Consider the following 288,358-nt stretch of genomic DNA (forward strand, 5'->3'; position numbering starts at 1 on the left):
CAACTGCGCCGCGTGCTGACAGCAGACGTCAAAAGGCAGCCATTGTTCTGTGCCGCGACTGGCAACACCAAATTAATTAGCTCCGACCTTCCGCCTGTAATGACTCATTGTTCGTATTCTCCTCGCTGCCTGTCGGTACCATTCAGCGGTTCTCACGCTCCAGCCCTTTTTACAGTTTTGCTGTGAAATGGTAGGGGTTATGGGGCGTAGGAGATAATACGTACAATGATGTCACAAACAGCAGTTACAAAGCGTGGTACCGCAATTCCTGGATTTGGCGTGTTGCTGAATAGCGCTTCGGTTTCGGAGCTGCAGTAGTTCAATACGAGCTAAAAGTTTACATTGAAAGTTGCCCGTGTACTTGGAGGTGCTTTATTTATTTCGTAAAATGTCATTAAGAGACTCTGTGCTTTGCTTGGGCGCTGCCTTGTAATATGACTATATACGCTGCAGATAATTTAGAAAAACCTAGATGCACATCATACAGCTGCAAAGCAGACTTACCGGTACTAAAGCAAGCAATTTCTTATACTGTTTCGAGTTAAAACAAGAGACACAATGGGCGCTACAAAAATCACAAAAATGTAAGAAGAATCGCATGTACGACGGATTGATGTATTAAGACACAAATGCGAATTATGTGACTTGCAAAACCTGGAGCTGACCTAAGCTTAGCCGAAATTGACGCCATGTGCTGCATCAGCCAGAAGAAATAAACAGCGACAAGCAAAAATGTAGCCTTTTCGAAAAGACTTCATTAGCGTGGCAGGCGACTGATGGCCTCAGATGTTAAGTCCGACAATGCTTAGAGCCATTTTTAGTTTGTCATTAATAGTGCGACTGGAATAGGGCAGTCCTTAAACCCAGGATGCAAAGATGGATGTCGATCATTCCCAAGTTAGCTTACTACGATGCCAGGTTGTTTGATGTAACGCATTTCGGAAAATACGAAAACTGCGAAGACCAAAGATCACTTTGGAGACGCTCTATTGCATCAAAGAACTTAGTGCGCAAGTGCACCGGTGAGCTAATAGTCGCAGAGATATCAAGATTGCAAACGTGGAAATTTTTCGAGTTTAAAGTCTGTGGGCGGAGATCAGAGAAGGTAAGTTACATTATTGTTTCAACAAGAGCTTACCACCGCTAAACGTGATAACAAGATGACCTGAGCCTTGCTCACTAGCTTCTTTGATGCGAGAGTGCTTTGTTGTCGTTAAGTGATACATGGCTGTTGCTTCGCGCCATAAGCCATAGTGGAACGCTTTGTACACTGGCACTCACCTCCACCCCACATACGGTAGTGTTTACATCCGCTAGTATGCAGTATGCTGTGACAAGAGTATCGGGCAGAGAGCTCATGAATGTTCTTCATTTCAGTATGGTATATAGTACAATCGCTACAGCGGCGAAGAGAAATGACATATCATACAAGACAGAGAAACTAATTCGCTGCAGTCGATGTTGAAATGCCGACGCAGACTTTCTGATTTCAGTATTACATGGTTTCTCTAAAAAGCAGATGTTCTGTGAATAAGGCAATCATAGTTCAAAACCTCTGCAGTTGACCTTTCTATAGCAATGGGTCATTCAACTCCAAAGGCTACGCAAGAATTATGAGACCCTCTGGGTGATGTATGAAGGTACTGATGCAATTTCGTGCTTCATCTATTTCGCTGGTGTATTTCACTTTTAGGACGAAATGAAATAAACAAAATGAGATTATCCTGTGGCACTGATTGACGCCATAGCCTCGACAACCGAGTTGCAAGTATTTTCAGTTGACGCCATAATGGGAGACATGCGTGTCGATGACAATGAGATAACGATAGCCAACACCCTGTCCCCGAGCGGAGAAAATTCTCCTAGACGGCTGGAATCAAACCCATACGCCCTGACATCTCAGATAAGGGGGTGGACGTATAGAATGGTGGCTAGTGATCCGTAAAATGTAAGCCATCACGGCCGGAAATGTCACAATTAATAAAATATTTCGGACTGTAATGCCTCGGCTGGATGGATCTTCCATCAAAACTCACCGTTTCGCGCCAGTGTCCATCTGCGGAGGACATTTTCAAGGGAGATCGTAGCTTCTTTAAATATCCGACACACATCCTGGCTCGCTCTTCACTGCATCAAAATTCACTTAACGTGTGCTCCCGTTGAATATCGTGGCGTCAGATGCTTTTAATACCTGGCCCTTGTCGGCTGCGTTACACGTTGCGTATGAATTTTGAAGAGTAACGTGGATCATGCTAAAACTTCGTCGTCTAGGTCAGGACCAAACGGAAGTCACACCGTGGATTTCTCTCAACTGATGCTGGAAGCTACGATCATTGAAGTCGACTGGTTTCAGTTATGTAACAATAATTTATGCATATGATATTTATTTTATGCATGGGAACCTTAGTATGGATGTTACATGTAAATTATTTTGAAATTTCATGAAGTTTTAAAATTGCACGGCCTATGGGAGAAGAGTTCGTCGATAAAAGAAGATTTATACTCTGAAGTAATAACGGAAAAATTCAGTGAAACAACAGGATAGAATAGCGTATATGTGGTTTATAAAAGCAAAGTCATCATCGTTTTAGCTTTTTTAAATTATTTTTTCCAATTAGCGAGACTCTGACACAAATATAACCCAAATTCAATCTCTCCTCTCTCTCTCTCTCTATCTCTCCCTCTCTTTCACACACACACACACACACACACACACACACACACACACACACACACACACGCGCGCGCGCGCTGTATGCTTGAGACTTAAAAAGATCATTTCAAACACTACGTAAATACTCACTGAAATTGAATATATATTGGCATATCTCCGTATCGTATGTCGTTATTAATTTTTTCAGTAGTGGGTAACTATCGTTCACATATCATTAGGCCCTGTCATAAGCAAATTGTTTCTTTCATTCACAGAGGACAGCCGATGATGTATGGTAGGTCGCCTCATCTCGCAGGGGTTATTCAGTCCACCATAACAGATAAAGTGATGTGTAAGCTTTCTGTGGCTGAAGGGTAGAGAAACTTCTGTGCTAGACGGTAGTGCCACGCCTCATACTGCCGTGTAAAGCACATTTTAGTGTTCATAACGCTATTCTTAGAGCTAAACTCAAATTATACCACTTGCTCTACAATTGGACGTACCAATTTATTTGTGGTGTTATTGATTGCGCAGCTTTTTACCAGCAGCATGTCAGAGCCTGAATCCGTCTGAATTACGAGTGAAGACATCACCCAAAGAAGGTTTTATATCACAATTTCATAACTTTTCAGGAACTAAAAATAATTGTTGATCCCTTTGGTACTATTTATTTATACATTTTATTATATATGATCAAATGATACAACATGTGTTATAGAACTGCAAAGTGGATTTGGCATATTTTACAATACTGAGAAAGTTATCTTAACATTCAGGTAGCTTTCTGTACAAGAACGCTGCTTATCCTGTACAAGTACATTGTGAAATAACGTTGTACATGAAAAAAATATTAATTTTGTGTTATAACGTCAAAAATAAGGGAAATCAGTAGCAGGACATATTGATACTATGCCATATATTTATTTAATTAACCACCAAACTAAAAAAGACAAGATACAACAACAAAGGAAAAGTTAAACAGAAAATTACCGTCCCAAGGCAGGAAACTATGCTCCGAAATAACAAAATAATGCTCTACTGTTCTAAAATATCCTATTAAAACAACGTAGTTGGGCAATAGTATCAATGTCCACTTTTATATTGCTGTTATTATTATTTTTCCCCAAACCAGCAGCAAGACCAAGCAAATTAATCTAGTGGACAATTTTTAAGTTGTAATGATATCCAACGTTCGTATACGTACCACATAAAATGCAGTATTTTTCGGGCATGTCTTTACCACCTGTACAAATAAAACATTTCCTACTGTTCAAAAAAATGGTTCAAATGGCTCTAAGCACTATGGGATTTAACATCTATGGTCATTAGTCCCGTAGAACTTAGAACTACTTGAACCTAACTAACCTGAGGACATCACACAACACCTAGTCATCACGAGGCAGAGAAAATCTCTGACCCCGCCGGGAATCGAACCCGGAAACCCGGGCGTGGGAGGCGAGAACACTACCGCACGACCACGAGCTGCGGACTTTTCCCACTGTTCCTCCTACACTTCTTCAAATCTGATTGATCTCATTTCCTTTCTATGCTTTTCTTCAACGATGCAATATCCTTCGGAGTGAAACGTACATCAGCTAGGCCAGCTACTTTTGCTGATATACAACGATCTGTCACTACAGTCAACTTAACAACAGCAAATAGCTCAGATTGTAAACCGAAAAACAGACCTATTGACATGGTAACATGTCTCATGTGATGAGCCACTTTAGTCCAGCGAAAACTCTGATTTGCCAAAAATGGTATGTACAGCCTTCTTCGGTTGTGTGCTCTTTGTTTTCAGCGTCCTGAATTCTGCTGTTGACACGGAGGCTTAAACTGCGAATCTGAGACTTTCTACAGTCTTCATCAGTTATGGATGATACACACTTTCAGTTATCAGTAATCACTCTTTAAGAAAACACTGTGCATTATTCCACTCTCTGACAAATTCCTTCAGCAGCATTTTACTCATGTAAGAAACTGAAAGCTTTTGATTGGAGTGTGGCATTACATGTCTATGAGACCTGGACCTTAGAGACTGAGGAAAGGTAAAGGCGGAATTCTTCTGAGTAGTGATGTTACTGCCGCATTCCGAAAATCTAAAGGACTCATCAGAGATCACACACGACGAGGTTATCAAAACAGTAGCAGAAACGAAATGTTTTTCGAAAACTAACGAAGAAGAGTTCAAATTATCGGTCATCTAAATTAGCTATGAGTAAGTCTTAAGGAATCAGAGAGGGAAATGTCAATGAAAAAAGAACTAGAGAAAGACTGTGACTGAAATACGAGGGCTGTCCAGAAAGTAAGTTACGATTGATCGCGAAATGGAAACAACAATGAAAATCCGATATAGCTTTGAAAAGATGTGTTGGGCAGTGTCTCTAGTATGACTGTAGGTAGAATTATGTAGCTCTTTTCGTTCCTGAGCTCTTAGTGAGCGCGTAAAGATGTTATAGAAAATAGTGTCTCCCACCAAGTACGAGGGCCTGGTGAGAATTTTCCTCTAAAAGCTATGCAACCAACATTACATAACTATCGTGCGGTTTCTTCTTGACAATTCTCAGCCTCATTCTGCAGGGGCAATGAAGATGTTCCTGCATCGTTTCAATTGGAAATGTTTGGTTACCCACAATACAGCCCGTAATTGTCTCCCACTGAGTTTCATCTCTGCTCAAACGAACCGCTGGCTATGAAGACAACATTTTGGCACAGACAACGAGCTTTAGGCCAGCGTAGAGAATTGGCGGAAAGCACTGGCGGCTGCCTTCTATGATGAGGGTATTGGAAAGTTGGTACAATGCTACGACGAATGTCTGAGTCAGAACGGCGACTACGTAGAGAAGTAGCTGAAAGGTGTAGCTAACTGTTACAAATGAAACATTTCTTATTTTCACTGTGATTTTCATTCCGCGATAAATCGTAACTTGCTTTCTGGATAGCCCTCGTACGTAGATCAAATTATAAATAATGTCGGCTGTAGATCCGTCATAGAAGTGAAGAAGACGGCAGAAAGAAGTGAAGACTGGGGAGCAGCTACGAACAAGATTGCTGTGAACCAGATTGCTGACAACTAGAGTTGTAAAACTACTGCAGGCTACTGTAGACTGTCGGTAGTTTTCCTAGTAGCTTTGATCAGGCAAGATGGTAACTGGGTTACATAGACGTTAGGCATGTTGCATATCTATTTTGTGTCACTTTATTTCGATAGCTTTGTTTGCATACGCAATCAGTTTGTTACTAAATTTCCCTAGAAACTGCAAGTGCTGAACCGTCAAAGATCTGCGTGAGGATATATAATGGACCACGTAACCTACGGAACATTTTTGTTCTACTTAGTTGTCATCTGGTCTGTTACTGAAAAGTAAACACTCTTTGTAGGAATATTGAAAACATCAGCGGTTACTTCAGTTTTTATTCGAAAACTATTGATTTTTAAGGTGAAAAAGAGAGATGACGTAGTAAAATGAAAAAGAAATTATATTAAAAAGAAACAGATTTATCATATAGCGTTAGAAAACCAATTTCCTCAGCAGAAGGTGAAGTTTAGAAAAGAAAAAAAAACGCAAAACAAAAACGTATCAAATGTCGCTTCAATGTTTCGTCCAACTTATGTAAAACATGTTTCTATCATTTATATACAACTTTCGCACTTATCACTAATAACAGGAAACTCTTGCCTTTGAACATGATGATGAACGTTGTGTTGAATACAAAATAACAATAACAATGAAATAGATTTTTTATGGGGCGCCTAAACTGTACTCGCACCAAAAGTAATTTCTTTGGTGGCATTAAAGTGCGGAAGTTACGCTATCAACGAATTTTTGTTACTTATAAAATCCAGTTTATGTTGTGTAAGAATATAAAGTACACAGTTGACTAACACTAAACGATGTATGGTTCTAATTACGTCTAAATCAAACAAACAAAAACTAAAATGAAGTCATCGGTTCCCAGTTTCTCTCTCACACATTCATTTATATTTCTTTCTACACCGATACTACTTTTACTACCGGCAATCCTACCCTTTCCTACGTCATTTATGTATTGTATCAAAACTATCGAAACGTAGTTTTCACAGAGCGCAACTCTACTTGGAACCAGTCCTCGGACTGAGCACTAATGGGTGAAGCAGTAAGTAGGATTCTACGTTAAGGTCTATTTTTCTCGTATGTGCAGATCCATTACTGTATTTCAGTAATCCGTAGTAATGTTGTGATGGAGCAATCAACGAACATAGTAATGACGTTTTAAAAATATACCCCTGGCTTGTTCAAGGAAATCATTCCTCCGTTACTTCGAATATTTTCCAAAACAAAGCCTCGTCCTACGGTGGTACTCGTTTCAGGAAATAATAGGAGGCAACGTATAGTCTGCTTACGTTAATCACTAACGCAACACTGTAATGAAACGTCAAATCACGTTTCCAAAACCTTCATCAGGCAAACCATTATGGTCTGACAATGTAAACATTGCCGGGAGATATATCGTAATCAGACTTTAAATCACTTTGTTCCAAGTTAATTATCAGTCACAGTCTCTCACTGCTCATCAAGACGAAATCATATAGTCTTATGTGCCAATCATTATAATCTTCAGTTCACGAAAGAAATGCCATACCGCTGTAGCCCGTTTTTATTATTTTTTGAGGATTTGTATTGATCGACGTCTTGCTTTCACGTATACGTTTACTGAAGGAAGATTCTTCAACTGTCAACAAGGAACAGCGCTCTTTAAAGAGTACTATCTGTACACTCTTATTTTAATATGTTCCTCGGACATCTTGACACTGTAGCTTACAGCGACATACATATTCTGAGATTATTTAATAACTAGCTAACCATGTTCGTCCTGAAATTTAATTTACATCTCTTCCTTAGTTGATCATATACGATGCGAGTGATGACTGCTGTAAAAAAAAAAAAAGAAAAAAAATCAATTCTGTAATGAAATGTATTCGCAGTTACGAATACGAACACTCATCGTCTCTATAAGAGAATGACGACAATGAGCGAGACTGGAACACGGATTTCCCGCTTTACACGGAGGAAGGAAGAAAGATTGCGTTTAACGTCCCGCCGACATCGAGGTCATTAGAGACGGAGCACTAGCTCTGATTGTGTCAAGGATGGGGAAGGAAATCGGCCAAGCCCTTTGAAAGGAACCACCCCAGCATCTCGCCTATCACAAGCGGTCGCCTTAAGCGCTGTGACCATCCTTGCACAGTGCACGTCCAGAGCAAAATGTGCATATGTCGTCATTTCTGCTTCGCAACCTACACTCGTACACGCATTATGTAGTTCCCGTACAAATTTTGGAAATTTGTTGTAAGGTCTTACGGGAGCAAACCGCTGAGGTCATCGGTCCCTAAGCTTACACACTACTTAAACTAACGTACGCTAAGGACGACACACACAACCACGCCGAGGGAGGACTCGAACCTCCGCCGGGAGGGAGCCGCGCGCGCCGTGACAAGACGCCTGGACCACGCGGCTACCCCGCGTTGCAGTTCACTGCTGCACAACGCCAATTAAAAAAGAGCGACATTTGTTGCATTTTCCGGCGTACTGCGAGACTTATGACTCGTAGACGTCCATTCGTTTTTACGTCTTTCACTCTTGAATGTAGCAGAATGACTCCCAAATGGCTGCGATTTCGCGATAGCAAGACGGACCTTTTGCCCCGTTCAACCTCTGGAACTGGGACACATGCCTCTCTTTTGATGTCGACAATGCTTCACGATAGTCCCTGCAATGCTTATATAACGTCGGAGATTTCATAGACGTTACTGTAGGATGGCTTCATGATGAAGCTGTAAACGTATAAGAACGGTTTCATACAGCAGAAGTTACGTTATTAATTGTAAGTACCCCATTCAAACGGCATTCACCAGAGAGTAACGACGCAGAGAACGTGCCCACGATACGTTCTCTGTCCTGACTCACCGCGATGGACTACTAAAGCAAACTAGGTCGGGCGGAGAACATAAGTTCGGGACTGTATAAACTTCACAAGTTCGTCGGAGCTGTCATCGTAAACCGCGGCGAATATGTCCTCAGTATGTTATCGTGAATCCAGAGGAGCTCTTAAAGGATGCAGCGGCGACGTCCGGCAGTGACGTAACGGAGAACTGCAGGACCCAGTTTATCGTATGTCAGCGGCCACTTGTCCACGACTAATGTGCCTCTCCGCGGCAGCCGACGTAAAGTATCCCTTATGGCCGCGAGACTGGCGTACTCGCATCAGTCCGATGACAAATGTCATATTTCAGAGCCCTGCTTCTCAGTTACGTCACCCAGCTCCACAGATACCATCGAACAGCATTCCGAAAGCACCTCGCTCTCATTTTTTATTCTCCTCATTCCCCTCACCTAAGAGTTTCTATCAGTTTTCCTTCGAGCTGCTCTCTCTCTCTCTCTCTCTCTCTCTCTCTCTCTCTCTCTCTCTCTCACTGTCACTCTGTCTCTCTCTGTCTCTCTCTCTCTGTGCTTGCATCTCACCTTGCGTTTGAAAGCAAACCAGGCATTATCTAATATGATACGTTTATCACAGCTTAAAGCCGTACGTCACAACATACAATGTGTGTCTCTGGACCTAAGACTTCTAGATTGATACGGCACTGCTCCGTACCCAATTAATGAACTATAACAATCAAATATGAATCAGTTTCATTTAGCATACTCGATCGTAAAATTGGTACTTTCGATACACAGCATAATTAGCTTGTAAATGATTGTTTAATTTTCGACTTAGCGCCCTGTGACATAATTAATTTCTTTAAACGAATACAATTCGGTTTTTGATACTGGACAGATCTCTGACACAATGCTCGTAATTTGGTACAGTATTGCATAATTGGTACTCGGCTCCATATACAACATCGTTAATGCGTGTTTGTGCACTACGAGGCAACCAGTTTCAATCTTGTTGAATGCAGAATAATACATGCCTGCATTTTTTTTTATTTTGTCAGATTTCTCAAAAGCAGGTGTTTCAGACTCAATTTGTAATGCTGATTCCGAAAATGACTTTCATTTTGTTCTATAGATACAGGATTTTTCACAAAATAATATCTCCTACTTAAAGATTTAACTAATTCAAGCGCAAATATTAAAATAAAATTGCAGTGAAGATCTATATTTTTATTTTATTTTTTATTTTTTTGTATATATACTAAAATCACTGCTGACATTTCTCTTAGCAGTATTGTGAGTACACTGTTTCTTTTAATTTTAGAACTTTTTGTTTACTTATTTATTTGCTGAACCTTCACCTTAAGTTCCATATACAACTGCCGAAAATGAACTAGCAAAGTTTCATCACATCTTATCCATCTCCTTAATGTCCTGATGGTAGTGCTCTCCTAGTTCTTCATTATAATGTCCTAGATTGAAAGGGACATAGTTATTATCTGAGCGTAGGAAGTGGACTTTTAACTTATATTAGAACCCAAGTTCTTGAAATTTTCCTACATACCGTAGTTTTAGCAATATTGTTGTCATTTTGGTTATTCTTTATTCCATAGAAAAATAACAGACTTGAAGGCAGTCCATATATCCGTTTCTAACAGTCAATGTATTCTAAAATTCGTGATTCTTCATCAGTTTCTGAATTTGAGGACCAACAAAAATTCTAGCTTTCACCTTTTCTTGGCATGAAGGAATAGTTTTAAATACGAATAAGTAAGTTTTAAATGCGAGTAAGAATGTTAAGTCATCTGATATATTGCAGACGCCTTATACATCGTTAATATTAGAAGCGTTATCATGCTGAATCGGCTAAGTAACAAAATTTACACGGTGTACATAAAATCCAGGAACTCTTTCAATTACTTATTCCACAAGGACTAAACATTGTACGAATGTCATACATATTGCATTTTGAAGAGAAGCTATGAATGTTTCTTTACAAATATTCTATATGCGAACCATGAGTGACCTGGTAGGTGTCAATACGGTAATCGAATTTTTTCCTTACCTGTCCCATCGTCGACTGTGGCAGTCGCTTCCCGTATTCCCTCCCGGAGCCCTGCTACATCACGTGGAAGAGGCGGTACATAAACCAGCTTTTTAATGTGTCCACACAGAAAAAAGTCACATGGAGTGAGATCTGGTGATCGGGGAGGCCATTTCATGAAACAGCGGTCTCCTTCTGTACCACAGCCGATCCATCGACGCGGCAGCTCCATGTTCAGGTACCCATGAACTTCACGATGAAAATGGGGTGGAGCCCCATCCTGCTGAAAGATGAACGGAGCGTCCCATTGTATTTGAGGCATCGGCCATTGCTTCAACATGTCCAAGTAGGAAGATCCAGTGACAGTGCTCTCGGCGAAGAAGAATTGCCTCTACAGTTTTCGACGTTACAATGCACGAAAAACATTTACCTTTGGGAATCACGCTCAAATTCAGTGCATTCGTGTGGATGCTATGTACCCCAGATTCGAAAATTAGGCCTGTTCATTTTCCCATTAATGTGGAAAGTAGCTTCGTCTCTAAATGTTCAACAATGCCATCCCCATCCTCATTCAATTGTTGCAACTGTGAACAAAACTCAAAACCCTTCTCTTCGTCGTCGTCATTGAGCTTCTGAACAAGGTCCAATTTGAATGGTCCCAGAGGCAGCATTTGTCGCAGGACATTCTACACTGTCAATGGAGCCATTTCGAGTTCACAAGATACACGACGCACCGATTTCTTTGGACTTATGAATGTCTCTCGTACGCGCTCCACATTCCCTTCACTCACTCTGGGACGTCCGCTTCTCTTTGCCGGACACATGGAACCTGTTTAACGAATTTTGATGTGCCAGCGGTAAATGGCCTTTCTTTTAGGTAGTTTCTTATCGTACTTGGTTCTGAACATCCGTTTTTGTCGAGTTCCTACACACCGAAAGGTCGCTCCGCACCTGAACTCGCCATGTTCGAGACTATCGCTGACTATCGGCCAATTACCAAACTACGCTGTGGCGGTACACATGGAAAATTATCTTCCAGGGTTTCTCTTAAAAATGACATATGTATAATATCAGTACAATGTTTGATTGTTGTGCAATAAATAGTTGAAATTGTTTCCCGGCATTATGTACACCCTGTACTCTATAATTGATTCGGAACAGACTTTATTTAAAGGACAAGATCTTAAATATGTACTAACTGCATATTAATGCATATTCACTGTCTTTAGGTAAGTAAGATTTTACTTGATGTGATCCAAAAACGGCCGTCGAACGCACTTTTCAAAATAAATTTGCTCTGAGAGGCTGAACGGGCTAAGTCAACTAGACAAGTATTGTAATATTTCTACCTCTAGTAATCATTTTACTATTAAGTCTTGGCACAATTCTGTGCAAAACTGTTTGTGCGATTCAGATAGGAATCCCAGCATACAGTCAGTTCCACAACAACGTGTACCCCACAATTTTAAATGAAGCGTCCTCAGCGACATATTTGGTAGTGCTCTCAAATCTGTAATCAATGCGCTTTTGTACAGTGATAGATAAAGAGTGTGAGAGTGGAGTGTTTTGTTCTTGTCTGTTGCAATTTAAAATGAGTGCAAAATATATGAAGCGTTACGTGGCATTGTTCCTTGTAATTCATCCAAAGGGACAAAAGCTTGCTCGTGGAGCTGCTGCCTTATTTCTTAGAACGTCAAAGACATTCGTTGCGAAGTGGGTCAATCGATATTTAGAGGTTGGAAACGAGGACGATTTACCAGACAGAGGGCTAAGGTGCGAAGCTATAACCGAAAATGGCGACGATTGGATTAACTATTCGATAATTGTGCAGTTAGTAATTACAGGTATTTTCATGTAAACATACATATATAACAGTGTCTTTTATTTCATACAGATAACGGCGTACGCTTCATCTGAATTATCCCACGCATGGTTGTTTTAATGCTTGAGGGAGAACTTATATTAATCTTAGTTGTGTTAATTCCATAAAATGACTGACAGCCACGTGAACAACTTTAAAAGGTTGCTTATAGCAAGCTATTGCTATAGTGTCCATTACATCGTCGGAAACGAAGTTCCTGTTTCACTTTGTTCACGTTTTCTTTTAAGGTTACCAGTTTTTCTTTTATTCCCCTTTGCTGAATTGTTCATATTATTTTCGCTTATCATCATACCGCTAATGAAGACGTACAAGTGAACGGCAACAAAGGCAGAAGTAAGCGTAAGCGAATCATCTCTCTGTCCAGTGTAGCCAGGTCGTGCAACACATTCTACACTCACCCCATTTAGCACGAACAAGTGATAAGAGTTATCCCCCATGCGATATACTGGCCTTCATACAACCTACATCAGCTACAATTGAAGATAACCCTTTTAGTATGCAAAGGCCCTGTTCACATACTACCCAACGAACAAAATAAACATTCGTTGGAGACAGTACTTCATCGGTCTCTTTTCTTCACTGGAGACAATCATTTTGCTCCAGTAACGTCAGTTAATGTGGTCGTTTTGGAATCCTCATTTCGCCACCTTTTTTTCAAAACTCATATTATTTCCCATACCTCTCTTTCGACAGATGTCTTTTTTCATCTGAATTATCCCACGCATGACTTCCGGAAAGCGTTTGACTCGGTGCCCCACTGCAGACTCCTAACTAAGGTACGAGCATATGGGATTGGTTCCCAAGTATGTGAGTGGCTCGAAGACGTCTTAAGTAACAGAACCCAGTATGTTGTCCTCGATGGTGAGTGTTCACTGGAGTTGAGGGTTTCATCTTGAGTGCCCCAGGGAAGTGTGGTAGGTCCGCTGTTGTTTTCTATCTACATAAATGATCTTTTGGATTGGGTGGATAGCAATGTGCGGCTGTTTGCTGATGATGCTGTTGTGTACGGGATGGTGTCGTTGTTGAGTGACTCTATGAGGATAGAAGATGACTTGGACAGGGTTTGTGATTGGTGTAAAGAATGGCAGCTAACTCTAAATATAGATAAATGTAAATTAATGCAGATGAATATGAGAGAGAATCATGCAATGTTTGAATACTCCATTAGTAGTGTAGCGCTTGACACAGTCACGTCAATTAAATATTTGGGCGTAACATTGCAGAGTGATATGAAGTGGGACAAGCATGTAATGGCAGTTGTGGGGAAGACGGATAGTCGTCTTCGGTTCATTGGTAAAATTTTGGGAAGATGTGGTTCATCTGTAAAGGGGACCGCTTATAAAACACTAATACAATCTATTCTTGAGTACTGCTCGAGAGTTTGGGATCCCTATCAGGTCCGATTGAGGGAGGACATAGAAGCAATTCAGAGGCGGGCTGCTAGATTTGTTACTGGTAGGTTTGATCATCACACAAGTGTGACGGAAATGCTTCAGGAACTCGGGTAAGTCTCTAGAGGAATATATAAATAATGACTTGTGAACACTATCAAGGTAAATACATTGTTTGTTCTCAACCAAAATCTTTCATTTGCTAACTATACCTTCCTGTAGTTAGTGCCTTCAGTAGTTCGAAATTTTTATTTAGCTGGCAGTATTGGCGCTCGCTGTATTGCAGTAGTTCAAGTAACGAAGATTTTTGTGACGTAACTGATTCATGAAAGGTATAGATTATTGTTAGTCAGGGACATTCTTTTGTGGGGATTGTTGAAAGTCACATTGCGTTGCGCTAATAACATTGTCTGTCAGTTTAGTGATGATCAGAATAAGTCGTAGTACGTTCAGTTTTGCTCAGCTGTTTGAAAATCAAATAACGTAAGAGGTTTACCAGCACAGTCATTCATAATTATCCAATGGGGACGTTTCACTCTGTTCTTTTATTGTTGCATCAAGTCTTTACGGTGTTTAGCGACCACACCGACCAATTTTCACAAATCATTCAGTAATTTCTCTATATTTTAAAAATTAGTTTTAAACTTTGAACTAGACACATTAGTCAGGCACATTACCATGGTACACAATGCATGCTAGCCGACTCGATAACTGATGTTCTACATCTAATCCTGCAATGCATGTTATCAGTTGCAGGTTGCATGAGAATCCAGAATTGACTACAAATTACTTCAGTTCATCAAATGTAATGGGTCACTGTGGGAAGAAAAAAAATGTAACAGTCTTGTGGTATCAACGTGCATCTACTTTGTAACACTAGTTGTTCCACGGCATGACACACAAAATCGTCCGCAACGAATGTAACGCCTTGTTTTGTAGCATTAGCTTTCATTAGTGGGGTGACAAAGAGAATTTTCGTAACGGACTTTCAACAAATAGGTGTGCTGTGGAGTATTGTACTGAATATATAGGGTGTAACGTCGATGTTTTAGGAAGCGATAGCGCAATGACATATCGATTTTACGCCTCGTGTGGACCTTGTGAGATGCTTTCTTCAAGAAACCGCTGCCTTCCATATACTCATTTTCGCAGATGACACCGATGAGACCCGGAAATGCGAGGACCACATGTGTCGCTATTAAATCTCACGAGTATAGGTTTTCACTGAACATTGGTAGAAATGACTGGTATTCCTGCCAGTAAGTGTAAATCTGTTTTCATTTACAGCGCACCGCACATTAGAGGGGCACAAACCAAGCAGTACTGCAACCTCTAAATAACGATTCCAGTACGACGTTTCTCCATGATACTTTTACACTTCCCCGCCGAGAACGAAAAGTTCGTATCATTCCGGAAGCAGACTGAGTTCTTCAAATGTCTTGAAAACCAACTTTTGCTTCCACGCAGCTTCAGTGAACTTACAGAGGCTATAGAAGAAATAAGAGCTAGCGGGAGCCGTTTGAGACCGGAGAGTCGGTTATTTTCCAGTATTTCCAGTCTAGATCGTTGGGGAGCGGGATTATGAAACAAAAGACGATCGAATGTAATACCTGTGATAGAAGATTAATGAAAAACAAGCTTTCTGTAGATGCATCATTTTTCCACGACCGGTTTCAGTCTCAGATCATTCCTAAGATGTTACTATGCATTCAGTACTATGGATGCTTCTGCTCACCTCGAGTTAGAGTAAATAATACATTATCCTTACTACCTCATGTAGCGTTGAGACTGTGGTTAGGGTATACACACCATGTTCGAAATGAATACTGAGAATTATCCTTGCAACCATACGCCGCGTTAAAGCCTTGGACTCAGCGCGTACATGTCATTCTAGTTTAAGCTTTTTTTCGAATAGAAGACTGCGACTTATTTATACCATCACAATCGACATTGGATGGCAATTATAACAAGAGCACAATGTTCGAGTTCTATGTACATTATCATACACATGCTTTTTTTGTGGTATGTTACAATACAGCATCACCGGTCTATTGCGGTCTAACTGTGTTGGTGAGGCAGTAAATTTATCCACAGGGCAGTGACTGCGTCACTGCAATTCACTTTAGAGGTGTGGCGGTGGGACTTGTAGTCCCGTACCACCCTCTGACGGTGACAGTACTACATCAGTCAGGCAGAGAAATTTAGCCTAACGTGGGCGGGTATGGTTGGAAAGTATTGGACATAGAATGGGGGCTAGTCCCGCCAAAGGATGCGTCCGTGGTGGGCGTGCCAGACCTATCGTTAGCCATGGTCGGAATCCGATTCCTCTAGGATGGTTAGGGGAACCGGATGTCGATGCCAGCGGCGTGGAAGTGTGGTCCCAACGTGGCGTAACCCATGGACAGTGTCCCGCAAGGCATTCACTTTCACATAGAGCCGCCGCGCGTTGTTGCGTATGGTCGCCTTTAGGGGGACGATATCCGCTTCCTCGTGGAAAGTGACAATTCTCGTGAGTGGCGGGGCGTGCAGGCACCACCTGAGCACCTTGTTCTGCAGGCGCTGCAATGTCCGCATCCTGGTGACACTAATCGTGGCCCATGCAGCAGAGCCATACGTTAGGGCAGGCAGGATAACTGTTCGGTAAATGCGGAGCTTGGTATGCAGGTTAAGTTCCCTACTGCGAAGGAGCGGGTACAAAGCCCTGGTTAGCTTTTGCCACTGTCTTGTCTCCGCAAGACAGTGGTAGAGCAACTTGTGGTCCATCTGGACCCCGAGATAGGTGGTTGTCGGGGACCAGGGCACCTGCACACCTGCAATCGAGATATTGCGGCGGAGGACTGGGCGCCGTTTCGTGAAGTAAACTGCCGTAGTTTTGGCGGCATTGATAGCTATTTTGTTTGTCCGGCACCAGGTGATAGTGGCGTCCACCTGTCGCTGGAGGCGGGCGACGACGGCGTCAGTAATGCGGCCAGTGGTGTATAGCGCTGTGTCGTCAGCGTATTGTGCAAGGTGGCACTCGGGGATGACCGGCATATCATTGACATAGATATTAAATAGGATGGGAGATAGCACCGATCCTTGCGGAGTGCCTGCCGACAACTGGCGAATGGCAGAACGCATTCCCCGTTGAGCCACTAGGAAAGTCCTACCACGGAGGAAGTCATCCAAGATCTTGACATACATATCCGGTATAGGGGTCTGTGTCAGCATCTTGTGTACGAGGTTGTCTTGCCAGATCTTATCGTAGGCGTTTTGCAAGTCCAGAAAAATGGCAGCTGTCGACTTGACAGTGTTGAAGCCTTTGATGATGTGTTCAGTGATCCGTAGGACCTGAAGTTCAGCAGAGAGGTGCGAAGTGAATCCAAACTGTTCAGGACGAATCGTCCCAGCTGCCGCAAGAGGTTGGGAAAGTTGGTGAAGGATCACAGATTCGAGGACCTTCGCCATAGTGTTTAGGAGGCTGATGGACCTGTTGTTGGTGGGGACTGTAGGGTCTTTGAACCTCTTGGGGATCGCAATCAGCTTGGCTTGTTTCCACTGAGGGGGGAAAAGGCCAGATGTGAGACAACAGTTTATAATCTTGGTGAACAAGATGAGTGGTGTGCGGGGAAGGAGGCAAAGACGTTCATTTAAATTTCCGTCCAATCCAGGGGCCGACCGGCCACGTTTCCGTCGAAGGATGCGCTGAATTTCTGCCATGGAGGTAAGAAGGGGAGCAGACTGGGGTGGGCGGTTGCGGAAAGCAGCAACAGCTGTCAGGACTCCTTGTTCTTCCTGTAGTTCGTTCGGAGAAAGGTCCTGGACCAGAGGGCGGTTTTGGGCCTCGAACGCATCTGCCAGTGTTTCCACAATTTGCAGGGTATCATATGACAAGCCCGCTGCTGTGCGAATAGGATGGGCAGTCGCTGGCTTAGAACGCTGCAGGGTGCGAATGACAGCCCAGTCAGATTTTTGGTGCAGTAGGAAAGTGGACATCCTGTGCTCCCATTGTTCAGACCTCCATTCGGCGAGCCGGTGGCTGAATTCGCGTTGGAGGAGTCTCATTTGGCGTTTGTCCTGAGGGTCACGAAACTGCTTCCACCTCCGACAGTAGCGGTTCTTCTGCACCTTCAGCTCTTGTAACAGAGGTGGCAAGTCGTCCAGGGGTGTTAAATTTCGAGGTGCAGTGGAGGTGGAGAGTTTCACTACTTTCTGTGTTTTGCTGGTAAGGTAATCCACACCATGGACTATATTGGCCGGTGTTGTCAAATCGAGGTTGTGTCGAGTGGTGTTATTAAGTACCCTGGCAAACTTGTCCCAATTGGTGAGGGTGACAGTGAAACGAACATCAAATGAAAGGGCAGCATTGGTGAGGTGCAAGAGTACTGGCTCATGGTCAGAGGCCAGTTCGTGGAGAACTTCCAGTGAAAACTGAGTAGTGATGTTTTTGAAATATGGCCACATCCAGAACGGCTGGCTGGCAGTTAGAACGGACTGGGATATGGGTAGGTACGTGGGGACCATAGACTGATAGTGCTGAAGTATCCTCCAGGTCAAGGAGGAGCCGGCCTTTGGGGTTAGACACGCGAGAATGCCAAGCTGGGTGCTTGGCATTGAGATCTCCCCCAATGATGAGCCTGTCGAAGGATGACAATGTGCGGTCTGCTTGCAGCAGTGGCTTGTTTGGGCTCAAATACGCTGCTGCAAAGGTAATGGCACCAATGTGTGTGGAGATGGTGACCACTGAGGTCTCTATGTGTTCCATTGGCTGTAGTGTCTCTTGGGTATGGACAAGAGCTTTGTTGAGGAATACAGCTGTGCCTCCACTACGGCGGTCGAGGCGGTCAGAGCGGTAACACACCATGTTGCGAAGGCGGAAATCGTCTGCCGGTTTGAGGTGTGTTTCTATGACCCGTAAAACATCCACACGATAGTCATGGAGGAAGGTGTTCAATTCCGTCTTCATACGTTTTGTGCCATTGGCATTAAAAATGCAAGTGGCAAGATCCTGAGGGGGCTGGTGGTGGTGTGGAGGTCGATTCGCCATTACAACAATATTTGACTAAGCCCTTCCACTAGGGTGATGATCTTGGAGAGCCCGTCCTCCGACTGACGGATTTTTTGTGGAGTGTCACGAATAACAGCCCGGATGTGGGGTTTCGTGAAAAAGGAGATGACCTGGAGGATTTCGCGCATGTCCGACCGAAAGGACGCATCAGTCTCCACCACTGGGGGAGGGTCCCGGGTGGTCTGCTTGCCCCTACGGCGTGCAGGTGCAGGTGTAGTAGTAGGCAGAGTGGGGATAGGGGCACAGGGCTGAGAGAGAGCCACAGATGGACAGGAGGGAGCTGCAGCGGGCTCCTGTAGTTGGTGAGCAGTGAGAGCTGTCACGGAAGACAGACAATGAGGAGGAGACCGGGCTGCAGCAGCAACGGATGTCGTGGGAGTCTGTGCAGGAAGGGGCACAGGAGCCACCGAACGATCTGGTGCCTGAGTGGCTGGTACCAGAGTGGCTGCAGAGGAGAGTGCACCAGGCTGATCTCACAAAACAGGATAGTTGGTCATGTCCCGTAGCAGTGGGGGAGGTCGATTTGTTCTTGGTTTCTCTTTGGGCTGATGAGAAGACTTCAGTGCCTTCTGGTGAACAGGGCACCCCCTACAGGATGCCATGTGGTGGGGATCGTGCATCGTTTCCTAAACATCTGGCACAGGTAGGTTTCTCCAAAGCAGGGCGTGTGCAGTTCTCCACTAAATGTGGGCCAGCACACTTAACACACCGCAACGGCAGGGAGCAGTAATTCCCAGTATGTCGTAAACGTTGGCATTTGCGACAGATGGCTGGCCCGTTGCGGCCCTCGTACGATTCAATCCGGACTTTCATGTACAGAATATACCGGATTTGGTAAATCCGCTCTATGTCCTCCCTCCGGGAAAGGGAGGCCAGGGGATCAATGCCCTGGTCTCAGGATCCCTCTTGATATACTGGCGGACCAAACGACCTTCGAAATCAAGTTGAAGCAGTTCCTCCTTGACCTCCTCTGCCGTAACCTCTGGTGGCAAGTCCTCGATGACGATTTTGGTTCGGCGATTACCCGACGTCTGGTGGGTAAAGTAAGGCATCGCCTTTGATTTTACGAAATCGAGAATGGTAAGATAGTCGTCCCTACTGTCAAGCAGGTATTTCACATGACCTTTTTGGTAAACAGCCCTCAATTGGCCGACAATGAGCCGCTGGATCTCAGTGTTCAGTTTCGTGTAATTAGTGACATTATATACCACAATGGGGGGTATCCTCTCTTTCTTCAGAGGGCTTGACGGGATCTCTTGAGAAGGAGGGTCGGGAGCATGAGTCATATCCTCATCCACAGGACCATCCGGTGCGGCGTCCCCTGGCAGGGGGGTATCGGAACACGATCCGCTGCCACCACAGCCCGCGTGGGCGGAGTGGCGTCTGAAGCGACGGCCAGAGGACTTTCCGACTGGGTCAGGGTGTCCAGAAGATTCGCCACGGTGGTGGGACGGCGTAGAAAGAGGTGCAGGTACAGCCGGGTGGTGGTCAGACATAGCCGATGTGTTCGCCGCCTCACTACGAGAAAGATCAATTACTAGGTGGTCAGGTGAAATGTCGGACGACGACGACGACGCGGATGAACGGACCCTGACACGCGACGGTGGACAGTCTTCATGATGATCGGTTTCAGTGCCGGTGGTGACCACCGGCGATTTGTGGCGGTTGGCGCGCTTTAAGCGATCCTTCGCCCGTTGCGAGGTGGGCAGAGCATTATGCGCGGCGGGAGGCCGGGACGAGCGGCGTTTCCGACGCGGTTCCCCCCGAAGGGCGGCGGTGCAAGGGTCGGAGGGTCGCGAAGGCTACTCCGCGAGTTTCTTCATAGTGGACGCGGGTCCGCCTGACATGGCCAGGGGCCCGGCACGAGAGGACTGCGCACATTGATTTCTGAGATTATTTCATGCAGTGTTGCTTGAATGCTAGCGCTGACAACTTTAGGCAAAACGCCGCTGCTCTCGGTCATTAAATGGAAGACGTTCGCTGCTGCGTTATCCGTGGTGAAAGGTACTGCCTCAAATATGGTATTCTCGGCATACTCTTGACACTGTGGATTTCGGAATATGGAATTCCCTACCGATATCCGAAATGAAATGTCCCATGGATCCAAAAACACCTACTATTCCCCTTTGAAAGCCAGTTAATTCCCATCGCGCTCTGCCATGCATGCACTTACATAACGCTATCCCTTGACTCTCGCCTTTTCGAAGTATACCATTGCAAATGCTTAATACATTTCACCTTGATTCATGGCGTCCTGCGCTGCGGTAGACATTCGTTCGTCCGCATCACATTGGCAGTGTTCTTTGCTGCATCTATATTAATCTACATAATATCAACAATTACATTCGTCGTTTAAATTTATGGGTTACCGTACAAACATTCAGCTGCGAGTTATATGTGCCTTTACAGGTAGTGGGCAATCCGACGTATTTGGTAACAGCACTATTCGCATCATAATCTCGTCATGAAATTTGGTTTTCATGACTTACTGGTCACTTCACACTGCTCTTCCATAACAATATGTCGTACGAAACATAACGCCATTTTTCTCGTTTTCGTGTATTTTCGTAAGTTATCTCATTTCGTAGGTACAATTTTGTACAGGGATGAACCTAGGTTAATGTTATCAAATTGACAGCAATCGTTACTAGAGGATAGATGTTGCTTTATTCATATCGTTGAGTTTAATGCGCAATACATTATCAATAATTAGACACATATTTAACCACTGTTTGAGGCTATTTACGACATGACTCAATACACTAAAATTTCTAGAAATTTTCCTACATAGTTTTAACAGTATTGTTGTAATTTTGGTGATTATTTGTTACATACAATAATAACAGACTTGAAGGCAGTCCACATATCCGTTTCTAACAGTCACAGTATTCTCCAATTCGTGATACTCCATCAGTTTGTGAATTTGAGGACCAACAAAAATCCCACCTTTCACTTTTTCTTGGCATGAAAGAATAGTTTTAAATATGAATAAGAAAGTTTTAAATGCGAGTAAGAAGGTTAACAACAGACATCTATCTTCAGTCATCTGGTATATTGCAGGCTCGTTACACATCGTTAATATCAGAAGCGTTTCCATGCTGAATGGGCTAAGTAACTAAATGTACAGGGTGTACATCAAGTCCGGGAAGGCTTTCAATTATTTATTGCACAAGAACTAAACATTGTGCAGATATCATACATATCGCAATTTGAAGAGAAGTTCTGATAGTTTCTTTACGAATATTTGATATGTGAACCATGAGTCTCCCCCAGTAGAAGTCAATAGGGTAATCAAATTTTTGTCATACCCATCCCAAAATGGCATCGTCGACTTTGACAGTCGCTTCCCGTATTCTCTCCTGGAGCTTTGTTACATCACATGGTAAAAGCGATACATACACCAGATCTTTAATGTGTCCCCACAGAAAAAAATCACACAGAATGAGATCTGGTGATTGGGGAGGCCATTTCATGAAGCAGCTGTCCTCTTCTGTAGCACGGCCGATCGATCAATGCAGCAGCTCCATGTTCAGGTACCCATGAACTTCACAATGAAAATGGGGAGGAGCCCCATCCTGCTGAAATATGAACGGAGTGTCCGATTTGATTTGAGGTATCAGCCACCGCTTCAACATGTCCAACTAGGACTATCCAGTGACAACGCTCTCGGCGAAGAAGAATGGCCTGTACAGTTTTCAACGTTACAAGGCACAAAAAACATTTACCTTTGAGGAGTCACACTCAAATTCAATGCATTCGTTTGGATACTTTGTACCGCAGATTCGACAATTATGCCTGTTCACTTTCCCATTAGTATGAAAAGTGGCTTCGTCACTAACAATTAAGCGATCAACAATGCCATCTCCATCCTCATTCAATTGTTGCAACTGCAAACAAAACTCAAAGCACTTTTCGTTGTCGTCGTTATTGAGCTTCTGCACTAGCTCCAATTTGAATGGTTTCATAGGAAGCTTCTGCCGCAGGACTTTCCACACTGTCATTGGAGCCATTTAAAGTTCGCGGGATGCACGACGCACTGATTCCTTTGGACTCCGTATGAATGTCTATCGTACGCACTCCACATTCACTTCACTCACACTGGGACTTCCGCTTTACTTTACCGGGCACGAGGAACCTGTTGTAACAAATTTTGTTGTGCAAGTGGTAAATGGCCTTCTTTGTTGGTGGCTTCTTATCGTACTTGGTTCTAAACATTCGTGGAACAGCTGTAGCACACTTGTTTTTGTCGAGCTCCTACACACAGAAAGCTCGCTCCGCACCTGAACTAACCGCATATTAATACTTGCTCACTGACTTTAGGTAAGTAAATTTTTACTTAATATAATCCAAAAATTGCCATCGAACATACTTCTCAAAATAAATTTGCTCTGAGAGGCTGAACGGGCTAAGTCAACTAAACAAGTTTTGTAATATTTCTACCTCTAGTAATCATTTTACTATTAAGTCTTGGCACAATTCTGTGCAAAACTGTTTGTGGGATTCAGATAAGAATCCCAGCATACAGTCAGTTCCACAACAACGTGTAACCCACAATTATAAATGAAGCGTCCTCAGTGACATATTTGGTAGTGCTCTCAAATCTGTAATCAATGCGCTTTTGTACAGTGATAGATAAAGAGTGTGAGAGTGGAGTGTTTTGTTCTTGTCTGTTGCAGTTTAAAATGAGTGCAAAATATATGAAGCGTTACGTGGCATTGTTCCTTGTAATTCATCCAAAGGGACAAACGCTTGCTCGTGGAGCTGCTGCCTTATTTCTTAGAACGTCAAAGACATTCGTTGCGAAGTGGGTCAATCGATATTTAGAGGTTGGAAACGTGGACGATTTACCAGACAGAGGGTTAAGGTGCGAAGCTGTAACCGAAAATGGCGACGATTGGATTAACTATTCGATAAATGTGCAGTTAGTAATAACAGGTATTTTCATGTAAACATACATATATAACAGTGTCTTTTATTTCATACAGGTAACGGCGTACGCTTCATCTGAATTATCCCTTGCATGATTGTTTTAATGCTTGACGGAGAAGTTATATTACTCTTAGTTGTGTTAATTCCATAAAATAACTGACTACCACGTGCGATATTAACGTACTAGTAAGTAGGCTGTTTATGTTTTCTTATTGGCAACGTTACGTAGCGCTCGGTATAAAAATCACTGGCTGTGCTGTGTGCAGTCTGTGTCTAGTTTTCATTGTTGTCTGCCATTGTAGTGTTGGGCAGCGGCAGCTGGATGTTAACAGCGCGTAGCGTTGCGCAGTTGGAGGTGAGCCGCCAGCAGTGGTGGATGTGGGGAGAGAGATGGCGGAGTTTTGTAATTTGTCATGAACTGCTATATATATTATGACTATCAAGGTAAATACATTGTTTGTTCTCTATTAATATCTTTCATTTGCTAACTATCCCTATCAGTAGTTAGTGCCTTCCGTAGTTTGAATCTTTTATTTAGCTGGCAGTAGTGGCGCTCGCTGTACTGCAGTAGTTCGAGTAATGAAGATTTTTATGAGGTAAGTGATTTCTGAAAGGTATAGTTTAATGTTACTCAGGGCCATTCTTTTGCAGGGATTTTTGAAAGTCAGATTGCGTTGCGCTAAAAATATTGTGTGTCAGGTTAAGCACTGTCATGTATAAATTGTTCTAAGGGGACGTTTCATATGTCGACCCTTAGTCTAGGATACCTCACTGGAATCTTCTGATTTTTTTCTTGTAGTTTGTGAAATTAGTGTAGCTATTGTTTATTGCTAGCGCGTAATTGTAGAGAGAATTTCCTTTGTAGTTGTAGTTTTTCATTGTTGTACACAGTTGTGGCATGCATTTAGATTTGCACCAAGTATTTCGCAGCTGCGCTTGCAATTTAACTAGATATTATTTTCAGTGCTATGTTAATGTGTTCTCTTATTTTTGCTCTTCAAATTGCGCTTTTCTGTGTTATCGTGTGAAATATTGTGACAATAATGGCGTGTGAAAAACGTAACACTAGGCTCCAAAGTAAACTGAGAAATAATAGTGAGGACGAGCGTAGCTTGCCAGCACCACTGTGTAATGAATTAACAGACGTTCAAAGTAGTAATTTGGTAACTGTGCATAGGGAAATAGAGCGGGCTGCAAACAATGCCGTAGACAGTGAAACAAGTAGTGAACAGGGAAGCATTATCGATCGATCGCTCAGCAACAGCTCGCCTCAGGAATCCGAAATGACAGGACACAATTTTGCAAATACTGTAGATTCAGGTTTTGCGTCCTCACCGTTTTCTCAAATGAGTCAAGACACATTTTCTGCTTGTCAAAATGTGAATGTTGCCGGTGAAAATGCACTGCCAAAAAGCATAGAGAAACAGATTCCAGACACTAATACATTACTATTGCAATTAATGCAACAAATGGAACAAAATCAGAGACAAATGGGACAAAATCTTCAAAATTTAGACACAATGGAACAAAATCTTCAAAAATTAGACAGAGTGGAACGAAATCTTAAAAAGTTAGACACAATGGAACAAAATCAGAGACAAACACAGCAAAAGCTTCAAAAGTTAGACTCATTGGAACAAACTCTTGAACAAACACGTGAAGATTTAACTACTGAGTTACATAACATTGAATTGAAATGTGAAAATGTCTGTAATGACGTAAAAACACAAATTTGTGAGCATTTTCTACCTATTTTTTCGCGGCATGAAAATGCATTACAGAATCACGAAGCAGCCATAAAAGAACTGCAAACTATTGTTCATGAAAATCATGAGACCTTGCAAGCTAAATTTGACTCAGTTGCATCTACCGATTCGGTTACGCAACTTGCAAAAACTCAGGAAAACTTAAAGGACACAGTAGATTCGATTTCAACACAAATGGACACTCTGAAACTTGGTTCAGAAAAACACATTGAGGAAATGTGTTCACTATCGGAGAAAGTAGCCGAACTTTCGCATCAGTTCACTAACTTATCTACGAAGGTAGATGATAATCTGAACGACACAAAACCGGTAGTCTTTAATGACACAGAAGAGTGCGAACAAATTAGGAAATTCAAACAAAATCAGAATCAAATTAATACGCAACACCAAAGAGAAATCCGGGAAGTACAAGATCAGCTGACTCAGATAATACAAGAATTACGTATTTCAGAGGCCACTCGCGCTCCAATACGGGAAGAGGGACTTAGAAATACGGAACAACCACAAAATAATAACACAGGACACTTCGGAAATTATGAAAGAAATTGGCAATGTGCACCGAATTTTGAGACTGAACCGCCGACACGACGTAACAATGACCGACATGCGACTCGCCGACACGATGATTTTGACTATAAGCTGTTCATTACTACACGTAAATTCAAAACGTTTAAGAATTCTGGCAACGACATTCATCCACAAGCGTGGCTCCATCAATTCTCTCATTGTTTTCCTCCCAACTGGTCATTAGAGCACAGATTAGAATTTATGTGTGGCTACTTAGAGAATGAACCAGCGGTAAGAATGCGGTCGGTCATTCACGATTGCCACAGTGAAGGAGAGTTTTACCATGCCTTCCTCTCAGCATATTGGTCTCAAGCCACACAAGACCGAGTAAAACATAGCATCATAATGATGAAACGTTTCGAACAATCTGAATTTTCCAGTCTTATGAAATATTTTGAAGACATGTTGCACAAGAATCAGTACCTGTCAAACCCATAGAGCCCCTTAGAACTTATCCGCATTTGCTTAATCAAATTGCCTGAACATTTACGACACATTATTTTAGCAGGACGTTGCAAAGACGACATTGAAGCTTTTCAGGGACTCTAACAAGAATTAGAAATTGATACAGACAGTCACGGGATGCAAAAACAGGAAAACAATCACTACAGGTCACATCCGTCACAATTCCGTGACGACAGAAGCAATAACTGGACACGACAAGTCTATTCTTACAACGTAAATCGTGACCAAAACAGACACCACCCGTATGACAACCGTTGGCAGAGTAGCAATAATTACAGGGAAAGATCTCCTCTCCGCGGTAATGACTATCACAGAGACAATCAGAGAAACAGCCAATATGGGAACCAAAATAAATATTATCAGGGGAGACAGAATAACTTTAGTCGCAACGGTCCAGTGCGCAGTTACGATTCAGGGAGAAACTCTCCACCACGTGACCGACAAGAATGAAACTATGGAATCTACCGACATGATGACACACGATATGATCGTAACGACAGACCTGAATTGCATCAGAACTGGCGGGATTCAAACAGAGCAGGGCCCTCGCGACAAGGCGAATTTGTAGACGTTAGGTCTCCAAATCCCAATAACGACGCGCGCCAACAAAGAGACAATAGGCAATGACTCATACCGCTGGCAGCCACAAAACGTACGTATGAAACTGACGACACAGCTGCCGTAGCTAGTAATTACGTAAAAATGGAAGACATTAGGGACATCTTACTCCAGGAACACGACGTAAAACATAACAACATTGCATATCCTGTGATTCACATTACAGTAAATGACGTAAAATTTACGGCAGTACTTGACTCTGGCAGTCCCATTTCAGTAATTAGTGAAACAGCCTTTAGCAAATGTAACAAATCGAACGATTGCCCCACACTTCCGTTACGTAAGATTAAATTACAAGGTGCAATCTTTGGAAAAAGTGTAGATGTACGCCAACAAACCAATTTAGAATTCTTTTGTAAAGCCCCTATTACTACAAATGTTATCTGTATTGTTATGTTCTTTAATGATGTATTTTGTGCCTTTGTTATTGTATTCTTATGTTATAAAATCGTAATTGACACAAGGTCATCAAATTAAGTAACTTGTAAGTTACATTTCACTGCACACGTTTCTGTTGGTCATAATATATGGACAATATGTGAGAAGTAGGGACTGTTAGTGTTTGCACGTGTGTTAATAATTCAGCAAGGGACTGGATAACAGCATTGCTGGTTCTAAGGACAACAAGAAAAAACTTTGTGAGTGCACAAGTGGTGGTTTATGGACTTGCTATATCGTCCGCAAGACTCTTCGATTGTGATTGTGCACCTGCACAGTCGCAACAGATGGTTGCTGGCCATCTCTACAAGGACTACAGTGGGTCTGCATCTTTGATGACCCACCAATACCATTATTTCTACAAGGACTGCAGTGGGTCTGCACTTCTGGTGGCCCACCAATACCATAATCTCTACCAGGACTACAGCGGGTCTGTACCTCTGGTGGCCCACCAATACCATTATTTCTACAAGGACTGCAGTGGGTCTACTCTGTGATGACCTACGTACCAATATTCTTCTAAACTTCGACTGACTCTGCGGTGGGTTTGCTCTGTTGTGGCCCATTACCTGTCTGCATGTCAAGAGTCAGCACTATCTTTTCGTTAGAAGGACATCACTACTTCTTCAAGACTGCATGGAAATCCACTACTTCTGTGTGCATTCTCTTTTACTGTTCAGACTTTGAAAAAAAAAGAAAAACACTATAATGTTACTGTGATGAATCAGGACTGTCTTTATAGACTGTGAGAAAATTTTAGCTTTTGACCAACAATGTATCAATAAGTGTGTGCCTTTGATTTCTTTGTTATTGTAATTGTGAAAAAATTTTAACAAATATGTATTGGCCAGTGCCCAAAAAAAATTGTAAAATTTTTTGTGGGGAGCATGGGGGCTATGTAAGTAGGCTGTTTATGTTTTCTTATTGGCAACGTTACGTAGCGCTCGGTATAAAAATCACTGGCTGTGCTGTGTGCAGTCTGTGTCTAGTTTGCATTGTTGTCTGCCATCGTAGTGTTGGGCAGCGGCAGCTGGGTGTTAACAGCGCGTAGCGTTGCGCAGTTGGAGGTGAGCCGCCAGCAGTGGTGGATGTGGGGAGAGAGATGGCGGAGTTTTGTAATTTGTCATGAACTGCTATATATATTATAACTATCAAGGTAAATACATTGTTTGTTCTCTATTAATATCTTTCATTTGCTAACTATCCCTATCAGTAGTTAGTGCCTTCCGTAGTTTGAATCTTTTATTTAGCTGGCAGTAGTGGCGCTCGCTGTACTGCAGTAGTTCGAGTAATGAAGATTTTTGTGAGGTAAGTGATTTCTGAAAGGTCTAGTTTAATGTTACTCAGGGCCATTCTTTTGCAGGGATTTTTGAAAGTCAGATTGCGTTGCGCTAAACATATTGTGTGTCAGGTTAAGCACAGTCATGTATAAATTGTTCTAAGGGGACGTTTCATACTGATAGTGAGAACAAAACCTGAGGAATGTCTGGTACTCCAGCACCAACCAAGCAGCGCTGCTGCACAACGTAGCTGTCACCAAAGGCCAGAGGTGTGTTGTCGCTGGTGGATTACCGGTTATCCTACGTGACCCCCTTAGTACGTATCGATAAAATCAATGTCGGTAGACTTCTCTGGGTGGCTGTATAGAATGGGCACGAAAATTCCGCTATAAAAATCACTTCGTATGTAACGGGAAACACACCAACGCTTTCCGTTGACAGTCTCGTGTAAGTCGTGATCACCAGCGGTTGCTTGGGCTGAGTCCAGCTGCACATTGCCATAACGAAATCGCAAATACTTGACAAATCACCAGCGAAAATTCCCCTGGTCCCTAAGGAGAGATGGCCTGAATATAAAGTGAGCATAATTAAAGTTCCGGCTACAAAAGGGCTGTAGAAAGAGATCTACTGCTCAGAATGTCGTCAAATTTGAACACTAGACCCAGACAGATGGGGCACACATATGAGGAGGGAGAGTACTGAGCAGGAAGTGATGATTACAACTAACATTGTCATATCCAATAATTAACATGCCAGTCTCAGAAGATACGTGATAAAGGACATGCCAGTCTCGGAAGATACGTGATAAAGGTCAGGAAAAAGGAGATGGGAAGATAAAGGCTTACCAGCAGTCGTTCTCCCCATAAACCATTCCCAACGACAGCTGGCAATAGGAACAGTGACAATGATACACAAGGTACCCTCCAGCACACATCGTCAGGTGGCTTGTGGAGTATAGAAGTAAACGAGGACATTCACTCGCCTTAGACAGAGGATTATCACCCATTATTTAAGAAACATGAGAATTAGACAAGCTGTGAAAATCCAACACTATTCAAACTGATAGCCCCAGGGAATAGCGCTCTCGAACTACGTAACGAGGATTGGGAAACATTAACGCCTTAAAACAGAAATGGTTCTGCAAAGCCAAATAATTCTTCATAACAGCAAACGTAAAGTAATAATTCTCTCCCACTGTAGTCAGTGACATGTGCGGCAACATTGCGGTGCCCATTAATTACTTGCTGGCAGATATCATATATGTGACTCTTCATTTCCAGTGTTTAGGTTTCCTTCCATCACTACATGTCCACGGTGCCTGCACGATAGTCAATTTGAGCTGTAGCTAGTTAAACAAGGATACTCACGACGAAACAAACTGTCACCTGCCATTGGAAAGAAGAAGACACAAAACTGTAACTGTGGCATAAATAGGACCCAGCGCTAGCTATGGACAATCAAGGGTACATTGCTGATATAAACGTGCACCACCCATTAACGACGCGCTCAGGCTGAGTAAAAACATGTCAAAAGTCAACAGCTTTTCTAATCAGCTGTGTTCAAATGATTTTGATACATTGCTTACGGAATTTCAGCGAGGTAACGTCGTTGGTAACCACAGATATTTACGAAGAACAAATGAAACCAGATATCGCTATGCACGATAACGTAAAACTTCGGTGGGCGAGGCTAATTCAATCACAAACCAAAATACGGAGAATGCAGAAAGAAAGCAGGCACGCTAAACAACTAGCACACCACACAACCAAAGGTTAGCAATCTCAGACTTTATAAATTGAGAAGTGCTAACAATGGGTGAGGAAGTGTGTTCACTCTGTCTGTTTATTGACTAGGCAACACAGCTGGGTTCCAGGCAGATCTGAAGCAAAACTCTCCGTCTCCATTTGTGAGGTCACATGACAATTTAATCTCAACTGCTCGCTTAATAACGCTACCCCAGTTACTGGGAATTGAAGCAGAATGTCTGTGTTGTTGATGTCATCGGATGATCAGGACGAAGACAAAGTCCTGCAGTCCCAGACCTTCTCGGCAGTTGCATGCGTGTGCGACGCTTATGATAATTACGCCGATTGCTATCAGTCCTCATGATATGCCCGACATTGGACATGACACTATTGCACGGTATACAATAGACATCTTCCTTTTCCATGAAGCGTGTTGCCGTTTAAAATCTGGTTCCGAAATCTCTATTTGCCATTGTCTGGAGCCTTACATTGTCTACAGATTTCTTACATGTATGGAACCTTCTTTCCATTGCTGTCGGATAAGTCTTGTTTCACACTGTTTCCAACTCTTGGTCTAGTTTACGTCTTGAGAGTGAAACACGACGAATGTTCAGACATGATTTCGACAGTTCCTGTTGGTGGGAAGCGTTAGCATGTAACGGTTGTGTTGTTACAGTGTAAAGTATGGAAACCTACGGAGACGGTCTGTCGATGCGATTTAAAGAATGTGCAGTAATTAAATTCTTGACAGCAGAAGGTGTCACCTCAAAGGAGATTCATCAAAGAATGATAGCAGTTTATGGCGATTGTGTTGATGTGAGTACTGTGCGTCGGTCGGCAAGTAAGTTTAAAGATGCTGAGGTGAGAACATGTGACCTCCGTGACAGACAAGGAGTTGGACGTCCTGCGACAGCGACCACCGATATACGCAACAAAATGTTGACAGATTGATTCAGGCAATCGTCGTATCACTGAGAGAGAAACTGCTAGCACAATCGGCATTATGCTTCTGATAAAGACGCTGAGAGAACTGTGAGACTGTGCCTGCGGAAACAGAGTATCGACTTCTGCCGTGAGGGCTTGGGAAGACCTGTTCATCGTTGACAGAAATGTATCGAATTCGCTGGTGATTATGTGGAAAAGTGAATATTGGTAATTAAAGATCACATTCTGAGGCTATTTCTGAGTTTTATTTATTAAAATATTTCCATCGTAATCCAGTTAACGAAGGTGGAGGCATTACGTTTCATTCAACTCTCGTACAACGAATGGACTGCAAGTTCTGTATGCCAATAACTTGTAGCCATGGAAAGGAATCTGATGTTCTAAGGTGCAGTTCAAATTCAAAGAAGCATGCTGAAGAAGAAACTGGCGTAGACAACATTTACTACAGACATCATTCAACAATGAAATTTACCTCTTACGGTCTCCTGACCAGAATGAAATTAGAAATGTTGTCTAGTCGAGTGTTTTTCTACTTCTTAAAGAGAATAAGCAAAAGAACCAAATTGATGAAACCGGAAAAATCCTTTCAGAGGTTAAGAACTTCAAAACATTCGATGGAATCAGCCAGAGAAGCAATTGGAAAACACAATTGCTAGAAAGAACATAAGAAGAAAACCCACACGATATGAATTGAAGAATAGAAGGAAGATCACTGAAAATAATGCGAAATTACGAAATCAGTGCTAAAGCTCAAGAAAAATTTAATTTTGAATACTGTGCTCTACAGCAGGCTCATAATGAAACCAGCTAATTGATACCCCTCTCTTTCAGTAACGATCCAAAACTAGACTTTTCTCCCCCTAAGTTATAATAACATTGTGAGCTTGTAAACATGCAACTTTTAAGTGACGCTTGATTGCCTTTAAGAGCTCGTTTGTTGTCCAACTTTTGCACCAGATATTGTGGGTATTCAGCAAGCTCACCAATACACTTTCAAAAACGATTCGATCTTTAGTCTGATTTTTTGAAATTTTGTTAAACCATAGTTTGAGTGGCTTGCATAAGTCAGGCACATTGTTCATGGGGCACAACACACTACAGTTAATTCAATAATATTTATGCCCTGCTTCTAACAAGGGAATCGTCCAATCAGACATGTCAAAACACCCTAAAATACTTTGTACGAGAAGGAATACACAGAAAGAAAGACCTTGTCAAACTTTCAGCTACTGCGACGCACTCCTAGTATTTTCTCTAAATGTTGTGGAACGCCAAATTCGTAGCTCACCAAGCAGCTGGAGAAACGAGCACTACCGACCGGATCAGTAGCGGGGTGCGCATGTACAATGTGACAGGCGCATATCCGTGGTCGACGGTGCAACGGTAAACAGATAACAAAACTAGGAGCGATCGTAATTTGCCAAGTAAATTTCAGTTTTCGTTGATAGTTTCTCTGACACTATTATTACAGTTACTGCTCACACATATTTATAACCCATTTAATATCCAAAATAATTAGCAATTACTTTTGCGATAGTGTGTCAACAATGAAGTTAAACTTAATTACTGTTCATTGTGCTCAACACTTAAGGTTAAGTAGTGTCCAAATCAGGTTTCGCTTCGTAATATCTGATCACGTACTCAATAAATGGGAGGAATACTTATACGAAGTAATAAGTATGCGCCAAAATGAATCTCGGAAGTGTGAAAGAAAAAGTACCCGAAAGATTTATTATACATGTTGGCCTCTACGTCGCTATAGCTTCTACCATCATCCAAGATACACCACTAAACTTGAGTGAATAGCTTGATCAACAGCTCTTTAGAGGAATTTTCTTGAGACATACATGTAGAGCTGCTCGTGAAAGGCAATGCACCGTTACGCATGGAGATAAACGAGATCGGGCTCTCCGAATCGCAATTGACATAAACACTGCTGACTTCAAGTTTTCTTCCACCTAGTCAAGCAGATTCAAGAAATTATACACTATAGGAAGTCGCTAAAAAACAACGTTTACTTCAAGTAAAAGCGTAGAGCCATTAATTCGTAGGTGACGTGACGATGATGCTTGATGTTATTCTCGTGTTTGCTATCTCTAACACCAATTAGTCAGATTTCATGAGAGAACTGTGAGCAAACCACACATTCCAATTTCGAGGCGAAAAAAGACAGAAACTGTTGTGCAGTCAATTAATACTATGACACATTCATATACAACGATGACAGTGATAAAGTGTGAGTGGATTATTATTTTCGTAGTTTTATTCCTGTCTTCAGGGACTTCATGGTATGTTAAGACCAAAAATAAAAAAAGGAGCATTTAGTGGCAAAAATCTTACAATAGACCTATAAAAATCTGGAAGAATAAAAAAGAATAATTTTAATCGTTTCATTCAAAACAGTTTCTAGTCAATTACTTCTCTTGGACTCTCGGCCTGGACAGAACTATGCCTCTTTCAGGAGGACGACGGAAAGCTTGTTGATATATTTCAGAGCCCACCTAGCACAACCAAAGTGATTCTTGATAAAGAATGTTGTGGACTGTGGAAAGCATTTTTAAAGATAGCGTCAGACAATACAATTAGCGATACCTCAGTGTCATTTCGGACATTTGTGCATTACTAGTTTAAATCTGTACATTTTACGAATTGCTGTAAGTACGTCCGGTATACAGCACAGTAAGTAGAGCTACGGTGAGAACCATTTGTTATTTCACCACAGCTGTTTCTAAGTAACACTGGCAATTACTTTCCTCGGAGGTACCTGGTTTAAGGAAAATCTTGTTTTTCGTCATTTAGATGATATTTCGTTTTACTGTGATGACTATGTCCAATATACAAGAAACGGTTTCATTGTTGCTGAGGTTTATATTAATCAAAAACCATCAGAATAACCGTGCTACAAGAATTGTTGTAGAACTTTGTGTGTGCAACAAATATTTCATTGTAATAAATTGAAGTCATGATTGATGGAAGTCGTCTGTAATGTAACATTCGATGCCACCTTGAATTATTTCCCTCTGCTAGTCACCTTTGCAAGAATTACAATGTGACAGTTTAGCTCTCGATACGAACTGCCTCTTATTCGAAACATTAATGAGAAGTGACATTTTTTCCTGTTGTTTAGGTGCATCAAATTCGCTTGTGTCACTCCGGATATTTGTACTGCGCGGCGCCACGCTCTCTTGTCACTATCGATTTTGCGCTAGGCCGGAAGGGCTGTACAAACCGCTGTCATTAGTGGTTCTTCTTGCGCTAAGATGGAGTAACTTCAACGATTTTTAAAAAATACTTATAGTGCGTCTTACCAGTGAAACTTTGCCAAAGCATTTCTTTCGTTGTATTCTCCTTGCATAAAAAAATTTAGGGTGGGTTTCGGTATGTCGGACTGGAACATTCCTTTGTAAGCTGTAATGCGTTGGTTGCATGAGGATGCAAAATAGGTTACGAACTGCTTCACTTCATCACCATGGCTTTGGCTTGCCGTGAGGAAAAGGCATATAGAAAGTTAACATTCTCGTAGCCTCAACGTGCATTTACATTCTAACACTACTCACCCCAACAAACGGCCAGAGTTTCGATTCATCGACATACAAAACCGTCCTGAATAAGTGTAAGGCTTGATTTGAAAGCGTGAGCTTTCGAGAGTAGGGCGACCACAGACATACAGGATACATAGAGATGCTGGCACGTTATTCAGCGCTCCTTGCGCTGCCACGACGTGCTAATAGCCACCACGTTTCGGGAAGTCATTTTGAAACTTAGAGAGTTCGTGTATCGCTTTGTAAGCCACACAGCTCCTGACTTTCTTTTCGGAATCGTGTCTGGAGTATAAATGTACCCACATATCTAAAACAAAGAGTGGAGACTGGTGTTGTTATTTATGTGTATTGTGTCCTAGAGCTTTGGTGTTTTGTGTACCGCAATGTATTTGTTTCCTTGTGTAATAAGGCTCGTTTCATCCAATTTCGTATAGGCATACGATATTCGGAGAATCCTGTGACCATCGAAAATCCAAGAAAGGCCCGCATCTGCATACTTTGTAAAATTTCCGAAACGACAGGAGCATAAGGTCGTAAACCTTTCTGTGACTGAGAACTTAGTTCATGGTTGAAAGGTATGGTCGATTGTGTGTTTTTTATATGATTCAGTTTTAGACAGGTGGAAAAGACATTATTCCAATAGCTGTTTTGGTTACTTTCTGGAAACTAAATGAAGTATATTAAATTCTTCATATGTGCGGCCATATCTTCTTGTTGCAACGACAATATAGTCAGTAAATGAAGCATGCTTTGGCATTAGTGAATTACAGGTGATAAGGTCTGTAATTACTGCGAACAAATATTTATACGTTTTACACTATACCATCAAATTAAAATAGGAACCCTTCATACGCAAAGTATAAAGTACAAATTACTCTGTGAATCAATCTTGCTATGATTTTATATTTGGATAGTCATTTTCCTAAGTTTTTGTCTACAACAGGTAAATACAAATTTTAAATTATAATTACTGATAATCGCTAGATAACGTATAATGTGTACAGTATAAATTAATCTGATATTAAATCTCAGAAATCGAATTGCAGAAGCGTTGTTAGTGGCTAAAGAGCAATTTTGTATCCGCCACCCCTCTGCTCCCATTATCACCACTCCCCTGAAATCTTGGTTGTGGTGAGACTGACCTGCAGCAAAGCTTAATACTTACGTTCGCCCCCTATTGAACTGTATTTTGCCATACCTAACGCACTTTTCGTTATAAGAACCATAACTGTGGCGTAAATTTAGAAAACGTATATTAGATAAGTGTTTTGGTGCAGTTATGTACGTACAGGTATATCATAAACAAACTACGAAAAAGGTGAGGGGGCTCTGCTGCGTAACTTTCTGTAGATCGTTTTTCTCTGAAATGATTATTATTCTTCGACAGTTTTCTGTAGGAAAGGCTGTACTAAAACACATGAAGATGGATCACAAAGTAAATTTTGCAGACCATATTTTTTACATCTACATTTACATGATTACGCTTTAATTCACATTTAGGGGCCGTACAGAGGCTTCATCGATCCACTTTCAAGCTATTTCTCTACGGTTTCACTCTCGAAAACCGTGCGGGAAAACCGAACACTCTGTGCGACCTCTGACCTCGCTTATGTTATTAAGATGATCATTCCACCCTAAGTAGGTCGGTACTAACAAAATATTTCCACACTCTGAGGACAGAGTTGTTGATTGTGTAAGGGGTTCATTAGAGGTTCATTACTATTCGCTAGCGCACTTCATGACAAGATCATGCCTCAATGTTAGACGTCTTCGTTTTAATGGTAGCCAACCCAACTTACATAGCATATCCGTGGCGCTCTCTCCCTTATTTCGCGATAGCAAAAAAAAGCTGCCCTTCTTTGAACTTTTCTGATGCCTATCTGAAGCGGATCCCACACCGCACATCAATACTCCAGAAGAGAATGTAGAATCGTAGTGTAGGCAGTCTTTTCAGTAGACCTCAGTGTTCCGCTAACAAATCGTAGTCTTTGGTTTGCTTTACCCACAACGTTATCTAGGTGACAGTTCCATCTTCGGTTATTCGTAACTGTAATCCGTGAGTATTTAGTAGAATTTGCAGCCTTTAGATTTGTGCGATTCACATTGTTATCGAAATTTATCAGATTGCTTTTGGTACTCATGTGGATGACTTCACTCTTTTCATTATTTAGAGTCAATTGCTACAATTTGCCCCATACAGATATCGTGTATTAGTCGTTTTACATTTCGTCTGAACATTTTGTGACTTTATTGGGGGTTAACTGACAGCATCATCTGCAAACAAATGTAAGACTGCTACTCAGATTGTCTCCTAAATCGTTTATGTAGATCAGGAACAGCAAAGGACCTATAAAACTCCCTGGTGGAACGCCAGATGTGACATGTGTTTTACTTGAAAACCATTCTGATAGCAAATCACGAATCCAGTCGCACAACTTAGACGATAGTCCATAAGTACACAATATCATTAGAATTTGCTTGTGACGTACGGTGTCAAAAGCCTTCTGGACGGTGGAAAACGTGGAATCAATTTGACATCCTCCATCAATAGCACTGATTTTTTCCGGAGAATGAAGACATACTTATGTTTCGAAAGAACGATATTTTCTGAGTCCGTGTTGGGTGTTTGTCAATAGATTCATAATGTTGGAACATATGTTCCAGAAGCGCACAACAATTCGGTGTTAGCGAAGTGGGTCATGGAAGTGAAACATGGACGACAAATAGTTTAGACAAGAAGAGAATAGAAGCTTTCGAAATGTGGTGCAACAGAAGAATGCTCAAGATTAGATGGATAGATGGCTTAACTTATGAGGAGGTACCGAACAGAATTTTGGAGAAGAGGAATTTGTGGCGCAGCTTGACTAGAGGAAGCCTGATGCATCAATTTAGCATTGGAGAGTAGCGTGAAGGGTAAAGACCATAGAGGTAGACCAAGAGATGAATACACTAAGCAGATTCAGAAGGATGTAGGTTGCAGTAGGTACTTGGAGATGAAGAAGCTTGCACAGGATAGAGTATCACAGAGAGCTGCATCAAACCAGTCTTTGGACTGAAGACCACAGCAAACACAAAACAACAACAGCCATCAATACTATTTGTTTGAATTTAAACGACATCTCGTCTACGCTTATATATTCATAATGGAAGGAGTGGAGACTGTCAACAGGCAGTGTATATAAAGCAATTAGTACACTATATCCAGACGTAATATTGTTGATAAACGCTGTTGCTATTTCCTTAACAACTGGCACGTACCACATCCCTTTCTTTTGAGTTCCGAAAACACGGGAGGGTTTTGTTCAGCTTGCTTCACTCTGGTGACGGTGTTGCCTCTGAATGGTATTATATCCTATGGGGTGACAGATATGTTTCATAACGGACCTTCAACGAATACGTCTATTGCGGCGTGTTAAGCCAAATAAAGAGGAGTCTCCGTGATTCAGAGCGTGATGGCACAAGGACCAACCGATTATACGCCTCGTATAGACCTTACGTGACGCTTTGTTCATCAAACTGATACTGCCGCTCCCACATATTGATGTCATTCTTAGACGAAGTCTGGAGCCGTGAGCACCACTTGTGTTGTTGCAAAAGTGCACCAGCTGGTAGGTTTTCTTTCAGTGCTCAGGTAGAAATGACCTCTCTTCGTATAATATGTTATTGATTTCAGCGTGCCGTACATAATAAAGACATATACCAAGAGGTGCTGCAGCCTCGAAATAATGTTTTCCGGATGATGATTCTTATCTCAGATCGCTGCATTATCTACCCTTTTCCGTCGTAAGTGAAAGGTATAGCACAACATTACGGAGCACAATGAATTTCTCAAGTATCTTAAAAATCAAATGTTATGACTACGAAATTTCAGTGAAGTTAAAGTAACTCTCCACGAAGCTATTTAGTACTTTTTGTACGGAATGTACTTCTTCCAGTTCTTTTGTCATACTTTTTCTCCAATACATACTAATTCCAACAAGCTGTTGTAGATCGGACCTCTAATCGAGTGCTTAATATTTCCACGTAAAACTGCCATCGGTACTTATCAATTGGATTTATTACTTACTGTACAAACATTCAACTGCGAGTGGCATATAACTTTAAAACCTGTGGGCCATGGAACATATTCGGTAGCAGTGCTATTCGTATCCAAGGCCGTCATCAAAGTTGGGTTTTCGTGATTTTTATTAATCATTTCAGACTATGGGGTCACTGATAATTTAAAGGAACGTCTGATTCATAACATCCACAACGTCTCTTGCCATCTTACAATTAGTTCCAATTCCGTTAACTTCAATGTCGACGGGACTTTAGACTCTGCCTACTCTATCTCACGGGGTGGCTAGTTAACTCTCAAAATGGAAAAATGTTAACGTATTGTACATAAATAAGTAGAAAGATTCACTTCTGTACCATTAAACTATCGTGAATAATTTACTGGATACAACAATAACATTAAAATGTCCCAGGGTACGTAACTACTTGTAGGAAAAACGTGCTGACTTCTTATGGAAGACCCCTAAGGGAAGACCACGACACAAGTGGCTTACAAAGCACTCGTCTGACAGTTTCTAGAGTACCGTTATTGTCCGTTTGTCTTAGACCATTAACAACAAGGATCAATGGAGATCCAAATAATAAAGGTGTGTTCAGTCACTGGCTCATTCTGAAAGCGTGAAAACGTTATGGAGGTACAAATAAAATTTCAGTGGCAAAATGTACAAGACATACGTTAAATTTCACGGACACTAACTGTTAATATTCATACTTCCAAGAAGGATCAGGTCATTTTATGCCTCTCAAATACATCTCTCTAAATGACGAAATCGGAAAAATTTGGGAAATTTGGGACTCATTCATTCACAAATAAAAAAGGAAAATGTGAGAAGGACCCTCCACCACACATCAAAGATGACTTACAGAGTGGAAACTTCCGACATATGAAGTCCATCTCATTCTGCCAACGGACTTGTCAAAGAGGGCGGAGGAGCGGACTGAGGTTCAGGGCAGTCTCCTGTCGTTGGGGTGAGAAAGTGCTCCTAAAGCCTGGAAATTAGCAGTGATCCAAGGCATGAGGATGCACCGGGTAATGGAAACCCCTGTACTGAAGACACATAACTTGTGTCCACAGACATGTGGCCTGTAATTGAAAAAGTTCCTTAATGATCTCTCGAATGGCCAAAGACTCTAGGATAGTCCTCCATTCGGACTCCGGGAATGTCTGCCAAAGGCGAGGTGACCATGAGAAAAATATGGTAGGAAACCTAAAATATGATAAAAGGGAAATGCAAAGGTGAAGTCTAGGCACAGTGGGGGTCAGTGAAGTGAAATGGAGAGACGACCAGAATTTCTGTTCAGATGAGTATAGGATAATATCAAGATCAGCGGAATATAATGCAACGGTGTAGTATTCGTTATGAACAGAGAGGCAGGTCAAGGACTGTCTTACAGTGAATAGTCCAGTGATAGGGTTGTTCTTATCAGAATAGACAGCAAACCAACACTGACAACCATAGTTCAGGTATACATGCCAACGTCGCAATCAGAAGATGAAGAGAAAGAGAATATATGTGAGGATATTGAAAGGGTAAAACAGCACATAAAGGATGATGAAAATCTAATAGTCCCGAATGACTGGGATGCAGTTGTAGGAGAAGGAGCAGAAGAAAACGTTACAGGAGAATATGGACTTGGAAATGCTGGACTGTAACGCGTACCCAGGAGCAGATACAGTCTCAGAACACAATGTAGTAGTGCTGAAGAGCAGGTTGAAGTTCAAGAGATTAGTCAGGAAGAAAGAGTACTCAAGGAAGTGGGATACAGAAGTGCTAATGAATGACGAGACATGTTTTAAGTTCTCTAAGGCTACAGATTCAGCAATAAGAAATAGCTCAGTAGGCGGTACAGATAAAGACGAATGGACATCTAAAAAATGGCAATCACTGAAGTGGAAAAGAAAAGCATAGTTAAAAAGCACGTAACTGCGTAGAAACCATAGGTAACTTTAGTTGATCGATGAAAGAAAGAAGTAGAGAAATGTTCAGGGAAATTCAGGAATAAAGAAATACAAGACGCTGAGGTTCCATTATATAATCTGCCTAAGTAGTTTTCTGTTTCATCCGTCCCCCCTCCCCCCACCCCCAACCTCCCCAATCCTACTTATCGTTTTGCTTCATTTCCGCCGAATTTCAGTTTCTCGTGTCAGTTCAATTTTTGTCGCCGCTAAGGTATTTAATCGTTCCTTCTAACTCTACCTATTTTAATACCTTCATCACCTGTGGAGCTGATAAGCTTGTATGCTTGTACTGCTGTGGTCGATCTTAAATATGTAATTCATTCGCTATTGCGTTTGTAGCAGTTCCCTCATTCCTGTTTTCTTGTCCTGTACTAGAGCTACTCCTGCTTTCGTTCTGTTCAGTTTTGTGATGCTAAGCCTACACTTACCTGAACACTATTTGTTTACCGGGATGGACAAAGATATGGAAACATAGCGAGAAATGCAAGCTTGAACATAAATGCAGATGCAACTCATACCTGGTTGTGGCTCTGTTGTTTCTGACCTTGAACGGTACCTCTGCAATGTACCCCTTACGTTGCAAGTTTTAGTCGTAGATGGGAAAGTGCTTTGTGCAGTAATGGGTGCATTGCGTTGGAGCTACGTGAGTTAGAACGTGAGCAAATAGTTGCTGTCCGTACGGTTCGCGTTTCGGTAACCAAGATAGCCGACCCTGTTGTTGTTTCAAGAGGCACCGTATCGAAAATAGTAAAACAGCAAACAATGAAAGGGGAAAAACATCCTTTGCTGGGTCACATTGCTGGCCAAAGGTGTTTAGACTGATTGTGACAACGGTCAGTAAATAGAATTGGTACAAAAATAAGAGAACGACAGTCGCTGCAGAACTAAATGTCGCACTCACGAAACCTGACGGTAACAAAACAACACAGAGGGAGCTCCATAACCAGAGAACTGCAAGGCGAACTGTAATTCCAAAACAACTCGTCAGTGATACAGATGCCCGTAGCTGGAAAATGTGGTGCCAGGGCGATAAAAGCTGGACTATGGAGGAATGTAATATGGTAATTCGGTACGGTGAGTCTTGTTTCATACTGTTTACAACTTCTGGTTGAGTTTACGGCCGAGAGTGTATTGTGGTGGGGGTTTGCTTACGATTTATGCAACCATGTCGTGCCGCTGCATGTGCCCCAAGGCTACTCTGCAACTTCGCATTAGTGCCAAGGACGTCGTGACTGTTGGGGCTGATTAGATCCATCCCATGGTACAATATTACTTCCGCAATGATGATGCTGTGCTCCAAGACAACTGTATCCCTGTTCCCACAGCCCGCATCACCCACGTCTGGTTTTGTGAGCGATAAGAGGGATTGTCTCATCTTCCTTGGCCATCATAGTCAGCAGATTTCAATATTATTGCGCCTTAGTGGTTTACTTTTGAGAGCGGAGTGCATGATCAATATACACGTCCATCATCGATATCGCAATTTCCCATCATTTTGCTGGGGCGATGATATATAACATTCCGTTGAAACTTTCTGGCAGATTAAAACTGCGTGCCGTACCGAGACTCGAACCTGGGACCTTTGCCCGTCGCGGGCAAGTGCTCTACCAACTGACCTACCCCACCACGACTCACGCCCCGTTGAAAACCTTACATGACTTGTACTTATCTTTTCCGAGACGACTGTAGATTTTTCAGCGTATCACAACATTTGCAATGGGGTAATATAATTTTGTCGCTGTCTTAAAGACCAGTTATTACGAACGCCAGAGTTATGTTCAACGCGTGCAGAATGACCACTGTAAATGTAAGAGTAAATAGCAAGATGAATATCCTAACAGTTATGAACAATAAATATCCTGCAGTTGGGCTGTAGGAGCATACATCTTACAGCTGACTATGTACTTTTTATATGGCTAGGCAGCGACACCATATACAATGACTCGACTGGAATCTGTGTATGCAACAAAATAACATGCGATGAAAAAGAGAATAACTACACGTCATCCATTTAAGGAGTCTCATGAAGCTCCAGGGAGCTGTAGAATACAATGGAGCATATTGAAGAGGTAACTACCATGGGCTACAATAATTACAGACAAAAATGAAATCAGCAATGTTTTTTAGTCGAGTCTTTTTCTGTGTCGTAAATAGAACTGATTGACAGAAGTTGAAAAACCTGTTGAAGAAGTGGGAATCTCACACAGTTTAACGAAACGTGGTCTCTCAAATAAAAGAGTGATGGAAAACACACTCGGTAGACAACATGAGAAGACACGCAAGATATGGAATGAAGGAAAGAGTGAAGATCTCCAAATAAGAACGCGATAATACCAGTGCAGTGTTAAAAATGGTTAAAATGGCTCTGAGCACTATGGGATTTAACATCTGAGGTCATCAGTACTCTAGAACTTAGAACTACTTAAACCTAACTAACCTAAGGACAACACACACATCTATGCCCGAGGCAGGATTCGAACCTGCGACCGTAGCAGTCCTGAGGCTCCGGACTGAAGCGCCTAGAACCACTCGACCACCACTGCCGGCGCAGTGTTAAAAGCTCACGGAAAACCGAAGTTGAAATAACATGCTCCATAGCAGACTGAATCTGCAAACAACATTTTGTGTAAATGAAGATTATTGAACGATATCACTCACAGTTATAAGCCAAAAATAATGTTATCTCCCCCTAATAACAATACAGTCAAGGGTGAACATTGCGTATAAGGCCATTCGCCCATTGTATGACGTGTGGTTGCCTTAAAAAGCTACGACTAATTTGCAGTATTAACTCTCCTCTGTTCTCTGATTGTTGCTTCAATCTTTACGGTGTTTAGCAACCACATCGACAAATTTTCAGAAACGATTCAGTCATTTCTCTCTCATTCAAAAAATTATTTTTAACCAGTGAGCTAGACACATAAGTCTGGCACATTACCGTGGTACACAATGCACTCTAGCCGTTTCGATAACTGATGTTCTACTTCTAATCATGCAATGCTTGTTACCAGTTGCAGGTTGCATGAGAATCCAGAATGGACTACAAACAACTTCACCTCATCACATGGCAGTGGGTCACTGTGGGAAGAAGAAAAATGTAACAGTCTTGCGGTATCAACGTGCATCTACTTTCTAACACTACTCATCGCTCGGCATGACACACAAAATCGACCGCAACGAGTGTAACGCTTTCAAGAATGGGGTGACAGAGGGAAATTTCGCAACGGACTTTCAACAGATACGCGTGCTGTGATATATTATACTAAATGTAGAGGATGTAACGTCGATGTTTTAGAAAGCGATAGCGAAATGACCAATCCATTTTACGCCTCGTGTGAACCTTGTGAGGTGCTTCCATCAAGAAACCGTTGGCTTTCAGATATTGATATTCTCACATGACACCGATGAGACCCGGAAATGCAAGGACCGCATGTGTCGCTATTAAATCTCACGAGTATAGGTTTTCTCTGAACATTGGTAGAAATGACCGGTATTCCTGCCAGGAAGTGTAAATCTGTTTTCAGTTTCAGCGCACCGCACATAGGAGGGGCACAAACCAAGCGGTACTGCAACCTCTGATAATGATTCCCGTCGGCGTTTCTCCACGATACTTTTACACTTCACAGTCTAGAATGACAAGTTTGTAATATTTCGGAAGGAGACTGAATTCTTCAAACATCTTGAAAACCAACTGTTGCTCCCATGCAGCTTCAGTGAACTTACAGCAGCTATAGAAGAAAAAAGAGATAGCGCGAGCCGTTTGAGACCGGACCCATTATAGAGTGTCAGTGATTTTCAACTATTTCCAGTCTAGATTGTTGGGGAGCGGAGTTATGAAACGAAGGGCCATCGAACGCCATACCTGTATTCCAAGGTTTATGAAAAACAAGCTTTCTGTACATGCATCATTTTTTCACAACCGGCTTCAATCTCAGATCATTGCTATGATGTTACTATGCATTCAATGCTACGGATGCTTCTGCTCACCTCTAGTTAGAGTAAATAATACATTATTCTTACTACCTCATGCCGCGTTGAGACTGTGGTTAAGGTACACACACCATGTTCGAATTGAATGCTGCGAATTATTATTGCAACCACACACCAAGTTAAAGTTTTGGACTCAGTGGGTACATTTCATTCCATTTACTGCTTAGTACGAATAGGATACTGCGATCTATTTTTAGTACCACAATCGACATTAGACGACAATTATAACACAAGCACGCTATGTTCTCATACACATACTTCGTTTCTTTCCTTTATATTTATTGTTTACTAAACAAACATTCAACTGCGAGTGGCAAATGAGCGATGAGACATACATGACAGCAGCCCTATTCGGGTCTCCATCTCGTCGTACTATCTGGGTTTTTGTGACTTTCAGTAACTTCAGACCTCTGTGTGACTGCAAATGTAAATAAATGCCTGCTTCTTTTTACATGCCCGGTATATTCCCATCTAAGTTTAGGTTCAGTCGACTTATTATTTGTAGCTAAATTCTGCCCACTCTTTCGATTTTTGAAAAAAGTGAGCTATCGTTGGGTCTTCTGTTTCACTCGGCAACTCATTTTTTAATGCTTGGCGGAGGGTAGCTGTAGTAGCACTAACATTTTCCTTTTTCGTATGCGATGGTGAGTAAGGAGAACGAATTTCAATACATATTGTTCGAATATAAGTTTCTCAAATTTTTCCGTTATTTTCATTTACCATGATGCATATGGGATGTGGTAATACGTGGCCTGGTTGGTCTTGCGACGCCCTTTATCCCAAATTTATTAGTTACTCCATCCGTGAAACGTAACCTTTCTCTTGTAGCGTCTGTCATTGAACTCTTGTTAGTGTCTTCATAACGTTTTGATGCTCACAAAGTGAACCGTACAAAACGGGTCATCTTTATTTGGGTTTCTATCAAATCTCACTGTAAAGTATTAATATTATTTCAATAAACCAGTTTTGATAGCATGTATTTTGCATACATTTCGTTTGATGATCAGTTTCGGTTTTCTTTATGGCTATCATCAGACCACATTTTTACGGATACGCAGTGTTGAACACTGCGGTTTAGAAACCCTACGAGTCTGTTAAAACTTTAATGGGGAGGTTATCAAAAAAATGTATTCTACAGTATAGTATAGAGATGAAACTGAAACACTGGAGAGATTCTACAGAGATTCAATTTCTGTCTTCGTGTATTACGGAACGTCACGTACTCTGCACTTCATATGAACGCTACCCAAACTTTTTGTGGGAGTGATAGTTACATCCTTTTCGATGTCATTGTAGCGTGCTTACCAGAACGACATTGACCAGTTTCTCATGGATAGTGCTGAGACAAATAGATCTTGACGTTTCTGCACTTTATACTCACGCCCGACAGCATCGAACAAACAGTAACACAAATGATCACAAATACGAGGTGCGACCATAAAGTAATGAGACTGGTGTCAGAAAGATGTTGCTTACCGTTTAACTCAAGTTCAGTGTTGTCTCTTTCAAAGTAATTGCCTCTGATTGCACACACTTCTTCCAGCGCTTCTGCCATTGATGGTGACAGTTCTGGAACTCATCTTCTGTAATATCCTCCAAAACCCTCGTCACAGCATTTTGGACATCTTGTGTTGTTTGAAAGTGGTGTCCTTTGACAGCCGTTTTGCCTCTTGGAAACAGAAAAAAGTCGCACGGAGCGATATCTGGTGAATAAGGTGGCTGCGGTTATAAGGAAATTGGTTTTCAGGTTAAAGATTGCTGTACTGACAGAGCAGTATGGGATGGCGCTTTATCGTGATGCAGAATCCAATTATCAGCAGTTCTGGCACGGACACGAAGAACTCTTTCACGAAGTCTTTCTAAAATTTCTTTGTAGTAATTGATTAACTGTTTGTCCAGGAGGCACCCACTCTTTACAAACAATTCCCTTGGAATCAAAGAAGCACACGAACATGCATTTCACTTTTGACTTTGACATGCGAGCTTTTTTTGGTCTGGGTGATCCCTTTGAGCACCATTGCGAACTTTGAAGTTCTGTCTCTGGATCGTACTGAAAAAACAAACTTTCATCACGAAAGATAACACGGCTCAACAATTCTATATTGATTTCCGTTTGCTCTAACAGATCGGCTGTCACATTTTTCCGCGTATCTCGCTGTCCTGGCGTGAGATTTTTAGGGACTATTTTTGAACAAATCATTCTCATATCAAGATTTTCAGTTATTATTAAACGATCCGTTACTCGATTTATGTTCAGTTCTTCTGCAATCATTTTCACGGATAGTCTGCATTCAGATCATATGAGTTCACACACCCTGGCGAAGTTGACATCCGTCCGTGAGGTAGATGTGCCCGTCCACTGCGGTTGCATCTTTAACATTCGTTCAGCCTTCACTAAACATTTTATGTCAACGAAAAGCTTGAGCTCTTAACATAACCTCCTCTCCAAAAGCCTTCTGAAGCTTACCGTAAGTGGTCGTCGCGTTTTCATCTAATTTAACGCAAAAAGAAATGGCATACTATCCCACAATATTATGCGGTTACATTTCCATGACGAGAGACACAAAAACGTGTTAACATATTACAGCAAAACTCACGACTAAGCAGTTGCATCGATGTGTCGCTGAGACTAGAAGCAGCTTATAGACCAGGGTCACAGATATTGAACCTACGCAAGCCTGCAAGGTTGCCACATCTTGCAAAGAAAATCAGTCTCGTTACTTTATTGTTGCACTTCGTACTACGTTGCTACTCTGGCGACGATTTGCTGCAGAAACATGAGTAAGAACACTAGGTTTCATCAGAAAATCACGTAACTATCGATGAGTTTAAGGTAGAATTCCAAAATCTGGTCCTAGAATGGACAAATCAGGCACGAACGACGGCTTGTCATCCTGTGCCTATGGTCTCACTGTATACAGTGTGGGTGATCAAGTGGTCAGTGCACCTCCTGGGTTCCTTCGCTTTGCAATCGCTTGCCCTCTTAGCTGAGCTCATCTGAGTGCCTTGCCACAGACACAGCTTCAGTTCTCGGCCGTGTCAGAGATTTTTTGTGCTTGGGGACTGGACGATGTGTTGTCCTCTTCGTCATCAACACGCAAGTGGCCCATTGTGGCGTCAACTGAAAAGACTTGCAAGTCGGCGGCCGAACTTCTCGTGGTGACCATCAATGGCGTACAATCACTTCATTTGCCTTGTAACCGAAACTCTTTGGTGAAGTAGCTCCTCAGTTGTCGCCACGTGGCCCAGTGCACTCCGTTCCAATCCTCCTATCAAGCAAAAATCCTTTGTAGTACCGGGTATCTAGCCGGGGTTTCCTGCATAGTAGTCAGTTGGACTGACACTCACTTGCGGAGGCGGACAGACTAGCGGTAGACGAATATGCTACGTTTCATTATAGTACCTGGAATGCCCCTCTTATTGTCACTTCTTTCTCTTTTATGGATTACAATACGTAGATAGGAGTAAAACACTGAATCCTTGAAATGCTTCACTTCTTAACTCAGAAGTCAGGATTTTTTGTTTCGCTGTTACTAAATCACTGTTCAGTGTGGCAAAAATCAATGAACCCTTCTTCCAATAACTAAAATATTATACTTCTGTCAATATATATCGTAAATCAAAAAGAAAAAGAAAACGTATGTACTGGTTCGATCTCACACAAACGGCACATCATTAATAAATTCGATGCTGCTATTACTTCCTCTAACCACTGAGACGAATTCGCGGAATGCGTCCTTGTTCTGGTTGGAGCTCCTTTTGCGTAGTGCAGCAGTTTGACGCGGCATCGACTTTTTCTAATTCCTGTGCAGAAATACTGAGCCATGCTGCCTTGATAGCCGTACATAACTGCGGAAGTTTGGCCGCCGTAGGATTTTGTCCACGAACTGACGTCCCGATTATGTACCATAAATGTTGGAGAGGACTGATGTAGGAGAGATATCTGGGTAGCCAAACCAACGGTCTGACTGTCAGAACGCTCTTCAAACCAGTCGTGAACGCTTGTAGCTAGGTGACATGGCGTATTGTCTTCCGAAATATTCCATCTATGTTTGGGAACATGAGATCCATGAATAGCTGCAAGTGGTTTCCAAGTATCCGAACATAACTATTTCCAGTTAATGATCGGTTCAATTGGACCAGAGGGTCCACTCCAGTCACGGCGAACACAGCCCACACCATTACAGGTTCGCCAACAGCTTGCGCAGTGCCGTGTTCATAATTTAGGTACACGACTTCGAGAGGTCTGCGCCACACTCGAACCCTACCATCAGCTCCTACCAATACAAATCTGGACTCATTTGACCAGGACACAGTTTTTCTGTTGTCTAGGGTCCAACCGACTGGTTACGAGTTCAGGAGATTCACTGGCGTCGTCTGCTGCGATAGCCCTTAAACGGCATATTTCACCGCATTGTGCAAACGAATATTTTCATCGCATGTCCTACATTGATTTCCGAGGTTATTTCATGCAGTGTTGCTTGAATGCTAGCGCTGACACCTCGAGGTAAACGCCACTGCTTTCGGTCATTAAATGAAAGGCGTTCGCTGCTGCGTTATCTGTGGTGAGAGGTACTGCCTGAAATATGGTATTCTCGAAACACGTCTGACACTGTGGATTTCGGAATATGGAATTCCCCGCCGATACCCGAAATGAAATGTCCCATGAATCTAGCTACACCTATTATTCCGCGTGGAAAGCCAGTTAATTCCCGTCTCGTGCTACCATCTATGCACTTACATAATGCTATCCCATGACTCTCGCCTTTTCGGAGTATGCCATTGCAAATGCTTCTTACATTTCAGCTTGATTCATGGCGCCACGCGGTACACATTCATACGTCCATCTCATAGAGGCAGTATTTTTTGCTGTATCTGTATTGAATTACATTTTTTTTTATTTTTTTTTTTATGTTACAATACAGCATCACCGGTCTATTGCGGTCTAACTGTGTTGGTGAGGTAGTAAATTTATCCACAGGGCAGTGACTCCGTCACTGGAATTCACTTTGGAGTTGCGCGGTGGGACTTGTAGTCCCGTACCACCCTCTGACGGTGACAGTACTACATGAGTCAGGCAGAAAAATTTTGCCTAACGTGGGCAGGTATGATTGGAAAGTATTGGACGAACAATGGGGGCTAGTCCCGCCAAAGGATGCGACCGTGGTGGGCGTGCCAGACCTATGGTCGGAATCCAATTCCTCTAGGATGGTAGGGGGAACCGGATGTCGATGCCAGCAGCGTGGAAATGTGATTCCAACGTGGCGTAACCCATGGACAGTGTCCCGCAAGGCATCCACTATCTCATAGAGCCGCCGCGCGTTGTTGCATATGGTTGTCTTTAGGGGGACGATATCCGCTTCCACGTGGAGAGTGACAATTCTCGTGAGTGGCGGGGTGTGCAGGCTCCACCTGAGCACCTTGTTCTGCAGGCGCGGAATCCGTTTCCTCTAGGATGGTGGGGGGAACCGGATGTCGATGCTAGTGGCGTGGAAGTGTGGTCTCAACGTGGCGTAACCCATGGACAGTGTCCCGCAAGGCATCCAATTTCTCATTGAGCCACCACGCGTTGTTGCGTACGGTTGACTTTAGGGGGACGATATCCGCTTCCACGTGGAGAGTGTCAATTCTTGTGAGTGACGGGGCGTGCAGTATCCACCTGAGCACCTTGCTCTGTAGGCGCTGCAATGTCCGCATGGACAGTGTCCCGCAACGCATCCAATTTCTCATTGAGCCGCCGCGCGTTGTTGCGTACGGATGACTTTAGGGGGACGATATCCGCTTCCACGTGGAGAGTGTCAATTCTTGTGAGTGACGGGGCGTGCAGTCTCCACCTGAGCACCTTGCTCTGTAGGCGCTGCAATGTCCGCATCCTGGTGACACAAACTCGTCGTTTAATTTTATCCTTGACCATACAAACATTCAGCTGCGAGTTATATGTTCCTATACAGCTAGTGGGCGATCTGATATATTTGGTAACAGCACTATTCGTATCATCATCTCTTGATGCGGTTTTGGTTTTCGTGCCTTACTGGTCACAACACACTACCCTTCCCTAAGAATATGTCGTACGAAACATAAAGGCATTTTTCTCATTTTCGATTATTTTCGGACGTTATCTCATTTCGTAGGTACAGGTTTTGTATGGGGATGAACTCGGTTAAAGTTATCAAATCGACATCAATCGTTATTAGAGGACAGATATTACTTTATTCATGGTGTTCAGTTTAATGAACAATATGCTATCAGTAATTAGCACATATTTTAGAGATTGATGCTATTTGCGACATGGCACAATATATTAAAATTTGTTGAAATTTTCCTACATAGTTTTAACAACATTGTTCTAAATTTGGTGCTTATTTGTACCACACAAAAATAACAGACTTGAAGGCTGTCCATATATCCGTTTCTAGGAGTCATTGTATTCTCCAATTCGTGATCCTCCATCAGTTTGTGAATTTGAAGACCAACAAAAATCCCACCTTTCAGTTTTTGTTGGCATGAAGGAATAGTTTTAAATATGAATAAGAAAGTTTTAAATGCGAGTAAGACGGTTAACAACAGACATCTATCTTCATTCATCTGATATATTGCAGACGCATTATATTTCATTAATATGAGATGCGTTATCATGCTGATTGTGCTAAGTAACAAAATGTGCAGGGTGTACATAAAGTCCGAGAAGACTTTGAATTATTTATTGCACAAGTACTAAGCATTGTGCAGATGTCATACATATTGCAATTTGAAGAGAAGTTCTGAAACTTTCTTTATGAACATTCGATGTGTGAACCATGAGCTTCCCCCGGCAGACGTCAATACGGTAATCGAATTTTTGCCATACCAATCCCAAAATGGCATCGTCAACTTTGACAGTCGCTTCCCGTATTCTCTCACGGAGCTCTGTTACATCACATGGTAAAGGCGGTACATTCACCAGATTTTTAATGTGTCCCCACAGAAAAATATCACACAGAGTGAGATCTGGTGATTGGGGAGGCCATTTCATGAAACACCTGTCCCCTTCTGCAGCACGACCGATCCATCAATGTTTCAGCTCCCTGCTCAGGTCCCCAAGAACTTTATGCTGAAAATGGGGTGGGGCCCCATCCTGCTGAAATATGAACGGAGAGTCCGATTGCATTTGAGGCATCAGCTACTGCTTCAACATGTCTAAGTAGGAATATCCAATGACAACGCTCTCGGCGAAGAAGAATGGCCTGTACAGTTTTCGACGTTACAAGGCACAAAAAACATTTACCTTTGAGGAGTCACACTGAAATTCAATGCGTTAGTTTGGATACTTTGTACCCCAGATTCGACAATTATGCCTGTTCACTTTCCCATTAGTATATAAAGTGGCTTCGTCGCTAAAAATTAAGCGATCAACAATGCCATCCCCATCCTCATTCAATTTTTGCAACTACAACCAAAACTCAAAGCGCTTTTGTTGTTGGCGTTATTGAGCTTCTGCACTAGCTCCAATCTCAATGGTTTCATAGGAAGCTTCTGCCGCAGGACTTTCCACACTGTCATTGGAGCCATTTCGAGTTCACGGGATGCACGACGCACCGATTCCTTTGGACTCCTTATGAATGTCTCTCGTACGCACTCCACATTCACTTCACTCACACTGGGACGTCCGCTTCTCTTTGCCAGGCACAAGGAACCTGTCGTAACGAATTTTGATGTGCCCGCGGTAAACGGCCTTTCTTGTTGCTGGCTTCTTATCGTACTTGGTTCTAAACATCCGTGGAACAGCTGTAGCACACTTGTTTTTGTCGAGCTCCTACACACAGAGACTCGCTCCGCACCTGAACTTGACATGTTTGCGACCAGCGCTGACTATCGGCAATTTACCGAACTACGCTGTGGCGGTACACATGGAAAAAATCTTTCAGGGTTTCTCTTAAAAATGATATATGTTTGATATCTATACAATGTTTGGTTGTTGTGCAAAAAATAATTGAGATTGATTCCAGACATTATGTACACCCTGTACTCTATAAGTGATTCGGATCAAACTTTATTAAAACGACAAGAACTTCAATATATACTAACCGCATATTAATACTTGCTCACTGACTTTAGGTAAGTAAATTTTTACTTGATATAACCAAAAATTGCCGTCGAACATACTTTTCTAAGTAAATTTGCTCTGAGAGGCTAAACAGGCTAAGTGCACTATCAAGTTTTGTAATATTTCTACCTCTAGTACTCATTTTACTGTTAATTCTTGGCTCAATTCTGTGCAAAACTGTTTGTGCGATTCAGATAGGAATCCCATCATACAGTCAGTTCCACAAGAACGCGTACCCCACAATTTTAGATATAGCGTCCTCGGTGACATATCTGCTAGTGGTCTCGAATCTGTAATCAGTGCGCTTTTGTACAGTGATCGATAAACAGTGTGAGAGTTGAATGTTTTGTTTTTCTTTGTTGCAGTTTGGAACGAGTGAAATATATATGAACCATTACGAGGCAGTGTTCCTTGTAAATCATCCGACCGGACCAAAGCTTGCATGTGGAGCTGCTGCTATATTTCTTAGAAAGTCATAGACATTCCTTGCGAAGTGGGTCAATCGATATTCAGAGGTTGGAAACGTGGATGATTTACCCGACAGAGGGCTAAGGTGCTAAGCTATAACCGAAAATGGCGGCGATTGGATTAACTATTCGGTAATTGTGGAGTTAGTAATAACAGGTATTTTCATTTAAACATACATATATAATAGTGTCTTTTATTTCATACAGCTAACGGTGTACGCTTTCTTTTGGAACTGATTGTACTTCATCAGTCTCTTTTCTTCACTGGAGACAATACTTTTGCTCCAGTGACCTCAGTTAATGTGGTCGTTTTGGAATCTTCACTTCGCCACCTTTTTTTCAAAACTCATATTATTTCCCATATCTCTGTTTCGACAAATGTCTTTTTTCATCTGAATTATCCCACGCATGGTTGTTTTAATGCTTGAGGCAGAACTTATATTAATCTCAATTGTGTTAGTTCCATAAAATAACTGACTGCCACAAGAGCAACTTTAAATGGTTGCTTATTGCTAGGTATTGCTATAGTGTCCATTACATCGTCGAAACGATGTTCCTCTTTCGCTTTGTTCACGCTTTCTTTTAAGGTTACCAGTTTTTCTTTTACTACCCTTTGCTGAATTTTTCACATTATTTTCGCTTTTCATTATACCGCTAATGAAGACGTACAAGTGAACGGCAACAAAGGCAGAAGTAAGCGGAAGCGAATCATCTCTCTGTCCAGTGTAGCCAAGTCGTGCAACACATTCTACACCTACCCCATTTCGCACGAACAAGTAATAAGAGTTATCCCCCATGCGACCTACTGGCCTTCATACAACCTACATCAGCTACAATCCAAGATAACCCTTTTAGTATGCAAAGCCCTGTACACATACCACCCAACGAAGAAAAAACATTCGTTGGGCGCGTGCCACATTAGTTTAGTGCGATATTAATGTACTGATAGGGAGAATAAAGGCTGAAGAATGACCGGTACTCCAGCACCAACCAAGCAGCGCTGCTGCACAGCGGTAGCAATAACCAATGGCCATAGGTGTGATGTCGCTGGTGGATTACCAGTTATATTATGTGTCCCCCTTAACACATATCGTTAAAATCAATATCGGTAGACTACTCTGGGTCGCTGTATAGAATGGGCACGTAAAATTCCGCTCTATAAATTACTTTGAATGTAACGGGAAACACACCAAAGCTTTCTGCTGACAGTTGGTGTCTAGTGGAAGTCGTGATCAGCTGCGGTTGCTTGAGTTGACTCCAGCTGCACATTGCCATAACGAAATCGCAAATACCTCAGAAAAAACCAGCGAAAATGCCCCTGGTCTCTAAGGAGAGATGGCCTGCGTATATAAAGTGAGCATAATTAAAGTTCCGGCTTCAAATCGGCTGTAGAAAGAGATCCACTGCTCAGAATGTCGTCAAATTTGAACACTAGACCCAGACAGATGGGGCACACATATTCAGTCCTGAGGAGGGAGTGTACAGAGCAGGAAGTGATGATTACAACTAACATTGTCATATCCAATAATTAACATGCCACAGTCTCTCGGAAGATACGTGATAAAGGTCAGGAAAAAGGAGAAGGGAAGATAAAGGCTTACCAGCAGTCGTTCTCCCCATAAACCATTCCCAACGGGAGCTGGAAAGAGGGTCAGTGACAATGATACACAAGGTACCCTCCAGCACACATCTTCAGGTAGCTTGTGGAGTATAGCTGTAAACGAGGACATTCACTCGCCTTAGTCAGAGGATTATCACCCATTACTTAAGAAACATGAGAATAAGACAAGCTGTGAAAATCCCACACTATTCGAACTGATAGCCCCAGGGAATAGCGCAGCTCTAACTACGGAACGAGGATTGGGAAACATCAACGCCTTAAAGCCGGAGTGGTTCTGCAAAGCCAAATAATTCTTCATAACAGTAAACGTAAAGTAATAATTCTCTCCTACTGTACTCAGTGACTTGTGCGGCAACATTGCGGTGCCCATTAATTATTTGCATACCAGAAACCATGTATGTGACTCTTCATTTCCAGTGTTTTGGTTTTCTTTCCATCATTACATGTCCACACTGACTGCACGATAGACAATTTGAGCTGCAGCTAGATAAACAAGGGTACTCACGACCAAACAAACTGTTGCCTACCATTGCAAAGAAGAAGACACATCTGTAACAGTGGCATAAATAGGACCAAGCGCTAGCTATGGACAATCAAGGGGACATTGCTGATATAAACGTGCACCACCCATCAGCGACGCACGCAGGCTGAGTAAAAAGATGTCAAAAGTCAACAGGTCTTCTAATCTGCTGTGATCAAATGATTTTGATACATAGCTTACGGAATTTCAGCGAGGTAACGTCTTTGGTAACCATAGATATTTACGAAGAACAAATGGAACCAGATATCGCTGTGCACGGCAACGTAAAACTTCTGTGGGCGAGGTTAATTCAATCACAAACCAAAATATGGAGAATGCAGAAAGAAAGCAGGCACCCTAAACAACTAGCACACCACACAAACAAAAGTCAGCAATCTCAGACGTTATAAATTAAGATGTGCTAACAATGGGTGAGGAAGTAGTGCTCACTCTGTCTGTCTGTTTATTGACTAGGCAACACAGCTGGGTTCCAGACAGAACTGAACCACAGCCCTCCGTCTCCATTTGTGAGGTCGCATGATAATTTAATCTCAACTCCTCGCTTAATAACGCTAGCCCAGTAACTGGGAGTTCACGCAGAATGTCTGTGTTGTTGACGTCATCGGATGATCAAGACCAAGACAAAGTTATGCAGACCCAGACCTTCTCATCTATTGTATGCGTGTGCGACGATTATGATAAATACGACGATTGCTATCAGTCCTCATAATATGCCCGATATTGGACATGACACTATTGCACGGAATACAAGAGACACCCGCCTTTTCCATGAAACGTGCTGCCGTTTAAAATCTGGTTCCGAAATCTCTATTTGCCATTGTCTGGAGCCTTACATTGTCTACAGATTTCTTACATATATGGAACCTTCTTTCCATTGCTGTCGGATAAGTCTTGTTTCACACTGTTTCCAACTCCTGGTCTAGTTTACGTCTCAAGAGTGAAACGCGACGAATGTTGAGACATGATGTCGACATCCTTATCGTAGTATTCCGTGGACCCAATGATTACTCTACAAGGTCGCATTACTTTTACCGTTTTGGTTGATCAGGTCCAAACCATGATACGATATTTGTTCCCCAGTGGTTACACTGTGTTCCAAGATGACTGTTCCAAGATGACTGAACTTTCGTTGACCCAGTTCGCATCGTCTATGATGGTTCTGTCAGTTCGAGGACGGATTGTCACATCTCCCTTGCTCAACCACAGTCAGTAGATGACAGTATTATTGTGCATTTGAAGGCCACTTTGGAGATAATCGTGAGCGACCGCTAATCACCTCCATCATCGTTATCTGAACTTACCACTATTTTGTAGGAAGAACGGTATAACATTCCCTTGAGTACCATAGTGGACCTGTATTAATGCATTCCGAGACGATTTGAAGCTACTGGGTATGCCAACGGGTTTCCTCTAGCGTATTTGGCATGGTAATCTGCTGTGATTTGGGTGTTTATATAATTCGGTCAAGCTCTGTATACTGCTTTACGATCCCTCTGGCAGTACTCAAAAGGTCATGATATTGTTATTTGGGGTAGAACTTTATCGTTGACTGTGTAGCTTCGTCCTTGTCAAGCAAAAACACTGTTATACGAGGGTTGAGCGAAATGTAATGCGTCCACCTTCGTACCTCTTCAACAGTTGGTAGCTTTGGTATTCGGCAGGTACTGGCTTGTTCTGTAGCCTCTTCACTACACTTCCAGTTGGTGGGAAGCGTTAGCATTGAACGGTTGTGTTGTTACAGTGTAAAGTATGGAAACCTACGCAGACGGTCAGTCAATGCGATTTAAGGAATGTGCAGTAATTAAATTCTTGACAGCAGAAGGTGTCACCTCAAATGAGATTCATCAAAGAATGAAAGCAGTTTATGGCGATTGTGTTGATGTGAGTACTGTGCGTCGTTGGGCAAGTAAGTTTAAAGATGTTGGGGCGGTAAGATCTGACCTGAGTGACAGACAGAGAGTTAGACGTCTTGCGACAACAACCACCGAGTTTCGCAACAAAATGTTGACAGGTCGTATCACTCAGAGAGAAATTCCTAACACAATCGGCATTAGATGAAGACATTGAGAGAACTGTGAGACTGTGGCTGCGGAAACAGTGTGTCGACTTCTTCCGTGATGGCTTCAGAAAATCTGTTCATCGTTGGCAGAAATGTATCGAATTGGCTGGTGATTATGTGTAAAAGTGAATATTGGTAATTAAAGATCACATTATAAGGCTATTTCTGCGTTTTATTTATTAAAATATTCCCATCCAAACCCAATTAACGAAGGTGATGGCATTACTTTTCATTCAACTCTCGTACAACGAATAGACTGCAAGTTCTGTATGCAGCAGAATGACATCTGATAAAAAAGACAATAGCTTGTAACCATGGAAAGGAATCTGATGAAGTTCTACGGTGCAGTTCAAATACAAAGAAGCACGCTGAAGAAGAAATTGGCATGGGCTAAATGTACTACAGACATCTTCAGCAATGACATTAACCTCTTAGGGTCACGGGATAAGAATGAAATTAGAGCCGGCCAAGTGGCCGAGTGGTTCTAGGCGCTACAGTCTGGAACCGCGTGAGCGCTACGGTCGCAGGTTCGAATCCTGCCTCGGGCATGGATGTGTGTGACGTCCTTAGGTTAGTTAGGTTTAAGTAGTTCTACGTTCTAGGGGACTGATGACCTCAGAAGTTAGGTCCCATAGAGTCATTTCAACCATTTGAATGAAATTAGACATGTTGTCTAGTCGGGTGTTTTTCTACTTTTTAAAGAGAGTAATCAAACGAACCAAATTGATGAAACCGGAAAAAGTTTCCGGTTAGGAACTTCAGAACATTCTTTGGAATCTGCCAGAGAAGGAATGGAAAACACAATTGCTACAAAGAACATAAGAAGAAAACCCACATGAAATGAATTGAAGAATAGAAGGAAGATCACCGAAAAAAAATGCGGAACTACGAAATCAGTGCTATAGCTCAAGAAAAATAAAAGTTGGAATACTGTACACTATAGCAGGCTCATGATGAAAATATAGATTTCTTTAAAGAAGGATAGCTAATTGATACCCCTCTCTTTCAGTAACAATCCAAAACTAGACTTTTCTCCCCCTAAGTTACAATGACATTCTGAGCTTGTAAACATGCAACTATTATGTGACGCTTGATTGCCTTAAAGAGCTTACTTGTTGTCTAACTTTTGCACCAGATATTCAGGGTATTGAGCAAGCTCACCGATAATTTTTCGAAAACGATTCGGTTTTTACTCTGATTTTTTGAAATTATTTTTAACCATAGTTTGAGTGGCTTGCATAAGTCAGGTACATTGTTCATGGAACACAACACACTACAGTTAATTCAATAATATTCATGTCCTGCCTCTAACAAGGGATTCGTCCAATGTGACTTGTCAAAACAGACACTCAAATATTTTGTACGGGGAGGAATGCACAGAAAGAAAGACCTTGTCAAACTTTCAGCTACTACGACGCACTCCTAGAATTTTTTTAAATGTTGTGGAACGCCCAATTCGTAGCACTCCAAGCAGCTGGAGAAACCAACTCTACCTACCGGATCTGTAGTAGATTGCGCATGTGCAATGTGACAGGCGCACATCCGTGGTTGACGGTGCATCGGTAAACAAATAACAAAACTAGGCGAGAAAGTAATTTGTAAAGTGAATTTCAATTTTCGTTGATAGTTTCTCTGAAACTATTATTGCAGTTACTGCTCACACAAATTTGTAACCCATTTAATATCCAAAATAATTACCAATTGCTTTTGCGATAGTGTGTCAACAATGAAGATAAAATGAATTACTGTTCATTGTGCTCAACGCGTAAGGCTATGCAGTGTCCAAATCAGATTTCGCTTCGTAATATCTGATCACGTGCTCAATAAACGGAAGGAATACTTACACGAAGTAATAAGTATGCGCCAAAAGGAAATTTGGATGTGTGAAAGAAAAACTCCCCGAAAAATTTACTATACATGGTGGATTCTTCGTCGCTATAGCTTCTACCATCATCCAAGATACACCACTAAACTTGAGTGAATAGCATAATCAACAGCTCTTTAGAGGAATTTTCTTGAGACATACATGTAGAGCTGCTCGTGAAAGGCAATGCACCGTTACGCATGGAGACAAACGAGATCGGGCTCTCCGAATCCCAAAAGACATAAACACTGCTGACTTCAAGTTTTCTTCCACCTAGTCAAGCAAATTCAAGAAATTATACACAATAGGAAGTCGCTAACAAACAAAGTTTACTTCAAGTAAAGACAGAAACTGTTGTGCAGTCGATTAATACTATGACACATTCATACACAACGATGACAGTGATAAAGTATGAGTGGATTACTATTTTCGTAGCTTTATTCCTGTCTTCCGGGATTTCATAGTATATTAACACCAATAAAAAAGGTGCATTTGGTGGCAAAAATCTTATAATAGGCCTATAAAAATCTGGAAAAATAATGAAGAATAATTTTGTTCGAACAGTCGACGGCCGCCCGCCCTCAGGAGCTCAGTTCGTTAGCGCACCTGACGATGGCGACAAGTCTGATAGCCGAAATATTGTGCCCGTTTGACACTATGAGCCGGCAGTATAACCGTGGACTGTTCGAGCAACAAATACGCCAGGAGAAACTGAAGAGTCGCAAGAATAATTTTAATCATTTCATTCAAAACAGTTTCTAGTCAGTTACTTCTGTTGGACTCTTAGCCTGGACAGAACAATGCCTCTTTCAGGAGGACGACGGAAAGCCTATTGATACAATTCAGAACCCACCAAGAACAACCAAAGTGATTCTTGATAAAGAATGTTGTGGACTGTGGAAAGTATTTTTAAAGAAAGTGTCAGACAATATAATTTGCGACACCTCAGTGTCATTTCGGACATTTGTGCATTACTAGTTTAAATCTGCACATTTTACGAATTGCTGTAAGTACACACGGTATACAGTACAGTAAGTAGAGCTATGGTGAGGACCATTTCTTATTTCACCGCCATTGTTTCTAAGTAACACTAGTAATTACTTTCGTCAGAGGTACCTGGTTTAAGGAAAATGTTTGTTTTCGTCATTCAGATGAGATTACGTTTTACTGTGACGACTATGACGAATGTAGAAGATACGGTTACATTGTTACTCAAGTATATACTATTCAAAAATTATCAGATGAACCGTGCTACAATAATTGTTATAAAACTTTGTATGTGCAAGAAATATTTAATTATAATAAATTAAAGTCACGATTGATGTAAGTCGTCCGTAGTGCAACATTCGATGCAACCTTGAATTATTTTCCACTGCTAGTCACCTTTGCAAGAATCACAATGCGAAAATTTAGCTCTCAATACGAACTGCCTCTTATTTAAGACATTAATGGGAATAGACTTTTTTCTGTGGTTTAGGTGCGTCAAATTTGCTTGTGTCACTACGGGTGTTTGAACTCCGCAGAGCTTCGCTCTCTTGTCACAATCGCTCTTACGCTAGGCGGTAAGGGCTGAACAAACCGCTGTCATTAGTGGTTCCTGGTGCGATAAGGAGTAACTTCAACGATTTTTAAAAATATTTGTAGTGCCTCTTAGCAGTGTAACTTTCCCAGTGCGTTTCTTTCGTTGTATTCTTCTTGCATAAAAAATATTAGTATAAGTTTCGATATGTCGGAGTTGATCTTTACTTTGTAAACTGTAATGCGTTGGTTGCATGAGGATACAGAATGGGTTACGAACTGCTTCGGTCCATCACTATGGCTTACCGCGAGGAAAAGGGATTCAGAAAGGTAACATTGTCGTTTTGCTTTTACATTGTAACACTACTCATCCCAACAAATGAGCAGAGTTAAGTTTCATCGACATATAAAACCGTCCTGAATAAGTGTAAGGCTTGATTTGAAAGCGTTGGCTTTCGAGAGTAGGGCGACCAAAGACATACAGGATACATAGAGATGCTGTGGCACGTTATTCAGCGCTCCTTGCGCTGCCATGATATACTAATAGCCACCACTTTTCGGGAAGTCATTTTGCAGTTGTGTATCGCTTTGTAAGCTACACAGCTGCTGTACCCACATATCTGAAACAAAGAGTGAAGACTGGTGTTGTTATTTATGTGTATTTTGTCCTAGAGCTTTGGTGTTTTGTGTACTGCAATGTATTTGCTTCCTTGTGTAATAAGGCTCGTTTCATCCAATTTCTTCTAGGCATATGATATTCGGTGAATCTCGTGACCGTCGAAAAGCCAACAAAGGCCTACATCATCATACATTGTAAAATTTCCGAAACGACAGGAACGTAAGGTCGTAAGACTTTCTGTGACTGAGAACTTAGTTCATGGTTGAAAGGTTTGGTCGATTGTGTGTTTTTTATATGATTCAGTTTTCGACAGGTGGAAAAGACATTATTCCAATAGCTGTTTTTGTTACTTTCTAGAAACTAAATGAAGTATATTAAATTCTTCATATGTGCGGCCATATCTTCTTGTTGCAACGACAGAACGACAATGTAGTCAATAAATGAAGCATGTTTTGACATTAGTGTGTTACAGGTGATAAGGTTCAAATGGTTCAAATGGCTCTGAGCACTATAGGACTTAACATCGGAGGTCATCAGACCCCTAGAACGTAGAACTACTTAAACCCAAATAACCTAAGGACATCACACACATCCATGCCCGAGGCAGGATTCGAACCTGCGGCCGTAGCAGTCGCGCGGTTCCGGACTGAAGCGCCTAGAACCGATCGGCCACCGCTGCCGGCAGGTGATTAGGTCTGTTATTACTGTGAACAAATATTTATACGTTTTACACTATACCATCAAATTATAATAGGAACCCTTCATACGCAAAGTATAATGTACAAATTACTCTGTGAATCAATCTTGCTATGATTTTACACTTTCATAGTCATTTACCTAAGTTTTTGTCTACAACAGGTAAATACAAATTTTAATTTATAACTACCGATAATCGCTAGATAACGTATAATGCGTAAAGTTCAAATTAATCTGATATTAAATATCAGAAATCGAAATGCAGAAGCGTTGTTAGTATCTAAAGAGCAATTTTGTATCCGCCACCCCTCTGCTCCCATTATCACCACGCCCCTGAAATCTTCGATGTGGTAAGACTGACCTGCAGCAAAGCCTAATGCTTACGTTCGCCCCCTATTGAACAGCATTTTGCCATACCTAACGCACTTTTCGTTGTAAGAACCATAACTGTGGCGTAAATTCAGAAAAAGTATATTAGGTAAGTGTTTTGGTGCAGTTATGTACGTACCAGGCATATCATAAATAAACTACGAAAAAGGTGAGGGGGCTCTGCTGCGTAACATTCTGTAGATCGTTTTTCTCTGAAATGATTGTTATCCTTCGACACTTTTCTGTAGGAAGGGGTGTACTAAAACGCATAAAGATGAATCACAAAGTAAATTTTGCAGACCATATTTTTTACATCTACATTTACATGATCATGCTTTAATTCACATTTAGGGGCCTTACAGAGGGTTCGTCGAACCACTTTCAAGCTATTTCTCTACGGTTTCACTCTCGAAAACCGTGCGGGAAAACAGAAAAATCTGTGCGACCTCTGATCTCACTTACGTCATTAAGATGATTATTCCACCATAAGTACTAACAAAATATTTCCACACTCTGAGGACAGAGTTGTTGATTGTGTAAGGGGTTCATTAGAGGTTCATTACTATTCGCTAGCGCACTTCAAGACAAGATCCTGCCTCAACGTTAGACGTCTTCGTTTTAATGACAGCCACCCCAACTTACGTGGCATATCCTTGGTGCTCTCTCCCTTATTTCGCGATACCAAAAGGCAAACTGCCCTTCTTTGAACATTTCCGATGCCTATCTGATGAGGATCCCACACCGTACATCAATACTCCAGAAGAGAATGTAGAATCGTAGTGTAGGCAGTCTTTTCAGTAGACCTCAGAGTTCCGCTAATAAATCGTAGTCTTTGGTTTTCTTTACCCACATCGTTATCTACGTGACAGTTCCATCTTCGGTTATTCGTAACTGTAATCCGTGAGTCATGGAAGTGACACAAGGACGACAAATAGTTTAGTCAAAAAGAGAATAGAAGCTTTCGAAATGAGGTGCAACAGAAGAATGCTCAAGATTAGATGGATAGACGGCTTAACTAATGATGAGGTACTGAACAGAATTTGGGAGAAGAGGAATTTGTGGCGCAACTTGACTAGAAGAAGGGATCTGTTGGTAGGGCACGTTCTGAGGCATCAATTTAGTATTGGAGGGCAGCGCGAAGGGTAAAGATCATAGAGGGAGACCAAGAGATGAATACACTAAGCAGATTCAGAAGGATGTAGGTTGCAGTAGGTACTTGGAGATGAAGAAACTTGCACAGGATAGAGTATCATAGAGAGCTGCATCAAACCAGTCCTTGGACTGAGGACCAAAGCAAACACAAAACAACAACAGCCATCAATATTATTTGTTTGAATTTAAACCACATCTCGTCTACGCTTATATATTCATAATGGAAGGACTGTATACTGTTAACAGGCAGTTTATATAAAGTATTAGTACACTATATCCAGATGTAATATTGTTAATAAACGCTGTTGCCATTTCCTTAACCACTGCTACGTACCACACCCCTTTCTTTTGAGTTCCGAAAACACGGGAGGGTTTTGCTCAGCTTTCTTCACTCTGGTGGCGGTGTTGCCTCTGAATGGTATAATATCCAATGGGGTGACAGATACGTTTCTTAACGGACCTTCAACTAATACGTGTATTGCGGCGTGTTAAGCCAAATAAAGAGGAGTCTCCGTGATTCAGAGCATGATGGCACAAGGACCAACCGATTATACGCCTCGTATAGACCTTACGTGACGCTTTGTTCATCAAACTGATACTGCCGCTACCACATATTGATGTTATTCTTAGACGAAGTCTGGAACCCGTGAGCACCACTTGTGTTGCTGCAAAAGTGCACCAACTGGTAGGTTTTCTTTCAGTGCTCAGGTAGAAATGACCTTTGTTCGTACAATATGTTTTTGATTACAGCGTGCCGTACATAATAAAGACACATACCAAGCGGTGCTGCAGCCTCGAAATAATGTTTTCCGGATGATGATTCTTATCTCAGATCGCTGCATTATCTACCCTCTTCCGTCGTAAGTGAAAGGTATAGCACAACATTACGGAGCACAATGAATTTCTCAAGTACCTTAAAAATCAGATGTTATGACTACGAAATTTCAGTGAAGTTAAAGTAACTGTCGACGAAGCTATTTAGTACTTTTTGTACGGAATGTACTTCTTCCAGTTCTTATATCATACTTTTTCTTCGATAGATACTAATTACAACAAGCTGTTGTAGATCGGACCTATAATGGAGTGCTTAATATTTCCACGTAAAACTGCCATTGGTACTTATCAATTGGATTTATTACTTACTATGCAAACATTCAACTGCGAGTGGCATATACCTTTAAAACCTGTGGGCCATGGAACGTATTCGGTAGCAGCGCTATTCATATCCCAAGGCCGTCATCAAGACTATGGGGTCACTGATAATTTAAAGGAATGTCTGATTCATAACATCCATAACGTCTCTTGCCATCTTACAATTAGTTCAAATTCCGTTAACTTCAATGTCGACGGGACTTTAGACACTGCCTACTCTATCTCACAGGGTGGCTAGTTAACTCTCAAAATGGAAAAATGTTAACGTATTGTACATAAATAAGTAGAAAGATTCACTTCTGTACCATCAAACTATCGTGAATAATTTACTGGAAACAACTATAACATTAAAATGTACCAGGGTACGTAACTACTTGTAGGAAAAAACGTGCTGAATTCTTTGGAAGAGCCCTAAAGAAAGACCACGAAAGAAGTGGCTCACAAAGCACTCGTCTGACAGTTTCTAGAGTACCACTATTGTCCGTTTGTCTTAGACCATTAACAGGGAGGATCAATAGAGATCCAAATAATAAAGGTGTGTTCAGTCACTGGTTCATTCTGAAAGCGTGTAAACGTTATGGAGGTACATATAAAATTTCAGTGGCAAAATGTACAAGACATGCGTTAAATTTCACGGACAGTAACTTTTAATATTCATACTTCCAAGAAGGATCTGGTCATTTTATGCCTCTCAAATACATCCCTCTAAATGACGAAATCGGAAAAATTTGGGAAATTTGGGACTCATTCATTCACAAATAAAAAAGGAAAATGTCAGAAGGACCCTCCACCACACATCAAAGATGACTTACAGAGTGGAAACTTCCGACATATGAAGTCCATCTCATTCTGCCAACGGACTTGTCAAAGAGGGCGTAGGAGCGGACAGAGGTTCAGGGCAGTCTCCTGTCGTTGGGGTGGGAAACTGCTCCAAAAGGCTGGAAAATTAGCAGTGATTAAATGCATGAGGATCCAGCGGGTAATGGATACCCCTGTACTGAAGACACATAACTTGTGTCCACAGAACATGTGGCCTGTAATTGGAATAGTTTCGTAATGATCTCTCGAATGGCAAAAGATTCTGGGATTGTCCGCCATTCGAACTCCGGGAGGGTCTGCCAAAGGGGAGGTGACCATGAGAATAATGTGGTAGGAAACCTAAAATATGATAAAAGGGAAATACAAAGGTGAAGCCTAGGCATAGTTTGGATCAGTGAACTGAAATGGAGAGACGACAAGGATTTCTGTTCAGATGAGTCTAGGATAATATCAAGAGCAGCGGAATATAATATAAAGGAGTAGAATTCGTTATGAAAAGAGAGGCAGGTCAAAGACTGTCTTACAGTGAATTGTCCAGTGATAGGGTTGTTCTTATCAGAATAGACAGCAAACCAACACCGACAACCATAGTTCAGGTATACATGCCAACGTCGCAAGCTGAAGATGAAGAGAAAGAGAATATATATGAGGATATTGAAAGGGTAATACAGCACATAAAGGATGATGGAAATCTAATAGTCCCGAATGACTTGAATGCAGTTGTAGGAGAAGGAGCAGAAGAAAACGTTGCGGGAGAATATGGACTTGGAAACACTGGATTGTAAGGCGTACCCAGGGGCAGATAATGTCTCAGAACACCATGTAGTAGTGCTGAAGAGCAGGTTGAAGTTCAAAAGATTAGTCAGGGAAATAGAGTATTCAAAGAAGTGGGCTACAGAAGTGCTAATGAATGATGAGACATGTTTTAAGTTCTCTAAGGCTACAGATTCAGCAATAAGAAATAGTTCAGTAGTGGGTACAGATAAAGACGAATGGACATCTAAAAAATGGCCACCACTGAAGTTGAAAAGAAAAGCATAGTTACAAAGAAGGTATCTGCGTAGAAACCACAGGAAAATTTAGTTCTTCGATGAAAGAAGGAAGTACAGAAATGTTCAGGGAAATTCAGGAATAAAGAAATACAAGTCACTGAGGTTCCATTATATAATCTGTCTGAGTAGTTTTCTGTTTTATCCGCCCCCCACCTCATCCCACATCTTACTTACCGGTTTGTTTCATTTCCGCCGAATTTCAGTGTCTTATGTAAGTTCAATTTTCGTCGTCGTTAAGGTATTTAATCCTTATTTCTAGCCCTACTTACTGGCAATGGCTAGGAGAGCGTTTCTGAAGAAGAGATATTTGTTAACATCGAGTATAGATTTCAGTGTCAGGAAGTCTTCTCTAAAAGAACCATGGGCCTTGCCGTTAGTGGGGAGGCTTGTGTGCCTCAGCGATACAGATAGCCGTACCAGATGTGCAACCACAACGGAGGGGTATCTGTTGAGAGGCCAGACAAACGTGTGGTTCCTGAAGAGGTGCAGCAGCCTTTTCAGTAGTTGGAGGGGCATAAAGTCTGGATGATTGACCGATCTGGCCTTGTAAACCTAACCAAAACAGCCTTGCTGTGCTGGTACTGCGAACGGCGGAAAGCAACGGGAAACTACGGCCATAATTTTTCCCAAGGGCATGCAGCTTTAATGTATGGTTAAATGATCATGGCGTCCTCTTGGGTAAAACATTCCGGAGGTTAGTCCCCCATTCGGATCTCCGGGAGGGGACTACTCAAGAGGGCGTCGTTATCGGGAGAAATAAAACTGGTGTTCTACGGATCGGAGCGTGGAATTACAGATCCCTTAATCGGGCAGGTAGGTTAGAAAATTTAAAAAGGGAAATGGGTAGGTTAAAGTTAGATATAGTGGGAATTAGTGAAGCTCGGTGGCAGGAGGAACAAGACTTCTGGTCAGGTGACTACAGGGTTATAAACACAAAATCAAATAGGGGTAATACAGGAGTAGGTTTAATAATGAATAGGAAAATAGGAATGCGGGTAAGCTACTACAAACAGCATAGTGAACGCATTATTGTGGCCAAGATAGATACGAAGCCCACGCCTACCCCAGTAGTACACGTTTATATGCCTACTACCTCTGCCGATGATGAAGAAATCGAAGAAATGTATGATGAAATAAAAGAAATTATTCAGATAGTGAAGGGTGATGAAAATTTAATAGTCATGAGTGACTGGAATTCGTCAGTAGGAAAAGGGAGAGAAGGAAACATAGTAGGTGAATATGGATTGGGGGTACGAAACGAAGGAGGAAACCGCCTGGTGGAATTTTGCACAGAGCACAACCTAATCATAGCTAACACTTGGTTCCAGAATCATAAAAGAGGACTGTACACATGGAAGAAGCCTGGAGATACTGACAGGTTTCAGATAGATTATATAATGGTAACCAGGTTTTAAATTGTAAGGCATTTCCAGCGGCAGATGTGGACTCTGACCACAATCTATTGGTTATGAACTGTAGATTAAAACTGAAGAATCTGCAAAATGGTGGGAATTTAAGGAGATGGGACTTGGATAAACTGACTAAACCAGAGGTTTTACTGAGTTTCAGGTAGAGCGTAAGGGAACAATTGGCAAGAAAGGGGGAAAGAATAATAGTGGAAGAAGAATGGGTAGCTTTGAGGGATGAAGTGGTGAAGGCAGCAGAGGATCAAGTAGGTAAAAAGACGAGGGCTAGTTGAAATCCTTGGGTAACAGAAGAAATATTGAATTTAATTGATGAAAGGAGATAATATAAAAATACAGTAAATGAAGGTGGCAAAAAGGAATACAAACGTCTCAAAAATGAGATCGACAGGAAGTGCAAAATGGCTAAGCAGGGATGGCTAGAAGCCAAATGTAAGGATGTAGAGGCTTATCTCACTAGGGGTAAGATAGATACTGCCTACAAGAAAGTTAAAGAGACCTTTGGAGAAAAGAGAACTACTTGTATGAATATCAAGATCTCAGATGGAAACCCAGTTCTAAGCAAAGAAGGGAAAGCAGAAAGGTGGAAGGAGTATATAGAGGGTCTATACAAGTGCGATGTACTTGAGGACAGTGTTAAGGAAATGGAAGAGGATGTAGATGAAGATGAAATGGGAGATATGATACTGCGTGAAGAGTTTGACAGAGCACTGAAAGACCTGAGTCGCAACAAAGCTCCGGGAGTAGACAACATTCCATTAGAACTACTGACAGACTTGGGAGAGCCAGTCCTAACAAAACTCTACCATCTGGTGTGCAAGACGTATCAGACAGGCGAAATACCCTCAGACTTCAAGAAGAATATAATAATTCCAATCCCAAAGAAATCAGATGTTGACAGATGTGAAAATTACTGAAGTATCAGTTTAATAAGTCATGGCTGCAAAATATTAACATGAATTCCTTACAGAAGAATAGAAAAACTGGTAGAAGCCGACCTCGGGGAAGATCAGTTTGGACTCCTTAAAAATATTGCAACACGTGAGGCAATACTAACCCTACGACTTATCTTAGAAGCCAGATTAAGGAAAGGCAAACCTACTAGCATTTGTAGACTTAGAGAAAGTTTTTGACAATGTTGACTGGAATACTCTCTTTCAAATTTTGAAGGTGGCAGGGGTAAAATGCAGGGAGCAAAAAGCTATTTACAATTAGTACAGAAACCAGATGGCAGTTATAAGAGTCGAGGGACATGAAAGGGAGGCAGTGGTTGGGAAGGGAGTGAGACAGGGTTGTAGTCTCTCCCCGATGTTCTTCAATCTCTATATTGAGCAAGCAGTGAAGGAAACAAACGAAAAATTCGGAGTAGGTATTAAAATCCATGGAGAAGAAATTAAAACTTTGAGGTTTGACGATGACATTGTAATTCTGTCTTGAAAGGAGGATATAAGATGAACATCAACAAAAGCAAAACGAGGATAATGGAATGTGGTCGAATTAAGTCGGGTGATGCTGAGGGAATTAGATTAGGAAGTGAGACACTTAAAGTAGTAAAGGAATTTTGCTATTTCGGGAGCAAAATAACTGATGATGGTCGAAGTAGAGAGGATATAAAATGTAGACTGGCAATGGCAAGGAAAGCATTTCTGAAGAAGAGAAATTTGTTGACATCGAGTTTAGGTTTAAGTGTAAGGAAGTCGTTTCTGAGAGTATTTGTATGGAGTGTAGCCATGTATGGAAGTGAAACATGGACGGCAAATAGTTTGGACAAGAAGAGAATAGAAGCTTTCGAAATGTGGTGCTACAGAAGAATGCTGAAGATTAGATGGGTAGATCACATAACTAATGAGGAAGTATTGAGTAGGATTGGGGAGAAGACAAGTTTGTGGCACAACTTGACTAGAAGGAGGGATCGGTTGGTAGGACATGTTCTGAGGCATCAAGGGATCACCAGTTTAGTATTGGAGGGCAGCGTGGAGGGTAAAAATCGTAGAGGGAGACCAAGAGATGAATACACTAAGCAGATTCAGAAGGATGTAGGTTGCATTAAGTACTGGGAAATGAAGAAGCTTGCACAGGATAGAGTAGCATGGAGACCTGCATCAGACCAGTCTCAGGACTGAAGTACACAACAACAACAAAATTAACAATACAGTCAAGGGTGAACATTGCGTATAAGGCCATCCGCCCTTTGTATGACGTGTGGTTGCCTTAAAATGCTACGATTAATTTGCAGTAATAGCTCTCCTCTGGTCTCTAACAGTTGCTTCAAATCTTTACGGTGCTTAGGAACCACACCGACAAATTTTCAGAAACGATTCAGTCATTTCTGTCTCTTTCAAAAAGTAATTTTAACCAGTGAACTAGCACATAAGTCTGGCGCATTACCGTGGTTCACAATGCACTCTAGCCGTTTCGATAACTGATGTTCTACTTCTAATCATGCAATGCTTGTTACCAGTTGTTGGTTGCATGAGAATCCAGAATGGACTACAAACAACTTCACCTCAATACATGGCAGTGGGTCACTATGGGAGGAAGAAAAATGTAACAGTCTTGCGGTTTCAACGTGCATCTACTTTCTAACACTACTCATCCCACGGCATGACACACAAAGTCGTCCTCAACGAGTGTAACGCTTTATTTGGTAGCATTAGCTTTCAAGAATGGGGTGACAGAACGAAATTCGCAACGGACTTTCAACAGATACGCGTGCTGTATTATATTATACTAACTGTAGAGGATGTAACGTCGATGTTTTAGAAAGCGATAGCGAAATGACCAATCCATTTTACGCCTCGTGTGAACCTTGTGAGGTGCTTCTATCAAGAAACCGTTGGCTTTCAGATACTGATATTCTCACAAGTCACCGATGAGACCCGGAAATGGAAGGACCGCATGTGTCGTTATTAAATCTCACGAATATAGGTTTTCTCTGAACAGTGGTAGAAATGACCCGTGTTCCTGCCAGGAAGTGTAAATCTGTTTTCAGTTGCAGCGCACCGCACATAAGAAGGGCACAAATCAAGCGGTACTGCAACCTCTGAATAATGATTCCAGTACGAAGTTTCTCCACGATACTTTTACACTTCACAGTATAGAATGAAAAGTTTGTAACATTTCGGAAGCAGACTGAATTCTTCAAACATCTTGAAAACCAATTGTTGCTTCCACGCAGCTTCAGTGAACTTACAGCAGCTATAGAAGAAAAAAGAGGTAGCGCGAGCCGTTTGAGACCGGACACATTGTAGAGTGTCAGTGATTTTCAAATATTTCCAGTCTAGATTGTTGGGGAGCGGAGCTTTGAAACGAAGGGCCATCGAACGCCATACCTGTATTACAAGGTTTATGAAAAACAAGCTTTCTGTACATGCATCATTTTTCCACAACCGGCTTCAATCTCAGATCATTGCTATGATGTTACTATGCATTCAATGCTATGGATGCTTCTGCTCACCTCTAGTTAGAGTAAATTATACATTATTCTGAACACCTCATGCCGCGTTGAGACTGTGGTTAGGGTACACACACCATGTTCGAATTGAATGCTGCGAATTATCCTTGCAACCACACACCAAGTTAAAGCTTTGGACACAGTGGGTACATTTCATTCCATTTACTCAAATGGTTCAAATGGCTCTGAGCACTATGGGTCTCAACGTCTTAGGTCATAAGTCCCCTAGAACTTAGAACTACTTAAACCTAACTAATCTAAGGACATCACACACACCCATGCCCGGGGCAGCATTCGAACCTACGACCGTAGCAGTCCCGCGGTTCCGGACTGCAGCGCCAGAACCGCACGGCCACCGCAGCCGGCCATTCCATTTACTACTTGGTACAGAAAACTGTGATCTAGTTGTAGCACTACAATCGACATTAGACGACAATTATAACACGAGCACGCTATGTTCGAGTACTACGTACGTCATCATACACATACTTCGCTTCTGTCCTTTATATTTATTGTTTACTAAACAAACATTAAACTGCGAGTGGCAAATGAGCGATGAGACGTACATGACAGCAGCCCTATTTGGGTCTCCATCTCGTCGTAATATCTGGGTTTTTGCGACTTTCAGTAATTTCAGACCTCTGTGTCACTGCAAATGTAAAGAAATGCCTGTTTCCTTTTACATGCCCGGTATATTCCCATCTAAGTTTAGGTTCAGTCAACTTATTATTTGTAGTTAAATTCTGCCTACTCTTTCGATTTTTGTGAAAAGTGAGGTATCGTTGGGTCTTCAGTTACACTCGGCAACTCATTTTTTAATGCTTGGCGGAGGGTAACTCTAGTAGCACTAACATTTTCCTTTTTCGTATGCGATGGTGAGTAAGGAGAACGAATGTCAATACATATTGTTCGAATTTAAGTTTCTCAGATTTTTCCGTTCTTTTCATTTACTATGATGCATATGGGATGTGGTAATACGCGGCCTGGTTGGTCTTGGGACACCCTTTATCCCCAGTTTATTAGTTACTCCATCCGTGAAACGTAACCTATCTCTTGTAGCGTCTGTCATTGAACTCTTATTAGTGACTTTATAACGTTTTGGTGCTCACAAAGTGAACCGTACAAAAGGGGTCATCTTTATTTGGGTTTCTATCAAATTTCACTGTAAAGTCTTAATATTACTTCAATAAAACAGTTTTGATAGCATGTATTTTGCATGTATTTCGCTTGATGATCAGTTTCGGTTTTTTATGGCTATCATCAGACAACATTTTTACGGATACGCAGTGTTGAACACTGCGGTTTCGAAACCTTACGAGTCTGTTAAAATTTTAATGGGGAGGTTATCAAAAAGAGGTATTCTACAGTATAGTATAGAGATGAAAGTGAAACACTGGAGAGATTCTACACAGATTCAATTTCTGTCTTCGTGTAGTACGGAACGTCACGTACTCTGCACTTCATATGAACGCTACCCAAACTTTTTGTGGGAGTGATAGTTACATCCTTTTCGATGTCATTGTAGCGTGCTTACCAGTACGACATTGACCAGTTTCTCATGGATAGTGCTGAGACAAATAGATCATGACGTTTCCGCACTTTATACTCACGCCCGACAGCATCGAACAAACAGTAACACAAATGATCACAAATACGAGGTGCGACCATAAAGTAATGAGACTGGTGTCAAAAAGATGTTGATTACCGTTTAACTCAAGTTCAGTGTTGTCTCTTTCAAAGTAATTGCCTCTGATTGCACACACTTCTTCCAGCGCTTCTGCCATTGATGGTGACAGTTCTGGAACTCATCTTCTGTAATATCCTCCAAAACCCTCGTCACAGCTTTTTGGACATCTTGTGTTGTTTAAAAATGGTGTCCTTTGACAGCAGTTTTGCCTCTTGGAAATAGAAAAAAGTCGCACGGAGCGATATCTGGTGAATAAGGTGGCTTTGGTTGTAAGGAAATTGGTTTTCAGGTTAAAAATTGCTGTACTGACAGAGCAGTATGGGATGGCGCTTTATCGTGATGCAGAATCCAATTATCAGCAGTTCTGGCACGGACACGAAGAACTCTTTCACGAAGTCTTTCAAAAATTTCTTTGTAGTAATTGATTAACTGTTTGTCCAGGAGGCACCCACTCTTTACAAACAATTCCCTTGGAATCAAAGAAGCACACGAACATGCATTTCACTTTTGACTTCGACATGCGAGCTTTTTTTGGTCTGGGTGATCCCTTTGAGCACCATTGCGAACTTTGAAGTTCTGTCTCTGGATCGTACTGAAAAAACAAACTTTCATCACGAAAGATAACACGGCTCAACAATTCTATATTGATTTCCGTTTGCTCTAACAGATCGGCTGTCACATTTTTCCGCGTATCTCGCTGTCCTGGCGTGAGATTTTTAGGGACTATTTTTGAACAAATGATTCTGATATCAAGATTTTCAGTTATTATTAAACGAACCGTTACTCGATTTATGTTCAGTTCTTCTGCAATCATTTTCACGGATAGTCTTCATTCAGATCATATGAGTTCACACACCCTGGCGAAGTTGACATCCGTCCGTGAGGTAGATGTGCCCGTCCACTGCGGTTGCATCTTTAACATTCGTTCAGCCTTCACTAAACATTTTATGTCAACGAAAAGCTTGAGCTCTTAACATAACCTCGTCTCCAAAAGCCTTCTGAAGCTTACCGTAAGTTGTCGTCGCGTTTTCATCTAATTTAACGCAAACAGAAATGGCATACTATCCCACAATATTATGCGGTTGCATTTCCATGACGAGAGACACAAAAACGTGTTAACTTATTACAGCACAACTCACGACTAAGCAGTTGCATCGATGTGTCGCTAGGACTAGAAGCAGCTTATAGACCAGGGTCACAGATATTGAACCTAGCCTGCAAGGTTGCCACATCTTGCAAAGAAAATCAGTCTCGTTACTTTATTGTTGCACTTCGTACTACGTTGCTACTCTGGCGATGATTTGCTGCAGAAACATGAGTAAGTACACTAGGTTTCATCAGAAAATCACGTAACTATCGATGTGTTTAAGGTAGAATTCCAAAATCTGGTCCTAGAATGGACAAATCAGGCACGAACGACGGCTTGTCATCCTGTGCCTATGGTCTCACTGTATACAGTGTGGGTGATCAAGTGGTCAGTGCACCTCCTGGGTGCCTTCGCTTTGCAATCGCTTGGCCTCTTAGCTGAGCTCATCTGAGTGTCTTGCCACAGACACAGCTTCAGTTCTCGGCCGTGTCAGAGATTTTTTGTGCTTGGGGACTGGACGATGTGTTGTCCTCGTCATCATTGACACGCAAGTGGCCCATTGTGGCGTCGACTGAAAAGACTTGCAAGTCGGCTGCCGAACTTCATGTGGTGACCATCAATGGCGTACAATCACATCATTTGCCTTGTAACCGAAACTCTTCGGTGAAGTAGCTCCTCAGTTGTCGCCACGTGGCCGAGTGCACTCCGTTCCAATCCTCCTATCAAGCAAAAATCCTTTGTAGTACCGGGTATCTAGCCGGGGTTTCCTGCATAGTAGTCAGTTGGACTGACACTCACTTGCGGAGGCGGACAGACTAGCGGTAGACGAATATGCTACGTTTCAATACAGTACCTGTAAAGCCCCTCTTATTGTCACTTCTTTCTTTTTTATGGATTACAATACGTAGATAGGAGTAAAACACTGAATCCTTGAAATGCTTAACTCAGAAGTCAAGATTTTTTGTTTCGCTGTTACTAAATCACTGTTCAGTGTGGCAAAAATCAATGAACCCTTCTTCCAATAACTAAAATATTATACTTCTGTCAATATATATCGTAAATCAAAAAGAAAACGAAAACATATGTACTGGTTCGATCTCACACAAACGGCACATCATTAATAAATTCGATGCTGCTATTACTTCCTCTAACCACTGAGACGAATTCGCGGAATGCGTCCTTGTTCTGGTTGGAGCTCCTTTTGCGTAGTGCAGCAGTTTGACGCGGCATCGACTTTTTCTAATTCCTGTGCAGAAATACTAAGCCATGCTGCCTTGATAGCCGTACATAACTGCGGAAGTTTGGCCGCCGTAGGATTTTGTCCACGAACTGACGTCCCGATTATGTACCATAAATGTTGGAGAGGACTGATGTAGGAGAGATATCTGGGTAGCCAAACCAACGGTCTGACTGTCCAGAACGTTCTTCAAACCAGTCGCGAACGCTTGTAGCTAGGTGAAATATCGTATTGTCTTCCGAAATATTCCATCTATGTTTGGGAACATGAGATCCATGAATAGCTGCAAATGGTTTCCAAGTATCCGAACATAACTATTTCCAGTTAATGATCGGTTCAATTGGACCAGAGGATCCAGTCCAGTCACGGCGAACACAGCCCACACCATTGCAGGTTCGCCAACAGCTTGCGCAGTGCCGTGTTCATTATTTAGGTACATGACTTCGAGAGGTCTGCGCCACACTCGAACCCTACCATCAGCTCCTACCAATAGAAATCTGCACTCATTTGACCAGAACACAGTTTTTCTGTTGTCTAGGGTCCAACCGACTGTTCACGAGTCCAGGATTTCTGAGGTTATTTCATGCAGTATTGCTTGAATGCTAGCGCTGACAACTCTAGGTAAACGGCACTGCTTTCGGTCATTAAATGAAAGGCGTTCGCTGCTGCGTTATCTGTGGTGAGAGGTACTGCCTGAAATATGGTATTCTCGAAACACGTCTGACACTGTGGATTTCGGAATATGGAATTCCCCGCTGATACCCGAAATGAAATGTCCCATGAATCTAGCTACACCTATCATGCCGCGTGGAAAGCCAGTTAATTCCCGTCGCGTGCTGCCATCTATGCACTTACATAACGCTATCCCATGACTCTCGCCTTTTCGGAGTATGCCATTGCAAATGCTTCTTACATTTCAGCTTGATTCATGGCGCCCCGCGGTACACATTCATACGTCCATCTCATAGAGGCAGTATTTTTTGCTGTATCTGTATTGAATTACATTTTTTTTATTTAGTTATTTTTTTATGTTGCAATACAGCATCACCGGTCTATTGCGGTCTAACTGTGTTGGTGAGGTAGTAAATTTATCCACAGGGCAGTGACTGCGTCCCTGGAATTCACTTTGGAGGTGTGCGCGGTGGGACTTGTAGTCCCGTACCACCCTCTGACGGTGACAGTACCACATGAGTCAGGCAGAAAAATTTTGCCTAACGTGGGCAGGTATGATTAGAAAGTATTGGACGAACAATGGGGGCTGTTCCCGCCAAAGGACGCGGCCGTGGTGGGCGCGCCAGACCTATCGTTAGCCATGGTCGGAATCCAATTCCTCTAGGATGGTTGGGGGGAACCGGATGTCGATGTCAGCGGCGTGGAAATGTGATTCCAACGTGGCGTAACCCATGGACAGTGTCCCACAAGGCATCCTCTTTCTCATAGAGCCGCCGCGCGTTGTTGCATATGGTTGTCTTTAGTGGGACGATATCCGCTTCCACGTGGAGAGTGACAATTCTCGTGAGTGGCGGGGTGTGCAGGCTCCACCTGAGCACCTTGTTCTGCAGGCGCGGAATTCGTTTCCTCTAGGATGGTGGGGGGAACCGGATGTCGATGCTAGTGTCGTGGAAGTGTTGTCCCAACGTGGCGTAACCCATGGACAGTGTCCCGCAAGGCATCCAATTTCTCATTGAGCCACCGCGCGTTGTTGCGTACCGTTGGCTTTGGGGGGACGATATCCGCTTCCACGTGGAGAGTGTCAATTCTTGTGAGTGACGGGGCGTGCAGGCTCCACCTGAGCACCTTCCTCTGTAGGCGCTGCAATGTCCGCATCCTGGTGACACAAACTCGTCGTTTAATTTTATCCTTGACCATACAAACATTCAGCTGCGAGTTATATGTTCCTATACAGCTAGTGGGCGATCTGATATATTTGGTAACAGCACTATTCGTATCATCATCTCTTGATGCGGTTTTGGTTTTCGTGCCTTACTGGTCACATCACACTACCCTTCCCTAAGAATATGTCGTACGAAACATAAAGGCATTTTTCTCATTTTCGTTTATTTTCGGACGTTATCTCATTTCGTAGGTACAGGTTTTGTATGGGGATGAACTCGGTTAAAGTTATCAAATCGACATCAATCGTTATTAGAGGACAGATATTACTTTATTCATGGTGTTCAGTTTAATGAACAATATGCTATCAGTAATTAGCACATATTTTAGAGATTGATGCTATTTGCGACATGGCACAATATATTAAAATTTCTTGAAATTTTCCTACATAGTTTTAACAACATTGTAAATTTAGTGCTTATTTGTACCACACAAAAATAACAGACTTGATGGCAGTCCATATATCCGTATTAGAGAACAGATATTACTTTATTCATGGTGTTCAGTTTAATGAACAATATGCTATCAGTAATTAGCAAATATTTTAGAGATTGATGCTATTTGCGACATGGCACAATATATTAAAATTTCTTGAAATTTTCCTACATAGTTTTAACAACATTGTAAATTTAGTGCTTATTTGTACCACACAAAATTAACAGACTTGATGGCAGTCCATATATCCGTTTCTAGGAGTCATTGTATTCTCCAATTCGTGATCCTCCATCAGTTTGTGAATTTGAAGACCAACAAAAATCCCACCTTTCAGTTTTTGTTGGCATGTAGGAATAGTTTTAAATATGAATAAGAAAGTTTTAAATGCGAGTAAGAAGGTTAACAACAGACATCTATCTTTATTCATCTGATATATTGCAGACGCATTATATTTCATTAATATGAGAATCGTTATCACACTGATTGTGCTAAGTAACAAAGTGTGCAGGGTGTACATAAAGTCCGACAAGACTTCGAATTATTTATTGCACAAGTACTAAGCATTGTGCAGATGTCATACATATTGCAATTTGAAGAGAAGTTCTGAAACTTTCATTATGAACATTCGATATGTGAACCATGAGCTTCCCCCGGCAGACGTCAACACGGTAATCGAATTTTTGCCATACCAGTCCCAAAATGGCATCGTCAACTTTGACAGTCGCTTCCCGTATTCTCTCCCGGAGCTCTGTTACATCACATGGTAATGGCGGTACATTCACCAGATTTTTAATGTGTCCCCACAGAAAAATATCACACAGAGTGAGATATGGTGATTGGGGAGGCCATTTCATGAAACACCTGGCCCCTTCTGTAGCACGGCCGATCCATCAATGTTTCAGCTCCCTGCTCAGGTCCCCAAGAACTTTATGCTGAAAATGGGGTGGGGCCCCATCCTGCTTAAATATGAACGGAGAGTCCGATTGCATTTGAGGCATCAGCTACTGCTTCAACATGTCTAAGTAGGAATATCCAATGACAACGCTCTCGGCGAAGAAGAATGGCCTGTACAGTTTTCGACGTTACAAGGCACAAAAAACATTTACCTTTGAGGAGTCACACTGAAATTCAATGCGTTCGTTTGGATACTTTGTACCCCAGATTCGACAATTATGCCTGTTCACTTTCCCATTAGTATATAAAGTGGCTTCGTCGCTAAAAATTAAGCGATCAACAATGCCATCCCCATCCTCATTCAATTTTTGCAACTACAACCAAAACTCAAAGCGCTTTTGTTGTTGGCGTTATTGAGCTTCTGCACTAGCTCCAATCTCAATGGTTTCATAGGAAGCTTCTGCCGCAAGACTTTCCACACTGTCATTGGAGCCATTTCGAGTTCACGGGATGCACGACGCACCGATTCCTTTGGACTCCTTATGAATGTCTCTCGTACGCACTCCACATTCACTTCACTCACACTGGGACGTCCGATTCTCTTTGCCAGGCACAAGGAACCTGTCATAACGAATTTTGATGTGCCCGCGGCAAACGGCCTTTCTTGTTGCTGGCTTCTTATCGTACTTGGTTCTAAACATCCGTGGAACAGCTGTAGCACACTTGTTTTTGTCGAGCTCCTACACACAGAAAGCTCGCTCCGCACCAGAACTCGACATGTTTGCGACCAGCGCTGACTATCGGCAATTTACCGAACTACGCTGTGGCGGTACACATGGGAAAAATCTTTCAGGGTTTCTCTTAAAAATGATATATGTATGATATCTATACAATGTTTGGTTGTTGTGCAAAAAATAATTGGGATTGTTTCCAGACATTATGTACACCCTGTACTCTATAAATGATTCGGATCAAACTTTATTAAATCGACAAGAACTTTAATATGTACTAACCGCATATTAATACTAGCTCACTGACTTTAGGTAAGTAAATATTTACTTGGTATAACCCAAAATTGCCGTCGAACATACTTTTCTAAGTAAATTTGCTCTGAGAGGCTAAACAGGCTAAGTGCACTATCAAGTTTTGTAATATTTCTACCTCTAGTACTCATTTTACTGTTAATTCTTGGCTCAAATCTGTGCAAAACTGTTTGTGCGATTCAGATAGGAATCCCATCATACAGTCAGTTCCACAAGAACGTGTACCCCACAATTTTAGATATAGCGTCCTCGGTGACATGTCTGGTAGTGGTCTCGAATCAGCAATCAGTGCGCTTTTGTACAGTGATCGATAAACAGTGTGAGAGTTGAATGTTTTGTTTTTCTTTGTTGCAGTTTGGAATGAGTGCAAAATATATGAACCATTACGAGGCAGTGTTCCTTGTAAATCATCCGACCGGACCAAAGCTTGCATGTGGAGCTGCTGCTATATTTCTTAGAAAGTCATAGACATTCCTTGCGAAGTGGGTCAATCGATATTCAGAGGTTGGAAACGTGGATGATTTACCCGACAGAGGGCTAAGGTGCTAAGCTATAACCGAAAATGGCGACGATTGGATTAACTATTCGGTAATTGTGGAGTTAGTAATAACAGGTATTTTCATTTAAACATACATATATAATAGTGTCTTTTATTTCATACAGCTAACGGTGTACGCTTTCTTTTGGAACTGACTGTACTTCATCAGTCTCTTTTCTTCACTGGAGACAATACTTTTGCTCCAGTGACCTCAGTTAATGTGGTCGTTTTGGAATCTTCACTTCGCCACCTTTTTTTCAAAACTCATATTATTTCCCATATCTCTGTTTCGACAAATGTCTTTTTTCATCTGAATTATCCCACGCATGGTTGTTTTAATGCTTGAGGCAGAACTTATATTAATCTCAGTTGTGTTAATTCCATAAAATAACTGACTGCCACATGAACAACTTTAAATGGTTGCTTATTGCTAGGTATTGCTATAGTGTCCATTACATCGTCGAAACGATGTTCCTCTTTCGCTTTGTTCACGCTTTCTTTTAAGGTTACCAGTTTTTCTTTTACTACCCTTTGCTGAATTTTTCACATTATTTTCGCTTTTCATTATACCGCTAATGAAGACGTACAAGTGAACGGCAACAAAGGCAGAAGTAAGCGGAAGCGAATCATCTCTCTGTCCAGTGTAGCCAAGTCGTGCAACACATTCTACACCTACCCCATTTCGCACGAACAAGTAATAAGAGTTATCCCCCATGCGACCTACTGGCCTTCATACAACCTACATCAGCTACAATTCAAGATAACCCTTTTAGTATGCAAAGCCCATTACACATACCACCCAACGAAGAAAAAACATTCGTTGGAGGCGTACCACATTAGTTTAGTGCGATATTAATGTACTGATAGGGAGAATAAAGGCCGAAGAATGACCGGTACTCCAGCACCAACCAAGCAGCGCTGCTGCACAGCGGTAGCTATCAGCAATGGCCATAGGTGTGTTGTCGCTGGTGGATTACCAGTTATACTATGTGTTCCCCTTAACACATATCGTTAAAATCAATGTCGGTAGACTACTCTGGGTCGCTGTATAGAACGGGCACGTAAAATTCCGCTCTACAAATTACTTTGTATGTTACGGGAAACACACCAAAGCTTTCTGCTGACAGTTGGTGTCTAGTGGAAATCGTGATCAGCTGCGGTTGCTTAGGCTGACTCCAGCTGCACATTGCCATAACGAAATCGCAAATACCTGACAAAACACCAGCGAAAATGCCCCTGGTCTCTAAGGAGAGATGGCCTGCGTATATAAAGTGAGCATAATTAAAGTTCCGGCTTCAAATCGGCTGTAGAAAGAGATCCACTGCTCAGAATGTCGTCAAATTTGAACACTAGACCCAGACAGATGGGGCACACATATTCAGTCCTGAGGAGGGAGTGTACAGAGCAGGAAGTGATGATTACAGCTAACATTGTCGTATCCAATAATTAACATGCCAGTCTCTCGGAAGATACGTGATAAAGGTCAGGAAAAAGGAGAAGGGAAGATAAAGGCTTACCAGCAGTCGTTCTGCCCATAAACCATTCCCAACGGGAGCTGGAAAGAGGGACAGTGACAATGATACACAAGGTACCCTCCAGCACACATCTTCAGGTCTGTTGAGTATAGCTGTAAACGAGGACATTCACTCGCCTTAGTCAGAGGATTATCACCCATTACTTAAGAAACATGAGAATAAGACAAGCTGTGAAAATCCCACACTGTTCAAACTGATAGCCCCGGGGAATAGCGCTGCTCAAACTACGTAACGAGGATTGGGAAACATCAACGCCTTAAAGCCGGAATGTGTCAGCAAAGCCAAATAATTCTTCATAACAGTAAACGTAAAGTAATAATTCTCTCCCGCTGTACTCAGTGACATGTGCGGCAACATTGCGGTTCCCATTAATTACTTGCTGCCAGAAACCATGTATGTGACTCTTCATTTCCAGTGTTTTGGTTTTCTTTCCATCATTACATGTCCACACTGCCTGCACGATAGACAATTTGAGCTGCAGCTAGATAAACAAGGGTACTCACGACCAAACAAACTGATGCCTACCATTGCAAAGAAAAAGACACACATCTGAAACAGTGGCATAAATAGGACCAAGCGCCAGCTATGGACAATCAAGGGAACATTGCTGATATAAACGTGCACCACCCATCAGCGACGCGCGCAGGCTGAGTAAAAAGATGTCAAAAGTCAACAGGTCTTCTAATCTGCTGTGTTCAAATGATTTTGATACATAGCTTACGGAATTTCAGCGAGGTAACGTCGTCGGTAACCACAGATATTTACGAAGAACAAATGAAACCAGATATCGCTGTGCACGGCAACGTAAAACTTCTGTGGCCGAAGTTAATTCAATCACAAACCAAAATATGGAGAATGCAGAAAGAAAGCAGGCACCCTAAACAACTAGCACACCACACAAACAAAAGTCAGCAATCTCAGACGTTATAAATTAAGATGTGCTAACAATGGGTGAGGAAGTAGTGCTCACTCTGTCTGTCTGTTTATTGACTAGGCAACACAGCTGGGTTCCAGACAGAACTGAACCACAGCCCTCCGTCTCCATTTGTGAGGTCACATGACAATTTAATCTCAACTGCTCGCTTAATAACGCTACCCCAGTAACTGGAGTTGAAGCAGAATGTCTGTGTTGTTGATGTCATCGGATGATCAGGACCAAGACAAAGTCCTGCAGTCCCAGACCTTCTCGGCTGCTGCATGCGTGTGCGACGCTTATGATAATTACGCCGATTGCTATCAGTCCTCATGATATGCCCGACATTGGACATGACACTATTGCACGGTATACATTAGACATCTTCCTTTTCCATGAATCGTGTTGCCATTTAAAATCTGGTTCCGAAATCTCTATTTGCCATTGTCTGGAGCCTTGCATTGTCTACAGATTTCTTACATGTATGGAACCTTCTTTCCATTGCTGTCGGATAAGTCTTGTTTCACACTGTTTCCAACTCCTCGTCTGGTTTACGTCTCAAGAGTGAAACGCGACGAATGTTGAGACATGATTTCGACATCCTTATCGTAGTATTCCGTGGACCCAATGATTACTCTACTAGGTCGCATTACTTTTACCGTTTTGGTTGATCAGGTCCAAACCATGACACGATATTTGTTCCCCAGTGGTTACACTGTGTTCCAAGATGACTGAACCTTCGTTGACACAGTTCGCATCGTCTATGATGGTTCTGTCAGCGCGAGGACGGATTGTCACATCTCCCTTGGTCAACCACAGTCAGTAGATGACAGTATTATTGTGCATTTGAAGGCCACTTTGGAGAGAATCGTGAGCGACCGCTATTCACCTCCATCATCGTTATCTGAACTTACCACTATTTCGTAGGAAGAACGGTATAACATTCCCTTGAGTACCATAGTGGACCTGTATTAATGCATTCCGAGACGATTTGAAGCTACTGGGTATGCCAACGGGTTTCCTCCAGCGTATTTGGCATGGTAATCTTCTGTAATTTGGGTGTTTGTATATTTCGGTCAAGCTCTGTATACTGCTTTACGATCCCTCTAGCAGGACTCAAAAGGTCATGATATTGTTATTTGGGGTAGAACTTTACCGTTGACTGTGTAGCTTCGTCCTTGCCAAGCAAAAACACAGTTATACGAGCGTAGAGCGAAAAGTAATGCGTCCACCTTCGTACCTCTTCAACAGTTGGTAGCTTTGGTATTCGGCAGGTACTGGCATGTTCTGTAGCCTCTTCACTACAGTTCCAGTGGGTGGGAAGCGTTAGCATTGAACGGATGTGTTGTTACAGCGTAAAGTATGGAAACCTACGCAGACGGTCAGTCAATGCGATTTAAGGAATGTGCAGTAATTAAATTCTTGACAGCAGAAGGCGTCACCTCAATGAGATTCATCAAAGAATGAAAGCAGTTTATGGCGATTGTGTTGATGTGGGTACTGTGCGTCGTTGGGCAAGTAAGTTTAAAGATGTTGAGGCGGTAAGATCTGACCTGAGTGACAGACAGAGAGTTAGACGTCTTGCGACAACAACCACCGAGTTTCGCAACAAAATGTTGACAGGTCGTATCACTCAGAGAGAAATTCCTAGCACAATCGGCATTAGATGAAGACATTGAGAGAACTGTGAGACTGTGGCTGCGGAAACAGTGTGTCGACTTCTTCCGTGATGGTTTCAGAAAATCTGTTCATCGTTGGCAGAAATGTATCGAATTGGCTGGTGATTATGTGTAAAAGTGAATATTGGTAATTAAAGATCACATTATAAGGCTATTTCTGCGTTTTATTTATTAAAATATTCCCATCCAAACCCAATTAACGAAGGTGATGGCATTACTTTTCATTCAACTCTCGTACAACGAATAGACTGCAAGTTCTGTATGCAGCAGAATGACATCTGATAAAAAAGACAATAGCTTGTAAACATGGAAAGGAATCTGATGAAGTTCTACGGTGTAGTTCAAATACAAAGAAGCACGCTGAAGAAGAAATTGGCATGGGCTAAATGTACTACAGACATCATTCAGCAATGACATTAACCTCTTAGGGTCACGGGACAAGAATGAAATTAGAGCCGGCCGCAGTGGCCGAGTGATTCTAGGCGCTACAGTCTGGAACCGCGTGAGCGCTACGGTCGCAGGTTCGTATCCTGCCTCGGGCATTGATCTGTGTGATGTCCTTAGGTTAGTTAGGTTTAATTAGTTCTAAGTTCTAGGGGACTGATGACCTCAGAAGTTAGGTCCCATGGAGTCATTTCAACCATTTGAATGAAATTAGACATGTTGTCTAATCGGATGATTTTCTACTTCTTAAAGAGAGTAATCAAACGAACCAAATTGATGAAACCGGAAAAATCCTTTCAGAGGTTAGGAACTTCAGAACATTCTTTGGAATCTGCCAGAGAAGGAATGGAAAACACAATTGCTAGAAAGAACATAAGAAGAAGACCCACACGATATGAATTGAAGAATAGAAGGAAGATCACTGAAAAAAATGCGAAATTACGAAGTCAGTGCTAAAGCTCAAGAAATATAAAATTTTGAATACTGTCCTCTACAGCAGGCTCATAATGAAACCATAGATTTCTTTAAATGTGGATAGCTAATTGATACCCCTCTCTTTCAGTAACGATCCAAAACTAGACTTTTCTCCCCCTAAGTTACAATGACATTGTGAGCTTGTAAACATGCAACTTTTATGTGACGCTTGATTGCCTTAAAGAGCTTATTTGTTGCTTAACTTTTGCTCCAGATATTCAGGGTATTGAGCAAGCTCACCGATAATTTTTCGAAAACGATTCGGTTTTTACTCTGATTTTTTGAAATCATTTTTAACCATAGTTTGTGCGGCCTGCATAAGTCAGGTACATTGTTCATGGAACACAACACACTACAGTTAATTCAATAATATTCATGTCCTGCTTCTAACAAGGGATTCGTTCAATGTGACATGTCAAAACAGACACTCAAATATTTTGTACGGGGAGGAATGCACAGAAAGAAAGACCTTGTCAAACTTTCAGCTACTACGACGCACTCCTAGTATTTTTTTAAATGTTGTGGAACGCCCAATTCGTAGCACTCCAAGCAGCTGGAGAAACCAACACTACCTACCGGATCTGTAGCGGAGTGCGCATGTGCAATGTGACAGGCGCATATCCGTGGTCGACGGTGCATCGGTAAACAAATAACAAAACTAGGCGAGAAAGTAATTTGTAAAGTGAATTTCAATTTTCGTTGATAGTTTCTCTGAAACTATTATTGCAGTTACTGCTCACACAAATTTGTAACCCATTTAATATCCAAAATAATTACCAATTGCTTTTGCGATAGTGTGTCAACAATGAAGATAAAAATGAATTACTGTTCATTGTGCTCAACGCGTAAGGCTAAGCAGTGTCCAAATCAGATTTCGCTTCGTAATATCTGATCACGTACTCAATAAACGGAAGGAATACTTACACGAAGTAATAAGTATGCGCCAAAATGAAATTCGGATGTCTGAAAGAAAAACTCCCCGAAAAATTTACTATACATGGTGGCCTCTACGTCGCTATAGCTTCTACCATCGTCCAAGAAACACCACTAAACTTGAGTGAATAGCATAATCAACAGCTCTTTAGAGGAATTTTCTTGAGACATACATGTAGAGCTGCTCGTGAAAGGCAATGCACCGTTACGCATGGAGATAAACGAGATCGGGCTCTCCGAATCGCAATTGACATAAACACTGCTGACTTCAAGTTTTCTTCCACCTAGTCAAGCAAATCCAACTTCAAGTAAAAGCGTAGAGCCATTAATTCGTAGGTGACGTGACGATGAAGCTTGCTGTTATTCTCGAGTTTGCTATCTCTAACACCAATCAGTCAGATTTTATGAGAGAACTGTGAACAAACCGCACATTACCATTTCGAGGCAAAAAAGACAGAAACTGTTGTGCAGTCGATTAATACTATGACACATTCATACACAACGATGACAGTGATAAAGTATGAGTGGATTACTATTTTCGTAGCTTTATTCCTGTCTTCAAGGACTTCATAGTATATTAATACCAATAAAAAACGTGCATTTAGTGGCAAAAATCTTATAATAGACCTATAAAAATCTGGAAAAATAAAGAAGAACAGTGACGGCCGCCCGCCCTCAGGAGCTCAGTTCGATAGCGCACCTGACGATGGCGACATGTCTATTAGCCGAAATATTGTGCCCGTTTGACACTATGAGCCGGCAGTATACCCGTGGACTGTTCGAGCAACAAATACGCCAGGAGAAACTGAAGAATCGCAAGAATAATTTTAATCATTTCATTCAAAACAGTTTCTAGTCAGTTACTTCTGTTGGATTCTTAGCCTGGACAGAACAATGCCTCTTTCAGGAGGACGACGGAAAGCCTATTGATACAATTCAGAACCCACCAAGAACAACCAAAGTGATTCTTGATAAAGAATGTTGTGGGCTGTGGAAAGTATTTTTAAAGAAAGTGTCAGACAATATAATTTGCGACACCTCAGTGTCATTTCGGACAATTGTGCACTACTAGTTTAAATCTGCACATTTTACGAATTGCTGTAAGTACACACGGTATACAGCACAGTAAGTAGAGCTATGGTGAGGACCATTTCTTATTTCACCGCAATTGTTTCTAAGTAACACTAGTAATTACTTTCGTCAGAGGTACCTGGTTTAAGGAAAATGTTTGTTTTCGTCATTTAGATGAGATTAAGTTTTACTGTGACGACTATGACGAATATAGAAGATACGGTTACATTGTTACTGAAGTATATACTATTCAAAAATTATCAGATGAACCGTGCTACAATAATTGTTATAAAACTTTGTATGTGCAAGACATATTTAATTATAATAAATTAAAGTCACGATTGATGTAAGTCGTCCGTAGTGCAACATTCGATGCAACCTTGAATTATTTTCCACTGCTAGACACCTTTGCAAGAATTACAATGCGAAAATTTAGCTCTCAATACGAACTGCCTCTTATTTAAGACATTAATGGGAATAGACTTTTTTCTGTGGTTTAGGTGCGTCAAATTTGCTTGTGTCACTAGGGGTGTTTGAACTCCGCAGCGCTACGCTCTCTTGTCACAATCGCTCTTACGCTAGGCGGTAAGGGCTGAACAAACCGCTGTCATTAGTAGATCTTGGTGCGATAAGGAGTAACTTCAACGATTTTTAAAAAATATTTGTAGTGCCTCTTAGCAGTGTAACTTTCCCAGTGCGTTTCTTTCGTTGTATTCTTCTTGCATAAAAAATTTTAGTAGAGGTTTCGATATGTCGGACATGACCCTTACTTTGTAAACTGTAATGCGTTTGTTGCATTAGGATACAGAATGAGTTACGAACTGCTTCGGTCCATCACTATGGCTTACCGTGAGGAAAAGGGATTCAGAAAGGTAACATTCTCGTTTTGCTTTTACATTGTAACACTACTCATCCCAACAAATGAGCAGAGTTAAGTTTCATCGACATATAAAACCGTCCTGAATAAGTGTAAGGCTTGATATGAAAGCGTTGCCTTTCGAGAGTAGGGCGACCAAAGACATACAGGATACATAGAGTTGCTGTGGCACGTTATTCAGCGCTCCTTGCGCTGCCATGACATACTAATAGCCACCACGTTTCGGGAAGTCAATTTGCAGTTGTGTATCGCTTTGTAAGCTACACAGCTGCTGACTTTCTTTTCGGAATCGTGCCTGGCGTGTGCTCGGAGTGTAAATGTACCCACATATCTGAAACAAAGGGTGAAGACTGGTGTTATTTATGTGTATTTTGTCCCAGAGCTTTGGTGTTTTGTGTACTGCAATGTATTTGCTTCCTTGTGTAATAAGGCTCGTTTCATACAATTTCTTCTAGGCATATGGAATTCGGAGAATCTCGTGACCATCGAAAAGCCAACAAAGGCCTACATCAGCATACTTTGTAAAATTTCCGAAACGACAGGAACATAAGGCCGTAAGACTTTCTGTGACTGAGAACTTAGTTCGAGGTTGAAAAGTATGGTCGATTGTGTGTTTTTTATATGATTCAGTTTTCGACAGGTGGAAAAGACATTATTCCAATACCTGTTTTTGTTACTTTCTGGAAACAAAATGAAGTATATTAAATTCTTCATATGTGCGGCCATATCTTCTTGTTGCAACGACAGAAGGTCAATGTAGTCAATAAATGAAGCATGTTTTGACATTAGTGTGTTACAGGTGATTAGGTTCAAATGGTTCAAATGGCTCTGAGCACTATAGGACTTAACATCAGAGGTCATCAGACGCCTAGAACTTAGAACTACTTAAACCCAAATAACCTAAGGACATCACACACATCCATGCCCGAGGCAGGATTCGAACCTGCGACCGTAGCAGTCACGCGGTTCCGGACTGAAGCGCCTAGAACCGATCGGCCACCGCTGCCGGCAGGTGATTAGGTCTGTTATTACTGTGAACAAATATTTATACGTTTTACACTATACCATCAAATTATAATAGGAACCCTTCATACGCAAAGTATAAAGTACAAATTACTCTGTGAATCAATCTTGCTATGATTTTATATTTGGATAGTCATTTTCCTAAGTTTTTGTCTACAACAGGTAAATACAAATTTTAATTTATAACTACCGATCATCGCTAGATAACGTATAATGTGTAAAGTTTAAATTAATCTGATATTAAATCTCAGAAATCGAATTGCAGAAGCGTTGTTAGTGGCTAAAGAGCAATTTTGTATCCGCCACCCCTCTGCTCCTATTATCACCATGCCCCTGAAATCTTGGTTGTGGTGAGACTTACCTGCAGCAAAGCCTAATGCTTACGTTCGCCGCCCTATTGAACCGCATTTTGGTATACCTAACGCACTTTTCGTTGTAAGAACCAAAACTGTGGCGTAAATTTAGAAAACGTATATTAGATAAGTGTTTTGGTGCAGTTATGTACGTACAGGTATATCATAAATAAACTACGAAAAAGGTGAGGGGGCTCTACTGCGTAACATTCTGTAGATCGTTTTTCTCTGATATGATTGTTATTCTACGACACTTTTCTGTAGGAAAGGGTGTACTAAAACACATGAAGATGGATCACAAAGTAAATTTTGCAGACCATATTTTTTACATCTACATTAACTTGATTACGCTTTAATTCACATTTAGGGGCCTTACAGAGGGTTCATCGAACCACTTTCAAGCTATTTCTCTACGGTTTCACTCTCGAAAACCGTGCGGGAAAACCGAAAAATCTGTGCGACCTCTGATCTCACTTACGCTATTAAGATGATCATTCCACCCTAAGTAGGACGGTACTAACAAAATATTTCCACACTCTGAGGACAGAGTTGTTGATTGTGTAAGGGGTTCATTAGAGGTTCATTACTATTCGTTAGCGCACTTCATGACAAGATCCTGCCTCAACGTTAGACGTCTTCGTTTTAATGACAGCCACCCCAACTTACGTGGCATATCCTTGGTGCTCTCTCTCTTATTTCGCGATACCAAAAAGCAAGCTGCCCTTCTTTGAACTTTCCCGATGCCTATCTGATGCGTATCCCACACCGCACATCAATACTCCAGAAGAGAATGGAGAATCGTAGTGTAGGCAGTCTTTTCAGTAGACCTGAGTGTTTCGCTAATAAATCGTAGTCTTTGGTTTGCTTTACCCACAACGTTATCTACGTGACAGTTCCATCTTCGGTTATTCGTAACTGTAATCCGTGAGTATTCAGTAGAATTTGCAGCCTTTAGATTTGTGCGATTCACATTGTTATCGAAATTTAGCAGATTTCTTTTGGTACTCATGTGGATGACTTCACTCTTTTCATTATTTAGAGTCAATTGCTTCATTTTGCGCCATACAGATATCTTGTATTAGTCGTTTTCCATTTGTTCTGATCATTTTATAACTTTATTGGGGGTTAACTGACAGCATCATTTGCAAGCAAATGTAAGACTGCTACTCAGATTGTCTCCTAAATCGTTTATGTAGATCAGGAACAGCAAAGGACCTATAAAACTTCCTGGAGGAAAGCCAGATGTGACGTGTTTTACTCGAAAACCATTCTGACAGCAAATCACGAATCCAGTCGCACAACTGAGACTAATAGTCCATTGGTACACAATAACATTAGAATTTGCTTCTGAAGTACGGTGTCAAAAGCCTTCTGGATATCAAAAAACGTGGAATCAATTTGACATCCTCCATCAATAGCACTGATTTTTTCCGGAGAATGAAGACATACTTATGTTTCGAAAGAACGATACTTTTGTCAATAGATTCATAATGTTCGAACATATGTTCCAGAAGCGTACAACAATTCGGTGTTAGCGATGTGGGTCATGGAAGTGAAACATGGACGACAAATAGTTTACTCAAGAAGAGAATAGAAGCTTTCGAAATGTGGTGCAACAGAAGAATGCTCAAGATTAGATGGATAGATGGCTTAACTAATGAGGAGGTACTGAACAGAATTTGGGAGAAGAGGAATTTGTGGCGCAACTTGACTAGAAGAAGGGATCGGTTGGTAGGGCATGTTCTGAGCCATCAATTTAGTATTGGAGGGCAGCGCGAAGGGTAAAGATCATAGAGGGAGACCAAGAGATGAATACACTAAGCAGATTCAGAAGGATGTAGGTTGCAGTAGGTACTTGGAGATGAAGAAGCTTGCGCAGGATAGAGTATCATAGAGAGCTGCATCTAACCAGTCTTTGGACTGAAGACCACAGCAAACACAAAACAACAACAGCCATCAATACTATTTGTTTGAATTTAAACGACATCTCGTCTACGCTTATATATTCATAATGGAAGGAGTGTATACTGTCAACAGACAGTGTATATAAAGTATTAGTACACTATATCCAGATGTAATATTGTTAATAATCGCTGTTGCTATTTCCTTAACCACTGCCACGTACAACACCCCTTTCTTTTGAGTTCCGAAAACACGGGAGGATTTTGTTCAGTTTTCTTCACTCTGGTGGCGGAGTTGCCTCTGAATGGTATTATATCCTATGGGGTGACAGATACGTTTCATAACGGACCTTCAACTAATACGTCTATTGCGGCGTGTTAAGCCAAATAAAGAGGAGTCTCCGTGATTCAGAACGCGATGGCACAAGGACCAACCGATTATACGCCTCGTATAGACCTTACGTGACGCTTTGTTCATCAAACTGATACTGCCGCTACCACATATTGATGTCATTCTTAGCCGAAGTCTGGAGCCGTGAGCACCACTTGTGTTGTTGCAAAAGTGCACCAGCTGGTAGGTTTTCTTTCAGTGCTCAGGTAGAAATGACCTCTCTTCGTATAATATGTTATTGATTTCAGCGTGCCGTACATAATAAAGACATATACCAAGAGGTGCTGCAGCCTCGAAATAATGTTTTCCGGATGATGATTCTTATCTCAGATCGCTGCATTATCTACCCTTTTCCGTCGTAAGTGAAAGGTATAGCACAACATTACGGAGCACAATGAATTTCTCAAGTATCTTAAAAATCAAATGTTATGACTACGAAATTTCAGTGAAGTTAAAGTAACTCTCCACGAAGCTATATAGTACTTTTTGTACGGAATGTACTTCTTCCAGTTCTTTTGTCATACTTTTTCTCCAATAGATACTAATTCCAACAAGCTGTTGTAGATCGGACCTCTAATCGAGTGCTTAATATTTCCACGTAAAACTGCCATCAGTACTTATCAATTGGAATTATTACTTACTGTACAAACATTCAACTGCGAGTGGCATATAACTTTAAAACCTGTGGGCCATGGAACATATTCGGTAGCAGTGCTATTCGTATCCAAGGCCGTCATCAAAGTTGGGTTTTCGTGATTTTTATTAATCATTTCAGACTATGGGGTCACTGATAATTTAAAGGAACGTCTGATTCATAACATCCACAACGTCTCTTGCCATCTTACAATTAGTTCCAATTCCGTTAACTTCAATGTCGACGGGACTTTAGACTCTGCCTACTCTATCTCACGGGGTGGCTAGTTAACTCTCAAAATGGAAAAATGTTAACGTATTGTACATAAATAAGTAGAAAGATTCACTTCTGTACCATTAAACTATCGTGAATAATTTACTGGATACAACAATAACATTAAAATGTCCCAGGGTACGTAACTACTTGTAGGAAAAACGTGCTGAATTCTTTGGAAGAGCCCTAAAGAAAAACCACGAAAGAAGTGGCTTACAAAGCACTCTTCTGACAGTTTCTTGAGTACCACTATTGTCCGTTTGTCTTAGACCATTAACAAGCAGGATCAATAGAGATCCAAATAATAAAGGTGTGTTTAGTTACTGGTTCATTCTGAAAGCGTGAAAACGTTATGGAGGTACATATAAAATTTCAGTGGTAAAATGTACAAGACATACGTTAAATTTCACGGACAGTAACTGTTAATATTCATACTTCCAAGAAGTATCAGGTCATTATATGCCTCTCAAATACATCTCTCTAAATGACGAAATCGGAAAAATTTGGGAAATTTGGGACTCATTCATTCACAAATAAAAAAGGAAAATGTGAGAAGGACCCTCCACCACACATCAAAGATGACTTACAGAGTGGAAACTTCCGACATATGAAGTCCATCTCATTCTGCCAACGGACTTGTCAAAGAGGGCGGAGGAGCGGACAGAGGTTCAGGGCAGTCTCCTGTCGTTGGGGTGGGAAACTGCTCCAAAAGGCTGGAAAATTAGCAGTGATCCAAGGCATGAGGATGCACCGGGTAATGGAAACCCCTATACTGAAGACACATAACTTGTGTCCACAGAACATGTGGCTTGTAATTGGAATAGTTTCGTAATGATCTCTCGAATGACAAAATATTATGGGATAGTTCGCCATTCGAACTCCGGGAGGGTCTGCCAAAGGGGAGGTGACCATGAGAAAAATGTGGTAGGAAAACTAAAATATGATAAAAGGGAAATGCAAGGGAGAAGTCTAGGCATAGTTTGGATCAGTGAAGTGAAATGGAGAGACGACAAGGATTTATGTTCAGATGAGTCTAGGATAATATCAAGGGAAGCGGAATATAAAGTAAAGGAGTAGAATTCGTTATGAAAAGAGAGGCAGGTCAAAGACTGTCTTACAGTGAATAGTTCAGTGATAGGGTTGTTCTTGTCAGAATAGACAGCAAACCAACACCGACAACCATAGTTCAGGTATACATGCCAACGTCGCAATCAGAAGATGAAGAGAAAGAGAATATATATGAGGATATTGAAAGGGTAATACAGCACATAAAGGATGGTGAAAATCTAACAGTCCCGAATGACTGGAATGCAGTTGTAGGAGAAGGAGCAGAAGAAAAGGTTACAGGAGAATATGGACTTGGAAACACTGGATTGTAAGGCGTACCCAGGGGCAGATACAGTCTCAGAACACAATGTAGTAGTGCTGAAGAGCAGGTTGAAGTTCAAGAGATTAGTCAGGCAGAAAGAGTATTCAAAGAAGTGGGTTACAGAAGTGCTAATGAATGACGAGACATGTTTTAAGTTCTCTAAGGCTACAGATTCAGTAATAAGAAATAGTTCAGTAGGCGGTACAGATAAAGACGAATGGACATCTAAAAAATGGCAATCACTGAAGTTGAAAAGAAAAGCATAGTTACAAAGAAGGTAACTGCGTAGAAACCATAGGTAAATTTAGTTCTTCGATGAAAGAAGGAAGTACAGAACTGTTCAGGGAAATTCAGGAATAAAGAAATACAAGTCACTGAGGTTCCATTATATAATCTGTCTGAGTAGTTTTCTGTTTCATCTGTCCCCCCCCCCCCCCCCCACCTCATCCCACATCTTACTTATCGTTTTGTTTCATTTCCGCCGAATTTCAGTGTCTTATGTCAGTTCAATTTTCGTCGACGTTAAGGTATTTAATCGTTCCTTCTAGCTCTACCTACTGGCAATGGCAAGGAAAGCGTTTCTGAAGAAGAGAAATTTGTTAACATCGAGTATAGATTTAAGTGTCAGGAAGTCTTATCTGAGAGTATTTGTATGGAGTGTAGCGATGTATGGTAGTGAAACATGGACGATAAATAGTTTGCACAGGAACAGAATATACACTCCTGGAAATGGAAAAAAGAACACATTGACACCGGTGTGTCAGACCCACCATACTAGCTCCGGACACTGCGAGAGGGCTGTACAAGCAATGATCAAACGCACGGCACAGCGGACACACCAGGAACCGCGGTGTTGGCCGTCGAATGGCGCTAGCTGCGCAGCATTTGTGCACCGCCGCCTTCAGTGTCAGCCAGTTTGCCGTGGCATACGGAGCTCCACCGCAGTCTTTAACACTGGTAGCATGCCGCGACAGCGTGGACGTGAACCGTATGTGCAGTTGACGGACTTTGAGCGAGGGCGTATAGTGGGCATGCGGGAGGCCGGGTGGACGTACCGCCGAATTGCTCAACACGTGGGGCGTGAGGTCTCCACAGTACATCGATGTTGTCGCCAGTGGTCGGCGGAAGGTGCACGTGCCCGTCGACCTGGGACCGGACCGCAGCGACGCACGGATGCACGCCAAGACCGTAGGATCCTACGCAGTGCCGTAGGGGACCGCACCGCCACTTCCCAGCAAATTAGGGGCACTGTTGCTCCTGGGGTATCGGCGAGGACCATTCGCAACCGTCTCCATGAAGCTGGGCTACGGTCCCGCACACCGTTAGGCCGTCTTCCGCCCACGCCCCAACATCGTGCAGCCCGTCTCCAGTGGTGTCGCGACAGGCGTGAATGGAGGGACGAATGGAGACGTGTCGTCTTCAGCGATGAGAGTCGCTTCTGCCTTGGTGCCAATGATGGTCGTATGTGCGTTTGGTGCCGTGCAGGTGAGCGCCACAATCAGGACTGCATACGACCGAGGCACACAGGGCCAACACCCGGCATCATGGTGTGGGGAGCGATCTCCTACACTGGCCGTACACCACTGGTGATCGTCGAGGCGACACTGAATAGTGCACGGTACATCCAAACCGTCATCGAACCCATCGTTCTACCATTCCTAGACCGGCAAGGGAACTTGCTGTTCCAACAGGACAATGCACGTCCGCATGTATCCCGTGCCACCCAACGTGCTCTAGAAGGTGTAAGTCAACTACCCTGGCCAGCAAGATCTCCGGATCTGTCCCCCATTGAGCATGTTTGGGACTGGATGAAGCGTCGACTCACGCGGTCTGCACGTCCAGCACGAGCGCTGGTCCAACTGAGGCGCCAGGTGGAAATGGCATGGCAAGCCGTCCCACAGGACTACATCCAGCATCTCTACGATCGTCTCCATGGGAGAATAGCAGCCTGCATTGCTGCGAAAGGTGGATATACACTGTACTAGTGCCGACATTGTGCATGGTCTGTTGCCTGTGTCTATGTGCCTGTGGTTCTGTCAGTGTGATCATGTGATGTATCTGACCCCAGGAATGTGTCAATAAAGTTTCCCCTTCCTGAGACAATGAATTCACGGTGTTCTTATTTCAATTTCCAGGAGTGTAGCTCTCGAAATGTGGTGCTACAGAAGAATGCTGAAGATTAGATGGGTAGATCACATAACTAATGAGGAGGTACTGAATAGAAGATTATTGAACGATACCACTCTCAGTCATAAGCCAAAAATAGTTTTATCTCCCACTAATAGCAATACCCCCCCCCCTTCCTCATGAACCATGGGCCTTGCCGTTGGTGGGGAGGCTTGTGTGCCTCAGCGATACAGATAGAAGTACCGTAGGTGCAACCACAACGCAGGGGTATCTGTTGAGAGACCAGACAAACGTGTGGTTCCTGAAGAGGGGCAGCAGCCTTTTCAGTAGTTGCAGGGGCATAAAGTCTGGATGATTGACCGATCTGACCTTATAAACCTAACCAAAACAGCCTTGCTGTGCTGGTACTGCGAACGGCTGAAAGCAACGGGAAACTACGGCCATAATTTTTCCCAAGGGCATGCAGCTTTAATGTATGGTTAAATGATCATGGCGTCCTCTTGGGTAAAACATTCCGGAGGTAAAATAGTCCCCCATTCGGATCTCCGGGCGGGGACTACTCAAGAGGGCGTCGTTATCGGGAGAAATAAAACTGGCGTTCTACGGATCGGAGCGTGGAATTACAGATCCCTTAATCGGGCAGGTAGGTTAGAAAATTTAAAAAGGGAAATGGGTAGGTTAAAGTTAGATATAGTGGGAATTAGTGAAGCTCGGTGGCAGGAGGAAGAAGCCTTCTGGTCAGGTGACTACAGGGTTATAAACACAAAATCAAATAGGGGTAATACTGGAGTAGGTTTAATAATGAATAGGAAAATAGGAATGCGGGTAAGCTACTACAAACAACATAGTGAACGCATTATTGTGGCCAAGATAGATACGAAGCCCACGCCTACCCCAGTAGTACACGTTTATATGCCTACTACCTCTGCAGATGATGAAGAAATTGAAGAAATGTATGATGAAATAAAAGAAATTATTCAGATAGTGAAGGGTGATGAAAATTTAATAGTCATGAGTGACTGGAATTCCTCAGTAGGAAAAGGGAGAGAAGGAAACATAGTAGGTGAATATGGATTGGGGGTACGAAACGAAAGAGGAAACCGCCTGGTGGAATTTTGCACAGAGCACAACCTAATCATAGCTAACACTTGGTTCCAGAATCATAAAAGAAGATTGTACACATGGAAAAAGCCTGGAGATACTGACAGGTTTCAGATAGATTATATAATGGTAACCAGGTTTTAAATTGTAAGACATTTCCAGCGGCAGATGTGGACTCTGACCACAATCTATCGGTTATGAACTGTAGATTAAAACTGAAGAAACTGCAAAATGGTGGGAATTTAAGGAGATGGGACCTGGATAAACCGACTAAACCAGAGGTTGTACAGAGTTTCAGGGAGAGCGTAAAGGAACAATTGGCAAGAATGGGGGAAAGAAATACAGTAGAAGAAGAATGGGTAGCTTTGAGGGATGAAGTGGTGAAGGCAGCAGAGGATCAAGTAGGTAAAAAGACGAGGGCTAGTTGAAATCCTTGGGCAACAGAAGAAATATTGAATTTAATTGATGAAAGGAGAAAATATAAAAATACAATAAATGAAGCAGGGAAAAAGGAATACAAACGTCTCAAAAATGAGATCGACAGGAAGTGCAAAATGGCTAAGCAGGGTTGGCTAGAGGACAAATGTAGGGATGTAGAGGCTTATCTCACTAGGGGTAAGATAGATACTGCCAACAGGAAAATTAAAGAGACCTTTGGAGAAAAGAGAACTACTTGTATGAATATCAAGATCTCAGATGGAAACCCAGTTCTAAGCAAAGAAGGGAAAGCAGAAAGGTGGAAGGAGTATATAGAGGGTCTATACAAGGGCGATGTACATGGGTACAATGTTATGGAAATGGAAGAGGATGTAGATGAAGATGAAATGGGAGATATGATACTGCGTGAAGAGTTTGACAGAGCACTGAAAGACCTGAGTCGCAACAAAGCTCTGGGAGTAGACAACATTCCATTAGAACTACTGACAGCCTTGGGAGAGCCAGTCCTAACAAAACTCTACCATCTGGTGAGCAAGATGTATCAGACAGGTGAAATACCCTCAGACTTCAAGAAGAATATAATAATTCCAATCCCAAGGAAATCAGATGTTGACAGGTATGAAAATTACTGAACTATCAGTTTAGTAAGTCATGGTTGCAAAATACTAACACGAATTTCTTACAGACGAATGGAAAAACTGGTAGAAGACGACCTCGGGGAAGATCAGTTTGGATTCCGTAAAAATATCGCAACACGTGAGGCAATACTGACCCTGCGACTTATCTTAGAAGCCAGATTAAGGAAAGGCAAACCTACGTTCCTAGCATTTGTAGACTTAGAGAAAGCTTTTGACAATGTTGACTGGATTACTCTCTTTCAAATTTTGAAGGTGGCAGGGGTAAAATGCAGGGAGCAAAAAGCTATTTACAATTTGTATAGAAACCAGATGGCAGTTATAAGAGTCGAGGGACGTGACAGGGAGGCAGTGGTTGGGAAGGGAGTGAGCAGGGTTGTAGTCTCTCCCCGATGTTATTCAATCTCTATATTGAGCAAGCAGTGAAGGAAACAAAAGTAAAATTCGGAGTAGGTATTAAAATCCATGGAGAAGAAATTAAAACTTTGAGGTTTGCCGATGACATTGTAATTCTGTCAGAGACAGCAAAGGACTTGTCTTGAGAGGAGGATATAAGATGAACATCAACAAAAGCAAAACGAGGATAATGGAATGTGGTCGAATTAAGTCGGGTGATGCTGAGGGAATTAGATTAGGAAATGAGACACTTAAAGTAGTAAAGGAGTTTTGCTATTTGGGGAGCAAAATAACTGATGATGGTCGAAGTAGAGAGGATATAAAATCTAGACTAGCAATGGCAAGGAAAGCATATCCGAAGAAGAGAAATTTGTTGACATCGAGTATAGGTTTAAGGGCCAGGAAGTCGTTTCTGAAAGTATTTGTATGGAGTGTAGCCATGTATGGAAGTGAAACATGGATGATAAATAGTTTGGACAAGAAGAGAATAGAAGCTTTCGAAATGTGGTGCTACTGAAGAATGCTAAAGATTAGATGGGTAGATCACATAACTAATGAGGAAGTATTGAATAGGATTGGGGAGAAGACAAGTTTGTGGCACAACTTGACTAGAAGAAGGGATCGGTTGGTAGAACATGTTCTAAGGCATCAAGGGATCACCAGTTTAGTATGGAGGGCAGCGTGGAGGGTAAAAATCGTAGAGGGTGACCAAGAGATGAATACACTAAGCAGATTCAGAAGGATGTATGTTGCAGTAGGTACTGGGAGATGAAGAAGCTTGCACAGGATAGAGTAGCATGGAGAGCTGCATCAGACCAGTCTCAGGACTGAAGTACACAACAACAACAAAATTAACAATACAGTAAAGGGTGAACATTGCGTATAAGGCCATCCGCCCTTTGCATGACGTGTGGTTGCCTTAAAAAGCTACGATTAATTTGCAGTAATAACTCTCCTCTGTTGCTTCAAATCTTTACGGTGCTTAGGAACCACACCAACAAATTTTCCGAAACGATTCAGTCATTTCTCTCTCTTTCAAAAAGTAATTTTAACCAGTGAGCTAGACACGTAAGTCTGGCATATTACCGTGGTTCACAATGCACTCTAGCCGTTTCGATAACTGATGTTCTACTTCTAATCATGCAATGCTTGTTACCAGTTGCAGGTTGCATGAGAATCCAGAATGGACTACAAACAACTTCACCTCATCACATGGCAGTGGGTCACTATGGGAGGAAGTAAAATGTAACTGTCTTGCGGTATCAACGTGCATCTACTTTCTAACACTACTCATCCCACGGCATGACACACACAATCGTCCGCAACGAGTGTAACGCTTTATATGGTAGCATTAGCTTTCAAGAATGGGGTGACAGAATCAAATTCGCAACGGACTTTCAACAGATACGCGTGCTGTATTATATTATACTAAATGTAGAGGATGTAACGTCGATGTTTTAGAAAACGATAGCGAAATGACCAATCCATTTTACGCCTCGTGTGAACCTTGTGAGATGCTTCCATCAAGAAACCGTTGGCTTTCAGATACTGATATTCTCACATGACACCGATGAGACCCGGAAATGCAAGGACCGCATGTGTCGCTATTAAATCTCACGAGTATAGGTTTTCTCTGAACATTGGTAGAAATGACCGGTATTCCTGCCAGGAAGTGTAAATCTGTTTTCAGTTTCAGCGCACCGCACATAAGAGGGGCACAAACCAAGCGGTACTGCAACCTCTGAATAATGATTCCCGTACGAAGTTTCTCCACGATACTCTTACACTTCACAGTATAGAATGAAAAGTTTCTAACATTTCGGAAGAAGACTGAATTCTTCAAACATTTTGAAAACCAACTGTTGCTTCCACGCAGCTTCAGTGAACTTACAGCAGCTATAGAAGAAAAAAGAGGTAGCGCGAGCCGTTTGAGACCAGACCCATTATGGAGTGTCAGTGATTTTCCACTATTTCCAGTCTATTTGTTGGGGAGCGGAGTTATGAAACGAAAGGCCATCGAACGCCATACCTGTATTACAAGGTTTATGAAAAACAAGCTTTCTGTACATGCATCATTTTTCCACAACCAGTTTCAATCTCAGATCATTGCTATGATGTTACTATGCATTCAATGCTACGGATGCTTCTGCTCACCTCTAGTTAGAGTAAATAATACATTATTCTTTCTACCTCATGCCGCGTTGAGACTGTGGTTAGGGTACACACACCATGTTCGAATTGAATGCTGCGAATTATCCTTGCAACCACACACCAAGTTAAAGCTTTGGACACAGTGGGTACATTTCATTCCATTTACTACTTAGTACGAATAGAAATCTGCGATATATTTTTAGCACCACAATCGACATTAGATGACAAATATGACACGAACACGCTATGTTTGAGTACTACGTACGTCATTATACACTTCCTTCGTTTCTGTCCTTTATATTTATTGTTTACTAGACAAACATTCAACTGCGAGTGGTAAATGGGCGATGAGACGTGCATGACAGCAGCCCTATTCATGTCTCCATCTCGTTGTACTATCTGGGTTTTTGTGACTTTCAGTAATTTCAGACTTTTGTGTGACTGCAAATGTAAATAGATGCCTGCTTCTTTTTACATGTCCGGTATATTCTCATCTAAGTTTAGGTTCAGTCAACTTATTATTTGTAGTTAAACTCTGTCCACACTTTCGATTTTTGAAAAAAGAAAGCTATCGTTGGGCCTACAGTTACACTGGGCAACTCATTTTTTTAGTGTCTGGCGGAGGGTAGCTCTAGTAGCACTAACATTTTCCTTTTTCGTATGTGATGGTGAGTAAGAAGAACGAATGTCAATAAATATTGTTTGAATTTAAGTTTCTCAGATTTTTCTGTCATTTTCATTTAACATGATGTATATTGCATGTGGTAATACGCGGCCTGGTTGGTCTTGGGACGCCCTATACCACAATTTTATTAGTTACTCCATCCGTGAAACGTAACCTATCTCTTGTAGCGTCTGTCATTGAACTCTTATTAGTGTCTTCATAACGTTTTGATGCTTACAAAGTGAACCAAACAAAACGGGTCTTCTTTATTTGGGTATCTATCAACTCTCACTATAAAGTATTAAAATTATTTCAATAAAACAGTTTTGAGAGTATGTAGTTTGTATACATTTCGTTTGATGATCAGTTTCGGTCATTTTTATGGCTATCATCAGACCACATTTTTACTCCTGGGATACGCAGTGTTACTTACACACTGCGGTTTAAAAACCTTTCGAGTCTGTTAATACTTTAATGGGGAGGTTATCAGAAAAAGCTATTCTACAGTATTGTACAGAGATGAAAGTGAAACACTGGAGAGATTCTACTGTGATTCAACTCCTGTCTTCGAGTAGTACGGAATGTTACATACTCTGCACTTCGTATGAACGCTACCCAAACTTTTTTTGGGAGTGATAGTTACATCCTTTTCGATGACATTGTAGCGTGCTTACCAGAACGAGATTGTCCAGTTTCTCATGGATAATGTTGAGACCAATAGTTCATGACGTTTCTGCACTTTATACTCACGCCCGACAGCATCGAACACCCAGTAACACAAATGATAATAAATACGAGGTGCGACAATAAAGTAATGAGACTGATGTCAGAAAGATGTTGCTTACCGTTTTACTCAAGTTCAGTGTTGTCTCCTTCAAAGTAATTGCTTCTGATTGCACACACTTTTTCCAGAGCTTCTGCCATTTATGGTGACTTTTCTGGAACTCATCTTCTGTAATATCCTCCAAAGCCCTCGTCACAGCTTTTGAACATCTTGTGTTGTTTGAAAATGGTGTCCCTTGACACCCGTTTTGTCTCTTGGAAGCAGAAAAAAGCCGCACGGAGCGATATTTGGTGAATAAGGTGGCTGTGGTTGTAAGGGAATTGGTTTTCAGGTTAAAAATTGCTGTTAGTGACAGACCAGTATGGGATGGCGCTTTATCGTGATGCAGAATCCAATTATCAGCAATTTTGGCACGGACACGAAGAACTCTTTCACGAAGTCTTTCTAAAATTTCATTGTAGTAATTGATTAACTGTTTTTCCAGGAGGCACCCACTCTTTACAAACAATCCCCTTGGAATCAAAGAGGCACACAAGCATGCATTTCACTTTTGACTTTGACATGCGAGCTTTTTTTGGTCTGGGTGATCCCTTTGAGCACCATTGCGAACTTTGAAGTTCTGTCTCTGGATCGTACTGAAATAACAAACTTTCATCACGAAAGGTAACACGGCTCAACAATTCTATATTGATTTCCGTTTGCTCTAACAGATCGGCTGTCACATTTTTTCGCATATCTTGCTGTTGTGGCGTGAGATTTTTAGGGACCATTTTTGGACAAATCATTCTCATATCAAGATTTTCAGTAATCATTAAAGGAACTGTTACTCGATTTATGTTCAATTCTTCTGCAATCATTTTCGCGGATAATCTTTATTCAGATCATATGAGTCCACATACCCTGGTGAAGTTGACATCCGTCCGTGAGGTAGATGGGCGTCCACTGCGGTCTGCATCTTCAACATTCGTTCTGCCTTCACTAAACATTTTATGCCAACGAAACACTTCAGCTCTTGACATAACCTCCTCTCCAAAAGCCTTCTGAAGGTTACCGTAAGTTGTCGTCGCGTTTTCATCTAATTTAACGCAAAAAGAAATGATATGCCATGGCGCAATATTATGAGTTTACTTTTCCATGATGAAAGACACAAAAACGTGTTAACTTATTACAGCACAACTCACGACTAAGCAGTTGCATCGATGTGCCGCTGGGACTAGAAGCAGCTTCTAGACCAGGGTCACAGATATAGCGCTAACGCAAGCCTGCAAGGTTGCCACATCTTGCAAAGAACATCAATCTCGTTACTTTGTTGTTGCACTTCGTACTACGTTGTTGTTCTTGCGACGATTTGCTCCAGAAACATGAGGAAGAGCACTAGGTTCCATCAGAGAATCACGTGACTATCGATGAGTTTAAGGTAGAGGTCCAAAATCTGGTCCTAGAATGGACAAACCAGGCACGACCGTCGGCTTGTCATACTGTGCCTATGGTCTCACTGTATACAGAGCGGGAGATCAAGTGGTCAGTGCACCTCCTGGGTTCCTTCGCTTTGCAATCGTTTGCCCTCTTGGCTGAGCTCGTCTGAGTGCCTTGCCACAGACATGGCTTCAATTCTCGGCCGTGTCAGAGATTTTTTTTGCTTGGGGACTGGACGATGTGTTGCCCTCGTCATCATTGACACGCAAGTGGCCTATTGTGGCGTCAACTGAAAAGACTTGCAAGTCGGCGGCCGAACTTCTCGTGGTGACCATCAATGGCGTACAATCACTTCATTTGCCTTGTAACCGCTACTCTTTGGTGAAGTAGCTCCTCAGTTTTCGTCACGTGGCCGAGTGCACTCCGTTCCAGTCCTCCTATCAAGCTAAAACCATATGTAGTACCGGGTATCTAGCCGGGGTTTCCTGCATAGTAGTCATCTGGACTGACACTCGCGGAGGTGGACAGACTAGCGGTAGACGAATATGCTACGTTTCATTACAGTACCTGGAATGTGCCTCTTATTGACTCTTCTTTCTTTTTTCATGGATTACAATATGTAGATGGAGTAGATAGGAGTAAATCACTGAATCTTTGAAAGGCTTCACTACTTAACACGGAAGTCAGGATTTTTTGTTTCGCTGTTACTAAATCACTGTTCAGTGTGTCAAAAATCAATGAACTCTTCTTCCAATAACTAAAATATTATACTTCTGTAAATATATATTGTAAATAAAAAAGAAAAAAGAAAACATATTCACTGGTTCGATTTCACACCAACGGGAAAATCAGTAATAAATTCGATGCTGCTATTACTTCTTCTAACCATTGAGACGAATCCGCGGAATACGTCCTTGTTCTGGTTGGAGCTCCTTTTGCGTAGTGCAGCAGTTCGACGCGGCATCGACTGTTTGTAAGTCCTGTGCAGAAATACTGAGTAATGCTGCCTTGATAACTGTACGTAACTGCGGAATTTTTGCCGGCGCAGGATTTTGTCCACGAACTGACGTCCCGATTATGTACCATAAATGTTGGAGAAGACTGATGCAGGACAGATATCTGGGTGGCCAAACCAACGCTCGGACTGTCCAGAATGTTCTTCAAACCAGTCGTGAACGCTTGTAGCTACGTGACATGGCGTATTGTCTTCTGTAGAAATTCCATTTATGTTTGGGAACATGATGTCCATGAGTAACTGCATGTGGTTTCCAAGTAGCCGAAAATAACTTTTTCCAGTTAATCATCGGTTCAATTGGACCAGAGGATCCAGTCCAGTCAAGACGAACATATCCCACACCATTACGTGTTCGCCAACAGCTTGCGCAGTGCCATTTTCATAATTTAGGTTCATGGCTTCGAGAGGTCTGCGCCACACTCGAACCCTACCATCAGCTCCTACCAATAGAAATCTGGACTCATTTGACCAGGACACGGTTTTTCTGTTGTCTAGGGTGCAACCGACTGGTCACGAGCCCAGGAGAGGCACTGGTCTCGCACTGACAGCAAAAGCAGTCACGTGGGTCGTCTGCTGCGATAGCCCTTTAACGCCATGTTTCGCCTCACTGTGTAAACGAATATTTTCATCGTACGTCTCACATTGATTCCTGAGGTTATTTCACTCAGTGCTGCTTGAATGTTAGCGCTGAAAACTTTAGACAAACGCCGCTGCTCTCCGTCATTAAATGTAGTGCGTTCGCTTCTACGTAATCCGTGGTGAGAGGTACTGCCTGAAATATGGTGTTCTCGGCACACTCTTGATACTGTGGATTTCGGAATATAGAATTCCCTACCGATATTCGAAATGAAATGTCCCATGGATCTAGCTGCAGCTACTATTCCGCGCTGAAAGCCAGTTAATTCCCGTCGCGCGCTGCCATCTATGAACTTGCATGACGCTATCCCATGATTCCCGCCTTTTCGAAGTATACCATTGCAAGTGCTTATTACATTTCACCTTGATTCATGGCACCCTGCGGTAGACGTACGTGCGTCCATCTCATACTGGCAGTATCTTGTGCTGCGTTTGTACGAGCATGTATCATTCTGCATCATATCAACAAACGCAGCTTTTTTTTTTCGGGATATGTTGCAATACAGCATCACCGGTCTATTACGGCCTAACTGTGTTGATGAGGCAGTAAATTTATCCACAGGGCAGTGACTGCGTCACTGGAATTCACTTTGGAGGTGTGGCGGTGGGACTTGTAGTCCCATACCACCCTCTGACGGTGACAGTACTACATGAGTCAGGCAGAAAAATTTTGCCTAACGTGGGCAGGTATGATTGGAAAGTATAGGACGTAGAATGGGGGCTAGTCCCGCCAAAGGATGCGTCCGTGGTGGACGTGCCAGACCTACCGTTAGCCATGGTCTGAATCCGATTCCTCTAGGATGGTTAGTGGAACCGGATGTCGATGCCAGCGGCGTGGAAGTGTGGTCCCAACGTGGCGTAACCGATGGACAGTGTCCCGCAAGACATCCACTTTCTCATAGAGCCGCCGCGCGTTGTTGCGTATGGTTGCCTTTAGGGGGACGATATCCGCTTCCTCGTGGAGAGTAACAATTCTCGTGAGTGGCGGGGCGTGCAAGCTCCACCTGAGCACCTTGTTCTGCAGGTGCTGCAATGTCTGCATCCTGGTGACACTAATCGTGGCCCATGCAGCAGATCCATACATGAGGGCAGGCAGGATAACTGTTCGGTAAATGCGGAGCTTGGTATGCAGGTTAACTTCCCTACTGTGGAAGAGCGGGTACAAAGCCCTGGTTAGCTTTTGCCCCTTGTTGGTGACATACTCCGCATGACAGTAGAAGAGCAACTTGTGGTCCATCTGGACCCCGAGATAGGTCGTTGTCGGGGACCAGGACACCTGCACACCTGCAATCGAGATATTGCGGCGGAGGACTGGGCGCCGTTTCGTGAAGTAAACTGCCGTAGTTTTGGCGACATTGAGAGCTATTTTGTTTATCCGGCACCTGGTGATGGTGGCGTCCACCTGTCGCTGGAGGCGGGCGACGACGACGTCAGTAATGCGGCCAGTGGTGTATAGTGCTGTGTCGTCAGCGTATTGTGCAAGGTGGCACTCGGGAATGACCGGCATATCATTGACATAGATATTAAAAAGGATGGGAGATAGCACTGATCCTTGCGGAGTGCCTTCCGACAATTGGCGAATGCCAGAACGCATTCCCCGTTGAGACACTAGGAAAGTCCTACCACGGAGGAAGTCATCCACGATCTTGACATAAATATCTGGTATAGCAGTCTGTCTCAGCATCTTGTGTACGAGGTTGTCTTGCCAGATCTTGTCGTAGGCGTTTTGCAAGTCCAGAGAAACGGCAGCTGTCGACTTGGCAGTGTTGAAGCCTTTGCTGATGTGTTCAGTGATCCGTAGGACCTGTAGTTCAGCAGAGAGGTGCGAAGTGAATCCAAACTGTTCAGGACGGATCGTCCCAGCTGCCGCAAGAGGTTGGGAAAGTCGGTGAAGGATCACAGATTCAAGGACCTTCGCCATAGTGTTTAGGAGGCTGATGGGCCTGTTGTTGGTGGTGACTGTAGGGTCCTTGAACCTCTTGGGGATCGCAATCAGCTTGGCTTGTTTCCACTGAGGGGGGAAAAGGCCAGATGTGAGACAACAGTTTATAATATTGGTGAACAAGATGAGTGGTGTGCGGGGAAGGAGGCAAAGACGTTCATTTAAAATTCCGTCCAATCCAGGGGCCGACCGGTCACGTTTCCGTCAAACGATGCGCTGAATTTCTGCCATGGACGTAAGAAGGGGAGCAGACTGGGGTGGGCGGTTGCGGAAAGCAGCAACAGCTGTCAGGACTTCATGATCTTACTGTAGTTCGTTTGGAGAAAGGTCCTGGACCAGAGGGCGGTTTTGGGCCTTGAACGCATCTGCCAGCGTTTCCACACTTTGCAGGGTATCATATGACAAGCCCACTGCTGTGCGAATAGGATGGGCAGTCGGTGGCTTAGAACGCCGCAGGGTGTGAATGACAACCCAGTCAGATTTTTGGTGGAGTAGGAAAGTGGACATCCTGTCCTCCCACTGTTCAGACCTCCATTCGGCGAGCCGGTGGCTGAATTCGCGTTGGAGGCATCTCATTTGGTGTTTGTCCTGAGGGTCACGAAACTGCTTCCACCTCCGACAGTAGCGGTTCTTCTGCACCTTCAGCTCTTGTAACAGAGATGGCAAGTCGTCCAGGGGTGTTAGATTTCGAGGTGCAGTGGAGGTGGAGAGTTTCACTACTTTCTGTATTTTGCTGGTAAGGTAATCCACAGCATGGACTATATTGGCCAGTGTTGTCAAATCGAGGTTGTGTCGAGTGGTGTTATTAAGTACCCTGGCAAACTTGTCCCAATTGGTGAGGGTCGCAGTGGAATGAACATCAAATGAAAGGGCAGCATTGGTGAGGTGCAAGAGTACTGGCTCATGGTCAGAGGCCAGTTCGTGGAGAACTTCCAGTGAAAACTGAGCGGTGATGTTTTTGAAGATGGCCACATCCAGAACGTCTGGCTGGCAGTTAGTACAGACTGGGATATCAAAGGATTGGGCTCCTCCACGCCCACACCAACGTGGTGACCAAACCAAAAGTTCTACTGTCACCTCCGTAAACATGTTAGATTTTGAATCAGGCGTGACAGGATGCGGGCTGTGATGTTATCCATGCGTCTGGGTAAGACTACTCATTAACATGGTCCATCAGGAGATAGAAGTGGTCGAAAACGATCGAAGGGTAGCGGTTGTAAGGGCAGAGGAAAAAAAGTGCCAAGGCTAGCGCCAAGGGAAAAAAAGCTCTGCGACAGTAGGACGGGTAGTAAGGGCAGTAGCGGCTTGCTAGCTGCGACAGAGCATGCAAGGTGAGTTAAGGTTAGCGTGAGTTACTGTGCATCGTTACCTATGTGCTGCGTGTTCGTTAGCTGGGTCAGTCCAGGTGCTGTGGCTGGGCTGGCTTGTAGTCTCCTGGGCTGGCCGCAGTGGCTTCCTCCCTGTAACATAAGAGTTCGGCGCGGCAACTCATGCGTTGCTGTTAGGCCTCTGATGCGCCTTGTCGTCGGTGACTTGGTGCAGCTTCATCAGGCTGGTGCAGAACGGCAGCGATCGGCTACCGTTCAGTGTCCTCCTCTACTGCACGCCGCAGCCCTTCCATAATGTAGCTTCCATGAGCTCCGCTTGTTCGGAGAGCTGCGCCAGTTCAGCGTGGGAGGAAGTATTACCGTTCGCTCGCGCTTGTGCGATGAAGGCTGCCCTTTTGGTTTCTCGATCCCTTGCCGGGCCTGCTCCCGCAGCCGTCGGCGTTGCCACCGGTTCAGCTGGGGCGGCGGTTTTCTTCTTTGCACCTTTCACCTGCGGTGCTGCTGGGGCAACCGCTGGGACAGGCGCGCGAACGTCCTTCTGCGAGGTCGCAGGAGTGTTCGCAGGTACTGCTGCGCTGGGGCCTTGGGCGAAGACTGCACGCAGTTGCCTCAAGGCCTCTTCCTTCTCTGCAGCCACGGCGGCTGCGAAGGCAGCCCTCTCTGCCGCAATGACGGCTTTGAGGGCTGCAGTGGCCTCCTTCACAGCGGTGCCGAGTTCGAGGTCACGCATCTTCTCGGGAGCGCGGGCTGCGTCCTGGCCGCCCGTTTCCGAGCGGTCGTCCCTGCCCCTGGCAGGTGGAGCTGCTGCTGCGCCGTCCCTCTGCTGCGCCGGGCTGTTCTGCGCCTTACGCCGTTTCCGACGTCGTCTTCGCTTCTGCCGCTGCGTCGGTGCGGCCGCGGCCGCCTCGCCGCCCCCGGCACGGTTGCGGCTTGAGAAAGCCGCACAACCGCGCCAACTGGCGACGTGCGGGCCTCCACACCGGACACAAGTCGGCAGAACGTTGCTGCCGCGGTCGCAGGCGCGGCTGTCGTGCTCCCCTGAGCACTTGACGCACCGCGCCGCGTTGCGGCAATACTTCGCAACATGGCCCTCGCCCTGGCACCTGAAGCACTGGGGCTGGGGGTCCATGGCGGTCGGGAGAGCCTCTGTCGTCACCGGGAAGCCCAGCAGCTTCCGCAAGTCGAAGATGTCGCTCCCGCCGTCGACCGTTTGCACGGTCACGGCGTAGAGCGGCGCCCTCTTCCTGTTGGTCCGGTTGTGCAACCTTGCGGTTGCATTACCAAACCCGGCTCGCAGCAGCCCTTCCCGGACCGCTGCCTCATCACAGCACTAAGGTAGCCCCCTGAGGAGTGCCTTGGTCGTCTTCAACCTTCCTACGGAAGGTGCCTTCACACGGGCGGGCGGCGCGTCGACGATAAGGTCGGCCACTGCGACCTTGATCGCCCTGTGGTCGGCCACGTTTGCAGCTCGAGCGCAGATCAGAGAGTCTGTATCGACAGACTCGTAGACCACCTCGTTCCGAGCGCAATTCGTCATGGTGTCGAACAGCGCTGTCCACCCGCCTTTGCACTTGACGTACAAAGGGGGGACAGGCCGCGACTTGTCTTCTCGGGAGTTCCTTGCATGGTCTGCAGACTCAGTGAGGTGCAGAACCGAAGGACCCTTCGTAGCGGCAGGTTTCCTCAGCGCACCCTTCTTTCCCATGCTGCGAGGCGCGGAACACGACAATCTGCACGCGTTGTAAGAACAACGCACGACAATTTGCTCTCCGCGGCGCCCACAGCACAGAAACCTCTTCACGACCTCTCAACGGCCGAGTAAGCGTAGCACGCAACGGCAGCGATGCGCTCGCCTCGCTAGCTCAGGCCGCTCTAACGGGCAACGGATATGGGTAGGTTCGTGGGGGCCATAGACTGATAGTGCTACAGTATCCTCCAGGTCAAGGAGGAGCCGGCCTTTGGGGTTAGACACGCGGGAATGCCAAGCTGGGTGCTTGGCATTGAGATCTCCCCCAATGATGAGCCTGTCGAAGGATGACAATGTGCGGAGGTCTGCTTCCAGCAGTGGCTTGTTTGGGCTCAAGTACGCTGGTGCAAAGGTAATGGCACCAATGCATGTGGAGATGGTAACCGCTGTGGCCTCTATGTGATCCATTGGCTCGAGTGTCTCTTGGGTATGGACAAGAGCTTTGTTGAGGAATACAGCTGTGACTCCACCACGGCGGTCGAGGCCGTCAGAGCGGTAACACACCATGTTGCGAAGGGGAAATCGTCTGCCGGTTTGAGGTGTGTTTCTGTGACCCGTAAAACATCCACACGATAGTCATGGAGGAAGGTGTTCAATTCCGTCTTCATACGTTATATGCCAGTGGCATTAAAAATGCAAGTGACAAGATCCTGAGGGGGCTGGTGGTGGTGTGGAGGTCGATTCGCCATTACAACAATATTCGACTAAGCCCTTCCACTAGGGCGGTGACCTTGGAGAGCCCGCCCTCCGACTGACGGATTTTTTGTGCAGTGTCACGAATAACAGCCCGGATGTGGGGTTTCGTGAAAATGGAGATGACCTGGAGAATTTCGCGCATGTCCGACCGAAAGGACGCATCAGTCTGAACCACTGGGGGAGTGGGGGTAGGGGCAGAGGGCTGGGAGAGAGCCACAGATGGACTGGAGGGAGCTGCAGCTGGCTCCTGTAGTTGGTGAGCAGTGAGAGCCGTCACGGAAGACAGACAATGAGGAGGAGACTGGGCTGCAGCAGCAACGGATGTCGTGGGAGTCTGGGCAGGAAGGGGCACAGGAGCCACCGAACCATCTGGTGCCTGAGTGGCTGGTATCAGAGTGGCTGCTGAGGACAGTGCACCAGGCTGATATCGCAAAACAGGATAGTTGGTCATGTCCTGTGGCAGTGGGGGAGGTCGATTTGTTCTTGGTTTCTTTTTGGGCGGACGAGAAGACTACAGTGCTTTCTGGTAAGCAGGGCACCCCCTACAGGATTCCATGTGGTGGGGATCGTGCGTCGTTTCCCAAACATCTGGCACAGGTAGGTTTCTCCAAAGCAGGGAGTGTGCAGTTCTCCACTAAATGTGGGCCAGCACACTTAACACACCGCAACGGCAGGGAGCAGTAATTCCCTGTATGTCGTAAACGTTGGCATTTGCGACAGATGGCTGGCCCGTTGCGGCCCTCGTACGATTCAATCCGGACTTTCGTGTACGGAATATACCGGATTTGGTAAATCCGCTCTATGTCCTCCCTCCGGAGACGACTTGGGTAGGGCAGGGGATCAATGCCCTGGTCTCAGGGTTCCTCTTGCTATACTGGTGGACCAATGGATCTTCAAAATCGAGTCGAAGCAATTCCTCCTTGACCTCCTCTGCTGTAACCTCTGGTGGCAAGTCCTTGATGACGATTTTAGTGCGGCGATTACCCGACGTCTGGTGGGTAAAGTAAGGCATCGCCTTTGATTTTACGAAATCGAGAATGGTAAGATAGTCGTCCCTACCGTCAAGCAGGTATTTCACATGATCTTTTTGGTAAACAGCTGTCAATTGGCCGACAATGAGCCGCTGGAGCTCAGTGTTCAGTTTCGTATAGTTAGTGACATTGTATCCACAATGGGGGGTATCTTCTCTTTCTTCAGAGGGCTTGACGGGATCTCTTGAGAAGGAGGGTCGGGAGCATGAGCCATTTCCTCATCCACAGGACCATCCGGTGCGGCGTCCCCCGACAGGGGGGTATCGGAACACGATCCGTTGCCACCACAGCCCTCGTGGGCGGAGTGGCGTCTGGAGCGACGGCCAGAGGACTTTCCGACTGGGTCAGGGTGTCCAGAAGACTCGCCACGGTGGCGGGACGGCGTAGAAAGAGGTGCAGGTACAGCCGGGTGGTGGTCAGACAGAGCCGATGTGTTCGCCGCCTCACTACGAGAAAGATCAATTACTGGGTGGTCAGGTGAATCGTCGGACGACGACGACGACGACGCGGATGAACGGACCCTGACACGCGACGGTGGACAGTCTTCATGATGATCGGTTTCAGTGCCGGTGGTGTCCACCGGCAATTTGTAGCGGTTGGCGCGATTCAAGCGATCCTTCGCCCGTTGCGAGGTGGGCGAAGCATTGTGCGCGACGGGAGGGCGGGACGAGCGGCGTTTCCGACGCGGTTCTCTCCGAAGGGCGGCGGTCCATGAGTCTGGGGGTCGCGAAGGCTGCTCCACGAGCTTCTCCATAGTGGACACGGGTCCACCTGACATTGCCAGGGGCCCGGCACGAGATGACTGTGCACACCAAAAACTTCCCAGCTATCCTGGAGTAATAACTACTAACACACCTACGCAGGAATAGCAGGTATACCAACGCTGTTAGGCGGTGCAAAAACTATAACGACACGACACGGCAACGCACTCGTATTAGATAACGCTTTCGGGGATCCAACCTGAAGGACGAACAAACGCAAACGCGTCATTTCAATTTGTCGTTTAGCGTACAAACATTCAGCTGGGAGTCATGTGTGCCGTTACACCTAGTGGGCGGTCTGACATATTTGGTAACAGCACAATTCGTATCATCATCTCGTCATGCAATTTTGGTTTTGGTGACTTGCTGGTCTCTTCACACAACTCTTCCGTGAGTATATGTCGTACGAAACATAACGCCATTTTTCTCATTTTCGTTTATTTTCGGACGTTATCTCATTTCGTAGGTACAGATTTTGTATGGGGATGAACTCGGTTAATGTTATAAAATTGACAGCAAACGTTACTTGAGGATACATATTGCTTTATTCATAGCGTTCAGATTAATGAGGAATATGTTATCAATAATTAGGCACATATTTTACAGACTGTTTGAGGCTATTTGCGACATGACTCAATATATATTCAAATTTCTTGAAATTTTCCTACATAGTTTTAGCAATATTGTTGTAATTTTGGCGATTATTTGTTCCATAAAATAATAACAGACTTGAAGGCAGTCCATATATCCGTTTCTAACAGTCACAGTATTCTCCATTTCGTGATCCTCGATTAGTTTGTGAATTTAGAACCAACAAAAATCCCAGCTTTCACTTTTCCTTGGCATGAAGTACTAAACATTGTGCAGATGTCATACATATTGCAATTTGAAGCGAAGTCCTGAAAGATTCTTTATGAACATTTGATATGTGAACCATGAGTTTCCCCCGGCAGACCTCAATACGGTAATCGATTTTTTGTCATACCCATCCCAACATGGCATCGTCAATATTTGACAGTCGCTTCCCGTATTCTCTCTCGGAGCTCTGTTACATCACATGGTAAAGGCGGTACATACACCCACAGAAAAATATCACACAGAGTGAGATCTGGTGATTGGGGAGGCCATTTCATGAAACACCTGTCCCCTTCTGCAGCACGGCCGATCCATCAATGTGGCAGCTCCCTGTTCAGGTACCCATGAACTTCACGATGAAAATGGGGTAGAGACCCATCCTGCTTAAATATGAACGGAGAGTCCGATTGCATTTAAGGCATCAGCCACTGCTTCAACATGTCCAAGTAGGAATATCCAGTGACACGCTCTCGACGAAGAAGAATGGCCTGTACAGTTTTCGCCATTACAAGGCACAAAAAACATTTACCTTTGAGGAGTCATACTCCAAATTCAGTGCATTCGTTTGGATACCTTGTGCCCCAGATTCGACAATTATGCCTGTTCACTTTCCCATTAGTATGAAAAGTGGCTTCGTCGTTAAAAATTTAACGATCGACAATGCCATCCCCATCCTCATCAATTGTTGCAACTGCAGACAAAACTCAAAGAATTTTTCTTTGTCGTCGTTATTGAGCTTCTGCACTAACTCCAATTAGAACGGTTTCATAGGAAGCTTCTGCTGCAGGATTTTACACGCTGTCATTGGAGCCATTTCGAGTTCACGGGATGCACGACGCACCGATTCCTTTGGACTCCTTATGAATGTCTCTCGTACGCACTCCACATTCACTTCACTCACACTGGGACGTCCGCTTCTCTTTGCCAGGCACAAGGAACCTGTCGTAACGAATTTTGATGTGCCCATGGTAAACGGATTTTCTTGTTGGTGGCTTCTTATCGTACTTGGTTCTAAACATCCGTTAATCAGCTGTAGCACACTTGTTTTTGTCGAGCTCCTACACACAGAAATCTTGCTCCGCACCTTGTAACACTACACTACTGCGCACGATACTTATTAAAGCCTGTACTATAGTAAGTTGACGGGCTTCACCTTATAAGAAAGGATTTTGGTATATATGTTGACCGCGTGTACCTGAATGTAGGCAAAATCAGACTTTAACCCACTCAGTAACAACAATGATACGTCAAGCAAGTCTGAAGTGCAACTACACGTTAGGACGGACAAGAAACAACACAGCAGATGCTACCAAATTGTTAATAATACGGTCGCCAGCCTAATTAGGCATTAACTGAGTTTCTTCCCAGTACAAGTTGATGTACGTTCATACAAAACAACACGTAATAACACTGAATAATATGGTAAATTTTGGAACCAGAAAAATCTATTGAACTAATAATTTCACTTTCTGTACAAATATGGACAAACCAAAAATACACAACAATACACTATAATGTTTACTACAAACTTCGTACTGTCTATTGATCTGATTAAAATCGGGCATAGGTTACCCTAGAAATAGCACTTTCGAAACACACATACAATGTCAATTTTGGAAAAGGTAAAACACTAATAAATTTTGGTTTTACATCGACTTTAACGTTGCTGGTCAAATCAGTTCAGTACACTTCAGAATTTAGATGAATAGAAAAGAAAAGGGGGGGGGGACCCTGAAACTGTTATGATCACTGTACTGAAATTTTTGATTATCGAAATCGTTAAGCACTCTAGATTTCCAATATATGAGTTACTACTCTTTTTGTCTTATTTCTTGCTCATTTAACTACCATAATTTTTGTCTCAGATTAATTAAACTTCATTACTAAACCAAATTCAACATTGTCTTCCAACTTTGTCCGACCTATATTATCTACCTATATATTCATTAACAACAAAGTTCTTTAAACATCATTCTAACATGGATAGGTCTGCTGGTAATTATTATTAACATAAACTTTAAATCTTCATTTCGGGACACTCAGGTTGCACAACAATTGGAAAGGACCCTGTCTAGGTTAGTGGTGAGGATAAATAAATGATTGGACAGTTCTGATAAAAGTTAAGTTGTTATTGAAGTGTAAGGAACAAAACTAACACTGGTCCACACGAATATAGTACTAAAAGTTTCAACCTGTTCATATCGATGCAGCGGTTGGCGGGCGGCGAGATGGCGAGGCACAGAGCACACACACAATCACAGCAATGGCTCTTGATGTATCGGCACTTTGCTTCTTCTTAGCGTCACAATACTTTTCCGTTTAGCGCCTATGGAATACTGCCATGCTGTATAGTCGTCGGAACGGCACATCCGAGGCTCAACGAAATCATGTTTTCCAGGAGAGCCTCCTCGATCCAGAACTTGTTTCTCAGACCGATGCCCAACTCCGACTATCACTGCTGAGCCCGTTATGCCGTGCCGCGCCCATGTGTATTTTCCCACGCTCGCCTGCCATCCACCTTTTACTGCTCCCCTACAGACAGGGTATTCACCAAAGGTTTTGCATTCTACATATCCTAATACATTGCCTACGTATGGACCAGGCGCACAATTACAACTTTGACATCTTACAATAGTTTCAACGTTTCTTACATTTCAATTCTGTTGTAATATTGCTTAAATATTTGACATGCACATTAATATTCACATCGATAATTGTTTACAGCTCCTTTGACATAATGGCATGAAACAAAAAAGAAATGAAATCAGAACATCGATTATACTAATCTATCGAAAATCAGAAAAAAAATTATTATATGTACAATAGTACAGCGTTGTTGTTACACATGCCCCTGTTTCCACTAAATTTCACTAAGTGCAAATTTGATGGGAACACTAATTTTTATATTTATACAGTGGGTCTGAATCTTTGTGTGAATGTCCCATCAAAAAAAATTTTATACCGCAAACTTTCTTTCACTCACATTATATAGGTCTATACTTTTTAATGTATAGAGAACATTTACTTATCGTTTGCTTAAGTGCCTTTGGCACAGTCCAACCTCCTATCACAACATGAATTAAATAGCAAATTACTCATTTTTATTAAATTTCTCAAAGAACTAATTTCAAAATCTGGAACACAAACACTTAACTACAAAAGCAAATACAAAGATCTATATACACTATAAGACAACTTGTTGCTGCTTGCATTGAATGGCAGTCCATTTCCTTACTTACTAAAAAAACACATAATAATATTTAGAAAAATCAGTACATATTTTTGCTGCCTATTATGCGGATTTGGTCAGTCCATTTCGCATCATTTTACCACATCACCTGTACCACACTTACAATTCTCCATTGACTATTTATCTGCCCTCATTGGTGTATGGCAGTCCCTTATATTATGACTCATATACTGCCTACTTTGGTTTTTGACAGTCCCATCTTTTATCTGGCTTGCAACATTTGCTATTTCTTTTCAGCCCTTTTCTCCATACATCTTTACATTCACAGTACATTTGGTAATCTGAAACTCACATAAGTACATTAGCACACTGATATTGGTCTACATATATTTACAAAGGTTTGTTACATTTGGAATAAAATAGTTTCAGCATAACATACAGCACATTTACTGGAAATTGCTTTCTGATTGTACTTAGGACACTCACTTCGAGGAACATACAGTTTCAGGTCCACAACATTTCTTACACCTAAAGGTCTTTTGTATTTTGGGTAGATCAGGTAGAAAGCATTATCGTGTGGAATGTTCTGTATTACATATGGTCCATTATAAATATATTTAAATTTGGAAATTTCATGGTTCAGTTCACTAGATTTTTCGTGGGTTTTTAGAAGAACATAATCCCCAATTTTAAATTTTGTAACTTTCAGATTTTTATAATGTCTTTTAGATCTAGATTCAGCTTTTTTCTTTGCCCTTTTTCTGACTAATTCTTTCTTTTGACTCAACCCCTAGCTTGTACAAGGTGGAAACTCTAGTTTTTCTTCAATTAAACTTTTACTCCTGCTGCCTAACAAAATTTCTTCCAGTGGGAACCCAGTAGATTCATGATCTAAGGTGTTCATGACATTCTCAAAATCCGATATAAATCTACCCCAGGCTCTATGGTTATGACTGCAGTATGTTCTACACAATCTCCCGATTTCTCGCACGTATCTTTCAACCGGGTTGCTAGCAGGATGGTTGGCTGCGATATATTTAACCTCCACACCATTTTACTCCATTCCTTCTTTCCAAATTTTGGATATGAACTGGGGACCATTGTCAGATAGTACTGCCTTGGGTTTCCCGATGGTTCTGAAGTATTCGACCATCCTACTAAATACAGCTTTTGCTGTTACTTTTTTTCAAGGGGTATAATTTCACAAACTTTGAGAATACTTCCAAAATTACTAAAATATATGCACAATTTCCCGAAGTCTTTGGGAGGGGACCATACAGATCTACTGATAATAATTCTAGGGTGTCCTCAGGTAATGTACTTTGCATTGGACCTCTACTAGTTCTGTTCAGTACTTTGGCCCTTTGACAGACATCACACGACTTAATTCGTTCATTTACCTTCTTACTGACACTATTAGCAATCACTATTACATTATTCAATTTATCCAAACATTTCTTTGGCCCACTATGCCCCAATGCTAAATGAAAATAATCTATGACATCGGTATCAAACAGGTGTGGCCAACATACTCTCCATTCCTCAGTGACTAAATCTTTCCTCCTATATAAAATGCCTTTAAAAATTTTGTAATAATTCTTAATTTGAGGATACTGCACACTGTCAAAATTTACCTTCACAGATTTCCATGTCGGATCCTCATTCTGATGGTATCTCATATTTTTACATATTTGCTCAATTTTCCTTTTTCCTGAAACCTCTTTCATATACCTGATCTGAAAAGTACCCGCTTCACCATTTTCATCGGGCACTTCACTCATACCATTAGGCAATCGAGATAAATCATCTGTCACATAATTCTCAGTACCCTTAACATAGCAAATCTCGTAATCAAATTGTTGCAGGTACAAAGCCCAACGAGTTAGCCTACCATTAAGTAAACGACAATCTTTAAGAAAAGTTAAAGCTTTGTGGTCAGTATGTATGATGAACTTATGGCCCCACAGATAATTTCTGAAATTCTTTAACCCCCATATAATGGCTAAAGCTTCCTTTTCCGATATAGTGTAGTTTCTCTCGTATTTTGTTAGAGTTCTACTTGCAAACGCGATAGTCATGTGTTCGATTTCTTTGCCATCACAGATTTCTTGGAAAACTTCTATACCAATTCCATAAGCACTGCTGTCAGTACTCATGTGGAAAGGTTTTGACAGTATGGGGTGATGAAAAATATTGTCATTCAAAAGTTCACTTTTTAAATTTTCGAAATCTCTCATACACCCTTCAGTCCACATAAAAGCACTATTTTTCATAAGTAGATTATTCAAATGAGGACTATTAAAAACTTGCCCCTTGACGAATTTTCTATAGAACCCACATAAACCTAAAAAGGCTTTCAACTGTTACTATTTCTAGGAGCTGGACACCCTGCTATTGCACTTAACTTTTCCGGGTCCTTGCCAATACCGGTCGTAGTAATAATGTGCCCCAGAAACTTTATTTCCGACTTCGCGAATTCACATATTTTCCACTTAAGTGTCATGCCCCCTGCTTGTAGAGCAATAAAAACTTTTTGCAATAATTTACAATGCTCTTGCCATTCTTCAGTAGCAATTAGTAAATCATCTACATAAATGGTTAGCCGGGAACTCAATTCTCTCCCTAATACAAAGTCCAGAGCCCTAATAAATACTGCCACAGAAGTGCTAAGCCCAAATGGCACTACTTTATACTGATAGCATTTCCCGGCGAATAGAAAAGCGGTATATTTACTGGATTCTTTACTCAATGGGATTTGGCAGTACCCGGCGGTCATGTCCAGACTGGTTAAATACTTCACATTATAAAATTTTTGGAGCATTTCGTCCAGATTTTCAGGTCTGTCTATTTCCTTCTTTATAATTTTGTTCAAAGTCTGGCGTCAATAACTACTCTTACTCCCCCATCCCTTTTGTTCACGATGATAAGGGGACTATTATATTCACTGCTACTCCGTTCGATTATACCCCATTCTATCATTTTATCTATTTCCACTTGCACAGCCTGCCTCTTTGATATGGGTACCGGAAACGGTCTTACAAAGAAAGGTTTATGCTCTACTGTCTCAATCTGGTAATCGAAGTTCTTAACTAAGCCAGGTTTGTCCGAAAATACGGTGCTATTACTTTCTAAAATATCAAGCAATTCTGTTTTCTGATCAGGAGATATCTCCTTTAAATTTTCCCCAATTTCTTTAAAATTATGCCCCTGCTTGTCACTCTCATCTATTAACCTCTGGACATGGTACTCCTCATACATGTTTGTCAAACCATGATTCCCTTGGTCGATCTCCAACAATAAAAAATCAAATTCTGAATCGAACACCTTCCCATTTTCCTCAAATTTTAATTCCAAATTCATAGATGCATTATTAATTTTGATCACTTCCTGGTTACAATCAATAATAACCTTTTCTTTATCTAACCAATCTATTCCCAGAATCATTTCAGTACTCAAGTCTGGCACAACCAAAAAATCGTGTTCAAATTTTTGCCATTTTATACTACATTCAACCAAAATCTGGTTCTTTACCGGCTTGCTAGTCTTGCCAGTAGCACCAACAATTTTTACACCCATCACTGACATAATTGCTAGTCCAGGCTTATCACAAATGTGTTCGAAAAACGACTGGGAGATTGCACTTACCTGAGATCCAGTGTCAAGAAGTACTTGCAATTTCACATTATAAATTTCAACTGGTATTACAGTTTGTTTAACCGTCAAACGCTTTTCATTGTTGTGGTCTTCCCTAAGCAAATCCGGGTCGACGATAACATCGTCCCAAGACATGCTTTTAACATTCACATCACCTATATCTGGCGGTTTCTTTGGTTCCGGGAGTTCAAAGTCATTAATTACTTGAACTCTTTGTAAAATAGACCCTGAGTCGTCAGGTGGCTCTTTCTTTCTTTGTTCAGTCTCACCATCTGGATTTTGTTTTGAAACTTCGTCATTATTAGGTACAATATCGCAATTAGCTGTATCCCCATTATTTTCACTAGTACCGAAATATTCGTCATCTGAACTATCGTCAGAATCCGACCATTCTGGGTCTCTTTCAGGTTCTAACATAAAAGCTTTTCTGAGACAGGCACTAAGTTCTCCCTCTACATTTTCGTCAGGCTTTAATTTTAATTCAATATCCTCTTTTGGCAAAATGGCCTCATTATCAGCTTTACTCACATCCACTGTTACTTCATATTTAGTGTAATCCTCGTGGACTTCAATTACTTTTAGGTTGGTTGGTTGGTTGTTTGGGGAAGCAGACCAGACAGCGAGGTCATCGGTCTCATCGGATTAGGGAAGGATGGGGAAGGAAGTCAGCCGTGCCCTTTCAGAGGAACCATCCCGGCATTTGCCTGGAGTGATTTTAGGGAAATCACGGAAAACCTAAATCAGGATGGCCGGACGCGGGATTGAACCGTCGTCCTCCCGAATGCGAGTCCAGTGTCTAACCACTGCGCCACCTCGCTCGTACTTTTAGGTAATCACCTGCCTCTTCCCCACGGTGCCTTTCGGTAGCAGCTTGTACTGTTGGCGGATTGTTAACAGAAGTTACTTCCTCGTCAATGCTTAGGATTTCATCCTCCAATTCCTTCCTATCTTTAACCTTCGTCCTATCGCAGCACGCGTACTTTCGCGGCGCTATTTACTCTCTCCTCTTTAAATTCGGGCCACGTAACCTTATCGACGTCCCTACTATCTCCTTTTCCACTAATTAACCTCCTTGCCTCATACTGCTTCTTAAAATCCTCCCACTCACGTTGCTTGAGTCCCTTGTACAGATCGTCGATCTGCACACGCCAATTACTTACTTCCGCTAATTCATTATCGCCTTTTACTTTATTGCTAACACTGCTAACCGCACCTCTCTGTGTATCCACAGTTTCATCTATTATTTCCTTTGCCACAGAATTACCACTCTTAATGTATTCACCAGTTCTTACGGCAATGTTGTTGTTACAACCTGAACTCGCCATGTTTGCGACCAGCGCTGACTATCGGCAAATTGCAAAACTATGCTGTGGTGGTACACATGGAAAAAAATCTTTCAGGGTTTCTCTTAAAAATGACATATGTATTATATCTGTACTACATTTGGTTGTTGTGCAAAAAAAAATAATTGAGATTGTTTCCAGACATTACATACACCCTGTACTCTATAAGTGATTCAGAACAAACTTTATTAAAACGACTAACTGCATATTAATACTTGCTCACTGACTTCAGGTAAGTATGTTTTTACTTGATATGATCCAAAAATGGTTATCGAACATAGTTTTCTAAATAAATTTGCTCTGAGACGCTAAATGGGCCAAGTCCACTAAACAAGTTTCGTAATATTTCTACCTCTAGTAATCATTTTACTGTTAAGTCTCAGCACAATTCTGTGCAAAACTGTTTGTGCGATTCACGTAGGCATCCCTGAATACAGTCAGTTCCACAAGAAAGTGTACACCGTAATTTTAAATGTAGCGTCCTCAGTGACATACACTCCTGGAAATGGAAAAAAGAACACATTGACACCGGTGTGTCAGACCCACCATACTTGCTCCGGACACTGCGAGAGGGCTGTACAAGCAATGATCACACGCACGGCACAGCGGACACACCAGGAACCGCGGTGTTGGCCGTCGAATGGCGCTAGCTGCGCAGCATTTGTGCACCGCCGCCGTCAGTGTCAGCCAGTTTGCCGTGGCATACGGAGCTCCATCGCAGTCTTTAACACTGGTAGCATGCCGCGACAGCGTGGACGTGAACCGTATGTGCAGTTGACGGACTTTGAGCGAGGGCGTATAGTGGGCATGCGGGAGACCGGGTGGACGTACCGCCGAATTGCTCAACACGTGGGGTGTGAGGTCTCCACAGTACATCGATGTTGTCGCCAGTGGTCGGCGCAAGGTGCACGTGCCCGTCGACCTGGGACCAAACCGCAGCGACGCACGGATGCACGCCAAGACCGTAGGATCCTACGCAGTGCCGTAGGGGACCGCACCGCCACTTCCCAGCAAATTAGGGACACTGTTGCTCCTGGGGTATCGGCGAGGACCATTCGCAACCGTCTCCATGAAGCTGGGCTACGGTCCCGCACACCGTTAGGCCGTCTTCCGCTCACGCCCCAACATCGTGCAGCCCGCCTCCAGTGGTGTCGCGACAGGCGTGAATGGAGGGACGAATGGAGACGTGTCGTCTTCAGCGATGAGAGTCGCTTCTGCCTTGGTGCCAATGATGGTCGTATGCGTGTTTGGCGCCGTGCAGGTGAGCGCCACAATCAGGACTGCATACGACCGAGACACACAGGGCCAACACACGGCATCATGGTGTGGGGAGCGATCTCCTACACTGGCCGTACACCACTGGTGATCGTCGAGGGGACACTGAATAGTGCACGGTACATCCAAACCGTCATCGAACCCATCGTTCTACCATTCCTAGACCGGCAAGGGAACTTGCTGTTCCAACAGGACAATGCACGTCCGCATGTATCCCGTGCCACCCAATGTGCTCTAGAAGGTGTAAGTCAACTACCCTGGCCAGCAAGATCTCCGGATCTGTCCCCCATTGAGCATGTTTGGGACTGGATGAAGCGTCGTCTCACGCGGTCTGCACGTCCAGCACGAACGCTGGTCCAACTGAGGCGCCAGGTGGAAATGGCATGGCAAGCCGTTCCACAGGACTACATCCAGCATCTCTACGATCGTCTCCATGGGAGAATAGCAGCCTGCATTGCTGCGAAAGGTGGATATACACTGTACTAGTGCCGACATTGTGCATGCTCTGTTGCCTGTGTCTATGTACCTGTGGTTCTGTCAGTGTGATCATGTGATGTATCTGACCCCAGGAATGTGTCAATAAAGTTTCCCCTTCCTGGGACAATGAATTCACGGTGTTCTTATTTCAATTTCCAGGAGTGTATATGGTAGTGGTCTCGAATCTGTAATCTATGGGTTTTTGTACGGTGATAGGTAAATAGTGTGTGAGTTGAATGTTTTGTTTTTGTCTGCTGCATTTTAAAATGAGTGCAAAATATCTAAAGCGTTACGAGGCATTGTTCCTTGTAAATCATCCAAAGGGACAAAAGCTTGCATGTGGAGCTGCTGCTATATTTCTTACAAAGGCAAAGACATTCTTTGCGAACTGGGTCAAACGATATTTAGAGTTTGGAAACGTGGATGATTTACCAGACAGAGAGCTAAGGTGCTAAGCTATAACCGAAAATGACGGCGATTGGATTAACTATTCGGTAATTGTGCAATTAGTAACAACAGGTATTTTCATGTAAACACACATTTATAATGGTGTATTTTATTTCATACAGATAACCACGTACACCTTCTTTTGGAACTGACTTTACTTCCAACTCCTCTTCTGTTCACTGGAGACAATCCTTTTGCCCCAGTGACCTCAGTGAATGTGGTTGTTTTGGAATCTTTACTTCGCCACCTTTATTTAACACTTTTATTATTTCCCATACATCAGTTTCAACATATGTCTATTTTTTCAGAATTATCCCACGCATGGTTGTTTTAATGCTTGAGACAGAACTTACATTAATCTTAGTTGCGTTACTTCTATAAAATAACGGCCTGCCTCGTGAACAACTTTAAATGGTTGCTTATTGCGAGCTATTGCTATAGTGTCCATTACATCATTGAAATCGTAATTCCTGTTCTGCTTTAATTACGATTTCTTTTAAGGTTACGAGTTTTTCCTTTACTGCCCTTTGCTGAATTATTCATATTATTTTCGCTATTCATTATACCGCTAATGAAGACGTTCAAGAGGACGTCTACAAAGGCAGAAGAAAGAGGAAGTGTATCACCTCTATCTCCAGTGTAGCCAAGTCGTGCAACACATTCTACACTTAAACAATTTAGCACGAACAAGTGATAGGAATCATCCCCCATGCGATCTAATGCCCTTCATAGAACCTACATCAGCTACAATTGAAGATAACCCTTTTAGCATGCAAAAGCCCTGTTCACACACCAGCCAACGAAGAAATAAACATTCGCTTTAGACGTACCACATTAGTCCAGTGGGATATTAATGTACTGATAGGGAGAATAAAATCCGAAGAATGTCTGGTACTCCATCACCAACCAAGCAGCGTTGCTGTCACCGATGGCCAGAGGGTGGCCGTCGCCGATGGATTACCAGTTATTCTACGTGTCCCCCTCAAAAGATATCGATAAAACCAATGTCGGTAGACACCTCTGAGTAGCTGTATAGAATGGGCACGAAAAATTCCGCCCCAAAGGTCACATACCAACGCTTTCCGCTCACAGTTGGTGTCGCGTAAATGTTGTGATCAGCAGCAGTTGCTTGGGCTCACTCCAGCTGCACACTGCCATAACGAAATCGCGAGTATCCGACGAAACACAAGTGAAACTGCGTCTGGTCTCTAAGGAGAGATGGCCTCCGTATATAGAGTGCCCATAATTAAAATTCCGGCTTCAAGACGGGTGTTGAAAGAGATCCACTGCTCAGAATGTCGTCAGATTTGAACACTGGACCCAGAGAGATCGGGTGCACATATTCTGTCCTGAGAAGGGACACCAGGGAGCGGGAAGTGATGATTACAACTAAAATTGTCATATACAGTAAGTAACATGCCTATCTCTCGGGAAATACATGATAAAGGTCAGGAAAAGGGAGAAGGGAAGAAAAAGGTTTACCAGCAGACGTTCTCTCCGTAAACCATTCCCAACAGGAGCTGGAAAGAGGGACAATGACAATGATACACAAGGTGCCCTCCAGGTGACTTGTGGAGTATAGCTGTAAATGTGGACATTCACTCGCTTTAGATAGAAGATTATAACCCAGAATTTAAGGAGCATGAGAATAAGACAAGCTGTGCAAATCCAACACTATTCCAACCGATAGCCCCAGGGAATAGCGCTGCCCAAACTACATAACGAGGCTTGGGAAACATTAACGCCTTGAAACATGATGGCTTCAACAAGACCAAATAATTCTTCATGACAGTAAAAGTAAAGTAATAATTCTCGCTTATTGTCCTTAGTGACATGTTCGGTATCAGTGCGGTGCCTATTAATTACTTGCTGACAGAAACCACATAAGTGACCCATCATTTCCAGTGTTTTGGTTTCTTTCCATTATTACATGTCCACAGTGCCTGCACTACAGACAATTTGAGCTGCAGCTAGGTGAACAAGGAAACTCACGACCAAACAAACTGTTGCATACCACTGCAAAGAAGAAAACACAAATCTGGAACTGTGGCATAAATAGGACCCAGCACTAGCTATGGACAATTAAGGGAACACTGCTGATATAAACATTTCAGCGAGGTAACGTCGTCGGTAACCAGTGATATTTTCGAACCACAAACGAAACCAGAGATCGCTGTGCACGGCAACGTAAAACTTCAGTGGGCGAGGCTAATTCAATCACAAACCACGATAAGGAGTATGCAGAAAAAAAGCAGGCACCCTAAACAACTAGCACTTCACATAGCCTAAGATTAGCAATCTCAGACGTTATAAATTGAGAAGTGTTAACAACAGGTGAGAAAGTGGTGCTCACTCTATCTGTCTGTTTATTGACTAGAGAACACAGATGGGTTCCAGACAGAACTGAAGCAAAACCCTCCATCTCCATTTGTATGGTCACATGCTAACTTAATCTCAACTGCTCGCTTAATAACACTACCCCAGTAACTGGGAGTTCAAGCAGAATCTCTATGTTGTTGATGTCATCGGATGATTGGGAGCAAGACAATGTCATGCAGTCCCAGACCCACTCGGCTGTGGTATGCGTGGACGACGCTTATGATAAATAGGCGGATTGGTATCAGTCGTAATAATTTGCCCGGTGTTGGACATGACACTATTGTGTGGGATATAGTAGACACTCGCCTGGCCAGGAAACGTGTTGTAGTTTAAAATTTGGTTCCGAAATCTCTATCTTGCCATTGTCTGAAGTCTTACTTTGTCTACAGATTTTTACATATATGGAACCTTCTTACCATTGCTGTGGGATAAGTCTTGTTCACACTTATTTCCAACTTCTGGTATAGTTTACGTCTCGAGAGTGGAACACGAGGAATTTTCGGTCGTGTTTTTGACGGCCATATGGTAGTATTCCATGGATCCAACGATTACTCTACAAGATCGCATTTCTGTGACCGTTTTGGTCGATCGGGTCCAAACCATGATACCATGTTTGTTCCCCAGTGGTTACACTGTGTTCCAAGGTGACTGAACCTTCGTTGGCACAGTTCGCATCGTCCTGGATGCTTTTGTCAATGCGAGGACGGATTGTCACATCTTTCTTGCTCAGGCACAGTCAGTAGATCTCATTAATATTGTGCATTTGAGGTCCTCTTTGGAGAGAATCGTGCTCGACCGCTATTCACCTCCCTCATCGTTACCCGAACATAACACTGTTTTGTAAGAAGAACGGTATAAGATTCCCTTGAGTATCATAGTGGACCTGTATTAATCCATTCCGAGACGATTGAAAGCTATTGGGAATGCCAACGGGTCTCCTCTACCGTATTTGGCATGGTAATGTGCTGTGATTTAGGTGTTTCCATATTTTTGTCCAGCCCTGTATACTGCTTTACGATGCCTTTGGCAGATCTCACAACGTCATTAGATTGTTATATGGACGAGGGTTGACTGAAAAGTAATGCTTCCGTATTTCGTAACTCTTCAACAGTTGGCCTCATTGGTATGCGGCAGGTACTGGCTTATTCTGTAGCCTCTTCGCTACAGCTACAGCTGGCGGAAAGCGTTAGCATTGAACGGTTGTGTTGTTACAGTGTAAAGTATGCAACCCTATGCAGACGAACGGTCAATGCGATTGAAGCAACAGCAGCGATTGAATTTTTGACAGCAGAAGGTGTCACCCAAAGGAGATTCATTAGAGAATTAAAGCAGTTTATAGCGATTGTGTTGATGTGAGTACTGTGCGTCGTTGGGCAAATAATTTTATAGGAGTTGAGGCGGGAACATTGACCTGCGTGACAGACAAAGAGTTGGACGTCCTGTGACAGCAACCACAGAGATTAAGAGGCAGAATTTTGACAGATTGATTCAGGACAATCGTCGTATCGCTCAGAGAGAAACTGCGAGCACAATCGGCATTATGCTTCCGATGTAGACGTTGAGAGAACTGTGAGACTGTGGCTATGGAAACAGAATGTCGACTTCTTCCGCGACAGCTTCAGAAAACTTGTTCATCGTTGGCAAAATGTATCCATCTGGCTGGTGATTACGTGGAAAAGTGAATATTGGTAATTAAAGATCACATTCTAAGGTTATTTCTGAGTTTGATTCACTACAATATTCCCATCCAAACCCAATTAACGAAGGTGGAAGGCATTAATTTTCATTCAACTCACGTACAACGAATGGACTGCAAGTTCTGTATGCAGCAGAATGACATCTGATAAAAAGGACAATAACTAGTAGCCATGGAAAGGAATCTGATGAAGTTCTACAGAGCAGTTCAAATTCAAAGAAGCATGCTGAAGAAGAAATTGGCGTGGGCAACATTTACTACAGACATCATTCAACAATGACATTTACCTCTTACGGTCTCCTGACAAGAATGAAATTAGAAATGTTGTCTAGTCGAGTGTTTTTCTACTTCTTAAAGAGAATAAGCAAAAGAACCAAATTGATGAAAGCGGAAAAATCCTTTCAGAGGTTAGGAACGTCAAAACATTCTGTGGAATCTGTCAAAGAATGAACTGATGGAAAACACAATTGCTAGAAAGAACATAAGAAGAAGACCCGCACGATATGAATTGAAGAACAGAAGGAAGTTCACCGAAAAATGTGCGAAATTACGAAATCAGTGCTAAAGCTCAAGAAAGATGAAAGTTGGAATACTGTGCTCAATCGCAGGCTCGTAATGAAAAAATAGATTTCTTTAAATAAGGATAGCTAATTGACGGCCCTCTCTTTCAGTAACAATCCAAAACTAGACTTCTCTCCACCTAAGTTGTAATAACATTGTAATCTGGACTGAGCATGTATACATGCAACTTTAATGTGACTCTTGATTACCTTAAAGAGCTCATTTGTTGCCTAACTTTTGCACCAGATATTCAGGGTATTCAGCAAGCTCAGCAATAAACTTCCAAAAACGGTTCGGTCTTTTCTCTTATTTTTTGAAATTATTTTTAACCAGAGTTTGAGTGGGCCAACGGTCTTGCCGCAGTGGTACCACCGTTTCCGTCAGATCACCGAAGTTAAGCGCTGCCGTGTTGGGCTAGCACTTGGATGGGTTACTATCCGGTCTGCCGAGTGCTGTTGGCAAGCGGAGTGCACTCAGCTGTTGTGAGGCAAACTGAGGAGCTACTTGATAGAGAAGTGGCTGCTCCGGTCTCAGAAGCTGACATACGGCCGGGAGAGCGATGTGCTGACCACATGTCCCACCATATCCGCATCCAGTGACGCCTCTGGTTGAGGATGACACGGCGGCCAGTCGGTACCTTTGGACCTTCATGGCATGTGCGGGAGGAGAGTTATAGTTTGAGTGGCTTGCAAAAGTCAGGCACATTGTTCATGGGGCATAACACACTACATTTAATTCAATAATATTCATGTTCTGCTTCTAACAGAGGAACCGTCCAATCTGACATGTCAAAACAGATCCTCGAATACACTCCTGGAAATGGAAAAAAGAACACATTGACACCGGTGTGTCAGACCCACCATACTTGCTCCGGACACTGCGAGAGGGCTGTACAAGCAATGATCACACGCACGGCACAGCGGACACACCAGGAACCGCGGTGTTGGCCGTCGAATGGCGCTAGCTGCGCAGCATTTGTGCACCGCCGCCGTCAGTGTCAGCCAGTTTGCCGTGGCATACGGAGCTCCATCGCAGTCTTTAACACTGGTAGCATGCCGCGACAGCGTGGACGTGAACCGTATGTGCAGTTGACGGACTTTGAGCGAGGGCGTATAGTGGGCATGCGGGAAGCCGGGTGGACGTACCGCCGAATTGCTCAACACGTGGGGCGTGAGGTCTCCACAGTACATCGATGTTGTCGCCAGTGGTCGGCGGAAGGTGCACGTGCCCGTCGACCTGGGACCGGACCGCAGCGACGCACGGATGCACGCCAAGACCGTAGGATCCTACGCAGTGTCGTAGGGGACCGCACCGCCACTTCCCAGCAAATTAGGGACACTATTGCTCCTGGGGTACCGGCGAGGACCATTCGCAACCGTCTCCATGAAGCTGGGCTACGGTCCCGCACACCGTTAGGCCGTCTTCCGCTCACGCCCCAACATCGTGCAGCCCGCCTCCAGTGGTGTCGCGACAGGCGTGAATGGAGGGACGAATGGAGACGTGACGTCTTCAGCGATGAGAGTCGCTTCTGCCTTGGTGCCAATGATGGTCGTATGCGTGTTTGGCGCCGTGCAGGTGAGCGCCACAATCAGGACTGCATACGACCGAGGCACACAGGGCCAACACCCGGCATCATGGTGTGGGGAGCGATCTCCTACACTGGCCGTACACCACTGGTGATCGTCGAGGGGACACTGAATAGTGCACGGTACATGCAAACCGTCATCGAACCCATCGTTCTACCATTCCTAGACCGGCAAGGGAACTTGCTGTTCCAACAGGACAATGCACGTCCGCATGTATCCCGTGCCACCCAACGTGCTCTAGAAGGTGTAAGACAACTATCCTGGCCAGCAAGATCTCCGGATCTGTCCCCCATTGAGCATGTTTGGGACTGGATGAAGCGTTGTCTCACGCTGTCTGCACGTCCAGCACGAACGCTGGTCCAACTGAGGCGCCAGGTGGAAATGGCATGGCAAGCCGTTCCACAGGACTACATCCAGCATCTCTACGATCGTCTCCATGGGAGAATAGCAGCCTGCATTGCTGCGAAAGGTGGATATACACTGTACTAGTGCCGACATTGTGCATGCTCTGTTGCCTGTGTCTATGTGCCTGTGGTTCTGTCAGTGTGATCATCTACATCTACATCTATACTCCGCGAGCCACCTTACGGTGTGTGGCGGAGGGTACTTATTGTACCACTATCTGATCCCCCCTTCCCTGTTCCATTCACGAATTGTGCGTGGGAAGAACGACTGCTTGTAAGTCTCCGTATTTGCTCTAATTTCTCGGATCTTTTCGTTGTGATCATTAGGCGAGATATATGTGGGCGGTAGTAATATGTTGCCCATCTCTTCCCGGAATGTGCTCTCTCGTAATTTCGATAATAAACCTCTCCGTATTGCGTAACGCCTTTCTTGAAGTGTCCGCCACTGGAGCTTGTTCAGCATCTCGGTAACGCTCTCGCGCTGACTAAATGTCCCCATGACGAATCGCGCTGCTTTTCGCTGGATCATGTCTATCTCTTCTATTAATCCAACCTGGTAAGGGTCCCATACTGATGAGCAATACTCAAGAATCGGACGAACAAGCGTTTTGTAAGCTACTTCTTTCGTCGATGAGTCACATTTTCTTAGAATTCTTCCTATGAATCTCAACCTGGCGCCTGCTTTTCCCACTATTTGTTTTATGTGATCATTCCACTTCAGATCGCTCCGGATAGTAACTCCTAAGTATTTTACGGTCGTTACCGCTTCCAATGATTTACCACCTATGGCATAATCGTACTGGAATGGATTTCTGCCCCTATGTATGCGCATTATATTACATTTATCTACGTTTAGGGAAAGCTGCCAGCTGTCGCACCATGCATTAATCCTCTGCAGGTCCTCCTGGAGTACGTACGAGTCTTCTGATGTTGCTACTTTCTTGTAGACAACCGTGTCATCTGCAAATAGCCTCACGGAGCTACCGATGTTGTCAACTAAGTCATTTATGTATATTGTAAACAATAAAGGTCCTATCACGCTTCCCTGCGGTACTCCCGAAATTACCTCTACATCTGCAGATTTTGAACCGTTAAGAATGACATGTTGTGTTCTTTCTTCTAGGAAATCCTGAATCCAATCACAAACCTGGTCCGATATTCCGTAAGCTCGTATTTTTTTCACTAAACGTAAGTGCGGAACCGTATCAAATGCCTTCCTGAAGTCCAGGAATACGGCATCAATCTGCTCGCCAGTGTCTACGGCACTGTGAATTTCTTGGGCAAATAGGGCGAGCTGAGTTTCACATGATCTCTGTTTGCGGAATCCATGTTGGTTATGATGAAGGAGATTTGTATTATCTAAGAACGTCATAATACGAGAACACAAAACATGTTCCATTATTCTACAACAGATTGACGTAAGCGAAATAGGCCTATAATTATTCGCATCTGATTTATGACCCTTCTTGAAAATGGGAACGACCTGCGCTTTCTTCCAGTCGCTAGGTACTTTACGTTCTTCCAGCGATCTACGATAAATTGCTGATAGAAAGGGGGCAAGTTCTTTAGCATAATCACTGTAGAATCTTAAGGGTATCTCGTCTGGTCCGGATGCTTTTCCGCTACTAAGCGATAGCAGTTGTTTTTCAATTCCGATATCGTTTATTTCAATATTTTCCATTTTGGCGTCCGTGCGACGGCTGAAGTCAGGGACCGTGTTACGATTTTCCGCAGTGAAACAGTTTCGGAACACTGAATTCAGTATTTCTGCCTTTCTTCGGTCGTCCTCTGTTTCGGTGCCATCGTGGTCAACGAGTGACTGAATAGGGGATTTAGATCCGCTTACCGATTTTACATATGACCAAAACTTTTTAGGGTTCTTGTTTAGATTGTTTGCCAATGTTTTATGTTCGAATTCGTTGAATGCTTCTCTCATTGCTCTCTTTACGCTCTTTTTCGCTTCGTTCAGCTTTTCCTTATCAGCTATGATTCGACTACTCTTAAACCTATGATGAAGCTTTCTTTGTTTCCGTAGTACCTTTCGTACATGATTGTTATACCACGGTGGATCTTTCCCCTCGCTTTGGACCTTAGTCGGTACGAACTTATCTAAGGCGTACTGGACGATGTTTCTGAATTTTTTCCATTTTTGTTCCACATCCTCTTCCTCAGAAATGAACGTTTGATGGTGGTCACTCAGATATTCTGCGATTTGTGCCCTATCACTCTTGTTAAGCAAATATATTTTCCTTCCTTTCTTGGCATTTCTTATTACGCTTGTAGTCATTGATGCAACCACTGACTTATGATCACTGATACCCTCTTCTACATTCACGGAGTCGAAAAGTTCCGGTCTATTTGTTGCTATGAGGTCTAAAACGTTAGCTTCACGAGTTGGTTCTCTAACTATCTGCTCGAAGTAATTCTCGGACAAGGTAGTCAAGATAATGTCACAAGAGTCTCTGTCCCTGGCTCCAGTTCTGATTGTGTGACTATCCCATTCTATACCTGGTAGATTGAAGTCTCCCCCTATTACAATAGTATGATCACGAAACTTCTTCACGACGTTCTGCAGGTTCTCTCTGAGGCGCTCAACTACTACGGTTGCTGATGCAGGTGGTCTATAGAAGCATCCGACTATCATATCTGACCCACCTTTGATACTTAACTTAACCCAGATTATTTCACATTCGCATTCGCTAATAACTTCACTGGATATTATTGAATTCTTTACTGCTATAAATACTCCTCCACCATTGGCGTTTATCCTATCCTTGCGGTATATATTCCATTCTGTGTCTAGGATTTCGTTACTGTTCACTTCCGGTTTTAACCAACTTTCCGTTCCTAATACTATATGCGCACTATTTCCTTCAATAAGAGATACTAATTCAGGAACCTTGCCCTGGATACTCCTGCAGTTTACCAATATTACGTTAACTTTTCCTGTTTTTGGTCTCTGAGGACGGACGTTCTTTATCAACGATGATAATGTCCTCTCTGGTAAGCCGTCAGGTATTTTATCGTTTCGCCCAAGGGGGGGTCCCTCTAACCTAAAAAACCCCCGTGTGCACGCCACACGTACTCTGCTACCCTAGTAGCTGCTTCCGGTGTGTAGTGCACGCCTGACCTGTCTAGGGGGGCCCTACAGTTCTCCACCCAATAACGGAGGTCGATGAATTTGCAACCATTATAGTCGCAGAGTCGTCTGAGCCTCTGGTTTAGACCCTCCACACGGCTCCAAACCAGAGGACCGCGATCGACTCTGGGCACTATGCTGCAGATATTAAGCTCAGCTTGCACTCCGCGTGCGATGCTGGTTGTCTTCACCAAATCAGCCAGCCGCCGGAAGGAACCAAGGATGGCCTCAGAACCCAAGCGGCAGGCGTCATTCGTTCCGACATGTGCTACTATCTGCAGCCGGTCACACCCAGTGCGTTCAATAGCTGCCGGAAGGGCCTCCTCCACATTACGGACGAGACCCCCCGGCAAGCACACCGAGTGCACACTGGCATTCTTCCCCGACCTACCCGCTATTTTCCTAAGGGGCTCCATAACCCGCCTAACGTTGGAGCTCCCTATAACTAATAGGCCCGCCCTCTGTGACTGTCGGGACCTTGCCGGAGAATCGGCCACTGGCCCAACAGGCGAGGCATCCTGTGGTGGCTCGGAAACGATGTCATCACCACTAGGAAGCACCCCGTACCTGTTGGAAGGGGTAAGGCAGCTGCCACGCGGCCAGATCCCACCTTCGCCTTTCGGCCAGGCACGCGCGAGCCCACCACTGTCCGCCATTCACCCTGGAGTGATGGCTGACCGGTAAGATGCTCACTGCCGGAAGACGCAGCGACATCAGGGGTTCCATGTGATTCCGAGGCCACCGAAGTAGGCATAGGTCTCACCACAGTTGCCCCAACGCCACTACGAGCCGACGCCTGCGCCTCGAGCTCGATGAGCCTAACAGACAAAGCCTCCACCTGCCCCCGAAGAGTGGCCAATTCTCCTTGCGTCCGCTCACAACAACCACAGTCCCTACACATGACTTTGTTTACCCTACTCAATACGGTGACAAATTCCCAAGATAATCTTCTGATGAGCTACTCTGATAATCAAGAAACACTCACTGAAATACGAGACGCGAAAACTACGCTAGGTTTTCCCAGAAAAACTATTTAAAAGCTAAGCGCAGCAAATAAGTACAAAAACGCTTTATACAAACAGTACTCGCTGCTGCTGGTGCTCTCGCTCTGCCTGTCACAAGACAACTGCTGATTCAAGTGACTAGTGGCTAACGGCCGCGAAACAAACAAAAGACGGTTTTAGGGCGCTTTCTGTTCTAAACGATCAAGAAAACACTAAGAAATCTAACACGAAAACTACGTAAAGTTTTATCAAGAACTGTTAGTTACTATGCAGAGCAGATAAACACAAATAGAATCCCTTCCTTAGTGGAAGGTCGTAAACAAAATGCAAAATAAGCGCTTTATACAAACAGTACTCGCTGCTGCTGGTGCTCTCGCTCTGGCTGTCACAAGACAACTCATGTGATTTATCTGACCCCAGGAATGTGTCAATAAAGTTTCCCCTTCCTGGGACAATGAATTCACGGTGTTCTTATTTCAATTTCCAGGAGCGTATTTTGTACGGGGGGGAATACACAGAAAGAAGGAGCTTGCCAAACTTTCATCTACTACAACGCATTGCTAGTATTTTTTTTAATGTTGTGGAGTGCCAAACCCGTAGCTCGCCAAGTACCTCGAGAAAAGAACACTACCTACCGGATCTGTAGCGGATTGGGCATGTGCAATGTGACAGGCGCATATCCGTGGTAGACGGTGCATCGGTAAACAGATAAGAAAAGTAGGTGCATTTGTAATTTGTAAGGTGAATTTCAGTTTTCGTTGGTAGTTTCTCTGAAACAATTATTGAAGTTACTGTTAACACAAATTTACAACTCATTTAATATCCAAAATAATTACCAATTGCTTTAGCGATTATGTAACTGTCAACAATGGAGATAAAATTGAATTAATATTCATTGAGCTCAACGCTTAATGTTAAGCAGTGTGCAATTCAGATTTTGCTTCGTAATATCTGATCGCGAACTCATAAATGGAATGAACACGAAGTAATAAGAATACGCCAAAATGAAACTCGCAATTGTGAAAGAAAGATTTACTATACAGGGTGGCCTCTACGTCACTTTAGCTTCTACCACTAACTAAGATACACCACTAAACTTGAGTGAACTGCGTGAACAACAGCTCTTTAGAGGAGTTTTCTTCAGATATACATGTAGAGCTGCTCGCGAAAGGTAATGCACCGTTACCCATGGGGATCAACGAGACCGGATCCTCCGAATCGCAATTGACATAAACATTGTTGACTTCAAGTTTTCTTCGACCTAGTCAAGCAGATTCAGAAAATCATTCACTATAGAAAGTCGCTAACCAACTGAGTTTACTTGAAGTAAAAGCGTAGAGGAGGTGCCCTCAATTCGTAGCTGACGTGACAATGTAACTTGCTGTTATCCTCGCGTTTGCCGTCTCTAACACCAATCAGTCGGGTTTCATGAAAGAACTGTGAGCAAACCACACATTACCATTTCGAGGCGAAAAAGACAGAACCTGTAGTGTAGTTGATTAATGTTATGACACATTCATATATAACAACGACAGTGATAAAGTATGCTTTGATTATTATATTCGTCGCTTTATTGCTGTCTTCAGGGACTTATGGCATATTAAGACCAAAAATAAGAAAGGCGCGTTTACTGGCAAAAATCTTATAATCGACCTATCAAAATCTGTAAAAATAAGAAACAATAACTTTAATCATTTCATTCAAAACAGTTTCTAATCAGTTACTTCCGTTGGAATCTTGGCCTGGACAGGAGTATGCCTCTTTCAGGAGGACGACTGAAAGCCTACTGATATAATTCAGAACCCACCTAGTACAACCAAAGTAATGCTTGATAAAGAATGTTGTGGACTGTGGAAAGTATTTTTAAAGAAAGTGTCAGGCAATAGAATTTTCGATACCTCAGTGTCATTCGAGGTTAATCAGCAGAACAGTATGGCCTATTCTTAAATTTCGGACATTTGTGCGTTACTAGTTTAAATCTGCACATTTTACGAATTGCTACAAGTACGCCCTGTATACAGCACATACAGCAGAGCAACGTCCAGGACCATTTGTTATTTCGCCCCGGCTGTTTCTAAGTAACGCTAGTAATTACTTTCGTCAGAGGTACCTGGTCTAAGGAAAATGTTTGTTTTCGTCATTCAGATGAGATTACGTTTTACTGTTACGACTATGTCGAATATACAAGATGCGGTTTCATTGTTACTGAAGTATATATTATTCAAAAATTATCAAATGAACCGTGCTACAATATTTGTTATAAAACTTTGTACCGGCAACAAATATTTCATTATAATAAAGTCATGATTGTCGGAAGTCGTCTGTAATGTAACATTCGATGCCACCTTGAATTATTTTCCTCTGCTAGTCACCTTTGCAAGAATTACAATGCGACAATTTAGCTCTCGATACGAACAGCCTCTTAATCACGACATTAATGAGAAGTGAAATTTTTTTTTCTGTGGTTTAGGTGCGTCAAATTTGCTTGTGTCGCTCCGGATATTTGAACAACGCGGCGCTACGCTCTCTTGTCACAATCACTCTTGCGCTAGGCGGGAAGGGCTGTACGAACAGCTGTCATTAGTGGTTCTTAGTGCGCTAAGAAGGAGTAACAACGATTTTTAAAAATACTTGTAGTGCGTCTTAGCAGTGAAACTTTCGCAGTGCGTTTCTTTCATTGTATTCTTCTTGAATAAAATATTTTAGTGTGGGTCTCGATAAGTCAGACATGACCTTTCCTTTGTAAACTGTTACGCGTTTGTTGCATGAGGATACAGAATGGGTTACGAACTGCTTCGATCCATCACCATGGCTTACCGTGAGGAAAAAGTATATAGAAAGGTAACATTCTCGTTTTGCATTTACATTCTAACACTACTCATCCCAACAAATGAGCAGACTTTCGCTTCATCGACATACAAAACCGCCCTGAATAAGTGTAAGGCTTGATTTGAAAGCGTTGGCTTCCGACAGTAGGGCGGCCAAAGACATATAGGATATATAGAGATGCTGGTACGTTATTAAGCGGTCCTTGCGCTGCCACGATGTACTAATAGCGACCACGTTGCCGGAAGTCATTCTGAAGTTGTTTTGAAACTTAGTGTTCGTGTATCGCTTTGTAGGCTAAACAGCTGCTGACTTTCTTTTCGGAATCGTTCCAGGCGTGTGCTTGCAGTATAAGTATACCCACATATCTAAAACAAAAACAAAAAAAACAAAAATTGTGTATCGTGTCCTATAGCTTTGCTGTTTTGTGTACAGCATCGAAAAACCAACAAAGGCGTGCATCTGCATACTTTGTAAATTTTCCGAAAAGACATGAGCATAAGGTCATAAGCCATTTTGTGACAGAGAACTTAGCTCCTGGTTGCAAGGTATTGTCGATTGTGTGTTTTTTATATGATTCAGTTTTTGACAGTTGGAAAAGACATTATTCCAATAACTGTTTTTGTTACTTTCTGGAAGCTAAATGAGGTATATTAAATTCTTTATTTGTGCGGCCATATCTTGTTGCAACGACAGAACGAAAATACCGTCAGTAAATGAAGCACCCTTTTATACCATATGCAAACAAATGTAAGAGTGCTAAATCGTTTATGTTGATCAGGAACAGCAAAGGACCTATAACACTTCCCTGAGGAACACCAGATATGACTTGTGTTTTACTCGAAGACCTTTCTGATACCAACAGATTCTTATCTCAGACCACAGCAAACACAAAACAACAACAGCCATCAATACTATTTGTTTGAATTTAAACCACATATCGTCTACGCTTATACGAGGGCTATCCACAAAGTACATTACGTTTTGGAATTAAAAATAAATAAAGTATTGCGAAATTCTTTTATTATATACAGATGAAAGCCACACTTCTATACTACTTTTCTACATAGTTGCCATTTAAATTAAGGCACTTATTTTAGCGATGGACGAGATTGGAAATTCCTGCGCCTTCAACCACGTGGTTACCTCTTCTTGAAGCTGTGCGTCGTCATCAAAACGCTGCATAGCCAACCACTTCTTCATTGCTGGGAATAAGTGGAAGTCGCTCGGTGCCAGGTCGGGACTGTACGGCGGATGAGGAAACAACTCCCACTTAAAAGATTCGAGAACTTCACGAGTGGCATTTGCCGTGTGGGCCCGGGCGTTGTCGTGAATCAGCAAGATCTTTGAGCCCATCTTTCCCCTGCGCTTGTTTTGTATTGCTCTTCTGAGGTTGTGCAGAGTTTGGCAATACCTTTGAGAGTTTATTGTAGTGCCTCTTTCCAGGAAATCCACAAAAATCGTATTTCTGCCGGGTTACTGATTAACCATGTGGTTGAAGGCGCAGGCGGCCGAATTTTACGACGAAGGAATTTCCAAGCTCGTCGATCGCGACGACAAGTGCCTTAATTTAAATGGCAACTATGTAGAAAAGTAGTATTTTAGTGTGGCTTTCATTTGTATATAATAAAAAAATTTCCAATACTTTATTTATTTTTAATTTTAAAATGTAATGTACTTTATGGATAGCCCTGGTATATTCATCATGGAAGAAGTGGAGCCTGTTAACAGGCCGTGTATATAAAGTATTAGTACACTATATCCAGACGTAATATTGTTAATAAACGCTGTTGCTATTTCCTTATCCATTGCCAGGTACCACACCGCTTTCTTTTGACTTCCGAAAACATGGGAGAGTTTTGTTCAGTTTGCTTCACTCTGGTGGCGGTGTTGCCTCTGAATGGTATTATATCCTATGGGGTGACAAATACGTTTCATAACGGACCTTCAACGAATACGTGTATTGCGGCGTGTTAAGCAAAATAAAGAGGAGTCTCCGTGATTCAGAGTGCGATGGCGCAAGGACCAACCGATTATACGCTTCATATGGACCTTAAGTGACGCTTTGTTCATCAAACTGCTACTGCCGCTACCACATATTGATGTTATTCTTAGACGAAGTCTGGAGCCGTGAACACCACATGTGTTGCTGCGAAAGTGCACCAGGTGGTAGGTTTTCTTTCAATGTGTTGTTGTGGTCTTCAGTCATGAGACTGGTTTCATGCAGCTCTCCATGCTAATCTATCCTGTGCAAGGTCCTTCATCTCCCAGTACCTACTGCAACCTACATCCTTCTGAATCTGCTTAGTGTATTCATCTCTTGGTCTCCTTCTACGATTTTTATCCTCCGCGGTGCCCTCCAATACTAAATCGGTGATCCCTTGATGCCTCAGGACATGTCCTACCAACCGATCCCTTCTTCTAATCAAGTTGTGCCACAAACTTTTCTCCCCAATTCTATTCAATACCTCCTCATTAGTGATGTGATCTACCCACCTAATCTTCAATTTTCTTCTGTAGTACCACATTTCGAAAGCTCTTCTTGTCCAAAATATTTATTGGCCATGTTTCACTTCCATACATGGCTACACTCCGTACAAATACTTTCAGAAACGACGTCCTGACACTTAAATCTATACTCGGTGTTAATAAATTTCTCTTTTTCAGAAACGCTTTCCTTGCCATTGCCAGTCTACATTTTATATCCTCTCTACTTCGACCATCATCAGTTATTTTGCTCCCCAAATAGCAAAACTCCTTTACTACTTTAAGTGTCTCATTTCCTAATCTAATTCCCTCAGCATCACCCGACTTAATTCGACCAAATTCCATTATCCTCGTTTTGCTTTTGTTGATGTTCATCTTATATCCTCCATTCAAGACAAGTCCTTTGCTGTCTCTGACAGAATTACAATGTCATCGGCAAACCTCAAAGTTTTAATTTCTTCTCCATGGATTTTAATACCTATTCTGAATTTTTCTTTTGTTTCCTTCACTGCTTGCTCAATATAGAGATTGAATAACATCGGGGAGAGACTACAACCCTGTCTCACTCCCTTCCCAACCACTGCCTCCCTTTCATGTCCCTCGACTCTTATAACTGCCATCTGGTTTCTGTACAATTTGTAAATAGCTTCTCGCTCCCTGCATTTTACCCCTGCCACCTTCAAAATTTGAAGGAGAGTATTCCAGTCGACATTGACAAAAGCTTTCTCTAAGTCTACAAATGCTTGAAACGTTGGTTTGCCTTTCCTTAATATTTCTTCCAAGATAAGTCGTGTTCCAACATTTCAACGGAATCCAAACTGATCTTCCCCGAGGACGGCTTCTACCAGTATTTCCATTCGTCTGTAAATAATTCGCGTTAGTATTTTGGATCTGTGGCTTATTAAACTGATAGTTCGGGAATTTTCATATCTGTCAACACCTGCTTTCTTTGGGATTGGAATTATTATATTCTTCTTGAAGTCTGATGGTGTTTCGCCTGTCTCGTACGTCTTGCTCACCAGATGGTAGAGTTTTGTCAGGACTGGCTCTCCCAAGGCCGTCAGTAGCTCTGATGGAATTTTGTCTACTCCTGGGGCCTTGTTTCGACTCAGGTCTTTCAGTGCTCTGACAAACTCTTCACGCAGTATCGTATCTCCCATTTCATCTTCATCTACATCCTCTTCCATTTCCATGATATTGTCCTCAAGTACATCGCCCTTGTGTAGACTCTCTATATACTCCTTCCACCTTTCTGCTTTCTGTTCTTCCAATGCTCAGGTAGAAATGACCGTTCTTCGTATAAGTATAATATGATTTTAATTTCAGCGAGCAGTACTTAATTAAAATACATACCAAGCGGTGCTGCAGCCTCCAAATAATGTTTTCCGGATGATGATTGTTATCTCAGATCGATGCTTTTACCCTTTTCCGTCGTAAGTGACAGGTATGGCACAAAATTACGGAGGCACAATGAATATTTCAAGTATCTTAAAAATCAAATGTTACGGCTACGAAATTTCTGTGAAGTTAAAGTAACTCTTCACGAAGCTTTTTAGTACTTTTGTCGACACGAACTTCTACCAATTCTTTTATTATACTTTTTCTCCGAGAGACAATACTTGCAGATCAGACCTGAAAGTGAGTGTTTGTTATTATCAAGTAAAACTTCTACAGGAACTTATCAACTGGATTTATTACTTACTGTATAAACATTCAACTGCGAGTGGCATATACCTCTTAATACTTGTGGGCCATGGGACGTATTCGGTGGCAGCGCTGTTCATATCCCAAGGCCGTCACCCAGTTTGGGTTTTCGTGATTTTTATTAATCATTTCAGACTATAGGGTCACTGATAATTTAAAGTAACGTCTGATTCATAACATCCATAACGTCTCTTGCCATCGTACAATTACTTCAGATTCCGTTAACTTCAACGTCGACGGGACTTTAGACCCTGCCTACTCCATCTTACAAAAAAAAATCTTGCTTCTATATATACGTTTACACTCTGTAAGTCATCTTGGATGTGTGGTGGAGGGTACTTCTGATATTTTCCTTTTTATTTGTGAATGAATGAGTCCAAATTTCCCAAATTTTTCCGACTTCGTCATTTAGAGACTTGTATCCGAGAGGCCTGATCCCTCTTGGAAGTATGAATATTAACAGTTACTGTCCGTGAAAATTTTCGTTTGTCTTGTACCTTTTGCCACTGAAATTTTATATGTATCTCCATAACGTTTTCACGCTTTCAGAACGAACCAGTGACTGAACACACCTTTATTATTTGGATCTCTATTGATCCTCCTTGTTAATGGTCTAAGACAAGCGGACAATAGCGGTAATCTAAAAACTGTCAGACGAGTGCTTTGTAAGCCAGTTGTGTCGTGGTCTTCCTTTAGGGCTCTTCCAAAGAATTCAGCATGTTTTTACTACAAGTAGTTACGTACCCCAGGACCTTTTAATGTTATTTTTGTTTCCAGTAAATTATTCACGATAGTTTAATAGTACAGTAGTGAATCTTTCTAGTTATTTATGTACAGTACGTTAACATTTTTCCATTTAGACAGTTAACTAGGAGCCCCTGCGCCACACATCAATCCCCGGGTAGTCTTCCTTTATTTCACCCCAGTTTTCCGAATTTTCAACTTTCCTGTACACCAGAAGTGTCAATGCGAAACAAAATCACCGGTAAAAAAAAAAAAAAAAGAAAGATGCATAAAAATTCCTTATCTAAAGTTGCGATAAATTCAATATTTTAATCTGAAACTCGTGCCAATCGGTGCTTTTCTCTTATTGGTTGGTCCCGTGCTACTTTTATTTTTTTCCAGCGGTTATTGTTAGTAAAGTATGTTATGTGCGGCCTGAAAATTCTCGTCCTCTTTCAGCGTGGCGTACATAAGCTAAAAATTTGGGCACCCATGTTGTATACGAAGAGCATCATCCACAATCAGCCTCAACGAGCTTCCAATGGTCTCTATCACACTATCTACCCCTACCTGCTCTTATTGTAACGCCCCTATAAACCTCCACTAGGGTAACTTCGAAATTACCGTTACATCATACGATGTCGGTTCTTTGATGACAAAAAGAGATATGTGTAAGGAGAATTTTACAAGGATGATTCTACAAAACGAGTCTTCATAGCTCTGGAATCAATTTCGACAGCTTTACGAGTGGGTTTTTATCTTGATGAAAGTGACAGGTTGGATAGACAGTTGCATACAATCAACTTCTGACTTCGTGTAGTGTAGTACAGCACCTACTGCTGTAGCTGTGTGCTACCCAAACTGTTGGCTACAGACACTTTGATAGCTCTGTGGCACGCTTACCACACTGTCACTTCCTACTTAACGTCGAGACAAATAGATTCTTAATTCTCTGGTTCATGGTCCGACTCGATAATAATAATTCGTTAATCCGTTTGCTTTCTGAAAGTGGACTTCCTCCAGAGAGATTAGGTACAGCGTTAGATTTTATCAGAGAATCAAGAGACTAGGTAAGACCGCCGTGTCTTTAGTACCAGTGGCGTCATTGAACGTAGTGCGGAAGTGCCCGTGATTTAAAGTTAGCGTCTTGCATTAGTAATCAGAACGCCTTCTGTCTCGGGTTCGAAACTCGCCTCCGCATAAATTTTGATTAATAATGAGCATTGGCGGTTGAAGACTTCCGACATATGAAGTCCATCTCATTCTGCCAACGGACTTGTCAAAGAGGGCAGAGGAGCGGACAGAGGTTCAGGGCACTCTCATGTCGTTGGGGTGGGAAACTACTCCCAAAGGAGGGAAAATTAGTAGTGACCCAAGGCATGAGGATGCACAGGGTAATGGAAACCCCTGTACTGAAGACACGTAACTTGTATCCACAGAACATGTTGCCTGTAATTGAAAAAGTTTCGTAATGATCTCTCGATTGGCAAAAGATTCCGGTTTTAGTCCCCCCATTGGGACTCCGGGAGGGTCTGCCAAAGGGGAGGTGACCATGAGAAAAATGTGGTAGGATGCCTAAAATATGATAAAAGGGAAATGCAAAGGTGAAGTCTAGGCATAGTAGGGATCAATGAAGTGAAATGGAGAGAAGGCAAGGATATTTGTTCAGATGAGTATGGGATAATATCAAGAGCAGCGGAATATAACGTAACGGCGTAGAATTCGTTATGAATTACAAGGTAGGTCGAAGATAGTGCTACAGTGAATAGTCTAGTGATACGGTTGTTCTTGTCAGAATCGACAAACATAGTTCAGGTATACATGCCAACATCGCAAGCTGATGATGAAGAGAAAGAGAATATATATGAGGATATTGAAAGGGTGTAACCTCCCCACAAAAGTTCATTCACATTTAGTGGAACCTCAAAACAGAAAAATTCCTTAACTTCTCAACAGTAAAAGTTATAATTACGTCGTTCACATTCAGTGTAACGTCCCAACAAAAAATAAATTCAGTAACCTGGTAATAATACAATGTAACTAACCTCTCAATTAAATTGTCGCTCACTTATAACTTTTCAATAATTGACTGTGAATTTAACCTGGTAAATTTTGGACGTCAGCAGTGCTGTGTCATGGCCCTGAAAGATCATTCTGAATAAAAAAAGGAAAATTCTTACCTCAATGAAGTCGCCGGATAACGTATATGTATCTGCTCTTACAATAAATTTTTCTGGCACAGCCCTGTGCAATGCTGGCCGATAGATTTGTCATTTATGAAAGGAAACAACTGATTTTTCTTTTGCAATAATTGGGATGATCATTGATTGGAGAAATTAGTAAATTCTTTAAACTGAAATATATGGTTGTTAAAAGTTATTTTTTATGAGAGAGATTATTATTAGGAGATTTTTAAAACATTTACATGTGACTTGAGATAACAATACTATATATGTGCGAGGCTGCTTTTTGCCTTATACAATAATGCTCAGGCTCCGGCATTGCTGCACCATGACTGGCCCAGCCAACACGATACACCAGACCAGACTGCTCGCTAGCAACTACTTACTGCTACAGCTACACAGTTCCTACTGCAGGCAACACTGCTCTCTGGTCTGAGATTCTCTTATATCTTACATATCGCAGGCAGCGCGTGAGCAATACATCGATATTACATCTGCTCGGACCTCTTACATAACCCTCCACTGGGGGGACAAAAATTTGGCAGCGATGGTGAGTCAATTGGACTTGCCATGAGCAACAAATTTTTCTAAAATCTATTTAGTCACTAAGTCTACAGTCACAGAGTATATACATTATTGATAAGTACGAAAGATATTAACAAACGACAAAAGGTGGCAGGGGTAAGTCTTTAGTATTTTTAAGACAACTGATCTTATTAACAAATGAAATATAGTGCACACGCACTGTAAAAATCTTTAGCATTTTACAAGAACTGATTACCCTAAAAATGAAATGAAGTGCACACGCACTGTAGAAGTCTTTAGCATATATCAGCATATCATGGAGTGAAATAAAATGCACACACACTGTAGAAGTCTTTAGCATATTTAGGACGACTGATCATATTAACAATTGAAATGAAGTGCACACGCACTGTAAACGTCTTTAGCATATTTAGGACAACTAATATTATTAACAAATGAAATAAAGTGCGCACGCACTATAAAAATCTTTAGCATTTCACAAGAACTGATTACCATAAAAATGAAACAAAGTGCACATGCACTGTATATGTCTGTATCATTTTACAAGAATTTAAATGCACTGTATAAGTCTTTACCATTTTACAAGACGTAGGAAAGGAATGGGAAGGATTGCATCATGGTTGTAGCACAGTAGGTAGCACGTAGCTGCACTGAAAGTCCATATCTTTCTACAGAAGCACAACACCAAGTGACACAATCTGTAGTTCTCTTCCCTGAAGTATTAATCAGTGTAGCCAAGACACTTAAATGTTGCATCAATATTGTATGTTATTATTTTGGTAGTACACTAGGTACACCAAACAGTAGGACCATAATAACATCTCAATCGATCAAGGTGGTTGACAGCTTGATATGTCAACACCACATTCTTGTAGAACCCATACTCTCACATCAATGTAGAATTAGTGCAAAAACCAAATATAGTGCTCCATGATCATGAGGATGGACAGGACAAACGGATATTGCAGTAATTTCTGGTAATTAAGTCAGAAGGTGAAGGACATTAAGTCTTATGCTAGTCATCATTGAGAATTACACTAGTCTATAACCGATTTGAGTAATTATTGGTATTCATTGGCTATTTACACAGCATTTAAGCAGAATGTATGGAGTATTACAGAACATTATTCATAAGTCATCTCAATATAGTAATTATTGGCACTCATTGGCCAGTTACAAAGCATTGTTTTATGCATTATTCAGAAGTCATCATTCAAATGAGTTAATTATCGGCATAGCATTTATACATAATTCATCTAATTATAGTAATCATTGGCATTCACTGGCCAGTTACTAAACATGTAGCAAGTATTGAATATTACAAAACACTATTCATAACTCATCTGATTATGGTAATTATTGGCACTCATTGGCCAGTTACAAAGTATTCACATAGTTTTACAAAACATTATTCAGTATTACTCAGAAGTCATTATTCAAAACAAGAGTTAATTATTGGCATAGCATTTATAGAGTATAACAAAAATATTATTTATAGAAATTATTGGCATAGCATTTATGCATTATTACGAAACATCATTCAGTATTACTCAGAACTCATCATTCAAGTGACATAGGACATATTTAGAATGTAACACACTGTAACTATTACTCAAGGTCTGTGGTCCAATAACACATAGATATAATGGATTCAATACATCTGAGAAATTTGCATTATATTTAGAACTAGAAATATATCTTAAACTGGTAGCATTATTTGGTTGTATACTGGTAATAGTTGGGACTGGTAATAAATTTTTTGTGCTAGCAATGCATTGCGTTGGGATCGATAATTAATTGCTGGGGCATGAAAATATTTGCTTATTGTACTTATTGCTGGAAATAAGGATTAATAACATCATTCATCATGAGTCAGCTGTAGCAAGGTTATGAAACAAGCAGAGTATATGTGATCACATTCATGAATGATAGACACAAATGGGTAAAAAATATGCAAGTACTGGAACAGGTTAAATGACTAACTGCTTATAGCACATTAATTTCATGAATAACTTCTCCTGGAAAAAATACAAAATGGATTATTGAGCTGAAAGAAGAAGCGCATATTATGCTGAAAAGTAGTGAACTTCGAATTAACAGGTAATGAAACGTGTACTCAATATGTATGTACTCTACCTGTCCTTTCCAAAACATTCAGTCATTATACCATGTGACATAAGACGCATTGTCAAAAGGAACTGCAACAAATACTTAAATAACTACATAGCATCTCTTAACTAACAGTAAATATATAAATGTCATCATTATCATCATCTGCAAAGAAAAACTTCATTATTCATATTAACATAACTTCATCACTATCATCACCTGCAAAGAAAAACCTCATTATTCATATTAGCATATTCTTCATATAATTATTCATCATCATTTATTATCATCTGCAAAAAGGACACTTCATTTTTCACATTCATATTACCATTTACTTCATACAACTATTCATAGTATAGAGTTTCTTATTTCTAGCATATTTCATCACTAAAACTAAAATGTGTAGTTCTGTCTGACAGCTTGCTCAATCACCTCGTATTCTGAAAGAGAAATAATTAGTCAAGACTGCTATCATACGATGTGTATAGTATATTCTGGTTAATGCTTGTTAATTCTGATCCATTTACTCTTCATGCCAAGATATTGCATTTTCTTTCGTTCATTCCGATGGTAAAATTTCCATTTCAGGATAAACCACTGTGGTGTGTTTAATTTATTTCTTGTACACGTTATTGCTTTCTGAAAATGATGAATAAGGATTAATATCTTGCATTTACTTCATATACCCATAAAATACAAACTTGTTTCTAGTGATGTAACTAAGCATACAGCATAGCATGACAGAAAACGTATTAGGTCAAAAACATAGAGAGTGTTCAGGTGCAGAAAATGTACACACAGTCTCATAATGCAGTAGAAAAAATGTAGAATAGTCAAAATATTGAGATATAAGGAAAAATGTCAAAGTCATCTGGTGTTTGTTATATCTTAAAGATTTCGTAGTACATACAGACAAAACAGGAAAACAATCATACATACACGAAAAAAGAAAAAAATGTGCACGGTCTGATGTCTAACGACAAGAAAAGCGACCTGCTAACCTTACCTTGCCGGGCACTTGCCAAGAAAATATATAATCATCATCAGTAAGTGGTCATATGAATATCTGCAAATGGCATTACAGTGTGACAAATCATAAAGTATATTCATTCAATAAAGGGTTTAATATTGGAAATATGGTGATTGCCCTTGCTTTTTCTGGTTCTCAAAGTTTCGACGTGTACTACATTGGGGTGAGGAATGCTGCGAATTCTATATGGACCTGCGTATACAACCTCAAATTTACTGCATCTACTCTTTCCTCTGTTGGATAAATAATGCGTGCATACCAATATCTTCTGTCCAATGTGAAAGTCACGGCGTGCACAAACCTGTTTTTACTGTCTTCTCGGGCGCTCTGCGGCACGTTTGATGTTGTTGAATGCAATGTCAATTATTTCATGGTGGCGTAGTCGACGAGATGTAGGAGAGGATACTAATTCTTTAATTTTGTTGAGTGGTTTAACATTTTTCATTATAACAGTCGGAGATAGCATAGTAGATTCATTTGGTTTGGAGTTAATTACATCCTGGAATGAGAGTATGTGTGTATCCCAATCAATATGTCTTTTATGGCAGTATATTCTACATAGTTTACCAATTTCTTTCATTAGACTTTCACAAGGGTTCGAAGAAGCGTGATACATGGATATATAGATCAGAGAAATGTTTCTAGCTTGTGGCATACGTGTCCATATCGTAGATCGAAACCGTGGTCCATTGTCGGAAATTACTTTCAACACATGCCCTACATGAAATAAAAAATGTTTTACAAGTGCATTCCAAATAGTTTTAGCAATAGCTTTGCGTAACAGAGTGAAGCTAACAATTTTCGAAGTGAGTTCAACAGCGACAAAGATGTAGCAAAAACCTCTATTAGATCTGGGAATCGGACCAAAAATGTCTACAGTGGCCATGTGTCTCAATTTAAAGTGTACAATGGGATGTAACGGAGGAATATGTGAAGTCGTGTCTAACTTAGCTTTCTGGCAGATTTTACATGACGCTAAAACTCGTCGAATACGTTTCTCCATGTTGGCAAAATAAAACTGTTCTGTCTCAGTATAAGAAAACATTTTCTGGCTCCGTAATGTGCGTAATTTAAATGAGTATACCAAATTAATTTGTTAACCAGTTCGTCAGGAATACAGAACAACCAATTGTTGCTGTCAGGGTGAGAGCGGCGAAACAGAATGTTATTGCGTACAGTGTAATGGTTTCTGATGGTAACATTATTCCTATCTTGCCAAAGGAGTTTAATTTCTTTCCATACGTTGTCTTTGCTCTGCTCTTGTGCTATGTCTCGTACTGACGATGAAATTAAGCTTTCAAATGCGACTTGTAGAATATACATGACGCTAGAATTTGCTTGGCAGAAGTTGGTTGCGATGTGTTGCTGATTGTTGCTGAGAGAACGGGATAGTGCGTCTGCTACAATATTTTGTGTACTGGGAATGTGAACAATTGTAAAATTAAATTCCTGTAAATAAAGTTTCCATCTGCTTAATCTGTCATGTGTAAATTTTGCTTAAAGTAAAAACAGGATAGCTCTATGATCTGTGTAAACGGTCGTATGTCTTCCATAAAGAAAATGCCTAAATCTCGTAAATGCCCATACAACACATAAAGTTTCAAGTTCTGTAACAGAATAATTGCGTTCATCAGGTGACAGAATGCGACTCGCAAAGGCGATGTTTTTAATTACTGTAGTACCGTCTTCTTCAATTTCCTGAAAAATGTGTGCGCCTAAAGCGGTGTTAGAACTGTCGGTGGCAATGGAAAAATTTCTAGTAAGATCTGGGTGTGATAAAAGAGGTGCATTCAACAAGGCATGTTTCAAATTAACAGATTCAGAATGTGCTTGGCTACCCCATGACCAAATAGTGTTTTTACCCGTCAACTGGCATAATCTAGGGCTGTCTAAAGCAGAGTAATGAATAAATTTACGGAAAAAGTTAATTAAACAAAAAACGCTGCGTAATTGTTTCTTTGTCGTCGGAACAGTAATGTCACGTAAAGCTTCACGTTTTTCCGGGTCAGGCGCAATGCCTTCTGCTGAAATTACATGCCCAAGAAATTTTATCGAAGTTTTGCCAAAGTGCGATTTGCTAAGATTAACTGTGAGTCCTTGTGCACGAAAAGTTTGCAACAGTTGTTCAAGAATCAGATCGTGTACAGACCAGTTAGCTTATACGATAACGACGTTGTCTACATACGTTGTGATTCTGTCTTTCATGAAAAGTGTGTATCGGATGTCGTTAAAAATAATAACATTTTCATGAACATGACTCTCTTTGTCAAAAGTATTGCTTGCGTTGCTGGAAGATGCAACCTGTACTGTAACTAGTCAAATTCTTTCTGACATGCTGTTATTTGCGGGAGGATGCTGTGGCATCTCGACTATTTGTACTGTTCTGTTATTTCGTCCTGGCGTATTACGTTTGGGATGATATCTACTGTCTGGTTCATTCATGATAATCTGTCGTCGCGGATGATTTTGCTGCTGGTAAGACCTACTGTTATGCTGAAAACTGTGCTCATTACTTTTACGTCTGTCGTGATAATCATTGCTATATGGCGCGTTGCGATAGGAATTGAAATGATGTGTTTTCTGTACGTCGTGATCTCCTTGTTGCTGTGCATTACTGTTTGTCGTACCCGACGCTATAGGTGCAGGCGGCAAAACATTAAAGCTTAGTTGACCTTGCAGACTACATTGTTGGTTAGGTATGCTAACCGGCTGGTTTTGTTGCTGTTGTGGTGAAAACCCTCTATTGTTGCCAAAATATGTTTGCGAGTGCTGAAAATTTTGTACATACTGATGATCAAAATTTTGTCTGTTATTAAAATTACGCTGGTAGTTCTGGAGTGTCTAATGAAAATTGTCACTTTCAGGTAAAACTTGTCGTATCAGGTTTTCTTTACTAATTCCAAATTATAGATAGATCGATAGTTGAAGAGCTGTTTTAATAGATATAAAGGATAGTAAAAGAGTAGGTAGCAGTGCAGAAAACTAAAGATGAAACAGCACTACTACGGCTCGGGGTCCTGTGCACGCTACGGCACATATTCATCGAAGTGTAATGAATCCCCGAGGTCACTTACGCGCTGCAAATAAATTTTAGTTTCTGCGTTACAGGCAATGCCGGTGAAAATTCAAAAACAAATTGTTGTATCCAGTCCAATGCTAGTTCCTGCATTACAGGCCAAGCTGGTGAAAATACAAAAGCAAATTGACGTATCCAGTCGAAAGGGTGTATTTGTGTTCTGTCATTTTTAAATAACTTAAATTTCCTAACGGATAGAAAGTGCTTATAATCAAAATTTTCGTCTCTGAGTGTCTGAGGAGGTTGAGGATTGCATGATAATCTATTTGTCTGTGACTGTTCGGAATCTAACTCACGTCCTCTCTGTAAATTACCTAAATTGCACTGGCTGTGTGAGTGTGAGAAATGTTCACAATTTGGCCTATGCTGTGACGTGTTAGAGACTGCAACATTTTTCGTCTCTATCACTTTAAAACGTTCGCCAATTTGGCTGTTGTGTTTTTCAAATTTCTTATCGACTTTCGCTTCCCGACTGTGTGAAAGTTCTGAAGACATTAATTTAAACTCGTCGCGTAACTGTGTTCCCTTTCCAGAACAATGTTCAGTGACTGCTCTACTTTCATCTCTAAGTAATTTCGTTGTGGCTACACGTGTACTACTTAATTCTTGTGCAACATATCTAATTTCTTCACTACTGTTCCTAGCACAAGCCTTAATTTCCTCACGTAATTGTTCTTTAGTATCATGACGTTGCACGGTAACGGCTGTATTCTGCTCACTAAGTTGTTTGTCCTGTTCGTTAAGGCTGTCGTGGTTTTCATTCGACTGTTTGAAACTTTCACTCAGTTGTTTGTTCGATTCATTAAGTTGTTTATAATTGTTGCCTAGTTTTTCATTAATTTGTTTGTACGATTCATTAAGTCGTTTGAAATGGTTGTCTTGTTCTTTCCTATACTGTTTGAGATTTTCATTAAGTTGTAGCAATACTGCCATAACTTGACACAGCCAAAATTAGCGGCTCTATTCTCTGTACTGTGTGATGATGTATCTGCATTTGTTGCGTTTTGTGTAACCATTTGGTTATTGTTTGATTCACGAAAAGGTTTGCCAATCGGATGTGCACTGTTGGTCATTACATCGGAATCAAATAAATTTGACGTATTTTGTGAATATTGTTCATCTTCGTTAGAAACAATTATCTGTTCGCTACGTATATTTTGCAAATCATGCGTGTCTAACTGGAAAGCGCTCATTGTAACGGAACATGCTGCGTCATCAATTGTTACATTTACGGTGGACGTAATTGAATTTGTTTGCTCATCATCTGGAATAAAATCATTGCTAGTGATCGGCACACACTGATTATCTGTAATTAGGGTATTATCACTATTACATTGAGTGTCGCAAGTATTATCGGTCAAATTATTCGAGTCGGCTAATTCACTCATTGCACATCGTGATGTACTGTTACCAGTTTTTCGCGGCATTTTCACAAATCAAAATTAAGCACAATATCAATCAAAGTCAAAGCAAAAATGGAACAAATACAATTACAACAAAGAGCAACAACTTGCCGATGATCTGTGAAAGAAAGAGTGAGAAATTAGTAAATGCGTTGCGCCAGATGCAAACTACATTTAATATTAAGTAAATAAGAGCAGACATATGACTACTTTCCAGAAATTCACAAAGAAAATACGATCCTGGCCGGTTGTCTACAAGTGTGACCTCCCCACAAAAGTTCATTCACATTTAGTGGAACCTCAAAACAGAAAAATTCCTAAACTTCTCAACAGTAAAAGTTATAATTACGTCGTTCACATTCAGTGTAACGTCCCAACAAAAAATAAATTCAGTAACCTGGTAATAATACAATGTAACTAACCTCTCAATTAAATTGTCGCTCACTTATAACTTTTCAATAATTGACTGTGAATTTAACCTGGTAAATTTTGGACGTCAGCAGTGCTGTGTCATGGCCCTGAAAGATCATTCTGAATAAAAAAAGGAAAATTCTTACCTCAATGAAGTCGCCGAATAACGCATATATATCTGCTCTTACAATAAATTTTTCTGGCACAGCCCTGTGCAATGCTGGCCGATAGATTTGTCATTTATGAAAGGAAACAACTGATTTTTCTTTTGCAATAATCGGGATGATCATGGATTGGAGAAATTAGTAAATTCTTTAAATTGAAATGAATGGTTGTTAAAAGTTACTTTTTATGAGAAAGATTATTATTAGGAGATTTTTAAAACCTTTACATGGGACTTGAGATAACAATACTATATATGCGCGAGGCTGCTTTTTACCTTATACAATAATGCTCAGGTTCCGGCATCGCTGCTCCACCACCGGCCCAGCCAACACGATACACCAGACCAGACTGCTCGCTAGCAACTACTTACTGCTACAGCTACACAGTTCCTACTGCAGGCAACACTGCTCTCTGGTCTGAGATTCTCTTATATCTTACATATCGCAGGCAGCGCGTGAGCAATACATCGAAATTACATCAGTTCGGACCTCTTACAAGGGTAATACAGCACATAATGAATGATGAAAATCTAATAGACGCGAATGACTGGAATGCAGTTGTAGGAGAAGGAGCAGAAGGAAACGTTACAGGAGATTGTTGTGTTGTTGTGGTCTTCAGTCCTGAGACTGGTTTGATGCAGCTCTCCATTCTACTCTATCCTGTGCTAGCTTCTTCGTCTCCTAGTACCTACTGTAACCTACATCCCTCTGAATCTGTTTAGTGTATTCATCTCTTGGTCTCCCTCTACGATTTTTACCCTCCACGGTGCCCTCCAATACTAAATAGGTGATCCCTCGATGTCTCAGAACATGTCCTACCAACCGATCCATTCTTCTAGTCAAGTTGCGCCACAAGCTCCTCTTCTCCCCAATTCAGTTCAATACTTCACCATTAGTTATGTGATCAGCCCGTCTAATCTTCGGTATTCTTCTGTAGCACCACATTTCGAAAGCTTCTATTCTATTCTTGTCTAAGCTATTTATCGTCCACGTTTCACTTCCATACATGGCTACACTCCATACAAATACTTTCAGAAACGACTTCCTGACACTTAAATCAATACTCGATGTTAACAAATTTCTCTTCTTCAGAAACGCTTTCCTTGCCATTGCCAGTCTACATTTTATATCCTCTCTACTTCGACCATCATCTGTTATTTTGCTCCCCAAATAGCAAATCTCCTTTACTACTTTAAGTGTTTCATTTCCTAATCTAATTCCCTCAGCATCACCCGACTTAATTCGACTACATTCCATTATCCTCGTTTTGCTTTTGTTGATGTTCGTCCTATACCCTCCTTTCAATACACTGTCCATTCCGTTCAACTGCTGTTCCAAGTCCTTTGCTGTCTCTGACAGAATTACAATGTCATCGGCGACCCTCAAAGTTTTTATTTTTTCTCCATGGATTTTAAAACCTACTCCGAACTTTTCTTTTGTTTCCTTTATTGCTTGCTCAATATACAGATTGAATAACATCGGGGATAGGCTACAACTCTGTCTCACTCCCTTCCCAACCACTGCTTCCCTTTCATACCCATCGACGCCATCTGCTTTCTGTACAAATTGTAAATGGCCCTTCGCTCTCTGTATTTTACCCCTGCCACCTTCAGAATATGAAAGGGAGTATTCCAGTCAACATTGTCAAAAGCTTTCTGTAAGTCTACAAATGCTAGAAATGTAGGTTTGCCTCTCCTTAATCTTTCTTCTAAGACAAGTCGTAGGGTCAGTATTGTCTCACGTGTTCCAACATTTCTACGGAATCCAAACTGATCTTCCCCGAGGTCGGCTTCTATCAGTTTTTCCATTCGTCTGTAAAGAATTCGCGTTAGTATTTTGCAGCTGTGACTTATTAAACTGATAGTTCGGTAATTTTCACATCTGTCAACACCTGCTTTGTTTGGGATTGGGATTATAATATTCTTCTTGAAGTCTGAGGGTATTTCCCCTGTCTCATATATCTTGCTCACCAGATGGTAGAGTTTCGTCAGGACTGGCTCTCCCAAGCCTGTCAGTAGTTCTAATGGAATGTTGTCTACACCCGGGGCCTTGTTTCGACTCAGGTCTTTCAGTTCTCTGTCAAACTCTTCACGCAATGTTATATCTCCCATTTCATCTTCATCTACATCCTCTTCCATTTCCATAACATTGTCCTCAAGTACATCGCACTTGTATAGGCCCTCTATATACTCCTTCCACCTTTCTGCTTTCCCTTCTTTGCTTAGAACTGGGTTTCCATCTGAGATCTTGATATTCATACAAGTAGTTCTCTTTTCTCCAAAGGTCTCTTTAATTTTCCTGTAGGCAGTATCTATCTTACCCCTAGTGAGATAAGCGTCTACATCCTTACATTTGTCCCCTAGCCATCCCTGCTTAGCCATTTTGCACTTCCGGTCGATATCATTTTTGAGACGTCTGTATTCCTTTTTCCCTGCTTCATTTACTGCATTTTTATATTTTCTCGTTTCATCAATTAAATTCAATATTTCTTCTGTTACCCAAGGGTTTCTACTAGCCCTCATCTTTTTACATATTTGATCCTCTGCTGCCTTCATTATTTCATCCCTCAAAGCTACTCATTCTTCTCCTACTGTATTTCTTTGCCCCATTCCTGTCAATTGTTCCTTTATGCTCCCCCTGAAACTCTGTACAATCTCTGGTTCTTTCAGTTTATCCAGGTCCCATCTCCTTAAATTCCCACCTTTTTGCAGTTTCTTCAGTTTTAATCTACAGTTCATAACCAATAGATTGTGGTCACTATGCTGTTTGTAGTAGCTTACCTGTGCATCTATTTTTTATTCATTATTAAACCCACTCCAGCATTACCCCTATTTGATTTTGTATTTAGAACCCTGTATTCACCTGACCAGAAGTCTTGTTCCTCCTGCCACCGAACTTCGCTAATTCCCACTATATCTAACTTTAACCTATCCATTTCTCTTTTTATATTTTTTAACCTACCTGCCCGATTAAGGGATCTGACATTCCACGCTCCAATCCATAGAACGCCAGTTTTCTTTCTCCTGGTAACAACGTCCTCTTGAGTATTCCCCCCCAGAGATCCGAATGGGGGACTATTTTACCTCCGGAATATTTTACCCAAGAGGACGCCATTTCCATTTAATCATACAGTAAAGCTGCATGCCCTCGGGAAAAATTACGGCTGTAGTTTCCCCTTGCTTTCAGCCGTTCATAGTACCAGAACAGCAAGGCCATTATGGTTAATGCTACAAGGCCAAATCAGTCAATCATCCAGACTGTTGCCCCTGCAACTACTGAAAAGGCTGCTGCCCCTCTTCAGGAACCACACGTTTGTCTGGCCTCTCAACAGATACCCCTTCATTGTGGTTGCACCTACGGTACGGCTATCTGTATCGTTGAGGCACGCAAGCCTCCCCACCAACGGCAAGGTCCATGGTTCATGCGGGTGGGGGTGGGGGGAGAATATGGACTTGGAAATACTGGATTGTAAAAAATGGCAATCACTGAAGTTGAAAAGGGAAGCATAGTTACAAAGAAGGTAATTGTATAGATACCATAGGTAACTTCACTTGATCGATGAAAGAAGGAAGTACAGAAATGTTCAGGGAACCTCAGAAATAAAGAAATACAAATCGCTGAGGAATGAAATAGATAGGAAGTGTAGAGAAGATAGGACGAAATGGCTACACGAAAAATGTGAAGGAATGGAACAGGAAATGGTTCTTGTAAGGACTGACTCTGCATACAAGGTAGTCAAAACAACCTCTGATGACATTAAAAGCAAGGGTGGTAACATGAAGAGTGCCATGGGAATTCCACTGTTAAATGTAGGGGAGAAAATGGATAGGTGGGAAGAGTACCTTGAAGGCGTCTATGAGGGACAAGAGGAGTAGATTTAGAAAAGACACGGTATCCAGTATTAGAATCGGAATTTAAGTCGGAATTTGGAAGTCGTAAGATGAAATAAGGTAGAAGAGAATTTCTGAAGTCATTGGGTGAAGTGGTAACAATACGACTATGGAAGTTGGTGTGTAGAATGTATGAGTCTGGTGACATAACAGCTCACTTTTGGAAAAATATCATCCACACAATTTCGAAGAATGAACAAGCTGACAAATGCGAGAATTATCGCACAATCAGCTTAAAAGCTAATGCAAGTAAATTGGTGACAAGTGTAATATACATAATAATGGAAAATAAAATTGAGAATGTGTTGGATGATGATCAGTTAGGCTTTAGAAAAGGAAAAGGCAACAGGGAGGCAATTCTGACGTTGCGGTTGAAAATAGAAGGAAGAACAAAGAAAAATCAAATCAAGTTCATAGCGGGTGTAGACCCGGAAAACGGGTTCGACAATGTAAAAAAGGAGCAAGATGTTAGAAATTCTGAGAAAAATAGTGTTTATTTGGAGAGAGAGACTGGGATGTAGTCTTTTCCCCCTCCTTTTCAATCTGTACATCGAAGAAGCAATGATGGAAACAAAAGAAATGTTCAGGAGTGGAACTAAAATTCAAGGTGAAAGTATATCAGTCATACTATTCGCTGATGACATTGCTATCGTGGGTGAAAGTGGAGAAGAATTACACGATATGCCGAATGGAATGAACAATCTACTGATTACAGAATGTGGATTAAGAATAAATCAAAGAAATACGTGAGCAATGAGAAGTAGGGGAAATGAGAACAGCGAACATCTTAACATGGGAATTGATGGTCACGAAGTAGATGAAGTTAAGGAATTCTGCTACTCAGGCAGCGAAATGATGGACGGAACAAGGAGGACATGAAAAGCAGGCTAGCTTTGGGGAAAAGGCCATTTCTCGCCAAGAGGAGTCTACTAGAATCAAACATTGGTCTTAATTTGAGGAATAAATTTCTGAGAATGTGCGTCTGGAGGACAGCATTGTAGGGTAGTGAGACATAGGAACAGGGTGATGGGACATCTGTTAAGACATCAGGAAAAGACTTCCATGGTACTAGGGTGAGCTGTAGAGGGCAGAAACGGTAGAGGAAAACATAGATTGGAGTACATCTAGCAAATAATTAGGACATAGGTTGCTAGAGATGAAGAGATTGGCACAGGAGAGGAATTCCTGGCGGGCCGCATCAAAACAGTCAGAAGATTGATGACTCAGAAAAATAAGGTATTTACTGCACGATACATCTCGAGAAAGCACACTTAGAAATTATTGCATCGAGCACAGTTTGATATGTAGATACTGGAACAATACTTTTTATGGTCTAAAAGCGGTTGGAGTAGGATCTTTATATTTCCACTCAGGAAATCGATTTGGGCTCGAATGTATTTTTTAGCACAGTTATCTCACATATAAAGTAAGTCATTTTCTTGAATCTATTTTCTGTCCCAATAAACTTAATGTAAAAATAGAAAGCTCAGTCATCTGATATCACTCAGACTGTTGTTATATATAGTTAGTGTTTCCCCGGCCGACGTACATTTCCTGACTACCAGACTTCGTGCCAATACCGTACGTTAAATTTCAAACCTCTTCACATCGTCTCGTGGAATGAAGAGATGTGAAAGTGTTGATCCATCCGTCGGATGGGAGCTGTAAACTCCGCAGTCCTCTTAGTCCTGTTCGAGGGCAGCAGTATACGTGCCAGCGAGAAGCTTCCTTCATTCATAATAATGCAGACACTGCTCAACAATCATAAGTTATCCAATTATCAGAACGACACTTGATAAAAGACAATGGAAAACACTTCCTCTAGGTCCTTGTTCATGACTCGTTTCCTGAGTATATGAGTGATTTGACATTACATGATTTAGTGAATATGAACATGAACATTTGTCGTTTAGTTCGTCCAAGAGCCCCAGAAAGCAACAGAGTCCAGTGCCCAGGCTAATGTATACTTCCTCGATATCCGGAAAGCGTACAGTACAGTTCTACACTATTCCTTTGAGAACAAAATAAGAGCGTTGTATACACCAGATCAGCTGGTCGACTGGACTGAGAAGTTTCTAGCAAACAGAATTCAGCAAGCCATTCTCAAAGTAATCTTCACACGTAAAAGTAACCTCATGATATCCTAAGTAGATGTTACAGGACCACAACTTTTCGCAATATACGGGACTACTAGAAATGATTCATTCGTTTTCAAAGTTCTATATTTTTCAAATTATTGCATGTGATTGGTCCATGAAAAGAACCGTAAACTCACAAAGTTTGGACGGCGTTGCCAGATGATACTTTGAGTGGAGTGCCTTAACAAAATGGCGACAACGCAAGGAAACAGCTATTATGTGTTGGATTATGCGAAATTTTTGTCTGTCAAAGCAGTGTTGCCTGCTTTCACACGGAATTTTGGAATAAGAACCATCTTGTAAACACAGCGATGTGCGTTGGTATCGACAATTTAGAGGCACTGGTTGTCTCTGTAAACAGAAAAATACCGGTCGACCAACTGTGCCAGATGCAACTATGTAGGGGGTGAGGGAAAGTTTTTATGCAGTTCCAAATAATTATCGGTCCGCACAATCACGAACTTGGAATACGGTAGAAAAATGTCTGGAACATTTTGCAACGCCGGTTACATTCAAACCGTACTGTCTGCAGTTCGTGCAATAATTAAAACCGAAAGATTATGGCCGGCGCTTTCGGTTTCGCATCACAATGCAGGACGCATCTGAGGATGAACATTTCGTCTCCAAACTGATATTCGGCGACGAAGCGTCCTCCCATTTACCTGGCAAGATTCATCAGTGAAATTTCATAGACGGAACTGCTTTGGCCGTTTTTCTTCTGTGAGAAGACTGTAACGGTTTGTTTCCAAAACTGATTGTTGGTTCCGAGAATTGGATCTTCCAACAAGACGGGGCAGTACTCTCTCATTGGAGCATGGATATTCTTATCTAAACGACTGACTTCCGCATCGCTGGACTGGGCTTAGTGATGATAAGGCTCCGTTTCCTTGCCTCGCGGATGGCCTGACATAACGCCTTGATTCTTGCTCTTTTGGAGTAACATCAAGGACTGTGATTACGTACCTCCACTGCCAAGAACACTGGAAAAGCTCAGAGAATTCATTAGTGCTGCTGAGAAGAGCGCTGACAGGATCTTGCTACATACAGTATGGAACGAACTGGACGACAACCGTTTGGACGTGTGTCGTGTGACCAGAGAGAACTCAAAGAACGTTTGTAGAGTGCAAATGCAAACTTGTTCTCGGTTCTGTTCGTACATCGGTCATATTTGTACGTGTAATACTTTAGAAAATACGGAGCTTTGAATACGAATGCATCACTTACAGTAGTCCTGTACATAAAAAACGCAGTAGATAACATCGGAAGTTCACAGAGGTATAGGTTGGATTAGGTTAGGTTAGGTTAGTTGAGGTTAGGTTATGATGATGTTTGAAAGGAGACTGTCCTATTTGCCATGACAATTTTCAGGTAGTTTTGGCCATAAATGTGAAAGAAGTTGCGAATTTGATAAATGTACACAATCTCTGTATTATTATATTCTTTGTAAGAACAGAGATGTTGGTCAGAGAGTTTACTTCATTTCAAGAGCAGTCAGTGTGTGTTGGACAGTCTGACAATGTATTTCTCTTGCAAAGGATGGAAGCTGACCTGCCGTGAAGTGGAGGATTTTGTTCTGATCTGTTTTGAGGAAAGGAAATGAGGTTACATTAATGGAAGAATATCAAAACTCCAATTTTAAAGTAATCGAATGTTTAGACCTTCCCGTATGGTTGAAGTTTACTGTACAAATCTTATAATGCAACATTTAGCTTTGTCTTATAGTCGAAACGAGTATCAAGGGAAGTTACTGCGTACAGGAAACTCATTACGAACTGTTTTGCTAACTTGTCTAAGTGTGAGAACTTTATGAAAAGGTGTATTGTTGTCATGGCTAAAAAAAAAAAAAAAAAGCAGGAAGCATAGTTAAACTTGGAGTCATCTTCTCATTTATCAGTCATTAAATTTAGTTCCCTGTTTTCATTTATTTTCATGACTGTGTCTGCATACTCGCAATGCATATCGCGAGTTGCGTGCTAAGAATCATTTTTATGAAAATTAGTAAAACACCTTCTTGCATTGCACATTGTAAGTACGACAAATAAAATTTGATTTGGAAAAGTCACGTCAATATTCCTAATAGCAGCAGGCTGCAGAGAACGCGACCGTTCCATGCGCACAGGTATGCCAATAAATTTTAATTGTCATCAAAATTTTTATGTCCACTGTAAGGCACACTGATGGTCAGAATATATTTGTGAAAATAATATCGTATCAGTTCTGAGGCCTAATATCAGTAGAAGACCTCAGTAAAGTGTTGTCTTGCGAATTTTCAGCCATTTTATCAGAATGTCAGAAGCGTTAATTTTTATATTCATTTGCCGTGTGATTACAATAACAACTTTGATACAGTGCTTGCTTGCCTGACTAAACATAAAGATTACCAGTATTCCTGCTGAACATTTCAATGTAAATCATTTTGTTTTACAGTCAGGTGGCACACGTAAATTAAATTGAAAACGGATTGCATCATACCAGACAAATTGTTGAAGTAACGTCTAGCCGGGATTTCGCATCGTGTAGCGTGAGCTCTACAAATTTCTGTTCAAAACTAAGTTTTCCCATAGTTCGGTTGCCCTAGAGCGAGAATAACGTGTGTCGGTATCAAAATGACTGCATCTTTATATAGCAGTATGAGTGAGAAGCGATTTAAATTGGAAGTTCCTTATGAATCTAATCGCAGGTGATACAGATGCGAGACTAAAATTCACTAGACATAACCCCAAAATGTGTAATTTATCGTAATTTATCTACAAAGAAGGAAATTGAAAAACCTTTGTTCGATGAAGTCGTGTAATTGTTCGTCAGTCTAGAATCCTCACCAAACAGGATCGATACAGGAAACAGAAAAGTTAAAAGAAAGCTGCTCGTTTCGCCAAAGGTTAATTTAGGAAGCACGATAGCCCCACTGTGATACTCAGCAAACTTCACCCACAGTCGGTGCAAGAGAGGGTTTCTGCATCATGGGGTGTTAAAATTCCCAAGAGCGTATGTTCCCCGAAGAGTCAACCAGCACGACGTTTCCTCCTACGTAAGACTCGAGAAAACACCATGAAAGTACGATTATAGAGATTCGACTTTACACCGGGTCTCACCAGCAACCATACTTACCGCGAATCATTCCAGACTTGAACAGGAAAGAGAGGCAGTGACAGGTACCGTAAGTACCTTCCGCCAAACACCGAAAGTAGCTCAGGAGTATAGCTGTGGATGTGCACAACCATCCGGCGTAATAATATTCCGGAAGAAAGATTTTAAGACATCTTTTGAACAACTAATATTATATCAAGTTCAAGTACCAGGAACTAATGCTTCTGAAATTACCTGGCGATTTTTCTGAAATGCTAATGCCTTAAAACAGGAAAGAAAGTGCAAAACTAATAATTCTTCACAGCAATGAAATTAAAATACGGAATTCTCTTTCATTACATCTAGCGCTATGCGCAGCGACGCTATTTGCTAAGAACCATTTATAGTTCCATTTGCTAAAAACAATTTATGGATCTTCATTTTCAATATTTTGGTTACGTTTTCAGTATTATAGATGTGTGGTTACTCTGCGACTGAGTGCTTCAATAACAGCTCTCTGCCTATCAAGGTAAAGGAGAAAACGTAGACCTGAAAGTACAGTACTGACTGGGCATGGTACTACCTTCCACTTACCAGGTAACATTGCTGATGAAGGAAATTTGCACCACCCACCAGCGACACCCGTTAATCTGAATAGAGAGACTCCAGACATCGACACCTGTTCTAACCCGCTGTTGGTAAATAATTGTAACATATAATACGAAATAGCTGTGCGTTTGTGATACCTGGTAGTCAAGGAAGGCAGGATTCGGTTAGGATTGTGGACGGGGCGTAATCAGTTACTGTTGGTTCTCTTCTGCAATTACATACATCTATTTTAAAACGGTAATTCCAGACTCAGCAATAAATAAAGATATAACACGTTATTAATGAAAGAATAAACAACTGTATAATTAATAGTGCTTTCAGTGCGTTACAATTTACCAAATGAGCATAAAATACAGACACAGCGAATAATGTTTTAAAAACAACCAAATGTGATCCCAATTAGAATTTTAAGGCAAGTAACCACAGCCACGGCTGAAGGCCTTTAACGCCGAGAACGGCAATCATAAAAAAATTAACAAACTCACTGTAAAGCAGCAATGCAATAGCTAAGGTTAATTTAAAAAAGACAGGTAACTGATCACCAAACGGGTGAGACAAAATGATGAGTAACTTGATAGCTGTAACGCCAAGAATGACAATTATACGTAAAAAATTAGAAACATACAATAAAACAGCAAATACAATAATAAAACACAAGGGCGAGTCACAGAAGGTGCTGCAGGAATCGACCTCTGAGTAGGTTCGGCAAAAAAAAAAACACTTTCACGAGCGACGAGATAGGCAGCCAAGAGTTGCATTCACTTCACAAGATGGTAACTCAGACTTGTGGCAGTCTAACGAATGACTAATGACAATCTTGCTGAGGCTACCTGACGTCCAGTAAACCAAATGCAAAGATGTAAAAATACGCCAAAGCTGGAACCGGCAGTCTGGACTCCATCCGCAGACTACTGTGCTTAGAGCGCCAGAAACGAGAAAGGAATCACTACCACCAGAGTAGAAGAATTCGCCAACCAACCTACAATCAAGAAAACTGTCAAAACTACACGCCTCACCGGACAGCAGCGGCATTGCGAGGGAACGTACACTGCCGTTACATACACTAACCCCCAGGGAAAGTAACTGGGGCGTTAGCGGCCATGAGGCAGGAAAAATACCGCTGGTTGAACTTAACAAATAGTAACAAACTGAACGCAATAAATAGTAATTAGAAGTGTAGGAACGCTAATCAGATTCACCTACCCTAAGCACTCCACTCGCTGCTCTTCACCCCAGCAATACTGCGAGCAGCTACACGAACCCAAGTCACTGGAGAATTGTAAGATCTCACAATGGTGGAGGTTTCTCTACTTGAATCCAAATGCACTCAACTTAAAGTTTGCAGGATCTGTTTTACGACGAGGTAAAATCAGTGCGCGCCGCCAGCGGTCCCGGCGTGTTCTAGCACGGACCCATTATAGAGAGTCGGTTATTTTCAACTATTTCCAGTTTAGATTATTGGGAAGCGGAGTTATGGAACGAAAGACGATGGAACGTAATACCTGTATTACAAGGTTCATGAAACACAAGCTTTCTGTAGATGCATCATTTTTCCACGACCAGTTTCAATCTCAGATCATTGTCATTATGTTACTATGCATTCAGTACTACGGATGCTTCTGCTCACCTCCAGTAGAGAGTAAATAATACATAATCCTTGCAACCTCATGCCACGTTGAGACTGTGGTTAGGGTAGACACACCATGTTCGAATTGAATACTGCGAATTATCCTTGCAACCACAAGCCACGTTAAAGCTTTGTACTCAGGGCGTACGTGCCATCCCATCTTTAGCTTTGTTCCAATAAATAACTGCGAACAATCGACACTCACGGCAGTTATAACACGAGTTCCACATACCTCCTCAGCTACAAGGTTCATTATAAATTTATGAGATCGGTTATGTCCTTTCTATTTATTGTTTACTAAACAAACATTCAACTGCGAGTGCAAATGGGCGATGAGACGTTCAGGTCTCCATCTCGTCGTACAGTCTGGGTTTTCGTGACTTTCATTAATTTCAGACCACTGTGTGGATGGGAATGTAAATAAATGTTTGGGTCTTGTTACGTACCCGGTATATTCCCATCTAAGATTAGGTTCAGTCAACTTATTACTTGTCGTTAAACTCTGCCCACTCTTTCGATGTTTGAAAACAAAAAAGGCTATACGTGGGTCAACAGTTACACTCTGCAACCCATTTTTTAGTGACTGGCCAAGGGTACTTCTAGTAGCACTAACATTATCCCTTATCACACGTGATGGTGAGTAAGAAGTTCGAATGTCGCTGAATATTGTTTGAATTTGAGTTTCTCAGATTTTTCCGCCATTGTGATTTCGCGTGATGTATATGGGAAGTGGTAATACGCGGCTGGGTTGGTCTTGGGACGCCCGATCACCGAATTTTATTAGTTACTCCATCCATGAGATGTAACCTACCTCTCTTAGCGTCTGCCATTGAATTCTTATTAGTGTGTTCTTAACGTTTCGATGCTTACAAAGCGAACCGTACAAAACGGGTCTTCTTTATTTGGGTTTCTATCAACTCTCATTGTTAAGTATTAAAATTATTTCAATAAACCTGTTTTGATCGCATGTATTTCGTATATATTTCGTCTTATGACCAGTTTCGGTCTTTTTTATCACCATCAGACCAAATTTTTACTCCTTGGTGACGCAGGAATCAGTGCACCTTCTGGAGGCGTATTGAACAGTGCTGTTTATCAACTTTACGAGTCTGTTAAAACTTTAATGGAGAGGTTATCAGAAAAACTATTCTACAGTATAGTTTGTAGATCAAAGTGAAACAATGGAGTGATTCTACAGATATTCAACTTCGGCCTTCGTGTAGTACGGGATCTCAAGTATTCTGCACTTCGTATGAACACTACCCACACTTTATATGGAGTGACGCTTACATTCTTTTCGATCTCAATGTAGCGTGCTTACCAGAACGAGATTGTCCAGTTTCTCATCGATAATGTTGAGACAAATAGATCATGACGTTTCTGCACTTTACACTCACGCCCGAGAACATGGAACACCCAGTAACACAAATGATCACGAATACGAGGTGCGACAATAAAGTAATGAGACTGATGTCAAAAAGATGTTGCTTACCGTTTTAGTGTTTAGTGTTGTCTCCTTCAAAGTAATTGCTTCTGATTCACACACTTTTTCCAGCGCTTCTGCCATTCATGGTGACATTTCTCGAACTCATCTCCTGTAATATCCTACAACACCCTCGTCACAGCTTTTTGGACATCTTGTGTTGTTTGAAAATGGTGTCCTTTGACAGCCGTTTTGCCTCTTGGAAACAGAAAAAAGTCGCACGGAGCGATACCTGGTGAATAAGGTGGCTGTGGTTGTAAGGAAATTGGTTTTCTGGTTAAAAATTGCTGTACTGACAGAGCAGTATGGGATGGCGCTTCATCGTGATGCAGAATCCAATTATCAGCAATGTTGGCACGGACACGAAGAACTCTTTCATGAAGTCTTTCTAAAATTTCATTGTAGTAATTGATTAACTGTTTGTCCAGGAGGCACCCACTCTTTACAAACAATTCCCTTGGAATCAAAGAAGCACACAAGCATACATTTCCCTTTTAACTTTGACATTCGAGCTCTTCTTGATTGCCACCATTGCCAAATTTGGAGTTTTGTCCCTGGATCGTGCTGAAAAAGCAAACTTTCATCACCAACGATAGCACAGATCAACAATTCTGGATTGCCTTCCATTTGCTCTAACAGATCGGCTGCCACATTTTTCTGTGTTTCTCGCTGTTGTGTTGTGAGATTTTTGGGGACCATTTTTGCACAAATCTTTCTCATACCAAGATTTTCAGTTATTATTAGACGAACAATTTCTCAATTGATGTTGAGTTCTTCTGCAATCATTTTCACAGATAATCTTCGATCACATCATATGACTTCATACACCCTGCCCAAGTTGACATCCGTCCGTGAGGGTGATGGTCGTACACTGCGGTCTTCATCATCAACATTCGTAATGCCTCCACTAAACATTTTATGCCAACTAAAAACTTGAGCTCTTGACATAACCTCCTCTCCAAAAGCCTTCTGAAGTTGTCGTCGTGTTTTCACCCAATTTAATGCAAAAAGAAATGGCATAGCATCGCGCAATATTATGCGCTTCCATTTCCACGACGAGAGGCAAAAAAACGCGTCAACTTATTACAGCACAACTCATGACTGAGCAGGTGCATCGATGTGCCGCTTGGACTAGAAGCCGCTTATAGACAAAGGTCACAGATAATGTGCTTGCGCAAGCCTGCAGGGTTGCCACATCTTGTAGAGAAAATCAGTCTCGTTACTTTATTGTTGCACCTTGTACTATGTTGCTTCTCTGGCGACGATTTGCTTCAGAAACATGAGGAAGAGCACTAGGTTTCATCAGAAAATCACGTGACTAGCGATGAATTTATGGTAGAGTTCCACAATCTGGTCCTAGAAGGGACCAATCGGGCAAGACCGACGGCTTGTCATCCCGTGCCTATGGCCTCACTGTATACAATGTGGAAGATTAAGTGGTCAGTGCACTGTTCTCCCAGGTGGCTTCGCTTTGCAACCGTCTGCCCTCTTAGCTGAGCGGTCAGCTTGTCCGAGAGCCTTGCCACAGACACAGCTTCAATTCCTGGCCGTGTCAGAGATTTTTTGTGCTTGGTAACTGGACGTTGTGTTGTCCTCATCATCACTGATACGTAAGTGGCCCATTGTGGCGTCAACTGAAAAGACTAGCAAGTCGGCGGCCGAACTTCTCGCGACGGCCATCAATGGCATACGATCATTTCATTTACCTTGTAACGGCTGCTGTTCAGCCAAGCAAAAATCTTTGGTAGTACCTGGCATCCAGCCGGCGTCACCCACATAGTAGTCAGGTGCACTGACACTATGTTGCGGAGGCGGACAGATTAGCGGTAGACGAATATGTTACGTTTCATTACAGTACCTGGAGAGCGCCTCTTATTGACATTCCTTTCTTTTTTTATGGATTACAGTATGTAGATAGGAATAAAATACTGAGTCCTTTAAATGCCTCACTGCTTAACTCAGAAGTCAGGATTATATGTTTTGCTGCATCGACTATTTGGAAGTCCCGTGCAGAAATACTGAGCCATGCTGCCTTAATAGACGTACAGGCGTGGACAAAACGAGCGAGACCCCTCGCCCTTTCGTTATACTGATCCGCACAGCTTTAAAGTCTGCTACACAGCATAACAGGCAAGGCGACGAAGTGCTACCAACATACTATGCAATGGCGTGGGAGGGGTCTCTCTCGTTTTGTCCACGACTGTACATAACTGCGGAAATTTTGCCGCTGCAGGACTTTGTCCACGAACTGACGTCCCGATTATGTCCCATAAATGTTCGAGAGGACTGATGTAGAGAGATCTGGGTGGCCAAACCAACTGTCGGACTCTCCAGAATGTTCTTCAAACCAATCGCGAACACTTGTAGCTCGGTTAATGACGTATTGTCATCGATAAAAATGCCATCGATGTTTGGGAACATGAGGTCCATGAATAGCAGCAAGTGGTTTCCAAGTAGCCGGACATAACTATTTCCAGTTAATGAGGGGTTCAATTGGACCAGAGGATCCAGTGCAGTACAGGCGAACAGAGCCCGCACCATTATGAGTTCGCCAACATCTTGCACAGTACCGTGTTGATAATTTAGCTCCATGGCATCGCGAGGTCTGCGCCACACTCGAGCCCTACTACCAGCTCCTACCAACAGAAATCTGGACTCATTTGACCAGGACACAGTTTTTCTGTCGTCTAGGGTCCAACCGATTGGTCACGAGCCTAGGAAAGGCACTGCAATCTGTCTCACACTGACAGCAAAAGCACTCGCGTGGGGCGTCTGCTGCGATAGCCCTTTAACGCCGCACTGTCCAAACGAATATGTTCATCGTACGTCTCACATTGATTCCTGAGGTTATTTCACTCTGTGTTGCTGGAATGTTAGCACTGAAAACTTTAGGCAAACACCGCTGGTCTCCGTCATTAAATGTAGGGCGTTCGCTTCTGCGTTATCCATGGTGAGAGGTACTGCCTGAAATACGGTGTTCTCGGCACACTCTTGACACTGTGGATTTCAGAATATGGAATTCCCTACCGATATCCGAAATGAAATGTCCCATGGATCTAGCTACACCTACTATTCCGCGTTGACGGCCAGTTAATTCCTGTCGCACGCTGCCATCTATACATTTGCATGACGCTATCCCATGATTTGCGCCTTTACGAAGTGTACCATTGCCAATGCTTACTACGTTTCACCTTGAATCATGGCACCCTGCGGTAGACGTTCGTACGTGCATCTCATATGCTGGGCTGTATTTTATGCTGCTAATGAATTAATTCACATCATGTCAATAAACGCAAACGCGTCGTTTCAATTTATCGTTTACCGTACAAACATTCAGCTGCCAGTCATATGTGCCTTTACAGCTGGTGGGCGATCTGACATATTTGATAACAGCACTATTCGTATCATCATCTCGTCATGCAATATTGTTTTTCGTGACTTACTGGTCACTTCACACTACTCTTCCGTAAAAATATGTCGTACTAAACATAACGCCATTTTTCTCGCTTTCGTTTATTTTCGGACGCTATCTCATTTCGTAAGTATAGGTTTTGTAGCCGATGAACTCGGTTAAAGTTATCAAATCGACAGCATTCGTTACTAGTGGACAGATATTACTTTATTCATAGCGTTCAGTTTAATGGACAATATGCCATCAATAATTACGCACGTATTTTACAGATTGTTTGAGACTATTTGCGACCTGGCTCAATATATTAAAATGATAGTAACTTCACGTATAACCCTGTTAACGAAAGACAGGGATAACAAAAACAAAGAAGTCAAGGTTTCTATTTTTAGTGCTTCTGAATAGCTTTGACAACCGTCGCAGATCTGAGTGATGGATTTAGGCTTTCAGTATATTGCAATATGTAAGTTTTGTGCATTAGGTCTTTCACAGATTCTCCGAAGTTGGCCCATAAGCTTGAAATGAAATCGCAAAAAGACATTCTTCGAGTAAAGAGTGCCACTATTACTCACACTTCGTCCCTGTAATTATGCATATTTACCCACTGTCTTAGATACAACATTAATTTGATGTTTGTTTAAGACAATTCTGTTAATACTGCACTTATGATTCTGAGATACGTCAGTATGCAACTAAATAAATGGAACTCGTGTTTTTTTCATACGCATTTCGTCCATCTTGAGGGGTCATTAATATTTCGTCTTTTATTACGCTCATCTCTTTCTTAATCTGCACTTTTAGGTTCTGTACATTTTGTAAATCTGTTACTATCTTGACAAACAGTGTGATAGGAACTGGTTACAGTATATATGGGTAATGAATGCAATGTAATCACAGTGAAGAACTTAGTGACCCCATGCATAAAACTTGTTGATTGCCACTTATGTTTTTCTTTTTCAGTGTTTCGTACTGTATCGGCAAAACGGATCCCCTATGGATCATTCTGTTGTTACTCGGTCAGTTCGACTATTAACCAAGTTGAAATTTGTGCCACATATTAAGGACTACGGACCCTTAGCGATGTAAGAAATCAAAGCTTCTAAGTCCTTGCAATCAAAATATTTGGCCATTGATATTATACATTTTGATACGCGCCTACTTACTCATCAAAACCTGTAAGGTTTTTCCCATTGATCTGCAATCATGAAATTTGGCAAGAACTAAGGTTTTTCGGTACAATTAAGGGAAAAAATCCGAAAATTGTCAATTTGCAATCATCTCACTCGAATTATTTGTACTAAGGTCTACTGTCCCTTTGCACATGAAAAAAATCCAAACTTCTTCGTCGATGCAGTCAAATTATAAACCCACTAATGCCACATATTTTGATACCTTACCAGTATCGATATCGGTAACTGGCAAAAATCGCCGATGTTCTCGATTCCTGGGATGGATGGCACAGGACTCACATTCGGGAGGTCGATGGTTCAAACACGCGTCCCGCCATCCTGATTTAGGTTTTCCGTTATTTGCCTATATCGCTGAATCTAGTACTGGGATGGTTCCTTTGAAAGGCCACGGCCATTTCCCTTCTCAGTCCTCCCACAATCCGAACTTGTGTACCTTCTCTAATTACCTCAGTGGAGCCTAGCATGGTGAGGGGGGAGAGACGTCGGTCTCAAGCCTAGAGCGCAGTTTTCATATTACAATTAAGGTTCGATAGCTAGTTTCGGTTGCTATCTGCAGCCATCATCAGATCGTTTAAAACATGAAAAAGTGGTGAAAAAGTATAAGCATTGTGAGAAATAAGCATTGCTTATGCTTATTCACCACCTTTCATTGTTTTAAAAATTTTTAATGTAATAATCTAAGTACCCTGTTGTCGACTTGACGTTAAACACTAATCTCCTCCCGCCTCTTGGATGGTTGAACTATCTACATACACCACTAGGTTTGTGCGGAACCCTCAGTGTGTTAATGCTACTTGCACTTACCCGAATTTTCCTTTACTACCGGCTTCAGTCTATACGATTATCATCAGAAATGCCTCTCTCTTTGCACTAGTATATGAACGGAAAAATCCTATCACCAAGATAGGTTTATGCTTCGAAGATTTCTTCTTCGATAAATGCAGGGTGTGTAAGAAGTGATGATTAATATTCAAGGATATGACAGGAATGACCATTTGAAACAAAAAAGTCAAGTAAACATGGGGTCTAAAACACATACCTTAAGAGCTATTAGCAATTCTTCATCTTTGATACCGACAAACAAATCTCTTCTACTGCAAGCTCTTTGCTTTCCATATTTTGGAAAGTGGCAGTATGGACCAAAACAAGAAAAAAAGTCCAGTACACATGTTCTCTAAAATGCATACGTTGAGGTATGAGCACTTTTTCATCTTCGCTACTTCGAAACATAACTCTTCTAATAAACAAATGCTCATGACTTTTAAGGTATGCATTTTAGAGCACATGTTTACTGGATATTTTTTTTGTTTTGGTCCATACAGACATTTCCCAAAATATGGAAAGCAAAGAGCTTGCAGTGGAAGAGATTTGTTTCACAGTTCAGAGATCAAGAATTGCTAATACCTCTTAAGGTATGTGTTATACACCTCATGTTTACTTGACTTTTTTGTCTCAAATGCTCATTCCTGTCATACCCCTGAATATTGACTACCACTTCTGAAACATCACCTGATTTTTCAGGAACTTCGCTCAATGGAAGAGGAATCAAAATAAGGAACATGTGTTTCGGCTTATTCGTAAGTGCTCGACGTTTTCTGAAAAAAAAGACTCTCAAAGTTTTAGAGGTCTTTTCAAAATATTGTAAAGTGCCCTCCATAAGTTTGGAAACACCAAGCTGCGTATTATACCGGAGCAAGGTGGAAGTGATGTATGTGAGTTACTGGTTAGAATACGGAATAGCAAGCTCAAATAACGCTTAATAATGACACGTACAGCATTGTACACTTAATTATTGTACATATACATACATATTGGAACATACTAGTATTGCTCCGTTTTATGTAAACCGACGTTACCTGCCAAGCAGTATGTACAGATACGTTGTTTACATTTATGTTCACTTGTAGTTGCGTTTGCATAAAGGTATAACACGCCGCGAAAGTGATTGAAAATGGCCCCAAAGTGCCAGATTCCTCTTGAATCACGGGTAATAATAATCACTTTGCATCAAGAAGGGAATAGTGTCCGACAAATGGCAAAGAAACTGATGATTCCCATCAGCGGAGTTGTCAAAACCGTACACCAGCATCGAGAAACAGGCTCCTATGGAGATCATCCTCGCTCAGGAGCACCCTGGAAACTATCGGAACGCCAGGAAAAGTATTTGGTAGTGACCAGTACACGTAACAGATTAAAAACTGTCCGTGAATTGACTGCTGAACTATACGCAACGAGGGATACACCGGTGAGTGAGTAAACAGTGAGATGACGCCTGGCAGACAATAACCCTCGAGATTATGTGGGAACAAGGAAACAACTGTTGCGCCATGTTAACATGAAGAAAAGGCTTCAGTGGGCTAAGACACACCAACATTGGAGAGTGGGGGTTGGGAAAGAGTCTTATTCACTGATGAATTCAAGTTCGAAGTATTTGGAAGTAAACGCCGTCAATTTGTACGCCGTTTACCACATGAACGCTTGAATCCTCAGTGCGAAATTCCATCTGTAAAGCATAGAGAGGGTTCTGTGATGGTATGGGGATCCTTTGGAGGGAATAAAGTCGCAGATTTGGTGAAAATAGAGGGAAAAATGAACCAAAAGGATTATCATGCCATTCTCCAGTGACATGCTAGGACATCTGGTTTGCGTCTGATTGGGAAAGGGTTTGTCTTGCAGCAAGACAACGACCCGAAACATAAGTCTCGCTTGTGTTAGAACTATGTGAAGTCTGTAGAGGTTCGTAAAATATTGAAAAACATGGAATGGCCGCCCCAATCCCCTGATTGTAACCCAATCGCACTGCTATGGGATGAATTGGACAGGAGGATCCGAAAACGGGAAATCATAAGTGGGTCACAATTGTGGGAGATCCAGCAACAAGAATGGAGATTAATTCCAACTGAGACCTTGGCAAAACTGACGCAGCGCATGCCGAGTGTGTGCAAGGCAGTGATGAAAGCAAAGGGTGGCTATTCTGAGGAATCGAAAATTTAATTGTTGCATCTTCCTGTTTATAGTTTGAGCTTAATAAACATTTAGAAAACAACAAAATGCATTTTAGACTGTATTTCCTTTCCATTGTCTATAATTACTAGGTGTTTCCAAGCTTATGGAGGCTAGTGGATGTGTCTTTTATCGCGCAGTAACCGGAGACGAAGTTATAGCTCAGTGATTTGGTCATAGGAATGTTCTCCTCGGAAAAATTATGCGTCGAGAGTCCGGCCAAGTGTGACGAATTTCTCCCTTTTCCTCGCGACGTCGATTTCCTGCTATGCTCGGTGGTATAAAATACTCACGGAGAAAACCTGTCCCATTTATGTGCTTTGTACGTCTACTGCACATTCCCTACGGTTTCCTTGGTTCCTGGGGAGAGGTAACGGGGCATGGTGGCCAGACCTAGGGTTGTGACCCTTCCTATTTTGCCCCCACCCCTCTCTTTCGGCACCAGGAAGGTCCGCTGGAGAAAATAACTGCTAGGACAAAAAAAAATGTGGTTAGCATAGCCGCTTCTTAGTATTGCGGCTCGTGTTCGAAACCCGATTATTGGTTTTTATCTTTTCCATTTCATTTTATTTTTATTGTTTTCTTTTATGTACACATGTCCGTAGAAGGTAACTGCACGAATGTCTCTTATCAAATCAGGGAATACAAGGGTGTTATATTAATTGTAAAATTACAAGTAAATGTTATACTTCTGTTACATAAAATGTACGTGTATAGTACGTTGTGGGGTTACAATATTTGTATATTCTTGTATACTGATATTTCATTTTTAATATCGATTCTTAAATAAATTCTTATGCTTCATTCACATGTTTATTCTTGACGAGGAGTTGGTGCATTCTCACTGATGAGAGCAATCGTAGATACACCCTAAACACCATTCGCCACAGTTATATTTCTTCATATGAATCTCACTCGGGAAAGAAACTCTTTTAACATTGTTGAATATTTCATTCATTGGCAATAATTTAGGAGCACACCAAGCGCAAGGGATCGGTTTTCTGAAAACTGGCGCTAGCAAGTGATTATAAATCAAGATACACTACAGGAACTTTACCGAAATTAATTTTAAAAAATTCATTTAAATGACATACAATTAGTAGACGCATAAGTACGACTGTATCAATATACACTGGAAAACATTCGTATGGTATTGTCCTACAGACATGGGCATATAAATGAAAAAAAATAGAATAAAAATGGTAATACAGTTTCGAACACGGGGCGCAAAAGTAAGTAACCACTGCGTTACCATTCCGTCTGTGGATATCATGCGGCAAAAGGTAAGGTAGCTCGAAAATACCTGGAGAACTGTGAACGTCGTTTTTTTAGAAACGGTTGAGTATCTACAGATAAGTCGAGACACGTGCTCCCTTATTTTGAACCTTCTTCCACTGAGCGAAGTTTCTGAGAAATCGAGCAGACGACACTTGTCGAGTTCTTCTCGTAAGTGAAGTAGACTATACTCACGAAATCACACAGGTTCCAACACACAAAAATGGACGCGAAGTGTTTTTCTCAACTGTGTTCCAATATAAAAAACAGGACGACCTTCTAAAAACCTACGACGTGTCCGTATTTACGTTATTACCTTGGTGCCAGAGGAGACCAATGACCGAATCAGAAATCGGCAATGTATACTTGATACTAGGGTGTGGGTCCGAGATTATATATCGAAGAGGGGCCCGCTTGAGTCTAAATGCTGCCAGTGAATCAGTGCCATCTTTCCGACGAGGTGTGAGGTGTGTCGGTTACCATCATTCTCGGGACTGCACTCTGCCAAGAATGGAGAAGGTGAAATGTCATAACTGTGAACAGGACTACGCAACTTCACACAAAGGGTGTCAAGCCTATCAAGACCTCTACGTCTGCATCTACACTGATATTCTGTAATCACATATAAGTGCCTGGCAGAGGGTTTGTCGAACCACCTCCAAAATTCTCTATTATTCCAATCTCGTACAGCGCTCTGAAAGAACGGACGTCTATATATTTCCGTACGAGCTCTGACTTCCCTTATTTTATCGTGGTAATCGTTTCTCCCTATGTACGTCGATGTCAACAAATTATTTTCGTATTCGGAGGAGAAAGTTGGTGATTGGAATATATTCCTCCGCAACGAAAAACGCCTTTGTTTTAATGATGTCCATCCCAAATCCTGTTTCATTTCAGTGACACTATCTCCCCTATCTCGCGATAATATAAAACGTGCTGCCGTTCTTTGAATATTTTCGATGTACTCCATCAGTCCTATCTGTTAAGGATTCCACACCGCACAGCAGTATTCTAAAAGAGGACGGACAAACATAGTATAGGCCGTCTCCTTAGTAGATCTGTTGCATTTCCTAAGTGTCCTGCCAATAAAATACACTCTTTGGTCAACCTTCCCCACATTTTCTGAGTGTTTCTTCTTTCAGGCCTACCAACTAAGTGTTGTCGGCAGGTCACGGCCTCGTCGGTGCTCAGCTGTTATCAAGCCGGCGTCTCAAGACATGTCCTATGTCCGTTCAGTCGCTCCATTCAACTGAACAGGCTCCGAAACAGCCAGCAACACCTCATGAACACCAGTAGCTACCACGGGCTACCTTTCAGAGTCGATGACAGCCGTATGCAAAAGCAGCGAGCCCTGAACATCAGCAACAGTCTCAGTCTGCCGACGCTTTTACCTGTTTTATTGGAAGTATTACGACCACTCTTGCTGATATTGGAAACCTGCTGTACACCAAAACTTCCGAGTGTGCTGAACCCCGCTGAAGGATTTTTCAGGCGATTTTTCAGCAGTAACTGGGCCGTTTGGCCAGGGCACAGCTCACCTTCTTTTTCTGTACTTATGTTTCTCCTGGAAGGTCAGTGTTTGGTTAATTTACGTTTACTTATCCGAAGTTGCAAAGGAAACCAGGAGTGACGAGCCTCCTCTGAAAGTTCTGTAATAAGGAGAAGATTTCTTTCTACTTTTCACTCCACATGGAGAGGCTTCTAATGGCGGTAACACTGAACTGTAAAATTACTACTGGTTCACCAAAGGTTATTAATCTCAATCAATACACAATATGTAAAGTGGAAGTAGGTTCCAAGTGTAGGGAAGCAGCCTACTCATGCTGTAGTAAATTCACATCAGTTTCCATTATGTGCCAGCCAGTCTGCTGTAACTAGCTCTGACGTCATAAATGTTGCGCAATACCTTAAAAATCAAGCAAATGAACTAAAACTTTTCTAGAATGTCAGGAATAATACTAAATTAATCTGTGTTAAATATCAGTTCGATAACTTCAGCCATTTTCGAAATTTGGACGTTTTTTCTGAAAAAATCATTGGCGCAACAGAAAAGAGCTAGAGACTTCAAAATTTATATTTAGATTCATCTTACATAATGATTTATTAAAAACAGTACTTTGGATTTCACAAATTAAGATTTTAGTGGAAATTCATGATTTTCTGGTTTTCATCTCAAAACTGAAGGAAGCAAGATAGATTAAGTAGGCTAATAAATAAGGCTAGGATGTTTAGATTTAAATAGGTTGGAGGTCCGCTATGACTATGAAGACGTGAAAAGTTTCTTTTGAATACCTATTAAAATTATAGCGATAGCGGATCTCAAAAGGGCCAGTTTAGAGTTCATCTACTGCGTGCAGTGTAATTTAATTAATTCTCTCGCCCAAAATATTTAACTTAGCCACGTCAAAATTTTATTATCAATACTTACCTGCGTGCTGAATGCACGTTTAAATTAAGAGCTTCATCGGCCATCAGAAAAAGAAGCTATAAATTATTATGTAACTTGAAGTGGTGCGTTACTAGCCCAGCAGCTAGTCGGAAGAGCCGATTTGATCAGGCGTTCCCTTAGCTGTCCGCACCGCGGCTTTATAAATAAGAACGTTGCGAGCGGAAGGAAGGCCCCAGTTCTCTCCAGACGCTGAATGACACGCCATCTGTGTCGGCAGTCGCGTCGCATCAGTGTCACTGCTACATACAGCCTCGGGTGCCGTATTAAGTTACTAGAGATACGCGGAACCATGAAAACATTTCATGTGAAGTGTTAATTCTGGGATGATTTTCATTATCTAGCTTCAGTTTGCGTATTGTCGTATTTTCACGTGCCGTCGCGGGACAGACATTCTACCAAATATTTAGCGTGGCGTTTGATGAAATATTTTCATCAAATTATGGCGAGCATTCTTTTTAACATTTACTTCAGACATTTATAGTTGCATCAGCGCATTAGACTCTGAACTGCTCTGTTAGTTAGGTTGTAGGGATACTTGTGTTTTTTATCAGTGAATTTCAGAATATACTCAACTATTTTGGAAAACCGTTTTTGATTAGAAATCCCGGACAATCTCCTAATTCCTCAGAGCTATAAGCTGCAGCTATAATGGTATCTCAAATGAAGTGGGCACTAGGATCTCTAATTACTGGCTCCACGTTTTGTTAAATCACTTTCTGGGTGCTAAAAAGTAAATAGAGAGCCAGTGTTGAGAACGGCGAAAGACAGCATTAACAACATTCTAAAAGCCAGAAACTGATTCAACATGCAAGCATTTATACAGCAATCAGCAATCATAATATTTTTTACAACCTATCCGCCGCCCCACACAAGGAATAACTGGTGAAATTACACACAATTTTCAGTAACACTTTTGATTGAAATTTGGTGCAAGACTTTACGATATTTTTTAAGAAAAGCAACAATCATTTAACAAATAAGTCACAATTTACGATAGGAAAGGGCTCCGAAATTATTAAATTATTATAAAAAACTTTCACGCCAGTAAAAGGCAAGTACAGGCAAGCTATTTAACGTATACAATGCGACGCTGTATAATATTTCAAGCTCAGCTAAATTACAGGTGAATTTCACTCCATTCATTAAATGGCGCAGGATCCAATTCAAAATAGAAAAACCAAAACGCATGAGTCATGCACACAGGGGGACACTCACAGTTAATAACATTAACATTTCCAAAATATATAAAAAACCAAGTTTTACAAATTTCTGCCAGTTAACTTACGGCAAACACACAAGCTCGCCAGGTATGACTTGCGAACTTTTACAACATTCTCCTTTTAAGCTAATAGTTTCCACCCATAATGCATGGAAAGTAAACACACTAATAACCAACTTCCCGTATAAAACACATAAGCACGTTGAGTGAAAGTATTAAAAGGTACTGAATTGGAAAAACACACAACAGTTTTTGCTGACTAGAAACAATATAAAAAATCCACTACGGCGAACATTAACAACCTTTTTTAATTATAGCCAAATATACATAAACACAACTTTACGTAAGTTACAGCTTCCAGATGAGCAGGAATTCGTTATGCAATTGACTAATTCTTACCACGAGGCAAAAGGAATTTTTCTTCTTTCTTAGAGTACCTTTTGCACGTGAGTCTAGTAATACTAGTTAAGGCAGGCGAGAGAATAGATCAGGTCTTAGTGCCTTTCATTTTAAAAACTACAGTCATTGGTGCCTTAGACTTTCACAGACATGACAGAGGCTAACGGTCGAATAAAGCTGTAGGTAAGCTGGGAGGGGAAAGAAGCAATCCGAACCACAGATTTACTTTCACCCCTCTCCTCTCTCTCTCTCTCTCTCTCTCTCTTTTCGTCCTCAAAGGGACAAACGGACCACCCTTTCTAATATTACCACCCTCCCGCGGGTGGGCAGACGAGAATGAATGGACAGAACCAACGCAGTACCTCCAAATGCACTGCCGAGCCGCCCGCTGCCAGCCGTTTCAACGGACGCAGGAAGGCGCGCCGTTTTTCAGAACCTCCTCGCCGGTCGAGAGCATACGGCCGAACTGCAGATTAGACCCCTTGCGGACCCACGCTCAGGAAGATACCTTTCACGACGAGCAGTTAACGCCCCATACCACGGAGCCGCTGATCGCGTCGCTTATGCTGATTCCGCGGTCTGCGTGCTGTCCCTCTAGCACCGGCAGAGAAGTCGCTTCTTAATGCCCCGACTGCCAACCCTCCCGAGAGCCCATACAGCCACTTCTTAAACCCACGCGAACAGCCCACTTTTTCCCTTTCCCGCTAGAGGGATACACCGAAGCCTTCAATTGCGACAACTGCGCCACCGCCAGAAAACGGAGGGCGACTGCTTCACGCTACGCGCTGCGGCGAGCTTTTCAAAGCTAACTTTACTACGGCTCAAAGACTTCAGTCTCCCTTAAAAAATAAATACATCAAAAAATCTCTTCCGTCATACGCAGAAAAGCATTTGCTTCTGCGAAGTGGTTACTTCGCCCGCCTTGGTGGCGCCTTAGTTTCTCATGTACTGTTAAGACGCACGAGGAATTGATGCTGCGAGGCTCGCGATTATAAATCACTCGTGTGCATCGAGCCCTAGAGGTCGTTGTGTGGCGTGATAACACGTTCCCTAAAGGGCACACTGGATGGCCGTAGGCCAGTCCTCACACGCCAGCCGGGGAGCTCGGCTCGCCGCCCACGCCTCCCTGCCCCGTGGTCCGCCGCGCCACTTTGCACAGCGGCGCTATCCGCCGCGGCATCGCGCCCACGCCGTTAACAAGCGTCCGAGGCGTCGATACACACGCGGCCCTCTAACGCCAATAATAACAATGAGGCTGACGGCGCGTGGGAGGGCCTCGGCCACATGTGGCGCTATCTGGCCCGACATCGCCGGCCCCAACTTTGCTCTCGCCCGTCGCCCTTGTCGCCGCCGCCGCCGCCGCTCACTCTGGCGTCGTAAGTCGGCGTCGCGACGGCTGTCCGCCGCCCACCACCTGGGCAGTCCGCGCGTTGTCAGCGCGACGCTGCCGAGGCATTTCGTTTTGCACATTACGGCCTGTACGGCAACAGATCGTCACCGATACACAGCCTGTGCCATGGCGCTACTGCTGTTCCGTCTAGTGAGTATATTCGCGGCGCAGACTCCGTGTAAATACTATGTTTAGAACTGTGTAGCCGACTCTCAAATTGTTACAGATCTCTTGTTGACGACAATCGCTTACAGGCACCTACCAGCACGATTTGAGTGTTAGTTCTTGATATTGTCACCCAGACGAGCCTCCCAAGGAACTGCGTGTAGCTCACGTCTGCTTAGACTTCGAATAGATCTACATCTACATTTATACTCCGTAAGCCACCCAACGGTGTGTGGCGGAGGGCAGTTTACGTGCCACTGTCATTGCCTCCCTTTCCTGTTCCAGTCGCATATGTTGCGCCGGAAGAACGACGGCAGGAAAGCCTCCGTGCGCGCTCGAATCTTTCTAATTTTACATTCGTGATCTCCTCGGGAGGTATAAGTAGGGGGAAGCAATATATTCGATACCTCATCCAGAAACGCACCCTCTCGAAACCTGGACAGCAAGCTACACCGCGATGCAGAGCGCCTCTCTTGCAGAGTTTGCCACTTGAGTTTGCTAAACATCTCCGTAACGCTATCACGCTTACCAAATAACCCTGTGACGAAACGCGCCGCTCTTCTTTGGATTTTCTCTATCCCCTCTGTCAACCCGACCTGGTACGGATCCCACACTGATGAGCAATACTCAAGTATAGGCCGAACGATTGTTTTTTAAGCCATCTCCTTTGTTGATGGCCTACATTTTCTAAGGAGTCTCCCAATCAATCTCAACCTGGCACCCGCCTTACCGAAAATTAATGTTATATGATCATTCCACTTCAAATCGTTCCGTACGCATACTCCCAGATATTTTACAGAAGTAACTGCTACCGGTGTTTGTTCCGCTATCATATAATCATACAAAAAGGATCCTTCTTTCTATGTATTCGCAATACATTACATTTGCCTATGTTAAGGGTCAGTTGCCATTCCCTGCACGAAGTGCCTATCCGCTGCAGATCTTCCTGCATTTCGCTGCAATTTTCTAATGCTGCAACTTCTCTGAATACTACAGCATCATCAGCGAAAAGCCGCATGGAACTTCCAACACTATCTATTAGGTAGATTGTAAATCAAAGTTGTAGCCATCCATATAGCAAGGAAATCCTATAATAACCATTCAGAGTTCCGTAAAGATTAGGTGCCATTCCACGAATCTGTTAGGGGCTGTGAGCACCTCACAGTTTGTTAGTGTGATCGCGTCAAAAGCACACTCTACATATCCCTTGTCTGCCGGTTTTAACTGGAAGATTTTCTAGCAGTATTTCGAAGCTTCTAGTGCGAACTTCCAGCAACCAGTGGCAGCACTGACCCACGTATTTCAAGGGTAAGATCACTCCACCTAAGCACTCAAAGTCAAGAGAGAGAGGGCTCGAATCTGCTGCCAATATCCCTTCTTGTTCTTCGATCCTACTCTATGCTGTTGTCCGGTGCATGCCAATGGTTCGGCCCTCCATCTCTAAGATCGGAGAGAGCCGATAATTCTCCTTAGCCCACACCACACTAACAGAGAGGATTTCATCCAAGACAGGAAGTGTTCATGAAATAGAGGCTGCTGATCATAAAAGGAAACTTAAGATAAAATAAAACACAAACCCCACAGATCACTTCCTACAGTCACTGGTCCAAGTAGAATATGTCAAAGATGGCATATAAAAATAATAAAATATCATATCTAGGTAATAGGATGCAATGTAATCAAAGATGTACTCAGATAAACATACATTTTTCAATGTAAAAATAAGTTGTTTACTTAAGTGCTTATTACGTCGCTTTAGCAGAACTTCTAAGACATTGCAATTCAGGGAAATACAGCATTTGAAAAATTGAGAAATGCATATGTCGGGTCAAGCTGCTTAAAAACTACATTAGTTACAAACATTCACAACTTCCACGTCCACAGAACTTACAAGGAGGCTACACGGCAATTGGATCTATCTAATTTGTATGGGTTTGTTTATAAAAAACTTTTTGCTACCAGTCAAGATTTTTTTTCACATTTTACGCGAAGCATTTCGGGAAGTGATTCCAATTTTCTATTGTGTTTTCTCTTTTTACTATGCCATTGTTACGCAATATTTTCTATGTGTGAGGCTCTGCTTTGTTATGCTGATTTCTACTGCATTATACATAAAAACACGCGATGTATATACTTTGTTAGTGGCGAAATTTTGACGAACTTGTACTTATATTTTTCTTGTGGTATATTTGCGCAGAGTTTCACATATGTTAAACATCACACACAACTTTCAGTGCATAATATACATCGGGAATAACTGACATAAACAAAACTTTACGAAGACGTTTTAAGATATAATTGACAAAGATAATGTTACACGCCTTCGACAGAGTAAGATATGCCTTTCTACAAACGTTACTTATGTTATCAATATGGATTATAATTCGGTGCTTCCATATATTTTACAAAAACGCTTATTTCTATGTGTTAGTATTTTAATTAAAGAATGTTGTCGAAGCATCTGAAGAAATCCACCGATTCCCTTTTAAGTTTTTGTCTTTACGTTTTCTGTAATGTGAATATATCTCCATTTCACCTAAAAATCCATATTATGCCTTTTATTTAGTCGGTGGAGTACTTTAACATTTTGCCCTATTTTTCAAAATAAATGTCCTGTATTATGCATGTGTGTAGCTATTGCTGATGTGTGTCTAATGCGTGCGTAGGCTTTAATGTGCTGTGTGTACATGGTGTTGAAATTTCGGCCTGTGTGTCCTAGGTAAAACATGGAGCATTTCTGGGATGTTACTTTGTAAATTCCGGAGCCTGAGTATGAGTCGTCATTACACTTTATATTAGGTAAGAGTTTTTGTTGATGTCTAGTTGACGTAGAAAACCCAACTTTTACTTTGTAATTTTTGAAAATATTTTCAGTCTTCTGTGATATACTGCGAACGTATAGGACGTTCGTTTTTGTCTTTTTCTTCTGTGGCAGATTTCATCTTTGGTCTTTCTTCCCTTTGTCTAGGACTGTGTCAACCATGGAAGTAGTATAATAATTAGCAACTGCTATCTATTTTACTATACTTATTTCTTGTTGTGATTGCTTGGTTCAAAGGTATTTTGGTTGGCCTGTGTAGTACTGATTTGTTTGCTGCCTGTTTGTTGATGTCCGGTTGACATGAGGCTGCAGTGACTGTGGTGTTGGCCACTGTATTTTTTTCCATAAATTTCGAATGGGCGTGTGTTGTTGTTTCTTGTAATATTTAGGTCCAGGTAACTGATGCTTTTATTTTGTTTATGTTCCACTGTAAATGTAATTTTCTCATGTAGATTACTGAAGCAATTTAGAATGTCTGTTATGTTTTTGGCATCCTCTTTCTCTAACAGCAGTGTGTCATCTACATAACCCCTGCAAAATTCAATTTCGTTTAGGTGGGGTTCATGGCTGCTAAATAACTTTTGTTCCAAGTATAAGTCAGCTATGATACTTGATATACATGATCCGATTGCTAGATGATTTGATTGCTTACAAATATTTTTTTATATTTATGTTAAGTGCAGTTTGGAACGGAAATGTCATTTTGCCAAAGCCGTTAGACTCAACTCTCCAAAACTTTCGTGAAAATCATCATTGAGCTTCTCCAAAGTAAGTTCGATTATTCATATAAGCGTGTGTAGCTATGTGGTAGAATGCTTGTTGACACTGTAGGATGCTGTGTTCTTTTCCTGGCTAATGCAAATTTTTAAGCAGAGGTGCATGGTCGCAGAACTTCTGTGGAGCACAAAATACATGTACATGAAAAGGTCAGTAGCGCTAGAAACTGACAGTCGTTCATTCGTGCTTCGTTTCCGTCATTACTTCTTTCCGTTTTTCCCATTCAGTCCGAATGTCTACATTATTTAAATCTAAAATTCTACAAATACTTGCTGATTAAACGTATCTAATGAAAAATGCATGTCTTTTTATTTCTATTTATATATCTCACACAAAAATGAGGGAGATGGGTGGATGGAAGGAAAGGAATGATGTCTGTTTCATCGGGACATTATGCTGAATCAGCGGCGACGAGTGAAAATGTATGCCACACTCGGATTCGAACCCAGGATCTGCTTACTAGGCATGTGTGTTAACCACTGCGCCATCCGAGACACAGTGTTATCGCAATGCGCAGACTATTCCAGCACGTCTTACCCAAACTCCCATCGAGCGCTACCTATCCTCAATCCCTGTCCATTTCCTCGATGCTCGCTACTCTGAGATTCCCGCGGCAGGTCGGACGTACTTGTGCATCCGCACTGAAGAAGGTGGATCCATTGCCCTTCTAGGCGAATCAGTTATATGAATGCGTTGTGTCTGTTATTTCGGACATGTTCGAAAGAACAAACATTAACTATTGATATAATTCTCTATGTCATTATAGTCTGTCGGTAAACTGAAGAGCGAGCGAGCCACTCCCCACTCTGCCAATCCAGCTACGTCACAAGACGCTTCTACAGGCTGTTTCACAACGTAGTACCGGCCTTGCCGCGGCGCGCTTTAAAACTGTGACGACGCCGTGTACAGATACGTCTCGGCTGCGTTTATTATTAGACAAATGCATTAAGACCATAAGGAACACAAAAAACGATAGCTTCTTCTGAAACACAACATTGTAGAGTACGTAATATTAACATAAGAACGGAAGTCAGGATTCTAACTACAAACCCGGAACCGAATGCCTGTTCATGTAAATGCGTGTTCTTCTACTGCTAATCGCAAAACGACTGCCATATAATGCAATCAATCTGTAGAATTTGTTCTTGCTTTGTGTTGCTACTAAAAGGGAGAAGTTTTCTTTGAAGGACTGCACTGAAACTTAACAATTCTTGCAACACGTAGAGTGTTTAAAAAGTAAGCAGAAATTTATAATTTAGTGTGTTGTATTAGTCCGAATTGCACTACTTTTTGTCACTGTCTTCATAAACATGTTTCAAAAGTATGTCTACAAAGTTATGCATGTTGCGTATTTCCTCTGTTGTCAGCTGCCAGAAAGGCTACATGTGTGTCTGGTAGCATCAACGGTTATTTGTTTTGTATAAAAATAGATTAGAGAATCTGTATTAAATTTTGTTATAAGAATGGAATAAAGTGCATGGATTTTTTAGAAATGTTAAATATAGTTTTTGGTGAGTCTGTTATGAGTAAACGAAGGGTGTATCAGTGGTATAAACATTTCAAAGCAGGCCTTAAAGGACAGCGGTTTTACAAGCATGGATGAGATTAAAAACGTAAAGTTAAGAGACCTACAAATTATCCCGAAGAAATAGTTTCTAAAGTGTTTCGGAAATTGGAAAAAGCAATGGCATAAGTGTATAGTACGTAATGGGAAATATTTTGAAGACGATAACATTGCTGTAGATTAGCAAATAAAGTTCTTACCAAAAAATAAAAATTAATATGTGCTTGCAAAGCTTTCTACCACAACATTTATAAATATTGTACACAGTAACGGTCCTATCACTTTTCCTTGGGGTACTCCAGAAATTAGCTTTTACGTAGGTAGATTTGGTTCCGTTAAGAGCGATGCGGTGAGTTCAGTCTGAGTCCTGTTACGAACGCGGTCTAATACTCGACAAGCACCTATTTCATCAATAAAAAATACTACGAAAATGTGAAAAATGCCTTTCTAAGGTCAACGAAAGCGATGACAACCCGATATCTGTTGCGCTCTGTTTCTCATGGACGAAAAGAGCGAACTATGTTTCCCAAAGTCTCACCTGGAAACGAAAATGACCAGCATTCTTTTGTACTCGCTAGATACCTTTCGTTGCTTCAGCGACCTAAAATAGATTACTGCTAGCAGGCGAGCAAGTTGTATCGCATAATCTCTGTTGAATCTCACAGGTATCCCGTCAGGTCGGAATGACTTTTCACTATTGAGTGATTGTCTAAGTCTACAACATACTGCGCTAGCCGTCTAACGGTGTATGGCGAAGCATATTTCAGGCACTACTAACTGATATCCTTTCCCTGTTCCACTCGCGAATGGCCCACGGGAAGAAAGATTGTCGGTAAACCTCTGTTCTTTGTTGTTGTGGCCTTCAGTCCAGAGACTGGTTTGATGCAGCTCTCCATGCTACACTATCCTGCGTAAGCTGCTTCATCTCCCAGTACCTGCTGCAACCTACATCCTGCTGAATCTGTTTAGTGTATTCATCTCTTGCTCTCCCTCTACGATTTTTACCCTCCACGCTGCTCTCCAATACTAAATTGGTGATCTCTTGATGCCTATCATTATTACGAACATTTAAAAATTAAATCAATAATCTTAATAAAAAACCTAAAATAATTATAAAATCAAAATATAAAATATGTTCTACCAACCGATTCCTTCTCCTAGTCAAATTGTGCCCCAATTTCTCTTCTCTCCAATTCTGTTCAATACCTCTTCATTAGTTATGTGATTTACCCATCTAATCTTCAGCACCACATTTCGAAAGCTTCTACTCTCTTCCTGTCTAAATTATTTATCGTCCACGTTTCACTTCCATACATGGCTACACTCCATACAAATACTTTCAGAAACGACTTCCTGACACTTAAATCTATAAACCTGTGTATTAACACCGATTTCTCGAATTTTCTCGTCATGGTCATTTCGTGAAATGTATGTGGGAGGAAGTAATATTTTGACCGACTCTTCCCGGAAAGTGCTCACCCGAAATTTGAGTAGTAAAACTCTGCGAGATGCACAACGCCTCTCTTTTAACGTCTACGACTGGCGTTTGTTGAGCATATCTATCCCGCTCTCGCGCTGACCAAACGATCCCTTGACGAAACGCACCGCTTTTCGTTGGATCTTCTCCATCTCTTCTACCGGTCCTGCCTGGTAAGAGTCCCTGACTGACGAACAGTAATCAGTAATCGGTCAAAAAAGCGCCTTGTAAGCCACTTCCTTCGTAGATGAGTTACATTTCCTTAAGATGCTTCACATGAGGCGTGCGCTTTTCCTACTATTTGTGTTAAGTGATCATGCCACTTGAGGTTGCTGTGGGTAATTACTCCTAGAAATACTGTATCTAGCAATTTATCATCAACTGTGTGGTAGATTTCTTTTACTATGCATACGCAGTATTTTACATTTATTGACGTTAGAGGTGAGCTGCCAAATCCTGCACCATTCATCAATCCTGTGAAGGTCATTCTGCAAATCGATGCTGTATTCTAGCGTTGTTACTTTATTGTAAACAACCTGATCATCTGTGATGAGTGTTAAAGGGCTTACAACGCTTTTTACTACTAAATTTATATACCGGAAATCTTCCCTGAGAGCCGTCAGGCACATTATCTCTAGTGTTTCCGCAGATACCTGCATCTTCGCTTTTGCAATGTGTCGTTAGAGTGTCTAAACGAATACAGACCATCCCGTCTTATATAAGACGTCCGGTGTCGACGTAAAGCGTCAGTTTGTTTCTATTTACAAACAAAATTATTTTTAAGCGAAATTTTACGCGCTCATTCGACAGAGTTATTCCAGATTAGTCTAGTATTGCATTTATTTTACCGATATTTATCAATAGGGATAATACACTGAAGAGCCGAAGAAACTAGTACATCTGCCTAATATCGTGTACCGCCCCAGCGATCACGCAACATTGGCGAAACACAAGGTGGCATGGACTCGACTAATGTCTGAAGTAGTGCTGGAGAGAACTGACACCATGAATGCTGCAGGGCTGTCCATAAATCCGTATGAGTACTATCGGTGGAGATCTCTTCTGAACAGCACGTTGCAAGGCATCCCAGACAAGCTTTATTATGTTCATGTCTGGGCAGTTTAGTGGCCAGCGAAAGTGTTTACGCTCAGAAGAGTGTTCCTAGAGCCACTCTGTAACATTTCTGGACTTGTTGAGTATCTCATAGTCCAGCTGGGAATTGCCCAAGTCCGTCGGAATGCACAATGGACAGGAATGGATGCAGGTGATCAGACAGGTTGCTTACGTACGTATCACCTGTCAGAGTCGTATCTGGACGTATCAGGGATGCCGGTACACGTTCATCCATTCTATACAATTTGAAACGAGACAGTCATCAACAGACCAATCTTGGTGTTGACGGGCCCAGGCGAGGCGTAAAGTTTTATGTCGTGCAGTCATCAAGGGTACACGAGTGGACATTAGGCTCCAAAAACCCATATCGATGATATTTCGCTGAATGATGCTCACGCTGACACTTGTTGATGGCCCACCATTGATATCTGCATAAATTTGCGGAGGAGTTGCACTTCTGTCAATCTGAACGATTCTCTTCAGTCCTCGTTTGTTCCGTTCTTGCAGGAACTTCTTCCGTCCTCAGCGATGTCGGAGGTTTGATGTTTTACCGGATTCCTGATATTCACAGTATACTCGTGAAGTCGTCGTACGGGAAAATCCCCACTTCATCGCATCCTCTGCGCCAGACACTTGTTGTCTTATATAGGCGTTGCCGACGGCAGCGACATTTTCTACCTGTTTACAATATCTCTGTATTTGAATACGTATGCCTTTACCAGTATCTTGGGCGCTTTAGTGTAAAACATAAGGAGTAGCCAGTACTCCATGAGCGAATGACCAGCATCGCTGCTGGATGGCGGTAGCAGTCAGTGCGGGACAAGGAGGTGCTGTCGCTGTTGGCGTACTGGTCATTCTCAGCGTTTTACTTTGCGTGTTAATGTCGTTGTTACGGTTTTCACTCCAAAGACTGGCTTTCCGCTGCTCTAGATACTACTCTACCCTGAGCAAGCCTCTTCATGTCTGAATAACTACTGCATCCTACATCAACCTGAATCTCTTTACTATATTCATCTCTTGCTCTCCCCCAACGATGTTTAACCCCCAAACTTCTCTCCAGTATTAAAATGGTGACCTCTTGATGTCTCAGAATATTTAATATCAACCGATGCCATCTTTTAGTCAGGTTGCACGAAAAATTTATTTCCTCCCCAATTCTATTCAGTACCTCCTCGTTAGTTAGGCACCCTACCGACCCAATCTTGAGCAGTCTTCTGTAGCACCGAATTTCAAAAGTTTCTCGTCTTGCTTATCGTCCATGTTTCATTTCCATATATAGCTACACGAAATACAAAAAACTTCAGAAAAGACTTCCTAACACTTAAAGCTCTATTCGATGTTAAAAAACATCTCTTCTTCAGAAATGCTTTTCTTGCCATTGGTCTATATTTTATATCGCCTCTACTTTCGCCACCGTCAGTTATTTTGCTGCCCAAATAAAAAACTCTTCTACCACTTTGTCTCCTTTCTTAACTAGCCAGTCGAGCCTATCAGTAGATCGGGTTTCACTAGGCATGGCCAGCACCTCAGTAGGTATGTGGACCGGAGGCTGGCAAAGCTTATAGGTGACAGTGTAGTGCAGGGTGGTGGGATCACTCTTGGAAAAATTCCTGTACTAGTTGGTGTTAGACCTGCACCTTTCTTAGTTTGAAGTCAGCTGATAGATATATCTGCTTAAATGAAGTCTCTCTAACTAAGGAATCACCTTCAGAGGACGTCATGTTTCAAAGTAGAGAAGGAATTAGCATATTTTATCAAATTATAAGAGGTATTAGAGATAAAGTTGTGAACCGCTTATAGATGTTGTCTCTGAAATTATTAGTATATCACAGCAATACTTGATTAATTTGACAATTGAGAGACTTCCTTTACCAGGATACGGATTAGCTGGCTGTTTTTCAAGGAGTTCCTTGTGGAGTGGGGGGTGGCCATGTACTTAAAAACAGTATTCCGTTTGAGTCCATTGACGTATCACGGCACTGCACTGAACACATATTAGAATGTTGTGCAGTGGCACCTGAATTTAATGAAACTAAACTTCTACATGTTGTTGTTTATAGGTCCCCTAGCTCTGACATCAGATCATTTCTGCCCAAGCTAGAGAGGGTTCTTGATTCACTTTATAGGAAGTACCAGACTTAGTTATATGTGGTGACTTCAATATTAATTTTGTATATGACTGTGCAAGATAAACGATGTTGTTAGATCTCCTAAATTCATATGATCTGATTCAGACTGTGTTTATTCCAAGTACGGTGTAGGGGGACAGTAGCACAGCTATAGACAATATTTTTATTCATTCTTCATTACTAGATAGGCATTCCGTTAGTAGAAGGGTGAATGGCCTATCAGACAATGTTGCACAAACTTTGACACTAGAAGGCTTTTGTACTCAAATAAATGTCACATACAATTACTAACTATGTACGACAGTTAATCAAATGACAGTAGAGAGATTTTTAAAATTCACCAAGGAACAAGAGTGGCAGGAAGTTTATAGTGCCGATAGCATAGATGATAAATATAATGCTTCACTTAATACATTTCTCATGCTCTTTGAGAGCTGCTTTCCATTAGAACGTTCTAAAAGGGGTACTAGCAGTAATAGGAAGCCAGGGGGGCTGACTATTGGGATAAGGATAACATGTAGAACAAAGCGGGAATTATATCAAACGTTAGAAGTAGTCACAATCAAATTACAGTAGCTCATTACAAACAGTATTGTAAGGTGCTTAAAAATGTTATAAGGAAGGCAAAGGGTATGTGGTATGCAAATAGAATAGCTAATTCACAGGATAAAAATAAAACCATAAGGTCAGTTGTGAGGGAAGTGTCTGGTGAAAAGCACAAGGTCGGCGATATAAAGTCAATTCATAGCAAAAATATTACTGTTACTGATAAATCAAATATATGTACAGTATTTAACAAGTATTTTCTGAGCATTGCTGGTGAATTAAATAAAAATTTAGTTTCTACAGGGAATCATATAACTCTTTTGGCAATTGCGTTCCCAAGATTGATGTCTGAAATTCTCCTCTGTGCTACTGACAAGAGGGAGTGTCTAGTAGAATAATAAAGCTGTGCTGCACATGTTAGCCCTGTATTTAGCCATATGTGTAAATTTTCCTTTAGGCATGGTCAGTTTCCTGAACGATTAAAGTACTCGGTAGTAAAGCCGCTTTGTAAAAAGGGAGAAAGGGATAATGTAGACAATTTTAGACCTATTTCTATCCCATCAGTGTTTGCTAAAATTATTGAAAGGCTGTGTATTTAAGGATAATTGACCATTGTATATGACATGATTTGCTATCAAATGTACAACAGTTCGGCTTTAGAAGTCTTATAAAAACTCAAAATGCTACATTCTCTTCCCTGTGTGAGGTAATGGATGGGTTAAACAAAACGTTTCGAACGTTAGGCAATACTGACCTTACGACTTATCTTAGAAGAAAGATTAAGAAAAGGCATTCTAGCATTTGTAGACTTTGAGAAAGCTTTTGACAATGTTTACTGGAATACTCTCTTTCAAATTCTAAAGGTGGCAGGGGTAAAATACAGGGAGCGAGAGGCTATTTGCAATTTGTACAGAAACCAGATAGCAGTTATAAGAGTCGAGGGGCATGAAAGGGAAGCAGTGGTTGGGAAGGGAGTGAGACAGGGTTGTAGCCTATCCCCGATGTTATTCAATCTGTATATTGTGCAAGCAATAAAAGAAACAAAAGACAAATTCGGAGTAGGTATTAAAATCCATGGAGAAGAAATAAAACTGTGAGGATCGCCAATGACATTGTAATTGTATCAGAGACAGCAAAGGACTTGGAAGAGCAGTTGAACGGAATGGACAGTGTCTTGAAAGGAGGATATAAGATGAACATCAACAAAAGCAAAACGAGGATAATGGAATATGGTCGAATTAAGTAGGGTGATGCTGAGGGAATTAGATTAGGAAATGAGACACCTAAAGTAGTAAAGGAGTTTTGCTATTTGGGGAGCAAAATAACTGATGATGGTCGAAGTAGAGAAGATATAAAATGTAGACTGGCAATGGCAAGGAAAGCGCTTCTGAAGAAGAGAAATTTGTTAACATCGAGTATAGATTTAAGTGTCAGGCAGTCGTTTCTGAAAGTATTTGTATGGAGTGTAGCCATGTATGGAAGTGAAACATGGACGATAAATAGTTTGGACAAGAAGAGAATAGAAGCTTTCGAAATGTGGTGCTACAGAAGAATGCTGAATATTAGATGGGTAGATCACATAACTAATGATGAAGTATTGAATAGAATTGGGGAGAAGCGGAGTATGTGGCACAGCTTGACAAAAAGGAGGGACCGGTTAGCAGGACATGTTCTGAGGCATCAAGGGATCACAAATTTAGCATTGGAGGGCAGCGTGGAGGGTACAAATCGTAGAGGGAGACCAAGAGATGAATACACTGAGCAGATTCAGAAGGATGTGGGCTGCAGTAAGTACTGGGAGATGAAGAAGCTTGCACAGGATAGGGTAGCATGGAGAGCTGGATCAAACCAGTCTCAGGACTGAAGACCACAACAACAACAAGGCGTTTGATTGTGTTGATCACAAAATATTGTTCCAGAAGTTGGACCATTACAGAGTACGGAGTGTAGCGCACAATTGGTTCACCTCTTACTTTAGCAACACACAGCAAAAGGTCATTATTCACAGTGCTGAGAATAACTGTGATGTGGGTCTGAGTTGGGTATGGTCACATAAGGGGGGGGGGGCAGGGATCAGTGTTGGGGCCACTCCTGTTCCATATTTGTATAAATGATATGCCCTCTAATATTAAGTGTAACTCTGATGACACTATCTTGGTAGTAAAGGATGTTGTGTGCAACATCTGCTCGGTTTTAAACAGTGCAGTTCATGACATAAGTTAATGGCTTATAGAAAATAGACTATCGCTAAATCACAGTAAGACTCAATTTTTTAGTGTTTCTAACACATAATTCAACAAAACTCAACATTTTAATTTCACAGAATGGATATATCATTAATGCAAAAAAAAAAAAAAAAAAAATAATGGCTCAAATGGCTCTGGGCACTATGGGACTTAACTTCTGAGGTCATCAGTCCCCTAGAACTTAGAACTACTTAAACCTAACTAACCTAAGGACATCACACACATCCATGCCCTAGGCAGGATTCGAACCTGCGACCGTAGCGGTCGCGCGGTTCCAGACTGAAGCGCCTAGAACCGCTCGGCCACTCCGGCCGGCTATCATTAATGCAACTGAACAGTTCAAATTTCTAGGTGTTCAGATACATATCGACTGTCGTGGAAGGCCCACGCTCTGGATCTTGTTCAAAGACTTAATTCTGCCAATTTTACTCTTCTAACGATATCCGAAGTAAATGATCGTTCAGCACGAAAATTAGTCTGCTTATTTTCATTCGCTTATGTCGTGTGGTATTACATTTGGGGTAACTCTTCCCATATATTTTGCCCAGAAACGGGCGGTTCGGGCAATAAGTGGTGTAAGTTCGTGAACCTCTTGTCGACCCCTGTTCACTAGTCTGGTATTTTGACATTGGCCTCTCAATATATACATTCTTTACTGTCGTTTCTTGTTACCAATATCAGCTTATTCCCAAGAATAACCAGCTTTCACTCAGTTAATAGTCGGCAGAAATCCAAACTGAATTAGGATCGGACTTCCTTAATTCTTGTACAGAAATGTGTGTAGTATACTACTGCATCCTTTTTCAATATGCTATCACAAGAATTCAAAAATCTTAGCAGCAATTCACGCGCTTTCATATCGAAACTGACGACTTTCCTCATGGGTCATTCCTTATATTCTATTGAGGAGTTACTTGAAAAATTAAGCTGATTCTTATAGTATATTGTTTACTGCGTTCACTGAAATTTATGGCTTGACTTTTTGGGTTCATAAACATTTCATTTTTATCTGTTATTACTTTCACGTTGTAATTTCACTTACTGACACGTTCCATGACCTTGGAGATTTGCTCCTCAATTTAGTCCTGCGGAATATGAGGTGTAAATAAAGAAAAAAATAATCTAATTCCCTCTGAATAACGTAATTCAGTTCGACTACATTCCATTATACTTGTTCTGCTTTTGTTGATGTTTATTTCATATCCTCCTTTCAAGACGCTGTCCATTCCGTTCAACCGCTCTTCCAAATCCTTTGCTTCGTTTCTTCTCCCTGAGCTTCAATTCGTACTGAAAATTTTTCTTTAGTTTCCCTGTTAAAACATATCGATAAAACGGGTATCACAGTAAACCAGTTCTGGACCACTCTATCGAATGGGCGTGTAAAATTGCTCTTTAAAAATAATGTTGTCTGTTATGGAAAACAAGCCGAAGCTTTACGTCGACACTGGGTCTCCCACGAAAGACGTGCCGGACAGTAATTGGGTGGGCTCACTCTAGATACACATTGCAAAAACGAAATTGCAAATATTTGCCGAAATATAAGAAAAAGTACGCCTGACGACTCTTAGGAGAGACATCCAGAATATTGTAAAGAGTAACGGTCCTATCGCCCCTCCTTTCGGTGCTCCGGAAATTACGTTTACATCTGTCGACTTTATTCCGTTAAGGGCGACGTGTTGGTGTGGATGAAAGGCCATTATGAGATAGCTGGAAATAACAAGTAGATGTCCCAGCAAAGCAAACATCTCTAATGGTGCTCTTAAATATGATAAATCCTCTGTCACAGAGATCATACCCACGATCAGAAAGTGGTTGTTACCCGAGTGACATGAGGAACCGCCCAGGACACCTAAATTATAAGCAGACAGTATGCACTAATTCATCCCCCGATACCAAGAGTACCATGGTTTAATAAGATGCGAACATCGAGGAGCTTCACGAAAGTTATAGCACGGTTAAAATTTAATTATTGGGTGTTCAACATACACCTCTATCAGATCAACCTTAGCACCGTCCTCAGTGCGTTCACGGAGGGGAAAAAGATTCAAACCATAAATTCCTAGATTGTTCTCGGAACACGTATCTCATAAACATCCTTGCAAATCTTAGGGCTCTTTGTCATCAGTTCCCAAGCAACCTCCAAACCTTTCTAGCATACAGCGATATACCGACAAATAAACTACTGCACTCGTTCGTCAAGAGTGCTAAAATCAAGATATTGATTACCTGCGCTGGTAATCTAATGCTCTTGCTAATTGGAATGCCAGGGGACGACCGACGTTCAATTAACTGATCACATTCCTAGGCGCTACTCAGCAGGATATGGAGCGCTCAGCCTCTAAATGTATTTCGCTATGTACCTCCTTTATGTATGTGTCTGAATACTGGTGTATCTATGCGTATGGCTCCAATACCCAAATCTGGTTCGTGTATGCCGTTGTCATGTTCTGTCTAGGTGGTACATGCAGACTTCCAAAAATATTCAGTTGTCTATCATCAGCTTCTGAAACAAATCTTACCAGACACACAAGCGAACATTTTGTTGTTAGTTTAGATACATAGCCATTAATATGGATTGTATTAGGAACATTCCAAATGTGCACCAACAGCGATTTATCATTTCTTGTTGTGTTACGAGTTGGATTTTATGGAATACCACCTCTGTGTATACTGTGGTTTTAAGACTTGTTTTACATCTGATTCAGTCCCTTGTTCGTTACGGTAGTATCACTTCGTACCACTGTGTGACAAAGACGACAGAAAGAGAACCTGACTGTTGTTGACGTCATGAAGGATCAGAGGGAACTGAGTCTCGCAAGATCTCTGTTTGCGGAATACATGTTGATTTTTATGGAGGAGATTTTCCTTCTCGAAAAACGTCGTAATTATTGAGCATAAAACATATTCAATAATTTTACGACGGACTCGACAGCTTGTCGTCAGCGCAACATTACTATATGCTTATGCAAGAATACTAGCTTATGTATTTATGAACAAATCTTTATTCGTAATTAGGAACTGAGTCTCGAAAGATCTCTGTTTCCGGAATACATGTTGATTTTTATGGAGGAAATTTTCCTTCTCGAAAAACATCATAATTATTGAGCATAAAACATATTCAATAATTTTACGACGGACTCGACAGCTTGTCGTCAGCGTAACATTACTATGTGCTTATGCTAGAATACTAGCTTATGTATTTATGAACAAATCTTTATTCGCAATTACTGTGAGTGATCTGAGTGTGATCGAATAAGGGAGCGATCCTGGACACCTGGATGTTCGTTTTGGAAGAAGGCAGACTTGGCTGTGGTATCAAGGGATACTTGATGATGCTGATGATAGATTCTGCACAGTGAATTGATAATACAATATTCTAGCTTGAAAAAGGACTTTATATATCGAGAGGTTTGATTGTGCTCCACTGTAGAACTCTTTCTGCTTGTATTGCGGAACTGAAGACAGAGTATGAGTTTCTACTCGTCATCTCACTTGTGTTAATTTGTGAAGGTTTGATTGTGCTCCACTGTAGAACTCTTTCTCCTTGTATTGCGGAACTGAAGACAGACAGAGTATGAGTTTCTACTCGTCATCTCACTTGTGTTAATTTGTGAATCGTCATGCTGTACTCTGAAATGTTTTGAGCTGGTAAATATTTCGTGTATTGCAGTTACAAAATGGATTTCGTTTTCGCATATCTTTGATCGGTATTTGGTTTGGGGACTTTGCTATCATTCTCATAATGCTCTCAATGTAGCTTTGCTTCATTTGATGAGGCTGTTTTCTGTATTTAATTTAACTGAATATCACAGGACCACTACCCATTTACTTCAGCAGTCATTTGTTGAAGAAACATTATTCAACATAGTTCTCTGTCGTCTACATCAGTTACAGACCTTAGTGAAGAACCCGCGCTATTAAACTATTCATTATACTTTTATTCCGTATTTCTGCATATTTGGCAATTCCAGCCAGTGCATAGATTATTCGATCACAGGACACAGCTATATGTTATTTGCAGCGAATCATTTGTGGGGCATGAAAGCAGACACATGCGGCGCAACCCTGTCACATGGAGATATTCTGTTTAAAGACAGCCGCGCATAGCCCAAGTACTTAAAGTACAAGTAAGCACAGGTAAGGTTCACATGGTTTGCTCGTGTGGGGTGCTATTTAGAAGAACTGCACTAGCAATAATCGGTAGGTACCACTGCACCATTGACTTCTCTTGAATTTGTAACAAGCTCTCTTTGTTTATGCACCAGATTTTCTAACATATCTATTGAACCATACTGTGTCCCTCCCATCCAAGCCTTACTTGGAACGTACTTGTCTAAGGCATATTGAACGATGTCTTAGACTTTTTTCCATTTGTGCTCCAGATCTTCCTCCTCATGACCAAATATTTGATGTTTACTAAACAGATAGTCTGTAGTTTGCACCGTGTCACTCTTTCCAGCAAAAATATTTTCTGACCTTTCGTAATATTCCTTGCAATACCTATAATGATAGTTGCTATCTCAGTCTTATGATCACCGTTATCTTCCTCCATTCTATTTTTTTTTTCGTTTCGTTGCTGAGAATTGTGGCAGTTGATGTTCATAAACGATTATGTTTTTTTCTTATAGGTATGAGCACGTCCCTTACCCCCCCCCCCCTCCCGTCCCCAGCTAACACCCCAACCCCCTAAAGCTCCTCCAAACCAACCCTTGGATTCACCAACCAAGTGCTGTGTGTTATTGCGTTGTCTCATACCGTTGTCGGTAATATGAACAGTTCACACATTTAGAGCAACACTTGTTTACAAACGCATGCATATATTTGTTGGTAATTATCTCAGACGCTTCTGAGTAATTCACGTTTTCACTGGTAAATATTTTCTGTCTTGAAGTAACGTCTCCTACCTCTTCTTTTCAGAGTCTGAAAGTAACACGCAGGTTGCAGGAAGTATTGGGGAGTGAGTACCAGGTCACCAGCATTGTGAAGCCTAGTGCAGGGTTGGCTCAGGTGACTGAAAGTGAAACGTCCCCTTTGAACAATTATACCTGACTGTGCTTAAACTGACTCACAATATGTTTTTTAGCGCAACGCAATCTGACTTTCAGAAATCCCTACAAAAGAATGGCCCTTACTAACATTAACCTGTACCTTTCACAAATCACTTACCTCACAAAAATCTTCGTTACTCAAGCTACTGCAATACAGCGAGCGCCACTACTGCCAGCTAAATAAAAGATTCAAACTACAGAAGGCATTAACTACTGATAGGCATAGTTAGCAAGTGAAAGATTTTGACAGAGAACAAACAATGTATTTACCTTAATAGTCATCAAAAGTCATAATATATATAGGAGTTCATAACATCCATTCTTACAAATTTCCAAACTCCGCCATCTCTCTCCCCACATCCACCACTGCTGGCGGCTCACTTCCAACTGCGCAACGCTACGCGCTGTTCACATCCAGCTGCCGCTGCCCAACACTAGAATGGCAGATAACAATGCAAACTAGCCACAGACTGCACACAGCACAGCCAGTGATTTTCATACAGAGTGCTACATGGCGTTACCAATAAGAAAACCTAAACAGCCTACTTACATAGCCCCCATGCTCCACACAAAAACTTTTACAAATTGTTTTGGGCAGTGGCCAATAATGATTTGATAAAATTTTTTATAATTACAATAACAAAGATATCAAATGCACACACTTATTGATACAATGTTGGTCAAAAGCTAAAATTTTTTCATAATCCATAAAGACAGTCCTGATCATTCATCACAGTAAAACTGCCGTTTCTTTTCTCAAAGTCTGAGCCGTAAAAGACAATGCACATGGAAGTAGTGGATTTCCATGCAGTCTTGAAGAAGTAGTGTTGTCCTTCCAACGGAAAGACAGTGCTGACTCTTGACATGCTGACAGGTAATGGGCCACAACAGAGCAAACCCACAGCAGAGTCATTCGACGTTTTGAAGAATATTGGTAGGTAGATCATCACAGAACAGACCACTGTAGTTCTGGTAGAGATTATGGTATTGGTGAGTCATCAAAGGTGCAGATCCACTGTAGTCCTTGTTGAAATAATGGTATTGGTGGGTCATCAAAGATGCAGCCCCAATGTAGTCCTTGTAGAGATGGCCAGCAGCCATCTGTTGCGACTGTGCAGGTGCACAATCATCATCGAAGAGTCTTGTGGACATTATAGCAAGTCCATGAACCACCACTTGTGCGCTCACAAAATTTTTTTTTGAAATGTCCTTAGAACCATCAATGCTGTTATCCAGTCCCTAGCTGAATTATTAACACTCGTGCAAACACTATCAGTCCCTACTTCTCTCATATTGTCCATATACTATGACCAACAGAAACGTGTGCAGTGAAATGTAACTTACAAGTTAATAATATGATGAACTGGGGACAATTACAATTTTATAACATGAGAATACAATTACAAAGGTACAGAAAACATCATTAAAAACATAGCAATACAGATAACATTTGTAGTAATACAGGCTTTACAAAAGAATAAAAATATACCTATACATCAGTGTTACAGGAATTATGACATAAGTTCATACATAAAAGATCAGAATAACTTTTGAAACATCAACTTTACACATGAGCATTAAAACAGAACAGAATTAATAATGTCTAACATCTTTACAAAGTAAATAACATATTATTAATGCTAATTATATTTGAGGATAACAGTATTCCTCATCATAGTTCATGTAGCTGAGTATTAGAAACATTCTACAACATAAGTCTTATCAGATAAACATATTAAGACAGGAGGAACATAAATACACAAGGGTACACAAACACTTTCTTTACTTCTCAGAGATCTCCCTTCGTTCTCCATTATTCCCAAAAGGTCCTATCTATACCTGCTTTCTGTACTTTTTTTGTATAATTTCTCAATGCGTTTCTTCCAATTCATCGCAACTCATTCTCTTATGTAGTCTACCCCCTCTTAAGCTAACTTAAATCTACTGAGCTCAGATGCTAAAGTAAGGGACGAGGCAATGCTGCAGTACAAAGCAATTAACACAAACAGCAATGACAAAATATTCAAATTGGCCAAGCAAGCAGCAATATTACAACTAATATAAGGCAATATGCAGCAAACAAGAAAAATAATTAAGTAATAAAACTGGCTTAACAGAGTAATGAAAAGTGAAATTTAGTAGCACTATGCCTGGCAAACAGCAGCAGCAAATGCTATGAAACGTCCCCTTTGAACAATTATACCTGACTGTGCCTAAACTGACACACAATATTTTTTTTAGCGCAACGCAATCTGACTTTCAGAAATCCCTACAAAAGAATGGCCCTTACTAACATTAACCTGTACCTTTCACAAATCACTTACCTCGCAAAAATCTTCGTTACTCAAGCTACTGCAATACAGCGAGCGCCACTACTGCCAGCTAAATAAACGATTCAAACTACGGAAGGCACTAACTACTGATAGGCATAGTTAGCAAACGAAAGATTTTGACAGAGAACAAACAATGTATTTACCTTAATAGTCATCAAAAGTCATAATATATATAGGAGTTCATAACATCCATTCTTACAAATTTCCAAACTCCGCCATCTCTCTCCCCACATCCACCACTGCTGGCGGCTCACCTCCAACTGCGCAACGCTACGCGCTGTTCACATCCAGCTGCCGCTGCCCAACACTACAATGGCAAACAACAATGCAAACTAGCCACAGACTGCACACAGCAGAGTCAGTGATTTCCATACAGAGCGCTACATGGCGTTACCAATAAGAAAACCTAAACAGCCTACTTACAAAAGCATTGGGGAGTTATGTAAGAATTTTACGAAAGAGATTCAGGTAGTGATAGTGGGTGGAGCAGGGAACAGTCTCAATACGGACGGGGACTATGATGGTAGTGGTGAATTGATTAAGATAGCTACTCAAACTGGTGGCACTAATGTGCATTTCGTGCAACTGTTTCAGCGTCATGATCGGCCTCATCTTAATGCGGCTGTTAGGCGTGTTAATGTGGGGCTGGGGAGGGCACTGATGGCGGAGGGCATGGATCACATCTCAGTGGTGCCAGTTGGGTCTATCAGTAGATGGGGTTTCACTAGGCATGGCCTGCACCTCAATAGGTATGGGAAGCGGAGGCTGGCTAAGCTTATAGGTGACAGTGTAGTGGGTGGTGGTGGTGGTAGTAGTATCACTCATGGAAAAATTCCTGTAGTAATTGGTGTTAGAGCTGCACCTTTTTAGACTGAAGTCAGCTGATAGGTATACCTGATTAAAGGAAGTGCCTCTAACTAAGGGCTCACCTCCAGAGGATGCAATGTTTCTAAGTAGAGAAGGAATTAGCATATTTCATCAAAATATAAGAGGTATTAGAAATAAAATTAGTGAACTGCTAATAGATGTTAACTCTGAAATTATTGGCATATCAGAGTACCACTTAAATAATTTGATAATTTAGAGGCTTCCTTTACCAGGCTACAGATTAGCTGGCTCTTTCTCAAGGAGTTCATTACGGGGTGGGGGAGTGGCTCTGTACGTAAAAATCAGTATTTCATTTGAGTCCATAGACGGATCACGACACTGCACTGAACAAATATTTGAAAGTTGTGCAGCATTAGTTGAATTTAGTGAAACTAAACTTCTAATTGCTGTTGTTTATAGGTCCTCTAACTCAGACTTCAGAGCATTTTTGCTTAAGCTAGAGAGGGTTCTTGATTCACTTTGTAGGAAGTACCAGAAAGTAGTTATATGTGGTGACTTCAGTATTAATTTTGTACATGGTTGTGCAAGAAAAAGGATGTTGGTAGATCTCCTAAATTCGTATGATCTGATGCAAACTGTGTTTTTTTCCAACTAGAGTGCACGGGAACAGTAGCACAGTCATAGACAATATTTTTGTTCATTCTTCATTACCAGATGGGCATTCTGTTAGTAGAAGGGTGAATGGCCTTTCAGACCATAATGCACAAATTTTAACACTAAAAGGTTTTTGCACTCAAACCAATGTCGTATTTAATTACAAACTACGTAGGAAAGTTAATCCAACAGCAAAAGAGAGTTTTTCGAAACATGTCAAGGAACAAGAGTGGCAAGATGCTTATAGTGCCGATAAAATAGATTATAAATACAATGATTTCCATAACACATTTCTCATGCTCTTAGAGAGTTGCTTTCCATTAGAACATTCTAAACGGGGTACTAGCAGTAATGGACAGCCCGGTTGGCTGACTAGTGGGATAAGGATATCATGTAGAGAAAAGTGGGAATTATATTAAAATGTTAGAAGTAGTCACAATCAAGCTACAGTAGCCCATTACAAACAGTATTGTAAGGTGCTTAAAAATGTTATTAGAAAGTCAAAAAGTATGTGGTATGCAAATTGAATAGTTAATTCACAGGATAAAATTAAAGCCATATGGTCAGTTTTGAAGGAAGTGTCTGGTCAGCAGCACAAGGTTGATGATATAAAGTCAGTTTGCAGTAATAATATTTCTGTTACTGATAAATCAGATATATGTACAGTATTTAACAACCATTTTCTGAGCATTGCTGGTGAATTAAATAAAAATTTAATTTCTATGGGAAATCATATAAATTTCTTAGCAAATGCCTTTCCGAGATTGACGTCTGAAATACTCCTCTGTGATACAGACAAGAGGGAGACTGAGTCAATAATTAAATCACTGAAGACTAAGGTCTCTCTTGGTTATGATGGAGTGCCTAGTAGAATATTAAAGTATTGTGCTGCACATGTTAGCCCTGTATTTAGTCATATTTGTAATTTTTCCTTTAGGAATGGTCAGTTTCTTGAGCGATTAAAGTACTCAGTAGTAAAGCCGCTTTATAAAAAGGGAGAAAGGGATAATGTAGATAATTTTAGACCTATTTCTATGCCATCAGTGTTTGCAAAAATTGTCGAAAAGGCTGTGTATGTAAGGCTAATTGATCTTTTTATGTCACACGATTTGCTATCAATTGTACAGTTCGGCTTTAGAAGTCGTTTGACAGCTGAATATGTTATATTCTCTTTTCTCTGTGAAGTACTGGATGTGCTAAACAAAAAGTTTCGAACGCTTGGCGTATTTTTTGATTTAACAAAGGCATTTGACTGTGTTGATCTCTCAATATTGCTCCAGAAGATGGACCATTACGGAATAAGGGTAGTAGCTCACAATTGGTTCACCTTTTACTTTATCAACAGGCAGCAAAAGTTCATTATTCACAATGTTGATAATGGGTGTGATGTGGGATCTGAGTGGTGTACTGTCAAGTGGGGGGTGCCCCAGGGATCAGTGTTGGGGCCGCTCCTGTTCCTTATTTATATAAATGATAGGCCCTCTAGTATTGTGGGTAACTCTAAAATATTTCTGTTTGCTGATGACACTAGCTTGGTAGTAAAGGATGTTGTGTGCAACATTGACTCGGTTTCCAGTAGTGCAGTACATGACCTCAGTTCATGGCTTGTAGAAAATAAACTAACGTTACATCACAGTAAGACTCGGTTTTTACAGTTTCTAACACACAATTCAACAAAACCTGACGTTTTAATCTCACAGAACGGGCATATGATTAGTGAAACTGAACAGTTCAAATTCCGAGGTGTTCAGATAGATAGTAAGCTGTCGTGGAAAGCCCATGTTCACCATCTTGTCCAAAGACTTAATTCTGTCATTTTCACTATTCGAACGGTATCGAAAGTGAGTGATAATTCGACACGTAAATTAGTCTACTTTGCTTATTTTCATTCACTTATATCGTATGGTATTATGTTTTGGGGTAACTCTTCCCATTCTAGAAGGATATTTTTGGCTCAGAAACGGGCGGTTCGGGCAATAAGTGGTGTGAGTTCACGAACCTCTTGTCGACCTCTGTTCACGAGTCTGGGTATTTTGACATTGGCCTCTCAATATGTATATTCCTTATTGTCGTTTCTTGTTACCAATATTAGTTTATTTCCAACAATAAGCATCTTTCACTCGGTTAATACTCTGCAGAAATCAAACCGCCATTTGGATCGGACTTCCATAACTCTTGTGCAAAAAGGTGTGCAGTATACTGCTGCATCCATTTTCAATAAGCTGCCACTCGAATTAACAAATCTTAGCAGGAATCCACGCGCTTTCAAATCGAATCTGAAGAGTTTCCTCATGGGTCACTCCTTCTATTCTGTCGAGGAGTTCCTTGAAAAATTAAGCTGATTCTCATTGTATTGCTGATAGCATTTGCTTAAACTTATGGATTGATTTTCTTTCAGGTTCATGAACATTTATTTTTATCTGTTATTACTTTTATGTTGTAAGTTCATGTACTGACACGTTCCATGTCCTTGGAGATTTGTTCCTCAATTTGGTCCTACGGAACTTGATATGTTAATAAATAAACAAATAAAATAAATATGTTGAAATGGTTCCTCAAAACGACGCTGGTGCTCGACAAAAGCCGGCTGCTGTTTCCGAGCGGTTCTATACGCTTGAGTCCAGAACCGCGCTGCTGCTATGGTCGCAGGTTCGAATCCTGTCTCGGGCATGGATGTGTGTGTTGTCCTTAGGTTAGTTAGGTTTAAGTAGTTCTAAGTTATAGGGGACTGATGACCTCAGATGTCAAGTCCCATAGTGCTCAGAGCTATTTTGCTGTAACTTCTAGCTCGAATTTCTAAGTGGGACTATTTGTTGGTGCTGATGTTTTTAAAAGAATATAGATGCTAGGATATTTCTTTTAATTCTGATTATACTGTCTAACCTTCTTAAGGAAAAACCATAAATTTGTTGGGCAACCGTGTAAGTGGTGTTACGTTATATTTTTTAAAAATAATTGTGTACCTTGTGCTATTGCCGCGTGGGATTAGCCGAGCTGTCAAAGGCGCTGCAGTCATCGACTGTGCGGCTGGTCCCGGCAGAGGTTCGAGTCCTCCCTCGGGCATGGGTGTCTGTGTTTGTCCTTAGGATAATTTAGGTTAAGTAGTGTGTAAGCTCAGGGACTGATGACCTTGTAAGTAGGCTGTTTATGTTTTCTTATTGGCAGCGTTCCGTAGCGCTCTGTATGAAAATCACTGGCTGTGCTGTGTGCAGTCTGTGGCTAGTTTGCATTGTTGTCTGCCATTGTAGTGTTGGGCAGCTGGCTGTTAACAGCGCATAGCGTTCGGCAGTTGGAGGTGAGCCGCCAGCAGTGGTGGATGTGGGGAGAGAATTGGCGGAGCTTTGAAATTTGTAAGACTGGATGTCATGAACTGCTATGTATATTATGATTTTTCAACACTATTAAGGTAAATACATTGTTTGTTCTCTACTAAAATCTTTCATTTGCTAACTATGCCTATCAGTAGTTAGTGCCTTCCGTAGTTTGAATCTTTAATTTAGCTGGCAGTAGTGGCGCTCGCTGTATTGCAGTAGTTCGAGTAACGAAGATTTTTGTGAGGTAAGTGATTTGTGAAAGGCATAGGTTAATGTTAGTCAGGGCCATTCTTTTGTGGGGACTATTGAAAGTCAGATTGCGTTGCGCTAAAAAAATATGGTGTGTCAGTTTAAGCACAGTCTTGTACAATTCTTCAAAAGGGGACGTTTCATATGTCGACCCTTAGCCGAGGATACCTCACTGGAATCTTCTGATTTTTTCCTTGTAGTTTGTATAATTAGTGTAGCTTTTGTTTATTGCTAGCGCGTGATTATAGAGAGAATTTCCTTTGTAGTTGTAGCTTTTCATTGATGTACAGTAAAATAGTTGTGACATGCATGTAGATTTGCACCAAGAATTTCGCAGCTGCGCTTGCAATTAACTAGGTACTATTTTCAATGCTATGTTAATGTGTTTTGTTATTTTGCTCTTCAAATTGTGCTTTTCTGTGTTGTCGTGTGAAATATTGTGACAATAATGGAGTGTGAAAAACGTAATACTAGGCTTCAAAGTAAACTGAGAAATGACAGTGAAGACGAAAGCAGTGTGTTAGCGCCGCAGAGTAATGAATTAACTAATGTTCAAAGTAGTAATTTGGTAATTGTGCATAGGGAAATGGAGCGGGCTGCAAACAGTGGTGTAGGCAGTGAAACAATTAGTGAACAGGGAAGCATTATCGATCGATCGGTCGGCAACAGCTCGCCTCAGGAATGATAGAACACAAAATTGCAAATACTGTAGACTCAGGTTTTGGGTCCTCACCGTTTTCTCAAATGAGTCAAGACACAATTTCTGCTTGTCAAAAGGTGAATGTTGCCGGTGAAAATGCACTGCCAAAAAGCATAGAGAAACACATTCCAGACACTAATACATTATTATTGCAATTAGTGCAACAAATGGAACAAAATCAGAGACAAACACAGCAAAAGCTTCAAAAGTTAGACGCAATGGAACAACACCAGAGATAAACACAGCAACAGTTAGACACAATGGAACAAAATCTTCAAAAGTTAGACACAATGGAACAAAATCTTCGGAAGTTAGACACCACACTTGAACAAACACGTGAAGATTTAACTACTGAGTTACATAACATTGAATCGAAATGTCAAAAAGTCTGTAATGACGTAAAAACACAAATTTGTGACCATTTCCAACATATTTTTTCGCGTGATGAAAATGCATTACAGTATCACGAAGCAGCCATAAAAGAACTGCAAATTATTGTTCATGAAAATCATGAGACCTTGCAAGCTAAAATTGACTCAGTTGCATCTACCGATTCGGTCACGCAACTTGCAAAAACTCAGGAAAACCTAAAGGACACAGTAGATACGATTTCAACACAAATGGACACTCTGAAACTTGGTTCAGAAAAACAAACAGAGGAAATAATTTCACTAACGGATAAAGTAGCCGAACTTTCAGATCAGTTCACTAACTTATCTACAAAGGTAGATGATGATCTGAATGACACAAGACCTGTAGCCATCACTGACTCAGAAGAGTATGAACAAATTAAGAAATTCAAACAAAATCAGAATCAAATTAATACGCAACACAAAAGAGAAATCCGAGAAGTACAAGATCAGTTGGCACAAGTAGTACAAAAATTACATATTTCAGAGGACACTCGCGCTCCAACACGGAAAGAGGGACGTAGAAATACGGAACAACCACAAAATAATAACACAGGACACTTCGGAAATTATGAAAGAAATTAGCAAGGCACACCGAATTTTGAGATGGAACCGCCAAAACGACGTAACAATGACCGACATGTGACTCGCCGACATGACGATTTTGACTATAAGCTGTTCATTACTACACGTAAATTCAAAACATTTAAGAATTCTGGCAACGACATTCATCCACAAGCATGGCTCCATAAATTCTCTCATTGTTTTCCTCCCAACTGGTCGTTAGAGCACAGATTAGAATTTATGTGTGGCTACTTAGAGAATGAACCAGCTGAAAGAATGCGATCGGTCATTCACGATTGTCACAGTGAAGGAGAATTTTACCATGCGTTCCTCTTAGCATATTGGTGTCAAGCTACACACGACCAAGTAAAACATAGCATCATGATGATGAAACACTTTGAACAATCTGAATTTTCCAGTCTTCTCAAATATTTTGAAGACATGTTGCACAAGAATCAGAACCTGTCAAACCCATACAGCCCCTCAGAACTCATCCGCATTTGCTTAATCAAATTACCTGAACATTTGCGACATATTATTTTGGCAGGACGTTGCAAAGACGACATTGAAGCTTTTCAGGGGCTCTTACAAGAACTGGAAATTGACACTGGCAATCGCGGAACGCGAAAACAGGAACACAACAATTACAGGTCACATCCGGCACCATTCCGCCATGAAAGAAATAATAACTGGACACGACAAGGCTATTGTCACAACACAAATCGTGACCAAAAAAGACACCACCCTTATGACAACCGTTGGCAGAATAATAGGTACAGAGAAAGATCGCACTTCCGTAGTAATTAATATGACAAAGATAACCATAGAAACAGACAATATGGGAACAAAAGTAATTATTATCAAGGGAGACTGAATAACTTCAGACACAACAATTCAGCGCGCAGTTACGATTCCGGGAGAAATTCTCCACTACATGACCGACAAACAAGAAACTACGTAAACTACCAACAAAACGACAGGCCTGAATTCCATCAGAACTGGCGGGATTCAAACAGAGCAGGGCACTCTCGACAAGGTGAATTTGCAGAAGTTAGGTCTCCTAATCCCAGTAACGACGCGCGCCAACAAAGAAACAGACAATGACTCGCACCACAGGCAGCCACGTGCGCCCGCTGGCTCAGAGAAAAGTAACACAGAAGGCAACCTCGAGAAAAATTTCAGCATTCTTTACATTCAGAAAGTCGCCTTTGAAAACTTCATCACCACATCTTTAAAGGACATTGCTCATGAACAAGATAAAGATCCGATTTGGAAAGACATCAAAAGTAAATGGCGTGAAAAGCCACACACTCAGATTCGGCATTATTATCTGGTTAGAAACAACATACTGTTCAAACGCTGCACTGTTGATGACAAGCTATGGGTACTTTGCATTCCTGACGATTTTGTCAATCATCTCATTTGGTACATTCATTTCAGCTATGCACATTTTGGTCCACGAAAATGTTATCGTATTCTTCGGACGACTTGTTATTTTAACAATATGCAAAAGAGAATTCGAAGAGTCTTGTCTATTTGTAAACTTTGTCAAAAGGCGAAACCATCTAGTATCTCCCATCGTGCTCCATTGTTTCGTATTATTCCTTCTAAATTAAAAGAATTTGCTGCTGTTGATCTCTTGGGACCCCTTGTCAGAACATCTAATGGATTTTCGTACGTTCTAGTCGCTGTTGAACTTACTTCAAAGTTTGTTTCTTTCACTCCGTTATGCAAAGCCACTGAACGGTCTGTATCCAACGCCTTTATTAAAAATTTCTTACGTGAAGTTGGCCACATTGCTAAAGTCATTTCAGATAATGGACCGCAATTCAGATCTGCTGTTTGGTCACGCATGCTTCGGAATCATAAAATCAAACCTGTTTTTATTTCATTGTACTCACCACATTGTAACCCGTCTGAAAGGATTATGAAAGAAATCAATAACCTTTGCAGACTTTATTGTCACAGAAAGCATCAGCATTGAGACAGATATTTACACTTATTTCAAAATGTGCTGAATGAAATGACTCATGACTCCACTGCTTTACCACCTACTCTTGTACTGAAGAATGAAGAACCACCGAACAGAATCAGAGACCTTGTACCTTTCCCGAATACACGTAAACTTCGACACAAGGACATAATTGATTTGGCTATTAAAAATATAAAATCTGCAGCAAACAAAAGGAGAAAACTACACGGTAAGGCAAATGCAAAGAAATTATACATTGGTCTGAGAGTTCTCATTAAAGCTCATTCATTATCACATAAGAAGAAACACTTGAGTCACAAATTCTTTCTAGTTTACAATGGACCTTACATAATCCGACGTATACGACATGATAATTGCGTTGAAGTTGAAACTCTGCGTACTAGGAAGAGTAAAGGATTGCACCACATTTCACATGTAAAACCGTTTATTGAAAGATAATCTGCTTTTTAACTTTGTCTTTGCCATATAACTTTTCACTTTACATCGCTAGTATGCTTTGTCAGACTTAGAATCTGTTAACATGCAACAATGTTTGAAGTTAAATATCCAGTCAAGAACCGAGGGAACTTATTTAAACAGAAATTACGAATGCATTGTTATTGTGAACAGACGACACAGTGTTATTGTGTGTGTGCATTCTTGCTTGTTAGTTGCACGATTACATAACGACTATAAGGCTCACATACTTAGAACATTTACCAGTACTGTTTATGAGATTTTAATGCAACATTTTGGTTTACTTGAAAATACATTCTGGATTTAAAGTACTTTCTGTGAGATACCAGATGACACAGTAGTTAGTGTATGTGACAGCTACATGATTTAATCACGACGCTACTAATGAGTGACAATTTACAATGTTGCTTTTGCGGTGTTTCTGTTTTATGTCTGCACAGTTTTATGTATTATTCTGGAAAGTAAAACATGTTTTAGTAGTAACTTTTGTGATATAGCTACAAGGAGACAGCCTTTTCCGTAGCACAACAATACGTTACAGCACAGTACTTTCTTCATCACAACAATAAGCGTAATAACTAAGATATCTATACGCAAAGCATTTCACTTTTGTTTATCATGAGGTAAGTACATTGACTTCTGCAGAACTTAGCTTTCGGAGGGCGATAACTACGACACTTCCACAGAGATTATGTTGCAACAAGACGCACAGTTTAGCGCTACAGTACACGTATTTGAGTGATTAATTTTATACTTAAAACATTTATTTTTAAAGATTTTTGAATTACAAAGAAAATTTTCTGTGATACATTTCATTCCATTGCTGTAATCTGTAACATCTGAGGGTATAATTACATTAATCCTCAGGGGGGTACACGCCTACTTTGTGTACCATGTGTCTGGCAAACACAAGGAGCCCTAGCTAATATGGTATTTGCTTATACAACTTTACACATCGGTACCATATTTCCCTAACATGTAAATTACACAGCTATCTGATCATTTAACTGAGATAGACAAACATTTTTTTTTTTACTACGTCAGTGACAGATGTTTACGCAATTGCACAGCTGGATAACTTCACACTTATGAAATTGTATTTTGTCTGTACTGTGTGAACCCTTCATATTTTTCGGAACCATTGTGATACTATGAGAGCTTTGAATGATGTATTTGGTATGGGATCATGATTTTAAAGTACGTTTGAGGTAGATGACACTATTGAAATGAGCAGAGAATTTTTTTAGGTTTTGAAATTATTGGAGGAAGCTATGACGATTTTGAGAGTTGACTGAGGTGTTATGATGTTATTATTACGATGACTATGTGTATTATGCTGTTGCGGTATGTTTTTGATCAATCAGCTGATGCTATTCGAGTTATTTGAGTATGCTACGTATCTGTTATGATGAAATATTGAAGAAGTGTCGACGAATAAGGTAAGGAATAATGGGTAGTGGTTAGGGACTCTGGTTTGTGAAAAAGGTTGTTGGAAACCAAGAATCGTATTTTAAGAGTTATGAAATGTATGTAAATGCGTGAATGTATTACAATGCCAACGAAAATTTTTTGGACTCTGTTATATCAATAGGATTTTGTTTCTACAGATTTGTAATGCAAATTCTTGACCTGTGAAATATTTTTATATGAGACTGTCACTGTAGCGGAAACTGCTGATGTAAATATTTCCGTAAGAAAGTTAAGTGACCACCTGCACGTAATGCATCGTGGGCACCCAGCTGTGTCAGACGCCTGGAGAAAAAGCCATTAGTGTGTGCCTTTTCTGAGGCACAGGTAGAAAAAATGGGAGGCCATTATCCTCGCTATTGACATTCCTTTGTAGAAACCATCGCAAATACGACATGCTCAAACTTGAAAACATATGATTATACTGTGGAGCTCTCAATTTATGATATTTACTAAAATGCCTAATGAAACGATGAGAAACATTTCATGGCTATTGTCTTGCTAGTTGAGAGAAATGCCATACGCCTTGCTTTATGTATTTGTTTACTCATTTTGTTTAATATCTAGTTTCTAGCTACATTGCAGCATTGGTTAAAATAAAATTTAATAGATATACTAATATAAATATTTTATGCCTACAGATCCAGTAAATAATTTTATGACCTATTCAAAAAAACGAAGGAGCATAAAAAGACATTTCCCTTCACCGGAATTGCATATGGAATTTTGTTTTCAACTACTTGGTAATTTTTTTGGTAGAATAACTTCTTGTGGTGCACCACTTTAATTACATAGACATTAAGATGTGAATATACATTTCCCTTGTCTGCATTGTTGTCTTTAGTGTAATATTGTTTCTGCTTGAGCTATGTTATGTTCAGATATAAGTTATTGCATTTGCTGCTGCTGTTTGCCAGGCATAGTGCTACTAAATTTCACTTTGTATTACTCTGTTAAGCTAGTTTTACTAGTGATTTATTTTTCTTGTTGCTGCACATTGTCTCATATTAGTTGTAATGTTGCATTGCTTGGTAATTTAGATTTACTGTAGCTTACTTTGCAATTTGCATTTTTTTGTCATTGCTATTTGTGTTAATTGTTTTGTGCTGCTGCATTGCCTCTTCCCTTAGTTGAGCATCTGAACTCAGTAGATTTAAGTTAGCTTAAGAGGGGGTAGCCTATAAGAGAATGAGTTGCGATGAATTTGAAGAAATGTGTGAACATATAATTACAGAAAGAATGCTTGGATAGAATTTTTTGATGGAAACAAATGTTGAAATAAGAGGAAAGATACACTCCTGGAAATGGAAAAAAGAACACATTGACACCGGTGTGTCAGACCCACCATACTTGCTCCGCACACTGCGAGAGGACTGTACAAGCAATGATCACGCGCACGGCACAGCGGACACACCAGGAACCGTGGTGTTGGCCGTCGAATGGCGCTAGCTGCGCAGCATTTGTGCACCGCCGCCGTCAGTGTCAGCCAGTTTGCCGTGGCGTACGGAGCTCCATCGCAGTCTTTAACACTGGTAGCATGCTGCGACAGCGTGGACATGAACCGTATGTGCAGTTGACGGACTTTGAGCGAGGGCGTATAGTGGGCATGCGGGAGGCCGGGTGGACGTACCGCCGAATTGCTCAACACGTGGGGCATGAGGTCTCCATAGTACATCGATGTTGTCGCCAGTGGTCGGCGGAAGGTGCACGTGCCCGTCGACCTGGGACCTGACCGCAGCGACGCATGGATGCACGCCAAGACCGTAGGATCCTACGCAGTGCCGTAGGGGACCGCACCGCCACTTCCCAGCAAATTAGGGACACTGTTGCTCCTGGGGTATCGGCGAGGACCATTCGCAACCGTCTCCATGAAGCTGGGCTACGGTCCCGCACACCGTTAGGCCGTCTTCCGCTCACGCCCCAACATCGTGCAGCCCGCCTCCAGTGGTGTCGCGACAGGCGTGAATGGAGGGACGAAAGGAGCCGTGTCGTCTTCAGCGATGAGAGTCGCTTCTGCCTTGGTGCCAATGATGGTCGTATGCTTGTTTGGCGCCGTGCAGGTGAGCGCCACAATCAGGACTGCATACGACCGAGGCACACAGGGCCAACACCCGGCATCATGGTGTGGGGAGCGATCTCCTACACTGGCCGTACACCACTGGTGATCGTCGAGGGGACACTGAATAGTGCACGGTACATCCAAACCGTCATCGAACCCATCGTTCTACCATTCCTAGACCGGCAAGGGAACTTGCTGTTCCAACAGGACAATGCACGTCCGCATGTATCCCGTGCCACCCAACGTGCTCTAGAAGGTGTAAGTCAACTACCCTGGCCAGCAAGATCTCCGGATCTGTCCCCCATTGAGCATGTTTGGGACTGGATGAAGCGTCGTCTCACGCGGTCTGCACGTCCAGCACGAACGCTGGTCCAACTGAGGCGCCAGGTGGAAATGGCATGGCAAGCTGTTCCACAGGACTACATCCAGCATCTCTACGATCGTCTCCATGGGAGAATAGCAGCCTGCATTGCTGCGAAAGGTGGATATACACTGTACTAGTGCCGACATTGTGCATGCTCTGTTGCCTGTGTCTATGTGCCTGTGGTTCTGTCAGTGTGATCATGTGATGTATCTGACCCCAGGAATGTGTCAATAAAGTTTCCCCTTCCTGGGACAATGAATTCACGGTGTTCTTATTTCAATTTCTAGGAGTGTATATGGAATGAAGTTTTGGGGTGGACTGCAGTACCAAATGTCACACTGAGAGGTTATACGAGAAAAGTACAGAGAGCAGGTATAGATAGGACTTTTTGGAAATAATGAAGAACGAAGGGAGATCTCCGAGAAGTAAAGAAAGTTTTCTTTGCAAAATACTGCAGTAAAACAAACCTTGTCCTTTCCTTGTGTTATCCCACTATGTGTTTGTGTACCCTTGTGTATTTATGTTCTTCCTGTCTTTATATGTTTATCTGATAAGACTTATGTTGTTGAATTATTCTAATACTCAGCTACATGAACTATGATGAGGAATACTGTTATCCTCAAATATAATTTGCATTAATAATATGTTATTTTCTTCGTAAAGATGTTTCGACATTATTTATTCTGTTTTGTTTTAATGCTCATGTGTGAAGCTGATGTTTCAAAAGTTATTCTGATCTTTATGTATGTACTTATGTCATTATTTATGTAACACTGATGTATATGTTTATTTTTATTCTTTTGGAAAGCCTGTTTTACTACAAATGTTATCTGTATTGTTATGTTCTTTAATTATGCATTTTGTACCTTTGTTATTGTATTCTTATGTTATCAAATTGTAATTGACACCAGTTTATCAAATTAAGTAACTTGTAAGTTACATTTCACTGCACACGTTTCTGTTGGTCATGGTGTATGGACAATATGTGAGAAGTAGGGACTGTTAGTGTTTGCACGTGTGTTAATAATTCAGCAAGGGACTGGATAACAGCATTGCTGGTTCTAAGGACAATTCCAAAAAACTTTGTGAGTGCACAAATGGTGGTTATGGACTTGCTATATTATCCGCAAGACTCTTCAATGGTGATTGTGCACCTGCTGCTGGCCATCTCTACAAGGACTACAGTGGGTCTGCATCTTTGATGACCCAACAATACCATTATTTCTACAAGGACTACAGTGGGTCTACACCTTTGCTGACTCACCAGTACCATTATTTGTACAAGGACTGCAGTGGGTCTGCACTTCTGGTGGCCCACCAATACCACAATCTCTACCAGGACTGCAGTGGGTCTGCACCTCTGATGGCCCACCAATACTGTAATCTCTACCAGGACTACAGTAGGTCTACTCTGTGATGACCTACCTACCAATATTATTCAAACCTTCTAATGACTCTGCTGTGGGTTTGCTCTGTTGTGGCCCATTACCTGTCTGCATGTCAAGAGTCAGCACTGTCTTTCCGTTGGAAGGACAACACTACTTCTTCAAGACGACATGGAAATCCACTACTTCCGTGAGCATTTTTTCTTTACTGCTCAATCTTTGAGAAAAGCACTGTAATTTTACTGTGATAAATGATCAGTACTGTCTTTATGGACTGTGAGAAAATTTTAGCTTTTGACCAACATTGTATCAATAAGTGTGTGCATTTGTTATTGTAATTATGAAAAATTTTATCAAATCATTATTGGCCACTGCCCAAAACAATTTGTAAAATTTTTTGTGGGGAGCATGGGGGTTATGTAAGTAGGCTGTTTATGTTTTCTTATTGGCAACGTTACGTAGCGCTCTGTATGAAAATCACTGGCTGTGCTGTGTGCAGTCTGTGGCTAGTTTACATTGTTGTCTGCCATTGTAGTGTTGGGCAGCTGGATGTTAACAGCGCATAGCGTTCGGCAGTTGGAGGTGAGCCGCCAGCAGTGGTGGATGTGGGGAGAGAAATGGCGGAGTTTTGAAATTTGTAAGACTGGATGTCATGAACTGCTATGTATATTATGATTTTTCAACACTATTAAGGTAAATACATTGTTTGTTCTCTATTAAAATCTTACATTTGCTAACTATGCCTATCAGTAGTTGGTGCCTTCCGTAGTTTGAATCTTTTATTTAGCTGGCAGTAGTGGCGCTCGCTGTATTGCAGTAGTTCGAGTAACGAAGATTTTTGTGAGGTAAGTGATTTGTGAAAGGTATAGGTTAATGTTAGTCAGGGCCATTCTTTTGTAGGGATTATTGAAAGTCAGATTGCGTTGCGCTAAAAGAATATTGTGTGTCCATTTAAGCACAGTCTTGTACAATTTTTCAAAGGGGACGTTTCAACCTTAGCAGTAAGTCCCATAAAATTTCACACACGTTTGAACATTGTGCTATTACATATTTCTATAAGAAATTTGTAACTGTGGGTTTCCCTCTTGGTTGAGTATAGCTTTTATATCTATGTTTTGTGCTGAGAAATAGAAATATGGCTGTTTTTGTAATCCTGTTACGCACACCTCTCGAACTTAGCACCATCAGGCCTACAACCGTCACACCCATACAGGACAATATGTTACGAGAGGAGTTCAGCAAGTAATGCAACACATATTTTCGTCCAGTTTCTGTTGAAATTGGCACATCGTTGTTGTGGCACATCGTGGAATATCCCCGCTTCAGCCCCTATAGTCTCATGAAGTTCCGACGGCTGGCGGGGCTATACGTAGCCTTCGAAATGGTGCCTGTAACGGAGATGCGTTCCTAGATGAGAGCCTCCACTGAGTTTTCGTCTGCGGAAAACCAGAGCACCGCAGATATTCATAGGCGCTTGCAGAATGGTCTACGGTAGGGCTTCCCAACATGTGGTCCGCGGACCCTTAGGGGTCCGCCGGCTCTTTCTAGGGGGTCCGCGGCCACCCTTCACCAAATCGTGTAAAATAATGAACAAAATTATTGAATAAAAATGTGAAAATCAAATTCATCACTTTTTTTCGTGTGAAAAACATGTGTACTTTTACTTCAGGTCGTATTTCCAAGCAGCCTTTGCGGTTCCTAAGTGAGAACGCATACACAGTTTAGTGCCAGAGAATGCGGCTTATCTGATCGACTGTTTCCCAACAATACGGGGGTCGTTTCTGCGCTGAAACCTTTTACGCATCCGCGGAGCGAGCTTTGTCGACCAATCACAGCGCTCGCTGCCACGTATGCGGCCTCAGGCATCATTCAATGTTAAACTTGCTTTGTCAGTGCACTACCTGTTTCATAAGTTGATTTTTGACCTTCAAGTTGTTTTCATTCATCTCTAAACCAAAGACTATTGATACTTTGGGGGGGGGGGGGGGGAGGGAGGGGTCATTGGGAACATGGAACTTGCACTAAGAAACTTTCAGTTCCCATGGGTTTCGCTCTGAAATTTAAAGTTACTGTGCTTTTGACTGACTAGGGGTCCGCCATGGATTTTCGGCTGAAGAAGGGGTCCACCAGCTGAAAAGGTTGGGAAGCCCTGGTCTACAGAGTCCTGGTTATGAACGAAAGCACGGCGAGACGTTGGGCGAGGTTCTGCCGCCATCGCAACAATGTCGCGCAGACTGTGCGATCTCTAGCGTGCCGGCCGGCCGTACACAGCTGCGCTGAGGAAACGACTTCATCATGTTCGTTTCCGCTAAGATGCAAACGATCTTCACCTCCTCCACGACAATTCAAAGTCTCACGCAAGTCTGCGCACCCACGAGGCGCTCAAAAAACTTCGTTGGATGGTTCTTCCTTATCCACGCTACTGTCAGGATCCCACTCTTGGCGGTTTCTATTTATTTGACCCAACGAAGGATGCTCTCCTCGCAAAGCAGTACGTGGATGATCAGGAGGTTATTGATGCAGCAAGTCGTTGGCTCCAACGTCGACCAGTAGACTGGTACCATACAGGCGTAGAGGCCCTCACAGTAAGGCGGCGTAAGGCCATCGTATCGAATAGAAATTATGTTAAAAATAGGATTTGATAGACAAAAGAGTGGCGAATTATATATTGTATTGGAACACTCAATAAAACCAACCTGCCTTCGGAAAAAATGTGTTGCATTACTTGCTGAACGCCTCTGCTATTTTTCTGTAGCTGCGTCTTTGAACTGCCGGTTCCTAGAAGAGTAAAACACCCTTACCTGTTTCATAGGCTGTGCTCTCCTATAAGAATACATTCGAAATCATAAAGTTTTTACCTTGCTTAGTACCTCCCAAAAAACTATGGAGCCAGTAAAAACGCTTCGACATTAAGTCGAAACCAATTACGCTGTCTCAGTGTTCAATGAACACCTAGATACCTGGAAATAAAAGAAGACCTCTAGTGGGCAGATAGTTGATACTTAGACAGGTAGGATCTCACTCCCACGATAGATGTAATACACTGCTGTTAAAGAGCTGAAAAAATATGTGTTGGCTATCTGCTACTGGAAATAATCATAACCACAAAACAAACAGGAGGAAGCGTCTGGGATAGTGAAACTAGTTCCAAGAAAGATACCAGAATTAGATGTGTTGAGACAATAGAAATTAAATACGACTTGTCCATGGAGGAGGTGGCCTAGAAATCCTCGTTCTTCGAATTCCTGAGTACTGCTCATCAGTCTGCGATACTTAACAAAAATGAGTAATTGAGGAGATACGTAAGATTCAGAGAAGAGCTGCCCGTTTTGTTACACTACATCAGGAAAGAGTTCGCTAAAAGAGTTAAGAATAGTAAAACATGGTTGTGTAAAATCTGCGGAGCCTTCATTCACAACCATAACTCTGTGCGGATATTAAGAATATTCTTTAATGCAGTAAAATTCGCAGCGTTTGTTCAAATTTGGTAGATTGCAGGAGTAGTCTTCCAATATTTCGAAACTGCACTCGTCCGTCGTCGAAGGATGTTATTTAATTACTAAATTTTCCCGCAATCCTTATGTGATTTTCTTAGTTAAATCTTGTCCTGGAATACATCAATGATGTATTTCTAAAATTGTCTCTTCTGTCTCACGCCGATTACGTTTTCTTTCGCGGTAGCAAAACCGTCTTCAGCAATTGCAATGTTGAAAGAGAAGATAACGGCACTTGTAGCTCATAACCTGTACGCCCTGCCTTTCATGAAGCCTCCATATCCATGAGAAACAGATAACATAGCCTAAGCTTCTATTCTCAAGCTATGTGGAAAGGAGGATAAAATATATTCTATACTCTATTTCCCCTCTATAATTTATTAATTTTTATATCTAAAATTTATTATTTGGAAAATATCATTAACTTTTCAAAATGATTACTGGCAATATGCAGCTTCATAAAATCACGATGTTACTCTAGTTCATTTTTACGAGTTACTTCATTAAAGCTTGAATCACGAACTTTGCAGTTTTTTTTTTTTTTTTTTTTTTTTTTTTTACAAACGATAACTGTTATGCTCTCAAAGTCAGCGTAGGTTTTCAGAAGTTACATTTTGCTTTACTTAGAAAATCGAGTAACCTTTATAAGCAAGATCATCATATGGCTCAGTTATCATACAGATTATTGTGCTAACGACGTTATTTGTTCGACAGCAGTTACTCTGCTTTGTTAGAAACATAATTAAAAAGCTGTTTTTATTATGACTTCCCAATACTCTACAACCTATATTTCTCAACACATTCGTTTATCTGTATTGTTGTCTGTACGTGTCGATGTTTATCTGTTAATTGACCATCTGTCTTAAGCAATATTACATACCCTTTCTAAGAGTTGTGAGGGCATTACATATCACTTTTCCACCATTTTACCTTATTGGTGAGCCCACTGACTTCGTTACTCCTAGTTCTCCCAATTTTCATCTACCTATATATTTAACTTTCCTACGTATTTCAACGCTTCTTTCCACCTTATATCTTCGTCAGTCTACTGACCTCATTATTTGCACATATTTTTGGTATGTTCCTCACACCACTTTCGCACATCTCCTTTAATTAATATCAAAACGCTTTCACTTGCCTCCATATTACTCTGCTCTCACATATAGAAAACCTTACTTCTAACATGAAAATTATTCATTTACGTAGAGTTTATTCTTTCAGATTTTAGGAGTTTTGAGCTTCAATTCTATTACTGCGAAGTATCTATATTTTGTTGTTACTAATCCTTTTTGTAGATATCCTTTATTATTTGTTTACTTTATCCATTATTTTTCTATCATTGGTGCTCATAAGTTACTGGCTGTTACTTTAACATTTAGAATTTGCTAATGCAAACTACCTCTCATATTCTCTTATAAGTCATCATTCAGGTAAAGTCACTTTTGGGAATAATTCTTACTTACTAGGAAAATAGGGAAAACTAATAGCATAAGTACAACATGAAGATGTATTTTCCTTACTTACTGTAGATAGAACAGGAAGAAAGAATGGAACTTGACAGGGAAATAAAGTTTTATCCACCTGGGGCTGCACAGTACGTCAAACCCTGTATCCATCAAACAGTGTTCGGCTCTTATTACATTTTCTGTTGTTTTGACCAACACAAGTTCACCAATGTTAAAACTAGTGAGGGAATGTTTTTCCTCTAGCAGTCTTTTTCTGTACAAGGCTCTTTCACGCCTATTTGCCCTAGCCTGTGCTTTCTTTTCCTCAATAGAGCTCTGAGATAGGGCTGGGATATCAACCATGTTTGAAAGGATGTTATGCGGTTCCTGGGTAAACAGTAGTTCACAAGAAGCAAAACCTGTTGCATCGTATTTAAGAATAAATTCTTCCTGGCGCAATTAGCACCACACAATCTGTTTAACTGGCACATAATCCTCTCGCTCATACTTGCCTACGAAAAATACGCCAAGATCTTTATATGGATAATTCTGGCCTTTTCTGGACATGCTTCAAATTTTTCATTTGCCAATTGCAGACTATTATCCGATAAGAGACTCTGAGGCTTGCTAATATTTACAAAATAATCATTTTCCAGCTTATCTGCCAGCGTTTTGGCATCAACGCCCTTAATTGGATATAGTTTGACATACTTGCTAAAACCGTCAGTCACCATAAAAGTAATGGTACACAATCCTTTAGCTGTCGGGAGAGGTCCGAAAATATTGGTTGACATAATTCCAGGGGTTCACTTGGTTCTAAATTGTGTATATCCCCCTGCATTATACTATTTATTGCACGTACCTTCTGACATAAAACATGCGAACCATATTGTCGCAAATCAGCTTCTCACTTAATTTAGCAATGGATTTCTTAGCTCCTTACTAGCCATGTAGTAGATGCATGTAACTTATTAGCAGATCCATATGCTGAAATGGAAAACATATCTTTCATTCTGCTGAATCTAACTTCCTTTTTCGAAATAAAATTCCTTTATGCGGGCAATATTACTGGGCTACTTTTGAATAGTTAGGGATCCCTAAATGGCTTTTGACTAATCTCAACTGATCATCATCATTTTGCTCTCTTCGCAAGTTTTTACCTGCTTTCTTCAAGCACTTTCCTCCTTGACCATATGTATGGCTAACATGCACCCCTCATCTGCCAACGGAATTTCTGATTCCCTGCCTAGCTCATCACTTCTTGATAGCCCTTCTGCTACCAGATTGTCCTTCTCTTGTACGTTTTTAATGTAAAAGTAGGACTGTTGAAGGTACATAGCCCACTTTGTTAGTCCTGAATGTGTCAATTTTAAGGTTTTAAAATCTCTAGTGCCTTGTGATCTCTGTATATTATCATCTTCTGACCTAACAAACAATGCTCTGACTTTTACATATCAAACACAATATCCAGTTACTCTAATTCCGAAATTCCACAATTTCGCTCAGCAGGTAGCAGTGAGACTCGCATGGGCGATTGTTTTATGTAACTTTTGGTCGCCTTCCGTTTCCATCTGATACGCATCTACTGCAATCTCGTAATCATTCGTGTCAATTCAGGTGCTAAAGGGTTTTGAAAAATCTGGATGGTGTTATAGCATACTGCTCATCAAACATTTTTTTAATTCTTCAAAAAAACAGACTGGCACTGTTCAGTCTAAACCCTTGAGGTATTCTTCTCCAACAAATGGAGTAGACAAGTTACATTAAACAAGAGATCTTTTACAAAACGATGGTACGACCTGAATAAACCGAACATTAACTTATTTCTGGACGCTTCAAAGTTTTAAGTGATATAATTTGGATGGCTCCAGAATTTTATCTTGTCTCTAACACGGCCATGTCTAACTATAATTTCGCAGCTTCCTCTTCTGTAGCTTCTAGCACCCTGTCTAATAGACCAATATCTTCTCCCTATCTGGGAGTAGCCGACACTATATCAACTACATAAAATGTCACCTGATCTAACAATTTCTACCCCAGTGCGTGAGTCATTACTCTTGCAAAGGCATACCTTTGCAAAGGCACACATAGAACTATTTAATAGAAATGGGACTACTTTATGTTTGTAACAACTGTTTCATACAACAAGGATTACGTGATTCTTTTGCCAGGGGAAAATTACAGCATCCACATGTTTTGTTCATTGATGTAAGATACATAACTCCGAGACACTTTTGTATGAGGTCGTCCATACTTCGAGGGTGGTCTTCATTTCTTATCACAATTTCATTTAGCCAGCGTGCGTCCAGCACTAGTCTGACGGTTCCGCCACGCTTAGGCACAAGAAGAAGAGCCTTACTGTATTCATTAATTGCTTGCTCAATGACATCTCATGCCAACATAGTTGAATATCTTTCTTAACAGAATATTTTAGAAGACACTGTGTTGAGTAGTTAATACTTCCCTTAACTGTGCCCTTTGTCTATCAGCAATCTGATCTGTTGTCTGTACCTTAGCCTGTGATTCGTCCAGGATACAGCTCCCTTCCGCATTAGCATCTTGCACATTAGTGCTGAATTCAGCATATTTCTGCAAGTGTACGTTGTTCACCATTACTCTAATAGGAGTTCGTGTGCTTCATTGTTATTTCCCACATAATTTCCAGTGAAAGGCGCTGTAATAACTCCAAAATCTGGTAAAATTAACAAAAATGGCTCTGAGCACTATGGGACTTAACTTCTGACTTCATCAGTCCCTTAGAACTTAGAACTACTTAAACCTAACTAACCTAAGGACATCACACACATCCATGCCCGAGGCAGGATTCGAACCTGTTCCAGACTTTAGCGCCTAGAACCGCTCAGCCACCCCGGCCGGCTAAAATTAACACTAAGTAGTTCTAATCAAAGTCAATCTTCCCATGATATTAAGTTATAAGTTCTGTATCAAACAACATTTCGACACGTTACCTGAATATGATTAAGCAAGGATGGTCTATTATTGCTTTACTTATACCAATTAGTATTAATGCTTCGTACTGTGCTGGTCTAGAAGCTTTTTCAGTAGCACCAATAATTCTTAAACCGATTACTTTCGTGACAATTAATTCATTCTTATTAGGAATAGAATCAAAGAATGCTTGAGATAAAACGCTTGCTTCGCTGCCACTATCAAGAAGGCAACGCAGTGTTATTCCTGAGATGTTAGCTTTTATAATAGGCTGAGCTATTCTAGGTTGAACAGGTTACTCATGTAAGTTTTCTAAAGTTTTCTAATATGTCTTTTCGGTCTGTCTCCTTCTAAAGTAATTTCGTTCAGTTGCAAGTACATTTACACTTAGATTCACGGGACCATCAACCTCCACATCTGTAGCTGCCATTTCCAAGCTGCCCCAGAATTTTAAATCAAAGCACTTTACGACTTCCTCTACTTTCGTTTGTTTTACATCAGCTAAACTACTCTCTGCCTCTGAGAAACTGCGTCCCTGCGCAACATTGCTACCTATGGTACTGTCATCTGCTTTTACAGTTTGTGGCAAGTCAGTACATCTTACAGGTTCCGTGACCTCATTATTATTGCTACCCCTTCATCTAAAATCTCATCCTCCTGAAAACCTTCCAAAAGTGACTCTACGTCTTCTACCGAAACGTCAGCCCTCAGATATCCATTATTGTTGAAGAATATTGTTACCTCATCTAACAGCTAATTTGTTCTTCCCTACTGCCTGTAGCGTTTTCTTTTTCCCTATTGCCCAATTTTTCTAATGTGTAAGAAATTTTGACGCTAGATAATGAGAGTGGTTTAGCGCATTACTGGTACTGACTGTTCTTGTTTCTTCATACCTGTTATGTGTTTGCGTGCGCTGACTTAATGTGGTCAGCGTTCCTAGTATTGGCTGTATCACTGTTTGGAGAGCGCCAGTTTCCTCATAGAAGGAACTTAGTTTCCCCTCACGCGGCCTGTTGCGCTCATGCTGTTCAGAATCAGAATGAATAGCATTCTGATCTCTATCTTGTCTCAGTGGTGTATCATTTTGGTGGCCGTGTACCTCCTCTTCCTCTATCATGATCATGACCACGACAATTAGATCATGTATTCTGAACTTCTATATTTCTGACATTCCCATTCCCACTATCATTATTTCGGAGGTTTATATGACTGTTCGAGGACCTGTTACTGTTCTGCACCTGCTCCATAACAGTAGTTACGCTTTCCGCTCGCTCGAGTACTGAATGAGCCTGCTCACATTATCTCTAGGTGTGGAAATGATTCCTTTCTGCTAGTACCAAAGCAGCTTATCTTCTGGTCCCATGATCATCATTTTCTGTTTCATCTTTTCTATCAGATGTGACACCCATGAAACCCACTGTCTAGAAAACCCCTTAGCTGATTCACGACCTGGAGTAAACTTTATACCACCTCAGAATTCTCCCAAAACGTCGTTTTGTTTGTTGTGTGACCAGTACTTAATTAGAAAGTCAGTTTTAAATTCAGAAAGAGTTTTAATCTAATGGTTACGTCAGCTGGCCATCGCAAAGCAGCTCCTACCAAATTACTTTTAAGAAAGAAATTTTTCACGTTCTGACCATGCAGTCGGTAAAACATCCTCAAAACCACTACAGAGCTCTAACAGGTGATTTTGTTTGTCTGGATCAAAACGTAAAAATTGACGACATCGGATGAAAGCTGAGTCGACTGAACCAACATGCTGAACTGTAGTATTAGAAGGGCTACCAAAAGTTAATCTATTTTCTATGTTAGTAAAACCCATGGTGTGGGATCCTGTTGTCATGTCCTAGTTCATGAACCACGGGCAACGTATGAGTGGCCAAGTAAGTGGTCCCGACAGTCGGGATACCAGTTACTTTGGAATAAGGCTTGGCATCTCGAACATATTCTGAGTCGTGGTCACCTTTGTGCTCATACGGCAAAGACTACCAAATCCACCGGTTAGTCCCTCAACCGTTAGGGGTAAAACTCAATGGGACTCTGGGCAAGTAAGGCTAGCAACCTGCTTCTCTGGTACTTTAAGTATGATGCTGGTAACAATCAGAGCAAAATGCCTCGGACCTTTGGAGGTGACGGAGTCCCACTTCTAACTGACAAACCAGGGACTCCTAAGATTCGACTCGGCAAACAAATGGTAATGAGATAGGGAGCTATTAATATCAATGGGGGTTACTCTGGGAAGAAGGTAGAGCTGGCAGAGGCAGCAAGTAAGATGGGGCTGGACGTTTTAGCCGTTAGTGACGTTCGGGTAAAGGGTGACAAAGAAGAGGAAGTGGGAGAATACAAGGTCTACCCGTCAGGAGTCAAAGCAGGAATAGCACAATGGGGTGTAGGGCTTTACATCAGGAAAGAAATCGAACCCAGCGTAGTTGCAATAAGGTGTGTAAACGAACGACTGATGTGGATAGATTTGACAGTGTCTAGCAAGAAAATTAGGATTGTGTCAGTATATTCGCATTGTGGAGGGACAAATCAAGATAAGATGGATAGTTTTTATGATGCACTCAGTGATGTAGTTGGTAGAGTAAAGGACAGGGACAGTGTTCTGCTCATGGGTGATTTTAATGCCAGGATTGGAAATCGAACAGAAGGGTATGAAAAGGTTATGGGTAAATTTGGAGAGGATATGGAGGCCAACAGGAACGGGAAACAACTCTTGGATTTCTGTGCCAGTATGGGCTTAGTTATCACAAACTCCTTTTTTAAAAATAAGAACATTCAATGATATACTTGGGAAGGCAGGGGAACCAGATCTATCACTGACTAAATAATAACAGATCAGGAATTCAGGAAGGCTGTGAGGGACACACGTGTATTCAGGGGATTCTTTGATGACACTGATCACTATTTAATCTGCAGTGAAATTGGTACTGTGAGGCCGAAAGTGCAGGTCAGGTCCATAGGTAGGAGGATAAGAGTGGAGAAACTTCAGGATAAGGAAATCAGGCACAAGTACATAACAGTGATCTCAGAAAGGTACCAGCTAGTTGAATGTAGTCAATTACAGTCATTGGAAAAGGAATGGACAAGGTACAAGGACACAGTACTAGAAGTGGCTAAAGAATGTCTTGGAACAGTAGTGTGTAAAGGTAGGCTGAAGCATTCAGCTTGGTGGAATGACACAGTCAAGGCAGCCTGTAAAAGGAAAAAGAAGGCGTATCAAAAATGGCTACATACTAGAACTCAGGTAGACAGAGAAAGTTATGTTGAAGAAAGAAACAAAGCCAAACAGATAATTGCAGCATCCAAGAAGAAATCTTGGAAAGACTTTGGAAACAGGTTGGAGACTTTGGGTCAAGCTGCTGGAAAACCATTCTGGAGTGTAATTAGCAGTCTTCGAAAGGACAGGTCAGGAAAACTGCTGGTGAATCCTGTGGATTCCTTGGGCAGATGGAGGGAATATTTTGAAGAGTTGCTCAATGTAGGTGAAAATACGATCAGTAATGCTTCAGATTTCGATGTACAATGGGATAGGAATGATGATGGAAATAGGATCACATTTGAGGAAGTGGAGAAAATGGTCAATAGATTGCAGTGCAGTAAAGCAGCTGGGGTGGATGCAATTAAGTCGGAACTCATAAAATACAGTGGAGTGTCAGGTCTTAAATGACTACACAGGATGAAATGAAATGTCGTGTGACGAGGGCCTCCCGTCAGGTAGACCGCTCGCCTGGTGCAAGTCTTTCGATATGACGCCACTTCGGCGACTTGCGCGTCGATGAGGATGAAATGATGATGATTAGGACAACACAACACCCAGTCCCTGAGCAGAGAAAATTCTCCGACCCAGCCGGGAAGCGAACCCGGGCCCTTAGGATTGACAGTCTGTCGCGCTGATCACTCAGCTACCGGGGGCGGACTTAGTCAGGACAGGTTCCATCAGACTGGACAAAAGCAGTAATCACATCAATCTTTAAATATGGAAACAGAAAAGATTGTAACAACTACAGAGGTATCTCTTTAATCAGCGTTGTGCGTAAAATCTTCTCAGGTATTGTTGAAAGGAAAGTGCGAGTATTAGTTGAGGACCAATTGGATGAAAATCAGTGTGGGTTTAGGCCTCTTAGAGGTTGTCAGGACCAGATCTTTAGCTTACGGCAAATAATGGAGAAGTGTTATGAGTGGAATAGGGAATTGTATCTATGCTTTATATATAAGAAAGTTATTATCTGTTCTACGAGATTATGGAATAGGAGGCAAACTTTTGCAAGCAATTAAAGGTCTTTACATGGATAGTCAGGCAGCAGTTAGAGTTGACGGTAAACTGAGTTCATGTTTTAAAGTAGTTTCAGGGGTGAGACAAGGCTGCAAACAAACTCCACTGTTGTTCATATTATTTATGGATCATTTGTTAAAAACAACAGACTGACAGGGTGATATTAAGATATGTGAACACAAAATAAGCAGTCTTGCATATGCGGATGACTTAGTTGTGATGGCAGATTCGATTGAAAGTTTGCAGAGTAATATTTCAGAGCTAGATCAGAAATGTAAGGACTATGGTATGAAGATTAGCATCTCCAAAACTAAAGTAATGTCAGTGGGAAAGAGATATAAACGGATTGAGTGCCAAATAGGAGGAACAAAATTAGATCAGGTGGACACTTTCAAGTACTTACGATGCATATTCTCACAGGATGGCAACATAGTGAAAGAACTGGAAGCGAGGTGTAGCAAAGCTAATGCAGTGAGTGCTCAGCTACGATCTAGTCTCTTCTGCAAGAAGGAAGTCAGTACCGAGACTAAGTTATCTCTGCACCGTTCAATCTTTCGACCAACTTTGTTGTATGGGAGCGAAGGCTGGGTGAATTCAGGTTACCTCATCAATAAGGTTGAGGTTACGGATATGAAAGTAGCTAGGATGATTGCAGGTACTAGTAGATGGGAACAATGGCAGGAGAGTATCCACAATGAAGAAATCAAAGAAAAACTGGGAATGAACTCTATAGATGTAGCAGTCATGGCGAACAGGCTTAGGTGGTGGGGTCATGTTACACGCATGGAAGAAGCAAGGTTACCCAAGAGACTCATGTGTTCAGCAGTAGAGGGTAGGAGGAGTCGGACAGACCAAGGAGAAGGTACCTGGATTTGGTTAAGAATGATTTTGAAGTAATAGGCTTAACATCTGAAGAGCCACCAATGTTAGCACTGAATAGGGGATCATGGAGGAATTTTATAAGGGGGACTATGCTCCAGACTGAACGCTGAAAGGCATAATCAGTCTTAAATGATGATGATGATGAGTAATACTAGTATTTAGTTCTTCTACCTGTAGTTCTGCAGGCTCCACTCTGTTATAAATAATTTTATCAACATTCTCAAATAATTCAATTGTCAGATTTTTCTTTCTTATTATACTTCTGGCAAGCATGTACTTTATTAGTTATTCCCTCAATCCGATTAGGGTCAAGTTTGGTTTCACTGCCTATTCTTTCTGATAACCTCCCTTTCATGAGACCATTACTTTAAATCTTTACGAACTTTATGCCATATACGCTTTGGAAAATTCCATGCAATTTAGCTAGCGGTTGTCCTACTTTACCTTGAAGAGCATTGTGGTCAGAAACAATTTTATAATTTAATCTATTGAGTTTTGAGTTCATTTCATCCTTCAGTTCTTCATTTCTAGATTCAACGGTAAATCACTGGATTCCATCTTATTTCTCAGTTCTTTATTATGTGATTCAAGCTTATAAAACAGTAATTACATCCCATTTGGTGCCTCTGTCTTGCCATTTAGCGTTTCAACTGGTTTTAAAGGAGTTTCTAGAATTCCCTATCTTGGCTGAATTTCAGAAACACTGAACTCAATTTCATTATCTGATAACCCCATTAATTTTACTTTATCTTTTAGACTTCAGCTTCAATTACTTCACCATCAGAAGTTGGTTCTACTTCTCGGAAACATTGAAATCTACCTTCGATTCTACTTTTGAAAAGTTTCCTTCAGGTCTATTGCAGCAGACATCTTCATGGACGTATTTGAAGAAACAGCGCTAGAGTCCGTACCATTAAGCCCAGAATGTTGGCTCCGATATGTTGATGATACTTTCGACATCTGGCCACATAGAGAGGAAGAGCAACCGAATTTCCACCAACACTTCAACCAACAGCACAGCAGAATCCAATTCATTATAGAGATAGAAAAGAATGGGGTGCTGCCTGACCTCGACTTGGCCGGCTGGAGTTGCCGAGCTGTTCTAGGCGCTACAGTCTGGAACCACGCGACCACTACGGTCGCAGGTTCGAATCCTGCCTCGGACATGGATGTATTGATGTCCTTAGGTTAGTTAGGGTTAAGTAGTTCTAAGTTCGAGGGGACCGATGACCTCAGAAGTTAAGTCCCATAGTGCTCAGAGCCACTTTTTTGCCCTCAACGTGTAAGTTTACAGAAAGCCTAATGGTAAACTTGGCCGTAGAGTATATAGGAAGCCATCCAGTACTGGGCTGATAGGGTCAGCGATAAGGAACATCTAAACGGTGAACTACAAAACTTCAAGTTCATTTATGGTGCTGTTGGTTATGGGCTGAAACTAATAAAACTATGGCGACAAAGAATGAAGGCAATAGAGGAGAGCAGAAGGAAGCACAAAGCATCGCTGTGTTACCATATGTTCAAGGAGTCACTGAACGGGTGGGCAAAATTCTTCACCGAGCAAGCATCAAGCCGATTTTCCGAAGCAGCAACAGAATAAAAGATGTTCTTCGCACAACGAAAGAAGCAGTTGACAATGTACATGCTTCCAGAGTTTGCCAAATCAGGTGCGAATGTAGATTAGCGTATTTAAGTGAGACGGAGCGACCCACCAGCACAAGGATATCTGGACACGAAAGATATATCCGACTAAGACAACACATCTAGTCTGCAGTGGCAGAACACCGGGATGAGTGTGGCAAACAGATTGATTTAGGTCAAGCTCGCGTACTGGCAAAACAGCCTCTTACTTTCAGGAGGAAGATTAGAGAGGCTGTGGTGTCACCACCAGACACCACACTTCCTAGGTGGTAGCCTTTAAATCGGATGCGATCCGTTAGTATACGTCGGATCCGCGTGTCGCCACTGTCAGTGATTGCAGACCGAGCGCCGCCACACGGCAGGTCTAGTCTAGAGAGACTCCCTAGCACTCGCCCCAGTTGTACAGCCGACTTTGCTAGCGATGGTTCACTGTCTACATATGCTCTCATTTGCAGAGACGACAGTTTAGCATAGCCTTCAGCTACATCGTTTGCTACGACCTAGCAAAGCGCCATATTCAGTTACTATAAGTACTTTCTCCAAAAATGTATTCTGAACAGATAATATTGTGAATCATGTACCGTCAAGGGCGACGTTCATCATTAGTTGATTAAAGTTAAGTATCAAACAAATTATATCCGCTTTCTGAATTCTCATTCCTTGTCATGTCCCAGACCTCACGTGAGTATAGTCCTTCCCTTCTCACGCCAGCCTGCGTGAGCTAAAACGTGTGCATTTCAGCCTCCACTCGTAACACGGTGTTGGCTCTTCTGCTAACACAAAAGAGGCAATAGAAATAGCCAAGCGACTCACCAAATGAGTAGAGAAGACGGGTACCGACTTCCAAAGTCTTGGCAATAACAGCGTTACGGAACGACAGCTCTCGTGAAGCAATATAGACAGGTGCGCGGGAGACGGCAGCGGCTGCAGGTACATAAAGTACTGGTGCTCTTCGACCGGCGCCAGAAAACAGCAAAAGAAAGCGACATCACTCCTGCCACATGGTTTTCCATCACCGATTTCCACCAGTCACAGGCAGTAATGCAAACACTAATCAGAACGTCGGGTTTCCACCAACGAAAAGAAATAATGTAAACACCAATAAAGAACTTCTAACATCTCTCACCTTTATCCGTAACAGCTTATCATAATCAGTTAACAGCCACGTAAAGAAAAAAATTTTCTCATTCAGCAGTAAACAAAAACACCATGAAGGAGGTCACTTGCAACAGCGATCGAAACGTCGGCCGGTTTACATGTTGACAGTGCGGACAGAAACCCAGAAATATTTTACTGACCTTGGGTTTACTACTTCGACAGAAACACCTTCGTTAATTTCAGTTTCTAATTCTGAGGATTCATCATCAGAGACTGGTTACATCTTAACTTTCACATCACCCTTATCAGCAGATTCCCTTTTTAATAGCCTGTTCTAAACATTCTGCGTGGTGTTTGTTTATTCTATATCGTGTCTCCCTACCACTTTCGCGCAACGACGCTCTGAGCGTGTTTTTTAGGGAATTGACTAGTTTGAACCTGGGACCTGTTGCTGGTAAGGAGACGCCAGACCACACGTGACATGTAGAATTCAGAAGAGTTCAATGAGACTAGCGATGATATAACCAAATTCTTAATGATTCTGCGTCAGCTCCACTGCACTCCCTGTAAAAGAATCTTAATACTAACTAAATTTAGTGGAAGGGGTTCAAGGCTTTCCTATTTTTAGTTAGCTGGCAAAATAACGTCGAAAAAGCAGTTAAGTTTACCATTGGAAATTTTATTCTACTCACAAAACATCGTTTATAATTTGCACTGTTGATAAAAGGAAATGTTTTAATACAGGATGGTAAAAACCAACTGCGTTCAACAAAAATGTGAACGAATATTCCCTGAGTGGGTTTCCAAGTTCTACAATGGATTGAAGGATGACCTATGCCATATCACATCTATAATCTAGGTTTAAATTAAGCTTCACAAAAGAGAAAGCTATCAAAATGGTCTACAGTGGCCCTCAATTATCTTTAATTACTTATCTAACTTGTCGTAAATTACAGTAGCTGATGTGGCTTCTCAATAACTATATAACAGAAAAATCATCGCGTTTCAGATATTTACTTCAAGTGGCAAATGTGAACACCATGAGCTTTAATTGACGATCGACATTAGTATTACGTAAAGGGAATGTAACAGATGAGACTTCTGCAGTTCTGAGTGAAGCCTTATGCGCTCAAAAATGCGGCATCCCGTGCGTTCATTACCTTGTCGGTGTTCGTCAGGGGGCGGCGGCCGGCGCAGCTCTGTCCAGCTCGCCCTCTCAGAAGCAACTCTGAAGCAGTTCTCTCCTAACTTCTCCTTACTATAATTTACCGAAGTTGGTTTTAAAAAAAACTATCTGGTTGTGTTTTCATCTGACCAATCAGGGTCTCAGTGTTAACCTTAAGCTCCGCCTGCAAAAATTCTGTCTATCCAATGAGAAACGTTATACTTTTCGTGGTGGGGCAATGTTTTTAAAGTTTGCAACGTAACAGAGACGCGAAAAAGTCTCACGCTAAAACTTGCAGCTGGTGTGGTCCTTTTAGCGTTATCATAAGATCTATACTGTTCTTCTGGAGGGCTCTAGCTTTTAACATTGGCTGGGGGGTGGTCCTAACGTAACAGAGACGCGAAAAAGTCTCACGCTAAAAACTTGCGGGTGGTGTCGTCCTAGCGGTTAGCTGGCGACGTGGGTGTCCGTCCCATATCGTAGGGCCTTCTCGCTTAACACGGTTCTGCTCTCGGCTTTTGTTCTCGTCTCTCCCATCGGAACTGCGTCTGTCTCACGGCGGGAAGGTATGACATGCATTTAGGTATTCTTGTGTTAGTCTGTGGTATTCCATTTGCTCACTCGTTACTCGTGTTACTTTGGTTAATTTAATGTCACGATTTATTCGGAGCTATGTGACATACTACTGGATTTGCTTATCATGTCAGGGTTTTCATGGAAGGTGTTGGATTTGCCTGACACCTTACACTGTTAGAAGCAGTTAAGAAATACTTTAAATATTCGTGATGTAATAACTTGACCTCGATGAGTGCTACTGGTGCGGTGTATAAGCAAACGTGAAGCGACGCTTTGCAACGTAATGCAGGCAGCAGCAGCAGCAGCAGCAGCTAAGTCGGTGAGAATGGCGGTCGGTGTCGTCTGCTGCAGTACTGGGTACGAGTGAGCGCGCGCATAACTTGCAGGTCCACACAGCTGCCCAGTGATTCACCGTCTCCTTGTAACCTCAGCACCGGTTGTAGCTGTGATGTAGTGTCATCTTCTTACCTCCGTCCGCCCCAGTAGCTGAGTGGTCAGCGTGACGGATTGCCGTCCTCTGGGCCCGGGTTCGATTCCCGGCTGGGTCGGAGATTTTCTCCGCTCAGGGACTGGGTGTTGTGTTGTGTTCATCATCATTTCATCCCCATCCGGCGTGCAGGTCGCCCAATGTGGCGCCGAATGTAATAAGACCTGCGATATGGCGGCCGGACCTGCCCCGCGAGGGGCCTCCCGGCCAATGACGCCAAACGCTCATTTCCATTCTTACCTCCTTCTGTCACGTTCAAGATAGCTGTCGCTAAAATTCACAATTTAGTTTCCACACTCGTGAGCAAATCTTAACACTGTTCTCGCACTGGGTTCAGAACATTTCACTTCGGTCCGAGTTCCCTGTTTTATACTGATTACACTCACAGTTGAGTTTACTGGCCGATGCACTGTATGTGGAGTAACGGGAAAATAACCTGATGGTCATCACTTTGTCACTTTTTCTGTGCACGCTTTCCACCTACCTTCGCCGTCTACAAGAGCCTGAAAACTCTTCTTGCAGTCAGCCCAAAGGGATGGAGAACATACTGACGGCAGTTTCCAGCCTGTAAGTTCACTTTTTGTGCTCACTGAAAGAAAATGTTGCTACTTGCTGTGTACACAGCGGGATCAAGAACTATGACTGTAAATGAAAGTTTTGAGTTTGAACTGCTTTACAGATTTCGTAGTATTGCAACTAATATCCCCGTCGGAAACTGCACTATTAACAGTTCAGAGCCGACCTCTACAGGAAGTTCACATTCTTTTAATCACCAAATGTTAATTGCTCGCCTTGAAAATAGAATATTAACTCGCCACTTGAAACAGGGTTTTGTCAACATTGTGTGGGCCACACAAACAGTTACTTCCTTGAAATCTAAACCATCTAGGACGAAGTACAGTCATCGCAAGTTCAGTGCCCGTTTTTACCAAAAACGCGTTCAAGTCTGCCCAGCTCTGTCGTCATCCGAGGCATATCGTAAGAGGGCATTTGACTTACATGGACAGTTTGATATCTCGGGGTGAGGTGTGTCCTATCACTGCCTCTCTGAGAGCATTTATATTGGGACGCCGTGGGCCGCTAAACGGAACATCTGCTGCCAACAGCACTAGGTGCAGATAGCAGTATCTACATGGCCCCTTTCTCAGACACGTATTAATTAATAGCTCTCTCATTTAACAGTTTACAATATTCTTAATTTTTAAAAAAAATAGAACTGGGCTTGCTTTAGTTACTGAAATTTTTTTAGCTCGATTGCATTTAAACTTTGTCAGTTAGAATTTTTATAATGCAACTGATAGTAGAACATGGCCTGTAAACTGCCTCTTTAAGATTTCTTGAAACAACTGTTATTTACGACACAATCTCGAAACTGGGTACAGCTTTATTGTTTCATGAATGTAATCGAGTTCTGTAGTTAGAACTTTCTGTTACTAATATAAGTGATACTTCATCTGCACGAAACAAAAACGTTTTCGTTTCAAATTTAGTTTTAGTAAATATACTGAAAACTAATAAAAGTAATTTACTGGTGACACATATTTAATGTTTTTATACGAAAATGAGGCTACAAACTAATGTAAGCTTTCTGAGTCTAACATTTAGCGACTTATATTGTCCGTAAAAATGCCGATTCTAACCAAAATATTGCTCTGATCAAGTCGATACTTGAAACTTTTAAGTGTAACAGACATTTACATATTCTAACCAATTTTTAGGTTTCTAGCTTTATTATTAAGCGCCTCTTATTTTTTTGTTACGGTCTTATATTTTTCATAACATACTCATTTGATCATTCTGAGACTCTTCAATATTAACATTAACATACTTCCGTATACACTGATGAAGTTTGGAAAAGTTATTTCAGTTTTTAAATTCACTTTTAAACTATGGTTCAGGCCTTTGTATGTTAAGCGCAGCCGATGTATGACTACGTGGCGCTGGTAGTAGTGAACTGGGATAAGCGCTGGCACATTCGCTCGCCTCTGTACCTCTTACAATGATAAAGCGCCTGTTTCGCCTCAGAACGCGTTTCCCTTAGGCGCCCTTAGGGGCCATCAGGCCCTTTGTCGATCATGCACGCGGAGTCAGTCGGCTGCTGGAGATAGTTTTGATATTTACCCTGGTGGTGGGCTAGAGGTGCTACACTGCCCTATGATTTCAAGTTCTATCCGAGTTGGAAAGTTCTACTTGGAGCCTTCCACTTCCGGTGCGGTTCCCGCAGTCTAAGCCTGGCTATTAACTTCGAGTAGCGCCTTAAGAAGGAAGTTAGCCTACATGGATCAGTTTTGGGCCACTACGTTGAGATTTTTGAAACTGTTACTCCAAGACGCTCACAGAGGAAAAAATTATTGGGGGGAGATCTTTTTGCTAAAATGGTCTCTCTGGATATCACCAGAAAATTGGCCCTCAGCATTCACTTTCTGCTACTTGTCATGGTTAATATTTCACGTATGTGTTTATCAGTTGCCATTATTGTTTGTACTGATATCTTATTTATCTATACCTGGGCCGAATGATAACGGTTGAATAATGTATCAAGTCTCTTAAATTTATACCTCAACTGGGGACCTCTTAAATCCATTTTGTTTTTCTTAAGTTATATGATAATTTCAGGAGTGCCAATGTAGAACATAGTTTCTGTAGCACTTCACCATGACTCTTCGGCGAATATTTGTTGTAATAAGTAAATGTTTCAAAGTATATAATTGTCACCAACCGTGTTTTGGTAACAAGATTTTATGACTTGTCTAAACTGGTGTTTTAACCTTCTAAATGCTCATTTTCAATCTCGTTTTCTTCTCTCTGTTCTGCATTATCTCTTATCCTGACTAACTGTTATACCTGTTCCAAGGTTCCAATTTGCTGGTTATATAAATGCCAGTGAACCAAAACTGTTTCGTTGATTTTTTGAAGTTGAAGTACATTCATTAAACCAGTAACTAAAAGGCATTTGTTTTAGATTAATCTTAGTAACAATGTTTAACTCGGATGTTAATGTTCTTCTATTATTAAATGTAGGTATGTGTTTTGTAAGAAATCTTGTACTAATTTCATCGTCAAAACTATTCGTGGCACCTTACTCCTTACCTGCCTCCTACCTATCAAGTTCTGCACACCAGCGAAATTCAGAATGATAAATGAAGTACTCGATTCACTGACATAGGATAAGATAACAAAGATTTCTATTCTAAAGAAAGACCCTACAGTTTACGACCTTCGATCAGTAATTAATGATTTCATGAGCAAGAAGAACGAGGGAGGATTGGGGAAAAGCAGCAACAGAAGGAAGAGAAAAAGTAGAGATAAGTTATACAAATATCACTCCTAAATAACTTTTAGCGTAAGGATCAGGCTATAGGGCTACATCAGCTGCATAATTGTCCTCTTCTCAAATAACGCTTTTGAAAATCTTATTCAATCTGTCTTATATTACCGTCAGATGTATCAAATTCCTATCATAACACTACAGCGTCTCTCTTAGCGTATTTAGAAATATATTAACAGTTGTAAGCTATTTTTATGTGCAAAAAATCTGAACTGCTCATTGCTTGAAAAAACCTTCAAGAAAACAAAAAACACTCCTGAAAAATTGCTTCAAAAGCTTCAAAGACTTCAGGGAGATCACAAGGGAAAAAATCAGTCATATATGGTTCTCAACTATACTATCCTCCGAGAATTACTGAAACTCTGTTATGTCAGAAGCTGAAAGGAGAAAATTGTTAGCTATAGCGGTGAGGAAATATCTTCTTTTTGTACTTTATTGATCTGCAGACATAGATATCGTATACTCTATAAAGGCACTATGATGAAGTCCATTTCCTCGTTTACGCGATGTTCACGTCTATTTTCCTGAACGGAATATCATATCATGACGCAATTACACTGTTTAGTCGCACGATCATATTCAGTTCTAAATCTGCATCTTCAGACAATGATATATTTCTTACATCTCATTTATACGATGCATGTTACCGATGAGATTTATCTGCCTTCGCTATCTCGAGCTTAACATTGTTAATGCTGAGGAACCGTATAGATTCCCGGACACTAGCTTGCGTTTTCTGTGGTTAAAACGTCTATAACTCAACTCCACGTGGCCAGATGCGAAGTTGCTTCATGAAACAAGTAGCGAAACTGACACGCAAGTTGCTGAAATGGCCTTAAGTCAAAAGTTGCGCGCTGATATCCACGCGACATTAGTTTTGTTACTTTTCTGTTCAGTTCCGAGAAGAAAAAATATGGTTCAAATGGCTCTGAGCACTATGGGACTTAACATCTGTGGTCATCAGTCCCCTAGAACTTAGAACTACTTAAACCTAACTAACCTAAGGACACCACACACATCCATGCCCGAGGCAGGATTCGAACCTGCGACCGTAGTAGTCGCGCGGTTCCGGACTGAGCGCCTGAACCACTAGACCACCGCGGCCGGCTTCCGAGAAAAGTTTCCTGTCATCTTCAAGCAGCAACTAACAAAGGTAGCACCATATACAGGGTGACACAGAAAAACGGAAACATTTCCACAGTCCAATAAATCTAGAAGCGATGAAGGATATAAATTGCATTCATAGTAATTGAAACCTCACAACTTTGCCATTAGCGAAACATTGATGGCATTTATAATTTTTTTTAAATTATGTCTTTTAGATGGCGTTCTACTGTACGAATACATTCGTGAAATCTGCTGTTGCGATTCCTCATTGACAGCTGCAACATTTCAGCTGGGATACTATGAATTTCATCCCGAATTCTCTGTTTTAATTCATCCAGGGTTCTTGGTCGAGTCGTGTAGACTTTGATGTTGAGGTAGTCCCACAAGAAAAATAGCAAACGGATAAATCTGGCGGTCTAAGGAGCCAGGGAATATTACTGAAGCGTGAGATCACACGGTTGCCAAATAATCCTCGCACATACGCCATTGATTGCAGGGCAGTGTGTGATGTCTTTCCATCCTGTTGAAACCAGGTTTCTTGAACGTTTGGAATGCCGTTCAATGCAGGTGTGATGAAAATTCGTAACATCTCCACGTAACGATCGGCATTGATAGTTATTGTGTTTCCCTATTCATTAGCCAAAAGATACGGTCCGATAATCCTATGCGACGAAACACCACACCATACTGTCACTTTACTAGCGTGTAAGGGCCGCTCGTAGTTGTCATTAGCATTTGTGTTTGCCCAGTAACTGTAGTTATGTTTATTCACATAACCTTTGAGGTGAAAATGTGCTCAATCTGATATCCACAACTTGTTTAGAAATTCATCGTCATCGTTTATTTTTGGTGACAGAATCCTAATCGTAACCGGTAATCGTTGTCCTTGAATTGTTGCACCATCTGTAGTTTGTACGGATGAAATTTTAAATCAAGACGAAGAATTCTGCGGACACTCTCCCGGGACATTCCAACCACTGGTGCTTGCTTAAGAATTGAACGCCGTGGGCTCCGTACGACAGATTCGCGTACAACATCAATGTTCTCTGGAGATCGAACACTTCTTGGTCATCCTGTTGGTTTCTTCTTGAGGGCCGATCCATTCTCTTCATAGTTAAAAAAATGCTCAAATATGTGTGAAATCTTATGGGACTTAATTGCTAAGGTAATCAGTCCCTAGGCTTACACACTACTTAACCTAAATTATCCTAAGGACAAACACATACACCCTTGCCCGAGGGAGGACTCGAACCTCCGCCGGGACCAGCCGCACAGTCCATGACTGCAGCGCCCGAGACCGCTCGGCTAATCCCGCGCGGCTTCACAGTTATTAAACCAACATTTTATCATGTGTTTCGAGGGAACGGCATTACAACGTCCTAAATTATAAAGACATCGAAAATCCCTCTGCGCCGCTACGAAACTATCATTGTTTTTATAAAACACTTTTGTGACTAACGCACGCTGTTGTCCGTTCCACTGATCCATGATTACTGAAACATCGCACTGTTTACTCGCTGTTACGAACCTGCAGTGCTGCCACCTGCCCATGGCTGCCACTACTCATTTCAAACATTCCCGTTATTCTGTGTCACCCTGTACTTGTTCTCTACCGTTGAACCTACTGGAGACGTTTCCATTAAACAATCTGCTTAACAACGCAGGCGTCTGGAAGCTTGTATTTTTCAAGCAGGACGTTGAATAAGAACATCATTTAATTATTTGTTAATTTACATATTAGCTCATTTATGTTGTGAATCACAACAGTTCACGAGCATACTGAGTGAAATCGGTATGCATGCGACAGCATGCGCTACCTCATGCGTTCCAAAACCTACAGGCGTCATATACTTTCGTCGCTAGTGATGATAGAAAGTGTTTTAGATAGTCCTTGGTCTAGGGACCATTGTATATCCACCTGCAATTATCCTATAGCACAGGGTTAAGTAATGAATGTTGCATACTTTATCCTGTTTAGACAAATGCAGCAAATCGGTCGGGTCTTTTTGCATTTGCTGTGGTCCACGGAGAGCGTTATTAACTGCTGTGGTCATCAGTCCCCTAGAACTTAGAACTACTTAAACCTAACTAAGGACATCACACACATCCGTGCCCGAGGCAGGATTCGAACCTGCGACCGTAGCGGCCGTGCGGTTCCAGACTGTAGCGCCTAGAACCGCTCGGCCACGCCGGCCGGCGGGCGTTAAGAAACCCGTGGAGGCACCATTAGCTGATAGGTTATTCCTTAGAAAACCTCAAAAAGGTTTTTTTACCATTTTTGTACCGAAACCGAACCGCGTATTCCAAGCAGCCTATGGACAGAAAATCTCTGAAATTTTTACGATATATTCCTCAGATCCCGATGTCGAACAACCATGAAAACTTAATCGATATCTTTGTCCGTTTCCGAGATACAGAGGTTTAAATGTACCTTAAACGTGCACGTAAAATACGGTGTGAGGCGAAATCTAAATAAGTAACCACGTCAAACTATTCAAATTGTAACATCGTATTCTCTGGGCATATATCTATAAGCATCATCTTCCTGTTTTCTAAAACCTTTATGTGTTGTCGAGGATTACCCCAAAAACTGTTTTTGGGTGCCAAGACCGAGCCTTAGATTCCACAACGGCGATGCACTGCAAATGGGTGTAATTTTCACCATATGTTCATAAGATCCTGATCTCGAACAACATAAAAATTTTCTCGATATCTTTTCAGAGACGCAGAGGTTCAGATACATTACCTGTACACCCAAAATAAGCATGTAAAAACCGGTATGAGGTGAAAACGTGTTTTACGAAGTGATGTAGCGCAGGGAAATATGCTGTAAAGTGTGTCTGTTATCATCATAAGTTTACTGGGGACTCCATATTCTAGTACTGACGCACATTAAAAAATTTTGTGCACGCAAAATCCGGTCTGGGGTGGAGAAATGGTTTTGCGCTATTACAATTTCACATAAGTAGACTATCAAAATTTTACTGGCCCATTTAAGTTTTTTTCATATGAGTCTCTTGCCCAGTTGTGGCACGGAAAGTAAGAGAACCACCCGGAAAAATTCTCCTATAGGAGCACAAAAGAATGCGAAAATGTTGCTATTTATTTAAAAGAGTCTTACTCAAAGCTGAGGTACCAGTTGCCCCATTCTACCTACATCGGCACCTTTAAAAGTTTTCCGAAAGATTTTGGCATGCTGACATATTCGCACATTTTTAAGCTGTGAGGGATGGAGACCGTGGCGCTGAGAAAGAATCGAAAAATCAATAAATACTGGAAGATAATAGACAGCGGTTGTGTTATAGAAAGAGACAGTGGCAGTGAAGGAGAAAGAAGGGCGCTGTGGCAGAGGATCATAGATGACAGTGACAGAACAGTGCTAGTCACTGAATAATAAAATAAACGAAAAGAATAAGAAGATGTTAAACGAACAGAAAAAAATAAAGGAAAAAAAGTAAACAATTCATTAATCTCAACAAACCATCTCAAGAATTAAATTCTTTGAATAAAATCCAGCTAAAAGATTGAAGGAGACAGTGCCAGTGGGAGAGGTATAAAGAGAACGAGAAACAGGAAGTGGACGAAAGCCAATAATAATTAGGATGTCTATGACAATGACAATGAGAAAGGCAGAGATAATGACCGTGAGAAGAGACAGCAACAAAGGGAAGGAATGAATAAGACAGTAGCAGTAAGCGAGAGCAAGAGGGATACATTGACAAAGAGAGGAGACAGTAGTAGTAGGACAGAACGAAGGAGACTGAGGCTGTGGAATAGGAGACACTGACAGCTAGACTCGAAGAGATAATGACAATGAGTTTGGCTGAATGAGTGAGTGAGAATGGGCAAGGGAGAGTGGATGCGTATGAGTGGGTTATACCGATGAACTACTGAGTATAGGTGAGTTACCGTTAAGGAAATTTGTGAGAACGAGAGGTGAGTCACATGTTAAGAAGACAGCGGATTTATTCGTACATTTGTAAAAAATTTTAAGGGAGCTGAGGAAGGTAGAATGAGGCAGCTGGTACCCTACTTTACAGACTGGGTCTTTTAAACTGTAGGGCATTTTCACCTTTTTTGTGCTCCAATGGGAGCATTTTTCCACTGCTCTTAATATGAAAGGATACAAATGTATCATATATAGTTACTCACTTACTGTGTGCAAAAGATTTGACTCTGGCGACAAAGGGGAAAAATTAAGTTACTTCTGTGGAAGCTCCATTGCAAATACTTTACGTAAAGCCTTTGAAGTTCTAAAAAACGCACCAGTCCTTAAACCTGTCAGACAGTGGCAGATACTGGCCGGCAATACCCAGCGACAAACATCTTTATGTGTCATTGTAGTAACTGTCACTCTCCGCACGGCTGTCCACGCACTTTGTCTGGAAGGTCGTACTTTCTTTCAAGCACTGACACGTGTCTTTCATTTCATAGATCTAGTCTATCTATCGTAAATCTGATGCACTTTGCCGTGATTTACGCCGTGTTTTAAATTTTCCAGTGGAACACGATGGTATAATACTTCGGCGGCGACAATAATTTTAACAGGTGCTCGGCTGGCTTTTATAGCCCGGACGTGTTCCAGATACAGTCCCACGCAACAGCGGCCCAGAGCGTCATAAATGTGGACATCACGAGGACTGGAACGTTTAGCGGCCGTACATCAAAGTTATCCTTTCTGCCGTGTCCTGCCCTCCCACTCACCGCTAAGGTTGTGCGGAGGGAGATATACACCGGCCTGTCATATTAGGGGGCACAAATCACGGCTCGCAATAGGCGATAGAGAAGGAACGAAAGAGGACAGCCCACAAAACCTGCGTTTTCTCGAACAACATGTTTCTTTTTGCTATCTTTTCGTGCCGCATTACTGCTTCAATAATCGAGCTGATACGAGGGGTATCGAGAAAGTAAGTGCCGATTGCCAGGGACAACAGTAAAAATGCGATGAAGCTATGCGCAGGTGTGTTGGGCAGTGGCTCTAGAATGTCCGTTATTAGAGTCACGCTACACTTTTATCTAGTTCTGAGCGCACAGTGAGCACATAAATATGCTCATAAAATAGTGTCTCTCGCTAAGTATGGGTGCCTGTCGAGAGATTCGCCTGATTTCATGTAACACCACGTAACGTAACTGACACACCTTTTCAACAACTGTCGTCGCACACTACAAGTCAATGAAGACGCCCGTGCAGCGTTTTCGATGGGAAGTGTTTGATCACCCACTATACAGCCCGGACGTGGCTGCGTTTCATTTTCTTCTCTGCTCAGATGAGCAGGTGGTTAATAAGACAACATTTTTGTACAGACAACGAGCTGTAGACCAGCGCAGAGAACTGGCGGAAAGCACAGGTGACTGCCTTCTACGACCAGGGTGATGAAAAGCTGGAACAACGCTACGAAAAATGTCTTAAGTCGCAGAGCGACTATGAAGAGAAGTAGCTGGAAGGTCCAGCTAACTATTACGAACTAAACGGAACTGGCGGAAAGCACAGGTGGCTGCCTTCTACGAGCAGGGTGATGAAAAGCTGGCACAACGCTACGAAAAATGTCTTAAGTCGCAGAGCGACTATGAAGAGAGGTAGCTGGAAGGTCTAGCTAACTATTGCGAATCAAACGATTTTCACTGTGATTTCCATTTCGCGACACATCGGATCTTACTTTCTGGACAAACCTCGACTGGTTGATATGGCTTTTTTTTTTTTATTGGGCCTCCTTCCTCCCCTATAGCCCTACCTTTTCCTCTCCAAAAGCGCCGCCATCCTCGAGTGTCGACGCAGCACGTACAGCAGGGTGCTGTTAGTTCAAGACTTTTTACCATAAAACGAAAATAAAAGCGGGGGCATACTCTGCTACGCCTCAGGGGGCGACGACACATCACTCAGAAAGACGCCTCTCTCTGCAGGTGTGAAGCAAAGGGTGATTTTAGAACTAAAAAGGAGAGAAAAAAAAGAAAGACAGAAATGAACGCAAATTAAAAAACAGGGACGGCAGCACACACAAATGAAAAAGAAACTGGCGAGATAATCCCATCGCCGATAGAATTAACGAAGCGAGAATCTTGTAAGATGACGTAAATCGCTGTAGCAAGTATTGACTACATATTAATTTACGCTTTACAGTCCCTCCTTCTGATTGCCGTCAGGAGAGCGTAAAAGTGACAGGTATCGGAATAAGTGACTGCGAGACAGGAATCAACTAATATCGCTCAACAGAGAAAAGGCGACTGTACCCGATGGCATACCTTTACCATTCAACATAGATTACGCAAAAGAATTTGTCCATATTCTAAAAGCATCTCACACCTGGTGGTGGTCAAGGGGAAGCAGGATTCGGTTACGATTGTGGACGGGGCCGTAATCAGTTACTAATGGTTGCCTTTTTCAGTTACACACATTTATTTTTAAACCTGTAATTTCAGACCCAACAACAAATAAAAATACCACACGTTATCAATAAAGAAATAAATAACTGTGTATATAATAGTGTTTTCAGTGCGTTAAAATTTAGCAAATCACCATAATGTTTAAGAAAACAAGCCACAGTGATCGCAGCTGAAGGCATTACACGCCAAGAATGGCAATAATCTAAGAATGTTTAAGAACTCACTGCAATTACAACTTACAGGTATTGAAATATTAAAAAGTAAGTGGCCACAAACACAGCAGAAGGTATCAGCCGCCAGGAATGGCAGTAAATAAAGGTTTTGAGGCTTACTGCTAAAATATAAATATAGAATTATTTTTTTCAGAGCAAATGACCACAACCACGGCTGAAGGCCTTACACGCCAGGAACGGCAATAATACAAAAAGTTTAGAAAACTGCTGTAAAACAGCAAATGCAGTAGCAAAGGTTAGATAAAAAGACAAGCAACCGATCACCAAACGGGTGAAATATGATGATGGTAAACTTTGTAACACAAGGGGTCACAGACGGTGCTCCAGGAATCGACCTCTGAGAAGGTCCGGCAACAACACTTTCGTGAGCGATGAGATAGGCAACCAATAGTTGTATTCACTTCACAAGATTGTAAGTCAGACTAGTGGCAGTCTAACGAATGACTAATGATAATCTTGCTGAAGTTACCTGACGTCCGATAAACCAAATGCAACGATGGAACAATACGCCAAAGCTGCAACCTGCGGTCTGCGCTATGTCCCCAGAATACTGTGTTTAGAGTGCCCAGAACGAGAAAGGAATCACCACCACCAGAGTAGAAGGATCGCCAGCCGAGCGCTGGTTGAACTTAACAAATGGTAGCAAGTTGAACGCAGTAATTAGTAATAAGATGTAGAAGAACGCAAATCAGATCTGCCTTCCCCAAGCACTCCACTCGCTGCTCTTCGCCTCGGCGACACTGCGAGCAGCAACACGCACCCAAGTCACTGGAGAATCGCGAGATATCACAATGGCGGAAGTTTCTCTACTTGGATTGAAATGCACTCAACTTAAGCTTGCTGGATCCGGTTTACGACGAGGTCGTGCACCCTCGTGACCACAGCCCCTCTATCCGGCAGTCCATGCGTGGCGCCAGTGGTCCCCGTGTGTTATCGCACTGCGCGGACCTGGCTCCTCCTCGTGAGTTCCCTACCGAACTTGCCCATTTACCCGACCCGGAAGAACACCGACGTCGCCGCAAAGATAGGACGTTACTACATATCGATAACTGCCGCTGCTGCCACTAGCGGACAGGGAACGCTTCCGAAACCGAGTGGCGCCAGTCAACACGAGAAGAAGAGAAACAACCGCAACCATGTCCACTAAACGATACCGTCTGGCCTTGAGCAGAGGGCGGAAACCCACAACCAGCACCAACGCGAGCCTCAGCACGGCTCACAGTCCATCGTAAATGGCTGGAGAAGTGAAGCATTTCCAATGATTGAAAAAAGATGCACAAATTATTACGGCCCTCAAGACAGGTCATAGGAAAGACGTAAACAGCTGTAGAATATCGCTAAAACCTGTTTGCTGTGGAATTTTAGAACGCGTTTTTCGCTAGCACATTATGACATCTCAGGAGACCTAACATCTCCTCTGTAGGAATAACACGAATCCTGAAAACAGCAATCGTAGTGCACCACAACTCGCTCTGTTCGTCCTCAAAACACAGAGAGCGCTAAATAAAGACCATTAGATTGATGCCGTGTTCGTTGACTTCCCAGAGGCAGTAGACACATGTTGCCTAATAAAAGAAATACGGTTCTACAGAGTGTCAGGTAAGTTGCATGATTGGATTGAAGAGTTCCTGACAAATAGAACGCAGTGTGGTTTTGCGATTGCCGAACAGTCGCTGATAACAGTCACATTGAGTAAATATCAATGAAGATAGTAGTAAATGGTAATATGAGGTGATGTCGCTATGTTCATCTATACCGTCATATAGCCAAATATAAATTGCCCCATAATCAATTCTAGCGTATATCCTTTGCACCAAGTTCTCTATTCACATTTAATGCTACAAGCACAATGACAAAAGAGACGCACTGAGTATCCTCGCAATGGAGAACTATTAAATTAAAGTGAAATATATAAATATTTTATGTCCAGTAAGTGTGAAAAATTTAGGAATGAAGAGAGGAGTTCCCAAACAATTGTTAATCTGAGTGCGAAATGGGGACAACATCATAGGAACATAGAAGCTGTAACGGGAATAAGGGTGGACATTTCTTTTGGTGACTGAGGACAGTGTAGTGAACAACATTACATAGGTATTGACGTCATTTGCACAGTAATAATTACAGCTGTTACAAGTGGTATGTTTTTAGGTTGGGTAGTACGTCCAAGTATGTGTGGCAAGAGTAAGAGGTTGTTGCTTATTTTCCCCTTGGCAGCAGGCGAGGTGTTGAAGTGCGGACGCGTGGACGCAAGGTGATTATTCTACAACGGCAAGCGTGGGCCACTGAGTGGTGCAGTTATGACCGTGAAAAAAAAAAAAATCAGGTTTTAAAATTTATGCCTAGTTTGTAAGAAGACTGTTCGACACAGGGAAAAAACGACCGACACACTGAGGTGTGTTCATGTTAATGTACCACATACAAAAATATATGCCCTTACACACTTTACACGATGTACTGTGATAGTGATGTTACTTAATAGCGTCACTTATAAATAAATGCTAAGATATCAAGACGGACATTACTGTTTAGTTTCAAAGTCACGAGAAGACAGAACACCGTAGAGGTTAAAAAAATCATAGAATTCTCACGCTTCTTTCGACCTACGGTTGAAAAAAGTAAGCTTTCAAAGAAAATGCAAAATACTGTCTAAGTTAAGGCGCCACTGACGTTGTACCGAAACATGAATATGTAAAGCCGAATATCAAAATTGAGATCTGGCAAGTGGGCGGAAAATGTTCGCTATTATTTTCAGCATCTTTGGAAACAGAACGAAACATTAAGCCTTATTTCACCCAACGTACCTAACAATATTTGACTCAGCTTTTTAATTCATCATCTGGTCATTATTTTTAGTGAGTATCTAGATTGCTAGTTGGCCTGACATATTATTTTCTTTTTCATTGTGTCGGTGATCACATACTCCTGACGTGAAAACAGAGGCACGAAGACATTTCTGTCGAAGTGTATTAACAACACTCGGTTTTGACAGCCGCTACCTTGTTAACAACTCAACGTTACCTGCCTGGACTGGCGCTGTTGTAAGGCAACCAATAACAAACGGACGATAAAAAAATTCACTGGGTGATGGACAATATGTTCTCATAGTATTCATGGTTTCAGTTTCACGTTCTGGCTACTCTCGCGTGACTTATTCTGCTAGATCTGTCCACTTCACATTGGCTAGTCTCTTCAATTTGTGAACATGGGTACTTCCACATTTCTTACCAGACCAAACTCAAAATCACGCCCTCGCCTTGCCCCCGTTCATCAACAAAATATCCTGTTCTATCCACTTTTGCAGTTAGTCCCAGTTGTTTATAAGCATCCATTAACTTCATTATTTGATAAGTGGCATCATCCCTATTCAGAGCCATAAACACTTAATTGTCGGCAAACATTATTGAACGTAAACGTATATGCTGCTCTGCCACGCCCAAACTTCTACACTGCCTATTTCAGTAACCAAGAACTATTTTTAAAAGCAACTTAAATAAGGTTGGTGACGTAGAACATCTCGTCTTAATTCTTTACTTGTTTTGAGATGTTCCGTTATCTTACTACCAATCTTCACAACTGCCTCGCATAGGTGGCAGAGCGGTACACCTTTTTGACCAACTCTATTAAGGCACTACCTACCCCAGGACTTTCCAGTGCTGTCCATAGTGTAAGGGGGTCATATCATTTTGGTTTTTGTATGTCATCGATGTGTACGTCAGAGAGAGCAAGTTACGTTACTGTTAAACAGTCTTTGGTCTTGTCGTGGCACAGTCTTTACTTCTGCACAGTCTGATACATTCTCAGTTGAAGTGTGGTAGGTGATGGAAGTATTCGGTAGTGCTGTGTTGATTTCTGATGGTATCTGATAAATGGAGGAAGACTGATTGCGAAGAACAGCAAGGATAAGTATGATGAATACATTAGAATATATATTTTGAATAATGTTTTTATATTTGGAGAGAAGAAGTTTGAGATAAGACTGCCGCACTGAACAGCTAGGAATGGTTATTGTCAGCTAGCTAAGTTGCTTAGAGCTGAGTGAAAGACCACCCCACTTCCCTGAGTCATGCATTAACATTTTAAGTGATTAATCTGTTTGGTTTTTACAGAAATTCTTTGTTAGCGTTACACTCTTTTTAAATAATTATTCACTTTGTTAAGCACAGTATAGTTTAGATCAATGTTATGTGCGAAGATCATGCGAAGTTTTACTCTGTCCTCTGTGTCCTTCTTGAATATAATCATCATTCTAAAATCGTTGTCTTGGAATATCATTTCATAGAGACGGTTAGCCTCCACACCCCACTGATCATCATTACGCATTAGCACATGCGAGTTTGAATTTGTTTTGAGAAACAGAAATCTAGCTAAGCCACTGTCTGCTTGCTATTATGGTTTCGCGAAATCTGCCACACTGATGTCAAGACGCGAGGCAAGTGGAAATTTTGATTAGGTTCAAAATGGTTCAAATGGCTCTGAGCACTATGGGACTCAACTTCTGAGGTCATTAGTCCCCTAGAACTTAGAACTAGTTAAACCTAACTAACCTAAGGACATCACACACATCCATGCCCGAGGCAGGATTCGAACCTGCGACCGTAGCGGTCTCGCTGTTCCAGACTGCAGCGCCTAGAACCGCACGGCCACTTCGGCCGGCTTTTGATTAGGGCCAGATAAATGTTTTACTTCAGTTACGCATTTGATGTAACAGAAGATGCATTTAAATAAGTTACAATTCAGTTCAAATTAGGTTCTGTTTAGCCAAAGGTTAGTAAACAGTTTAAGTTGGATAACAGTTTGTGGGTTCATAGTTTCGGTAACACGTAGACATTTATAGAGTGGGCGGTTAAGTTGGGCTAAATTTCAGACAGAAACAAATATAGCTAGTAGGCTACAATAGTATCTCCCTTGGAACAGAATCAGAGGTCTATTGTGAATCATTTTCTTACTCATCTGATGTTTACACAAAATGTTATAACCGCAGGTTTTCCTAGTAGTGAAACTCGAATGTTACTGATATACGACATGCGCTACCTTTACCTATTTGTACTTTGCGTAACTACTGATACACCTCCTCAACGAAACCATTACACTTATCCCTTTGTAACTGGTAGAATCTCTCCCGCCCCCTTTCTTATATAAGGCGGTAATATACGATATTTTCAATTCTTGGGGTACTTTCTTTAATTAAAAATAGTTACTATCGCTGCTAATACTTTAGGTCCGCCGTACTTCAATAATTCCATCACTGTACCTCCAGGACCAGTTGACTTCCCATTTTTTTTCACTCTCTGAAGCGTCTGTGTAAAGGATATACCCTTGTAAAATGGGATGATTGTTTTGAAGACAAAATATTTGTTGTTCCATAAGTTCAAATGTACCCCAAGGTTCTATCTACATTCGAGTAGAGAGTGTAGATAGTAAGAAACGTAGTCATAGTCGTGACTAGGCACACTGATGTAGTTTGGCTGTAACACGACAAAACACTTAACTGGAACGCATTTCACAGAGTACGAGTGTTTTTAATGATGGGGCTGAAGATTGGCACTGTGCCCGATGGTAACTTTAGTTCTTGAAGACTTTAACGTTTTCTGCCGACCAGGGCGGCCGAGTGGTTCTAGGCGCTACAGTCTGGAACCGCGCGACCGCTACGGTCGCAGCTTCGAGTCCTGCCTCGGGCGTGGCTGTGTGTGATGTCCTTAGGTTAGTTAGGTTTAAGTAGTTCTAAGTCTTAGGGGACTGATGACCTCAGAAGTTAAGTCCCATAGTGCTCAGAACCATTTGAACCATATTGAACATTTATTCATGTTATGTTGTTTCGGTCGGTATTATCACACAAAAAGTGGCGATCGTTCTACATGTAAAGGTTGCTGAGCACCAGTGTTTTAATGTTCTCCACTGACGGTCGTATTAAAAAGAGCAGAACCTTTAATTCGAGTCCGCTGTCCTGGGAGATAAGAAACAGAGTAGCTGATGAAATGAATCACACTGTTGCAAGATTAAAATGCAAACTCCTTCGTATAATCGATATAGCGGGAAACAGGGCTGTTGTAAGATAAACCTTTAGATAGGCGGCACCAGCGACTACGACTTCGCGAGATTCCATCCAATGGCCAGAAATCGCGGCATCTGTGTGCCCACGCTCGTCTTCTCTCACGCGATCGGATTTATTGATTGCCTGTCGCTTTTTCTCACAAGCTTGAGAGCAACGCCCAGTTGTTAAAACTCCAGATAGCGGTAAAAGACAGACTCTAATTGCGTGACGGAGAAGAAATATGAAAGCCGTAGCAAGCCGTCTCAGAGAACATAAATTCACAATTTGCGACTTGGTGCACCGAAAAATAATCTGGTCCTTCGCTGCCTTGTAGTGACTTTGGAATCGTTATAGATCTACAAAGACCAAAAGAATTAAAGTGCCACGTTTTTTAAATATCCCTCCTCCCCCCTCCCTCCCCACCGTGAAGTAGACGTTAGAAATTAAGCTCAAAGGTGCCCACAGTCTTCCTCTCCAATCGTACAAAAACAGGCGCCCTGTGACATCATCCTCGAGCTCGGCGACGCTTGAAACAGCATTCGAAAAAAATGCCAGAGCTCAGAACTTCATATGATGTGTAAGTTGGGTTAATTTCATCACAGTTAAGCTCAACATCATCGTCGGCGTATCACACGAAGGTAGGGTCGTTACCCCCACCTCTTACCCACACCTCAGGCATTCTCTTCACGTCTCTGCGATGGAGATCACAACCGCCATTCCCACCGTTGATGTATCGGCTTTCTTCTGGGTGGCCAACGACAACATTTCAGACATACCGTCCCGCAGAATCGACATGAAAAGGCTTCCGGAGATGCCATAAATGACGTCAATAAAACGATCCCCTTCATTAGGACATTTATTTACACACATTCTCGGTCGAGAACTACAGTTTTCAGTGGAGCCTGCAACAAGTAATGTTCTTGACAACCTTTCACACTGCTGACACACCCGGACGATTCAACTGTTTTCTATAAACTTCGTGGGGCAGCAACGACACTGAACGTGAGCTGAACGCTTTGGAGTGTAAAATGGTTCAAGTGACTCTGGGACTTAACTTCTGAGGTAATTAGTCCCCTAGAACTTAGAACTACTTAAAACTAACTAACCTAAGGACATCACTCACATCAATGCCCGAGGCAGGATTCGAACCTGCGACCGTAGGAGTCGCGCTATTCGAGACTGAAGCGCCTAGAACCGCTCGGCCACCCCGGCCGGAGCTTTGGAGTGTAACGCGACCTCAATTTTTGCTCTGGTATATTTGGAAGAACCACTTCCGTAGACGTGTAGTGTCTCATGGAAGCTCGGTCATTAGTGCTACATTAAATGAAAGTCGTAGCACATCAAAATCCTCCACAAAGGAAATATAAAACGAGTATCTGAAAACGCTAAAGAAAAATGTGAAATTAAATAGCTAGATAAACGTAGGAAAAGTAATAAAACCTAACAGACGTTTGACACTATATGTCGTTACCTAAAATGGAGAGGAAGCCTAGCAATATTTACAATATCTCTCGATAGCAAATCGTTTAATCGAGGAGATCTCTTCGATAATCTCGCATTCATGTATGAGGCTGGTCAAAAAGTAGTCACCATGAAGTACTAGCGTGCCAAGGTTGTTGCCGCTTTCCTCTGTCTACGGAGACATTCTGAAACGGTGCAAATCTTCCGTTCTTTGATGGGGAAGTATTGTAATATCGAATGGGACTGTAATTCGGAGGCAGCATGGCTGGCTAATTGGCAAAATTACGCTAGTTACGAAGGGACGGAAAGTAATATTTTCTGAGGTCACAACATGGACGCGGACGATTGGCGTCGTTAATTGCTTGATTTGTTTGCCAAAGCAGGAGTTACTGCTAACCAGCTATGGTCGCGCGATGGTTGCTAAAATTCAAGGTCCAAGTGATCCAGAGAAGCAGACAGTAGCTACAAATAAGGCAGTTAGGCATACAAAGAAAATATTGCAATCAATATAGCCTCTGTTGATCAACTAGATCAGTGGTTTCCTGTCTGTCTGAGATGACTAGCCCTGATTGTAATCAGATTTAGATAGTACGGCCCCTCCCATTCCCTCCCTTGACCATAATCAGAATTAACACCTAAATAAATTTTAGAATGAAAAAAAATTTTCTTTTGAAATTGCTAGAAATAAATAGTATTTAGTTTTTGTAGATGTTTTGGCAAATCATAAACTAATGAATCAATGCGACAACTGATACTGTTAATTTCCAACAAACATTTTCTATGGCATGATAAAGCAATTCTCGGTGCACCATGAATGCCACGCCTACCATTTCTCCTCAAAAAAGAAAGCTACCTATCCACACTGAAGGAAGGCACTTGTTACAAAACACACTTCTTCTCCATCATTCCTCTCCTCTGCGTCACCGAACCCCGCACTCAAACTGCTTGCATTACACTTACTGTTTGTAAATCACTTGATTGCTGGACTCCTCATTTCTGAAATAATAGAAATTGGGGATACTCCGAACTGCCGATGCTTTGTGTCTGGCCACTGCCACCAGTAATAATAATAACAATAACAAGTCGTTGGAAGTCCCCTGCAGAAATTCTGCATCGGTGCTGCCTCTATAGTCGTCCATAATTGAGAACGTGTTACCGGTGCATAATTTGTAAGTAGGCTGTTTAGGTTTTCTTATTGGTAACGCCACGTAGCGCTCTGTGTGAGAATCACTGGCTGTGCTGTGTGCAGTCTGTGGCTAGTTTGCATTGTTGTGTGCCATTGCAGTGTTGGGCAGCGGCAGCTGGATGTGAACAGCACGTAGCGTTGCGCAGTTGGAGGTGAGCCGCCAGCAGTGGTGGATGTGGGGAGAGAGATGGCGGAGTTTTGTAATTTGTCATGAACTGCTACACATATTATGACTATTAAGGTAAATACATTGTTTGTTCTCTATTAATATCTTTCATTTGCTAACTATCCCTATCAGTAGTTAGTGCCTTCCGTAGTTTGAATCTTTTATTTAGCTGGCAGTAGTGGCGCTCGCTGTATTGCAGTAGTTAGAGTAATGAAGATTTTTGTGAGGTAAGTGATTTGTGAAAGGTACAGGTTAATGTTAGCAAGGGCCATTCTTTTGTAGGGATTTCTGAAAGTCAGATTGCGTTGCGCTAAAAATATTGTGTGTCAGGTTAAGCACAGTCTTGTACAATTTTTTAAAAGGGGACGTTTCAAATTTTGTGCTCGAAGTGATCTCTCGATTATGTCAGATAAATGTGTAAGATACATTACAGTTTTGTGTTTTGTAGTATTACACTCAAACTTTATCAGTGTACCTAGTCGTGGTTATGGCTACACCTTTCATAGTTACCGCTGTGTTGTGCTGGCAAAATAGTTCGTTTATTATCACGAAGTCAATTATGATGCAAACTCTGGTCTGTTGTGGAACTACCCACAACTCGGAGAAATCATTTTCATAAGATATGTAAGTATTTGTTACATATACACTGAGCTGACAAAAGTCGTGGGATAGCTCCTAATAGTGTGTCGGATCTCCTTTTGCTCGGCGTAGTGCAGCAGATCGACGTGGCATGGACCCAAAAAGTCGCTGGAAATGCCCTGTAGGATTACTGAGCCATGCTGCCTCTGTCTCTCGATAATGTTTGATAACTTTCGGTAGGATCCATGCCGGACGATCTGTGTGCCCAAATCATTCATTCGAACTGTTGAGAATGTTGTTCGAAACAATTGCGAACAGTTGTGACCCAGTGACATGGAGCATCATTGTCTGGGAACATCAAGTCCATGAATGGCTGGAAATGATCTCCAAGTCGCCGAACAGAACCATTTCCAGTCAATGATCGTCTCAGTTGGAACAGAGGATTCAGTCCATTCCATATAAACAGAGCCAATACCATTATAGATTCACCATCAGCTTGCACTGTGCCTTTTTGACCACTTGGGTCCGCAGCTTCGAGGGGTCTGCGGCACACTCGAATCCTACAGTCAGCTCTTACCTACTGTAATCGGGCTTCATGTGATCGGATCACCGTTTTCCAGTAGTGTAGGGTCCAACCGTTATGCTCAAGAGCCCAGGAGAGGCGCTACAGGCGCTGCAGTACTCTTAGCAACGGCACTCGGGTTGGTCGTCTGCTGCCATAGTCCATTACACCACATTTCACCGCACTGCCCTAACGGATACGTTCGTCGTATGTCTCACATTGATTTCTGCGGTTATTTCACGCAGGGCTGCTTTTCTGTTAGCACTGATGTTTTTACACAAAGGCAGCTGCTCTAGGTCGTTAAGTGAAGGTTATCGGGCACTGCGTTGACAATGGTGAGGAGTAATGCCTGAAATTTGATATTCTGGGTACACTCTTGACACTGTGGGTACCCGAATATTGAATTCTGTAACGATTTCCGAAACAGAATGCCCCAGCAGTCTATCTCCAACTACCGTTCCGCTTTCTAAGTCTGTTCAAATGCGTATTACTTACGTTTGGTCGACTCCTGCGGAAAATTTTTACGAAATAGTTTCTAACACTACAATGCGAAAACGAACTAAATTCATTGACAAAGTGGCGGATCGAGTTGTAGACGAAAGTTCATTTGACTGAAATGGCGATGGTGTTGATAATGAGTGACGAAAGTGTACATGCCTCTGATCAGTCAACCCGTGAAGGTAAGTTCCGTAGTTAAAACGACATAAAAGTGTTTAAAAATGGTGTAAAATGATACCTTTTTGCCACAGTTATATGTGGTTTAGTCATGCGCGAAAGTTATCTAACTACATGTGGCCCTTAAAGGAGTTAAGTGAGAATTATGTGGCGTTATACACACAGCTAGCCATAGACACTTCTGAGAGATTATCATAGCCGTTAAGCACCGAGAACGTCATAAAAGTCAGGAACATAATTGGTTCGCGTTAACATATGAGATGTAAGAAGGATTATCGTCTTGAGTGTGCTTTGAAACAGCGCATTCTAACTATTTTCAGAGACAAGACCATGTCTTCCTCGGAAAAAAAATAGCAAACGACGGTAAATTTCTGAGGCCTATTATAACTCAGGTTACCCTATCTGACGCGGGTAATCGCCGCCCTAGCCGCATTTGGTTGTGAGATAATCGGTCTTTTTTATGGTCTCGACTACAAATAGTTTCTCACCAACGTAAACAAAGGACATCTCGCTGAAAAGTTGCACAGAATACAACGAAATGCGCGTACGCCCCCATTATTCAGCACGGAGAGGCATATTTCACGCGAGATTCCTCGCGCCGTCTCTAGAAAGTAAGCAAAAAAGGTAAACGCCTCCAGTCGCAGTCGGCATCGGCCCAGATTTCGCGAGATATCGCAGACGACCGTTCGCAGAACCTTCCCGCACCTCTGCTGGGCGTGCGATCTATCGAATTATTGCTTTGTTTTTCTGGCCTGTGTTGTCCGCTCAATTTGACGCGTTTTACAGGGTACGTTCACACAAATACGCGCAGAGAATTGTGCGGACTTTAACCTAGATATTCAAGCGAAGTGCCCGACAGCGAACAACAACCCAGAGTGGTTTCGACCCACGTTCGTTCTTCAGAGTGTCTGGATTGTGTTGTTCTTTATACGAGTTTCTGCAACATCGTCCTCGGCCGATGCATACGTATTTCCCACACTGTACTGTTTTGCTTGTCATTTAGATAATGTACCCATATACAGTTGCACAATGTATGCAGAGATATTTCAGAGAATCAGTGACACAAATGTATCATTTTTAAACTTGCTTTTTAGCCTTATGTATCGTTGCTGTAGACTGTTACGTCAGAAAATAAATTATATATGTCGGCCGGTGTGGCCGAGCGGTTCTAGGCGTCTCAGTCTGGAACCGTGCGACCTCTACGCTCGCAGGTTCGAATTCTGCCTCGGGCATGGATGTGTGTGATGTCCTTAGGTTGGATAGGTTTAAGTAGTTCTAAGTTCTAGGGGACTGATGACCTCAGATGTTAAGTCCCATAGTGCTCAGAGCCATTTGAACCATTTTTGAAATTATGTATAACGATATTAAAAATAACAATTATAATAGAAATATAGTAATTAGGAATGTGATTACGATAGCTCATGATGAGATCAACAAAGTAATCTATGAGGAGTACATACAGTTGCGAAACCCACTTTCAGTGGTGTGGGGAATACTTCTCCATAACTTTACATGATACAGTCTACAGTCCAAAAGTCTATAATGGAAGTACAAAGTAAGAAAGAGCTTCAGTATTAGTTAAGGAACAAGAAGAGCCAAAGAAACTGGTACACCTGCCTAATATCGTGTAGGGCCCACGCGAGCACGCGGAAGTGCCGCGACACGACGTTGCATGGACTCGACTAATGCACGAAGTAATGCTGGAGTGAACTGACACCATGAATCCTGCAGTGCTGTCCATAAATCCGTAAGAGTACGAGGGAGGTGGAGATCTCTTATGAACAGCGAGTTGCAAGGCTTCCCAGATATGCTCAATAATGTTGATGTCTGGGAAGTGTTTAAACTCAAAAGCGTGTTCCTGGAGTAACTCTGTCACGATTCATAGCGTGTGGAGTGTCGCAGTGTTCTGCTGGAATTTCTAAAGTCCATCTGAAAGCACAATAGACACGAATGGGTGCAGGTGATCAGACAGGATGCTTACGTACGTGTCATCTGTCAGATGACACCATGAATCCTGCAGTGCTGTCCATAAATCCGTAAGAGTACGAGGGAGGTGGAGATCTCTTATGAACAGCGAGTTGCAAGGCTTCCCAGATATGCTCAATAATGTTGATGTCTGGGAAGTGTTTAAACTCAAAAGCGTGTTCCTGGAGTAACTCTGTCACGATTCATAGCGTGTGGAGTGTCGCAGTGTTCTGCTGGAATTTCTAAAGTCCATCTGAAAGCACAATAGACACGAATGGGTGCAGGTGATCAGACAGGATGCTTACGTACGTGTCATCTGTCAGAGTCGTATCTAGACGTATCAGGGGTTCCCTATCACCCCAACTGCACACGCACCACACCGTTACAGATCCTCCATCAGCTCGAACAGTCCCCTGGTGACATGCAGGATCCATAGATTCATTAGTGTGTCTCTAAACCCGTCATGTCCATTCACTCGATACTATCTGAAACGAGACTCGTCCGATCAGGCAACATGTTTCCAGTCATCAACAGTCCACTGCCGGTGTTGACGCGCCCAAGCGAAGCGTAAAGCTTCCTGTCGTGCAGACATCAATGCTACACGAGTGGGCCTTCGGCTCCGAAAGCCCATGTCGATGATGTTTCGTTGAATTGTTGGCACACTTGCTGATGACCCAGCATTGGTCCCGTTTTGCAGAATCTTTTTCAAGCCGCAGCGATGCCGGAGATTTGACGTGTCACCGTATTCCTGACAGTCATGGTACACTCGTGAAATTATCGTATGGGAAAATCCTAATTACATCGCTGCCTTGGAGATGCTGTGTCCCATCGCTCGAACGCTGACTATAACACCACGTTCAAACTCACTTGTGTGCTGCCATAAACTGGCGCCAGCACACCATGCGGCATAGAGGTTATAAGAAAATCGATCGATGCCTGCGACAGACTCGCTGGAAACGTGCCACCAACGCCCTTTGGGCTGCCAGCACTTAGGATCGTTAGTTCCCATTAGTTCGAGTTAGTTCGAGTCTGTTGCATCTAGTTAGTTCCAGTGTGGCACTGAGTCGGAGCCGCGGACTTACAGTTTAGCACCAAGACAGGCAGCACATAGCAACCTTATAGTGAACATAGCGGACTTCTACTTCACCGACAGTGAGGCTAACATGGACTAATAGAAGAGCTTGTGCCACAGCACGTGGAAGCTGAAGCTAACTAGCTCTTCGCTTGTGTGAATAAAGAACCCAGTTAATAATTCCGTGCGGTTGGTGTTATAGAAAGAGAATACCGGCCAGGAAACAACATCCTCTTCTGGCTTCCCTTGGTACAGCTCTACAGAGACAACGAGACGACATACATGATGACAAGCGAGGATTCAACAACTTTTTTTTTTTTGTCATCAGTCTACTAACTGGTTTGATGCGGCCCGCCACGAGTTCCTTTCCTGTGCTAACCTCTTCATCTCAGAGTAGCACTTGCAACCTACGTCCTCAATTATTTGCTTGACGTATTCCAATCTCTGTCTTCCTCTACAGTTTTTGCCCTCTACAGCTCCCTCTAGTACCATGGAAGCCATTCCCTCATGTCTTAGCAAATGTCCTATCATCCTGTCCCTTCTCCTTATCAGTGTTTTCCACATATTCCTTTCCTCTCCGATTCTGCGTAGAACCTCCTCATTCCTTACCTTATCAGTCCACCTAATTTTCAACATTCGCCTATAGCACAACATCTCAAATGCTTCGCTTCTCTTCTGTTCCGGTTTTCCCACAGTCCATGTTTCACTACCATACAATGCTGTACTCCAGACGTACATCTACAGAAATTTCTTCCTCAAATTAAAGCCGGTATTTGATATTAGTAGACTTCTCTTTGCCAGAAATGCCTTTTTTTGCCATAGCGAGTCTGCTTTTGATGTCCTCCTTGCTCTGTCCGCCATTGGTTATTTTACTGCCTGGGTAGCAGAATTCCTTAACTTCATTGACTTCGTGACCATCAATCCTGATGTTAAGTTTCTCGCTGTTCTCATTCCTACTACTTCTCATTACCTTCGTCTTTCTCCGATTTATTCTCAAATCATACTGTATACTCATTAGACTGTTCATTCCGTTCAGCAGATCATTTAATTCTTCTTTACTTTCACTCAGGATAGCAATGTCATCAGCGAATCGTATCATGGATATCCTTTCACCTTGTATTTTAATTCCACTCCTGAACCTTTCTTTTATTTCCATCACTGCTTCCTCGATGTACAGATTGAAGAGTAGGGGCGAAAGGCTACAGCCTTGTCTTACACCCTTCTTAATACGAGCACTTTGTTCTTGATCGTCCACTCATTATTCCCACTTCGTTGTTGTACATATTGTATATGACCCGTCTCTCCCTATAGCTTACCCCTACTTTTTTCAGAATCTCGAACAGCTTGCACCATTTTATATTGTCGAACGCTTTTCCAGGTCGACAAATCCTATGAAAGTGTCTTGATTTTCCGTTAGCCTTGCTTCCATTATTAGCCGTAACGTCAGAATTGCCTCTCTCGTCCCTTTACTTTTCCTAAAGCCAAACTGTTCGTCACCTACCGCATTCTCAATTTTCTTTTCCATTCTTCTGTATATTATTCTTGTAAGCAGCTTCGATGCATGAGCTGTTAAGCTGACTGTGCGATAATTCTCGCACTTGTCAGCTCTTGCCGTCTTCGGAATTGTGTGGATGATGCTTTTCCGAAAGTCAGATGGTATGTCGCCAGACTCATATATTCTACACACCAACGTGAATATCCTTGATGACCTGCCACTGTAGCAGCAATGAGCGATCTGGCAACTGCGCCCGACACGTGTTGTCTTAAATACGCGTTGTCGACTGCAGCGCCGTACTCTGCCTGTTCACATATCTCTGTATTTGAATACGCATGCCTGTACCAGTTCCTTAGGCGCTTCAATATTTTCTTTATGAATAATCTCGAACTGAAAATTTAATGAAGTCACATCACCAAAACTGTTCCAAAAACTGCGGTACTCGGTCAGTTATAACACGAGTAAGAAATTCGCCTTGCTTTTAGACATCGCTGCATTCAACATTAGTTTGCAAACCCACTGAAATGGGAAATGGTCAGATATAAGGCTCTAGAAGATTAAGTATAAGACGTATGGAAATACACTACCGGAAAAAGTTAGTACATCTGGAAAGACGACGTCGATTTTGACTCGATGACAGCATAATTGTGCCACCTGGGGGATAGTAGAAGCATTCGTAATGGTTTCAACATCGTCCGCCAATAGACAGCGTTGTGGCATAGCTACCAGAGCCTCATCTGTGTCGGCCCCTTAATAGGGAATGCTCATAGGCGAAAGGCTCGGTGTCGTGCAGACGTATGAAGCAAGCAGGTAACCAAGCCATGGAGACGTACTGGTGCTTGTTACAGCCAACTGAACTAGTCTGAAGGGTGTCAAATTGTGGCCGTCCTAGTGGCGGGATGGCCCTTTCAGAGAATTTCCACACAATCTCACGTGTTGCGTCACTTGTGCAACGATGGTGGTATCAGAGGTCGCGTGAATATTCTCACACCCGTTGACGAAGCTCTGGACGACTACGCAGCACGGGCGCCCGCCAGCATAGTCATTCCATAAGGGCAGCAGTGGCAGATCGCACTGTTCCCACAGCACAGATAAGAGGGCTTGTGAGCCCAGACGTGTCAACATGAACTGCTGCGAACCGGTTATTAGTAGTGGAACTACGGGCAGACACACTGCAAGCCCGTCTTCCACGCACGCCACAGCATCGACTTGCACAGCTCGACTAGTGCCGTGGTCTTCAGCAATGAAAGCAGATTCTGCCTGCACAAAAATGGTTCAAATGGCTATGAGCACTATGGGACTTAACTTCTGAGGTCATCAGTCCCCTAGAACACCCCAGGCCTTATGGTCTGTAGTGCAATTTCTACAACTCTAGTTCATCTTTGGTATTTCTAGAGGGGACGCTAACCAGCGCTCGGTACGTACAGAAAGACGTTAGGTCCTTTCTTTTGCCGTTCTTGCTACAAGAAGGTGATGTGTTGTTTGCAACAGGATAACTTCGCCCACACACTGCCCATGAATCTCAACGTTCTCTGCAAGACGTGCAGCAACTTCCCAGGTCAGAACGATCTCGGGACTTGTCTCCAGTCGAGCACGTATGGGATATGATTGGAAGAGAAGTGACTCGTGCAATTCGTCAATCAACAATTTTTACAGAACTACGCGAACAGGTTGAGCAGGGATGGAATAACGTATCCCAAGACAGTATTCGCCGTCTGTACGATCGACTGGATGCGAGAGTTAGCACCTGCGTTGCTGTCCGCGGAGACTACACCACGTGCACTGTTGAAGTAATAAATCTTGAGTGAAATGGAAACCTTTAAAAGGGTATACTAATTTTCTTTCCGGCAGTGTAGGTGGTTGTGCACAACATACCTAACTGTGAAAAATTCTACCAAACTTAGTTGAGAACTGTAGAAGACAGATATGTTGAACGCTCACAGATTATAGTTTCAAAAAGACCTGGTGAGCCGAGATGACAGTAATGACCATAATAAACCACTAAACCATTAAAGAAGTTGTACCAAGGGAAAATTAAATGAATTCTTTGTTTGTGCTTGGAAGAACATGCGTTGAGAAACAACATTTATTTTCTCACTGGGCTATTTTCAGCTACTTACGCCATTATGATAAGTGACTTTCGAAAACTTAGGAAAGGCAATCAACTAGTACGTGACAGACGTATTTGGTAACTCAGAATCTATGCTGTTTAAGATTATGAAGTTAGTTCTAAAAATAGATTTTATACCAAGAGGAATTTTTCTATTTTAAAATTGACTTTGCTAATATTATCTAGTTCTCTTATACACATTTTATTTCAGTTCATATTAACAGAGGGGGAGAGAGAAAATCGTGTTTGTTTATTTAAAAATAGACTAGCTCTGTGTGTCATACACATACCAGTAATGTTACCAGTAGCATTTTCTTTGTTTCTTCCTAAGCCGCAATAAAAAATTCATTTTCTTAATTAAATAGAAAATTTCCCATTATCACACACTCGGAAGCATTGTCTTGTAATCTGCAGCTCCTCTCATGTTGAGACAACCTAAATTCCACATCTCTGCCGGAGATTTCACAGTGTGAAACTTGAACTTATTCCAGTCTATCGTATGTTCAAAAACTTACCATAATGCAGCTGGGTAAGGTCTTCATACTCGCAATTTAATCAAGTGTTACCAAGTTGCGTCCTCGTAAGTTATTCGAGCTGTTTTTCCATAGTGCTTGCAGACTATTTTATACAAGCCACTCTCTGCCCATTGTTTCGTAGTATTTTTATCAAATTGTATGCTGTAGCCAATGTGAAATGCAAGTACTGAGGGATTTTAATTTTCGGCAAGAAACAAAATGTGGTGCAATAGCCCACGTTGGTAAAATTTTGGAGACTTTTCCTAAAAAAATTTAAATACCATAAGATATGGAAAGTTTTTGGAGTACCGCTTTCCTATACGACGAGACACAGATTGGGAACAACTGCTGGCCATGGTATCGAGTTGCGTGAGCACAGATCTATACTGTTCAAAAGTCGTACTTTGTGTGTCTACATTCCAGATGGTTATACTAATCAAAAAGTACAGCTACACACAGAGGTCCAGTGTGGGCTGTAATTATAGTATGGCAGCGAAAAGTGGTAAACGTTCTAAAGTGTGGAACCAATTTACGATGGGAAAAAGCTAGTTCCAGTTTTGGCCACCTGGTGCAAATATGGCGCTGTAAATGCAAGAAAGACATACATAAATGTTTCCATATGTAATGGATTAGGAACGGGACATGTGCAGAAAAGTTCAAACACGTGAGAAAGGCATAATGTTCAGTTTGCGATTAATCGCCGCTTGCACGATTTCTTCAGTATGAGCACCAGAGACGTCGGTGAGATGCTGCATCTGTAAAACTGAACTGATCAGCAGTTACTCTCAGCTGTTTCGGTGGGGTCTGAGGAAACATGATCCTCTATACTGGCCTTCAGATCAGGCAGAGACGGAATGTGTCCCTGGTAAACGCATTCTCTTAGGTATCCGCAGAGTCAAATGTCGCATGTATTCTTATCAGGTGATCTTGCAGGACATACAACTGAGAAACCTTTGGAGATAACGCGTTCGTGGAAGGTTCCATTAGACATATCTTTCAGTGGGAGAGCGACTTGAGATGTTGGCCCATCTCGCATGAGAGCAGTAGTTTCCAAACAGTTGCGATCTTCCAAAACAAGAATCACAAACTGTACAAGGAGTTCTCGATAACTTGCAGACGTCACGGTACACCTGACAGGTCTTAGGGTGTATTCTGTTGAAAGGAGAATGGACCGAGAATAGAAATGCTTCTGGATCCACACCATAGTCACATACGGCGAATACAGTAGTTCTTTGTGCACAACACACGGTTTAGCGGTACCCAAAATTCGGTAGTTTCTTGTATTCACTGCACCATGTAGCGTGCAATGTGCCTCGTCACTTTGAGAAGCACCCACGTACCTTGCTCATACTGTGGCATCAAGCAGTCAGGCCTGCAAGATGGGTGGTCTGCCAAGCGAGTGGATTCATTCTTATTTATCGAGTAACATGAACTCTCGTACTCACAATTAAGTCACTAATCAACCTCCTGTGTGAATAATACGCAACGGAAACGCACGTCTGACTGTCAGTAATTTACAGAACTCTGACTGTTCACTACGCAATGGCAATACCACATTTTCTTTTTTTCTTTTATTTAACGGCTTTTATTAACACGTGGCCACCGCACTGAATATGAATGGCGCACACATTATAAATTCGGTACATCATGACAACATACAATTCGAAGGAAAAGTCCACCAATCTTTTTATTTTCACTATCTCATTTATTCCGATAAATTCTATAACCTAAACACACAAATTCTATAACCTACAACAATAACACATGAGAAATTCCGCCCAGTGGGCATGGCTTTACATCGGTGATTCTCTACCTTATGGTCTCGTAATTATTTAACGCTACAGTGCACTTTCTGGATAGGATGGTGGATCTTTTATTATACCTCACACTTCGACTCTCACAATCATCATCACGAAACTTTCTTCCAGACCGAGCGGTACCGAAGGAACAAGCATAACCCACTAATCTTTTGAAACTACCTTGCTACTCTCCCATGCAAACCACACATACCCAAATTACATGACATACACCACACGACAACATGGAATACAATACAATAAATAGTCACAACACTATCACTTTCAGCTTTCCCACTTCAATGAGTATTTATCCCAGTTTCACACGACAATGCCCCACATTGTAATTCTACTTTCCTACTATGAACTCTGGAGATATATGCACGTCTTCCTGTGCAATGCAAGCCAAGTGGCGTTGCTGGATAGACGGCCGACTCACCTTGCTTCTCTCTCAGAGTTTGAATCTAGTGTCACACGGAATCATATCACGCAAAGTAATATTAAGAACATATTCATCACACACGCGAGTCCTCAACTGATACCATGGACGAGTAATTCATTTTATCATTTGTCTCATACACAGATTGATACTCACACAGTACTCACCACGTGGAAGTACTCGTCTCAAATTTCAAGTCCTGCACACGCCATTTCTTAAATATTTCAACTTATGGTACATACACTATTTCTTAAATATTTCAACTTATTGTACACATGCTAGTAATTCAGCTTAACTTAAGCACATGGAAGTATTTCAACTTATTGCTACACGTGGTTTCATTGTGACCGTTGGTAACTTCCGAAGATTCCTACTATCCCATTAATATTACCTGCCTGACATTTTATTCTCCCCACAAAAGTTCCTGAAATAGAGAAATTATTATTTCAAACTACTCTTAAATATTCCACATGCATACCATGCCTCCACTCTTTTGTCTTTACGGAGCACACCCAAGACAGGTCTTAACAGCACAAGATTCAGCGGCAGAGTGCCGAAACATGGCCGTTCTTCAGGTCCTCTCGCACCTCTGTCGAAGTGGGGGAGCGCCTTGCTACCGTACTGGTCAGCCAAATTTCAGGCGCTCAAAGCTCAGGCAAATTTCATCTCTTTGGTCCCACCAAAGGTGGCCAAAGGATCGTCTCAAAGATGATCATATATTCACATTCACTTTCTGCGGTTAGCAGACGACCATACATTCATTCATTTCACAGATCTCACCAAACTGGATGTAGGGATTTATTTTGAGGGAGTGCACATGTGATCAATTAAATAAATAAATTGTCATTCTTTCCCACACTGGTATCCGGCTTCGCTGCATTAATTGAAATTGATTTATTTTACAAAAAAAATGTGTTGTTCTGACAAAAATAATGAAGTATGTTGTACCTATTTTCAATGTCGGGCAGTACTGTACCCTTTCAACTTCATAGAATATTGTCCGGCCACATGTCGTCAACTTCGATCCGTGCCAGAAACCGAAGAGCGGATCGTGAGATTTTAGTTTCTGCAGCGTCATGGTCTTCTAGGATACCTTTGTAATATAGATCGCAAAAAATTCCTTAGTTTTGTCCATGGGATGGGCCATTCTCGTTACACTGCACGAGCACTGGTATTACCCGGGGCATGTGCATCTCGTCAATAACTTCAACCCAGTTTAGCTTCCATACGATAATTACAGCCCACACACCGATGTCCGTGAATAACTGAATTTTAATTATAACCACCCAGTGGTTACACGCCTGCGAGGAAAGGTCGAAATTCTTCATATAGGACGAATCACCTAAAACTTGCACCTCAAATTTCACGGAAATGGAAAGCGCTAGTGATGTGCTGTTTTCACAGAATGGATTAGTGCTCAGGAGCTCGTACTGCTAGTCAATAAACGGATTGTAATGACACTTAGAAACTGTATTTTTTGTGCAAACACTCTTTTTTAAATGGAACAATGCCTATTGACATCAACAAACTAAAATTAGGGTAAATTAAAATGTCAGTGGTATTTTTTGTGAGATTCTAGTGCAAGTCGTTAACTAGATGTCGTATTTTGCAAATTTTCCCACCGACATTTAATCTTCATAGTTGCCAGTTACGACGTCGTTACGTTTTCTTACAGTATGCTTGTGTTTTCCTTGAGTGCATTGCGACTTGCTGGTCAGTGAGTGTGTGATATTCTAAGCGGTAGGTAGTTAGTGGATAATGGTAGTTACCAATGCAGAAGAAGCCGACATACTCATGGTGTATGGAGAGTGTAAGAAGAATGCAGATCGTTCTCGTACAGTGTATCTGCAAGATATTCCACTAGACATCTACCATCTCAGCAATTATTTATGAATCTCTTCAGCCTGTTACGTGAAAATGGCGGTGTAACACCTAGACAACGTAAAAGAAGCATACATGTGACGACAGAAGAGGGCCAAATTAGAGGTTTTGCTGCTCCTGCACTTGATCCGCACATTAGGTCCGGCGCAATCGCACGAGGAAGTGACATTAGTCAGGCAACTGTCCTATCTATTCTCCACTGACATAGGTTCCAATCCTGTCACATCTCTCTCCATCAAGATCGGCTTGGGAACGATTATGAGTAACGTTTTATCTTCAGCACATGGGGATTAAGACGTGATGCCCCAGACATATCACGTACCTTGTTTAGTGGTGAAAACAAATTTACCAGTCATGGCCAGGCAAACAACAGAAACATGTACCATGGGTCAGTTGACTTCGTCAGTTGGAATGTTATTATCATCTATGGAGCGTAAACCGGTGGTGCGTGATAGTGCACCATCATAGACGGAACACTGAACGCGAACAAGTACCGCAGCCTCCTAACAGACCATTTTCCACGGATGCTAGAAGACATTCCTCTGCATACTAATAGAAACATGTGGTACCAACATCATGGGTGTCCAGTCCATAGAGCACTTAGTACTACGCCATGTCTTCACAAATTATTTCCAAATCGTTGAATTGGACGCAGAGTAACTGTATTTTGTGCGGCCCTTTCCCCGGATTTTACGCCTGTAGACTTTTTTTCTGTATGAAAAGCTGAAAGACGCTGTCTACAAGGACATACCAACAACACCCGATGTTATCGAATGACGCATTACTTCAGCCTGCTTGGACATCTCCGCTGAAATGTTGACACGTGTGCACCAGTCGTTCCATACCAGACTGGAAGCGTATACTGCTGGTGGCCATTTGTTAATGCCAATAGGCGTTGTTCCATTTAAAGAACTTTATGATTTCATAAAAATACACTTTCTGAGTATTATTACCATCTGATTATTGGCTAACAATACGATCTCCTGACTACCAGTTCATTCTGTGAAAATTACACTACTATAGCACTTTCCGTTAACAGAATATTTGCGGTGAAAGTTTTAGGTGATTCACGCTGTATATTTATCAAAGCTGTGTTGTGCGAACGCAAATTGTAATGCTGTTCACTAGAAACTGATATGTGCTACATTCCGTTGCTACGGCTCCCATGATACCATAAATACTATTCTAGAATGAAAGCTGACATCATCCGTGCCTTAATCGCTATTCTATTATTAGTACCACACGTTCTCAAAGAAAAAAAAACACATGCCCCAAACCTGGATAAATGCATGATGATGTCCAGGTAAAATCAAGAACTGCTATGAAATGAGACTAACACACAAATGCAGTTGCAGGGAATGCGAAAAGTGGTAGCAGAAAAGGCGAATAGATGAGTATGATATGTTGAAAGGGGTTTAAAGGAAACCGCACTCAAGAGTCTAGTGTGCCTGATTGAAGAGTACCTATTCAGAATTTCGACTCGTCAAGTAGATATGATAGAAGACATGCTCCCGCGATTGTAACAGTTCAGTATTCGGAAAAGTAAAGAAGACGATCGGCGATTCTTGGAATATTTGGAAGTAAGGTGCCATTGTTCTCGCGAAACCTTGTTGGATGACGAGGAAATTTATTGAGGCTGTATTAAAGGAACACTGTGAGATATTTCTGCTATCACTAGCGTATATCTTGCTTATGGATCATATCACGAGAGAGATTAGGGACTTTACAATCCCATATAGACATTCATTATTTCTTCACTCAGTATGTGATGGATAATCTCACAATATCGTAAGTATGGGTGAAAATGGCAAGGAGTGCTGTTGGTGAACTATATAAGGCTATTAAAACTAAGCTTTCGATGCATCTGGAGCCGGCCCTTATGGCCGATCGGTTCTGGGTACTTCAGTCCGGAACCGCGCTGCTGCTATAGTCGCAGGTTCGAATCCTGCCTCGGGCGTGGATGTGTGTGATGTCCTTAGGTTAGTTATTAGGTTAATTAGGTTTAAGTAATTCTAAGTCTTGGGGACTGACGACCTCAGATGTTAAGTCCCATAGTGCTCAGAGCCATTTTGACCATTTTTTTCTATGCTTTTGAAAGTCAGTGAGGCATGGACAGAAGGGGGATGATAACCCAGTACCAAGAAATTAGCCATACTTTTGAGTAGGGCAGTGTCCCTATTTTTCAGCTCCCTTTTAACAACAAAGTAGCAAGAAAAGTAGGACTCTGAGCAATTCCAAGCATTATAGAGGACTACACTTTTCATGGCTGACGTGAGGTCAAGCTCACGTGGAAGGGCTTGCGACCCGATCGGCTGCAGATAACATTCGAGTCAGCTAAAGGTGCTCCTTCTCAGACTGACCACCCCTGCCGTCAATCAAAAATTCGACGCAGTTCATGAGCCCATAACCTGAATCGCCAACTGACAGGACGTCGACAAACGCACGCTCTGTTAGCTTGACCAGTCGATCTTGCAGGCATTAGGAATTTTGGATAATCACTTAGATTGTGATTCAAACGATCGACACGTCTGCAAGGACTTGTTAGGTCTCAGCTACTATAGTTATGAACGTGGCTCGGTCGCCACTGATTATTTACTCTATTTACCCCTTCATGGACAGGAAATCGACGATTTTTTTTCATCCTGAATGTCGACTGCACATTTCTAATAATTGGAACAGTCAACTGCTGTCGCCGTGTTCGTTCCGGCATTCAGCACCGATTAAAGATATCACGTCCATGGTGTCTGCCGGAGACTCCAATTGATGCACTACTCCAATTGATGCACTGTCACCGTCTCGAACAAGACAATCTCGCAGTGCTCCGCCGCTACAGTGTACTTTGGGCGTGTCATCAAAGATCGCCTAACCCGTTGTTGACAGGCCTGGTTCCAATAGTGGGCCCAAAACTTCCTGTATAGTTGTGTAAAATCTGCACAGTAATGTCCACTTATTTGTCACCACAGACCGGTCTCGGAGATGGGATGCTGACCAGAAGCTTGCATAAACTGACATATTCATACAAATCCTGAAAGTTCTGTGGGAGTTTGGACGCTGGAACTGGGATTGGAAGGTGGAAAGGCAGTAACTGACTTGTTGATACAGAATTTACTAAAGCTACCCTCAATAAGTTTTATGAAGGAATTGATGTTGCCCTCACTGTTGAAGTGATTTATTTATTTAGTTATTAATTTTTCACTATTAATCCCTATTACGTGTAAAGCTAAAACAGCCACACAAACCAAGTTTTCTTTGATAATAATAAATTCATATGTTAACTATTTATTTCTGACACATTTTTTAATATTAAAAGTACTTCCACTACTATTAACCTACAATACAACCATTAACCTGTTACCCAACTACTAATACTGTTGTGTTCAACTTCATACACAATTGTAGGGAGAGTTGGGCTACAGACTTGTCAGTAACAGTCGTTGTAGGAAAGCTGGATAGGAGCAAAAATGGTTAGCGAAGAAGGTAACACAACACACAGTAGAATTAGTTGTATTTCTCCAAGCTTAGGACTCGGTAAAAATAATAGAGCAAGCAGTATAGTCCAGGTATCAACGTTCACAAGGAAAATTCTCTCTGTACTAAAGCACGAATGATGAAGATGGATCCGCGACCAGAAGACGTCTGCATAGAATTACATTGCGAAGTGGTTCCGAGCACGGATGGGGCGAGTCGCTGCCGCCGGCCGTCCTATATTGTTAAGGCGGAGGGCGCTCGTGGTGAGGGGCCGCTGGAGGAGCGGCTCAGCAAGAGCGCATGATTGGTTCCCCCAGATCAAATGCGACCATTGTCGGCGGAACTTGAAATTCCGTTGCTACGGCTCCCATGATACCATAAATACTATTCTAGAATGAAAATTTTCAATCTGCAGCGGAATATGCATTTATATGAAACTTAATACTGCGTGGAATGTGCACTGATATGAAACTTAAAACTGTGTGCTGGTCTGAGACTCGAACTCGGGGCGTTTGTCTTTCTTCGTCTGACAGACATTTTTAATCTGCCAGGAAGTTTTGTTTCTAATGCCACTGTTAGCACTATGGAAACTGTTGTATTCTTTTTCATTTATTTTGATCCACTTAACCTACAGATGGTTCTTTTCGTAAATGTATCAGCGTTCATACTACCCCGGTCAACAGACGTTGTCTGCTGGACTCCTTTGGCATTGGGCCGCGCGATAGCAGTGTTGCATTATAGCAAGCAATTACACTATTCACTGTTACAGCTTAGTGTCCACACCACCATGATCTCTTGCATCAACGCAATGTAAATTCTTGAGAAATAATGTCATTCGGTGGTCGACGACCTCAGTTGTCTTTTCTCCATTTGCAGTGTATGTTGACAAGCCTCGATGGCAGCATGCTGACGTGTGATTGAATGCCTCGCGAAGTCTCCCTTGGCCTTCCGGATCAAATGAAGAATGGGACACAACACGTCGGCTTTGACCAATGACGTCATAGTTTACTCTTGTATTTATTTTCGAGCCATTGATAATAAATCGATTATCTTCTGTGGCTAAGCGTCATCATTGTAAATTGAAATAGATGAATGTTTTTTTAAGAGACAGGACTAGACACTGTGGAAGATTTTGTCGCTTGTATGAATATAAATCATTTGTTCGTTCCAATTCATTCGGTACTTATTTCCATTCCTAATGAGTTTGAGACAATATGGAAGAACTGTTTTCCATTCTGGACAATTTTCAATTTTTTTTTCGTTTGTAGGCATAGATTCATCTACTCCTATGAATATGGAAGACTAAAAGCAGACTTGGGGCGTAGATATGATGTCAACCATTCGGTTTTTGCAATAATGTGGTCTTATTGCTGATTATGTTGAAAAAAATGGTTCAAATGGCTCTGAGCACTATGGGACTTAACATCTATGGTCATCAGTCCCCTAGGACTTAGAACTACTTAAACCTAACTAACCTAAGGACAGCACATAACACCCAGCCATCACGAGGCAGGGAAGATCCCTGACCCCGCCGGGAATCGAACCCGGGAACCCGGGCGTGGGAAGCGAGAACGTTACCGCACGACCACGAGATGCGGGCTGATTATGTTCGATATCGTGAATGCGGCGAACGTAATCGCCTGATAAGTGTCAGCGCGTCGTACTGATGATTTATTCACATGGAGGTGTACCAAAGATCGAGTATGGCGTTCAATTTGACAAGGAACATGGTTTGAGACATCGAAGCTGGCCTTGAGGGATATAATGGAAATTGAATACTGTTGGTGTTTGTAGTATCCTGTGGGGTTGTGTGTACGTGAATGTCATCTGGGTGAGCGTACTGTTCTAAGTTGTTACTCGTTTTGTAGTGAAGGTTGTGGGGAATATATAAAGCAAAGGGGACCTTAGGGGGGGGGGGGGCGGTGTTACCCTAGAAATTGATACGAGTCCACTTTTGGCAAAACCAAGTACAAAAGAGAGCCATATGCGGTGGATTTATGAACTTGTGGGGCTGTAATTTCAGAGCCGGAGTGTGATTATGTAGTTTTTAAAGGAGTTCCTAATCGAACGAAGAAAATGTTGGTGAAGTTAATTGAACATCGTTTGGCTGAGTATTGTGTAGTTATTTCAGATGTGTTTTCTTCATACAGGGATTGGCGGAATAAGGGTTTACAGCATGTTGTAGTGAATCATAAAAATGAATTCCGAAGTTCAGCTACTGGGCCTTGTACCAATAGCAGAGAAGATAATATCAGCCATAAAATCTATTGTAGGGAAGGGGAAACGACGCATTTCGATACTACAGAGCCATTTAGATGAATATTCTTGAAGGCGTAGTGTACCCGATACGTATTGTCCATTTAAGTGTTTCCTTAAAAGTGTTGGGCAAATGTATCCTCCAAAGTTTGTTAGCTAATTTCACTTTTGGGTGGGGGATGGGGGTAAATGATAATTAAGGAAAGGAGTGGGTTTGGTCGGGATGCCTAAATTATTGATTTGGAGTTTTGGGGTTGGTGCATCAGTCTTCATTTCCTTATGTTGGGTAATGTATTTTCTGTGGTTGTCTTTTTTATAATTTTAGTTCTTTTTGTTGATGTTAACTTCTGGATTTATATATTTGTATGTATGTATGTTTTTTTGTACTGTTGTGTTTCTTGTGTATTTGTTTGCGGGTATATGATTTTTGTTGGCGTCTTTCAAGGCCAGCTTTGTTGTTTTTCGGGAGAGTTTGTTTATTGTAAGTTTAGTGTCTTAATTTTATGTTGTATAGAATTTGTCTTTTCTCGTGTATTTCTTTGTCGTATTGTATTGTTCTCCGTTGTTTTCGGGTTTGTCAACCGCAGTATGGAATACTAATTTTACAGTTGTTGCCTTTTTTTCTCCTATGTTAGCATTAGTACTACGATATTTTCGGGTCCATAGTGTTGAAGGCGAGAAGACTGACATACGAAAAATCTGTATCTTGTACTTCAGTTGACCTACATAGGTCAGTAAATCTATGTAAGTCAACTGAAGACTAGGACACGAGTGCTAGCAAAGACGAAAAAAGCGACACATGTAACTTTGGCATCCTTTATGTCGACTGAACTACGAAGTTAAGTATAATGTTCTTTAGTTGACCAACAGAGGCATCCTGTTCTTCAGTTAATCTGTTTTGCAGTTGACGTATGTAAGTCAACTGAAATACGGGATACAAACTCTACAGCTGTTGTATTTTTAGCCTCCGCTACTGGCATCCTATTCTTCAGCTGATACTAGTTCTAGCGAAGGCGAAAATATCGACATACGTAAAAGTTTTTACCATATACTTCAGCTGACCGATATAAGTGAACTGAAGTATAAGATAGTATTACTACGTGGTTTTACGTATTTTACGTAAGTCAGTCTTCTCGCCTTCGCTACTTCTGGTACCAGCTGAAGAGTAGGATGCTAGTTGTAGCGGAGGCGAAAAATGCAACAGCTGTAAAATTTGTATCCCGCACTTCAATTGATCTACATATATCAGCTGAAGAATAGGATACTGGTACTAGTCGAGTTACGTTAAATTTGTATCCGGTATTGCAGTTAACTTATACAGATAAACTGAAATTAGAGATACAACTCATATGTGTCAACTGAGGTACTCCATGCTAACATTACAGGGTACTAGGACTCAAATGAGCTTTATATTTAACATTATATTCGAAATATGAATGTACGTGGTATACGTGTACCATCTGTTTTCCCAGTCCTGCATTCCTTTGTTTCTGAAAATTTTCTTTGCTATTAAATCTGTGCGATATATCGTCTCTGGTAACTTTTGACGTGTTGGTCAAAGCCGACGAGTTGTATCTCAATCCTCATAATCCCGGCCTTCCCGAATACTGTGACTGCGGTATCGCCCGAGGTGCACCTTGCTTGTGTTGAGCTGAATTAATTTATTTGAGTTGTTTCTCCTTCCACCTTACCCTGTAGCTATGCCAGTAGTGGGGACAAAATTTAATGGAATCGTCGCATACGCGTGCCTAAGTCGATCTTCATACTCGCCAAAGAAGCCGCTCGTTCCAGTGCTCCTCCACTTGACTCAATGATGTTGCCGCTTCAAACGACTGATCGAGATGAGAGACCACCACAGTGCTAGGTCACACAGGCATTCCCGTACCAGAAACACAGCTCTATTGGTCAACCCACTCACATTGCAACTTATCACTAATTTCATGTTAGACTTATCTCTAGTTAGGCACACTGTGCCACGATCTTTTCATTAACACCTGGCTGAAACGGTGCTACATTAACACCTGACTGAAACAGTGCTATTTTTCCGTCGGTCATCTCCACTTAATTTTGTTTCTAAATTCTCCCGCACTCCCTTATTACCACAAACATTTGCCGAGGACCTCTTCCTGATTCAGAGGGTCCAGAGCCTGACCATCTAAGCACAGGAGGCCACTGAAAGGCTTAAAATATGAGTTTTTTACAGCTGAGAGACCTCGAGATTGTTGATCGAGCTTACTATTAACTTCTGCACTTGTTTTATTACTATTTTACTACTATTTTATTATTTTTCATCTATTATTAAAGTATGAAGCCAATAGCTTAGGATCTGAGAATCAAATTTGCTACCGAAAGTTAAATTCAGCATTCTGAGAAATTAGAAACGTCCATATCGCAGTATTCTGAGAATCTTAATTTGCATTTATCGTGGCTAACAAATGACCAAACATACCTTCCAAGTGGGCGTGGACAACAACAAACTGCGAGGCGGACTTGAAGTGGTAATTGCCTTGCCTGTAGATGTTTCTGCAAGCGATGGCAGTGATGGACGCGCTTTGTTTTCCTCGATGTCTGTGAGGTGTGTGCAACGATAGTGGCGGTAGTGACGTCGCTGTTGGTTGTGTCAGAGGCAATGAAGGCGGCGATATTGTCGTCTCCATCGACATCGGAGGTGCCATGGACGGTCGGCTAGCGTTAATCCGGCAAGTTGCCCCGCCAGCCGTGGGTTGGGTAGGAACAGCATCCTAGCCCACTGGGATATGGGGTCGTCGATCGGCTTCAATTGCGAGTGCGGTGGTCTTCGCTCGGTAACCATTCTGGCCACAGCAATATATTCGGTTACTGCGAAGGTCGTGTTTTGGGGCGTCTCGCCAAGTAGGTCATCAGGCCGGTCCCATGAGTCATGAGCGAGGCCGCCTGCTCTGCTTCACAACCCCTCCCTCAGAACTCCAGTTAGCAAGTACGAGGGGCATTCAATAAGTAATGCAACACATATTTTTTCTAGGCCCACTTCGGGTGAAAAAATGTGTAATTTCTTGTGGGGCGTAGTGGAATAATATCAAGAAGTTCCGATAGATGGTGGCGCTATACGCAGCCTTCAAAATGGCGTCTGTAACCGAGGTGCATTCCAAGTGGAGAGCTGTCATCGAGTTTCTTTTGGGCAAAAAGCAGAGCATTAAAGGTATTCATAGACGCTTGCAGAATGTCTACGGAGACCAGGCAGTGAACAAAAGCACGGTGAGTCGTTGGGCGAGGCGTCTGTCATCGTCGCAACAGGTCGCGCAAAACAGCCTGATCTGCTGCGTGCCAGCCAGCCACAGCAGCTGTGACTCCGGTCGTCTTGGAAGTTGCGGGCACTCTCATTCGAGGTGATCGACGGATCACTGTCAAACACCTCGTTGCTCTGCTCAGCTGGTAGTGTTAACACCCTCATCCATCAGTTGGGTTACTCAGAGATGTGTGCTCGATGGGTTCCTCGATCCGCCTAACAGTAGACCATACAGAGCAACGAGAGAACATATATGCGGAATTGCTTGCGTGTTAAGAGTCTGATCCCGACAACTTTTTGTTGAACATCGTCACAAGCGAGGAAACATGCGCTTATCTCTTCTAACCACGAACAAAATCCATGGAGCGGAGTCACACCACCTCTCCTCCGAAGAAAAAAGTTCAATGCTGCACCTTCAGCCGGCAAAGGCATGCAACGACTTCTGGAATTCTGAAGTGCAAATTCTGTTTGGGGTCCTCCCTTATGGAGCAACGATCAAGAGTGAAGTGTTTTGTGCTATCCTCAGGAAACTGAAGAAACGACTTCAGAGCGTTCGTCTCCAGGAAAATGCAAACGAACTTCTCCTTCTCCATGACAACTGAAGACCTCATACGAGTCTGCGCACCTGACAGGCCTTTACAAAACTTCATTGGAATGTCCTTCCTCATCCACTCTACAGCTCCTGTCTCCCACCTCCCTACTTCCATATGTCTAGGCTAAAGAAGGATGCACTTCTCGAGAAGCAGTAGGTAGGTTGAGGATTGGTTATTGATGGACCAAGACGTTGGCTCCGACGTCGACTAGTAGAATGATATCATACGTGCATGAAGGTCCTTCCATTAAGATGGCGTAAGCCCGAAAAATTGAACAGAGACGATGAAAAATAGGGTTTTGTAGCCAAAAGAGATGGGAATAACATCGTATATTGGAATTTTGAATAAAACCAGCCTGCTTTCAGAAAAATGTACGCATCACTTGTTGAACACACAAGAAAGGGTATATTCTCTTTAGTAGTTTTTCGTTGATTAGAAACCTTTAGTGTTGTTAGCGCTGCTGATTCAGCCAGTCATGGCCTATAACAAAATGAACGTCACTTAGAAGTCACAGTGTCACAGTATTGAATAACACTGCTTTCGTAGATATCGTACAAAAGAATTCTGGATAACAGTAGTGTAGTTCTGTCATGGTCGCCACCTCCTGAAGTGACTAGGAACTTTAGGTAAACACTTGGACGTAACGATATGTTTCTGTCATCAAAATAATCTACACATCTGCGGGGACTGGGATTAAGGACTGGTGCTTAACTACACACATTTTCCCTATCAGATGGAGACAGTCACTCACCTCTTGGTGCCTCCATAGGCTGTCTGATCCTTCTCCTACTGGCAGGGGGTGTTGTTATCTAGATGTTCATCATTTAAGCTCCAGTCAGTCAATCTTTTGAGATGTGAATTTGAAATAGATTGTAAGCAGAGATAGAATATTTGCGAAAAAGGAGAACTTTCGTGCTGCTGTATACCACGAAATATACTAGATAAACACATGTGAAGTTCAAGAAAGCAATAAAATTGAGAGGTAAACTCTAGAGACAGAGTGAATATGACTACAAGAATTCTACCTCGATCACAGTAAAAGCAAGCGACGGGAATTGAGGGGCAAAAGCAGAAACGTAGGCGGTACTCGTATCTTACTACACTGTTGCTGATGGAGTCACGGTATTGAACGTAAGCATTGCAGTTCACATAACGGACTGGAGCTACCATCGGAGTTGCGGCAAGATCCCGATCGTTATTCACGAGATTCGATAGCAACGAGATGTGACATCAGGCTGTTTCCAAGTGACAAAAAGACTTCACCGACCGAGGTGGCCACCACTTCCGCCTTACTGCTACTTACGAAGTTCAGCGTGTAGCACCTCCGAACAACTGCATACGGCTATAGTGAGACAAAGTCTTTCAGGACTTTGGTTACCATGAGCACCTCTCCACACAGCAGCCCCGTGACATGCAAAAAGGTGCCAGGTGACAATAAAAGTGGAGGGGGAGGAGCTAAGGGTTTCTGTGTCTCCGACTAGAACCTCGGCGTTTGAAGATTATGTTGCTGCGCTTCTTACGCCTCCAACCCTCCCGAAGCACACGAATAATTCGTGACCCTTCGCGCACTGTTGCACTCTGGTTATATGTGAACGTAACGGCTAAAATTTGAGACAACCAGCATTATTGTGGGGTTTTTATATTAAGTAAACGGTGAACAGGAGAAATAGTTAACTCTTTAGAACCGATAGTGCTCTTTGAAGACGCGATATTACTGTGGTTTGATGGTTTGAGAAAACTGGTTTTAATGGTCAACTTGAATGATGTGATTAAGTAACTTTTAAATTAATCGACTGATAGGTCCGTGTTTAGCATAAGTCAACCCCGTACCTCACCAACAACATGAATTCGTAAGCAGATGATCTGAATCAGTCTTAGATCATTCTCTCTCTCTGGCAATGGGAGGGGCAGGTTTTGTGACCACGCCACGTGCAGTATCTGCCCACGAAGACTACACGGACTAGAACCTGTATTTAGAATCTTAGTGCTATGTAAAATACTGATGTTTTTGAGTGCACACTTCAATTTTATACCGAATATATTGCGACTGCTGTGTCGTCCGAACAAGACACAGCCAGGGCAAAAGCAGCACAGGCGCAAAGATGAGAGCTCGTGCCAGTGCCATGGAGACTCGACACTTGCTCGAGTTCCACCAGCGCCAAGGGCGGCCCTGAGCATGAAGATATCGACTTTGCCTCGGCCAACTGCCGGCCGAGTACTATCCCCCAATGACCGGACGACAAGGGACAGAAGTCTGCTCGGCAGATAGAAGAGCAGCTCTCACGCAATTGGTTATGGATCATCGTCCAAGGCTGCCTTAGACAGGAACCGTCACTTAGAGAACTCTTAGAAGTGAGCTGTCAGTGGTAATCTGCATTTGCTATGTACTGTGAAGTTTATCTACGTTTAGCCGTGCGGGGTAGCCGTGCGGTCTCGGGCGCCTTGCTACAGTTCGTGCGCCTCTCCCCGTCAGAGGTTCGAGTCATTTCTCGGGCAAGGGCGTGTGTGTTGTCCTTAGTGTGCGTTAGTTTCATTTAGTTTAAGTAATGTGTAGGCCTAGGGACGGATGACCTCAGCTGTTTGGTCCCAAAGGAACTTACCACCACCATCTACGATTTTTTGCTTTTAGCCATTTAGGGCCCTTTTTGTGTTATATTACAAGCAATGTTGCAGACTTCATTATTCAACAAGTCACAAAGATAAGTAAACCTTTTTAACTCATTTCTGTGAGTTTTTTAATAATTTATTGGACTGTTGTAAAACCTCCTAACCTGTTACCTGACCCTGGGGCATAGCTGTGTAATTCTGGCAGGGAGAAATTGTCATAGCGGTGAACTGCACCAGAAGACGTTTCATGAACTCACAAACTCGGCCTCACGTAACAACAGTGGCAATTCGGCCTCCACGGAGTAGCGACGAGGACTTTACAAAACTGGGGACCAGTGTTTACAAAAACGACATTACCAAATCTGTGTTAGTCTGTTTGTATTGCAGCTTTAGATCCGTTGCATGAGACGTGTAGATATCAATTTTTAGGAGGAACGTTTACCGGCCTATGCATTTATCCGAGCTGCAGTTTATTGGAAAGTGTATTAAAGACTTGTACTTAGCACTGATCTGAACCATTGTTTCTAATTAACACAGTTTATATGGCCCGCCCTGATAGTCGTGCGCGTTAGCACAGATCGATACTGCTCGGAGGATTAACGACGACAGCTGGTGTGTCGGACAGCCCGGATGTGGATCTTATGCGGTTTCCCACACATGACTAGGCGGTGACCAGGTTGCATTTCCCCGTCCTGCCTAAGTTACACGATTCGCAAGCATTTAGACAATGTTATCACAATTTCCCATGGCACAACAGCACACGCAGATAGATGAGGTACACACTTTCTGTCCCAGGGAGGAGAGGAGAGGAGTCAGGGGTGGCTACCACTAACATTGGAAAATCCAGTAATTGACATGCCGACCTTGTGAAGATATGGGACAAAGACGAAGAGAAGGCAGTCGTTCTTCCTGCGAACCATTTGCAACTGGAACAGGAAAGAGGGATAGTAATAGTGATATACAAAGTGCTCTGCACCACACACCGAAGATGGCTTGTAGAATATAATTGTAAATTCGGACATTCATAGGGAGGGTGGAGGAATACATCAGAAAATTTCAGGAGAAAGATCCTAAGACATGCTGTGAATATCCAACAGTGTTTCAACTGGAAACCCCAGGGAAGAAGGCATCTGGCCACCGTCTACCACTGTTGTTGTCGTGGTCTTCAGTCCTGAGACTGGTTTGATGCAGCTTTCCATGCTACTCTATCCTGTGCAAGCTCCTTCATCTCCCAGTACCTACTCCAACATACATCCTTCTGAACCGGCTTGGTGTATTCATCTGTTGGTCTCCCTCTACGATTTTTACCTTCCACGCTGCCCTCCAATACTAAATTGGTGATCCCTTGATGCCTCAAAACATGTCCTACCATCCGATCCCTTCTTCTAGTCGTGCCACAAACTTCTCTTCTCCCCAAACCTATTCAACGCCTCCTCATTACTTATGTGATCTACCCATCTAATCTTCAGCATTCTTCTGTAGCACCACATTTCGAAAGCTTCTATTCTCTTCTTGTCTAAACTATTTATGGTCCATGCTTCACTTCCATACATGGCTACACTCATACAAATACTTTCAGAAACGACTTCCAGGCACTTAAATCTATACTGGATATTAACAAATTTCTCTTCTTCAGAAACGCTTTCCTTCTCATTGCCAGTCTACATTTTATATCCTCTCTACTTCGACCATCATCAGTTATTTTGCTCCCCAAATAGCAAAACTCCTTTACTACTTTAAGTATCTCATTTCCTAATATAATACCCTCAGCATCACCTGACTTAATTCGACTCCTTCGTTTTGCTTTTGTTGATGTTCATCTTATACCCTCCTTTCACTATCCATTCCGTTCAACTGCTCTTCCAAGTCCTTTGCTGTCTCTGACAGAATTACAATGTCATCGGCGAACCTCAAAGTTTATATTTCTTCTCCTTGGATTTTAAAACCTACCCCGAATTTTTCTTTTGTTTCCTTCACTGCTTGCTCAATACTGCTTGAATAACATCGGGGAGAGGCTACAACTCTGTCCCACTCCCTTCCCAACCACTGCTTCCCTTTCATGCCCCTCACCTCTTATAACTGCCATTTGGTTTCTATACAAATTGTAAATAGCCTTTCGCTCCCTGTATTTTACCCCTGCCACCTTCAGAATTTGAAAGAGAGTATTCCAGTCAACATTGTCAAAAGCTTTCTCTAAGTCTACAAATGCTAGAAACGTAGGTTTGCCTTTCCTTAATCTAGCTTTTAAGATAAGTCGTAGGGTCAGTATTGCCTCACGTGTTCCAATATTTCTACGGAATCCAAACTGATCTTCCCCTAGGTCGGCTTCTACTAGTTTTTCCATTCGTCTGTAAAGAATTCGCGTTAGTATTTTGCAGCTGTGACTTATTAAACTGATTGTTCGATAATTTTCACATCTGTCAACGCCTGCTTTCTTTGGGATCAGAATTATTATATTCTTCTTGAAGTCTGTGGGTATTTCACCTGTCTCATACATCTTGCTCACCAGATGGTAGAGTTCTGTCAGGACTGGCTCTCCCAAGGCCGTCAGTAGTTCTAATGGAATGTTGTCTACTCCCGGGGCCTTGTTTCGACACAGGTCTTTCAGTTCTCTGTCAAACTCTTCACGCAGTATCATATCTCCCATTTTATCTTCATCTACATCCTCTTCCGTTTCCATAATATGGTCCTCAAGTACATCGCCCTTGTATAGACCCTCTATATACTCCTTCCACCTCTCCGCTTTCCCCTCTTTGCTTAGAACTGGGTTTCCATCTAAGCTCTTAATATTCATACAAGTGGTTCTCTTTTGTCCAAAGGTCTCTTTAATTTTCCTTTAGGCAGTATCTATCTTACCCCTAGTGAGATAAGCCTCTACATCCTTACATTTATCCTCTAGCCGTCCCTGCTTAGCCATTTTGCACTTCCTGTCGATCTCATTTTTGAGACGTTTGTATTCCTTTTTGCCTGCTTCATTTACTGCATTTTCTCCTTTCATCAATTAAATTCAACATTTCTTCTGTTACCCAAGGATTTCTACTAGCCCTCGTCTTTTTACCTATTTGATCCTCTGCTGCCTTCATTGCTTCATCCCTCAAAGCTACCCATTCTTCTTCTACTGTATTTCTTTCCCCCATTCCTGCCATTTGTTCCCTTACGCTCTCCCTGAAACTCTGTACAACCTCTGGTTTAGTCAGTTTGTCCAGGTCCACATCTCCTTAAATTCCCACCTTTTTGCAGTTTCTTCAGCTTTAATCTACAGTTCATAACCAATGTATTGTGGTCAGAGTCCACATCTGCCCCTGGAAATGTCTTACAATTTAGAACCTGATTCCTAAATCTCTGTCTTACCATTATATAATCTATCTGAAATCTGTCAGTATCTCCAGGCTTCTTCCATGTATACAACCTTCTTTTATGATTCTTGAGCCAAGTGTTAGCTATGATTAAGTTGTGCTCTGTGCAAAATTATACCAGGCGGCTTCCTCTTTCATTTCTTAGCCGCAATCCATATTCACCTACTATGTTTCCTTCCCTCCCCTTTGCTACTACCGAATTACAGTCACCCATGACTATTAAATTTTCGTCTGCCTTCACTATCTGAATAATATCTTTTATTTCGTCATACATTCTTCAATTTTTTCGTCATCTGCAGAGCTAGTTGGCATATAAACTTGTACTACTGTAGTAGGCGTGGGCTCTGTGTCTATCTTGGCCACAATAATGCGTTCACTATGCTGTTTGTAGTAGCTTACCCGCATTCCAATTTTTTTATTCATTATTTCACCTACTCCTGCATTACCCTTATTGACTTTGTATTTATAACCCTGTATTCGCCTGACCAAAAGTCTTGTTCCTCCTGCCACCGAACTTCAGTAACTCCCATTATATCTAACTATAACCTATCCATTTTCCTTTTTAAATTTTCTAACCTACCTGCCCGATTAAGGGATCTGACATTCCACGCTCCGATCCGTAGAACGCCAGTTTTCTTTCTCCTGTCAACGACGTCCTCTTTAGTAGTCCCCGCCCGGAGATCCGAATGAGGGACTATTTTACTTTCGGAATATTTTACCCAAGAGGACACCATCATCATTTAACCATACAGTAAAACTACATGCCCTCGGGATAAATTACGGCTGTAGTTTCCCCTTGCTTTCAACCGTTCGCAGTACCAGCACAGCAAGGCTGTTTTGGTTAGTGTTACAAGGCCAGATCAGTCAATCATCCAGGCCTTTGCCCCTGCAACTACTGAAAAGGCTGTTGCCTCTCTTCAGGAACCACGTGTTTTCTGGCCTCTCAACAGATATCCCTTCGTTGTGGTTGCACCAACGGTACGGCTATCTGTATCGCTGAGGCACGCAAGCCTCCCCACCAACAGCAAGGTCCACGGTTCATGGGGGGGCGTCTACCACTAACATTGCCAAATCCGAAATATAATATATAATACTTCGACCAGGGAAGAAATGGAATAAGGCCGGGAAAAGAAAGGAGAGCTTATCAAAATATTATATATTATATTTCTGGGATCCTGGCCGAATGATTTCGGAAGCCCACGAAAACGCATGGACCTAGACGACAGAAGCTAGGCGGCTCTCCTCATATTTGCGAGAGCTTTTGGTGCCGCCACAGCAGGAGGTGTTGGTCACACCCCACTCTCTAGCCTTTCGGAGCCCGCGACTGCGCTATGAAGCTAACAGCTCAGGAGCTAGGACCTCATTCGTGTTCCGAATGCACTTTAGTTTTGTTCACTGTACTCAGCGTTCCTAGGTCCTTAATATCGTTTTGTCTAGGCTGGCGATTCGCTTCACTCTTCGGACTAGTGTTTCTTTCGTGTTGTCTTTGTTGTTCGTTCATTACTGTCGTCGTTGTCTACAAGTGATTTTCGTCGATCAACCGTCGACGCCATCGGCCGGTCGGCCAATGTCTTCTGTGGTCGTGTCCGATTGAAATTACTATAAATTATTATGAAATGATAATTAAATGAAACCCTTAGCTGCCGACAGGTGTTGTTGATATACGTCAACGGGGATAGATGAAAATGTGTGCCCCGACAGGGATTTGAACCCGGCTTCTCCTCCTTACGTGGAAGATGCTCTATCCATCTGAGACACCGGGGGCACAAAGGATAGTGCAGCTGCAGGACTTATTCCTTGCACGCTTCCCGTGAGATCCACATTCCCAACTGCCCAGAACCTACATTTGTAGTGTTCCTAGTAGATTGTGGCATTCGCTGTTTTATTCAGTGGTTTGGTATTTAACTAATTTGTAAATGAAAATGATAATCTTATTTTATTACATTGAGTAATTACTAAATAATTTTTCTCCCGGCTAAAGATTTGGTCAAGATGCTAAAGAACTCCAACTTAATGTTGTGTTAAAGTGTTGTCTGTTAAGTTGTGTAAGTGTCACTAAATCACAGTTCATTCAACAGATTCTATACAGTTTTTGATTATGGTGGAAACAGTTATCTTCAGCAAAATGATCATTAAAACCACCGAATATCAGCCGCGCACAACACTGACGTATGTTACCTGAAACAATAGTCTTCGCAAGTCGTGCGTAATTAATTTCGGCTCCATACATAAGCTAGAAAAGTTTGTTATAAGGATCGTGCTATGAGCACTGTTTTTAAAGAACCAATCTGATTCGAATTATTTTCATTAAAATGAGTTCGGGACCACCGGTGCACATTTATTTTTCACGTTTTTATTACCTTCGGCATTTATGTCTGCAGATTTGCGTAATTTGAATTTGCCGCTGAGATAATTGTTAAGATGGCGGCAGACAATTGATAGAGACTTTCTATTGTTAGAGCAAATAGGATAAGTATTTGAACTGCTTATTAAACTATACTTTCGTATTGTGCACTATTTAGACTTCATCAAGCAAACATTTGATTTTTTTCTAAGGAAAACATATAAAAACGCGATACAACTCGCTATCGTCAATGGCTGCGCTTCTTGCAGCGGAAAGAAATAATTAACACAGATAATGGTTACTGAGAAAGGAATTAAAGTTACAAATAATTATTCACTCATATTTATAATAATAATGAGCTCTATTCTCAAGTAATAATTAACAAATAATTACAATTTCTTAACAGACCTCAGTTTGATATGCGTCTTGCGTCCTGAACCTACAAAAGCCAACCAACAAAAGGTAGAAACAAAAGAAGACAAACGCATATCGTAAGAGGAATTCACAATTATCATTGTCTCTGTATGATACATATCGATATGTCCAGCTACATCATAAAATATTATATAAATTATTAATATTTATTTCACTGTTTTTTCATATGTCGGATAGATAATGTTTGTAACTCTTAGAGGCATAATTTTCTCTCGTCGGACTGTAGCTAAAATTTATCACGTGGATGTTACAAGATGTTTGCCCATTCACTCATTACTCGAGCCAGACTAACCTGACGAGTCCCGTAAGAGTTCGGGCAAAGCGTGCACATATGCACAGAAGAAGGACACTGGCCTGGTACGCTTTCCTGAACTATATGAAGATGGTATCTGTTCCCGAAAGAACAGATACCATTGATGACCGTGCAGCTTCTGTAGAATGAAATGATAACACCTGTCGGCAGCTAAGGGTTTCGTTTAATTATTATTTCATTCTAGAGAAGCAGCAAGGTCATCAATGGTATCTGTTCTTTCGGGAACAGATACCATCTTCCTATAGGTAAATTATTATTGTTAAAATCATGGGCATCTGTGGCGGGATAGGGGCGGGGGGAGGACGGGAAATAAACAGGCCACAAACTTTGAACCGACCACCCCCACCCCCACACATAACCCAATACTGGATCTGCACAAACAGTCAATGTTAATAAAAAGAGAAAAAAAAATACAATAAACACGCTGCAGAAAGCAGCTCCTCGTCTCAAGGTGGACTGCCTCGGTAAAGTTCACTGTGACATTGTAGTAAAATATTCTAATAAAATTTAACGCCCTTTCATTGAGCATCACTTAGTGTCACTAATACCAGTAAGTACCCCGTCAATCGCCTAGCGTAATTCACTTCAAAATTTGCCGCCACGCGCTCGTGTCGAATAGGGTGCTATAGCCCTGCGGTAACAGCGTGCTGCACCTCGATATTAACGAGACCGTTTCAGAAAGCCTCTCACTGAGAGCGGACGGTAAATCCGGTCCGCTTTTCGAGTTTCGACACGGCTGCCTCGCCCAGCCACATTAGCCGCAGAGCGCGCCAGATCGGCAGCGGCGCACTAGAGCGGCGGTAAGCTGGTTACGCACGCCGGTCTGCGCTGCTCTCAGCCTGCCCTGCCCCGTGCTGTGCCAGTCCGCCCACCAGAGGACGCTGGCTCGCCGTCGCCTCAGCGCGCTGCCCTCCGGCACCGCCGGGCCGCCGTATCGGCGCGGAGATCGTTTGTCAACATGGCGGACGCGCCGCGTGGGCAGGCCAGCAGGTGCCTCGCGCGTGGGCTACTTTTCCAGCCACACGGTTGCCCGTAATAGTCCAGTGCGTGGCGCCACCAGGCATCGTCGGCGTCTCTCCAGTTTTTCTTCCCTCTAATACTCACCACTGAGACGTGGGACGTAGGGAAAGCAGGTAAGGTGTGGAGGGGGCCTAATCAGTTACCGTTGGTTGCAAAGAAAACACGTACACTTTATTTTCTAAACTCTCAACAACAATTTTTAAAGAATGTTACTACACTGGCGGCCGGAAGTCTTATTAAAAGCATTGCTAGTTGATGTCGGCTGAAGGCCACAAGCAATGTTACACACAATCAACGGATGAAGGCCTGATTAAGAAGTTTCTAAATTATTCGTCTGCTGAAGGCCAGTAGCAATTTAAATTATTCGTCTGCTGAAGGCCAGAAGAAATTTTTAAAAAGTACACAATGGCTGAAGGCCTAAATTACCAATAAGGTAGACAATTACACGTTAAAAATACCAAAAACCCTTTTAACAATCATAATAGCTGTAACAAGTTAGCCGGCCGGAGTGGCCGAGCGGTTCTAGACGCTACAGTCTGGAACTGCGCGACAGCTACGGCCACAGGTTCGAATCCTGCCTCGGGCATGGATGTATGTGATGTCTTTAGGTTAGTTAGGTTTAAGTAGTTCTACGTTCTAGGGGACTGATGACCTCAGAAGTTAAGTCCCATAGTGCTCAGAGCCATTTTTTTGTAGCAAGTTATAGTAACGGCAGTAGGCCTTATCAAGACAGAACTGAAACTATTTGTCGGCTGAAAGCCACAAGCAATGTTACAAACATTTAACGGCTGAAGCAGCAATTTCAGAATACACAACGGCTGAAGGCCTGAATTACAAGAGAGGTAGGGAGTTACACATTAACAAAAGATATTTTCTTCTTAACAATCAAAACGGTAACAAGCTATAGTAACGGCTGAGGGTCTTATTAAGAAGGTAGAAAATTATTCGTGGGCTGAAGGCCACAAGCATTTTCAGAATACACAAGGGCTGAAGGCCTGGATTTCAAGTAAGGAAGACAGTTACATGTTAAAATACTAAAACCTTTCTAAAACCATCTTAATGGTCTGTAACAGGCTATAGTGACGGCTGCAGACCTTATTAAGAGAAAATTGAAAATGATTTGTCGGCTGAAGGCCACTAGCAGTGTCACAAACAATTAACTGCTGAAGACCGGAATTGCAAGTGAGGAAGGCAATAACATGTTCAAACATTAGGGTAAATTTTAAACAGTTGTGACAACTTGTCCAAATAAGACGGAGTGATCCAGCAACTCACACTAGGGGTAGCTTAAGCGCCGACCGACAGAGTAAGCAATCCGCCTAACGTCCGATCACCGTTACAAGGGTGAAGAGACGGACAGCACCACGTCTTCAGACACCACCCAAGGCTGAAGGAAACACTAGTACCAAGGTAGACCTCCCAAAAGCATATGCACAGTACAGTTCAAAAGGCTGTCGATTACTGGCTGTCCGGCCCTCACTGGTGCTCCGTCCCAACTCAACTCGCTCGACACACGACGACCCGGAAATACTAGAAGCTGCTCCAAATATGGT

Source organism: Schistocerca americana, chromosome 8 (assembly GCF_021461395.2).
Source record: "Schistocerca americana isolate TAMUIC-IGC-003095 chromosome 8, iqSchAmer2.1, whole genome shotgun sequence".
NCBI lineage: Eukaryota > Metazoa > Arthropoda > Insecta > Orthoptera > Acrididae > Schistocerca > Schistocerca americana.